General features: G+C 38.2%; 4 protein-coding genes and 1 pseudogene across 12 annotated transcripts; 2 read left to right on the top strand and 3 right to left on the bottom strand.

Moving 5' to 3' along the window:
- Positions 1-1704: 1704 nt before the first annotated feature.
- TXK (TXK tyrosine kinase) lies at positions 1705-53442 on the bottom strand. 2 transcript variants are annotated; one of them, XM_033105392.1, is made up of 15 exons: positions 53339-53442; positions 37934-37988; positions 36784-36886; positions 35885-36090; positions 33257-33322; positions 30495-30549; positions 23575-23654; positions 22507-22634; positions 21019-21093; positions 18370-18541; positions 14313-14529; positions 13129-13193; positions 10832-10950; positions 9174-9331; positions 1705-5428 (listed from the first exon to the last, which is right to left on the bottom strand). In XM_033105392.1, the coding sequence occupies exons 1-15, from the start codon at positions 53424-53426 to the stop codon at positions 5360-5362; spliced, it is 1656 nt and encodes a 551-aa protein (XP_032961283.1). In that variant the 5' UTR covers positions 53427-53442; the 3' UTR covers positions 1705-5359. The 2 variants fall into 2 exon arrangements, with proteins under 2 accessions (XP_032961283.1, XP_032961284.1); XM_033105393.1 differs by lacking the exon at positions 53339-53442 and having other exon boundaries at positions 37934-38128.
- LOC117022561 (60S ribosomal protein L10a-like) lies at positions 42662-47732 on the top strand (annotated as a pseudogene).
- Positions 53443-55560: 2118 nt separating the features above from the next.
- Positions 55561-260886, bottom strand: TEC (tec protein tyrosine kinase). 6 transcript variants are annotated; one of them, XR_004422982.1, is made up of 19 exons: positions 175611-175731; positions 140883-141068; positions 98793-98897; positions 91122-91203; positions 83437-83565; positions 81682-81722; positions 80571-80746; positions 77920-77985; positions 72966-73020; positions 70283-70362; positions 68722-68855; positions 66289-66363; positions 65358-65529; positions 65022-65238; positions 60446-60510; positions 57624-57742; positions 57383-57540; positions 55849-56167; positions 55563-55698 (listed from the first exon to the last, which is right to left on the bottom strand). XR_004422982.1 is itself a non-coding variant. In XM_033105501.1 (18 exons), the coding sequence occupies exons 1-18, from the start codon at positions 260257-260259 to the stop codon at positions 56084-56086; spliced, it is 2016 nt and encodes a 671-aa protein (XP_032961392.1). In that variant the 5' UTR covers positions 260260-260886; the 3' UTR covers positions 55561-56083. The 6 variants fall into 6 exon arrangements, 5 of the variants coding, with proteins under 5 accessions (XP_032961392.1, XP_032961391.1, XP_032961393.1 ...); XM_033105501.1 differs by lacking the exon at positions 175611-175731 and adding an exon at positions 260188-260886 and having other exon boundaries at positions 55561-56167; XM_033105500.1 differs by having other exon boundaries at positions 55561-56167.
- On the bottom strand, positions 208405-209855 carry LOC117022183 (G2/mitotic-specific cyclin-B1-like). The gene is given in 4 exon segments (XM_033105964.1): positions 208405-208459; positions 208461-208988; positions 209145-209301; positions 209828-209855. Coding segments are annotated over 4 exon segments (768 nt in total).
- On the top strand, positions 217626-283886 carry SLAIN2 (SLAIN motif family member 2). 3 transcript variants are annotated; one of them, XM_033105506.1, is made up of 9 exons: positions 217870-218427; positions 247195-247343; positions 253130-253294; positions 255160-255321; positions 258472-258831; positions 259283-259420; positions 267909-267986; positions 279624-279942; positions 281244-283886. In XM_033105506.1, exons 1-9 carry the CDS (start codon positions 218039-218041, stop codon positions 281308-281310), a joined length of 1827 nt encoding a protein of 608 aa, XP_032961397.1. In that variant the 5' UTR covers positions 217870-218038; the 3' UTR covers positions 281311-283886. The 3 variants fall into 3 exon arrangements, with proteins under 3 accessions (XP_032961398.1, XP_032961397.1, XP_032961399.1); XM_033105507.1 differs by lacking the exon at positions 267909-267986 and having other exon boundaries at positions 217626-218427; XM_033105508.1 differs by lacking the exon at positions 258472-258831.
- Positions 283887-284512: the final 626 nt, after the last annotated feature.

The raw sequence follows: 284512 nt of genomic DNA, 5'->3' as shown, positions 1-284512 counted from the left end.
CTTTCCCTCCACTAGCTAAGTGTGAAAAGAGAAGAGAGGCTAAAATGCTCATCTGGAGTCGAACTCCTGGCAGGTTGGAGGGACCAGTTGGTATCCAGCCTCTCTTCTGCTGCCAAACCTAGGGGCAGTGGAGACTCTAGTCATCACACTCTGAGCCCCACCACAGGGGCACAAGGCAGGTGAAAAAAAGGACATGCAACCAGAACCGAGGACCAGCCCTGACAATGTGTGGAGAGCAGGGAGGGAGATGGCTCTGAGCATGACAACGGCCTAGATGGATACACACATTAGAGAACAGCCCACACGACTGGCCCTAACCGATCCTTAGGGGGATTCTCTTACGATAATGATAAGCTGCTGATTGTCTGTGGCCCAGCAGAGATCTTTCCAGATTCAGAAACTTCAATGAAGGGGATATTAATCTTTTTATGCCATAGATCACTTGAAAGGCTGGTGAAGACTTTATACCCCATCTCGGAGTAATGTTTTTAAATACATTAAATAAAAATACACAGAACTAACAAAGTAACCAATTATATTGAAAGACAGTTATCAAAATATTTTAAAACCACAGGTGTGCCTTAGTAACACGTCCTTTTTTATTTAGTGAAATGACAAGATCTAGTGGCAGTTTTTAAAGTGGCATGACTTTGAAATAGCGATGAATGCAAGTTCTCAAGAAAGCTGACACAACTCTCACGGGATATGAAAATAACATTTTGTACATTATGATAAAGTCACAGAAACTGCTAACACAGGTACTGTGTTTTGTTTTTGTTTTTTGCCTACATTTAGAATTATAGGAAATGAATGCTAATTTTTAGTTAGAGATTAGTAAAAACAAAGGTGTGATTTTTTTTTTTTTTCCATTTAGGTTCACGGATCTCTTTAATCCCAGGTCAAGAACTTTTTGTGATAGATCAGTGGTTCTCAACCAAGGGCAATTTTGCTCCGCAGGGGGCATTTGGCAATATTCTTGAAACATTTTTGGCTGTCACCAGTGGAGAGTGGGGTATGACACTAGCGTCAAATGAGTAGAGGCCAAGGATGTTGTTAAATTTCTTACAAGGCACAGCATATCCTTCCACAACAAATAATTATTCAATCCAAAACGTCAATAGCACCGAGATTGAGCACCTCGTGAATGAGAGGAAGAACCCTTGGGGCTCGAAAAACTAGAGTCAGCATAAAGATTTTCTAAAGGGCGTAGCTCAGGGAAATGGCTCCTCCCTTGTCCTGATCTAGGGTTTTCTTGCTTCATTGTATCATTGGCTGACGCTCTTCTGTTATGCATCCTCTTCTGTATCTCATACCATTTATGTTTGGATTTTTCCACTAATGCAGCTATCACCCAAACATAAACGCCTTGATTCTCCCAGTTATCCAGTGCTGGGAAGTTAAGTAGCTGTAACCCAGATGTTAGCTGAGGTGCTTTCTAACCTCAAAATTAAGTTAAATTGGCTGGAACACCCTCCATCCCATCCTCAGTGTAGCAACTGCACAACTGATACATAACCAAAGCTTTCTCCAAGATTTAGACAAATTTTCAGGGGGCATATGTGCTTAGAGCTTCTTGTGTTTCTCAGGTTTCTTCACATTTCCTATGACCTCTGCCCTGTGCCATGTGGAATCAGCTGCGAAAGACACATGTACATTTCCCACACACAAAGTGAAATCCATTCAAACATAGATTCATGAACCCAATTGGCTTTATTGAATAGCTGGGGGTAATGGGATGGGATGGTGACCTCAACCTACGACAAGACATTCCTTCTTTCCCAAGTTCTCCCTCCAGATCTTTCATCAGCTCCTCTCCTCCTCTCCCTTCTCCAGTTTCTCTGTATGAGTAGGTCAAGCAATGTATCTGTCTCCAGTGCCAACCCCCAAATGTGTTCAGCCAAACCTATCAAATTTCTCATCAAATCATGGTCTTCCATTTAATAAGAACCCCACTCTTTGGAAAGAAATTAAAGATGCAAATAGTTGTGTGTGTGTGTGTGTGTTTGTGTGTTGTATCCATCCCCCATATGATGGGAAACCCACATCTTTCATAATATCTCCAGAACCAAGCTCTTGCTTCTGTCAAATTCCCCTTCTCTGCTCTGCATTATATCTCTAATGTTTTCCTTTTGTATCACCCAGAATCACTTCAGTCCTATCCAATGCTATTTACAGTAAATGGTATATGTGACACACTGCTATGCTTACAACAAAGAGTGGGGGACAGAGATTATATTGCCACTCAGCTCAACGAAAAACTTAAAGTTGAGTATGAGACATCGTCACCCATAAAAATCCCGTGTCCATTGTGATGGCCAAGACAATTCCAAACGTTGAGGGTCTGAAGCAGCTGGGACTCTCACACGCTGCTGCGGGTTGTATCCTTGGTTATATCCACTTAGGAATACTTTGTGGCACTACTTACAGAAGCTGAACAGACACACAATTTTGGGCCCTGCAATTCCCCTTCTAGGTATATACTTAACAGAAGTTTTCTATATAGAAAAATGTTCATAGCAGCACTAATCTTAATAACCTAAAATTGGAAACAATCCATATATCCATCAAGAATAGAATAGATAAATAATCTGTAGTATAATTACATAGTGGAAGACTATACAGAAATGAGAATGAATGAAATACAACTATATACAACATGGATGGATCAAAGAAACATATTGAGTGAAAGAAGCCAGGCACAAAAGAGTGCGTACGATAGGATTACATTTACAGAAAATTCAAAAATAGCTGATACTAATCCATGGTGTTGGAAGTCAGCATATTGACTGCTATTGGGTTAATGACTTAAATAAGGAATGAGAATGGATTCTGAAATTTTGGAATGCACCATTTCTTGACCTGAGTGTTAGTTACACAGATGTATTCACTTTATGAGAACTAAGCTATATACACACTCTCTAGGCAGGTGAGGAACCCAAGCATCTATGCACATGGAGAATTTGTAGGCTTCCACGGAGACTGAAGGACTGTGCATATTCTCTTTCCTGTCCTGAATCCTCCTAAAAAGCTAAGCAAACTTAATGCTGGATTAAATGCTATTGTGTCTGCTGGGTTTGAGTACCAGTCAAACATGTTGCCAATGCAATAGTGGGACCATGTATTATACTTCAATTATAAGTTTATTAAAGAAAATTTCCTTTGGCTATTCTTGTCAACTGGTTATTTACACTGATCAGATCTTCCGCTTGGCCTCCAAATTCTGGTTTTTTTCTGAGCTTCCCCTCCTTGCTTTGACTTCCTGTCTTCTCCTGTTTAGGGGTCTCACCTGTAACCACCCCCTAACCTCCTGTTCGTTTCTTATGCAAAGCTGTTTTACTATTGCACTACGGCACCCTAAACTAGTTAAACTACCCACAGAGAGCGCATATAAATAACTAACACTAAGATTGGTTGCAAAACCTAGTTCCCTTCCAGAAGAAGTTGTGCAACTACTCTTTAAAGAATTTTTTTTCTTTTGCTAGACAGAGAATGCTGAATCTCTGTCCATAGACATTCCACATTCACACATTATCTGCGTCTCAGTTACGTAGGTGATAGCTCCAGGTATTCCTGTTCCTAATTTGGTATCTCAAACTTGCCTGAAGTGTTAAAACAAAAGGAACGGTGCTTGCTTACCGTCACCAATGTATGCTGTCAGAAATGCCATCTGCTGCCATACGACCTCAGGAATGACTTATCTCTGAGTATCACTCTTTGCTGCCTACTCTGTCACCTGCATTGCACCGATAATGTGGGCAGATGCTTTATCGTCAGTCCTATCATTTCAGTGTTTGTTTGTTAATTTGGGGGAGAGTGTGGGGACTTTCAAGCTTAATAAAACCTGAGAAAGACATCTTACTATATATATTGGCACTACTTTATTTACTGTTATGAGATTAACTTTCCCTGTTTAATAGTCTCATGCCCTCTTGAACTAGACTTCCTCATCATTTTACTTGAACTATGGTCTCAGTCGTAGGAGCCCTCTGTCTTCCCTCCCCATAGCAAAAGCCATGAGGAAAAGGGCTGTGATAGCCTCAGAAACAGCACAGAATCTCAGATAAATATTTATGAGATCACCACTTAAATTATCAAGGCTCTTCTTGTGCCTGACGCTCATTATTTCAATGCACATTTATTGAGCACTATTGATATTCAAAGATATCATTCCTGGAGTGGGGAAATATGATTTAAAAGTCCCAACTACTGACAGTTGGCAACTTAGAATCTAATGAGAATCAGAAAACAAGTTCCCCCAGAACCATGATGCAGGGCAAGATGGTATAAAAATAATAGGCTCCTGTTGTTAAATCTCATCGGAATGACACGTGCTTTTTGCTGTACCCTTCTTCCTATGGTATTTCCTAAGAAGTCGGAATGATAAAGATCAATTTCCAATCATTCCTACAAACAGTTCATGAGAAATTTAATTGTGATTACAAGTAACTGCATCTTGAATTCAAAATCCTGGACTTCAGAAATAAAGGAGCTTGATGTAACATGTTGTTATCTTGTTTTTGCCTCCTCTTCTTCTTGTGGAAAGACCAAGTCATGTTCTGGTAAGGCACAGGAGGTAATTTCTATGACAACATAAGCCTTCTTAAATTGTCCCATTTCACATGCACAAAGCGTGAAACCTTAGAACTGAAATTCAGATTCTGAATCGCCTTTGACGATGGACGTTACTGCAAATGGAAATATCACCAGGATCTGTTCAAAGAACTTTGGTTATCTCCTAGAACAGTGTTTAAAACTGGAATACAAGAAACTGTCTCCAAAATAATCAGATATGTGCAAAAACAACATATTAAATAACATAGGGAAGAGTTCCAGAATGCTCACATTCATGTAGTTTGCAAAGGTGCCTTCTCTAGAAAGATCTGTACAGTTCAAAAGCAGGAGATTCTGCAGGCGAGGCTCCTTTATTGCATGAGTTGGAAGAATTTATTTTCTTCTTCTATGCATGGACCACTTACGTAAAGAATGTCACTCCTTCAGGAAAGTCCTCAGCCCTGTAGAGGATCAGGTTTTCATGTCCCTTTAGGGGCTCTCAGGGCTATTCTTGGAAACATCAGCCACTGTGAGGACAGCTACGGAGCATTTTTTTCCCATCTTTACATGAGGGACATGAAGAATGTTACAGAAAAATAAGAATTTAGAAGTCCGTCTCAAACACATGTAGACGAATTATTGTTAGAATATTTTTAAATTTTAAAAAGTTTGGAAAGCCTGTGATCTTCTCAATGTTTCCAAGAGTCAGCAACTCTAGAGGATGATATTCACCATCAGTGACCACGTACAGGGTTCCTTCTGGGGACAGTTTTACAACGTGATCCTCTGAGTTGACATTCCACTCAGGTCAACAGGTTTCTGCAATCTCTGTGAGAACCCGCAGCAGCTCAGCAAAGGTAGGGCGGCCTTTAGGTTTCTGGAAAAGGGAAGCGGAGGTGATCAGCTCAGCTGAAGACTCACTCAGACACCAGCTCTGGAACTTGACAGCAGGGACCTGCATCCAGGCTGGTTCTGCACAAATGGCAGAGAAAGACATCTTGGCTGACACACAGGGCATGACTGGCAGTTAAGTGAGGCACGAGGGTGAAAATGTAAGAGTAGAGAGCACTGCAAAAATAAAATGACTGGAGCTGCAAACACTAGCTCCATGCGGCTATTTTCATTTAAATTAATTAAAATTAAATATATTTTTAAATTCAGTTCTCAGTCACACCAGCCACTTTTCAAGTTTTCAGCAAATGACCAGGTATCGTTATCAGATTGGACAGAACAGACATAGCACATGTACTTCCATCATCACAGAAAGTTCTATTGGACAGCACTGCTCCAGAGGTCTATTTCAAAGAACTTTGGTTATCTCCTAGAACAGTGTTTAAAACTGGAATACAAGAAACTGTCTCCAAAATAATCAGATACGTGCAAAAACTACATGTTAAATAACATAGGGAAGACTACAAAAGTTCCAGAATGCTCACATTCGTGTAGTTTGCAAAGGTGCCTTCTCTATAAAGATCTGTACAGTTCAAAAGCAGGAGATTCTACAGGGGATACTTGATATGCATGAGGTAAAGGAAGAGCTGGGAGAGAGGGAGCATCTAGAGTACCAGGCCCCCGAGCTCAGCCCCAGTTGCTTACTACACCTGATGCCCTGTAGAAAGAAGGATTTCAGTCAGAAAGCAAAAGTGAGGTTTTCCTGAGAAATTTTGCAGGTCCTGGAACACAGGCTGTGCTCAGTCAACAAACTCTCTGCCCACTGAGCCAAGGATTGGAGCATTTTCCTATTTCATAGTAGGATATAGTTTGGCTTTGGCTCCATGAGGAAGAAGAGATGACCCTGTTGGCATGTTTGAAATCCATGGGAAATAGAACTACTCGTGATAACCATAATCTCACAGGCAGCAGTTTTAGTGGGGAGATACCACCCTTAGTGGCTTAAGAACAGTAAAAAACAAAATTTAAAAAAACACAGCAGAAAAATATGTAAGCACATGTGAGAATCCTCCTTGAGGCTCCAAAAATACATTGTGACGCTTTTGCAGGAGCTGAAGTTCTGCTGGTAATAGCGCCTATGAAACATGTGTATCAATGCTATTATAATCACGTTTGAAGCTAGAGGTGCCTAAGTACTTGGAGCTTTTAGGTTACTTTAAAAATTTGTAGGTGGAAAGCCACGTGTAAAAGAGTGAAACTAGGCTGCTGTCTGTCACCATGTACCAAAATTAACTCAAAATGGATCAAAGACCTAGACATAAAACCGGAAACAATCAACTGCATAGAAGAAAACATAGGCACTAAACTTATGGACCTTGGGTTCAAAGAGGATATTATGAACCTGACCTCAAAGGCAATGGAAGTAAAAGCTAAAAAAAAAAAAAAATGAATGGGACCATATCAAACTAAAAAGCTTCTGCACAGCAAAAGAAACCATCAGCAAAATAAACAGGCAACCAACAGAATGGGAGAAGATATTTGCAAACAATGCCTCCGATGAGGGGCTAATATCCAAAATATATAAGGAACTCATTCAACTCAAAAACAAAAAAACCCCAAACAATCCAATTAAAAAATGGTCAGAGGACCTGAATAGACGTTTCTCCAAAGAGGACGTACAGATGGCCAACAGGCATATGAAAAGATGCTCATCACTAATCATCAGAGAAATGCAAATAAAAACCACAGTGAGATATCACCTCACGCCAGTCAGAATGGCTATCATCAACAAGACAAATAGTAACAAGTGTTGGAGAGGCTGTGGAGAAAAAGGAACCCTCATACACTGTTGGTGGGAATGCAGACTGGTGCGGCCGTTATGGAAGGCAGTGTGGAGGTTCCTCAAGAAATTAAAAATAGAATTACCGTATGATCCAGCAATCCCTCTCCTGGTATCTACCCAAAAAGTCTGAAAACATTTAAGCATAAAGACACGTGTGCTCCAATGTTCATTGTAGCTTTATTTACGGTGGCCAAGACGTGAAAACAACCAAAATGTCCTTCGATAGATGAATGGATAAAGAAGTTATGGTATATATACACAATGGAATACTATTCTGTGGTAAGAAAAGATGAAATAGGACCATTTGTGACAACAAATGGATGGATCTTGAGATTATAACGCTAAGTGAAATAAGTCAGACAGAAAAAGCAGAAAACCATATTATTTCACTGATATGTGGTATATAAACCAAAACAACAAAAGAACAAGACAAACAAGTGAGAAACAAAAACTCATAGATACAGACAATAGTTTAGTGGTTACCATAGGGTAAGGGGGTGGGTGGTAGAAGAGGGTAAATAGGGTCAAATATATGGTGATGGAAGGAGAACTGACTCTGGGTGGTGAACACACAATGTGATATATAGATGATGTATTACAGAATTGTACAGTTGAAACCTAGGTAATTTTATTAATCATTGTAACCCCAATAAATTTTAATTTAAAAAAAGTTGTAGACAAAATCAACTTTTGCAAACAGGTGAATCAATCTAACCAAAATACTTTTTTAATCCATATTCCAATTGTAATTTTAGACTAACGTCATTTACTTGGCCCTCCCATCAGCATTCCATTACCCGTGTTCCTTCTCTGTGTCCTCTCCACAGATATATAAAATTTCAGTAAATATTTTATTTCATGAACAGGTACATGGATATTGCTTTATATACAATATATATTCCTGAGCTATTTACATTGTTAATGCAAAGATGCTCTTAAGACAGCTGTTTGCTACAAACAGCTTAATTTTTTTTTTATGTCTTTCAAGATACTTTGCAGAGCAGTTAATCACACATAAAATATTTTCCTACACCAGGTAGCTTTAAGAAATTAACACTTCTCTAGAATGTGAACAACCACATCACTCTTGAAATATTGAATTTTCCAGTTTTGGTGCATTGGGAATCTAGTTATTTGTTTTTCAGCCAGGAGGAAACTCCTCAGCCAGCTGTAGTTTTTCTGGGCTGAAACTGCCAGCTGGAAAAAGAGGAGCTGTCAAAATCACAGGGCAGTCTGATATAAGGGGAGGCATGTGTTGAGTGAGTGCCTAGAAAAGACAGAGGTGAGACATAAACCTTCTGGTTTTATTTTTAAGCTTGGCATTTCAAGAAAAAGAGAAACTGAGCTCCCAAGAGATAATTTCCTGAGTAGAAGTTCCTGGCACACTTTCTGCCTTTATTCCTGTTCCGGTTAATCTCTCCATCAGGAGTCTTGAATGCCACAGGAGAGAGATGAAACCCATTACTTTTAGCCTTGGAAAAGCAAGGCAGATTAGAGTAAAGTAAATAAAAACACCATCCTTCTCTTTCAATTTAACAGAGCTGATTCCACCCTTAGTTTCCACCCATCGTTTCTTACAAGGAGTAAAACATCTGGTCACTGAGGCTTTCCTAACAATAAGAGTTTCTGCAGGAACCAACCTCAGAAAGATAGACTTAGAAAATGCCCTGAATTCTTCAGATGAAAGCCCATTGTTAGAAACAAATGGATTAATGATTCTATAGTGGGGGTTTCAGATAGAAATAATACTTTTGGCTCCCAGGGATCATTACCAAGAAACAGACACCTTTTCCTGCCATGATGGAGTCCTGGGTTAAGGTTTGTGATAACAGGTCTGCTCTCAGAAGCTGGGACTGCCAACCTTTGCAGGGAAGTAATGGACACTCACCTCATGCCAGCACCTGTACATGACTTCATATATGGACATTGGTGCCAGGTGAGGGCGGTACAGCCTGAAGCCTTTAGAAATGGCTTCCACAACTTGAAGATTTGACTTATTTTCAAAAGGCATTTTCCCTTCTGTAAAAACCTCCCACATCAAAACTCCTGCAAATAAAATGCGTGAAAACTGGAGGTTAGAGAGAAATAGTTAATTGGAACGGAAAGAACGATTTCAAACTACAAGGCATTATTTTCCTCTTCCAGACTTTAAGTTATAATCATCCAGAATGAGAGCACTTCTACCTAGGAAGCAGACCACGTGCATTTTAGTTTTTGAATAGGCCTGTAATCTGAAAATATTCTAAGTGAAAACAATGCCTTTCCTTTTCCTTTGGTGTTGCCTGTCTCCCTATCGGCAGCATTTTCGTTTTGAAGTATGCTCATGTCCCCACACCCTGAAATCAATAAACCTTTTGCCATTCCACAGAAAATGACGGAATTGTGTGAGGCTCTGCTGCCCACTAAGACCAAGAGTCTACCGGCCAGTGGATGACATGTGTTCTCCTCTCCCCACTGAAAGTTAGACTGCTGGGTGGAGCCCCAGAATATATAGCAAGGGCTTTGTATAGAAGAAGTAGGTGTTCAGTAATCAATGATTCATTAATTGATGCGAGAAACTTCTTCAAGGCTCCCAATTTGACTTAATTTAATTATTCATTTATTCTACAAATATATATTAAGTATTGCTTAGACACCAGGCCTATGCTAGAGCCAGAGGATTCTTAAGAATGAGACCAGTCCATGTGCTCTAAAGCTCACTGCCCAGTGGGGAAGAGAGACAAGTGGCCAGATAAAACTTAAGAAGTTCTAATTGTTCTGCAACCATTTGATAAGCTCCTTGTGTTACTATCCATTGGTCTCATAACTGCTCTCCAGTAGAGCCTAAAATTTCATCTGCCCAGACTAACACATGTCAGTGGAGAGCTAATAATGTACAATGTACAAGCCTAACCTTATTGTGGACGATAAAATGCACACCCTTCTGAGTGTGCAGCTGTCTTTCCAAACCCAAGAAGCCATTCAGGAAGGTCTGGATGAGAATAGATAATCGCACATTTGTTGCCATTTTTTGAAAATCAATTAGAAGAACAAATTCCATTGGACATGGGTCAATAAGGTCTTCTTTCTCAATGAAGAACATTACCCAATATAAATATCAATTGACAGATCCCAAGGAGGCCTATGTCTAAATCCCACAAAATTTGAAGGTGATGAGTACATTAGGTGACATTGCTTTGTAGTTAGACAATGAAGTTTATTAATTACATTCAAAATTCAATAACACTGTAAGATCATTTTTCCTCGCAAGTCTCTGTGGTGTGGAAAAGTTGGCTGAGTTTGTTCTCTAGATCAGTAGACTCTTTGTTATGGTTTTATAGCAAGTGCTCAACGGGAAAAGAAAAGATCCAGAAGACAGACTTATGTAAGAAGGTATATGACAGCAGTTTACAAAGAAAGTCTGGATGCATTTAGAATACCTAAGATAGAAGTACAGTTATAAGAAGACTTTTTAAAAATATACATCATCTTAAAAAATCAAAGTAAAAAGATATTGGCCTATTTAATGAAACTAAGTTCCATCAAATGAATACCAAATTCACTCACCAAATGACCAGACATCAGATTTGCTGCTGTACTTGTTGAAATGGAAAACTTCTGGAGGGGACCACTTGACTGGGAACTTGGCTCCAGAAGAACTGATATACTCGTCATCCAAAACATACCTAAGGTCATCATAGTCAGAGTAGATTGCATTAATTACCTCCAAGTTCTGTTTATTTCAAATCCCTTTAGTTAATTCAGTTTTAAAAGGCAGTTAGTTATTCCAGAAAGGTTCTATATACCTTCTCTTTTTTGTTGTCAAAGTGAGAAAGTAGCCCTTATAGTGTTTCTTCTCTAAACCAAGTCTCAATTGTGTTTATTTTTTTTTTGGGGGGGTCTCAGAAAACCATAGCAATTCTTCAGTCTAAAACATACCCTACTGATTATGTTAGTTATGACAAATTCTCGATTCTTCAAAGAAGCATGCTGAATGGCCTAACAGCCAAAGTTATAAAAAGGAATGGTTATAAAAAGGTCTAATGGAAAGGAAGAAATTCAAAATTAGATGCCTTATTTTCTTTCTTTTTGCATATTTTGTGGGTAGAGAAGGGAGGAAATATTTGAAAATAATAAATTTGAGGGCCGCCCCGTGGCTCAGGCAGTTAGAGCTCCATGCTCCTAACTCTGAAAGCTGCCTGCCAGTTTGATTCCCACATGGTCCAGTGGGCTCTCAACCACAAGGTTGCCAGTTCAATTCCTCGAGTCCCACAAGGGATGGTGGGCAGCGCCTCCTGCAACTAAGATTGAATATGGCACCTTGAGCAGAGCTGCCGCAGAGCTGCCACTGAGCTCCCAGATGGCTCAGTTTGTTGGAGCGCGTCCTCTCAACCACAAGGTTGCCGGTTCGACTCCCGAAAGGGATGGTGGGCTGCACTCCCTGCAACTAGAAAACGGCAACTGGACCTGAAGCTGAGCTGCACGCTCCACAACTAAGATTGAAAGGACAACCACTTGACTTGGAAAAAGTCCTGAAAGTACACACTGTTCCCCAATAAAGTCCTGTTCCCCTTCCCCAATAAAATCTTTAAAAAAAAAAAAAGTTTAATAAATAAATAAATAAATTTGATGTGAAAAATGTCTAATGCATTAAAATGACTCTATATGGAAAGAAATCAGTAGTAACTACCATCTCCTTTAAAAAATAATAACAACAACAAAAAAAAAAATTAAAGCCTCTCTTTTTTTAGAATTGGATGCAGGAATATACATCCAAGTGTGGGCCGTCTGAAGAGAAGAGATAATAGCTAACTTGTGCTATGCAGCCCCTTGAGTATGCAGTATATAGTATTTTAAAATTATTTATTAATGCTTCCCCACACTTCTACTTTTGTTCTCATACCCTACCTCACCTCATCTTTCAGCTCTCTTTATTGAACCAGAGGTCATTCTACTAGCGGAAAGAACGAATGAGAGAAAACAAAAAGGAAAAAGCCATTTTTCATAGCTTTTGAGTTTCAAAAGTCTAGGCTTTCCAGAGAAGGAGAAGGACTGAGTTATTAACAAAGTATTTGGGAGAATGGCTCCTGAATAAGAGTGAGATCTCCTTGCCACCACCACCACCATTCATCCATCCATGCCTCTAGAAAAAAGGTTGCTTAAGCTGGGAAGTGAGGGTAAATAGAAGGGAAAGGGAAGGAGTGTTAGACGTTAGTGGGCAGCTGATGTAGGGTCTTGACCCTGCACCAGACAGGAGCTGCCCCAGTCACGCAGCAGGGAAAGAAGGCCCCACTTCCCCACAATAGGTTGATGAGATTCAAGAGCAAAGCAGAACCTGTGCCCTCTTTCCCAGGTGGAGGCCCAGGAAAGGCAGAAAGACTGCAGAAAACAAAAAGCTGTGGATGTGTCCATGTAAATGGGAACTTAGATCACCCCATGGAGTTTTTCTAATCATAGAGAATGCCAGATATGAAGGAATTTTTGTAGATAGAAATTTTGGTTGAGTCATTGGCCACCTGTGTGGCTGGCCAGCCAAGGATAAATTAGAAAAACTTTTTTCTTAATCTTACACAAATAAGTAGACTGAGAATTTTTTTTTAAATAAATAATAAAAATTTTAAGATGTGCCACAGTTTTATTAATACTGATCTGAAAGAATATCAGAATAGCCCACGGTATCCGTTTACCTCACAGCTAAAATTGCTGCATGTCCTAAAATTCAAAGTGGGTCAGCAGGCCATACAACCGCATTAACCCATTAACAGAGGAAAAAAGCAAAGCCAATAACATCTTTCAGTTTGTCAGCAGACAAATGTAAGACTCCGTCTTATGAGCAAACAACAACAAAAAAATATATCATGTACCTCGTCATTCCAAAGTCCGAAATTTTTACTATATTTGTGGAACTGACCAAACAATTCCTTGCTGCCTATGAAAGAAGGAAAGAACAGAAGTTTGAATACAATTTCTTTCAAGAGTATCTACTCTCCTTTTCCTTAGTTTATCTGGGTTCCCACACTACTTCTCTGTATGGGTAGCAATGTTATTTTTATGGTGACACCTGTCAATGATATATATGATTCAATATATCTGCCCTCACATGGAGAATTTTAAAGATTCTTCAAAGAAATAACAACAACAACAAAAAGAAATTGTAATGTTTTTCCTTTTTAAGATTGTAATCTTTCCCAAAAAGTACTCTTGATAAATATGAAGGTTAACTCAATCTTAATGAGGATTAAGAGATGATAAACTATGAATCTTGACATAAAAATAGGGTATATTAACTTATAGTAAAGAAAAAGGAGGTCCAATGTACACGACAAATAGGGTTAATCATTATATACCTTTAAGATCTATAATTGCTAATAAAGGGTAACACATTGTGGGGCCAGCCCGGTGGCTCAGCAGGTTGGTGCTCCATGTGTCTAATGCCCAAGGCTGCCAGTTTGATTACCACAGGGGCCAGTGGGCTCTCAACCACAAGGTTGCCAGTTCGACTCCCACAAGGGATGGTGGGCTGTGCCCCCTGCAACTAAGATTGAACACAGCACCTTGAGCCAAACTGCTGCTAAGCTCCCGGATGGCTCAGTTGGTTGGAGCGCATCCTCTCAACCACAAGGTTGCTAGTTCGACTCCCACAAGGAATGGTGGGCTGCAACTAATAACGACAACTGGACCTGGAGCTGAGCTGCGTGCTCCACAACTAAGATTGAAAGGACAACAACTTGACTTGGAAAAACTCCTGGAAATACACACTGTTCCCCAATAAAGTCCTGTTCCTCTTCCCCAGTAAAATCTTTAAAAAAAAAAGTTAAGGCATTGCATTGTATTTTAAAACTTACATCTCATTGAATATAATTATTTACAATATTTTCACATTTCTTAAAATTACCACAGTGAACTGTCGTACTATATAATAATGCTGAGACAATCTATTTGATGCTTTAACAATCCATTTTCAGTCAACCTAGTCGAGAAAATTATTGATTTCATTAGTTAGCCTCATGTAGGACAATGGTTTGATAGAATTTATCTCCATACTTACTAAATCCCTATGAATAAAGCAGTTTCTCTCCAAATACTCCATTCCTTCACATATATCCTGGCACATGCTCAGCAGCGTTTCCTTCCTAAGCTTTCCTTTTCTCTCTCTGAGATAGTGAAGCAGGCAGCCATTTTCCATAAACTCCGTCACAATGTAAAGGGGCTTCTTCCGTATACATACTCCATAAAGCTGAACTAGCCTCGAATGAGATAATTTCCTGTTGACGAAAAACACACCAGTCAGCAGAACCGCTTTTGCACTTTAAAGTGATTGGACTCAACTGGTTATTAATTATTATCTATACAATTTGCATCAAAATCTGATAAAAATTAACCCAACCACAGAGAAAATAGAGCAGTTTCCTTTCCTCCTTATTCGCTGAGAAAGTAGGATTAAGAGTTTAAGTAGAACGGCCTAAATTGTTGTAGACACAAAAGATTACATGCCCCATATTTTGGTTTTCCTACTTTCCACTTTGTAAGCCTTTTGCTTCCTCATTACTCTTACTCCTTGCCCAGGTCTTGTGATATTCCTGTTCCTTGAGTTTCAACCTTCCTAACCGTAGCTGCTCAGACAAAAATTCTGGACAGACAGAAGGGAAGAAAGAGTGATTGATGCATATAAAAAAGAAAACTAAATAATAAAAATTACTTAAATTATATTTAAATAATAAGGGTTAGGAGTCCAACTCACAATTTTTATTATCAATATTAACTACCCCTGGAGAATAACACTTAGGGAAGTAGAGGCAAGAAAATAGGGGTGTTCTCAGTTTTTAATTTATTCATTTCTGTGTAATATGAATTTAAAAGGTTAAATCTTTTCTTTCAAAATCGAACATATTTTAGAAGATATGATGACGTGTAAATAATGAATAGAATGAAATGAGACACAGTGAAAAAGTTCTTAGAGAAATTAAAATTATTTATACATATATTTCTTATAATTATAAATGTAATTTATTCATATATCTCAGTATAATGCACTGCTACTAATATGCTACATCCAGAGATACTCTTACAAACCCATAGTTCAACAACTGAAATGAAGAATCTCTTAAAGGCAATGCAATATTGTAATAATTTAAAGAAAATGTAATACTTCTAATCAAAAGAGCTGAACTCAAGTTGTTATTTTATCTCTTATTGGTTGCCTGACCAGGGGCAACTTATTTAAACTTTCTAAGCCTCAGCTTTTTTTCACATATGAAATGGGAATAATAAAATCTGTCCTTCTTCCTTCCATGGAACATTAAATGAGATCATATATGTGAATATATTATAAAAACTAAAAGCTATATAAAGATAAAATTTTTAAATTTAATAGGGTTTGATGAGCTGAAGTTGTCTAAGAGGGAAAACCTGGTTTTATTTCATTCTTCTCAATCATCTGTAGCAGATGCTCTGAAAACCCCACGAGTACAGGCCCCCCCAATTTAGACTACCTCTTGAAATATAGTGATTAAGAGCACAGCAGAGATTTGAAGTTGTTTCTACTGCACTGGAAAAGCTGCACAAGCTGACAACAATTTTGGTTAACAGTTATAGCAACTACTATAAGATCTGACATATAGTAGTTGCCCAGTAAATATTTGTTGATTATTACATTACATTATTACATTAGTTAAGATTGTGGCCTTGTGCCCAAACAGTTCATAGTTCTGATCTCAATTAGAAATTCTACCCATGTTTTGTTTTAGGACTGTAGGCAAATTAGGTAAGTTTGCAAAGTTTCCTTTTTTCGTCTATAAAATTGGGATCTTAATAAAACTTACATCATAGAATCATGGTGAGGCTTCATCAACTCATTCAATAATCCACACATAGTTTTTGAACACCAACTACATGCTAGTCATTATTTTAGGCACTCACCAGTTTGTAGAAGAGAGATAAATAGGTCCTATTATTATGGAGCTTACATTCTAGTGAAGGAGAAACAAAACAAATACTCATGAAGCTTTGGGGGAGTGACAAGTGCTGTGATGGAACTAACACAAGGTCATACAATAGAAAGCATTTGGAGGTGGGTATGTCAATTAAACAGGGAAGATGTCCTGGAGAAGGTGACATTTAAACTACACACAAAGTGGAGGTAATATGTATATTGCCCATATAATATGTATATACACAACATAATCTGTATATAACCAAGCTGTATATGATTGACAGGTACAGCTCAATGTGTGTCAGCTATTTAATTTTTTAAAGCCGAATGTATTTACATTCCACAGTTAGAAGTTAAAAGGGAATTTCTCCAGCCCTACTTTCAAAAAATTCACCTATGTTCAAACCCAAGAACACATCATGTCCATCAGAACTGACTTAAGAATAAGTAAGCCCTTAGCTTCATTCCTGCCTCCATAAACTGCCAAGAGCTGTTTCTATTCCTCACACTCCATGGATCTTCCATTGTCCTCAAAATATCATCCTCAAAATTCCTGACCCCAAATGCCCAATCAAGTTTGAACCTTTCAAAAATCCCCTCATCATGACATTAGCAACTCTAATTCTTTCTTGTTTGATACCGTTTTTCCCTGAAAATAAGACCTAGCCAAACAATCAGCTCTAATGCATCTTTTGGAGCAAAAATTAATATAAGACCCGTCTTATTTTACAATAATATAAGACCGGGTATAATATAATATGATATAATATATACCAGGTCTTATATTAATTTTTGCTCCAAAAGACGCATTAGAGCTGATTGTCTGGCTGGGTCTTATTTTCAGGAAAACAGGGTAGGAATTCCAATATGACTTCACCTTTCAATGAATCACATGTCTGCCATTCTTTCTTTTCTTATTATGCCTATTTAATCCAACACACAGAAATATAATTTTTGTCTCTCCTTTAGATATAGGAAACCATGGTCTAATGCAAATTGTATCAAGGAGGAAAGGCCAGACAGATTGCTAGGTGCCTTGGGTAAGCTAGGGGCACAAAAACATCTTTGGGAAGTTGATGTCACTGGAAAACTGTGTTTATGACAACTTCCCTTAAAATTCACTTTATTGTAAGTGGATGGAAAGAACATTTTTAAAAAACAACTTTCATTTATTTAAGTGTGTTTTTCCAGGACCCATCAGCTCCAAGTCAAGTAGTTGTTTCAATCCAGTTGTGGAGAGCACAGCACACAGTGGCCCACACGGGGATCAAACTGGCAACTCCACCACCATTACAAGCACTGTGCTCTAACCAACTGAGCCAACTGGCCACCCGCTGGAAAGAACATTTTGATAGGATGCTTGGATATGGGTTGAGAGGCCCAACAGACAGCATTGCTCTGCCTTCAAAAGAGAATGGGTCCACTTAATCACATCTGTTTTTTTTTTCATTTGTTTGTATTTTCAATTGAAGTCTGCAAGTTTGGAACAGAAGTAAATGGCTTTGGATAATAAAATAGAATCTAGGTAATGCCCCCTGGGTTTTCTTTCTTCATCACATCGCTACTCATCTAAGTAAATACTGAACAAATACTTAAAGAATGTTGATTTGATTTGGCCATATTATTGGCCTGCCTTTGTCTGGGCCAGATTACAGACAGAAACCAGAGCCCAGGTTCAACTGCGCCAAAATGTTAACCTGGGAAATCACAGAAGTGAAGAGCAGTGTCCAATGGTCGACAAAAAGCCATTTCTGTTAGAGCTCAGGATTCTTAAATCCTCTGAAAGCAAATACTTTATCCTTACGTTACTATTTAGACAAAGACAACATTTTTGCTTCTGGGAAAAGGAAAAAATAAGTGCACTCATTACACACCTACTATTGAACTGAAAAGAACCCATGTTTGTCACTTTCCTAGAATTATTTCATTTAATTCACATGTTGATGCAGTGAGGTAGGTATTGTTATCCCCATTTTACAGGTGAGGAAATAGAGGCTCAGAAAAGTGAAATAACTCAGCCAGGGCACTTAGAGATTAAATTCATTTGCCTGGGGTGCACAACTAGCTTGGGCAGAGTTGTGACAAATCCAGGTGGTACCGACTCCAAAATCTACATTCTTTCCATGACACCAGGATGTGGTAAGATGTGTATCTGGGTATTGTTTCCACTTACGTCATCACTTTAGCCTCTTCAGTGAAATCCTCTTCAGACATGGCGCCTTCATTGATGGCCTTGATAGCTACCTGGATGTGTGCTCTCCATTCACCTAAATGGACCACCCCGAACTGCCCGCTTCCAATCTCCTTTACAAAAGCCAACTCAGATGGATCTATCTCCCACTTTTCTGAAAAGCAAAAAAATCCATGTTACAAGTAGATAAAAGCATGTTAAAATTTTAGAGCTAGAAAAGATTTAGGAATTATCTAGACCTGTTCTCTTCTTTACAGAGAGTTTTTAAAATGTATATATGAGGGAAGAGGACCTGTAACCATTTTTAATACACTCACTGTGACTTAGATGTGAAATTCCAGAATTCAAGTTTAAAAATACAAACTTTACACTTGGAGAGAATTATGGATATCAAAACATGATTTTTTTTTTTTCCACAGAGACCCATGATGAAACACAGTTCTGTGCCTTTCTAAACTAAACCTACCAAAATTAGACACATGACATAAAATATTTACGTCCCGTCTGTTTTCATCCCGGTGAGTAAATTTGTGAGGCAGATAAAATTTGGGCTCTTCCTCCCTCCCCCGCCCCCCATTTCAGTTCCTGCTACTGCCCACTCCCACTCCTAAAGGCGCTTTTCTGCCTTGGAAAACTCTTCTTCTTAGGGAACAGTCTAATCAATTCATCTATGTAAATATGCCCAATGTTAGGTTCTAACTCACAAATATCTAAGTGTATGTTTGAAGTGAAATTTGCATTCGTGTATATTTCTCATCTTATAGACACAAGTCAGGGAGAAACAACTGTTTTTAAAAGCACCCACTTGAAAACTCTGAGAAGTATCAAATCTTAACTTTTCCTTATCTCCTTTCATATAGCAACACCACCATCTACTGGAACTTTATAATAATAATGCATTTAAGAGAATTGTAAGGGCTAATGGCCCTTTGTACCAGCTTTGCCAAGTATTATCCCTCCCAATAGTGGGTGGGTTTTAAAAGTAACATGGGAGAACACATTCATGACCTTGGGATTGGCATCGATTTATTCAGCAGAATATAACCATAAAGGAAAATATTGATAAATTGTGCTTCGTAAAAATTCTATTCAGCAAATATACCCGATTAAGAGAGTGAAAAGGTAAGTCACAGACTGTGAGAAGATATTTCTAAAATATTTAACCAACAAAGAATTCCTATTCAGAATATAAATAAATCAATTATAAAAAGACAGATAATCCTATTTTTTAAGGGTTAAAATTTTTGAATAGAATACTCTCTCACGAAAAAGAAAACCCAAATGGCCACTAAACCATAATTAGTCATCAGGGAATTGCAAATTTAAACCATAATGAGATACCACTACACACTGTTCAGATTGGTAAGGTGGAAACAAAACAAACCAAAACAAGAACAAACGAACGAACGAACCACGAGAATACCAGCTACTGGCAAGGGCAAAGGTGTGGAGATGCTGGAACTCCAAACACTGTTGATGGAAATTTAATTTGGTTAAGCTCTTTGGAAAACTGACAATACCTGAGTGCATGTCCTATTACCCAGAAATTTTACTCTTAAGTATATATCCAACATTGGAGCATAAAGGTTTACTGAACTTCATCAAAACACATACAAGAATGTATATAACAATATTATTTATAAGAGACAAAAACTGGTTACAACCTAAATGGCCGTCTAAAAAAGACTGTGGCATAATCATGCAATGCAACATCACACCACAATGAAAATGAACCAACCACACCCAACACCACGGGTGAATTGACAGATGGAATGATGAGAGAAAGAAGCCAGACATAAAAGAATGCTTGGTGTCCAATTCTATTCATATAGTCAAAACCAGGCAAAGCTAATCGAGCTATAGCTGTGCTGTGCACTGTTCTGGATGGCAAAAAAATTGAGAAGTTTACTTTTTAAAAATTAAATACGACCATGTTTAATTTAAATAAATTGCTAATGGTGGAACTTTTATTATATATAGTATTTATGGAACAGAGAAATAATGCAAGCACCCATAACACCTGAAATCACTTGCCGTCCCAATTTACGTAGAGACCATGAGTCCTGGTTACCAGTTATACATGTAATTGTGTTATCATTTTTTCCAATATATTCTGAGTCCCACTAATGAGAGAAATTTGAGGGAGTAAAGTGTCATCAAATTAGATAACAGGATTCTTTGGCTTTTATGTATTCTCACAGATTTGCAAATACATTTGCTAGAAAATAGTTCAAGTCAAATTTTGTACAAGTTATATTTGGAAAAAGGTAAAGAAGACACCTTTTGCATCTCATTTAACCAGATTCTCCTGGGGAGCAGTCATTTCCCAACCACCCATGTAACCAAAGAGCAATAGCCCAAGCATTCAAATAAAAAGAAATGTTGTTTATCAAAAGGACTCCTAATAATGTACAATGAAATCTGAAGTAAAAGTGAAACATTTTCGCTAAAAGTTTAAATTGCTCTTATGAGATGCGTATATTTAAATATCTGAGAAGGGGGATTTAAACTTTGGAAGAAATGAATCTAGATAGACATCTCCAAAGAGCTGAGAATTTAAAGAACATAGAGGGAACTTGGGGTAAATCTTTATGGATTGATATTTTGCTTAAGCAGATGTGCGTACTTTACCATAGCTAAAACCAGCTGTGGCTGGCAAACAACTGCCCATCAGACCAACTGGGTAGCGGAGACGGGTCATGAGACCTAAGGAGAAAGAGAAATCGGCATTTCAAGCCTAGTTGCTAATATAAAAGAAAAAAAAAAAAAGAAACTTCCCTCACCCTCAGTCTCATTCCCCAAAGGTGAACATCAACAGTTTGTAGTCTGTTATAATCTTATTAGTTTAAAAAGTATTACCTAATTGTCATCAGTTTTTCTATGCACACATATACGTATGAATGTGTATTTTTTTCAAAAGTGGGAGTATAAATATATTTCTTTGTACTTCCTTTTCTTTTACTAAACAAACTTATCACTAACATCTTTTCACATCAGCACATCCTGACATACCTCAGTATTTTTTTTAACCTTACCACCATAACCACGCTGTTTCTTAAATTTTGTCTTTGAAGGAAGAGGAAAGAAGAGTGTGAAGGGAAAACTCAGAACTGGTCTCCGGAGTCAAAAGGTTTCTATCTAGCCACAAACATATCCTCCCTGACCCCACTCAGACATGTTGTCACTTTGTCTCTAATCAAGCTCTCTTGGTTATCTGGAATATCCATGTGGACTCATCCCATAGTAGATAAAATTTTCCTTAGATTTATTCCTAACATTTGGAACCAATGTAATGGAAAAAATGGCCAAATTCCAAAAGGGATTTTTTTTTTTTGTCAGCACAAATTTTCATGAGAGAAATCTTATATATACTGAATGACAAAAGTCAAAACAATATGAAAAGTTACAGAGAGTACCAAATTCTATAATGCTGAAGTGAGAGGATTTCCCCATGGGCTCAGAGTGGTCCAGCACAGATTGGGTGAGGGCTGAATGCCAGAGATGTGATTGTAATTGTGGTAGAACCTTCTGGAATCCTATATCTTTCCACAGATGATAGGTTTGCACTAATAGCAATTATTACAAACAACAGCTGGGGAAAGGCATTCGATATGCCTCTGGTATATTTAGACCAAAATGTAACCATGAAAGGCTGTGTCCTGTGTAAATTTTTCTGTTCTCAAAACAAGAAAGAACAGATAGTGAAAGGTTTAAGGGTAATTTTCTATTGTAATTATCTAAAGTAGAGAGAAAATTTATGGGAGCAAAGAGAAGGAAGCATGATTATTTAGAACATTTGAAATCCTATTACATTTAGCCCTATTTAAATTTCAAAAAAAAAATGCATAATGACTAAATGACCCTTTGCTTCTCTGTCATCTATCATTTTTCTAACCTGGCAGAAATATGAAAAATCGACCTCCCTCTTGCCCTCAACTAGAAAAACAAAGAAGTATCAATGAGGAGGAGAATTGTTCAGAAGCAGGTTGTATTTTAAGCTCTTAAAAACATTTTTATGGGAATATTTTCTTCTGTTAAGTGTCTGAGACCAAACATGCATTTTCCATCTAGGGCCTCGCTCCCTGACTCTGTTCACCCAGCCTGAAGTTACTGACTTACCGGCTGCATTGTGCTGGTGATACCAGATCAGGTCAGGGATTGATTGAAAGAGGTGTTTTTCAGCCACGTACCACTGTCCTGAGTCTTTCCTTTTAATCTGATAATGTTTGATAGTAGCCTCCATAGTGCTACAATCAATAAAATATGAATTAGTCAACAAGCAAAAGATCACTTTGAAACTAAGTCAATTCATTAGGCAACAGGACTCCACCTCTAAAACTCTCATCCTAGCAGCACTACACACTGAAGAAAGGATTGGATGAAATTAAACGGGTGTCTCCCCATCCCGGGAAAATTCCTCAGCTGCGTTATTGGGGCCTTAGATTCAAAAATAACTTCAGCCAAAGTTGTCTAGCTGACAAGTCTAGTGTCCAGAAATATGGAGCCCAGAATGGACACATAAGTATATACTGACTATCAGGTACTGGATAAGTAAATGAACAAATTCACCATGAGGGGTGTAAGGAGATGTGAATCAAAGAAGGGAGGAAAACCAATATAGGTGGTATGGATGAGCAATTTTGCTATGGACAGCTAGATCTTTATCCCTTCAGAATGCTATAAGAGACTGTGGAACACATCCCAGAACTGTCCCACGAAAGTGCAAAGAAGCTGAGGTGCTTATCCAGTCCCCATTCCTCACTGATGGAGGATTGCTCCTAGGATGCTACTTCTCAGGCACTTCCAGCCTTGCCATGGAGATCACAAGTTTTCTCATCCAGAGAACAACCTCAGGCAGAAAGATACAGGAAGCTTTCTGAGTGCAGAAGAACTCTCTGGAGATAAATCCCAGGATGGACCAAGGGATACGAGGAAAGCACCACCAGCTGTGCTACAACTAATCTATCCTCCTCTCTTGATGGTTGAAAAAAGGAGAGGATGGGTTAAGTAATATCCAGTGCCTCACACAGAATTTGTTAGGGATACAACCTGAACTGGTCAGTTGTCCCAACTTTCAGTCTCTCTATACTAGGCTCTTGTTTTCATTCTCTATATGATGGTGTCTCCATAAAACACACTGTTCCAGGGATTGTTATTTCTAAAGTTACCAAAATAACAACTGCTTACCTCCTATCTCTTATAAACACAGAAATTGTGTAGGATCCCAAATGTCTTGAATCTCGGACAATAAATGCACCTTCTTTAGACTGCAAAACAATTCATTCATTGTACAAGTTTATTCCTTATTAGAAAGGCAAACTTATCTTAGGCATGAAAACCAAATCTATGCTGACTTATTACAAAAAGATGAGATTATTTTTACAAGTGTGGGTTTAGAAATAATACTTATAAAGTAAAATATCATTAGGACAAGAATTTAAAATACATGAGTATTTTAAAACTTTGGCCCCAATTTTTCTAAGAAAAATTCTGTGTTTGACAATCTTGTACCCCACTATTTAGTTATTTTTGTTTTATTGATCAAGATAATAAATCAAAATAGTTGATGAATAGAAACAATTCTGAGGCCAAACTGACAGGATGATACTTCGGAAGAAAAGAAATAAAGTGGTAGGTGGGGGTGAGGGAGGCAGGGAGAAATGCATCCAGAATTGGAGTGGGGGGGAGTGGGAAAAGAGACCAGAGTTCATGATAAAGATGGAGAGAATACATTTGGGGGAGTCTGCAGAGAAGAACAGGAGAGCCATTTTAGTTGTTCTAAGGGTATGGGAGAGACAAAAAGAGAAATGGTAGGAGGGAAGAATATGATAATGAATTTGATGTTAGGTTATGAATTGGAAGTCCATTGACATTCTTTGAGAAATCCCAATAAAGCTGTGAAATGCTTTCAAATAATCTTGAATGCTGGACTGTTTTGTTTGATTTTTTTTGTTTGATATTGTAAAATGCTTCAGTTTTACTGAGTGTATTTACACTTGTGAAGAGGAAAATATCTCAGAATCTTGTCAAACCCATGAAAGGTTACTCCTATGAAGTGCTGATAACGTGCTTGAGAACTTTACAACCCAAACAGCATGGTGTGACCCTGAAAGTAAACAAATGCATAAAGCAGAGTCTTCTCCTTCTCCTCCCAGGTGCTTGCCAAGAGACAAGTCTCATTTTCTGGTCAAGTTTTCTAACCAAAGAATCTCTTATAGCCATTTTAATGATAAAAATCTAGCTTTCATTGCATTCCTACCATGTGCAAAGATTTTGTTGCATACTGTAGGGACACAAGATGTAAAAGACAAAAATGTAAAAAGCAAGATTGTATGGTATATACACCAAGATATGTATGGTATCTATTTATGAATATGTATATAGTATGTATATGTAAGTGTGTGTGTATATATATATATATATATATAATGTGCATATAATAAAGTTGTATATGGAGTGATCTCCTCTTTTAAAACTTCAAAGTAGAAAGAGTATAAACAACATTCGTAACCACAAAGCAATAAAACTAAAAATTAATAACAATCTCCAAAGTAAAAAACCCCTACCACCTATAAATTTTTAAGTTCTCTTTTGCACATCTCATAGAAATTTAAATGAAAAGTAGAAAATAACAGGGAAACACTATGTATCATAACCTCTGCTATATAGTTCAAGCAGTACTCTGAAGTAAATTCAGTCTTCTTACTTATATCAATAAAAGGAATACAAATAAGTGTATCCAACTCAAGAAATGAGGATAAGAACTATAAAATAAACTTAGGTAAAGAAGAAGAAAGAAATTAATAAAGACAAAAGCATAAATAGTGAATTATTTTCAGAATAATTTAAACTATTTAAATAACAAAAATACAATATAATATAGCTAGCAATTAAACAAAATATAACAAATCTAGTAATTAAATTCAAAATCTGGTTGTCTAGGGGAAAACCACCAAACAGATAAACTAATAATTATCCTAATCAATAAATAATGGGGGAAGCTCTATCAAATATAAGTCACAAAGATCTAGCAAAAAAACAGAATTTTCTTGACTCTGTAAAATAAGTTTGAAAACTTTAATAAAATGGATAATTAACTAGCAAAACATAAATTTATTAAAATTCATTCCAGAAGAGCTAGAATCTTAATGGACCTACTAAACAGAAAAACGGATAAAGTTTTAAAAGCTACAACATTTAAAAGCACTAAAGTTATACATTGTGATGTTACCAAATCTTAAATTTTAGAAATTATAGATTAATTACATTATTCCAGACCATAAGAAAGGGAGACAAACTTCTAAATTTTTATATAAAGTGAGCCTAACATCAATATTAGCACAGCAGGTCATACACAAAAGGGAAAAATACTAACCAGTCTTTACTGTATCAATGCAAAAATCCTAACTAAATATTGTAATCACAAACTGAATCTAGTAGCACAATAAAACAAAAATATATCATTATAGAGAGGGATTGCATGCAGGAATGCAAGAGTAATTCAGTATTTGACATTTTATTAATATAATTCATATTAATAGATCTGATGAGAAAATGTCATTACATCTACACAGATGTTGAAAAGGCATTTGACAAATATCAACTTCTAGTATCGATTTTTTAAATTCTTGATAAAATAGGAAAATATGTGTACTTCCTCAACACAATAGCCCTTATTCACTTTCGTTCCAAGTGTGTAGCATCGTGTCTTATGTGGCTATTATTCCAACTAAGATCAGGAAAAAACAAACGCCTACTGTCAGCACAGTATTTACTACTGTTCTGCGATACTAGCCAAGCTATTAAAGGAGAGGCAAAAATTAGAACTACTGTATTAAAATTATAAAAGAGGAGCTAAATTCTTCACTGTCTGCTGCTAAGATTAAGTACTTGAAACCCAAGAAAATCAACTGAAAAACTACTACAAAAAAATTTTAATTCACTAAAGTCATCAGTTACAATAATTTGGTCATAGAAAGCAAGAGCTTTCATAAATAAAAACAATAATATATACTCATTTATAATAGCAAGAAAAAGATATAAAATACCTTTAAAATAACTGTGCAAGAGCTATATAAAGAAAACTTTAAAATGCTCCTTAAGAGTACAAAAGTGTTTCGTTTTCTCATTAGGCCTTTAATTCATCTAAGGTTTATTTCTGCTTGAGAGAGGGATCTAATTTTAATTTTTTCTATATGAATAATCAATATATGGGTCCCAGAACAAATTGGTCCCAAAACACCACCGATTTGTAATGCCTGAACAACTTTTCCTAAATTAATCTGTAAATGTAATGCAACCAACAGGAAGTTTTTAAAAACTAGCCAGAGTAATTCTGAAGTTCATATGGGAAAAACATATATCCAAAATATTTCTGAAAAAGCAGAGTGATGAGGGAGGCTAGCCACACCAGAGAAGTCATCCGCATTTTTTTTTCTTATGTTCAAATTTTATGAAGTGTTTCTAGTAGTCAGTCTAATACAAAGTCTTGTAGAACTCAGACTTTGGCAAGGAGGGCTTGGACTCTTTCACTTCCAACAAAGGACATAATGATGTTTGTTTGTTTTTCCTATTATTGTTACTATTTCTTTTATTTTTTCATTTTTCAATTACAGTTGAAAGTCAATATTATATTGGTTTCAGGTGTACAGCATAGTGGTTAGACATTTATATAATTTACCAAGTAATCCCCTTGGTAAGCCCAGTACCCACCTGGCACCATACATAGTTATTACAATATTATTGACTGTATTCCCTATGCTGTACTTTACATCCCATGACTATTTTGTAACAACCAATTTGTACTTTTTAGTCCCTTCACCTTTTCCACCCAGCCCCTCAACACCGCCTCTGGCAACCATCAGTTTTTTCTCTGTGTCAATGAGTCTGTTACCGTTTTGTTTGTTCATTTGTTTTGGTTTTTAGATTCCACATATAAGCAAAATCATACGGTATTTGTCTTTCTCTGTCTGACTTATTTAATTTAACGTAATACCCTCTAGGTCCATCCATGTTACCACAAATGGTTAAGATTTTGTTCTTTTTTATAGCAAAGCAATAGTCCAGTGTGTGTGTGTGTGTGTGTGTGTGTGTGTGTGTGTGTGTGTGTGTGTTAAATATCTCTGAAGGGACACAAAATAAACTAATAATAGTAGTTCATCTATTGTAAGGAGAATTGATGGCTTGGGGACAAAGATGAAAGAAAACTTTTCAAAACCTTTTGATTTTGAATCATATGAACATACTGACTATTAAAATATAAAATAAATTAAAATTATAAGATACTTCTATAAATAACTTATGCAATAAATTTGAAAATAAATATAAAATGGGCAATAGTCTAGGTAAATATAAATCAGCAAACATTTCAAAAAGAAAAGTAATTAAATCAGTAGTCAAAGATCTATATATTTGGGAAAGCAGTATGTCCAGACTATTTTACAAGAGATATATTTAACCTTCAAGGAGCAAATAACTTCTATCTAAGATCAACTATTTCAGAGATTTAAAAAAGAGGGAAGTCCCACACCCCAACTCCTTTTATGATGCTAGTATACCCTTTATACTAAAACCATACAAAGAAAACGGAAAATTAGAAGCCAGACTAACTCCAAACATCACAGAACAAATGCTAAGTAAAATATTAGGAAAGCCAAACCAGCAATAAATACTTTAAATGACTCATGACCAAGGAGGATTTAACCCAGTCATATTTTTAAAAATAAAAATTAGAAAATATGTAAATTATAAAAATTTTAAAGATATATAAGAAAAATCTGTATATATTTTTAAATCTTTCTCTCTTTCTCTCTCTCTCTCTCTCTCTCTCTCTCTCTCTCTCTCTCTCACACACACACACACACACACACACACACACACACTTCAGACAGATTAAAGACCTAAATGTGAAAAGCAACTCTTTAGAACATTTAAAGGAAAATTTAAAATCCCTTTATTACTTCAGGAATGAGGAGAATTTCTTGTAGTAAACAAACAAAAAAGCAGAGATCATAAAGGAAAATACAGAGAAATTTGATATTAAGATTTTTTTTAAATTCTGTATAAGAAAACAGCATAAAGTTTTTTTAAAGGAGGAAACCAGAAAAATATCGTTGTAACTCATAACTGACAATATTGGTATTCAGAATATATTTTAAAAATATATATTAATCAGTTTGAAAGGCAAACACTATAGAAAAATGAGCAGAGTAGTAGCAGGCATGCAACAGCAGAGGAAGCCCAACTGGCCAATAGACACGTGAAAAATTACTCAATCAAAATGTTTATCAAGGAAATGCACATTTTAAAATATATATAAAATTTCTCACTCAATGAATTGAAAAAATTTGAAACTTCCAACTGTTGACAAGAATGTAGAGAACTAGTTTTCTCATTCCCTGTAAGATTACAAACTTACAGGTCACTTTAAATCATGATTTGAACATATCTAGTAATGCTAAATGTGCACATACCCTCTGACCAGACCGTTCCATTTCTGGGTATAACCAAAAGAAACCCCTGCCCTCTGTATCAAATGATATGTACAAGAAGTTCTTTACAGCACTGTTTGTAATAGTAAGAAATTAGGAACAATTTGAATGCTTATCAATAGTGAAGTGGATATGTTTGGGTATATTCATACAATGAAATATTATACAGCAAAAGGAACGTGTTTGATCTAAATGTACCCATATGAATGGAATCAAAAAATATAATGTTTAATTTAAAAATCAATATACATGATCTTTTATGTCAAATGTTAAAATATCTCAAATAACACTGTAGGCTCTTTACACACATATATATGATGAAAATATAAACACAGGGACAAAAAGGGAACATGCCCTTCTCTTCCCCTGATTGCTCCTGGGGAGTGAGGAAGGACACGGAAGATGAGAGGATGGGCTTACCTGTCTGTAATGTTTTATTTCATTAAGGAATGTTATGGCCAACTGTTACCACATATTTGTCATATCCGGGTTGTGGATATGCGGGCCTGTGATATAACTCCCTGTTCTAGTGTCTAGTGTGGGGAGGGAGGTCAGACCCTCACCCAATTCAGACTTCCTCTCAGATGCAGAACCTCTCACCCAGAACCTGCACAGCCTGGTGGTTCTGCCTTGTTACCTGTAACCAACTTGCTTACTGTGGAGCTACTTCTGGCCGCCCCTTCTCCAGTTCTACCTGCCTGTCAGAACATTTTCTTTGTCCTACTGGACCTTCTGAGATCACTTTGCAGAAGGCCACCTGCTGTCATCATTTGTGGTACCACATTTGCTGCCACGCTCCATTTCCTCCTAGTCAAGGAAGCCAGGCCTGACCTCCATCGTCCATCCCCACAGCCACCTGAGTCCGGGTCTGTGTCACGGGGGTCTGCCTGTCCCCAGCTATTAACTGTACCTTCCCTATGTCCTGAGCCATTACTGGCATTGAGTTTTTAGTTACAGAACTGATTCTTTCTCACTTATATTTCTAGATTTCCTCAATATCCGAGAGCAGTGATGACACACATACCTCTCACCTAGTTTCTAGTTTTGACTCTACATTTACCCACAGTTGGTATTTACCGTCATGTGGAAATTTAAAAATATGCATTCTTGTTTTGTTTTGATCTAAACGAGCAGTTTCGAGCTGAGCTTGATATTTTGGCTACCTTACTCTTCCCTTTGTTCCCAAAGAACAAAGAAAGTGCAGTACCGTGTATTTTTCTGTATTTGTGTTTTTAATAAGCCTAAGCTAAGCTCATGAGGATAGAGCGTATGTTTGATTGGCATTGATGCAAAGGTATACGGGCAATTCAAATATAGCTTTATTGGCAGAAGGTACTTTGAAGTGAAAGAAGGAGTGCTAATATGTTGGAGTTGAAATCATTTCAGGAGAAACACATTTTTGAAATTATGATGAAAATCAATGAAAAACATGATCTGATACAAAGACATCTACTTTATAACTTTTCAGAAAATGTGTATAGAGATAAAATTATAATAATATTTCAGATCTAAAAAGAACAGGAAGTAAACATTTTAGTTAGGAAAAGTCTTTATAATATACCTCTCTGAGAAAATTTGAAAATATTCACAGATTTACTCAAAAATAAATTAAATTACCTCTTGTCTCAAAAGACGTTCTGCCTGATTTCTGGTAATGTTTTTATGGTACCACCTGTAAAAGCAATAAAAATATTTTTAAATTTCATATTTAATTTTTTCCCAGAAAACAACCTGCTCCATTTCCCTTGTTTTGAAAAACTTATTCCAAAACTGATTTTTTAAAATTGTGTGTATTTTAATTCAGATAAACAATAATGTACTATTATAATGTATCAGTTCATTTAGTTTAGTACAATTTTATGAGTTGCAATATCTAGATTATCCTATCACATCTCAACTCAACTTTTCAAAATTACAGTTGACATACAATACTATATTAGTATCAGGTGTAGAAAATAGCAATTAGACATTTATATAATTTACAAAGTGATCACCCTGATAAATCTAGTACCCATCTGACACCTTACATGTTATTACAATATTATTGACTATATTCCTTATGTTATACTTTACATCCCCATGAGTATTTTGTAAGTACTAGTTTGTACTTCTTAATCCCGTCCCCATTTTCACTCGCCCCCCCACCTCCCTCCCATCTAACAACCCTCAAAATGTTCTCTGTATCTATGAGTTTGTTTGTGTTTTGTTTGTTCATTTATCTTGTATTTAGATTCCACATATAAGTGAAATCATATGGCATTTGTGTTTCTCTGTCTGACTTACTCCACTCAGCACAATACCCTCTAGGTCTCTACATGTTGTTGCAGATGGCAAGATTTTATTCTTTTTTATGGCTGAGTAATATTCCATTGTATATATGTACCTCCTCTTCTTTATCCATTCATCCATTGACAGACCCCAAGGTTGCCTCCACATCTTAGCTATTGTGAATAATGCTGTAATGAACATATGGATGCACATGTCCCTTTGAAGCAGTGTTTTGGGCTTCTTAGGATAAATACCCAGAAGTGAGATTAATGGTCCTTCTTTGTTTCTTGTTTTAAAGTGTATTTTGTCTGGTATAAGTATTATTACCCCCGTTTTTTGTGTGTTTTTTTCATTTCCATTTTCAAGAAATATATTTTTCCATTCCTTTACTTTCAGTCTGTGTAAGTCTCTTGATCTGAAGTCTCTTGTAGGCAGCACATGAACGGGTGTTGTTTTCTCACCCATTCAGCCACCCTATGTCTTTTGCCTAGAGCATTTAATTCATTTACATTTAAAGTAATTGTTGATAGATATGTAGTTCTTGCCATTTTATTATTCATATTTTCAATCTTTTTTTCTCTTCTTCTTCTTAATGAAGTCCCTTTAACATTTCTTGTAATATTGATTTGGTGGTGATGAACTCCTTTAGCTTTTTCTTGTCTGGGAAGCACTTTATCTGTCCTAAGATTCTAAATGATAGCTTTTAGAGTAATCTTCGTTACAGGTCCTTGCTTTTCATTACTTCGAATATTTCATGCCAATACCTCTGGCCTGCAAAGTTTCTGTTGAGAAATCAGCTGATAGTTTTATGGGAGCTCCCTTGTAGGTAACTGCTTTTCTCTTCCTGCTTTTAAGATTCTTTCTTTGTCTTTATACTTTGGCATTTTAATTATGATGTGTCTTGGTGTGGGCCTCTTTGGGTTCATCTTGTTTGGGACTCTCTGTGCTTCCTGGGCTTGTATGTCTATTTCCTTTGCCAGGTTAAGGAAGTTTTCTGTCATCATTTTTTCAAATAGGTTTTTAATTCCTTCCTCTCTCTCTTCTCCTTCTGATACCCTTATGAAATAAATGTAGATACACTTCTTATCTCAGAGGCCCCTTAACTATCCTCATTTTTCACGTCTCAATACAACTTTGTGACCCATACTCATATGTCATGTGTCCTGTGACATGTCCTCCTTCTCCCTTTTAATAAAGTCTACGTTATTAACCAATGCTTTTAAAATTAGATTTGTTTAGGGGCGGGATGTGTTGAGTCTGGCCTCCAGGTGGGCTTAAATTAGTAGAAAGGCCGACCAGGGGGCTTTCTCATTCAATTTAGATTTGCTGCCTGGTTCTCAGAGAAGCACCTGTCTTAATGCCTCCACTCATATCACCTACTGCCCCCTGCTGGAAGCACATGCTAATTACAAAGCAAGTATCTCAGTGGGGTGGGAGGACACTCCAGGGCTCAAACTGTAAACCCAAATTTATAAAAGACTGGGACTACTCCCAGCTCTGCCACTCTCTATCTGTAAATTAATAGCTCAACTTTAGTTTATGATCAAAGAATGAGGGGCTGAAACGTGATTGCTAAACTCTCCTCTATTTTCCAAATCTATTATAACAAAAACAGATTTCTAAGCAGGACACTAGCAGACATGCCAAAAGTTCTTGCAAACTACAGCATTAGCCTAGTTCTCATCTTCAGCTATTTCTAAAACATTTCAAAACATGAGCCAAAATATAGTAATGCGTCTATATATTAAGTTCAATTTTCCACTCATTGGAAATTTAATGTCATTTTTTAAAATAGGTAATTTTCCATTTAGGACACATAGTAAAACAAGTGCAAGATGAGTTTCATGAAACCAAGTTTGAGTTCATGCTGTCACCATTAAAACAACAACAACAACAAAAGTGGCTATACAAAATGAAACAAAAATAAGTTTAAGAAAAAGAACTTTCTGAATCCACCATTACACGGATCAAAGACCTCTTAAACTACAGCTGTCAAATGTGTTACTTTCTTTTCCTTTTATAGACCAAAAACAGCATCGATACTTATAAGCTGCCAAAATGTACCTGATTTTCATAGATTAACTACAGGGCACATTTTAAAGATGACTTACTCATATATTTCTAAATTGGTTAGTTTGTTTTCAGTCACATAGTTGCTTGGGATTAAGCCTTCATTCCTACAACAAAAGACAAAGCAAAAATCAAAATGTTTGACATGTTTGTGGCATTCTCATGGCAACGACCCTTGTAAAACATCAAGGACATAGGGGATTCATTTTACAGAGTAAGTGATTAAAATAGGATTAAGTTATTAAAATAGGAAAATTAATTTTACGGATTAAGTTATTAAAACAGGAAAAAAGGTTTTTCATTTCTACATTCAACTCAAATCTCTGTATAATAAATACTAAGATTCTGACTTATAATGTGAGTACTTTAAGATGTGTTATAACACCAGAATCTTTTCAAGGAAGAAAACGGGCGCTTACACATACATGACCGTTGGGACTTCATAGTGACTAAGCTAAAAACATAGCAGTTGCAAAGATATTGGCTTAATTGTGTTTAATTGCTACACAGTATTCCACAGAGTAGATATTCTAGTTTAACCACATCCTTATTATAGCGATGTAGTAAAGAAATACTTGAACATGCCTTCGTGCGCACAAGTAGTATTTCTCTAAGAAAGATACGAAACAGGGAAATTGTTCGATAGCACAGGATGTGCATTTTTCAATAGATAGAAAAAATTGCCCTTACAGGCAATTACAGGAGGATATACTCATTTATATACCCACGAACAGGGTAGGGATTTCTCTTTTCCTACATCTGCATCTGTAAATTTGAAATTACAGAAAGATCCCCAAGACATATTTTTGAGAAATAAAGGCAAGCTGCAGAACAAAGCCTAAAGTATGATAAGATTTAGGGAAATTAAATCTGCAAAAAATACCATGTATTTCAATATATGCATAAAAGTACATTGAAAATTATCTGGAGGGGTACTCACTAAATGAATAATGGTCCTTACTTTTGAGAAAGAGACTGGGTTGAGAGGGAACGGCAACGCAGACTTTCGGTATTATTTATCATGTTTGTATATTGTTTAAAAAACTACATTCAGTTATTAACTTTGAAGTTAGAATTAATTAGTTGGGTTTTTTTGTGTGTTTTGTAGGTCTGAGTCCTTCAGGAGTGGTGAATTACACAGGCCTAAAACTACTGATGCTTCTTTTCCCACTGAAAAGTCTCTATCACATGTTGAGTCTAAACTAAGAACTGGTAAGAGAGCCAAATCATCAGGAAAATATAAAGAAAGAGGTATGTAATGTAGCTACTTCTACCACTTAGATACTTATAATCTCCAAATCTGACAAAGATCAGAAATTAATGCCAGCATCCTCTCCCAGGGAGCCTAGACACTGCTCAGAATTCTTCTCTAGCCAGGACTGCAGTCTGGCATGGACAGTCCATTGCAACTGACACAGTGAAGTCTGTTTGCATCCCAGGGTCTTTTTTCCTTTCCTATTTAATTCAGTACCTACTTCCAAAACCAGTCATTGTAGAAATATGAAAATGAGTAACATGCTATTTCTGTTCCTACCTTACAACTTAACAGAAAAAAAAGTACAATTTCCAAAGAAAGTACAAATCAGATCAAGAACCTACATGGTAGGAATTACTATTCCCATTTTACAAATAAGGAAACGAGAACTCATTAAAAATAGAACTACCATGTGATCCAGCAATTCCACTCCTGGATATTTATCTGAAGAAAATGAAAACATTAAGTTTAAGAGATATATGCACCCCCACGTTCATTGCAAAATTATTTGCAATAACCAAGAGATGGAAATGACCTAAAATTTCATCAATGAATGAATGACAAAGACAATGTGCCACATGTATGCAATGGACTATTACTCAGCCATAAAAAAGAATTAAACCTTGCCACTTACGACAACATGAATGGACCTTGAGGATATCATGCTAAGTGAAATAAGTCAGACAGAGAAAGACAAATACCATACGATCTCACTTATATGTGGAATCTTAAAAAATAATTTTTAATTAAAACAAAAAAACAAGCTCATAGATACAGAGAACAGATTGTTGGTGGCTGGAGGAGGGGGTGGGGGTGGGCAAAATGTGTGAAGAGAGTCAAAAGATAGAAATTTCCAGTTACAAAATAAATAAATCATCGGGATGCCATGTACAGCATGGTAACTATAGTTAATAATTCTGTATTGCATGTTTGAAAGTTGCTAAGAGACTAAATCTTAAAAATTCTCATTTTAAGAAAAAAATTTTTTGTCACTATGTGTGGTGACAGAGGTTAACTGGATTTATTGTGGTAATCATTTCATAAACGTTGTATCATTATGTTGTAACCTGAAACTAATACAATGTTATATGTCAGTTATACGTCAAGATAATGTCAAGTTATCTGTCAAGATATACGTCAAGATAAAAGAAACGGAAACTCAGAGAGGGTAAGTAACTTGACCCCAGGACTCACAATATAGGAGTAAGCATGGGGATATGAAGCCAGATATATCTACTTCTGAGAGTGTCCGAAACCAGGGTACTATAATGCTCTCTCGTAGGGAAGGGGAGAACAGGTTCAATTTCACACTAAAGGAAGAGTCGTGAACCTGGAGAAATTGAGCCACTAAACAGTCTTCTTTGTGCTTCAGAAGCCTTTAGAGAATAAAAGAGGACCAAGCCAGCAGTCTTACCCCAAACGGTCTCTTGCCTTCCACCAGTGAGTATTGTACTTCTCCAGTATCAGGTATTCCTCTGCTCTCTTTAAAGCTAAATCACAGGGCTCTCTAGGCAGAAAATCATACAGTGCCTTGACTCGGATTTTCTCTTCAGCAACCTCAGAGGATGGGAGGGGAGGCAGCGGCTTGCGTTTTGATGGTTGTACACGTCCCCTATTGGACTGTGAAAACCAAGGAGTGAATAATTGTACCATTGTTTTAGGAATCGGTGCTAATAAAGAAGAGGCATATGGTACATTTGCCTTCTGCCTCACTTCTCCCATCCAGCTGCACCAAAGCAGAAGCCAGGGTGGGATAAACACAGGAAATGACCAACTATAAAACAACTTTCAGATTCAGCAACACACTCATCATTTTGTACATTTTTCAAGATCACAAGTTCTCCTGGCAACATTTTGGACTTTTTTCAGGTCACCATTCTTAAAACTTGATTTCCTCCCCAACATTACTTTGTCTTAAAGGCTTTTCTCTCTTGGAAAACGCAAAGCAGCCCTTCTCTTTCACACGCTGTAAGCTTGTGTTTGTGTTCACCATACTGCCTACCAGTACTGTTTCCCCCAACACTGAACTGAAAATTAATCCTGGCCTCACAATGGCAGTAGCCAGAATGCATGTTCTTTCCTGTTCACTGTCCAGTTTCAAGTTCTTCCAGAATATAGCAGAGCCAGCAATGTTAGTCTTTTTTTCTTCCACTTTCTTCTAGAACACTCATTCACTAAATGGTTATCAAGCACTTATTATGTACGAAGCACGGTTCTAGGTTCTGGACATGGCAGCAAACAGTGCCTCATGGACTATAGACCCTAAAAACACAAGCCTCCTCTGCACCCCCACCTAATTAAAATGATACTCACTTGCTTCTTACTTGGCAATTCACTAAACCATGGCCTGCGATGCCGACTGTATTTTTCCGAAAGTTCTTCATCTTTGCTCAGGCGTATTTGTGTTCTCACTTGTCTGACATTGAAAAACAATCATGTTACAAATGACTATTTGCATTCAAGTTATCTTTAAATCCAATAGATGATCACAAAACTAGTAGGGAAATACGGGTCTTTTTCCAAAAGCTTTTTTATTTAGAAGACTAATTCCATTTCCTTGGGCAAGTTACTACCTCTCAGAACTTAATTTTTCTTATCTGGGAACTAGAGATGCTAAGAGCATATAGAGTTGTTATGAAATAAAATTGAGAAAACATATGTCACATGCCCAGTACAGAGTCTGGTGCATATCAAGGGCATACAATTATAATCATGACAATGGAAAACTTACTCTGTGTCAGGCTCCACATTTATCATTTTACATGCATTACCTCATTACATGGCACCTATTGTTGTTATAAGCAGACATGTTATAGTGATTAAGAACATGGGTTTGTTCTTAATGGATTAAGAATCCCAGCTCTACCATTTCATAGTGTGGCCTTGGGTAAGCCATGCAACCTCTCTAAGTCTCAATTTACTCATCTATAAAATGGGGGTTGTGAAAAAAAAACAAAACCATACGTGGTTTTGAGAATTACTTCTTAGCACAGTCTGACACATCGGACACTTCTATTAAATGTTAGCTATTACTGTTATCATGGTGCTTTGGATTTTATTCTTATACAATCATTTGCTGGGCACAAAAGTGTAAGACACACTGATAGTTTGGGGGAGATATTCAACTAAGACAGAATTCTTACCCTTAAAGGTAAAAATTACAGAGTGGAACACAAGACACATAAATAACATACATGAAATAAATATTAAATAGAGAATCAAGCCACATACTTTGGGAACAAAAATCAAAGGAGCAATTAAATCGAAGAGGATCAAGGAAGGATCACAGAAGACCTGACATCTGACCTACGGTTTTAATGAACTGGCATTCAACAGGGAGAAAATGGGAGAAGGGTTTTCCAGGCAAAAGAAACAGAAGATGCAAAGAGACATGGAGATTCACTATACAATAAAAAAACAGAATCAATTCATTTCCAAGAAGTTGCCTCAAAAGTCGACTTACCGATTCTGCACGGAACAGCAACAGCAGCAACAGAAAATCGACTGGATGGTATTATCTGAAAAGCAGAGCATTCTCAACTGTTAGAAAACCATAGGTCCATGATATTGGATAGACAAGGTGGTGGTGCTATTCCAAAGGAGGCAATCCCTGAGGGCAATGGTGATAGGAGTTATTATAAAGCATATGTAACATCTTGACCGCAACCTCTGTCACTAGTGGAAGATGAAAACTTGCCACCAAAGCAAAAGTCAGTTACTGGCACCCTGATCAGTGTGGTTTCCCTTCTCAGGCTCTTCTCCCCAGGTCTGGTTTATGCATTTCCTCAGTCTGCGAATGATAAATGACCACTACAATCTCACTTATCTTGGTCAGGGCTAATATCAGCTAACAAATGTACAAAAGAACATGATTCCAAAAACAGTGTTCTAGAAAATCTGCTAGCAGTGATTTTGAATTAGATCCATTATATTTCCTTAAAAAGTACATATTTTTAATATATATTTTTATATATTTATATCAAATATAAACACATATTTTATATTGACTATAATGTATTATATAATAGGTAACATTTTGTACAAAATACATTTGAATGCATGTAAGCTGAATATTTAAAGAAAGAACTAGCTACGGTAGTTTAGTAATCTGGGTCATGCTTACACTTTAATTGTTGAGTTTAATCTATTTGATTTAAGTTAGATCATTTGCCTTTTTTTAAAAAAGTTTGAATTTATGAAAAGGATGTTTTATGTCCATAGAATCTACATTTCATAGTCAGCTCTTTCTCATATTCACACCTGAACGAAGTATTATGAAGCAAGCAGAGTACATTAGACATGAGTGTGAGCTTTGAGGGGAGACAGATCTGGGTTCGAATCCTAGCTGTGGGGCTGACTCATCCGGGATAATTTCCTTTACTTCTCTAACTCTATTTTCCTATCTGTAAAAACAAGATAATCATACCTCCTACCTACTTTGAGAAGCTTTATAGGGCAGAGGTTAATCTCCAATTTTGCAACTTTGCACAAGTTACTTAACTGTTCTGTGCTTAAGCTTCCTTGTCTATAAAACGGGCATAACAGGACACTTAGCGTGAAAGGGTACTGCGAGGATTAATTGAATTAATTCATGCAAAGTACCTAGAACAATATCAGTTATGCAATGAGAGCGTAATCCAGAAGACGTATTATCATTATAGGGTTGTTGAGAAGATTAAATTAGACATCCTCTCTAAAGTCCTGGAAAATAGAAGAGGGGAGCAAACGGAAGATACCCAGTACCGTCTGCCACTCAGCACAAAACTACTCAATGCCTTCCTGGTAATCAGAAACCTCACTCCAGCTACACTGACCTCTTTCTTTCTTCCTTTTATTAAGTATAGTTGGTAGACAGCATTATATTAGGTATACTAGTCTCAGGTGTATAATATAATGATTCTACCTTTTTGTATCTTACAATGTGATCACCCCACTAGTTCTCATAATCATCCGTCACGGTACAAACTTATTGACTATATTCCCCTTCACCTTTTTCACCCAGCCCCCTACTCCCCTCCCCTCTGGCAATCATCATTTTCGTCTATGTTTCTGAGTCTGCTTTTGTTTTGTTTTCCAACCCCTTTCTGTGCCTATCATTCCAGTGATACAAGGAATCCCAAAATGGCCAGAGAGCAGTCTCAACCTCCAACATTCCCTAAGGAAAGGATTCTTCCCTTGGGACCTGGAATCTCTAAACCTACCAACCCCAAAGTCACAGGGGAAGGGAACAATATTCCAGTGTTATTAGCTGAGGTGGGGAGAGGGCCCACTCCACTCTTCACTCCTTAGTTCCCAGACTCACTCATCGTGGCTACATATTTACTGCTGTTTTAAGACATTTATTGCCTCTTGTAGGACACCACTACAATTTTGCAAGATGTTTCCTCCCAGATGTCATAGGAATTGAGCCTTTCTCAGGCCATTCCTCTGTCCTATCAAGCTACCTGCTTCTGAATTATGGGACACGTGGTCAGAGTATTCAAAGAACCACTGAGCAAGTACCAATGAAATCAATAGAAGGCCAAATGACCCCAGAGAATGGACCATCTTTTAGACCTCTAGGTACATCTTTGCATTCTGTTCCCATTGAAAGAGTGTCAACCACATTCTTCTCCCCCAGATCTCCTTCCTACCAATCTCCTGATCTTGTTCTTTCAGTGTTCCAAACTAGCAGGTCAACTTTTTTGCCATTGTCCATAGTCAATGTAGATCAATGCCTCAGACTATCTTGCCTTAATGAAGAGAACAGATGGATATACTTAAAGTTCGGGGAGGGTTTTATTTCAGCTCTCTCTTTCAGGCTACCTCTGAATAGGGCTGTAGCACAATGGCTGTTTATTTCCCATTTGTGTGGGCTCAGGATGCAGATCTATTTGTAAATCAGGCCTGATGGACGGAGAACTCCCATGGAGGCCTCTGGTGTGAGTTGAAGAAGCAGCAGAAAAGAACAGGTACTATGTAAGTATAAGTCACCTGCTCATGAAGGCTTCCTGAGCCTTCTGAATCTACCGAGGCCCACTTTCATATATACCACTTCCGTATTATGATGGATTACTGCTGTGGGTGCCCCATTTTATGGTTCAGTGAATCAGATGACACTCAGCTCACGATAGGCAGTTGGGATCATATATATATTTCACGATCCATGGTCATTCAGTCTTCACCAGTAGCAAGCCAGGAGCTAATTTTCAAATTGAAATAGTTATCAGCATAGGGCGAAGGCATTATTCCAAATTCCTGGGGGTTTGTGCTGTGATTCTCATATTGGGACTTTCAGAAGCTCCATATACTGCCTGCACTTTGCCCTTCATCCCAGGCTACCACCAATGATAATGCCAGTAATTGATACTTGAGTTATTTCTCCCAGCAATGAGACTCTCTCACGACTTCTAAATCTATGACCAAATAAATCCCAGGTCCAATTCTGACTCTGTTTTCTAGAGCCCCTTCTGATACCAATTAAAGTATCAGTCATGGTTCCAATATGAAACACGACATACTTAAATTAGAATAATTTTTAAAAGTTTCATTTACAAAGAGACTAATTTGAAAAGTATGGATGGAGGTAAGGAAACCACAAGGATGTACAGAAACCTGGGTCCAGCAGTCACGTAACTGCCATCATCCCTAAGTTCACAAGGACCAGGAAAGGGAGAGAGAGTTGAGCAGAGCAGAGACCACTTGGATAGCACAGGAGCACTGATCTGCTGAGGAGGGACACAACTTCCCTCCAAGGCTCTCCCCCCAACCCCACCCCCGCCATGGAGTGATCCAGCCAGAAGTCAAAGTCTTGGAAGCATGTTGGACCAATCCCTGCAGATCACTTTTTCAGGACAAAGTGAAATGTGGAGAAGAATGAATACCAAGAGGTTGGGGTCACTAAACCATCAAGGATGCTGGCTACCTACCACATTTAATCCTTGTAGGTCACCTCTCCAGTGTAGAACAAGGTGGAAGAGAACAAATACATCCAGCACAGTAATCAATATATATTAATTAGTTCCTTTTCCTTTCATAGAAATTGACTTTCTAAATTTCTCAACCTAGATTCACGTATTGGTTACTTCTCTTTTTCTGATTTGGACATTACCATTCCTCAGTCTTGGGGCTATACACACATGGGTGGTCCAGTAGGAAATGCCTCATTTCTACCCTGAAGATACAGTTCTAGTGCAAGCCAGGGAAAGGTTACTATTTCACCGCTTACCCCTGATTTAATAACTTCTTCTCTTCCTTTGCCTGTACCCAGAAACCACGTATTTTCCAAGGATCATCCCAAGGTTGATTTCTGGAGACTAAAATAAAACAAATTACTAAGTTCCAAAAATATGCACTACATTATGTATTATTAGATGTTTGGATTTCAACTTCTCTGTCAGTTTTCATCTGGCGGTGCCTACGTGAGCAAATTGCCAAAAACACTCCTTAGAAAGAGGGTACATTAGCGCTTGAGGGTTCTGTCTACTTTGGCAGGAATGGGTTTAATTTACATCCACACCAGTTTATTCCAGTGCTGTTTTAGAGTCCCATAGAGATCTGTATCTATCAGGACGAGGGGATGCAAAGTCAAATGTAGTTTACACAAATGAGTGAAGCAGCTCAGAATGTGGTGTAGACTGTGGCAAAATGCTGGGCCAAAGCCCCATGTAGAGTTTTTTAAATTCAAAATTTGTAAAATACTCCCTCCCTCTCCCACATCACCATTTTTCCCCTCTCTACGGGATTATTCCCATCAGCATACAAACATGCTGTTCCTTCACCCATTAAAAATAAAACAAACCACTCATGATCTTATTTCCTTCATCAGCTTTGCTCCCAATTTATAGTAAATTCTAGAAATGAGTAGTCTTTATTTACTGGCTCCAATTCTTCCCCTCCCATTTTCTCTTAATCCATTCCAGTCAAGTTTTTGTCCCTACTTGAATTAAATGAATGAATACATGAATGAATTGGTTTGAAGGAGCATCAGATTAAAACCTTTTCAGAGCACCCACCTGTCTTGATTCCGTCCTAATGAGAAAGTGAAAACTGTATTTGCGGACAGACTAAGCAGGTACAATAGGCTTGAAAGAAGGGAAGATAAGACCTTGGGTGTCTATGTAGTAGGGACTCTTATACTGAAGATGGAGAACCAGTTGGCCACAGTCCAAAGCAGAACAAACTCTATGCTCAGCCTAGAAACCTGTGTAAGATGGTACAGCAACGTAAGCGGTAATCGCCTACCATGCTTTGTTTTCGTATAAACTAAAACCATTTATAGACGGTCTCCAACTTACAATGGTTCAACTTGCAATATTTTCAACTTTACAATGGTGCAAAAGCTATACCCATTTAGTAGAAACCGTACTTCAGAATTTTGAAGTTTGATCTCTTCCAGGGCTACTGATAAGCGGTGTGATACTCTCTCGTGAAGCTGGGCAGCGCAGCGAGCCCCAGCTGCCAGTCAGCCACGTGATCACGCGGGTAAGTAACAGACACTCTACCGTGTCCTGCATTGCCAGCACTTTTTGGATATTGTGTTCTGAGCACATTAAGGCAGGCTAGGCTAAGGTAGGCTATTCGGTAGATTAGGTGGATTAAATGCATTTTTGACTTGTGGTATTTTCCGTTTACGATGGATTTGTCAGGGTGAATCCCATGGTAAGTTGAGGGGCATCTGTAATGTCGTCAGCGCCAAACAGTGTCTATAATGGTCACGTGACTCCTGGATTAATCATTGGCATGTGATATTATTCTCTATATTTTTCCATATGCTTGAAATATTTCAAAACTAAAATTTGTAGATTTGAAAGGAAAACCCCCAGAACATCAGGTAGGATTGTGGGTTAGTTAGGTATCTATTTTAGGTTTAATAACTTTTTTCACGTACATGATTTTTAGTGACAGATGCAGTAAGCTTTTTCTTTATTTTGGCCACTGTCTTACCTTTTTCCCAACCAGAATTATCAGCTTCCTCGCTAGTTCCAATAAGAAAACCTTTCTATGCATCTCCCATTCCAATTTTCCCAGGTCTCTGTATATATGAGTCCCCCACAGAGATCTTGGGTTCTTCCTGAGCCCCATGCTTTTATACTCGATCTGCATTAATCTGTTTAAATTGTTTGGCGTTTTACTTCTTAGCTCCTGGGCTACCAACCTAGTCCACGCCCTCATCAACCCACACCTATGTTTCTGCATTCATTCACTTAATCCTCACAGTGACCCTGTAAAATAGGTGCCACTTTTCCAGGTAATGTATTTGAACCACAAAGAGGATCTTCCTTGCTGAGAGTCAAAGGGCTGGTAAGTGGAGAGTGAGTCAGGATTGGAACCCTGGCAGCCTGACTCCAGGGTCTCTGCTCTTACCCTCTGGGCCACCAGTTTTGGCTCAGTGACTGGATGAACTGGCCATACTCCCTACCTCTAAGCCCCACCTCTCACCTCTCTCTCCTTCAATCCATTCTACATACTCATTTCCCTAAAAGTCTGTCTCAGCAACTTGCTCTACATTTTCAGCATCTAAAAAGACTCTCAACTACATATGGCATCAAGACTATTTAATGTTCCCTGATTTTTCAAGGCCTTCCACGCTATGACCAACCCCACCCATAGTGTCCACCAATTCCTATCGCACCAGCTTCTTCTGCTTGATCTAGTCTCACAGACACCTTACCTGCCTGTGGCCTGAAAAAAGCTTCCTTTGCAATCCACTCCCAACTCACCTTCCTTTGGGCTCACAGAGCACAGGTGATCTGTCCTGCCCTGTGGCTCTTAATTAGGTACCACCTTCGACAGTCATTATAATTTTTTGGTGTAGGCTTCAGCTTTCACAGCGTTTCTCAGTCACACCACTACTGACATTTTAGACTGGATAATTCTATCTTGGGGTGGTTGTCCTGTGTGTCGTAGGCTGTTTAGCAGCAGTACTGGTCTCTGTACTAGATGCCCGCAGTAACACCTCCCCACCCCACCTGACACCTACCTCCCCCTCCCAGTTGTGAAAACCAAAATGTTACCAGGAATTGTCAAATGTCCCCATAGGGGCAAAATCACCCCCAGTTGAGAACCACTGAGCTAGACTATAAGCTCTCCAGTTTCAGGGACTGCATCTTACACATTTTTGTCTTCTTCCTGGCCTCCAGCATCAGTGCCTGGTACATAGCAAGAACTCAATAAATAGCTATTAAATAAGGCTTCACCCATGTCTACGCTATCACATTACCCCTGGGCTCTACTTCTCAGTGATTCATTCTATCACATGATATCTCACAGATCGACGCTGACCGCAGAGAAAGCTACACTGACCACGATCTTTTGTGGTCAACTGTTCTATGTGGAACAGCAAAGTTGCTGAACACTGAGCTTCCGGAGCTTTAGCTAGCTAGCACTTGTAGTAGGTTTTAAGTCTAACCTTTTGTTCCAGATATATTAAAAAGGAAAAAAAGCTTATTGAAAATCAAGCATCATAGCATGAAATGCTAAATGAAATGGCTAAAACTTCTCTGGTGTTCAAAAGGTTTTGTTGTTGTTGTCGTTTGTGTGTTATTGCTTTTTTGATTTTGTTTTTGTTGTTGTTTGTTAGTTTCTGTATTAGAACAGCATATGGGGTTGAACAAGCTTTAGTGTCAGACCAACCAAACGTCAAACCAGGGCTCCATTTTCTTGTAGCAACAATGTGACTCTGGACAATTACTCAGGAGCCTTATCTGGAAAATGCAGGAAATAAAATTCTATCTTCTGGGAAAGGCAGCTCCCCACACCTACAAATATAACACCATATGCAGGCGCTATACTAAGATATTATATTATACTAACTTACTCCCTACACAGTGAAATCAGTCCTGCTATTATCCCCATTTTACAGATAAAGAAACTGAGTAACAAAGAGGTTCAGTAATTTGTCCTGAGAGGGAGCAGTTTGTCACCCCAAAATATGCCTGTTTGGGATATTATTTTAAGTTGGTTATTTTTGAAAGAAATGAAAGACTTGGGGAAAAAACCTTTGACTTTCCCCCTAACTTCCTAAAAGAATTTAGATAAGGAGCCGCCTCCAGGAAGGGAGCTATAGATAACTATAGGTTAATATGAGCTAGTATGTGCTACAAGGGGAGGAACAAAGCAAAGCGCGTTTCCTCAAAGTCCTCTCTGTGTCCCCTTGTTAAAGATGACCGAGCAAACATTTATTTACCAAATGAACTGCCTTCTTTCTCCAAGTGAACTGTCTTCCCCCACTTTGAAGTCTCAAACCACCACAAGCCCCTCCCCCACATGTCTCCTTAGCTCAAGATGACATACCGTGTTTCCCAGAAAATAAGACCAGGTCTTATATTAAATTTTGCTCCAAAAACCGCATTAGGGCTTATGTTTAGGAGATGTCATCCTGAAAAATCATGCTAGGGCTGATTTTCGGGTGAGGTCTTATTTTCAGGGAAACACGGTATAAGCCTTAACTGCCTGAATTGTCCTAGGGGCCTATATTCTTATAGAACCCCCGTAAATACAGATGTAATTACATTTGGTTATTTTCTCCTATTACTCTGTCTCATGACAATTTGGTTACTAGACCAGCCAGAAGAACTAACAAGGAAAAGAGGGGAAATTTCCAACTCCCTCCCCACCCAGCGCCTCTGCCACAGTCCAAAGCCACAGAACTAAAAAGCAACTGAGCCAGAATTCAAGCGCAGAGAGTCTGGCTCAGAGTCCATGAGCATAACAACGAAACCATCCTTGTGGGTGAGAAGATTAAATAAGACACCTGAGGCAAAGTGCCTAGAACATAGCAATTACTCATTTAATTTTCAGCCTTTTCCTTCACCCAGTTCCCTAGAATTCATTCAGCAAGTGTTTTGGGGGGTACTCACAGGATATATTTAAGGTAAATAGATAGAAGCAGATGGAGTTCTCCCTAGGAGCCAAAACAGGGAAGGCCAAGTAAGCCGAAGCTGACCCTGTACACCCAGCTTCTCTGTTCTGAGCTCATTTTCTACCCCTGACTCAAAGGCAAATGACTCGAATGGGCTCTGATGGGCTCTCTCTCCCCCGACTATCAAAGCTGCTCTCAGGAGAGGCTCTGAAACTTATTCTTGGTAAGGTACGAAGGATACAATAGTAAACATGTTGTACTATCGTGTTTCTTTTAAAGGCATTTCCGTGTTCGTAAACATGACACCTGCATTGGAGTACACAAAAAGAATTATTTTAAGGAATTGGATCACATAATTATGGGGGATGGGCTGTCCAAAATTTGATGGGGTGCGCTGGTCGGTTGGAGATGCAGGGAAGGGCGACAGTTCAAGTCCACAGGCAGTCTGCTGGCAGAATTCCTTCTTGCTCAGGCCAAGTCAGTCTTTATTCTATTAAGACCTTCAACTGGTTGGATGAGGCCCAACCACATTACAGAGGGTCATCTGTTTTACTCAAAGTCTACCTGTGTAAATATTAATCTCATCCCCAAAACACCCTCATAGAAACATCCAGAATAATGTTTGACCAAATATCTGGGCATCGAGGCCCAGCCAAGCTGAACCATAAAATTAACCATCCTAATACCTTAAATTAAAATACATAGAACTGCTCTTTTCCGGGTTTTGTGGCACGAGGCAACAGGAACAGCAAAGTCTCCCACGATACCCTCTACGGGGCGGTGCAGGACTTCCGGCACCGAAACCAGCGCTTGCGCCGGGAGGTTTTGAAGGCAGTGGAGCTGCAGATCAACTTGAAGAACTATGACCCTCAGAAGGACAAAGGCTTCTCCAGCACGTCAGGCTTAAACCCACTCCCCGTGCCAAGTTCTCCGTATGTGTTCTGGGGGATCAGCAGCACTGCCCCCAAGGATAAGTGGATAGTGACAAGGCCCAGGCTGTGGATGTCCCCCACACGGGCATTGAAGCGCTGAAGACACTCAATAATGGAAACTGGTCAAAAAGCTGGCCAAGAAGCATGATGCTTTTGTGGCTTCAGAGTCTCTGATCAAGCAGATCTCATGAATTCTAGGCCCAGGCGTGAATAAGGCCGGCAAGGTCCCTTCCTTGCTAACACACAATGAGAACACAGTGGCCAAAGCCGATGAAGTGAAATCCACCGTCAAGTTCCAGATGGAGAAGGTGCTGTGTCTGGCAGTGGCTATTGGCCACATGCAAACCACAGATGATGAGCTTGTGTATAACATCCACTTACCTGTCAATTTCCGGGTGTCATTGCTCAAAAAGCACTGGCAGAACGTCTGAGCTTTATATGTCAAGAGCCGCAGCGCCTGCACTAAGGCACAGCTTAATAAAGCATAGCGCTACCAAAATAAATAAATACAATACACAGAACTTTCTAAGAGAATCGCTAGTATCAGTCAGCAGGCATTGTTGATACTTGGGGACTAGGAAAGGGCCTTCTCCTATTCACTCTACTCACAATACATGACTACACACCAGCAGAGTGGATTATAAACCCAACGACATTCCCTCGGTTACCTTTGCTCTTTCCTGCATCCTGGAATTTAGGAGGAAGCCTTTTCAAAAATACTTATTTTTTCATGACTCCATAGCGAAGACAATTGCCCTCAAAGGTACAGACCCACACCAGCAATGCTTTAATTGTGACAAGGTTTGTGTTCCCTCTCCCCTGAAGACTAAAGCGGCTGTGAGCAGGAAGGCCACGCTCTGCCTTGTTTATGCTTCCCTCCCTTCTGCGCAGCACAGTTGCTAGCACACAGTTGCTGCTCAATAATTGCTTGAGTGAGTAAAAAACAAATGGTGAAAGCAGAACAGCTCCCTGGTGTTCCCTTGTTTGGCAGGACTTTCCAAGACACTAGGCATCTTTATTTATAGATTAAAGGATTGACTCATTCAAAAGCAGATATCATTAGATACATGATTATTTTCAAGTTACAGCATCACAGGGCTTCCAGGTGAGTGAATAAGTGGAGAGTCACTTCCATATGCATATGCATACTGTGATTACAGAAACTAGTCTTTGAATTGTTTTGCTGATTAACCTGTGCATTGAAAGCTCTTTTGTGCCTTTGGAAAATCCCCAATTTAGGCAGAAACTCATGCATATCAAGAAGCTCTGCCAGAGAGACTAAAATGCCCCAAAGAGATGTAATGACTATTTGCTCACTGGAAGGATATATTTAGGATTGAGGGTTACCATGGGAAGGAGCCAGAGCTTCCTCTCCCAGGTGTATATCTGCTCTGTTCTTTTCATCTGCTTTTTATTCCCCAGCAAATAGCTTTAATTATATACCATGTACCAGCAAATCAGGAAAAGGGCATCACATCTTGACATAATCTCTGTGACCTTTAGGAACCGGCACGGCTCTCATGGGTTAGGCAGTCGAGCCTCTCACTTTATTTGGTATTCGTGTTCTTTCCTGGGAAGGCTTGCTCCCAGTTCTCATCCCTGCACGGGTCCCATTAGCCTTCCTTTCACCGGCTGACCTGTGTGCGTGGCTACAACCAGGCTGTTTGGGAACAGGTTTCCACCAGGGGGCGCCGGAAGGGCGGGAATGTGAGAAGCATGGCTTCCCAGAACAGTTCCCCAGGCCACTTTTCAGCACAACCAATAGTCAATGAAAAGCTGTTGGGCCACTGCTGTCTGGGAAGCAAAGCTGCTGGCATTCCTTCCATTTCTAATGTTTTGAGGTTTACATTAGTGTAACCTCGTGTCATACCCTGGCATTTCCGATGTCAGACTTTCATTTTGAATCACTGGTTCAAGTGAAATTCATTCCTACTGAATTTAGTCATAATAACAGGCAGAGGGCTGGTGATTTTTATTTGAAAACATGAATAACTAGCTCAGTTTTGCTGCCCGGAACGAAAGACCAGGCTAGTCGCCCACCCATATTCTCCAGGTTGTGGTTTTAAGGCAAGGAATTCTGGTGCCAGCTGCATTTGCCACCGAAGGGCTCAGAGACTAGAACCTACAAAACTGTGGCTTTGGAAAAACAGCTCTGGATGATTAGAGCGGAGCCGCTAAGTTCATTACATGCTACGCTTTATTTTTTTCCAAAAATTAACAGAAAGGCCAAACTTCCTCATTACTGTCATGAATTCCCACCACTAGATCTATTTCTTGGGGAGGAGAGAGGAGGAGAGGGGAGGAGGAAAGAGAGAAAAATACACTGCGTTTTTCATTAAAATGTTTTTCCAATTTGACAAGCTATTCTTTATTTTGAGTTCATGCTCTACATATTTGAGGCGTTAAAGTATCCTTGTTTTGTGTGTGTGTCTTTCCTTTTGATATTAAAATGTCCATTCTTCTAAGAAATGAGTCTTCAGAGATATTAATCTTTTTTAATTCATTGACAAAATAAATAAATAACCCTATGTTAGCTCCCAAACTTGTTTTTTAACATCATCCTTGCCTGTGAAACCTTAAAGGAAGAAGAATAACTACATCGGGGGATTCATTGCTTACCAACAGAAAACAGGTACCTAGCTCATGGGACAGTAAACTGGATAAATTTGGGTGGAGGATAAGAATGGTGCTTGGCCTGGCAGGGCCTGTAGGGGTCCTGAGTATGCAGAAAGGGTGACGAGATTCTAGAAGCCTAGGAAGCTAGATGGGGCACTGGGCACCAGAGCAGATAGAGTTCCTGGGAGGAAAGGATGCTGAAAGGAAAAGCAGAGTCTCCCTGAAGACTGCTCATCCGTTCACAACTTCAGCCAGGGCACCCCCCCAACACCCGCTCCCCAGACACCAAACATTCCATCAGCCTGCAGCCCTCCTTTGCTGTACGCAAGAATTTTGGTTTCTTCACAGTATGAGCTGAGGTGAGCTGGACTACACTCATCATGCACACAAGTCCTCCCCGCCCCCAGGTCTCAGAGCAGTATTTCCTAGAAGACTGTGAACTTCAAGTTCATGACGTGCTCACAGATATCACACGCAAGACATCTGGCCAGCTTGTGATGTGAAGTGCTCGGCCACAAGACCTGCTGGTTGGCTGGCATGGTGCGGAAAGCTGTGCTCACCGACGCCTGCTGGGCAGGAAGAGGACAGACGACGCTGGCCAGGTGGAACAACAGCGTCTGCAGGTCGGCACACGAGAAGGCCAGCAGCCTCATAGATGTAGTTACAAACCGTGCCGACATTTATCCTAATTACTACAGACTGTAGGCATTTGCAAGGGGATAAAAGCGAAATGACTGACAAGCAAAAGATACATATACTCACGTCCATATTGACATTGAGAAATTCTCTATTTCTGAGAAAGGGGACCAACTCCAGCCTGAGTCAAAGTGGTGGTAAAAGTGGCCATGTTTGGTTTTGGTCCATGGCTCTCCCTCCTTTTGCCACTGAATTACTTCTCTATTGTTGGAAACAAATTATCTCCAAACTTACAGGCGTAAAATATTTATTATCTCACAGTTTCTGTGGGTCAGGAGTCCAGGCACAGCTTAGCTGGGTGTCTCTGGTTCAAGGTTGAAAAGTTTATGAAGCTCATGGAATCGTAATCAGGCCAAGCTGGACTGAGCTGGAGAATCCATTTCTAAGTTCATTCCCACGGCTGTTGCAGGCCTTCCTTGAAGTTGCCTTGGTTCCTCGTGATGGGGAACTCTCCAGAGGCTGCCTGAGAATGCTCAGAGCATGGCGGCCAGTTATCCAAGAGACAGGGAGCCCAAGAGCACTAAGGCAGAAGCCACTGTCTTTTTGCAACTTAAGTCTCAGAGGTAATACTACAATACTTCTACCATATTCTATTCATGAGAAGTGAGTTACTAGGTCCAATTCATCCTCAAGGAGAGGGATCGCACAGGGTGTGGATACCAGGAGGTGGACATCACTGGGGGCCAGCCTAGAGACTGTCTATGCAGCTACCCTCTTTGTCTTCATATTAATAGTAATAGCGGAAGATACTAACCTAGCAGGGTTGCTGTGGGAATCAAATACAATCAGGAATAAGCGGGGGCTTTGAAAACAGAGGCCCTAGAAAAACAGTGGGATTGAGGGGTCCTTACCTCACTCCCAGATCAAATTGTGGAGATGAATCCAGAAACCTGCCTTTTAACAGTATCCCAGGCACGCGTTAGGTATGCTAAGACTTAAGAACCACTCATATAAGTTATCTTTTTCCTTCTACTTTAAAACTTGGAAACAAAAGAAAGGCAGAGAACTTCGGTGAAAATCAGGTGCAGGGGAGGTAAGAGGTGAGCTTTTTGAACCCCCGTGTTTTTCCCTGCAGCCTGTCCTCTGAATAACTCTCCTGGGCTAGGCCAGTTCTCAGGGCAACTGTTAGTTGGTAGAAACGCTGGCAATACAAATTACAGTTCACAAATTGAACCTCATTGGAGCAGCACCTGGAGACCTCGCTCAGGCTCTCGCCACCGTTCCGTACGGTCAGTATCTCACCTTCCACCATGGTCTCCTCCTGAGCTTCTGCCCTATAGCAGCCCAAGGCCGAACTTCTACGACAGCCCTTAAAACAACAAATTATTCAGCAAATGACTCTGGCCTGGCAAACACATACAAACATTTTTTTTGATTCACAGTAATACATCTTGAGGCATATCTTGGCTTTCTCTTGTCAATAGTAAACACTCATTGTTTTACAAAAAAAATGGAGCCATGTCTAGGTATAGTTTACGCAGAAGAAAACAGGTACTTCTTACAATTGAAATCAAATTATCAGAAGTTGGAAGGAACAGTGAGAGCTCATCAAATCCATGCCCTTCTAGGCCAGACAGAATGATCCTCCAAGTATCCCGGCCAGTAGGTAGTCTCTCATTTCATCCCTTGGGCAACCTGTTGTGGTCTCAACCCTCACCATTATTTATTTTATATATAACTGAATCTTTCCTGTTACGATTTACAGCCTTTCTTCTAGTTCTGACCTCAGGAGAAGTGAAAAACAGATGCTCAGGTAGCTTTCAATAGAAAGGTTCTTATTAAGTCACTGCTCATCTCTGTCCTGCCATCGGGGGAGGTGGGGACACCGGTTTCTGCTTCTTAGCTCTTTCTGCTTTGCTCTGCTTGGTCTGGATTTCTGATAACTAGCAGCCGTAGTTTTATCTACGAGTGGATCAAGACCATAACTTACATTCAAGTCAATACAACTGGAATAACCTGGTTTATTTTTTACAAATTCTACCAAAAAGTATTGGGTCCTATGGGATGACTTGGCTTAAAACAGATGACATTTGAAAATTGCAATCATTTTTTCCTATTGCCATTTTAAAAATCAGAGATGTAAAAACTTTGTTAGCTGGCCTTTGATTGCTTTCACCTGATGTGACTGAGCTTTGTTACAGCTTGGTTCCTTAATCACCCAGAATTAAAATTCAAGACCATTTTTCTTCTTTATTTGTAATTATTTGTATTATAAGACCCTCTGAGTCATAGAGCCACATTAATAAGCATTTCCAAAAATTTCACATGGGACTGAATCGTCTTCCAAAGCAACTCCAAAATTAAGTTCATGAAGAAGCTGTCATTTTTATCTACTGTTTCTTTATGACATCTTGTCGATAGGGGGGCAAGCAGAGTGTCCCATTTTCTAGATGGGAACCTAAATGAAAAAAGTTGCCAAAGGTGACCCACCCAGGATGCAGCAAACTAGAGCTTGGTCTCCTTATCTTCAGCCCTGAGTTGTTTACACTAAATATCATTCTAAAAACAAACACTTTTCAAATTGCATTTCTACATACACATATAGATTTCAGGACACTATTTTTGTTTTGCTTTCTTTTGCATTCTCAGTGCTGAACCTTTGCTAAAATTACATCACCACAATCGTTATTTAAATAACAAACAAAACCCTGGTACAACATCTGGGGAAATTATCCTCAACATTCCACCAGCCCTATGCCTTAGAGACAACTTCTGGTGTTCAAGAGTAAGTAACGCGCCCAGAACAAGCCCTGGAGATAAATGACAAAGCCATCTTACTTACAGGTGGAAAGAATCATGGCTGCACATCTGCAGGGAGTACACAAAACAGCCTTCAGTTCTTCAGCAGAGCTCCAGTCACAAAAACACATCTTTTAACTGAAATCATAGCTCACCCAAGATGTTTCTCATGGGCCAAGTTAACCCCACCTATTTTCCTGTTCTAAAACCTCAGAAGTGTGTGAATGACAAGCTGATGGCCTATATAAGAAAGTGCAATAATCTGTATCCAGATCTCTCAGAGTAATGCTATTAGTTTCTCATTCCCAACTGTGTGGGTGACTCTAGCAAACAACATTTCTAAGAAATCACAAAATTTTGGGTAAAAGGGACCTTAAAACTCATCAAATCAAACTGCCTCCCTCTTGGCAGAGAAGGAAATGGAAGCATAGGATAAGGTACACCCTTAGTGGTAGAAATAGATTTAGAGTCTAGGTTTTAGAGTGCAAAGTCTAGAATGTTCTGTCCTAGACTCGTGGGAACCCAGCACAGACACTTCAGGGACACAGAAAATATGAGGAAACTTTTATTTAGCAGGGGGAAGGCAACCAATAAAATAATATACCTAAAAGGTGACTAGGGTATGGCTGAGAAATATAAAAACAACATCAACAATAAAACATGCACTTAGGAGTTCCATGTCATTCCACTGGAAAATATAAACAAAAATTAACTAAAACTAAAGAGAACTACTCTAATGAAGACACAGCATATTCACATTGCCCTTCCTATTTCCTGCCCCATAGATGAAGATCTCTAAACATTCTGGGTGGATTCTTCTATTTTTACCTTTTCCCTTAGATATGCTTTTATGTAAAAACTTTTTTTTTTTACATTTTAGTAAAATATGTAAAGATTTTTGAAAAAATGTTCCCCAATGTTACAAGGTATTATTCACCTTGTTTTCCACATCAATTGTACGTGTAATAGTTAGTGCAAGGACTCTGTTTCTCCTCACTTTCTTCAATGCCATCGAGCACTTTGGACTCAGCTCCTCAAGGTGAAAAGGGAAGTCTGGATGGGACGGGGGCAGGGGAGGAGGGCAGGAGGAGGCAAGGTGAGGGAGGAAGGAAGCAGAAAAGTGTGACAGTGACAGCAGGGTATATCTCGAGTGTGACCAATTCCTTGAATGAGCTACAACTCAGTCAACAGGTGTGTATGTTTTTGTGCTGATGGTATCGTTCAACAGGAAGATGAGGAGGAAGGTGGCAAACAGACTGTGACAAGACTTAGGATAGAGACGTTATTTTTTCTATCATTGGGGACAAGAATGATGGAACACAGCCTTGGGTGGACAGACCGACAAGAAGGGAACGAGATGGTCCTCCAGGGTCAGAGTGAGGCACTCAGAGCAGTCGGCGACAGCCGTGTGTTCACACAATGCTCCCCGCACCGGGGACACCACAGCGGCCCCCAGAGCACACAGAAAACTCCCACGGAAAGGCCCGGCATCTTCCTCCCAGCTTTCTACTCACACAATGGCAAGAATAACATGTGGGGCTACACATGGTCTCGGCTACAGGTGACGCAGACTGCTTTTCCCTGGGCTCAAGAGGAAAAAAGAAGGCTCTAACTCAGCAGGTGTCTTAGTCAAGAGATTGTAAAACAAACGTGATCATGAGATCTATTGGGAGGCTGTCATAGACAATCTCAGATCCAGGAACCCACGTCCAGCCAGGCCTCCGGAAAACCATCTGGGAGCCAGCTCAATACACCGTGCTCTCCATTTTTCCTGGTCTGTCTGCCAGAACTTGAGCTTGTTCCTGGGTCTTGCTGACAGCAGGGGCAGCCTCTGTTGTGAACATCACCTGATCGCTCGGCCCTGGAGTCCAGCACCACCACTGACAGCGTCCCTAAGATCCCTAAGATGCAGAAACTGACCCCCATCAGTTCAATTTTCCGCCTGACTCCAATTAGCTGCGGATACACAGGCACGGTCGTTGAGCCCAAACACGGGCCCTGTTGGGGCCCTAAGCTGTTTTAGCCACCCCCCAAACATGTCCCCTAAGTGAGGAGGGCACATTAACCATAGGAGGGTCCAGACTTTTACCTCTTCGGTATGGAATATTTGAGCTCTAGGGGAAAAGGACTTGACAGCTGTAAGGCCCGGACCCTAGTCCTATGAAAGTTAGCTCATATAGTACAGAATTCAAAGTTTCAATTAAAAGACAACTCATGTTTCTTATAAATATATAACTTTATATATTATATATATTTACAATATAAACAACATACAAATGTTTTGTAATACTAATGGCAGTCTTGAAAACAGATGTTTTCAAAACAAAAGATGGGTACTTATCCAAGGTGGGTTCCTGGTTCCTCCAGAACCCACATTCTAGACAATGCCGCAGGCCCAGATTTCTGTAGAAGTCAAAAGGAAGAGGAGGATTGCTGGAACATGGCTCTAATACCTTCTCCCTTCCCAAATATCCTGGTCTTCCACTGGCACCAGTTAACATGGCCCCATGTGCACCCCTCAAATGGGCAAACCATGGGGCCTGGGTATAGTACCTGTATGGGCACTAAGCCCTGTGGAGTGGATAAAAGTGAATGCTTTCAATCACCATCTCTAAGGCAGCATTTCCATAATCTGGAAGATTCAGTCATGGAGCCAAGGATGCTTTAGGTGTTTCCACTTTAGTAAAACAATCTTTACATCCAAGTGCTAAATAAATTAAAAGTTGGCCACAAGGTGCCATTTCTTCCTTGGGCTTTGGAATCTAGAAGCCACTGGTCACAATACTACTTATCTTCCAAAAGTTTCTTCACACTCGACTAGTTCATCTATTGTGTGCAGCAAGTCTTCAAAGGAAGGCCTTCCGTCCGGTTTCTACAATTAAAAATCAAAGAGAAGATATGGGTTCCAGGATCCATTCCAAAATAATTTCTCAAACTCAGACAACATCGTAGCACACTAGAGCAAGGTACTCACTGCTTCAGGACTGGAACATGCAGGCATCTCCAAGTAGGTCTGATCTATCCTGCAGGTACTACCACTAGACTAAGCTTTCTACCACACCGCTTTTGCATCCCAATTCAAGAAACTGATCATTCCTTATTGCCTGTCAAATCAAGTCCTTCTACTTGGCAGTGCCCTCTACAACCTGCCCACCCCCCAACCTCTGGCTATCCAATTTCATTTCCCAGAAAAACCCTCACATGGGCTCTCCGCTCAATCAGACCAGTGTCCACTGGTGGATACACACTATGCTCATTTCCGCCTCCAGGCCTTTGCTCACGCTGGCCTTCTCCCCCAGCACCACTTAGCACCACTTCCTGCCCAGCCCTCTGGCCATCCCAGTCGATGCTCTTGGGAGGCTTTCAGCAAGCGACGGAGAACATGGGCTTTGGAGTCAGACAGGACGCTGGTTCTTTGCAGCTAAGTGGTCCTGGGTAAACATCAGCTTCGTGAGTCTTGGTATTCTCACCCACAGGGTGGTCACAGTACAATCAACCACACTTCAAAGGGTTATTTTGAGAACTACATCTAAAGCATTTAGTACAGTGTCTAGCACACAAGACGTGTGAGCGAATGTCATTATTATCTTTAATAATTATTATTGTCTTTCAAAAGTCATTTTGGTGTCTAATCTCTTCTATGAGGTGACATTTCAATACATGGGGAAGGAAAACTTCCGAAGAATGGGAGTAAAAAGACCTGAGAAAGTTGAGGTTTGGAGAAAGAAACCTTCTCTGGTGAAAGAGTAACACCTCAACAATACAAGAGGGCCACTGAGACAAGAATCACTTCCTCAGACTTATTCTCTGAGTTCCTAACTCGGGCCACTATGGCAGGATTCCCACTTGGTATTAGAGCAGCGCCTGAATTTATTATCTCAATTATTAACGTTTTCCCCTTCTTCACATTCTTCTTCCCATTATTCAGAACTGAGTTGAGAGGGTTGGCTTCCTACCTAGAGTTTGAAATCATGTAAAACATGTACCAACTCACTAGGCTATAAAGACTACACACTATTAATCTATAAGCCCAGATCCATAATGTTTTAGAGACTTTTTTAAAGAGCACACAAAAAAAATTGTATACCTCCTGCCAACATCTCAGCATCACCTCGTATACATATTTGGATGCCAATTTCGGCCGGTAGAGTCGGTGACCGCGAGTAACCATGGTTACCACTTCATAGTTGGTGTTTTTCTCAAAGGGCATTCTGCCTTCAGTGAATACTTCCCACATCAAAACACCTTGGAAAGAATAAGGATTACCAAATGACATATCCACTTCCTCTTCAGAGCAGAATTGAGGAAAAATGGGCCATGTGTCTTACCGAATGACCAGACATCTGATTTGCTGCTAAAGCGGCTGTAATTAAACACTTCAGGTGGACACCACTTCACAGGAAATTTAGCACCGGAAGAACTTGTGTATTGATCATCCAGAACATACCTACAGTAAGACACACTGTGAGTTTACACCTCTGAGTTACGATCTGCATTTTGTACACGTTTTTTTTCCCCCTTAGAATCAAAAACACAGTTGACTGAAGTCCAACAAGCATCCGGTTGAAGCTAAATGTTTGCCTCGGTGGCCACGCCTGGCGACTTCCATCTCAGCTCGAATTCAGTGCTTCAAATGGATGCATTGTAATATTAGTATCTATGCATTCACTTCTCAGTTTGTTTTTTTCTTTTTTATAAGGCAATAGAGGTAGAATAAAATAGTTTGCAAACTTTTTCTTGTAAGCAATTTTTGTTCTTAAAACAAAGTCTCACCCAAAGGCCTCACATGTAAAACATCTAAAGCGAAGCTGCTGTAAAGGAAGTGGTGCAGAGCATCTGGAGACACACGTGCTTTTAGTCCCCACAATTCCACAGAGCACAATTTAGAACTACAAGTCAAAAAAGCGAATTGCAACATGACATACGTAAATGGTGGAGTATATTTTTATACACCATGACATCCCTCCTACACACGCACACGTGCGCACACACACACACACACACACACTCAAAACAATATTATATAATTTCCTATGGGAGCAACTTCTGTCCTTCTGGAAGGACACACACAAACTGGTAACACTGGCTATGTCTGGGGGAGAATCCTTGATTGGGCTGGTAAATATGGGACCTTCAGCCCTTCCTGTAATGTGCTCAGTATGTATTTCCAAGGGGAATGTGTTTGTGTACTGTATGAACATATAAAGTTGATTTCTAAAAAACTCCAGAAGAAAATATTCAAATAACTACACAAACCTCGTTTCCTGTATGGACAAAGGTGGTGACAATGCACCATGTGCTGGACCAACTCGTCTGTCAATCAGGGGACTCTGAATTTAGTGTCTAATGAGTGTGTTAGAGGGGTGGATACAAAAGCACAGATCTTCTGAAAGCCAAACGTATGAAAACTGAACATGTGACATTGGAGGACTGCCTGTCAGATACAGAACATCATCATAAAAAGCCAATAAAGAGCACTGGGTAATTAAGGACCCACCAGTCAGCCGTTTCGGCCCCACTTCTGACAAGACCAGCTTTCTAAGCTCCCTGGGCCCCAGTTTCCTTAGGAGCTAAACTTGACCGGTATGACCTGGTCCTTGCCTGCTTTTATTATTGCTCTTTGTGCTGCCCAGGGGCCAGCCACCCCATCCTCTTTCCATTCCTCGAGCTGGCCGAGCCTGTCCCAGATTTCAAACTTTTACACTTGGTGTTTCTTCCATCTGGAATATTTTCTCCTCATTCTTTCACCTACCTGGCTAATTTCTGCCTTTGGGGTCTCATTCAAATATTAAGGATCTCAAAGAGGACTTCCAGAGCACCAGATCTAAAGCAGCCACCTACCCAGGCCACCACTCAGTGCTCTCCCCAGCCCTAACCCCAAGTTATCTCCATCACAGGGGCCAGCGAACTATTTCTGTGAAGGGCCAGATGACGAATATTTCAGATTTTGCAGGCCAGTCTCTGCCACAACCACTCACCTGGGTCTTGGTGGGGTGAAAGCAGCCACAGACAACATAGAAGTGAGTGAGCGACGCTGTGTCTCAGTCACACTTTATTTATGGACACTGACACTTAAATGCCAGATAATGTTCATGTGTCATATTCTTTCAACTTTTTTTCAACCATTTGAAAGTGTGAAAACCGTTGTTGGGTAACAGGTTCTACAGAAAGAGGTGGTGGGTCACATGTGGCCCCGAGGACAGTTTGCTGGCCCTGCTCTGTCATTTTATTCTGCGTTTGTTTTCCTCTCTGCATGTCTCAGGTCCCATGTTTCATCTTCCTCTTGAAAATAAGCTGCATGTGAGCCAGGACTCGTATGTCATATTGTCTGCTATGGTTCGGTCTACCATTGTGCCTGGAACATGGTAGGCACTTAATTTCTTATGAGTGTACATATGGATGTATAGAGGGAAAGAACTAAATATTTTTTAAAGGTCTTTTCTAACACCCTATTAAAATTATAAAAATTAAGCAAATAAAAACACTACAGATTTGGGTATTCTAAGAACTTTACCCACGAAAAGATTTCTGTGAAAACAAAAGATTCTAGAAATCTAATCCACACCAGGGAGAAAAGGAAGTAATGTATTTAACAGGCCATCCTGCCACCTAGTGGAGAGAATTATTAACAATAATTAACACAGTGTATACTTATTGATTTTAATTATTTCTCTCAGAAGGGCTAGCTGACCAGATTGCCTTCCTGCTTCATCAGTGCAGATCATTCCCATGCTTGTTCATTCTACAAGCTAATGTGAATATCACATAAAGCCACATAATAAAACATCAGCAATCATAATTCCTCAACAATTTATTCACCTGAGAAAAAGCCAAAGCTAACAGTAAAATGGATACATTCAGCAAAGAAATTTTTCAAAATACAAATAACCTAATTTATTACCTTATATCAAAAACACTAATAAGCAGAAAAAACAATTAGTTCCTCTATTAAAATAATGATGGGTACTATTTTGCTAATGAAACAAAAGCTGTGGTTTCAAAACAGCTCTTAAATAGAAGAGGAAGAAGCTGACATAGTCAAACTGCAAAGAAAAATTCAGGCTTCCTGTTACTTTCAAGGGAAAGGGCATGGTCTCATATTAATTTCATCCAAAATTAAAAGAAAATGCATACTTAAACTCAGACTTACCTGGCCATTCCAAAATCAGATACTTTTACAACTCCCGCCTCATTTACTAGACAATTTCTGGCAGCCTGGAAAACAATATTATAATGACATATTAGTTACAAAGTTCCATAATAAATGTAGAAAAATATAAGCTCTATTTATTTTAAATTTAGTCTAGCCCAGTCAACATCAGCAGAGGGTGGAAACATCTCTTCAAAAATTGTTTGTACACCTATGCAAACGTCTCCAACATACAGCTGACCCTTAAACAACATGGCTTTGAACTACACAGGTCCACTTATATGTGAATTGTTTTTTCAAAAAATACATATAGTACTCTACATGTATGATTTTCTTAATAACATTTTCTTTTCTCTAGCTTATTTTATTGTAAGAATACAGTATATAATACATATAATATGTAAAATATGCGTTAATCAACTGTGTATGTTATTGGTAAGGCTTCCAGTCACCCGTACACTATCAATTAATTTTTTGGGGAATCAAAAGTTATACACGGATTTTCAACTGTGTGGGGGTTGGAGCCCCTAACCCCCATGTTGTTCGAGGGTCAACTGTATACACAAGAGTAAATATAGGCTCTTCTGCCTCATTCAAGAATGGGAAAAAATATTTGCAAAACAAATATTTGACATGAAATATATAAGAAAGTCATACAACTCAAAAGCAAAAAAAAAATCCAATTTAAACTTGAAATTTGCTAAGAGAATAAATCTACATGCTCTTATCACACATACAAAAAGGTAAGAAACTATAAAGTGAGTAGTAGATCTTCAAATACGTGGAAACTAAACAACACACTTCTCAAAAACCAGTGTGTCAAAGAAGAGATCAAAAGGGAAATAAATAATTATCTCAAAACAAATGAAAATACAACATAGTAAATTTTGTGGGATGAAGTAAAAGCAGTTTGAAAGTGTAGTGCAACAAGCACATAGATTAAGAAATTAGGGAGATCTAACTTTACACTTCAAGGAACTAGAAAAAGAGGAACAAATTATGCCCAAAATTCGCAAAAGGAAGGAAATAATAAAAATCAGAGCAGAAAGAAATGAAATAGAGATCAGAAAAACAATAGAAAGGACCAACAAAATTAAAAGCTGGTTCTTTCAAAAGATAAACAAAATTAACAAACCTGTTTCTGTATATGACAAAGAAAAAAAAGAAAGAAGACTCAAATACAATTAGAAATGAAGCAGAAGGCATTACAACTGACACTACCGAAATACAAAAGTTATATGTACACAAGTTATAAGAGACTACTATGAACAATTACATGGCAACAAATCATATAAGTAGGAAAAAATGGATACATTTCTAGAAACACACAATCTACCAAGAGTGAATCAGGAAGAAAGCTGAACAGGCCAGTAATGAGTCAAGAGATTGAGTCAGTAATCAAAAAAGTACCAACAAAGAAAACTCCAGGGCCAGATGGTTTCACCGGTGAATTCTACCAAATATTTAAAGAAGAATTAATACCAACCAATCCTCCTCAAACTCTTCCAAAATACTACAGAAGAGAAAACACTTCCAAATTTATTCTACAAAGCCAGCATTACCTTGATACAAAAACCAGATGATGGTATCACAAGAAAACTATAGACCAATATCCCTGATAAATACAGATGCAAAAATTCTCCACAAAATGTTAGCAAACTAATTCAAAAACACATTAATAGGATTATACACCATGACCAAGTCAGATTTACCCCTGGGATGCACAGCTGTTTCAGCATATGCAAATCAGTAAGTATAATGCATTATATCAATAAGAGATGAGAATCATATGTTCATCTCAATAGTCACAGAGAAAGCATTTGACAAAATACAATGTCCTTTCACGATAAAAACCCTTAACAGATTGATTAGAGAAGGAATGTACCTCAACATAATAAAGGCCACATATGATAAACCTACCACTAACATTATAATCATTGGAGAAAAATTGAAAAGATTTCTTCTGAGATCAGGTACAAGACAAGACTGCCCACTCTCACTGCTCCTATTCAATATTGTTCTGGAAATCCTAGCTAGAGCCATTGGGCAAGACAAAGAAATAAAAGGCATCCAAATTGGGAAGGAAGAATTAAAAACTATTTGCTGACAGTATTATCTTACATATAGAAAATCCCAGAGTCAATCAAAAAGTGGTTGGAATTAATCACTAAAGTGGCATGTTACAAAATCAACTTACAGAAACCAGTGTCATTCCTTTACACTAATGATGAAGCATCAGAAAAGGAAATACAGAAAACCATCCCATTCAAAATTAGCATCAAAACCAATAAAATACTTAGTAATAAACTTAACTAAAATCAAAAGATCAGTACAATGAAAATGACAAGATTATGCTGAAAAAAACTGAAGAAGATACAAACAAGTAGAAAAGACATCTGTATTCATGGATAGGAAGAATAAATATTGTTGAGATGGCCAGACTACCCAAAGCTATTTATAAATTCAACACAATCCCCATCAAAATACCAAAGGCATTCTTCACAGAAAGAGAAGAAACAATCCTAAAATGTGTGTGGAACTACAAAAGACCCTGAATAACCAAAGCAATCCTGAGAAAAAAGAACAAAGCTGGAGGTATCCTACTTCCTGATTTCAAATTATACAACAGAGCCATAGTAAAAACAGTATGGTACTGGCACAAAATAGTCAGAACAATAGAACAAATTCTAGAGAACCCAGAATTAAATCCTGGCATTTATAGTCAACTAATATTCCACAAGGAGCCAAGAACACCCAATGGGAGACAAACAGTCTCATCAACAAATGGTGCTGGGAAAACTGGAGAAACACATGCAGAACAATGAAATCAGACCCCTATCTCACACGACGCACGAAAATTAACTCAAAGTGGATCAAAGGCTTAAACATAAGGTCTGATACCATAAAACTCCTAGAAGAAAACGTAAGGAAGAAACTCATCGATATTGGTCTTGGGAATGATTTTTTGGACGTAACATCAAAAGCACAGACAACAAAAGCAAAAATCAATAAATAGGACTACATCAGACTCAAAAGCTTCAGCGTGGCAAAGGAAATAATCAATAAAATGAAATGGCAGCCTACAAAATGGGAGAAAATTTTGGGAAGCCATATATCGGATAAGGAGTTAACATCCAATATATATAAAGAACTAACAGAATTTAACAAAAAACAAACAAACCAATTTAATAATGGGAAGTACTAAATAGACATTTTTCCAAAGAGGACATCAAAATAGCCAATAAGCACATGAAAAGGTGCTCAACATCACTAATCATCAGGGAAATGTCAGTCAAAACCACAGTGAGATATCGCCTCACACCTGTTAGAATGGCGATCATCAACAAGACAAGAGACAACAGGTGTTGGCAAGGGTGTGGTGAATAGGGAACATTTATGCATGTACATTAGTGTGAATTTAAATTAGTCCAACCACTATGAAAAACAATACGAAGTGTCCTCAAAAAATTAAAAACAGATCTACCATACAATTTAGCAATCCACTTTTGGAAATATACCCAAAGGAAATGAAAACAGGATTTTGATGAGATACAGGCACACCCATGTATCGCAGCATTATTCACAATAGCCAAGATATGTAAACAACCCAAATGCTCATCAAGGGATGAATAGATAAAAAAAAGATGTGGAATATATATACAATGAACATTATTCAACCACGAGAAAGAAAGATGTCCTGCTATTTGTGACATTATGAAGGGAACTTCAACATACTACACTGAGATAAGTCAGAGAAAGACAAGTACCGTGTGATATCACTTACAAGTGGAATCCTAAAAAAAAAAAAAAAAAGAGTCAAAATTGTAAAAAAATCAGAGAATAAAGTGGTGGTTACAGGGGATAGGGGACTGATAATTCTATCAACATGCTGAAAATAGACACATTTGGGAAGACTAGGCAGAGGGAAAAAGAGAAGGAAAGGAATGAGGGAGAGAGGGAGAAAGAACGAGAGGAAAATTAAGATGTGTCTCCGTCACAATCATTTAAACCAGTAATAGATTACTTTTTCTGGTATTTTCTGGAATTAACATGGGCTTCCATCTTTTCCCAGTGATTTCAGAGATAAACAAAATGAACCAGTTGCTACAGTTTCTGCTTATAATGTGTGAGATGGACGTGAGTTTAGGAGTTTAAAGGATCAGTCAACCTTCAACCTCGTCATTTCTCACCATATACAAAGTCATTTCATGTCTCTGAAGCCAATTTCCTTATTTGTAAAATAATGATCAGAAACACAGTCATGACTAGCTGTCTCATGAGATGCTTATGGAGATTAAATAATCTATGCGTGATTAACTTATTGGGAAATATTGCCTATTTAATTATGTATTATTTATACAATTGCCTATGTAATTATGGATTATATGGATTAGGTTTTAAAAAGATCTTCCTGTTACCATTATGGTGCAAGTTAAACTTAACCAAGTTTAAAAATAATGGCGAAATACTGTTGAGAACAAAAACTGGGTACTGACCCATCAACGCTCATTTGCTAACTCAGTTGTTTCAAAGGAATTTGGCCAATGAATGGGAATACAGGTGGTTTATAATTTACCAGATCTCTGTGGATGAAGCTGTTTCTCTCCAGGTACTCCATCCCTTCACATACATCTTGACACATGCTCAGCAGCACGTCTCTACTGAAATGACCTTGTCTCTGTCGGAGGAAATTCAGAAGGCAGCCCCTTTCCATGAATTCGGTAACAATGTAAAGTGGTTTCTGCTGGGTGCATACGCCATAAAGCTGTACCAACTTTGGGTGTGTCAGTTTCCTAGGAGAGAAGTCATGCGTACACAGTGACGATAGCAGAAGAAACCATCAGGGGTTAATGCTGGTGAAGGACCACTTTTTAATGCAAAAAAGGGAACCAGAAAGAACATAGTAACTTACATCATCACTTTAGCTTCTTCTATAAAGTCTTCCTCACACATTGCACCTTCCCGAATAGCTTTGATGGCTACTTTGTACTGAGCTCTCCACTTGCCAAGCCTCACCACTCCAAACAGTCCACTCCCCAATTCCCTCATAAAAGTCAGCTCTGAAGGGTTAATCTCCCATTTTTCTGTGAGACAAAAGGGGGAAAGGGATAAAAGTCAATACAGAGACTAGAGCACGAATCAGTGAGAAACAAAGAACTATAACAACCAAGGTCAATGTCAAAGTTACAGGACAATACTGGGAAAACTCAGAGCAGACTTGCAACACGCATCTAAACTGCAAATGATGGCTTTCCACCCTCTGGGAAGAATGTACCTCTTCCAAGCTGTCACATACAAGCAAAGTGAACTGAAGAAGGCAAAAAGATGCTGCATAGGAAGTGAATAATAACAGAGCCTGAAAGTTAAAGGTACCATAAAAAAAATAAAAACTCCATCCTTTACCACTTTCCCCACCCCCTCCCCTTTTCTTTTCCAATTCCAGCAAGTTGGAAAGAATTTACCCTGCTGTTTAAAAGGCTATTGCCAGAAGCAACAATGACAATAATCAAGTTGGATGCCTTCTCTGTTACTTCCCTCCACCCTTACTTTCCTGTTAGTAACCAACAAAGCCAGTGAAAACCAGGAAAGGCTTTAGCTTATTTTAGATGTAACATGGTGATGCTTATTTTTCACTGACAGGGAGTTTTCTGTTGAATTATGATTCATGATGAAAACAGAAAACCTAGGGTTACTACAGGTGTAAGTATAATCATTTAAAAAACCCATTCTATAAAACTTACAAAAACAGTCCCACCATGTGGAATTCTACACAACTAAATTGGTCTTGTGAAAATGGATTCTTTGCAAGCAAAATTAGCCAATGCAACTACAGAATGAGTTACCGTAGCTGAATCCTGCAGTGGTTGGTGCATTCTTCCCCTTTGCACTAACTGGGTACCGCAGCCTTGTGACAAGTCCTAGAAATCACAGAAAGTATTACAGTAGAATTCATTCTTAATCATTCTGCATGGTAAAGTGCTAAACTAGAAACCCACTTATAAAATTCATTTATTTATTCACTTAGTGCTCTTCTCTGTGTGTACATACGGCATTGTGCTATATGCTGGCAAAAAATAAGAGAGGAAAGCAGGAAGGAAGAAGATCCCACTCTCTGTGTTGACAACTTCATATTTTTTATGGAGCATAAAAAATTTAAATATAGATATAAGCTTTTATTCATTCAACAAACATTTCCTTTTAAATACTACAGTGTTCCTTGGGCCCCATGCTAGCATATTCTCTTCTCAAACATTTTAAAGGATGTTAAAAGCTTTCTAACAGTTATTATCAATTATTACTTCACGTTCATGTCCAATATGAGATCTTACCATGGAAGGAAATTACAGTAGTCTACTAAAAATTAAAGTAATTCATCTCACATAACTGCACATTAGGAATCTTGACAAACAAATAAGGCTGTAAAATGCCAGTTAGAAATACCAACTACTGGAAATTAGTGAGGCACATTAAATCCTTTAATCTAAGTTGCTTACAGCACTAACTATGAATAAACGGCAAGTATCTCTCCTATAAACACCCATAACGCTTTGTATTTCCTCTACTATAGCATATCTCATGCTCACTTACATTGTTATGTACTTGTCTTTCCCGCCAGATGGTAAGATTTGGGAGAGACAGAATGGATCAATGACAACCTATTCTACCACAGTCTCCCTATAGAACCCAGCACAGTTCCTGGCATGTAGTAGGCACTCAATACATGTTTGTTAAATGAGTGAATTGAGATAACAGTGAAGAAAAAAATGTATACAAGAACCCAAAAGAAAGGAATAGTGGAATGTAAACACGGAAAAAGAAAATAACAGAATAAGAGCTAAGAAAAAGTCCTTTAGGGGATAAATTGATATAAACAAAATATCAATTAATCCATTATAAACAATGGATTATTATCCATCAATAAAAAGAAATGCAGTACTTATACAGGCTAGAACATGGACGACCCACAAACACATTATGCTAAGTCAAAGAAGCTAGTCACAACAACCACATATCGTCTGATTACATCTATACGAAATGTCCAGAAAAGGCAAATCTGTAAAGACAAAGTAAATTAGTTGTTGCCATGGGCTGGACTAGTGAAAGGAATGAGGAGTGACTGCTAATAGGTACAAACGTTCTTTTTTGGATGATGAAAATGTTCTTATATTATGATAAAGGCTGGCATAACTCTGTAAATACACCAACGACAACTGAATTGTTCACTTTCAATTGGTGACCTTTATGGGCTGTAAATTATCTCAATAACGGTTCCGATCATTATCTGAGAAAAGTGAACAGAGCCACAAACAGCAACAGACTTGGCAAAAGGTGATAAAATTTCAAGTTAATTTTAAGGTGATGAAAGATGATAAAATTTCAAGTTAATTTTAAAATTCGTAAGGCAGACTTCCCCCAGGACCACGGTGACAAGCACAGAGACCACTGCAATGGGATTTTAGAGTAAGGGTAAGAGATTGGGCTCAACTCGGAAGACAGCGTGGGCAAGTGGGAATTTACAGCCAAGAAGTAGGTGGGGGACAGCGGCTGGAGCGTCACTAAGAGAAACATCAGAGGGAAGGGAAGGGAAGGGGGCAGTTCTTTTTTTTTTTTTTTTTTTAATTTTATTTTTTAATTTATTGGGGTGACAATTGTTAGTAAAATTACATAGATTTCAGGTGTGCAATTCTGTATCACATCATCCATAAATCTGGGTGGTGTGTTCACCACCCAGAGTCAACCTGGAAGGGGGCAGTTCTGACTACACCGGTCTGCCAGGATTCCTGAGGAAGACAAGGCAGGCTGACCTCCATCACTTGGGGGATGGTGGAGGAGGAGAAACCGGAAGCCGGGGGTGAGCAGAGGTTAGACGTGGAGTGTATGGGGTTCTGGTTACACTGATTGAGCAGCGCTCCTGCTAAAACTCGATTTTATAAGAAAGTGCACAGACGGGCCCAGGAGACAGTTCAAGAGCCTGACTAAAGTCTGGGAAAATCTTTGTCAGTAGCAAGGATAAAATGATAGAAATGTGACATTTACCGTATACAGTGAGAATAACTCATGTCCTAAGGTCAAGACAGCTTTCTACGAGACTTGAGATACTTTCTGATTTTTCTTTGTATATAGTGTCTATCAGTTCCTTAACATGCAATAATTTTAAATCAATCACATTTGACAATTAACTACATAATAAAACTACTCAAAGAAGAATTCATCACAATCTCTAATCATTTTAACCACTACCTAGTATTTGAAACCCGTTTTCAAAACTCACTTACCTGCTGCATTGTGCTTATGATATTCAATGATCTCAGGAATTGAAGCAAATGCATGTTTTTCTGCCAGATAATACTTCTTTGGGGATGTTGTTGTCTCCTTTATATGATAGTGCCTGAAACCCGACGAGCCTTCTCTATAATAAAAATCAAACTGTGTTAGAACCAAGTTGGAATAAGGTCCCTTCACTCCAAAGATGTTTTCTAACAGGTCACGGCAAGACTCTTACATGTGGCCCCTTCTATTCGTGGCACAAATTTTCTTTTTCCCCATGTTCTTCTTAGTTTTTCCTTTCACATTAACAGGTGGAAGTTTTTAAAGTGGTCACTAATAACATTCTTGGTCCCTTGCCTGAGATTGTGAAAGAGAACATTTACCAACTCCATTTACCCACAGTTAAGTCTTAAAATACCGCTAAGTCTTAGGTACCGCTTTCTGTCTCTGCTGTTGGTATAAACTTGTAATTGTGTAGAAGAATTACACCTTTAAAAGTGAATAAACTACACTTATGAAAAATGGAAATATTCTATTTTAATTATCTTTCTCGAACATAGATCTTCTCGAGTTATCTCTTGCCAAAAATCCATTCAGAAGAACCCCTCTGCTCTTTTTTTTTTTTAATTAAAGTTTATTGGGGTGACAATGGTTAGTAAAGCTACATTGGTTTCAGGTGTACTAATCTGTAACACATCATCTATATTTTACACTGTGTGTTCACCACCCAGAGTCGGTTCTCCTTCCATCACCATATATTTGATCCCATTTACCCTCATCCACCACCCCCTTCCCCCTTGCCCTCTGGCCAGCTGCTCTTAAGATAAAGCTCAGACTCCTTGCCATTGACACGACCTAACCTAACCTAACATCCACTTTTATCTCTCAGGCTTCTCTCTCCTCCCTTCACCCCGCCCCTCCCATTCTACACTCCAGCTACAATACACTTTTGTCAGTTCCTGGAACTCACCATGTCCTCATTCACTTCTGGGTCCAGGCATTTTCCTCAGTAGAAATACTCTTTCTCCTCCCTCCAACTTTGTCTGTCTCACCTGTCAGGTCTCAGCTACATTAATGACTAACTCAGATGTGTCTGGGCTCCGTACCCCATTACACACACACACACACACACACACACACACACACACACACACACACTGCCTCCTAGCACAGCATTTACTCATGTTACCATAACTGCCTGTTTGCTTGTTTGAAGCCCCCACTAAGCTATTGGAGGGCAGGGTCTGTGTCTCCTTTGCTCGCTGTGGTATCTACAGCACCTAGTGCAGTGCATAGGAACTATCTGTGGAATGTTGGCAAAGTTTTCATCACCATTCTCAACAAACATGTATATGGAAAACTATGAGGAAAATTACTGATACATGAATATAAAAAATCATATAGACTTTAAAAATCGAGTTTGGGTTTTCTTTTTTAATGTTGAAATACAGCATATTTTTTGAAAATAATGAATCCATACAAGCTATATGGGAACTTCATAAAAAAAAACTCTGAGAGAGAAAGTGAGAGAGAGAGAGAGAGAGAAAGAGAGAGAGACAGACTACTTACCCTCCAAACTTCGTATAAAGGGAGACTGTGTACATGCCGTGTTGACTGGAATCCCTTACCATAAAACCACCTTCTTTATCCTAAAATACAAGTGAAGAAAATTGTTCCAATGCAATAACAAGTATCAGTCAATGCCCTGAAGAAGATTTAAGAACCCAATCTTACAATTTCATGATTATTATCCTTTGCCTAGAAAATCTGCTTCGGAGAAGCACAACTTACCGACCGACAGGGTGCAGCCACAGACCTTTCCCTTGATATCACTGGGCCATGAGATTAAAGAAAGCACACTCACAATTCCCCACAATCACAAATCTTCTCACACATAGTGTAAGACATTTCAACAAGACAATCTTTCAGGGCCCTTCCAAAACTAACAGACAAAACTACAATTCCTTTAAGTCCTGGACATAAAAACAGATACTGAAAAATGTATTTCTTAATGATTGGGTTTCACTTCGTATCTTTTTCATATTTGCTATCAGCTTCGATTCTGATTCAATATTATCTTCTATCCAGATAGCATTTTTTCTGTAAATATCTCAGTACTCTTTACAAGAATGTTTTTAATTTTCCTGGAAATCAATATTAAATTTCATTTTTTACAAAAGAAGAGATGGAGATACAAACAACTTAAGCAAGGAAAAACCAAAAGACAGAAACAATGATAAACAACTAAAGGATAAATCCTCATCAGGTTCCAGGCCACAGAGCAAGAAATAGAAGCTCAGAACCTCCAATACTTCTCTGCACCAATAACACCACAGTCAATCTCCAGCACTGAAGTTGATTTAAGATGGAAGTATTTTCAATAGTTGAGAAATAAAATAAATTTTGTTCTTATTCATAAGAAAGACAATGAAATTAAATAAAACCCCACAAACAAATCTGTAAAAACAATTAGGGACAATGATCATTACAGTTAATCAATCTGTAAAAAGTATAATAGCTACATTTATTGAGAACTTATTCTGTTTTTTTCTGTGTAATTTACCATTTTATTTATTTTTTTATTAAAATTTATTGGGGTGACAATGGTCAACAAACTACATAGGTTTAAAGTGTACAATTCTGTAACACATCATCTATATATATATTGCATTATGTGTTCACCATCCAGAGTCAGTTCTCCTTCCATCACCGTATATTTGATCCCCTTTACCCTCTTCTACCAAACCCTTCCCCCCTTACCCTCTGGAAACCACTAAACTATTGTCTGTGTCTACGAGTTTTTGTTTTTTTATTTGTTTGTCTTGTTCCTTTCTTGCTTTCAGTTTTTATATCCCACATATGAGTGAAGTCATATGGTTCTCGACTTTTTGTCTGACTTATTACACTTAGCCTAAGAACTTATTCTGTTCTAATATGTTCTAATCCGTAGCTATACTTAATCCCCAAAACAGTCCTATGAAGTGGGTACTACTGTTACCCCCATTTTATTTCACAGGTAAGGAAGTGGGGCACATAAAAGTTGGACAATTTGTGTGAGATCACACAGCTAGTAAACAGCAGAGCCAGGATGTGGACTCCAGGTCTACTAGCTACCTACTCCTCTACAGCTGCCTCTCATTGTGGTGTCACCAGGGAGACATGTAGGAATCCTGTGGGAGAGTTAACATGTCATTTGAATCAAGCAACGTCACCAGCTATTGCTCTCTCAATATAAACTACAGAAACAAGTGCCCAACAAAACCTTAACTCATGGTAATAAGCAGGAGATAAAATGAGAAAGCATGGGTTTAAAAGATTGGGAACTATGTATTACTAAATAGAATAACTAGATCATAAATGCAGAGAATTGTAGAGATCACCTTCTAATCCAACCTCCTCATTTTACAGATGCAAAAATAGACTGAAAAAGTCACAGCTAGACGTGGGACTCCTTACTTAGTCCTCTCTAGTTTCCTCTGTACTACATTTTATCCTGTTGTTTCATTTCTTGTGATAATGTAAGAATTTTATTACGTTTATTTCTAATGGCAACTCAATATTTAAACTTCATTTCCAAATGATATCATGCACTACTGATGTTAATTATTTGGAAACAAACAACTTCAAGCAAAAAGGAAAAATTCATTTAAGTACTACAATCAAGGTGCAAATGATAAATCAATAAGAGAGTAAAGATAATGTTACTCATGTGTAGCTATGACCTATTCTTATGGGTTTAATTGTTTCCCCTCAAAAAACGTTTGTTAGAGTCCTAACCCCCAGTACTACAGAATGTGACCTTATTTGGAGTCTTACACAGAGAATCAAGTTAAAAAGAGGTCATATGGGTGTGCCCTAAATGAGTATGACCGGAGTCCTTATAAAAATGAAATTTGGACACAGAGACAGACATGTACAGGGTGAGAAGGAGAGAAGCCTACAACCGATCCTTCCCTCCTCAGAAGGAGCCAACCCTGCTGACGTCCTGATTTCAGATTTCTTACCTCTAGAACCATGAAACCACAAATTTCTGTTGTTTAAGTCACTCAGTTTGTGGTACTTTGTTACGGCAGCCCCAGGAAACTAATATACCAGTTTTCACTTTTAAATGATTTTAAAAAACAAGACCCTGTATTCATGTCATAGTATTTTTTAGGCTTTGGGAGCAGAGGTATGTGGAATTACTTATCACGGATTCATTACAATTAACGTGTGATGAAACCAAACCCAGGAAACAAGTACAAACACTTACTTCACTTCTGAGGAGTTGCTCTGCTTTGCTTCTGTTCATATTTCTGCAATACCATCTGAACAGAAAATATATGTGTAAGGCCCCAGGTTTCTAAAATTATATTTTATCATTTTTAGGATTAACAAGGTAATATTTCTCATCAATAACAACTACAGTAAGTAAGAATAACACATCACTCATAGTCTCAGTAATACCATCACTAGTAACATTTACTGTAGATACTTCCAGACTTTTTCTACCCATATTTTTATGAAGATACATGTATACCAACATTCTTACTTTTTTTATTAAAGTGGGATCAAACTATACTTGCCAAATCATACCCTGGTTTTTTCATGTATCACTGTAAAGCAATATAGTTCTATGTGTCATGGTATGGATGTGCCATAATTTAAACTATTTTCATTATTTAACATAAAAAATCATTTCTAATTTTTCACTATTATAATGGCAAGAATGAATTTTATTTCCCAGACTGAAATATGCAGGAAATGTCACTTTGCATTATTGTCTTTAATTCCACTAAATCTTATCCCAAGCCCCCATCGTACCAATAGGCAGTAGATTTCATCTCAAGTCGTTATGAAGTTTCCCCCACTGAATTTCACGAAGGTCCCAAGTGTCGAATGAAACAGCAAAATAGAACAGCAGGCCTCCTGGGTCTTCCAGACTTCCTGGACCTAACACAGCCCCCAACCCTGGCGGTTACCCCAGGCTCTGCTGTGGGACTCTCACCATGGCCGAGCAGTGGCGCCTGACCTCCCTCCAGGCCCTGCCACTCTGTGCCACAACCCCAAGTCCCTGCAGATCTATGTATCCCAAAGAATGAAGGATACTGCCATCTCCCATTTCATCCTCACAGGCAGGTCTTCCCCTCTCCCTGCTTCCCCAGGCCAATCTCTCCATGAGATGACAGTTCACTCAAACAACATGGGTTTAGGAGTCCTGACACACACCCCCTGAACCATCAAAAGGCCATACAGAACTTCTAACTCCCCAAACAATTAATTACTAATAGCCGACTGTGGACCAGAAGCCTTACCAATAACAGAAAAGTCAATTAACATATATTGCATACGTTCTATATAGTATATATTGTATCCTTATAATCAAGTAAGCTAGAGAAAAGAAATATTATTAAGAAAATACATTTACAGTATTTATGGGAAAAAAATCATGTATCCGTGGACCCATAAAATTCAAACCCATGTTGTTCAAGGGTCAAAGAACATGAACTCAGACTGTTTACGTTGGCCTTCAGTTTTAACTTTATTTTTTCGGTGTTTGTTTGCATGTTTGTTTGTTTTAGATGCCCTTTAGTGGGCAGGAAACCCCCACCACAGTCATATTTCCTTCCCATGTTATGAAGCCAGCTTGGCCCCTCTGGACATTTGAATTTTCCACCACTGTTCAGACTTGAATAAGAGAACCAGTACATGCTTTTGGCCCAGCAAACACCCTGAGACAAACGAATACAAAAGCCTTCCCTGGTTGAGTAAAGGAAAAATACAAAGAATAAAATACAATACAATATCTTTTGTGGTCTGGACTCCTTTGTGCAGGCTTAGGGGCCAAACACAAATTACAATCACAATACAAGCTGATAACTATTTTATTTGGAGCCTGAGGTGATTAACCAGGCCTCAGAATTGTGAACATTAAAAGCTCACTGCTGTGGACCCCAATTTATTAACTGAGCCAGAGTTCAACAAAATTGCAGTTTTGATCAATCAATTTCTGAGTACAATTGAGAAATATAATAAATGAGAACAGATTGGATTCTGTCCCTAAAGCTTTTCCACTGACAAAAGAAACATTTGTCAGAATGCCAGAAAAGTCACAAAAATGATCTAAGGAAAGGGAACAGGAGCTCTCATTATACATTATAAATCAATAAAAAGATCGAAAAAATTCTCTTTATTAACGAGAGAAGCTCCAACCCTTCTTCACAAGAGTAAGCAATGGGGGGTTAGTCTCACGTTTCAGATGCAAGAAATCAGTAAAGCTGAATTGGGACTCCCGAGAGGAAATTAGATATAAGACACTCAGAGAAAGAAAGAGGTCCTTTCCTCACCTAGTAGATTCAAGCTCCTGGGGAGAAATAAAGGAAAAAAGGAAAGAAAAGGAATCCACTGCACAAAGGGCAGGCTCTATGAAATCCTATCTGAAGGGTCATTTTTTTATGGCATTTGCAGATTCCCCAGAAAGGCTGTTTTCCCTCCCTAAGATATTAACTCAGACCTCTAAGGGTATGGTGAAGGAAGGAAAGCAGGAAAGAGTGATGAACAAATAAATAGATGAACCAACTACTGGTGAGTATTTCCTAACAGTTCTTTGTGCCTTTACTCCCTTTTCTATGACAGCTATCACCAGGCAAGAAGGGCAAGACGACAGCAGCTCAGCTGAATTCATCTTGTCAGGAAGAACTACACACAGGGGTCAAATGTAAAGGAGCCCACGTGATGCATAATGAGCAGAGGGGTGCTACCGCACAGATGCCAGCCCGCACACAGCTCTCACAAGCCGGCACAGAAATGACTCTGTTAGGGGTTAGCTTCTCTTGACGAAGGAGCTAAACATCTAGAAAGAATACCCACAAGCAACTTGTCATTCTGGTCTTAGATATCAAAACCTTAATGTGAATCAGGTTTTCAGATTGGTTAGTCACTTCAGAACACTCCGGAGGAATAGGACTTCATACTGGTGTCTGATTTGGTGACACTCAGTCCTTTCTGGAAAGGTTGGATCCTGGCCAAACTTCTTGGGGAGGATGGGTTGGATAAATCATAAAAGGAAGACAGCAGGTATAAGTGAAGAAAAAATAGAAAACAACCAACCAACCAACCAACCAACCGTCAATCTTTGCCGGTTCTCTAATTTGGCTTTTGCCTCCTGTGCCACTGACTCAAAGCCTCATCCTAGACTTTTTTTTGTTCTAAGGGCCCTTTTATTTCTGTCATCTTCTTCCTTTAACATCTTTCCCTCAAGAACATCTTACTCACCATCACAATGAACCCAGTTTCTTTCCCGCAGCAGTTCCTCTTATCTGCTGCTCCCCTAACTGTCACCTGGGTGTGGAGGTCAGAACTAGCTTCCTGATGGCAATCCTGCCTGGCAATCCTGAGTCCAGCCCGATGTACAGTCTATTTCCTGGGATCTTCCCAGGCCCAGACAGACAGCAGGAGAACTCTTGATTCAACAGCTGGCAAAGGCTTTTTACTCCTGGGGACATGTAAGATGTGTTAGAGGACAGACTATAGCAAAAAACAACACACAGCACGGAATGGAAAGACGGCAGGAGACGTGAGGGGAACGCCGACTCCCACACTGGGAACAGGTTTCCTCTTTCTCATGCAGCTAGGCATGGCACCGTGCCACATGGCATACCTGAACTCTGGGCGCATGGCGGAGAGGACTCCCACACGAGAGACCTGATACAACTCATTCACTTAGTCACACAGAGGAGAGTCCCTCAGAAGAGAGAAAATTTCCAAACTATGAAATATCCAAAATACTCAGGGCAATGAATCATAAACTTCATACAATCCGTCATTTGCAATGCGTCATAAGGGAGTTCTCCCATTTAGATAAGGAGTATCTGGATTCCAAGCATATCCCTCCCCCAAATAATCAGTTAGCTCTCAGTCAGATCACATTAAAATCAGGTCTAAGCTTTCACCTTTTAGCTAAGGATTTGGCTATATTTTCATAAAATATTATTGAAGAACAGAAACACTATTTTATTTAGATATTTTTATACCCTCATCTACTTATAAAACAACCTTGAGGGAATCATACCACTAAGTGCTGTCACTTTTTAACCTGTTAATCCTTTTCTAGATTCTCAGGTACACCCGTTACAGGAAGTGACGAGCACAGAGGAGACTGCTTTCCATTGTTGTTGGAGGTGGTGGCAGTGGTATTGTTTTTAAAGAAAGTGAATGAAACATCAATACACTGCCTCAAAATGGCCACAAGAGTATTTGGTATATATGGGCCTCTCATTAGAATCTGGACACGCACAGCTAGTGGGCACAGGACCAGTATGCCCATTGCTTTCTCTGGAGAGCAGCATGACAGCATGCATTAGGAGTCTTACTAAGTTTATAACTAGCCCTTAGCCCAGGACATGGATTTCTAGAGGTCTAGTTTAAGATGACAAGCAGGAAAAGGTTATCCCAGTTATTTTTACATAGCAAAGATGCCTAAACAACATAATGCCACACAAATAAGGAAATGATTATGTAAATTATTGCACATCCATATGCCATATGCCTGCTTGTACCCTCTAAGGCCTAGCACAGTACCTGATACATACTAAGAGCTCAGTAAATATTTAATGAATTTATGACCGAATGAAATATAATGCAGTTATGAAAATATTTTCGAAGAATGTTTAATGGCACGAGGAAATACACTTATAATATGTTGCTTAAATAGAATAAACAAAATATAAAACAGTGTATACAGCACGATTCTAGTCTTTAAAAGATTGAAGGAAAATACACTAATGTTGACAGAAGTCAACTCTATTTAGCAATAGTAATTTTTCCTATTAACTTTTTACTATTTTCAAACAATTCTAAAACAATAATCATAAATTATTATAGTTAGAAAAAAGAAATAAACATTGTTTTTAAAAAGCCACTCTGGGAAACTATATTCTGATTTCATGAATGAATGAACAATGATCTGTATTTCAAAGTCAGCTACGCTGTCATTTGTTTAAAATCAACTGTATTTGCTTGTATATACAGTACCTTCAGATAAAGTGTATTATAGAAACTAATTTCCCAATGTCTTTTACCAGCCTACACCACTGAGTTAAGGATATGTCAGGACCACCTTCTAAAGATAATGAAAGATATCCATGAATCTCCAAACTGCCTTACATTATTGGGAAAATAAAAACATTTTCTGGTTCTCCACATTCACAAAATAACCATTTACTTACTCATATTGATCTAAGTTGTTTGATTTCTTTCCGGTTACATAATTACTTGGAATATATCCTTCAATCCTAGAAATAAGAAAAATACTTCAGGTAAACTTAAATCATTTTACTGAGAGGTTATTCAAAGAAAAATTACTGCTTTTCTAAAATAATTAAAGCATAATATTACCTAATGCTTGTACGAAAGACTTAGCGGACCCCCAATAATTCAATATATCTATAGCATTTGATGCTTACAAAGTACTTCCTCATTTGATCCTCACAAAAATTCTGAGGTAGGCAGGCATTATTGTACCCACTTTCTGGTGGGGAAACCAAGGCATAGAAAGATTCAGACACTTTCTCAAGGTCCCATAACAAAAGGCTATAAGTTAAACTCTGACCTTGTGACTTGGTTCAGAGCCCTTCCTAACTTTCCATGATGCTGCTCTTGAATCCACAGTTTCTTGGGATGTTTTGAAGAAACCACTACTTCAGAAAAGTTGAAGTGATGGATAAAAACACTCACCACTCCAGAACTCAACAGTCCGTGTGAGCACTCTTTCACAGAGAGTACTCCTTGCCCTCTATCGATATCAGTATTATCTGGGGCGCTTGTTAAAAAGACAAATTCTTGGGTCATACCCCAAGCAATCTGAATTGAGAAGGCCTATACGAGACCAAGAAATCTTTGATTTTTACCCCAGGTGACTCTTATGCACATTACATTTAAGAAGCACGCATAGTGGGTAGAATCTTGGCAGAAGCCAAGATTTTCAGCATAAAAGAGATACATGTATAAAATTTTGAAATTGAGTAAAAACCTTGCAATCTTACATTTCAACTGTTAGCAAGAACTCATAACACACACACACACGCACGCACACACACGTGCATATATATATAGCTCTGTTGCACGGAGAAGGCCCTAGAAGCCATGTTACTCCAGAAGCAGTGAGAATTCCAGTACCCCAGTTGTTGTCTCTAAATACTCTCTAAATACTGCTTCTTACAAAAAAGGGCCAGCACTCCTTGGAAAAATGGCAAATTTCAGGTTTGGCCACATTAATTACAAGGTGAACTTGAACCATTTTATTTTACCCAGAAAGCAAGGAAGCCAAGAAAGACTAAAGGGGTCCCCAACCCAAAACTGCTACCACTAACCTAAGATGGGACAGTTCAAGCAAAAAAGAATAATTATTGCAGTGGATGAAAACCAAATATATAAACATCCATAGTAACACTAAAAAAAGTATTGGTGACCATTGTGATCACTAGAGGAAGCTATCATCCACTCATTATTTTGGTAAATTGGTAAAAGGAAAGAATCAAAAATGTACCTTGCCTTCCCTGCATGAACTAAATGAACTGGCATGGAACGCTAAATCAAACCTTGCCTTCCTTGTCATTTTGACGGTATGTTTGTCACACTGGAGGATAAATTATATTTTATCACTTGTTAGCTTGACTTATAACAAGTGTGGGCTTTCATGTGTACGCTTCTTCTAGTCCTAAAAATGTTAGGGATAAGTGCACAGATGAAATATTTTTAAATTATTATTAAGTATGATAATGACACGGTGATTGTTTAAAACAAATTTTTAGCAATTAGACTTAATGGTGAACTAACTTGATGATTTCAATTTGCTTTTAAATGCTCTAGAAAAAATAATTGGGAGGGTTGGTAAGTCAAGACTGGCAAAATGTTGGTAAATTTTGAAGTCATGACAAGAGGCTCCATTATACTATTATGTATTTTTGTGGACATTTGAAATTTTTTATAATAAAAAATCAATCTTCTGCAATGTGTGGCGAAGAAAAACAATAATGGTCTTCTTGTAAACACAGAATAACAGGTTAAGAGTTCCCGAGAAGATAATCACAGCAAAGCAGCACTCAGCAGACGCACAGTTACTGAGAAGTGAGAAGAGAAGGACCCTGCCTGACGCAGAGGCTTCCACTGCTCCTCCAGAAGTGAACTGAGGAAGAGAGAATTAGAGCTGGGGAGAGAGAGGGCAGAGAGGTGAGAAAGCAGACTTGGAGAAAGAATGTGCTTCGGCCAGGACAAAAAGCCCTCCTCTTCTTATCCACGGGAACTCAAGAATAGAAACAGGATTCTATTTCAGAGGTCCACACAGGATATTGCATTTTATTAATGAAACCAAAAAGAAATTCATCCCCTATGTTTATCCATATTTACCCATTATTTACCAAAAATAAGGTTGAAAGAGGAGTTCCCTTTAAATCCTAAATAATCCTACATAAACAAATGCTTGCTTTTTAATTTCTTACATGTATGTGTATATATGTATTTTATATATACACATGCATGCACATACGTATAGTCTTTCTCTCTCTTTCTCTCAGAAAAACCTAAGATTATTTACTTACCTCAGGATGAGTAAAGATCAAAATAATCCAATTAAACACATAACGGATGAGAAAGAAATCAGTGTAATGTATTCTAATTTCTGGAAAGAAGTGGTGCATCTATTTACATTTATTGAGTCACTATTAATACATTGCGTTACTGCAAAGTAATAACGTCATAACTTTCATTTAAGGCCCACAGAACTAGTCTCATTCCATGATAGTTACAAATTATCCTCTACTCAGGCATCACTTAACTCCCATCTACCCACTGTGTGTCATACACGGAGGGGAACACTTACCCATATTTATCTCTTGCTTTCCACCAATGAACGTCGTTCTTTTCTAATATGATATACTCTTGGCCTCTCTCTAGTCTGAGATCATGTGCTTCTGTCGCTTGGAAATCATACATAGCTACAACTATTTCTTCACTATTATCTTCTTCTTCAGGAGGAATTGGTGGGGGAGGCCTTCGCTAAGGAAAGGAGATAATATGTGATGGTTGGGTCTTCTGTTTGAAACTCGGTGTGAAGTAAAACACGACGATTCCCACATCACCCCAGAATAAAGCAGACACCTCAAGTCCACCTAACATCAGCTGGTGAAGCCTCTCAGGAGTCTGATGATGTTGATGCTACTAGAGCTCTCTTGGGTTTCAGAATATGGGGCTGAGCAAAAACTGTCTTTAAACACCAGTGTTAACTTTCCAGGGAGAGGGAAGAGTAACACATGAGCAGAAACCAGGGGGACTAACAGTAGAACCACCACTCAAATGACCTGCCATGGGGAAAACACACTATGGAGTGGAGACTTTTACCAGGTCTCCTCCCGTTCAAAGGCACTTGCATTTCTTTGTGCTTACTGTGTGCAAGGCACACACTTAGTACCTAACACACTCTTTCTCATTTATTCTTAGTACTGGTCCCATGAAGTAGAGTAATTCCCAATTTACAACTGAGGAAACAAGTGGGTTTAAGTAACCCACTCAAAGTCATTCAAGTCAGATTCCCGTTGGGTCAGGTCCTGTCCGAGTTGAAAGTACGTGTGTTTTCCATCATATCCCACTCTTCAGAGGCACATCATTAAAACACTGAGGTCACTCCTTTGTCATAATATTGTGGTTTTAGGACTGAAATACTCCTCTAAATTCCTACACAACTCTTACGTAATTCTTGAAGCCAAAATACAGGCAAAATGCCAGATAATATAATGGGGCCCCAATGATAATATGTAATACAATTAATATTATTTGACACCACGAAAAAATCAAATAAGCCATAACGTATCTGTTTCTGATAGGATTGGGGGTGGGGTGGGGACGCACATTATCACATGAACAAATATAAACATACACAAGCTCGTCGTACGCAAATAATCTGCCAGTACTTCCAAAAGTTAAAGGCCACCTACCTTCTTTGTTTCTGGTGCTGGAGGTAGCGCTTTTCTTATACCTGAAAATGACAATAAAAAAATAGGTCAAAATGCCATTTACCAATGATCGATGGTTTTAAGGAAAATTGAAAATGAACACACAGGCCAGACATCTACTCTGAGTCTCACTCTGGCACATGTTGCTTCTATCACTATTTAGAACAAAATTTTAAAATGCTTTTGATATTGGTTTGTATTTCTGCCTCTCTGAACAGACTGTAAATGGCATCGAGATTGGGGCCATGTCTTATTCTTCATAAACAAGTGGGACTACATCAAATTAAAAAGCTTCTGCTCAGCAAAGGAAACCGTCAACAAAATGAAGCGACAACCTATAGAATGGTAGAAAATATTTGCAAACCACATATCTGATAAGAGGTTAATATCCAAAATATACAAGGAACTCATATTACTCAATAGCAAAAAAATACAATAACTTAATTAAAAATTGGCAAAAGATCTGATTAGACATCTGCAAAGAAACATACAAATGGCCATCAGGTGTTCAATACCACTAATCATTACGGAAAGAAAATCAAAACCACAGTGAGATAACACCTCACACCTATTAGGATGGATATTATCAAAAACACAAGAGATAACAAATGCTGGTGAGGATGTGGAGAAAAGGAAACCCTTGTGCACTATTGTTGGGATTGCAAATTGGTGCGGTCCCTGTGGAAAACAGTGTGGAGGTTCCTCAAGAAATGAAAAGTAGAACTACCACATGACCAAGCAATCCCATTTCTGGATATACACACAAAGGAAATGAAATCAGTACCTCGAAGAAACATCTGCACTCCCATGTGCACTACAGCATTATTGATAATAGCCAAGGTATAGAAACAACCTAAGTGTCCATCAACACATGAATGGATAAAGACAATGTGGAATATATACAAAATGGAATATTATTCAGCCTTAAAAAGAAAAAGAAAAATCCTGTCATTTGCAACAATGTGGATGAAACTGGGGGGCATTATGCAAAGTGAAGTAAGCCAAAGAAATACAAATACCACATGGTTCCACTTATATATGGAATCTTAAAAAAAAATTGTTTTTTGTAAGTAAAACTCATAGAAACAGAGTCGAAAAGTAGCTGCCAGAGGCTAGGGAGTAGCAGAAATAGAGATGTTGGTCAATGGTACAAACTTTCAGTTCTAAGATGAATAAGGTCGGAGAATCTAATATATTATTTGATGCCTATAATTAATAACAATATAGTGTACAAATGAAATTTACTGACAGTATAATTTAAATGTTTGCACACACAAAAAAGGGTAAACACGTAAGGTGGTGAATGTGTTAACTCAATGGGAGCGATCCTTTCACAACATATGAGTAGATCAAATCATCACATTATACACTTTAAATATCCTACAATTTTTTATTTGTCCATCATACCTCAATAAAGTCGAAAAAAAGAAAAAGAAAATCAGCTGTTGGTGCCACATTAGGCTCACATTTTTTGTAGTCATTTTTAGCAGGCTTCCTTGCACATTGTGCTAAAAAGTCCTGAAAATTAACTAGACCTTCTGATTCCATGAAACTGTCCCACTGCTAACTAAATATAATTAGTCTCACAAAATATACCTGCCCAATACTTTGCACTGTGCTAGGAAGTGTGAAGGCCATACTTAACCAACATCAAAACCAAAATCATGTCACTTTCCTGTTATACCAATAATATGTACATCCTGAGCACAATATAATTGTAGAATAAAAAATACTTACTACTCTCAAAAAGATTATATTTTTCACATCCGGGTGCTAGTTTTTCAGTTTGTCGGCAACACTGATAACTTCCATCTGCCCAAAATTTAGGATGATATTTAATCATAATATTATTGTTGTTCTTTATTTCTGTAATTCATAGACAGTACATGATTAGTGAAATAAAACAGAGATGACAGAACGTTTAGTAAGTAACTCTGTCGCTCATACTTTTTTTTTCTTTTACCATCAGCAGGTAATTTTTATTTATTTATATATTTATTTTTTTATTACTAGTTTCAGGTGAACAAAACAACATAATGATTAGACATCTACACACCTCACAAAGTGATAATCCCAACAAGTCTACCACCCACCTGACACCATACATAGCTATTGCAATACCATTGTCTATATTCCCTAAGCTGTACTCTCTAAACACTGCACTGTATATATATATATATATATATATATATATATATATTTAATTATAGTTGATATTCAAAATTACTCTATATAGTTTCAGGTGTATAGTGCAGTGGTTAGACATTTATATAATTTATGCAGTGATCCCCCCTGATAAGTATAGTACCCATCAGACACCATATACTTTTTTACATTATTGACTATATTCACCATACTGTATTTTACATCCCCATGACTATTTTGTAACGACCAGTTTGTACTTCCTAATCCCTTCACCTTTTTCACGCATCCCCCAACACCCCTCCCATTTAGCAACCATCAGTTTGTTCATCTGTATCTATGAGTCTATTTCTGCTTTGTTTGTTCGTGTTTTCCACATATGAGTGAGATCATATGGTATTTGTCTTTCTCAGTCTGACTTACTTCACTTAGCGTAATATCCTCTAGGTCCATCCATGTTGTTGCAAATGGTAAGATTTAATTCTTTTTTATGGCTGAGTAATACTCCGTTGTATAAATGTACCACAATTTCTTTATCCAATTGTCTATTGATGGGCATTTTGGTTGTTTCCATATCTTGGCTATTGTGAATAGCGCTGCAGTAAACATAGGGGTGCATATACTTTTTCGAATTAATGTTTTGAATTTCTTTGGATAAATGCCTAAAAGTGGAACTGCTGAATCATAAGGTGGTTCTATTCTTAATTTTTTGAGGAACGGCCATACTGTTTTCCATAGTGGCTACACCAATTTGCAATCCTACCAACAGTGCACAAGGGCTCCCTTTTCTCCACATCCTCGCCAACACTTGCTGCTTGTTGATTTATTGATGAAAGCCATTCTGACTGGGGTGAAGTGATATCTCATTGTGGTTTTTATTTGCACTTCTCTGAAGATTAGTGATGTTGACCATTTTTTCATATGCCTATTTGCCATCTGTATGTCCTCTTTGGAGAAATGTCTATTCAGGTCCTCTGTCCATTTATTAATTGGATTTGGGGGTGCTGTTGAGTTGTATGAGTTTTTTTAATAAATTTTGAATATTAACCCCTTATTAGATGTATCACTGACAAATATGAAGAACAATTAAGTTCGTGAACTTGTTGCAACAATGTTGCTAACCTTTTTTGATATCAGAGGCATTGTTTAGTATGAATTTGTACCAACTGGACAAACATTTAACCAAGTTGAAACGTGCTGAAAGTGCTGAAAAGGCTGCATGGAAAAGTTAGACGACCAGAACTTTTCACCAACAATTTATGTCTCTTGCATCACGACAATGCACCAGCTTATATGGCACTGTCTGTGAGGGAGTTTTTAGCCAGTAAACAAATCACTGTATTGGAACATTCTCCCTACTCACCTGATCTGGCCCCCAATGACTTCTTTATTTACCTGAAGATATAGGAAATATTGAAAGGAAGACATTTTGATGACATTCAGGACATCAAAAGTAATACAACAACAGTTCTGACTGCCATTCTAGAAAAAGAGTTCCAAAATTGCTTTAAAGGGTGGACTAGGCGCTGGCATCGGTGCATAGCTTTCCAAGGGGAGTACTTTGAAGGTGACTGTAGTGATATTCAGCAATGAGGTATGTAGCACTTTTTCTAGGATCTGTTCGTGAACTTAATTGTCACACCTTGTATCTTCTCCTATTCAGTAGAATGTCTTTTCATTTTGTTGATGGTTTCTTTTGCTGTGAAAAAAATTTTTAGTTTGATGTAGTCCTTTTGTTTATTTTTTCTTTTGTTTCCCTTGCCCAAGGAGATAAATCAGTAAAAATATTACTAAGGATGATGTCTGAGAGTTTACTTCCTATAGTTTCTTTTAGGAGTTTTATGGTTTCAGGTCTTACATTTAAGTCTTTAATCCATTTTGAGTTTATTCTTGTATATGGCATAAGAAGGTGGTACAGTTTCATTTTTTTTTTTGCATGCATGCATCTGTCCAGTTTTCCCAGCACCATTTATTGAATAAACTGTCTTTACCCCAATATAAATTCTTCCTTCATCATAGATTAAATTACCATATAGACATAGGTTTACTTCTGGGGTCTCTATTCTGTTCCATTGATCTGTGTGTCTGTTTTTATGTCAATACCATGCTATTTTGATTGCTATAGACTTGTAGTATAATTTGATATCAGGTAGCGTGATACTTCCAGCTTTGCTCTTCATTCTCAGGAATGCTGTGGCTATTCAGGGTCTTTGACTGTTCCATATAAATTTTAGGATTATTTGTTCTAGTTCTGTGAAAAATACCATTGGTATTTTGATAGGATTGCAATGAATCTACAGATTGCTTTAGGTAGTATGGATGTTTTAATTATATTAATTCTTCCTACCCATGAGCATAGTATATGTTTCCATTCATTTGTATCTTCTTATTTGTATGTTCATTAGGGATAGCCTATTTTTTTTCTTTTTTTTGTAATGCCTTTGTCTGGTTTTGGAATCAGGGTAATAGTGGCCTCGTAAAATGAACTTGGAAGCCTTCCGTCCTCTTGGATTTTTTGAAATAGTTTGAGAAAAATAGGTGTTAACTCTTTTATAAATGTTTGGTAAAATTTACCTGTGAAGCCATCTGGTCTAGGACTTTCAATTGTTGGGAGCTTGTTGATTACTGATTCAATTTTGTTGGTAGTAATCAGTCCGTTCAGATTTTCTTTTTCTTCTTGATTCAGCCTTAAGAGATTGTATGCTTCTAGGAATTTATCCATTTCTTCCAGATTGTCCAATTTCTTGGCATATAGTTGCTCATAGCATTTTCTCAATATTTTTTGTATTTCTGTGGTGTTGGCTGTCACTTCTCCTCTTTCATTTCTGATTTTATTTATTTGAATCCTTTCTCTTTTTTTCTTGATGAGTCTGGTAAAAGATGTGTTAATTTTGTGGTGAGAGAAAACACTTGATATAATTTCACTGTTCTTAAATTTATTGAGACATGGCTTAACATATGGTCTATCTTGGAAAATGCTTCATGTGCACTTGAAAAGAATGTATATTCTACTGCTTTGGAGAAAAATGCTCTAAAAATGTCAATTAAATCCATCTGTTCTAGTGTGTCATTAAGGCTGCTATTTGTGTTGATTTTCTGTCTGGAAGATCTGCCCATTGGTGTCAGCGGGCTGTTAAAATCCCCTACTATGATTGTGTTACTGTTGATCTCTGCCTTTATGTCGGTCAATATTTGCTTTATATATTTAGTTGTTCCAATGTTAGGCACATAAATGTTTGTTAGGGTGATGTCCTCTTGTTGGATGGATCCCTTTAGTGTTGTGTAATGTCCTTCTTTGTCTCTTATTATAGTCTTCATGTGAAAGTCTATTTTGTATGTCCTTCTTTGTCTCTTATTATAGTCTTCGTGTGAAAGTCTATTTTGTATATAAGTATTGCTATCTCAGTTTTTTTCTCATTTCCATTTGCGTGAAATATCTTTTTTCATCCTTTATCTTTCAGTCTGTCTGTGTCTTTCAATCTGGGATGAGTCTCTTGTACACATCATATGCATGGTCTTGTTTCTTATTCATTCAGCTACCCTATGTCTTTTGATTGCAGCATTTAATCCATTTACATTGAAAGTGATTATTGACATGTACATAGTTATTGCCATTTTATTATTCATATTTTTGGTCTTCATTTGTTTGTTTTCTCCTTTCTTCTGCTTAAAGAAGTCCTTTTAAAATTTCTTGTAATACTGGCTTGGTGGTATTGAATTCCTTTAACTTTTTCTTGTTTGGGAAGCTCTTTATCTCTCCTTCAGTTTTAAATGATAGCTTTGCTGGGTAGAGTAGTCTTGGTCATAGGCCCTTGTTTTTCATCTCTGAATATTTTGCACCACTCCCTCTCAGCCTGCAAAGTTTCTATCAAGAAATCCACTCACATTCTTATGGGAGCTCCCTTGTAAGTAACTAGTTGTTGTCTTTCTCTTGCTGCTTTAAGAATTCTTTGTCTTTAACCTTTGGTATTTTAATTATGATGTGTCTTGTTGCAGGCCTGTTTGGGTTCATCTTGTTTGGGACTCTGTGCTTCCTGGGCTTGTATATCTATTTCCTTCACCAGGTTAGGGAAGTTTTTCATCATTATTTTGTCAAATAGGTTCTTGATTCCTTGCTTCCTCTCTTCTCCTTTTGATACTCCTATGGTGCAAATGTTGTTATACTCCTATGATACAAATGTTGTTTGATACTCCTTTTGATACTCCTATGATGCAAATGTTGTTTGATACTCCTATGATGCAAATGCTTGATGTCATCCCACAGGTCCCTTAAACTATCTTTTTGTTGTTCTGATTGGGTGTTTTATGCTACCTTGTCTTCTAAATCATTGATTTGATCCTCTGCTTCATCTCATCTGCTATTGATTGCTTCCAGTCTATTATTGTTCATTTCAGTTATTGTATTCTTTATTTCTGACTGTTTCTTTTTTATGGTTTCTACATCCTTGCTTATGCTTACTATCTCTTTGTTGAAATTCTCACTAAGTTCCTTAAGCATTCCTTTTAAAAAAAAAAAAAATTGGGGAAAAGTGTGTTTTTCCAGGACCCATCAGCTCCAAGTCAAGTCATTGTCCTTCAATCTAGTTGTGGAGGGCGCAGCTCAGCTCCAAGTCCAGTCACCATTCTCAATCTAGTTGCTGGGGGCGCAGCCCACCACCCCATGCGGGAATTGAACTGGCAACCCTGTTGTTAAGAGCTCATGCTCTAACCAACTGAGCCATCCAGCCACCCCTTTAGCAGTCTTATAATCAGTGTTTTAAACACTGTCCTGGTAGGTTGATTTCTACCAACACTTCAAATTACATTTCAAACTACTGGTTGGTTTCAAACTATATTTCATTTAGTTCTATTTCTGGAGATTTCTCTTGTTCTTTTATTTGGGACATGTTTCTTTGTTTCCTCATTCTGGTTGCCTCTCTGTGTTTACTTCTATGTATTAGGTAGATCTCCTATGTCTCTCAGTCTTTGCCAGGTGGTCTTATATAGGTGTCCTGATATAGGTGTCCTGTGTGGTCCAATGGTGCAGTCTCCCTGATTTCTTGTGCTTGTGTTCCAGGAGTGTCCCGTGAGTGTGTTGTGTGTGTTCTCCTGTTGATCTTTGATTGCTTTTGCCACATCAGTAGGTGGGACTGACTCGCAGGATGACTGACTTTGAGGATTGGCTATTCCCACAGTGTATGAGCTACTGTGTGGGAGCTGACACCTCAGAGGGGGATTTGCCCTCACAGGATCCTGTGCCTTTTGAGACCACCCATTGGGTGTGCTGCTTGTGGGGCTAATCGGGTAGTGCTGGTGTTGTCTGAAGCTGGTCTTTGGGTGCGTTGTTTCCGGTGTTTCTTGGGAGAGGCTCCTGTGCAGGGCAATTTCAGCCTTGCCTGTGACCAGCCCACAGCTACCTGGTAGGAGCTCCAAAGCTATATGTGGTTGGCTGCTGCCTGTGCTGGACCTGGAGGCATGTGGGAGTGGCCTTGCTGTGAACCTAGACCAGCTGCCACCAGTATTGGGCTTGGGGCAGCTTACCTAAAGGCCCAGGGCTCCCTTGGCCTACTGCCACCTGCTGACTGCCTGTAAGGCTCAGCTGTTAAAAGAGCCTCTTTAGGTGTGCATGCTGGGTTGGTTAACCCAGGGTTGAGAGAGCCATCAGCGATGAAGCACTAGCTGGGCAGGGTGGGGTCCCAGAGAGTCACAAGGTGTGGCCAGTGGTTTTTACAAGGTTAATGCAGATTCAGGCCTGTGATCACTTCGCAAAATGCCCCGAGAACACCATAGCCAAAAATCGATCACCTTGGGCTCACAGATCCCCAAGACCTGCCCTAGAGAGGCTGAGACACAGGCTGTCACTCATCACCTCCAGCAAAAGTTCTCCACACCACCAAGGGTCACCTCCTGCTGTGAAAGCCTTCTGCAGCTTGTGGGGCAGGGCTGGCTGCTCAGTAGCCAAGAGTGCCCCGTGAGATGCAGCACTAGCTGTGTGGGGCAGAGACCCAGGGCATCACCAAGGTGGTGCACATGCAAGGATATAACCAGACCAATACAGTCTCAGGTTTGGCCCTTTGGGAGAGGGTTCAAAATACAAAAAACGTCACCCTCCTGTAGGCTACACATGAGTCAGGCTCCACACAGGGATAAAGGCTTCTGTCCCTCCAGCCCTTGCCCTGAAACCACACAATTCAGCCTTTCCCCATATGTTTCTGGCACCTATCGAAGTTGCCACCCCTGCATCACAGACAAAGTGAGTGTAATCTGTGTATGGGATCTTTAAGAGGGCGTCAGGGTTTCCAGTCACCTTCCATCTCAATAGGATGGGCAGACAGAGTCCTTGCTGATTTTCAGTGCCAGAACTCCTCTTCCCAGCACACAACCCCCAAGCTGGGGATCCTGGTGTGGGGAAGAGGAACCCCTTCCTCTTCTGAGGGAACTTCTGCCACTGAGGTATCCCTCCCATTGTTCAACCACTATCTGTGGGTTTGAGATGCCCTTTTTGCATCTCCATCCCTCCTACCAGTCTCAATGTGGCCTCTTCTTTATATCCATAGTTATAGGCATTCTGTTCAACTATTCTTCAGATGATTTGTGAGATTGATTGCTGTATAATTTATTTGTAATTTTGGTGTGATCCTGGGATGCAGTGGGCATAATGTTTTCGTAATCCACCATCTTGGACCAGTCTCCATTTTTATTTCTCAGGTATCATATTTATTCTGAGAACACCCTAATAACATTGTACAACCCAGCACTTAGAAAATCCACGTGGTTCTCTTTCACCTCCTTTTTTTGGTGAAGCACTCTTGTTAGCACAGGTAATCTCTGCTACACTGTGATGGATAAACACAAAAGTCAGCAAACTACCATTTTGTTCTGCAGAAGGAAAAATGAGGATTGTGCAGGACAAATCACCCAGTTACAGCACAGAATAAACACTTTACACACAAATCCATTCACCCACACCAAATGTTGACTACATAGGCAGCTTCTTAGAAATACCAAATCCTGTTCTCATAAAAGCCCAGTGCTTTATCATCTTCAAATGTATTACAGATTAAATGAAAGCATGCTTTTCCTAAAAACTATGTATATATCACTAAAAGGAAACAAATTATAAAAAGAGAAGTTATCTTCAATATGTATCACTTACAATAAAAGAATGTCCTTGGGGAAACACTTATTGTTGATTAAAAGATTATAAATGTAAGATACATTAGCTGTGTTTCTGCTTTAGTGGCAACAATGGTATATCCTAAAATTATGTATAAATTAATATTTCATTATTGGAGTTTTACCTTCTTTTAACTTCTTCACCCACCGGTCTCTGCTTTGTGCACTAGGTGCAAAAATGTAAAGTGTGTTAGCATCATGAACAACCTAAAATAAAACATAAGATGGAATCAGTAAGACATACTTAGATGCAGCACTTCCGTCTAGTACAGAGCCCTTGGTATCGCAGACACCAATAAATTATTCTGAAATGACTGAATAAAATTACTTTGGATACAAAGAACCTAGATGTCTGCCTTACAAAAGCACATTTATTTATTCACGTCGACATCGAATAGGACACACCTTTTTCAAAGGACTGTGTTTTATAGAAAAAAAAAATATACAGAGGCCAAGATGCTTTACCAATCTGGTTATTTCTTGGGATCTAATTAACCAAAGTTCCGTAGGTAAACTTGGTGTAACAGGGCCAATAGTTAGAATACTGAATATTCTAATTCAATATTTTTCAGAGTAACATTTTAGATAAATGTACTACTCTTTCAGGATCACTCCTATACCTTTCTTTTGCCACGATAAACAACGGCAGAAGCTAAGTATGAAGCACTGACTATCCTAACTCTATGCTGTGCCCTTTACAAACATTAACTCAATGGTTCACACCATCGCGGTATTAGTATTTCGTAGAGGAGACCAAGGGCTCGCCACAAACCCTCCACTCCTGTATAACCCCAGGGAGCGCCAATCACATAGCCCTGCAAATGGTGCTCTCCAATGTGCTACTAAACCTGCTCATCTTCATTTGGTTGGTAATCCAGAAAGCCATGATCCTGACTCCAGAGCCCAAGCTTTTAAACCACAGTGCATCTTTTAGAAGTAACTTCTGATGAGCAATTACAGAGTCTCATTATTCATATTTTTTACTGCTATTAATAAAATTAAACCTGGGAAACTAACCCCAAAACTTTATCATTGGTCTGTCACTTTACCCTTGATGGTAAGTCACAAGACAGAAATGCTTTGATCAGCTAAAAAGAAATATGTAGCTGGAAATAGTCCTTCACCATGTCCATAGCCACTGGATTGAACACAAATAGCTCTTTCCCTGATAAACGGCTGTTCCTGACCATAGTCAATAGATAATTCTGTCCCACTCATTTTAATCAAATAAATGCAATTTAACAGCAATGTGAACACTACAGAATAAATAATGTTGTATTTCATTCAGTGATTAATTCATCCAACTAGCATTTTGCTGGAACTACACAAGATACAAAAATATATCAAATATGGAGCCTATTTTCAAGACATATAGAAATATAACAAGACAGAAAGTGAAACATGACAGAGAGGTAAAGATAAAGCACAGTTTACTAACCACTGTCTCCCCAATAAACTTTAATTTAAAAAAAATATATTTGAACTTGCCAACCAAAACATAGAAAAAGATAAAGCTCCAAGAGAGATGTGGGGATATATGTAGCCTCACTTGGTCCATGATTTTCACAACCGCGATATTGTGACTTATAATAAGAAATATCTAGGGGCAGCCAGATGGCTCAGTTGGTTGGAACACGAGCTCTAAACAGCAGGGTTGCCAGTTCAATTCCCACATGGGAAGTGAGCTGCGCCCTCCACAACTAGATTGAAGACAACAAGCTGCCACTGAGATGCAGCTGGGGCGGCCAAATGGCTCAGTTGGTTAGAGTGTGAGCTCTCAACAACAAGATTGTTGGTTCAATTCCCACATGGGACGGTGGGCTGCACACCCTGCAACTAAAGACTGAAAACGGCAACTGGACTTGGAGCTGAGCTGCATCCTCCACAACTAGATTGAAGGACAACTAGGAGCTGATGTACTCTGGAGGAAACACACTGTTCCCCAATATTCCCCAATTAAAAAAAAAGAAATATCTATTTGGTCTTCATCCTGGTTCCTGGCATAGAATTCCTAAAACCCTTGGAATATCCTATGCTGAGAGTGACAAAGGTGTCTCTTGTTATGCTAATGAGGTGATTTTTGGAAAGCACCTAAGGATGGGGTCTGGTTGCCCTTGGAGTCAGCCATGTGATTAGAGGGTTGGAACTTCTAGTCACTCCCAACGCCCCACCTCCCAGGAGGGGAGAGGGCCAAGGATGTCATCAATTGTGCCTGTGTAATGAAGCCTCCATAAAAAGGGTCCGGAGAGCTTCTGGGTTAGTTAGCGAACACATGGAGATCTGGGGAGAGAGGCTCGACAGGAGAGGGCAGGGAACCCCCGTGCCCTTCTCCCCATACTGTGCCCTATGTATCTCTTCTGGCTGTTCCCGAGTTATAACTGAAACTGAGGGTCCTTAAGACTTAGATTAAATGTAGCTTTGAATTTTAGCTCTAGAAAACCTCTCTCCCTCTCTCTCTCTCCCTCGCTCTCCCTCTCTCTCTCTCTCCATACACACACACACACACACACACACACACACACACACACGGCCTGGATTATCACCAACCCCCAAGACAGCAGAAGACAGTAGCCCGGACCTGACTAATGATCACAAGGTCCAGGCTAAAGACAACATCTTGACCAAAGTTATGTTTCAGCTCCTGAACCCTAAGGTGGAACGACCCCCTGGCTAGAACCAGAGGGACACTACAGCAGACCTCAGAGCTGTCCTCAAGACCTAAAGAAATGTCTTATTACCCTTACTTACCTCAAATCTGACCAATCAGCTCCCAGCATAACCCCGAGCCCCCTAACCCATGGTGTTTTGTGATTTTGCCCTTTATAATCTGTAACCTACACACCATTGGGGAATTCGGGCTTTTGAGCATTAGCTTCCCATTCTCCTGGGTGGTGCCATTTATGATAAAATAGCCAGCATTTCTCCACTGCAATCCTTGGTGTTTAGTGTTTGGCTCTGTTGGCAAAGGGTAGACGAATTCTTTCTGTTCCATAACACATCCTTTTATAAGAAAATGGAGGTCTGTTAAATAAAATGTTTCTCTGAGTTCTGTGAGCAATTAGTCAAACCTGAGTAAGAGACTGCAGGTAGGTCAGAAGCACAGATGACAACCTGGACTTGCAATGGGCATCTGAAGTGGGGGCAGTCTTGTGGGACTGAGCCCTTCACCTGTGGAATCTGATGCTATCTCCAGTTCGTGTTAGAATTAAGATGAATTACAGGACATCTAGCTGGTGTCAGAGAATTGCTAGATGGCATGTTAAAACACACACACACACACACACACACACACACACACACACACACACACACACACACACTGGAATTGGGTGTTAGAATCTTAACACCTTAGTCTGGTTTGTCCATGCAATCAACTCTGTATGGAAGAATGAGGTAAAAACGCACCACGAAATAGTCATTCTGAATTGACAGAGAGGTACCTATCTGGATCATGCTGCCAGGGCTTTGAACCTTCCAGAAACCTGGGTGTATTGTAATAATTTATTACAATAACTCACTTTACTGAGTTTTTACATTAGGCTAAGCACTTTACACATTTCACATACACTGCCCCATTTAATCCACATAGCAGCCCGGCTCTGCTGGCATCCTCGTATTCCAGATGAGAAAACCAAAGTGGGTGAGGTTAAGTCACCTGAGTAGGATCCGTTTGACCCCCAAAGGCTCTTCTTATTCATGCTTCTTCCAAACACCTTCCTACTGCCCCCTGACTGTTTCCCTGCTAAGAATTGGCCTTTTCAGGCTCCAAACAGTCTAACTTCTCAAAACTCACCTCATGTCAGTACTGTGAGCTTGTAACTTTGTTAGAGACAAGGTAATCAAAAGAAAACTAATCCAAGCACAGAGTTCTGATAAACTAAGACTAGATATATTATCTCCCTAGCTTGGGACATTTGTATTTCTATAAAAAAAAAAATCGAGAAATAGCATCCTCAACCCAAATAATAAACATCTAATTCTGACATCTCAGGCAGGCTGATGGGTGAGCTATGGGGGTTCCAGTATCCTCCCCTCAGGTAACCCCAAGCACACTTGGAGGCCACCTTCTATGTCATCCATTCGGAGAGCTGACTGTGACAGTCACGTTTCTCATGTGCCTCTTCTGGTGAGTCGTCCCTATCACAGCAGAGGTTGCCAGCGGAGAGAAGAGCTTTGCAGACCTTGAGGCACAGAAGCCATTTCAACAAGGAGGAAATATATTCTCCCTTGGTAATACTACTAACTTACTAGTTACCCTCCCTCCTATTTATATATTCATTCACTGATTCATTTATTCAAGAGACACTGACAATGTGCTGGAGAAGAAACAGCACAGATGTTATACAGACAGACAGTTCTGGGTGTAAAACCCAGGAAAGAAACGCCACCTCCTGGGGAACCCCCAGCCCACATCAGAAGACAGCTAAGGAAACAAGTAGCTGGCTTCTCTTATTTTCTCTGTTCCTTCCTAGGGCTAGAATATGCTGAGAGAGGAAACAAACTCCTTTTGTCTCTTGGTATCTTTTGAAAACGTCTACTTGTACTTTTCTTTTTTTTTTTTTTTTTTTTTGCCTTGCATCTGCACAAGATGCAAACTTTCCCTGTGATGATGTGGAAGTAGGATCTATACTTTCTTAAGTTATACTTAAGTTATAATAAAGGAGGATATTTTTCATCTATCAAATCTTGCTGGCTTAAATTACATAAAGTTCAAGTTTCCCTCTTCTTAACTTTTCCTCCCTTTTTTCCACCTCTCCCCCAGCCCCCCAATTCCAGTTCAAGCCCTTGTTTCTCAGTCTAGTCTCAGTCTAGTCTCAGTCTAGTTGTGTAGGACACAGCTTCCTGGCCGATGCTGGTATTATGAGCCTTGCCCACCCCACCCCCCGTTGAGGCAGTCGGTGATCAATCGACGATCGGCCGCTCACAACAGCGCTGGTTGCCGGCCATTCATGCTGGCCACCCGCCACTCATGGTGTCACACTGTGGCACACAGCAGCACACAGCAGCTCAGCCAACCTCCGGCTACTCACTGCAGCCCAGCTCCAGGGAAAGCTGTTATTCACAATCTTAGCTGTAGAGGGCGCAGCTCACTGGCCCATGTGGGAATCGAACTGGCGGCCTCCGCCTTAGGAGCACAGCACTCCATCCACCTGAGCCAATGGGTTGGCCCCCTCTTCTTAATTTTTCAAATTGTTTCTGAAATTTTCTTATTCACCTCAATGATTAAAAATGTGAAACTCAAAATTATGTGAAATTAAAAACGGTTCAGGGATGGAATGTTTTCTGTTCTCGTATTTTTCTCATCATTCTGAAAACCAACTAAATGCTGCAGAGTAGATCTCTTTCTGTTACACAGCAAAAATCCTAACTCTGGGTCCAGAATCAATGAGAATCATCGCTCCCTACAACCACCTGCCACCCCACAAATGTCTAACAGCTATCAGAAGCGTAGTAGGAGTGGTTCTCCACTAAACTTAAAAGGAAATCACGCGCATGCACACACACACACACACACACATTATATATGCACTTAACATACGTAATCAAGAAGATTCAAATTGGGCTTACTTCTAGATCTAGGTAGTAAATGTAGTGTTAATAGCAGTAGTAAGAGAAGTAAAAATAACAGTAATAGCAACTAACACTTAGCTTGCTCTCACTGTGTATCTAAGCTGTTTATATATCATCTTAACTAATCCTCACACAATCCTAGGAAATGAGTACTATGATTAATTATTATTATTCTCATTTTTCAGAAGAGGAAACAGACGCAAAGCAGTTGAGTGACTTGTGCAAGGTCTCAGAGCCTGTCAGTGGCAAATCAGGTGCTTTGGCCTTCAAGTTGCCTCTATAAGCATTTTACTGTCCCTGCTTTTCATGCAAAGAAATGGCAGATGTAAAATGAGGAACTGGGAAAAGGGAAAATTAAATGTCCTCCTTCCTCCTATTGTGTTGTTGGCCACCACAGTGAAAATAATCCAGATGGAGATTTAAAGCCTCAATATCCTACTTTATTACATCTTAATCCTCCAAACTGGCAAATGTTTATTTGAAATGTAATCCATAATTTCATAATAGCACAAGAGCTACCGAAATCTCCACTGTGATACTATGTTGAAAAGATTTCTGCAGCTTTCCCCTTAGTACATAGTGAGACCATTGCCATGGGTAAAAGGCGACTTTCATTAGAGACATTCGTTATTGCAAAGGAAAGCCCAAAAATGTCCTCAGCCAGAGAAGGGGTGGTTACCTGCTGGAGAGGGTCCTGGGCTGCCTGCTGCGAAGTCGGGAACACCAGGATCCCTCCCTGCATTCCTGATTCTCCAGGCATGTGTGCACTACGGTCCTGCACAGATGGACAGCGGCTCAGGAGGCCACGTCCATCCTCCCTGGGAGTGCGGAGATGTGAGCACGTGTTCTAGGGAGGTTTGCAATGCACAAAATGGCCTCGGACAAGTCATTTAACATTCCTGAACTTCAATTTCCCCAATCAGAAATCAGAATAGTATGCAGAGGGTGCCAAAAAATTGTATACGCATTCTAAGAAAGGAAAAAACTGTATTAAAATTGTAATAATATATACCAATAACAAAAGACGCATACAAGTCCCGTTTGACTTCTGCAATTACAAGAGGTGCTCAAAGTGGTTGCCATCAGTGTCCAGACACTTCTGATTACGGCCAACTACTGCTTGAGCAACGCTGACCAAAGTGTCCCCTTGTATACATTGTTTTGGCACCCCTGATATTTACCTCCCTTATATTAGAGAATCATTCTGAAGGAAAACATGAAATCACATAACCTTTTCAAAAGGTACCACTTAATCCATACATAATGCTTGTATTTTGCACTGCAAGCAGCCTTTTATTTCGTCTCATTTCTGTTCCAGTAGCTCACTCCCACCCCTTCTCAGCTTCTCCGATTCACAGATAACAAACACCTTATCCCACTGTTTTTCAGTCTCAGCCCCCAGTTTTTCCTCTAACTTCTCTGTGATAAATCTAAATAAGTAGTAAGTTAGGTCTGGGGTGTAGAGACTCAGGACATTGGTAGAATTTAACAGACTCAAAACAAGAATAAGATAATGTTTCGACCCAGACTGAAACAGTTCATAAAGAAAAGCAATTACTATTAAAGTACAAATGAACCTAAAAATCAACTACCATACGATTCAACACCCCCACTTCTGGGTATTTATCCCCAAAAAAATTAAATCTGGATGTTGATGAGATATCTGCACTCCCATGTTTACTGAAGCATTATTTACAATAGCCAAGACATAAAAACAACCTAAATGTCCATTGACAGACGAATGGATAAAGAAAATGTGTTGTGTCGATATACAACAGAATATCATTCCGCTTTGCCAGGGGTTGGGGTGGGGGGCGGGGGGGATGTTGGTCAAAGGGATAAAATTTAAGTTATGTGCAGTGAATGAGTTCTAGAGATCTAACATACAGCATGGTGACTACAGTTAGCAATATTGCATTATACTTGAAATTTGCTAAGAAGGTAGATCTTAAGTGTTCTCACCTCAAAAAAAAATGGTAACTGTGAAGTGATGGATATGTTAATTAGTTTGATTACGTGATCATTTAACAAAGCATACATATATCCAAGTGTCAAGTTTTCACACCTTAAATAGAAATAATTCCTATGTGTCAGGTACACTTCAATAAAGCTGAAAAAAATGTTTTTGAAATCAACCACTACAGCAATGACAGGAAACCGTAATGTCAAATATAAGCACGACTAAAAGCCCAGAATTACACTGCTGCAAAAATATGTAGGCTCACCTGAAATGGATATTTATTTTGACAGGGGATGACACCATCATCATTCTTCACTATTTCCACACACTTGATTTTTGAAACATCAATAAATCCCTTTCTGTATTTTTTCTGTTAAAAGAAAAAAAAAAGATGGGGAGAGCCATTACAATCATAAAAGAAAAAATGTTATTAATGGTAATATTTGTTAATGAAATCGCTGATTCAAAATATCACAACTTCCTCAATAATTACCTAAACCACGCCTCCCTTTATTGTTAAACTTGTTTAAAACATTAACACTGTGGGGACTGCAATCCGAATAATGAAGTCCTTTAATTTCTAATGATGGAATGGTTCTGTCCTTGCCCACAAAAACCTCTAGAACAGAGAAAGGGAACTCCCTCTTACTGTGGCCTTTCCCTCTTAGACACACACCTTAACTTCTTCAACTTCTTGAGGGCAGTCCCCAAAAAGAGAGCATCAAAGACCAAACCAAGCAAAAGTCCATGTACTCAATTACAGATGCAGACTTCAACCAGTTACATTTTCCCCGCCAACACACAGAACTCAGAAGGATGTGAGGTGGCCTTTGGATGTTCACATAAAGCCTTCAGACTTCATTATTGAATGTTCTACCTTCTTCTCTGTGGCCTACCCTCCTTACTCACTGCCAGTCTCTCTGCAGCAAATAACAAATGACATACCAAGATATACCCCACCCCCGCCAAAATCATTCACACCCTTGAACACAATAATCTCACATTTGAGAATCTGAAAAAAATTCAAAAGAATACAAAGTAGTATGTGCAAAAGTACTTTGAGGTATTGTACCCACTCAACAATATTACAAATACAATAAAAAAAAGTTTGCTGAATAATATTAACGGATACATTCCACTCAAAAGGTTACCTGGGCAGAGGTAGCTATTCAAATGACAAAGAAGAGAAGAGAAAGCAGACGAATGAAGAACACTATAGTGTTTGGGGTGACCCTGCCATCCCCTAGCCCTGGTCAAACTTGCTTCACCAAATACTTTGAAATTCCCTTCGGGCCACAATCTTTGGGCCGCCCTACCTTGCTCCCAGGAATCTGCTCAGCATCCTCACTGTCACCATAAGATTTTCAGCCCTGCCAACTCTCCCAGGCCATCAGCTCCCGTCTGACTAGACTACTCTGAAGGTCATTTCACCAGGGTATGTCCCCTCTTTTACCCTCCCCCCGCCTTCTCCTCCTTCTCCTCCTCCTCTGCCACCACTTCCTCCTCTTCCGCCTCCTGCTTCTCTCTCTCTGTCTCTGTCTCTCTCTCTGTCTCTGTCTCTCTCTCTCTTCCCTCCCCTCCCCCTCCTCCAACACACACAGGAATCCCATTCATCCCTTGACATTTTTGTCATTCCCCACTTCTATCCACACCTTTTCCTATTCCTGCATATCTGGTGGTGGAAGGTCACAAAACAATCGTCAATGTCTTCTCTACTCTTAGCCAGGTCTTCACTGCTGCTCCTTAGTTCTTTCATGTATCTCTTGGGGAGAGAACCTAGTAGCCTCCACGGAGACCACTAGTCTCATCAAAACTACAAACCCTTTTTCCACTCCCCTCGTCCCAGCAGACACTCTTTATGGAGAAGACAGCAGCCATCCCACAGGCACACCCCCAACTATGGTATTTCCTTCTGCAGGTCAAAAGCACTCTCAGATTTACCCTTTTCTCTTTCATCCTGTCTCTAAGAGAAGGTTACGAGGACACATCAATTACGATACTGTAGTTGGCACTTAACAGATGTTATCATTTCATTTTATACTCACAAAATTCCCCTCATTTTATAGATGAAGAAACTGCAGCTCAGAGAAGTTAAATATATTGCCCAAGGATCCCAACTGACCCCAAGCCAACTAGACCCCAGAATGCCCCAGCTGCAAACAGGTGACAGAATTAATGCAGCCAAGTTCTGAAGGAGGCAACACAGATTCTGAGCATGGACTGAGCTTTAGCCAGAACACGGAGAGGGTCATTCTTCCCAGTCATGCTCTCCTAAGGTATTTACTTCTCCTGCCTCTGGATACATCCAGGCTCTCCCCTCCATACCAAGAACCCCTCCTCTGGCCCTGCGACTGCCCTAGCTCTTCTCTTCCCCTCCTGTAAGAGAACGTGAGGTGTGAGGGTGATCATACCCTCAGCCTTTCATTTCCTTCCCACCCACTCCTCCTTAACCACTTGCAATCTGCCTCCCACATCACCACAGCCTGCTAAAGCCGTTCTCAGAAACACCACCAATGACCAAACCCAACCGTCTTTGCTCGGCTGTCAACCCTCCAACCTTATCTCAAGCATTTGAGACGGTCGACACTCTCTTCTCCCTTAGGGGCCTTGACTTTGGGTCATCCTGGTTTTCCTTCTCTCCCTTTCCCTCAGTTTCCCATAGGACAACACTTGTCCTGCGTCAGCAATTGTGTCAAGCAATACACAAAGTCAATATAGGAGAAACTCATGTTCTAAGTCTATAGTCCAAATATTCTGCATTTAATCCTCACAGCTACTCTGTGAGGTAAGCATTACTAGATATATTTTAACAGAGGGAAGAAACTAAAATTAAGTAACTTTTCCAAGTTTACCTGTGGGAAAAACAAACAGGATTTATAATACAATGTAGTAAGTATTGCATGTAAAAAAGACGCTAAAAGAACACAGAGGAATTGAGGCTTAAATAACAAATTTAGAATGAACAGTACATGTGAAGAAAAACTTATTCCAGAATGACCTCAGTTGCCTCATCTGTAAAATAGGAATAATAACAATATCTAGTTTATAGATACTATTACATAGCTATGAGAATTAAATTAGTATTTGCAAAGTGCTTAGAAGAGTGTCTGGCCTGTAGTATGGTATCTGTAAGTGTTTGTGAAACACATATAAGTAGCAAGAAATGATTAGTGTGGCTGATGCACAGGGTGCATGAGGCAGAATAGAAGGGTGAGCAGGGGTCAGTCTGTAAAGAACCTGGGGTACAGTGCTACGGGGTCTGGCCAGGCAAGGCCACCCACCCTGTTCCTGGAGCCTGCACCGGTTAATGGGCAGAAGAAATTGCCAGAGCACCCTCCTCGTATTAGCAAGTCACACATGTTCGTTGTAGAAGCCTTAGAAAATACTAACAGCGAAAGAGAAGCAAATGACCCTTAAACACCCAATCCTGGAGAAAATCACCTTTGACACCGTGGACTTTTTCCAGACATTGTTCTGGGGTCATTTATCACCTGCCAGCTTTCTTAGCCCTCGAGCAACAGGCAATGTAGGGTCTGCTTCCAAGATACCCCATCTCCACCCACCACCTACCCTGGCCACTAAAAGCAGCTGTTAGATGCGGATCAATCTAGACAGGAAAATTTGGGATGACTTGTATACGGAGTTGATTTATGACCATAAATTCATGTTCTGTGATACATAATCTCTTCATGCACTGTACTAATATTTGGGCTTATTAACTCAAGTATCTTGCTGATAAGAAGTTCAGCTTTAGGTTGCTCATTCGTTATTTTATCTATCCCACCAGCAAACACTAATGAGACACCAAGCACACGTAGCTTCGAAGTTGTGGAAGGGGGTTGAGGATCTCCTCAAGGGGAGATCACAGTATTATGGTGGGTGGAAGGGGAAGTGGGCAATGATTCATAATCAAATAACGATGAAGGCAGCAAACGCACGGTGTGCTATGGAGTGGGGCAGCGACGGGGCCCGCAGAAGCGCCAGCAGTTTCAGGGAGGAAGTGACATTTTGATTCGGCTTTTAAAGGATAAGTAGGAGTTTCCTGTAGAGAAAGTGAAGAAGGGTTGCAAACAGCAAATAAATAAATAAATGTGAATAAATAAATAAATGGCATCCATTTAGGGAACAGAAAGAAATTCACTGTGGCTGAAGCTCCGAGTGGTTCAGGGGAAGTGCAGGAGATGACACCAAAAAAGTCATTTGAGACCAAATTTGGAAGATGCTTATAGGTCATACTTAGGTGTTTGGATTTATCCTGAGAGGTTTAAAGCGGGAGAGTAAGGAGTGCTGGATTGAGGTTTGTTTTCTAAAAGATAATTATTAATGGCAGTGTGATGAATGGGTGGAGACGGAGGGCTGGCTAGCTAGGAGACTGCTGCAAGAGTTCAAGTGAGGTTGTGAACTCAGTGAACGGCAGTCAGTAAGGTGAGAAAAGCAGGGATGCCAGAGTATTAGGAGGTAGAGTCCGCATAACTTTGTGACCAATCAGATGAGAGGAGGAGCTGGGGAGCCTCAGGGAATTTGACTTTCAGTGACCAGTAGACACTGATACCATACGAGTAAATCACGGTAAGGAATACTGAAGGAGAATCAGTGTGAGAAGGCACCGTTGGGAAATGTTGTTTTAGTTGCCTATTGAACAACCAGCTGGAACTGTTGGGAGGGAGTTGAAAATATAGGGTTCAAACTCAGAAATGCTTATTACTTTCTTTATAGATACAGAGAATTCTGCTTTTCACAACACATAATCAGTACATACAGTAGTACCTTATTCTAGCCACACCTCAGGGTAACCCTGAGAGGTTAGACAGGGCCGAGGAAAAAAAGGTTTGGAAGCATTAAGAGATGCTCCATAGGGATCCCTGAGAATTAATAAAAGAGCCATGTACCCTCCTAATACCTGGTCTCGCAATACCTGGTCTTCACACTCTGTTTAATCAAAGTTACCACTGAGAGGGGACATGCAACAGTTTTTCCCCCACTTAAGACTACTTAGAATTTCTTCAATGAGAAAATTGCTTTGTGATTACTGAAGTGTGCTATATATTATTGTTGATACTGTGGCCCAAGGAGAAATATCCTAGATCATTACTTTTTTCATGCGAAGTTTCCCTTCTATTTCTGTAGCCTTCGCCCTGCCCTTTAGACTGAGAATCATGGTTAGGCTGAGACCTTCTCTTACTCATCTTTGAATACTTTGAACTGAGAAGAATGCCTGGCACTTAGTAAATGTTTATTAAACCGTGTGCTAAGCCACTCTACAAAGAAGTATGAGTGACACTGTGTATCTGTGTGTGTGTGTACAGGACACACATACACACACACACACACACACACAGAGGGTGCCAACAAAATGTATACACATTTTAAAAAAGGAAAAAACTGTATTAAAATTACGTTGATGGGAACCACTTTGAGCACCTCTTGTAATTGCAGAAGTCAAATGTGACTTGTATGCATCTTTTTTTATCGGTATATATTGAGTATTATAATTAATACAAATTTTCCTTTCTTAAAATGTGTATACATTTTTTTGGCACCCTCTGTATATATTTCCTCTTTTGCACATCCTCTGTATACTCCACAAAGCTTGAAAATGAGGTTAAGTAGGTAACAGCCACTTTACCCATTTGTAAACCAGCAAAAATAGGGAAACTAGACAGAAAGATGAAATGTAACTTGCTTATAACCACAAATCAACTGAAAGGCACAACTGGGAAGTAGGCATAAGATACCCTGTCCCCCAACAAGTCTCACAAGGTACACTGTTTTCCTTTAATTTCCTAAATACTCAGTATTTTTAAAATATCAAGACCAATCCTAACAAAATTAAAATTTTCAAATATGTACACAAAGACCCAGGGCTGGCCCCAGGTGAATTTGAGACGTCCGCTGTTTATGTTCAGGACGCCTTCATATGCACCTTCCACACCCTTCTTCCTAGGTGTCCTGAGGCCCCTTAATGCACAGCGAAAGACATACCAGAATTTCTCTCCATATTGCAAATGATCCCTCTCTTTTCCCATATCACAACTTTTATTCCTAACATGGCTATTCCCAGCTGCCTGCCACAGGACAAATTTACTGGATGATTCACCTGTGTGCTGCAATAGGCCCTCAGGTGAGGCGCATGAGCTTTGGAGACAGACAGATCCTGCTTCCAGCCTTTGCTCTGCACTTAGAAGTCTGAGCGAGGGCAAGCTCTGGCTCCTTTCCGTTCCTTTGTCTGTAGGAACAGGATACCACTACTCGCTGTGCTAAGCTTGTCATAGAAATAAAGATAACGTCCATAGGTATTCAGTACAGTCTGCACCGGGAGCCACTCCCTAAATGGCAGTATTTATTTAGTTTTCACAACAACTCCAGGAAGTTGTTAGTAAACAACAGCAGAGTGATTATGAGATTAATTAAGAGGTTGAGCCAGAACTAAACCCAGATCTCTCAAAAATACTAAAGCTGTTTACCTGATTCCAGGTATCTCAAGCTGGAATATCTTTGGACTCTTATTATAAAACAGAAAACTATCTTATGTCAAAATCTAAAAATTATAGAGTGCTTGCTACGAGCCAGGCACTATGTGAACCTCTTCACGTGTATAACTCAATGAATCTTCACAGCATTATAAATGAGAACTCTTGCCACCCCATTTAACAGATGGAAAAAGCATGACTCAGAGAATATAATTAACTTGTCAAAAGTCACACAATACATCAAGATTTGAACTCTAATTCCAATCCTTAACTGCCATATACACGCGATATCACTTAACTACGTTAAGAACAAACATAAACTCAGTGGATTTCTTATGCTTATAGCTTTTAACAACTATAAGACCAAAGTAAGTTCACAACTTAAGTCCAAACAAACCTATACAATAAATAAGATTTAAATTAACATTACCTGAATGTGATGGGTGGGGTGTTTGCTGGAATTGAATCCCTCCCCCAAAGCCAGTTCTTTTGGCAACTACATGCTTGCATTGCTATGTGCCAGGTGATGCCCTTTTCCACACTTTCTCTCAGTTCCAACTATGAAGAGCCCCCGTTTGTACACACACGACCTTCCTATCATTAGGCCTCCATTCGGCACCACTAAATTGTTTAGTGTTCAGTCAGCCTCTGTTCTTTCTCAATAGGGCACAACAATTAAAACAGCCCGTAAATACAAACCCAATGATGGCAGCTGACATGGCATAGTTTAGTGACAAGGGACCATCCAGAGAATACAGACAAAAAACATATTAGATACAATAAGATTAAATAAAATGCTTAGAACTTGCAGTCCTTGGCAGATGGACAGCACCGAAGCTTACCGCTAACATTCATTGGGTGCCATCATGACCATTCCTTCATCCAGCCACGTTCATCAAAGATTGATTCTGGCTCCCTCTACCATCAGCAAAGCACAGATACCAAAGGAACATGATGGAGATTTTAAAAAGTACAAAATGTCTTGCCCTTGAGGAATCTACAACCAGACATTTGCTAAGGTTAAGGAGACAAATGATAGTGTTGACAATGAAAGTTCGGATGGGTCAATAGTAAAAGGCTTAAGAGTTCCAGTCAACTCCCGAAAAGCAAAGAAAGAAGACGACACATTCAACACTAAAAATCGCAAACCGGGGGCCGCCCGGTGGCTCAGGCGGTTGGAGCTCTGTGCTCCTAACTCCGAAGGCTGCCGGTTCGATTCCCACATGGGCCCGTGGGCTCTCAACCACAAGGTTGCCAGTTCGATTTCCCACAAGGGATGGAGGGCAGCGCCCCCTACAACTAGCAACGGCAACTGGACCTGGAGCTGAGCTGCGCCCTCCACAACTAAGACTGAAAGGACAACAACTTGAAACTGAACGGCACCCTCCACAACTAAGATTGAAAGGACAACTTAGAAAAAATCCTAGAAAAATACACAGTGTTCCCCAATAAAGTCCTGTTCCCCTTCCCCAATAAAATCTTTAAAAATAAAAAAATCGCAAATGAGCCAAAAAGCCTATTCTATCCCAACGGTAGCTCTTCCATTTCCACTCAGAATAGAGTCAAAAGAATGGGACTCAAGTGCAGCGGAAAATGTTAATCAGGAGAAATAAGGAGAACCTCAGGATGGACATAGCATTTTTCTTGTGGATATTGGGAATCATTTTGATGTAGACTTTTCTGGTATCAGGAGAAGCATTATAGAATAAATAAAATTTAAAGTCATTTCCAACTTGATGATTCTATAATAAAATGCCCCCTCTTTCCCAAGGACTAAATTCTATTGAAAAATGAAAGAAAGTAAAAACAAGAATTTGACATCCTAATAGTTTTCCTCCCTTTGACCAACTTATAATAGTAATTACTGACATAGGTGCTTTATATATTGCAAAGCTTTTAAACTAAAAAAAAAAAAAAGCAAAAGCACATTTATATTAAGAAGCCAGCAGTTACATACATAAGCAGGGTCTAATTATGAAGATTACGGTTTTTAACATAATATGCAGAATAAAAAGAAGATATTGAAAAATCTCTCTATGTAAGGAATCTGAAGGCAAAAATTTCCATTTCCGAAATCACACAATAGTCTTCATATAAGATTGTGCTCTTGTACACTATTATAGATTTCTGGAGATTTTTTTTTACTGTATTTAAAGTAAGTTTGTTTGTTTTTTCCTGAGTGGTCATTCTTATTATGATTTTTCTAAACTTCTGGCTACCCTCTTCCCAACTCCTCTTTGCAGCCCAAGGGCACTTCTCAACACTATTACCAGGTATGTTTTATGACAATTAAAAACAAAACTTACTAATGTGTTTTGAAATAAGTGTACAAGTGATTAGCCTGGTTTATTTTTAAAATTAGTAAAACTTGGAATGAATTTTGCTGAAATAAATCATATGGAAAGTGGCCTTCCTCAAAAATAATAAATAAATAAATAAATAAATAAATAAATAAATAAATAAATAAGGATCCTACATAAATTTCATGTAACAGATTTCCAAATTCAAGAAATTCCAGAGTTCATAAATTGAATCCAAATATTACAAATCTCTTGGAACAGAGACTATGCCAGTGACATCAGCTTGCCATGTTTTCCTCTTCTTCCTGAGTGCCTAGCTAGGCTGCATTTTTCCATCTCCATACATTTAAGTGAGCTCATGAGACTGAGTTCTAGCCAACAGAGTGAAGATGGAAGTGATGTAACCCCACCGCCTGTCCCCTAAAACCTTTCACACCATTGTCCATGTTCCATTTCCTCCCCTTGTCTTCCACTTGGATATAGAAGATCCAGTGAAAGATTCTGAGGACTACAAGGCAATGGGCTGCAAATGGTATAAGATTTCTATGTGGGTTAATGACTATGTTCTAAAATTGACTGTGGTGATAGATGCACGACTCTGTGAACTTACTAAAAACCACTGACTTGCACAACTTAAATGGGTGAATTGTATGATATGTTAATTGTATCTCAATAAAGCTGTTTTTAAAAACAACAACAAAAATTAGAGCTACTATGTGGAAGGAGCCTGGATCCCTGAATCACCATGTGGATTATATATAGGTATAATGTAAGTTATATAGGTATAATGTGAAGCAAGAAATAAACTTTCTATTGTGTTAAGGCATTGGGTTTGGGGGGATTGTATGTGATAGTAGTTAGCTGCATTGAATAACACATTCTATAATAAGAAGACCCCATATCTCAGCTACTCAACACTTCAGACTCCATATCTAGAAAGGGAACACATTGAACTTTGGGAACATATTCCCAAAGTATTGTATAGTGGTACCTGAGGTGGTTTCAGGTGGAAATTGGACAAACATTTGTTTTTATTGTTTTATTTAGTTTTATGGTTACCTTTTATTAATGGTTTTCCCTCTACTGAATGATACAGTTTCTTTTCAAAATGAGTGTATTCAAGGGAAAAATGTGAAATTATTTAAAGGAAAACATTAATAACAGTACTACACAGAAGGCACATATATATGTCAAAATCATTTAAGTCATATATATAATGGCTGAAGTTTAGGCAACACTGGGTTAAATTGTCTCTTCATATAAAATTTTGTACCTGTCACTGTATTGCTCCATCATATGACCTGCCTTGTATAGCTCCTACTACATGAATTAACAGTACACGAGGATTATTGATTTATGTGGGACAAGATTTGATCCACAGGTAAAATCCCCATGAATTTTACATGACTCTCAGCCACCTCTCCTCACTGACAAGCATTTTGAGACAAATCCCAAATGCCTACTTGTTCCCACCCCAGTCTAGTTCCAATACCCCTTACCAATAAGATACAAAAAATAGAGAATGAATTTTTATAGCAACATTTGGCTTCTGGAGCAGAATTCCCACTTGGACACATTTCCTGCCTAGAATCGTACATAGGGAAACATTTTACTGGGAAATAAAAACTTATATGAAAGTCGGTGTTGGAATTTAGGCTCTTAATCTGGCAGCATAGAGACAAAATGATGAGATTCTCTGCAGTAAACTTAAATATACTAAATCAGAGCATCTGATTTAACACAGATTCAAATAATAAACATAATAGGTAACATTTATACAGCACTGTGTGCCAAGTACTCCCCCATGGGTTCACATAAATTAACTCATCTAAGCCTTCTAATAACCACTATACCAGATCACTTTGCTAAAATTGTTCAGAGAAAAAACACCTGTGGGAAATCTGAAACTGGGTCACAGTGGTAGAATGGGCTCCCACATTGCAGATCTGCAAAAAAGAACATCCCCTAGCCAGTATCAAGTCTATGTAATGCCTACCATATGCTTAGTACACTAAGCTATACAAAATGGGAAGTCAGGAAGCTTACCACCACTATATACATTAATATTTACGTTTGCAAGCATAATACCACAGCAATATTTCATTTCTCTTAAGTACTTTCCTACAATTTGAATATGCTGATACCTGGAACCTTGTTTCATGGAGTCTGAAATGCCAGACGAATGTTTATTACATTATAACCATGAATTTTCCACTTTTTAAAACATAAATTAATTCTACTAACTGCCACACCTAAACACTAAGCTCTCGTGGAAGCAACATTTAAAGAAATAGAAGCCCAGAGAGTCACCTTCTACACTAGATTCGGATTAATTTGTTACCCCAGATTAACAAAGCTCTCTTACTCCCATGCATCTGCTAAAATGTTCTTCTCAGGTTCATATGGAATTGTAATGGAAGACAAATTTCTCTGTAACTCTAGAATTCCCAGCTTGTGTCACATCAGAAGGCTCTTTAGCAATAACTGCTAAAGAGACCTGATAATCTAGGTAGAAAATAAGACATGCTCACCATTTTGATGTCCTAACAGGACTAATGAGGGTTCCCAGACAATCGTTATTTTAAATTTCAGGCAAGAAATAAAAGAGTCGTCACAGACAAAGCATTACCTTGGGTCTGTTGGATCTTCAAGATACCAAAAACAGCCACAAGTTCAAGGGACAATGGGGCTGCTTCCAGTGCTAAAGAAAAAAGAACTGGATATGTCTGTCTACCTGAGAACTCCACCTAACACGAGGTGATTGGAAACAGACTGGCCAATAAGGTGATGGAAAGAGTATAAAAAGTGACTTTAAATATAAAGGCAGAAGTTATAAACATAAAGGAAAGAAGTTTGTCAAGTCGATTAACTTTATGAAAATGTATGTGAATATTATATACAATGATTGATTATATTGCTAGAAATCTTTTTGCCTACGTGGACTTTTTTTTAACTTACTCAACAGGCCACACTATTTTGGATATTGTTTTAATGCTTTAACATAACAGAGTCAATGTGTTATAGTGGTTGAGAGCACAGCTTCTGTGTCAGGCACACCTGCATTTAAATGCCACCTCTGTGGCTCCATGTAAATTTTAAGTCTCCATTTCCTCATGTGTAAAATGGGGATATTAAAATAACCTATCTCTTAGATTGGTGTGAGGATTAACTGTGATATGCTCATAAAACACTCGGCACAATATCTGGCCCAATGTAATCGCTAATATGTTAGTATAATTATTTTTGCATTTGAATATAAGATTTCTAAAATTTTTCAGTATTAAACTCTTTTCCCCCCCACAAATAGATCCTTAATGTTTTCAACCATGCAGTATATGATTTTGTTAGAGAATTCAATAAGAAGAAAGGATTTAACAGAGATTTTCTACATATTACTAGCTTTCACACGGTTTCTTTAGGTAACATACCAGTATTTCTTCACTTTCTCCTTAGAGGAATTCAGTAAATATTCCAAGAACTCAAAAAATATAGTAGATAATGAAGCTTGACCACAGTGCATAAAATGTCACAGGATTGGGGAAATGGGGTAATAGCACTCTTTCACTTGAAACAAAACAATATTTTAAAAAGCTATTTTTAAAAGTAACTTAATACTATCTATCAATTACCATAGAAACGCAGGAAAAGTCCAGCAACTATGTAGGACAGTATTTATTTGCTGAGTATCTGCATGCTAGATAATGTGTTAAACACAACAGATATGAAGATTAAAAAGTAGGGCCACTGTATTTACCCAAGAGAAATGAAGGCATCTGACTATACAAAGACTTGTACAAGAATATGCACAGCAGCTTTATTTGCAATAGCTGAAAACTGGAAAACAACCCAAATGTCCATCAACAGGTGAATAAACAAATTGCGATATGTCCATACAATGGAACTCTTCACAGTCATAAAAAGAAATGAAATACTGATACGACAAAATAGATGTGTTTCAAAATAATACGCTGAGTGAAAGAAGCTAGTTTAAAAAGAGTACATACTATATGAATTTGTTTATTCCAGAATTCTAGCACATAATCTATAGTGTCAAAAATCAGATCCATGATTACCTAGGGATGGTGGGAATAAAAGGAGAGATATAAGTTACAAAGAAGCATGAAGACACTTTCACGGGTGATGGATGTATTATTTTATTGTAGTGATGGTTTCACATGTGTATACATATATTAAAACTCTTCTTTCTCCTGGTGCCTGATCCTATCCTCCTCTTTCTTCCTTCCTCGTCACCCCCTTCTTTGAGGCAGGCATGATAAAGGTCGCTAACGGGAAGCTCAGTGAAGACATACCCACTGCCACCCCAGCACCTACAACAGTGCCTGGCATGATAACCCAGCACGTGGCAGGTGCCTAATGACTTTTGTTGAATAAGTCAGTGAATGAATGAGGACATAAATGAACAGGAGGGAAGTCAGCTAAGTGGAGAGGAGGTCTTCCTTGGGTCTAATTTCACAATATCCAGTCAGAGCCACCACTTTTTCTTGACTAAACCATTTCCGAGAAGCGTTTTATTGGCTAGGTTTTATTTTTGCCACTGCTCTTTCAGACATTTACCATACCAGGTGGGCACAAGCATACCAAGAATCACTGGGATCTCAAAGGCCCTGCTTCTGCAGCCCCGGTCCGTGGACGCACACTACTGGCCATGTGTATACCAAACAGACAGAGTGAGTGACTGTCACGTTACAACCCTCAGAGACACTCATTAACTACTGTCAGGGGACCCCTCCTCAACCACTGAGATGCCCCTGCAAAGCTCTGCTGTTTTTGTTAAGCAGCAAAAGAGAAGGAAGGCGCTTTAACCTAGATTTCAGTTCTTGGGGTTCTATGGTTAACACTGATTAGCGAGTAGCTCTTTGCTTCCGCACTAATTATTCTGTGTGCCAGTGTGTGAGTAGGAGTGTGTGTGCGTGTTCTGAGGCTCTCCAGCAGACACTTCACATGGTCAGGGTTGTTGTTTTTCATTTTTTATAACACTTCATATCCTTAAGAAAGTGGAAATAACTAGAATCACAGAAACACAATCTCTTATCAAGAGGAACTTGGGGAAGATGAGCTTTGTGAGTTTCTGGTGGGTGAGAGTTACAGACAGCAAACAGGGCAAGACAGAAGTGCAATTTCCGGGATAGGGGGTGGGTGGCAGTGGCAATTAACAGTGCAAACAGGCAGTGCACAGTCGGTGGCTTTTGCACGTTGTATGAGCTTACAACTGTAGCACAAGTTGGGGTACAATTCCCACCGCCACCCCCAATAATCCCCACCATGGCTAAATGGATTGAAGTGACAATGCAGAGAAATGACAGCCCTGAGAGTGGGACATCCCTGTGACAACTGTCCCACAGCCTTACCCCAGGCGACAGACCCATAACTTACAGGCAGGACTGGGCTCCTGAATGGGGGAGAAGTTGGGAGGCTCAAAACCTCCCAGGAACTTTAGCTCCACACTCCCCATACCAGACCAATCCCTCCACTTAAGAATAGCCTCCACTGTCACCCCAATAAATTTTAATTAAAAAAAAGAAAAGAGCCTCCCTCCCTGCTTATCTGATGTTGGTGGAGGGCAAAGATTCATGCAGACAAGTATGAACTAGAAATAGGATTTTTTTAAAAAATTGAACCGAACTTTGCTCGGGTACCGCAAAGACAGAACATTAACCTCGTCTTTAAATCATCTCCTACTGGAATATATACAATATTTCCCTAGTTCTCTCCAGGGTTAACGAGATCACAGTGCAGTTTGTTGTCTAAATACCTTTCAAATATTAAACTATTAATACATATACTGGCAGCTTCCCTATACTGCTTGCCGCCCCTGAGAGCAACATGGCTTTCTTTGTTTCCCAATAAAGATAATTGGCCATCCTGGGAAAAGTTCCTTTCTTTTGCTCCTAGTGGGGCCTAGAGGAGGGGAAGGGCAAGTGGGGGGGGAGGGGTGAGGAGGTGGACATGGGGAGAAGGAATCATCATGAGAACACGGGCAAGAAAGAGAAAATGTGTATCTTAGATCGAGGTCTCTAGTAAGGGAAGATGAATGGCTCATCAATTCTGCCCTCAGAATCAAAAACCAAAACAAAATAAAGCAAAAACAGATTCATAGAAACAGACACCCAAGGGATGGTTACCAGAGGGGAAGGGGTGGGGGAATGAGAGAAAAGGGGAAGGGGAAAATAGTCAATAATATTTGGTAAGCTCGCACGGTGACAGATAATTACTAGAATTAGTGGGGTGATCACATTGTAAGATACAAAAATGTCGAGCCATTATATTGTACACCTGAAACTAATATATCTAATAGATTGTATACCAACTATACTTAAATTTAAAAATAAATAATAATTCTCCCCCCAGTAAGATATTCAAACAGAAATATACATAACTGCCTAGTTCCCGGGGTTTCTGTGGGCCTAATGGGTGCCAATGGCTGCTTTTAACGTGGTGTCTATAAGAATATTCACTTTGTGTCACAATTAATCGATTTACAGAAAACTTCTATAGCACAATCCCTCAAGTGGGAACATTCTACAGATAAATTTTTTTAAAAACAACTCCTTCCATTGACTGGGTATGCTGGACGGCATCAAGGAAGTTCTACTGAAAAGTTTTGAGGTGTGGTAATAGCACTAAGGGTCCTCTAAAGATGAGGACTCCTTGTCTTTGGGTACTGAAGCATCTGTAGAAGAAATGATGCGACTCCTACGAGATGGTGGGAGTGGGAAGGATTTGCTACAAGATAATGGAGGTCGGGGGGAGTGAGTCAGGGTTATTTGTCAGGGTGCTGGGTACAAGGCAGTCCCTGTACTATTCTGCCTACTCTTGAGTATGTTTGCAAGTTTCCATAAGAAAAGTATAAAAAAATACTTCTTTCCAGAACATTTTTTAAAAATGCTGATCAAAGTTATAGTTGGGTCTACTTACAAAAGTTTTTATGAGTCTACAGAAAGGGTCCATTGTAAACTGGTAAAAAACAGGGATGGGCAATTTATTAATTACTAGTAATAAAGCTTTAGCCATCATGTGGTAATGTGTACCCTGGATTCAGAAGAAGAAACAATCCCTGACGTTTACACAACTGCTCTTAGAGGTCACGTTTCCACAGCCCCTTGCATCCATCAGTCTCAAAGTGCTGCGTAATTATAGAACTACTGACCCTGCTGAAGTCATGAGTTACTCAGCGCCTGCATTTTACAAGTGGGCAAATGGGGCACTGAGGTTACACAAACTGACCAAGGACAAATGAACAAGATACTCTAGGCTACAGTGCTCTACTATCCCAGCGGGGGGGCACAATCAAACTATTCATCCCCACTTAGTTTGCTATTGCTAATGCACTTAACTCTCAAATACTCTAGTAAAAATTCGCCCAAGTTGTAGAATATATGAACATTCCAGGAAATGCTCCCCAATGCCAAATACAGGATCCCCATAACCCAAGAGCCAGGCCACTCACGGAGAGCCCACCAGCACCCGTAGTGGGGCATTAGATGTTTGATTTTCTCACCTCACCCGCTCACCTCCCTTCCGGTGGTGCAGAGGTACCACATCATACCAGTTAGAGAGCAACCAGCCTTGGAAGGCTTTCGAGGAACTTGTAGGAGTTACGATAGTGACTCCAGTAAGTACATCTGAAACCTCCATATTACCAAGCACAGGCTTTTAAGTGGATTCAGAAAGAGAGGTGGCTTTTCTCATTAATTCACCAAGGTAAAATTAGGTCAAACCATAAGAAATTGACATTTTTGTAAGTCAAAAATGATCAACTATTGGTAACTTCAGAAGGTTCAAGGTAATACATTTTGTACCCTTAGCACACTGGGTCCTACGTACATACCTCACATTCTGAACTCGGAAACGGCTGTACTTTTTCTAACTTCTACATATCACAAGCGTAGTTATTATTTGTGAGACCCTTGTGATGCCCACAGCAGAACGAATGGCACAGGTACAGGCGTGGCACCCTCATGGTGTCGTCACCACCAGCACCGAGAACAGTCAGAACTCAATCCGTATTTGGTGGGGACAACCCAGCAAGATGTCGGAATTGAATTAGATTAACGTAGCCAAATGACAACACCAGACAGGTAACGTAGAATAATAACAATGATTTTAAATGTACAGTATTTTGACTGCCAAATCAATAGTTGTTTCACTGTTGCATGTTTCACGGATATCGTGACTGTGAACTTGGCAATTTGTAAACTTTTCGTTCCTATGAACGAAAGCAAGTCACACTGAATAGTTTATGTCCCCAAATCAAAAAGTCTTATCTTTGTTTAGAATACTAAACAAAGTCAGAAATTAACTCAAATCTCCTCACACCATCCAATTAGCTCCCCTCCACCTCCTCATCCCTTCAGCTCTTTCCGTCAACACTTATAAAGCAGCTGCTCTTGTTCTCAGGAATTTCCACCTGATTGGGAAGAGAAGATTACTCATAAGGCAGTGTGGAAAGTTCATTGTTAAACAAAAGGCAGTGGCGCACAAAGGAAGAAGCAGGTAATTCTTCCAAAAGAAAAGTCAGACAAGGCTGCGCGTTGGAGGTGCTTCTCTGAGCTGAGCCTTGAATCATGAATAAGGGATTTCCAGGCAAAGGAAGGAAAACAGATTATTACAAAGAGAACATTACAAGCAAAGGTACGTCGTTACAAAAGAGCACCGCAGCTTGGGGACTGCAAGCATGTCAGGTGCTGGTGTGTTCAGATGCACTGAGGGGGCCGGTGGCACGGGCCGGAGGGGAGTCTGAGGGGGGGGATGGGACCAGACTAGGAAGGGCTCTGTATGTTATGCTAAGGGGTGGCATTTAATCTTCAGGCAATGAGGAACCAAGGCCTGAAATGATTATATTTTGGCATGCAAGGACACAGGCTGTTAAAATAGAAAGGTGAGCCTGGCTCTGTTGGTGTGCTGTTCCTTTTCAGAGGAAGAAACACTGGGGAGCTTTTCAAAAACAAAAATGAAAGAACAAGCCACTTTACTTTGTTTTACATATTTCATATCTCATTACACCAAAAACCAACAGGACTCTAATAAGACCTTATGGTTTAAGAGCAAAGACTCTGAGGACAAATTGCCTGAGTTTGAATCTCAGCTCTGCCACTTACTCACTGTGTCTCCTTGGGCAAGTTACTTAACCTCTCTGTGCTTCCGTTTCTTTAGCTATACAACAGGGTGAATAATAGCACCACGACTTCAAACATTTGTTGTAGGAATTAAAAGAGTCAATTCACGTGAAGCTCTCAGAACAAGGCTGACAAATGCTAAGTGCTTGATAAATTTAGCTATTAATTTTATTTTTTCAAATAGTATTAGTCCTTAGGGAAAATAAAATCAAAAGTCACTAGTTCTGTTTAAGGAAAGACCCTCACACCTAACCTTTTAGACTCCAGGAAAAGATCTTCTGAGAAGTGGTGTCAAATTTGACTGTGTCTTACAAAATAAATGGCATGAATGAGATTCCTCCTTGGGCCATGACAAATATCAGTTCCCTAAAATTACAGGAGGACATAACAGAAATAACCAGTATCTACCATCATCCATTCTTTTCAACCAGAAAAAAAGACTAATTTTTACTTCACGGGTCCTATGATTCTGTTTTTAAAAAGGACGGTTAATGTTTCACGTGACTGTACTATTTTTATCCTCTGAGGCTGTTATTTTAGTTGTCTTACAGTATGAAACCAATTCTGAATCAGCCAGCAACTATATTAGCACTTCCTTTTAACGTTAGGAACAGGTGATCTCTGGTAACTCACAGCCTTGACACACAATAGCAGAGAGCACCTTTGGTTAAAAATTTCTCTTCCTTTCAAGTGTAACAGTCATATTACAAAGCCATACTTTTACCAGTTTGTTAGGCTCTCTAGAGGACTTCATGTTCTGGTGAATATAAGGATGAATATAAGTCTGATCCTATGTAGACATACAATTTAGCCAGCCAAAAAGTATCACAGAATTACCCAGAAGCAGTGCAGTGTAATGGTTCATGACTTTAGAATCAGACAGCTTAGGCTGGGTCCTGGGCTCTGCCACGTACTGGCTCTATAGCCTTGGCTGAGGCATTCAACCTCTCTGTCCTTCAGTTTCCTCATCTGTAAAATGGGAATGATAGCCACATTTACCTTATAAAGTTAAGTGGAATGAAGCTAATACTTGCAAAGCACGTAATACCATACATACAGATGGTAAGCACTATAGAAGTATTTGGTAAATTAAAAAACAAAAATCTACAAAAGATTTCCCAAGCCATTCTGTCCCTAACCCCAGAAGGCAATTTTGATTTTCACTATGCAAAAGGGTGTGCATTCAGGATGACCAGGAAATGATACAATGAGTATGTTTTCCATTGTCTCTGTTTTTCAAAGTAGGAATATCTTCCTTCTTAAAGTGCTTTTTGAACCAAACAGACAGAAGAGTTTGTAATATTCTGTCTGCATACACGTGGTCCAGCAGGGTAGTTTCTCCATTTACAGATAAAGAAACTGAGACTGAGAGTTTTAGCAACAACCCAATGTCACAGCTGGTAAATGACAAATCCAGGGTTCAGAACAGATCTGTCTGGCTTCAAAGCACGCTGTGCATCCCCTCAGGAAAACGGCTCCTTATAAGATAAACAGCATTAAATGGACTAGATCTGATGATTTCAAATTTACTTCTCTAATCCCTGCTTCTCACTTGCGCCGGATTTTGCATCTGACTACCTAGCAAGACATCTCTCCTTATGTCTTTCACTTACTTCTCTTTAACATGATTCAAAATAAATCCAACCTATCCAACCTTGAACATAAATCCCATTCAGTCATTCAACAACCATTTATTATTTATCAAAGGTCAAGTACTGGGCTAAGTGATGCCTTCACCTGCCTCATGAAGCTTATAGGAGACAGAGAGAGAGAGGGAGGAAGGGAAGGAGGCTGAAAAAATAATTGTACTCATAATTTGTTAGTACAATAATTTATTAAACAGAGATCAGAGGTACAAAGTGATATTACACAGGGAAAACTAATCTAACCTGGAAGATCAGAGAGGTACTGAGGAAGTGATGTTTAAGCTGAAACCTGAAGCTGAAGTTAGCCGGTCAAGGGAAGGGAGACATGGATTCTAGACAGAGGACACAGCTAAAGAACATGTTCTAAGGTGAAAGGAGCCAAGTACCTTTGCGGAACAGAAACACTGGTGAGCGGGAAGGTCGGACGTGAAGAAGAGAAGAACGCAGATTAATGTACCGTGTGTCCCCGAAAAGAAGACCTAGCTGGACAATCAGCTCTAATGCATCTGTTGGAGCAAAAATTAATATAAGACCTGGTCTTATTTTACTATAATATAAGACCAAGTCTATAATATAATATAATGTAATGTAATGTAATGTAATATAATATATATAATATAATACCGGGTCTTATACTGATTTTTGCTCCAAAAGACACTTTAGAGCTGATTGTCCGGCTAGGTCTTATTTTCAGGGAAACACGGTATACAGGTGGGCAGGCTGTTGGGACCACAGGCCATGAAAACATTGATATTTAAATTGGGGATAATGAAAAGCTCCTAAAGGGTTTAAGCAGGGGAGGGACAGGATCATATTTGTGTTTTTAAAAGATCACTGTGGGGCAGCCGGATGCCTCAGTTGGTTAGAGCGCGAACTCTCAACAACAAAGTTGTCGGTTCAATTCCCGCATGGGATGATGAGCTGCACCTCCTGCCACTAAAGATTGAAAATGGTGACTGGACTTGGAGCTGAGCTGCGCCCTCCACAACTAGATTGAAGGAGGACAACGACTGATGGGTCCTGGAAAAACACACTGTTCCCCAATATTCCCCAATTTAAAAAAAAAAATTTGAAAACATCACTGTGACCATTGTGTACAACAGACTTGAAAGAGCAAGAGTGGACAGAGGAGCCTATTAGGATGTGGCAGAAATCTCTAGTTGTCTACCCACCATATCAACCTTTCATCAGTAACAGAACCCTGACTTTTAAGTTAGGTACATTGATACTCAGAATAAATGACTATTTCTCAGCTCCCTTTGCAGCTAAGTATGGCCTTGTGGTTAAGGACTAGTCAATGAGATCTAGGCAGAAGTCTTTCATGGAACGTAAAGGAAGGCTCTTAAAGGCAGTTGATTCAGGTAAGAGAAGTCCCTTCTTTTCTGTCTTTCTTCCTCCATCCAGCCTGCAATTCAGACAAAGTGGCTGGAGCTCTAGCAGCCATCTTGGGCCAAAATTAAAACTATAAGCTAGGATGATGGAAGGGAAAGGCAGGATCCAAGATCCCTAATTTGGATCCACCACACCAGTTCAGAACAGCCTGCCTGCAGTCCTTTTTTCTTCCACATAGAAAGAAGGGAAAAAAAAAAAAAAAGCAATACTATGGTTAAGCTACTATTATTTAGTGATTTTATGTGATATATAGCCTAACTCAATCCTAGCTGATACAGAGGCTACTGTGTTCACTCAAGAAGCAGCAGTGGTGGCTTGGATCATGGTGGTAGTAGAGATGGGGAAGAGTGGGAGGACTGAGATATATTTAGAACGTAGAATCAAGAAAACCTGTTGAGAGTCCAGACATAAGACAGGGTGAGGGAGAAGGGTAAGTTTAGACTAACTCTCAGGTTTCTAGAACAAGCAGCTGGGTAGACCGTGGTACAATGACTGAGCTAAAGTTGCTGGGGACGCGGGGGGAATCTTGAGTTTCTTTTCAGACATTTTGAATCTGAGTTGCCTGTGAAAACTTGTAGACCTCAGAAGAGATATCAGGCTGGAAAGTACAGATTGGAGAAGTCATCAGCACATAGCTGCTAACCCAAAGCCACTGGACTAGAGCGTGTATCCGAAGGCGAGTGCAGAGTGAGGAAAGAGGCCCTAGAATAGAACCTAGAGACACACCAACTCTGGAAGGAGACAAGAAGGAGCAACCAGAAAGGAAACAGGAAAACGATGACGGTCACGTGAGGAGATAAGTGCCGATTATTCACTGAGTAAATAAGAAGGGCTAGAGGCCATGAAAGAGTCAGGGAGATCACTTCTAGCTGGCATTGTAAGAACAAGGAAGTGGGATCTAAGAGACACAGGCCAGGGGGAGGATAAGGAAAGAGGAGAAAGGCACAGGGGAAACAGAATGTTCTGAGAGGCTGGTGTGGTGGGAGGAGACTCTGAGACTGGAGAGAGACTTTGGAGGGGCCTGTATTCCAGGGGAGGGGAAGGGGGATCTCACCCCATCCCCACCCCCATTCTGAGAACCAAGAGCCCAGTCAGTGGTTCCTCAGCTCACAGAATCAGAAACAGTCACAGGCGGAACACCAGGCTGCCTGATTCCAGCATATAATGGCTTTAAGGTAGACAGGTTTTTATTCACCACACCGGAACTTGCCATGATTACTTAAATAAAGGTTTAAAGAAGTGAGGGGTATAGAATGTAAGGAATTTTATTAAATTTCCCCTTGTTACTTAAATAAAGTTTTAAAGAAGTGTAGGGGAGAAGATAAGGAATTTTATTTACTCAAATCAGCATGAGCAGTCAAAAAGAAAGAATAGATCTTTATATACCTATGGTTAACAATAATATAACAGCAATATTATTAACTTTTCTTCAAGCTTTGCTTGAAATTTATTTAGTGTATGTTTTAGATACATTATCTCAACTTATCCCTACAACAACCCTATAAGGTAGTGACTATTCTTACCCCATTTCACAGATGAGGAAACTGAGGCACAAAGTGGTTGAGTTCACTTGCCCAGAATCGTATAAGCTAGTGAGTGACAGAGGCCAGTATTTTAACACTGGCCATGTGACATCAGAACCAATGCTTCATGTTTTAGTCAGAAAATCTTTTCTTAACTCAAACATTTTCAGCCATTACATTAAAGAAATTAGTGGAAAAATAATTATGCAAAGCCATAGGCAAGAAAATAACTTCTACTTCACTTGAGTACTGAGGAAACTGGTCAAAGAGAAGGTAAGTTGGTTTTCTTTTCTTTAATTGGTCTGTCTCGTAACTCACAATGAATGGAACCCAAGTTTTAGTCAGCTCGTGGTACCCTGGTATGCTCTTTCCCAAAACTGTTCCTCTAAAACAGAGCCCTCTTGGATGTGCTTGTGACAACTGGATACAGCGCAGACATTCAGTCAGACTACCCTTGAGAACAAAGGAGGATGTGACCCCCAACATGTGACCCCGACATGGAGGTCAGGTGAAGGAAACTGTTCCATTTTTAGTTAAAGTTCACCAATGTAAAAGTGAGTCTGAGGCAGTGTGTCTGGGGCAGTGGAACAAAAGAACCAATATTTCCACTGAAGGCACAAATAGGCCTCAGTGTTTCAAATGAAAACCTTTTAAGAGTGAAAAGTCACTGAGAATTCAGAGTCGGAGTTATGAAGCTACCCTGAGATGTCTGGACGAAGCAGCCGTAATGAATCATGATTTGTTGGTTCTGGGTTAACCCAGAGACTTCACAAGCACAGACTTTTCAAGCACAGAGGCTCCACCGACGGCAGACACACACAGGGGCTGGGTATCAGTGAGGACCCGCATAGCTCAGGGCGCCATTATTAGAAACCCACCATGTATCAAATTCTATGCAGGCACTGGGAGGGGAAGAGGGAATAATGATAAGCAGAAATGGTCGCTGTCCTTTTTCCACTTTCTTTCCTATTTTTGCATTTGGTTAGTGTGCAGAAAAGAGTTAACACAGCAGGCCCGAAACTGCTATTCTTAGAAAGGCCTAATTGCCTTTCTCCAGTTGGCCCTTGGCTGGCATCTGGGAACTTGGCCTTTTGGAAGGTTCCCACTGTTCCCAGTACTGATTAAGAACAGCTAATTGTGCCTAAATTGTTTACACAAACAACGTGGTTTATGCTGAACATCTGCTTTTCCTTCTGGAGACTGGATTTTGGGGACATTCTAGGCAGAGGGTGCCTACATACCCAACCAGTGCCTTAGGCACTGAGTCGCTAATGAGCATCCTGGTAGGTAACATTTCACCTGTGTTGTCACAACTCACTGCTGGAGGTTTTAAGTATGGGCTGTGTGACTCCACTGAGAAAGGACTCTTACAAGCTTGTGTCTGGTTTCCTCCGGGCTTCACCCCATGTGCATTTCCCTCTGCTGATTTTGCTTTGTCTCCTTTTGCTGTAATAAATGATAGCCATGAGTATAACAATATGCTGAGTCCTGTGAGTCCCCCTAGCAATTAATTGAAGGGAGGTGTGTGCTGGCGATCCCCCCCGTCCCTCCAAAACAGTTGGTAAACTAGAATGAGCTTTCGAGTAAGAAAGAGCTGATTTACATGCCAACTTTGACACTTACTAGCTGTGAATCACTGAGTTAGTTCCGTAAGCCTTGGATTTCTCTGAAAATAAGATAGTAAACCTTGCTTCAAAATGTGATTGTGGTAAAGATTAAACATGCAGCAGACACTCAATAAATATTATATCCTTTTCTCTTTAGACTAACATGTGCATGGCACCCCTCTGCTACCAGGCAGCTCTAAGGAGGCTCACTTCACCATCCCTCCCTTCGACTGATGTGCTGGAGTCAGCTCGTGCCAGCTCACAAGAGTCTATTGGAAATCTGCCATGGTGGCAGTACTTCCCCCCGGGGAATTGGCAAACGCTAAAAATCAGGGCTTCTCCCTCAATTCCCAGTTGCAAAACATTTACTACCACACCACTGTCCCCCTCATTAAAAATCAAATAAAGATGAAGTTCCTGCCAGACAGGTTCTGTTGCCTAACCAAAGATAGCAAGTATGTATGCATTTTTAAAAAGAAAAAGGCTACATGAAAAGATGTTCAACATTATTACCCATAAGGGAAATTGATATCAAAAAGGGAAATTCAAATAAAAAACACAACGAGATACGAATTCACACCAACTAGAATGGCTAGAATAAACAACAGAAATGACAATAAGTGTCTTAAGGAGAATGTAGAGAAACTAAAACCCTCACACAGTCCTGGTGGGAATGTAAAATGTCACCACATCCCCTTTGGAAAGCAGTCTAGTAGTTCCTCAAAACATTAAACATAGTTACCTAATGACCCAGCAAGAGAAATGAAAACATATCCACACAAAAATTTGTACACAAATATTCACAGCAGTTCTAGTCACAATAACCAAAGGGGAAAACAACCCAACTATCCATCAACACATGAATTAATAAACAAAATGTGGCATATCCACATAATGCAATATTATTAGTTAAAAAAGGAATAAGGTACTGATAAATACTGTAACACGAATGAACCTTGAAAACATTATGCTAAGTAAAAGAAGCCAGTCATAAAAAGTATGATTCTATTTACATAAAATATCCAGAACACGAAAATCCACAGAGACAGGAAGCAGATTAGTGGTTGCCAAGGGCTCAGTGGGGACCGACTACTTAATGAGTACAGGTTTCTTTTTTTTTTTCTTTTTCTTTTTTTTATTTTTATTTTTTATGATCCATTGCTTTACTTTCTTGGCCCTCTTTGTATCAGTCATTAGGATTCTATAATGTCTATTCCTTTATACCAGCAGCCCATCCCTTTGGACATTTTAGTGATCCCTCCTGATAGTTTCCAGCTGCTTTTTTTCATTTGTTTTCATGAATGATCAAAATTATATGCAGTTTTTCAGGTGTAAATTATGTAGTTTTGTGCCATCTGAACTTATATGATTTAATATTTTCTGACTTCAGAAAATACATTTATAGATACTGGCAATCAAATCAGCATTAATAGTGATAGCTAATTATTTTAAAGATGCAAAATGCCTTTGCCACCATTGTTTAATTAGATTTTACAACTGTGTAAAATAGGTAAGGCAGATGCTACTCTTCTCTCACCTTTTAAACACAAGATTACTGAGGTTCAGAGTAATTATGTGACTACCTGGTACCCCAGACCAAAAATGCACTAGATCTACATTTGCTAATTCCCCATTCTTATATTTAATAGTCTTAGAGACTATCCAAAATTAGAGGTAGAAGTGCAGGATGTTATGTGTAAAGTTTAGTAATTTAAAAACATGGAATAAAAACTATTAGCAAAGAACCTAATTAAACTTGTTTCTAAATAAAAACAAAACAGAAAATATTTCTAGTGGTGTGTCAGTGTCTCTATGGAGGAAATGAAAACTACATGTTGACATGCTAAACAAGCGTCATTTAGGTTTCTTGGTGTAATCTTTGTGAAACTTAGTGCTGAGAAAATTTTATTGCAATTTAGGAACCAATGGTTTGCTTATCTCAGAATGTATGGGAAGCAGCTCACTTTGACTTTCAAAAGATGCTTTAAAAAATTTATAAATTTATTGTAAAATAAGGAAGACTATGAATTCTAAGTTTTATTGTGATTTGTTTTATTGCCCTAATCATTATCTTTTTATTTTTTTAAATATTTAATTCCCTACTCATCCATTTCTCCCACCCCCAAACCTGCCTCTGGCAATCACCAATCTGTTTTCTATATCTATCAGCATGCTTTTTTTTTTAATATTCCATATATAAGAGAGATAATATGCTATTTGTCATTCTCTGACTGATTTATTTCACTTAGCATAATGTCCTCAAGGTCCATCTATATTGTCACAAATGGCAAAGATTTCATTCTTTTTTATGCTTGAATAATATTCATATGTGTAAATAGATATTATTATAACTCATGTATGACTATAATTCATATATGCAAATATTACATGAATATTTATATGTAAGAATATATATCACTTCTTTATCCATTCATCCATTGGTGGGCACTTAGATTGTTTCCATATCTTGGCTATTGTACACATGACTGCAATGAACAGAAATATATGCAATGGACAAGAACATATCTTTTCGAGTTAGTGATTTCATTTCTTTGGATAAATACCCGAAATGGTAGTTCTATTTTTAATTTCTTGAGAAACCTCCATACAGTTTTCCATAGTGGCTGTACCAATGTACGTTCCCACCAATAGTACACAGAGGTTCGCTTTTCTCCATGTTCTCGCCAATACTTGTTATTTCTTATCTTTTCTATAACAGCCATACTAACAAGTATGAAAGTGACATCTCATTGTGGTTTTGATTTACATTTCCAATGATTCATGATGTTGAGCACTTCTTCAGGTACCTGTTCATCTGTCTATTTTTAAATTAATTGTCTTCTTTGTCTTTTGTTTTTGTTTGTTTTTTTTGTTTTTCTTTTTTGTATTGAGTTGTATGAGCTTTTTATATATTTTGGATATTAACCAAATTACATATCACATACATGATTTGCAAGTATTTTCTCCTTTTCAGTAGATTTTCTCTTCATTTTGTTGATGGTTTCCTATGCTGTAAAGAAGCTTTTTAGTTTGATGTAGTCCCACTTGTTGATTTTTGCTTTGTTTTCTTTGCTTTTGGTGTCAGATTTTAAAAATCATCACTAAGACCAATGGCAAGGAGCTTTTGCCTATGTTTTCTCCTAGGAGTTTTATGGTTTTAGGTCTTACATTCAAGTCTTTAATTTTGAGCTAAATTTTGTACGGTATAACATAGTGGGCCCATTTCATTCTTTTGCATGTGTCTGTCCAGTTTGTCTAACACCATTTATTGGAGACACTGTCCTTTCCCATGTATATTCTTGGCTCCTTTATTGTAAATTAATTGACCATATATGCACGGGTTTACTTTCAGGTTCTCTACTCTGGTCCATTGATCTTGTATCTGTTTTTATGCTAATACCATACTGTTTTAATTATTATTGCTTTGTAATATAGTTTGAAGTCAGGGAGCATGAAGCTACCATCTTTGTTGTTCTTTCTCAAGATGGCTTTGGTTATTCAGGGTCTTTTGTGGCGCCATACAAATTTTAGAATTGTTTGTTCTATTTCTGTGAAGAATGCCATTGGAATTTTAATAGGGATTGCAATGAATCTGTAAGTTGCTTTGGGTGGACATTTTATCAATACTAATTCTTCCAATCCATGAGCATGAAATAGTTGTGGTTTTCAATAAACAAGTCTTTCATTTCCTTGGTTAAATTTATTCCTATTTTTATTTTATTCTTTTAGATGTAGTTGCAAGTGGAGTGTTTTCTTAATTTCTCTTTCTGATAGTTTCTTATTAGTATTTATGAATGTAACTGATTTTCGTGTATTAATTTTGTATCCTGCAACTTTCTTGAATTCACTTATTAGTCCTAACAGCTTTTTGATGGAGTCTTTAGGATTTTCTATATACAATATCATGTAGTCTGCAAATAATGACAGTTTTACTTTTTCCTTTCTAAATTTAGATACCTCTTTTTTTTTTTTTTCTTGCCTAATTCTTCTGGCTAGGACTTCCAATACTATATTGAATAAAGGTGGTGATAGTGGACATCCTTGTCTTGTTCCTGATCCTAGGGAGAAAGCTTTCAGCCTCTTACCATTGAGTATGATGTTAGCTGTGATGATCATATGATTTTATCCTTTATTTTGTCAATGTGGTCCATCACAATGACTGATATGTGGATGTTGAACCATACTTGCATCCCTGGAATGAATCCTACTTGATCATAGTGAATGATCCTTTTAACATATTGTTGAATTCAGTTTGCTGATATTTTGTTGAGGATTTTTGCATCTATGTTCATCAGGGTTATTAGCCTGTGATTTTCTTTTCTTATAACATCCTTAACTAGTTTTGGTATCAGGTTAATGCTGGCCTTGTACAATTAGTTTTGAAGAGTTCCTTTCTCTTCTGTTTTTTGGAAGAGTTTAAGAAAGACTGGTATTAATTCATCTTTGAATGTTTGGTAAAATTCGCCAGTGAAGCTGTTTGGTCCTGGACTTTTGTTTGGGAGGTTTGTGATTACTAATACAAACTCCTTATTACTAATCAGTCTGTTCATATTTTCACATCTTTGTGACTCAGTCTTGGTAGACTAGTTTCTAGAAATGTATCCATTTCTTTTAGGTGGTCCAATTTGTTGGCATATAATTGTTCATGGTAGTCTCTTATGATCCTTTGTATTTCTGTGGTACTAGTTGTAACTTCTCTTTTACTTCTGACTTTACTTACTTGAGTTCTCTTTTTGTCTTGGTGAGTCTAGCTACAGGTCTGTCAATTTTGTTTATGTTTTCAAAGAACCAGCTCTTAATTCCATTGATCTTTTCTATTGTCTTTTTAGTTTCTATTTCACTTATTTGTGCTCTAATCTTTATTTCCTTCTACTAACTTTGTTGTCTTTCTATCTAGTTCCTTGACGTGTAAACTTAGGTTGTTTTAGATTTTTCTTGTTTCTTGAAGTAGACTTGTGCTGTTTCCCATAAATTTTCATATATTTCCATTTTAGTTTGTCTCAAGGTATTTTTTTATTTCTCTTTAGAATTATTGTTTGACCCATTAGTTGTTTAGTAGCATGTTATTTAATCTCCATATGTTTGTAAATTTTCCAGTTTTCTTTGTGTAATTGATTTTTCATGTCATATCATTATGGCCAGAAAAGATATTTGATATGATTTCAATCCTCTTAAATTTTATTAAGACTTGTTATGTAGCCTAACATGTTATCTGTCCCATAAAAGAGCTTCTCCCAGAGAATGGCTTATATAGTCATTTGGAACTCCAGTCTTTGCCATTGCTACCCAGAGGCCACCATCAAATCGCCTGGCTCTGGTGGCCAGCGGAGCTTATGCCTGCATCCCATAGGACTGAATATGTTTACATACTTTTTATAGCTGCTGCCTGAAAATGTGGCTTACAATCTGCTTGACTGTGGGTACGGAGATCCTCTCTGTGAGACACTGGCAGGTCTTGGCACATCTTCAACTCCTGGGAGCCATTAAAAATACAATAGGCTGCTTGGACAAGCACAAAGGCTTGAGAGACAACCAAAAGCTGGGGCAAGGTTGATGGCAAGGTTCATCTCCTACACAAGGCCACTTCTTCAAGTCTGGGAGACATGGTTGTTTCATCTAATGCATACTCACCAATATAGAGAGTCAAGCAAAATGAAGAAACAAAGAAATATGGTTCCAAATGAAAGAAAAAGATAATACCTCAGAGAAAAACCTTAATGAAACAGAAATAACTAATTTACCTAATAAAGAGCTCAAAGTAATGGTCATAAAGATGCTCACTGAACTGGAAAGAAGAATGGATAAACACAGTGAGAACTTCAACAAAAAGATGGAAAATATAAGAAGGTACCAAATAGAAGACCTAGCACATTTTTTTAACAGAAACTTTGCAGGCCAGAAGGGAGTAGCACCGTATATTCAAAATGCTGAAAGAACAAAAACTTCCAATCAAGAATACTCTACTCTGCAAAGTTATTCAGAATTAAAGGAGAGATAAAGAGTTTTCCAGACAAGCAAAAGCTAAAGGAATTCATCACCACTAACTTGGCCTTCCAAGAAATGTTAAAGAAGCTTCCTTAAGCTGAAAAGTAAGGGCTCTAATTAGCAACAATAAGAACATATGAAAGAATAAGTATCACTGGATGGGTAAATATATAATAAAGGTAGCAGATTAATCACTTATAAAGCTAGCATGAAAATTAAAGGACAAAAGTTAAAAATAAGTAGAAAATAACAATGGTTACAGTTATTAGTTAAGGGATATACAAGATAAAAAGGATGTAAAATGTGACATCAAAAACATAAAGCATGGGGGGAGTAAAAATGTTGAGCTTTAGAATGCAATCAAACTTAAGTTGTTATCAACTTAAAATATACTGTTATAGATATAGGTTGTTATTGTAAGCCACATGGTAACCACAAAGCAAAAGCTATAGTAAATAGGCTTATAAAAGGTAAAAAGAAAAGAATATAAGTGTAGTGCTAAAGATAGTCATCATCCACAAAGGAAGAGAGCAAGAGAAGAAGAAAGAAACAGAGAGGAACTACAAAAACAGCAAAAAAAACAAAAACAGAAACAAAAAACAATCAACAAAATGGCAGTAAGAACATACCAAACATTAATTACTTTAAACGCAAATGGGCTAAATTCTTCCATCAAAAGACAGAGTGGCTGAACGGATTTTTTAAAAAGACCCATCTATATGCTGCCTATAAGAGATCACTTTAAATATAAGGACACAAAGTGAAAGTGAAGGGATGGAAAAGGATATTCAAGGCAAATGGAAATCAAAAGAAAGCTAGTATAGCTATATTTGTATCAGACAAAACAGACTTTAAAACAAAGACTGTACTAAAAGACAAAGAAGGGTATTCCATAATGATACCAGGGTCAATCTAACAAGAGGATATACCATTTGTAAATATTTATGCACCCGACATAGAAGCACCCAAATATATAAAGCAAATATTAACAGAGCTAAAGGGAGAAGTAAAACATCAACACAAAAACAGTAGGGGATTTTAATACCCCACTTAATCAAGGTAGATCATCTAGAAAGAAAATCAACAAGGAAATATTGGCCTTTAATGACACAGGAAACAAGATGGACTTAACAGATATATACAGAACATCCCATCCAAAAGCAACAAAATGTACATTCTTCTCAAGGTCATATGGAACATTCTCAAGATTTCTATTTGGGATGATGAAAAAGTTTTGGAACAATTATATTGGTGCAAAAGTAACTGCGGTTTTTGCAATTATTTTTAACCTTTTAAATCACAATTACTTTTGCAGCAACCTAATAGATAGTAGTGACTATTGCACAACATTACAAATGTACTTAATGCCACTGAATCGTATACTTTAAAATGGTTACAATGGTAAATTTTCTTATGTATTTTACCACAATAAGAAAAAATATATATATCATTAAGAAAATTAAAAGACAAGCCACAAGTACAAACAAGTATTTGCAAAGGATATACAGACTATGGATTTGATTCAGAATATATATTTGGTACTTTTTAAAAAACAAATAAGAAAAGCAGAAAATCTAATAGAAAAAAAAGGAAAAATATCTAAATGGAGACTTTGACAGAGAGTAAATGCCAATGGACCATGAAAATATGTAGACCTGCTAATCCTCTTTAGTAATCAAAGAAATGCCGGTTGAAAAAACAGTGAAGCACCACTACACACACACACACACACAAGAACTAGGTTACCCAGAGGCAGGGGTGAGGCTCAGGGCTGAGAATGGAAAAGGTCCAAAGCCTGAGGAGAGAGTGGGGAAGGCAAGTCTCCTCTTCTATTCCACATAGCCAATAACCACTGCCCATATATATCTGAATGCTTAATAACTATTTTAAGATTTGAGAATTATATTTGGCCTTGAAAAAGATTCTAGTGATCTCACAATCCAATCTCCTCATTTACAGTGAAAACTGAGGTACTGATTGGATAACTGACCTCCCCATGGTCACACTAGCAAAGCCAGAACTATACCTTAAACCTTCTATCTGCTAGTTCATGCTCCACTGTGCCCCAGCATCTTGATGTGCATGAATACAAAGGCCAAACTTTGTCACTTCCTGTTCATAACCCTCCAGAATCTTCCTACTAAAAAAAAAAAAAAAAAAAAATCCCAAGTCTTTCCCATGGCCCACAAAGCCATCCATGCATGATCTCGCCCAGGTCTCCCACCTCTTCCCCCACACCCCACCCCATTCCACTTCAGCCCCTGGGCCTCTCTGCTGTTTCTTGAGCAAAGAAGCACCTGCTGCCTCCCTCTGGACCTTGCATTCCTGGCTTCCCTGCTGGACACCCTCCCCCAGGCTTCTAAGTCACCTGCCATTCTCTTACCAAGGTCTTTGTTTCCTGACCACCTACAAAAAACATTTTTATAACACCAGAGGAGTATCTACCTTGAATCACATTAAAGAAAACTAAGCATTAGACCCTTTCAATTCTACAGCCCTTTCTAAGGGACCTGGAAGGGCCCTAGCAATTTTGTTTTATAATTTTGCACTAAAAAAGAAAGAAGGACTTCTCCCCAAAGTGTATAAGCTTTAGGTCACTCAAAACCTGGATCTACCTGTGCAGAACGTGTAAGACTTTATTTGTTCAAATATCTGACAATATCTACAAATTCTGCAAGTGAAATACTTAAAAAAGTTATAAAAATGTAAAACTGAAGCAACACCACATTTATCACAGCCGGCACCCTGTCATGTTCCCACAGATAAATATCCAGATTATATGGCCCCCCAACAAGAGTTCCACCAACACAGGCTAAGAGATGCTGAGAAATAGAAATAACCCTACCCTGAGGTACGCGTTTCCACCAGTTACCAGAACACGGCGTAACAAGCAACAGTGATCAATTTAAGGAGTGAATCACCTGTGAGTAGGAGAATGAAACAATTATGCTTATTGCAATAATATCCATATCTAGGAAAAGCCAGATGTAAGAACAGAAACTCTGAAACATGTTAGAGAAAAAAGACACAAGTGGGTGACAATGCAACCTGTCTACCATAACAGCCACTGACACTTAAAATGGTATTTACTATATGCCAGGAAATGCCCTAATTACTTCCTACTCATTTACTCCTCACAAAAACATGTGAGCGAACTACTATTATTTGTCCCAGTTTTAAGATGAGGAAAATGAGGCACAGAGAGATTAAGTAACTTGTCAAAGATCACAGCTAATAAGCAACACATTTAGGATTTGAACCTAGGTCATCTGGCTCCAGAGTCCATAGCCTACTCTCTAACTCTTAGAAATTCTATTAACTCGGAGGTGGACCATGGACCATGACTGAACTTCCCTAGAATGAAGAAGGAACAGAAAACTGCTGTTCTAGAACCTCAAGAAAAACATTATCTCACCCAGTGGACGTTGGTCTTGTTGCCTACAGATATTTTAGTCATAACACCAATCCTTAGAAAGTGATTACGTGTGGTTTCTGAAAATAATGACCCTGTTTTTAAAGTAAAATCTGAATTACATATTTGATCTTTAGCATCCAGATACTCATCTTTTTCCAAGAAAATTTAAATCCATACCATTTGATATTATACTGTAATTAATCCTAGATAGGACCTAGTTAAACTAAAAATCAGCTTACTCTACTATTTTAAAAAATGTTAAAACTAACTTACTAATATGTTGCAGTAGATTTATAAGGGTCTTTTTCGATTGTGACACTGTTCTCTACAGCTGGGGTAAACTATGAATGTAATAAATTCATCTTTGATTGAGTTACTTGTGAGTTTTCTCTGTAAAGAATCATTTAAAGTATTTATGAAATGAAATGTTATTCATATTATTTAACCAAACCCACTTGGAAGTTCTTAAGGGTTTAAACCTACATATAGCCCTTTCCAAACTTCTTTCTTATTAAGGATTCACTGAAAATTTTTCTTTCTGTGGGTCTCTTTTCTACACAACTTTAATTTACTGAAATGCAAGGGCTCCCACCACCTCACAGGGGTGCAGTGAGGCAAAAATAAACACAAATCAACAACTGTTAAGGAACAGCCTTTTTAATGTCTGCTGCGTAAAGCCAATGACGGGAGGGAGGAAGGAAACATATCCAGAGGTGGTCAGTGAAGTTACCGTTTAAGGAAGTCCCCTGTGTGGGAAGTAGCACAGTGTGGTTTAACAGCACACTTGCCAGAAAGATAAGACATTTTGGTTCACCTACTCAAATGGGATGTCACATTAGAGCAGGAGTCTATTGCGTTGTTCCTTGGTTTCTTCCCTTGCTAAATACACGGTGCACACATTGGTTGGTTATCTACTGATATACCTTATGGAGATGCTAAGGACAACAGAGCATAGCAACTCTGTATGCAACACCCCTGTAACTTCTGTGAAATCTATGCTATGGAAATTTTAACAGAAGGAAACCTTGAAATCCTGTAGGTGCAACCACCCATATTACACGTGGAAACCCAAGGGCCAGTGAAGTTAAGAGTCCCAAGTAATCTAGAAATGCATGGGCAGGTGCAAACAGCAGCAGCACATAAGGTAAGAACTCCAGGTCTCAGGAGACCCCCTTCACAAGAGAATGGGCATAGCATAAGGAAGTCTGCGATTATGAACCCATAAAAGTAGAACTATCGCTTAATCAGACTGTAAACTTAAAGCCAGAATCATTCACCTTTTAATTCCTCCACCCGAGCATACTATATGTACTCATTAAATCTTTGTTGTACAAGTGATGAATAAACTAAAACAAATGATGAGTCCTATATAACAAATAAAAATGTATAGACTCTCTTCTACCAGGAAATATAAGTACAGCTGTAGCTACCTACATACCTATATACAAAATATACATATACATATACCATGTTTCCCCGAAAATAAGACCTAACCAGACAATCAGCTCTAATGTGTCTTTTGGAGCAAAAATTAATATAAGACTCGGTCTTAGATTATATTATATAAGACCCAGTATTATTATATTATACTATATTATATTATATATTACACCTGGTATTATATTATATTATATTATATTATATTATATTATATTATATTAGAACCGGTATTATATTATATTATATTATATTATATTAGAACCGGTGTTATATTATATTACATTATATTATATTATATATTATATTATACCCAGTCTTGTATTATAGTAAAATAAGACAGGGTCTTATATTAATTTTTGCTTCAAAAGACGCATTAGAGCTGATTGTCCAGCTAGGTCTTATTTTCAGGGAAACACGGCATGTATTCCTTTAAAGGGAATAAAATTTGCATGTTACAATCTAGCAGGGACTTCTACCTATCCACATTACTTTTTGCAGTGGCAAATAAAATTAAGGAACAGCTAGACCTATGTGATTACTTGGAATAAAGAAAGAATGGGAAAAAAGTTTTCTCATACAAACTAGGCTAAGAGGGGGGCGGATTCTTCTCCCACAATCTATTATTAAAAAATCACTAGAGACATCATGGAAGTCTCTTACTTATATACTTTCATTTAACAAACAACTATATTACAAATATATTTTGTGCGTTTTTTTCATTTCAGGTGTTTACCAATATGGAATCATGCAAATATTACAGACAATTCTCTAAGATTACAAATCAAAAAGGTAAATGAAGAGCTTTGGTAAAAAGACAGCACAAACATTGTTTTAATTCTCTGAGGTAGGAGTCATCAAACTTTAATATGTATTCAGAAGTACAGTAGTTCACAAAACCCAGAGGCTAATAATGGCAGTTCTCCTCCTCAAAGAGTCACAGAATTAACTGCTGAATAACACAGGTGCTTCTAAGCTCCCTTCTGCAGATAATTCTCTACATATATCTGAGCAGCATCAACCAGTGGCTAAGAGTTAGAGGGTCCTAAACAGTTTTAGAAACAACTCAAAATGGAGTTTCACTTTCTCAAATTGCCATGTGATTTATTCTGACACTTCATACTTGACTGTTTACAATAATATCCACATTTTAGTTCTGAGGAGAGATTAATACTAATAAATACCAAATAAACAGTCTTATTGCTAAACTTAAGTGATGCAGCTCCTCAAAAAAATAAAATGGAACAAAACTACATGGGAAATAACTATCCCAATGTCTCTAAATATCTTTTTGCTTCCTCCAATATTAACTTATAATTACCATTGTAATTATTACCAACATAAACTTTTGGAGAGCCGAATGGGTACAAGGTACTGTGTGAGAAGTTTAAATTATGAGACCATAAGCTCTGCCCTCAAGATTATTGTGTAGTTGATGGGAAAAGGCAATAATAATAACACGTACAACCAGAGAGATGGAAAAGGTTACAAGGATTTGAGATGAGACTTGGATGAATAGAAGAGAGAAGGAGAAATGTCAGGCACAGCAAGAGCAAAGCTTCAAAGGCAGAAAAGTGACAAGTATTTTTAAGCAAAGGGGTCTGAATGGTCACTAGATGGTGTCCACTCTGTGAACAACCATTTTATTTAAGTTGTATAAGTGCCCTCACCCACTTGGGCAATCCAAACACATCCTTTCCAGAACTAAGACAGTGTAATGAGTGGCTGATAAAGAAACATTCAGATCTGAGTTGTGGTCCAGACTTAACCAACCAGCTTACTGGGTGACATAGAGCAAATATCTCCTTATCCTCATTTTTCACAAGTGAAAAATTCGGGGCTCATTTTTTAAAGCTCCTGCAAGCTCTAAAATTATATGATTCTTTTTTGTTACTAAGAAATCAATTATCCACTTGTCTGAGTAATCATCAGTTATATACGTCTATATAGGTCTGGAACAGAAGAGTTCCACAAACCCACCAAGCCCCCTTTCACCCCAGGGCCTTTGCACATGCTGTTCCCTCTCTATGGAATAGGCTTTCTCTGTCCAACGGTGTTCATACTCCAGATCTTGTGTATTCTTACCACAGGGAGAAAAAAGGTAACTATGTGAGGTGATGGTTACGTTAATTAGCTTGATTGTGCTAATCATTTCACAATGTCTATGCATGCCAAAACATCATGTTGTGCACCTTCAATATACACATACTTAAATAAATAAAGTTGGAAAAAAAATTTTTAATTTAAAAACACTGCTCGGGGCGGCCAGTTGGCTCACTTGGTTGGAGTGCAGTGCTCATAACACCAACGTCGCTGGTTCGATTCCCACATGGGCCAGTGAGCTGCGCCCTCCACAACTAGAGTGAGGGCAGTGACTTGACTTGGGGCTGAGCTGTGCCCTCCACAACTAGATTGAAAACAGCAACCTGACTGGGAGATGATGGGCCATGGAATAAACACACTGTTCCCCAATATTCCCCAATAAAAAATAAAAAAAAAAAAAAAACACTGCTCATACTCCAACCTTGGCTAAGAAGAGGTCTTCCCCACCCCCTCCCTAACCTCCACCACCCCCAAATCTATATAGTCTACACTTCTGTCACCCAAGCGTCCTCCACTCACGTCATTTGGTCTCTTTTTTAACTGTTCCTCCAGGCTATCATATCTATCCTCATCAACAAACACTCCATAGAAACTACTAATTACAGAAGTAGCTTCCAAGAGTTCTAAGAATCCTCAGCCCAGCTCATGATGCAACAGAGAGAAATAAAACTCAGCTTACAAAAATCAGGACGTCAAATAGAGTTCTTTTTTAAAAAAATTGCAACAAGGCACACACACTTCCAATTAAGATAAATTTATTTCAAGACAGGCAGGTGAGAAAAGGGAGGTGGAGAAAATACGATGTTTATTTCAACTATCATACCGTTTCCTAAACATTCTGGGAACGGTTCTTTTGAATATAATCAGTGGAAAAAATAACTAAATAAGCCTTTGATAGAAATTTGACTTTTTGATATCACTGAAAATTGCTGAGAGCTAAGACTTATGAATAAAATAAGTTAGATAATACCACTTCTGAACAAAACACTGATTTTTCTTACCATCTTGGTCTCTCTTGTCATAATACAAATAATCAATGAATAAACCACAACTATCATAGCCAGATCCTAGAGTGTTTTTCAAGACCTAGAATCTCTGTATTATTTCTAGTTAAAGTCCAGCATGAGAACCAAACATTTGATTAAACTCCCTCTTCATTTACTAGTAATTACTGATACTGTACTGTTCTCCATAAAATGCTTTACGTGCCTGTTTAACACAGAAGAATAAAAAGTTAAAGCTGAGCAAGGTAGAAATAGGAAAACAGGAAAAAGTGATTTTTACTCATCTTAATGGACCAGGCTAAAATAATTTCTTTTGCAGGAGGAGGGATCTTCAGCAACTAATGAAGACCATGAGAATAAGAGCAGAACAGACTATAATGATTTTTAAATCTGATTTCATGTTTCTGGACTCTCATATATAATCAGTGAGTATTCATGGTATAGTTGGCACTTTATAGTATATAACAAAAGATGGCCTTTTCTTCCTTACATTTCTCTTCCTCTCAGCATTGACATTTATGTGATTAGGGATTAAATCCTGGACTTGGCAAGAGGGGGAGGTTAAAAAATAGCTATGAAGATAGCAGCAGAAAGATGAATGAAATCTGACTACATACTACAGATTCAATGACAGTATTGTGTCAGTGTTAAATGTCTTGACTTTGATCATTGTACTGTGGTTACAAAAGAGAATGGCCTTGTTCTTAGACAATACATAATGACCTATTCAGACCCTACGATTTCAGACCTGCATCTTGGCCTTTTTAAGTAATTAATAATGAGGAAGTTCAGATCCAAGACAGTAGAATAAGAAGATAGATATGAATCAAGAGTAAGAGAAGAAACATGAGAAAGGAAATTGAGACACAAAAGAGGAAGTTGATACTACCTCATTTCAGGAACTAGGAAACTCAACTGCCAGTAAGAAAATGCTTTTTCATGGGATAACAGTTGATAATTTTCAAAGCCAAAAAAAATTCCCTGTACACTAACCACTGTACTATCTATTGAGTATTTAGAGCTGTACAACTTTTTACAAGCTAGTGACCTATCTTGCAAGCCTATAAACTCTGATGTAAATGCTTCATTAATTTGTATCATTTTTACTACCGATTTGCAAAAAAAAAAAAAAGAAAGAAAGAAAAGAGTTAAAATAGCAGGCCTATGAGACTACTATCCTGGGAAAGGCCTGCGTACAAGGTTGGCCCTTGGCCTGAACTTGGACTTTGGGAGGGTCCTACTGTTCCCAGCACTGACGATAATAGCTCACTGAGCCCGAACTGTTTGTACAAACAATATGGTTTATACTGAATACCTGCTTTCCTTCTGGAGTCTAGAATTTTGGCACATGCTAGGCAGAGGGTACCTACATGGCCAGCCTCCAAGAAAAACCGTGGACACTGAGTCTTTTTTGAGCTTCCCTGGTAGACATTTCACAATTGCCATAATACGATGCTGGAGGAATTTTGTACACCCTTTGTGACTCCACTGAGAAAGGACTCTTGCAAGCTTGTGCCTGATTTCCTCCAGACTTACCCCATGCACCTTTTCCATTTGCTGATTTTGCTTTATCCCCCTTCACTGTAATAAATCATAGCTGTGAGTACAACTATATGCTGAATCCCATGAGCTCTCCTAGCAAATCATCGAACCTGGGGGTGGCCTTCAAGATCCCTGACACTAGTCTCCCTACTCCTCAACTTTATAAACTATTTGCCAGTGTCCATACTGGAGAAGCGCCAAACCAAACAAATGAGGAATACCAAAGTCCAATTATTGAAAGTTCCTGATTTGTTAGCTAACAATAGTTACAAATTTACAAACTACCTGAAATGTTTTTATTCAACATCTCAACATAGAGAAATGTCTCCACTAGGGAGATGGAAACCAGAGCATTCATCCATGGAAAACAGAGAATGGAGCACATTAACCCAAACACAACAGTGAGGTGCCACTGGGCTTACCCAAAAGCCAGGCAGAGAGTTGTCATGCAGGAATTCAGCCCATTCTTGTCAGAACTTTTTTTTTTTTTCAAGAATTCAAATTCCTACCTTAAAACTTCTAACTTTGTAATATGGGCAACTATTTCTTTTTAGCTGTGAGAGGCAAACAAATCTGTGGCCGAATTTCAAGATGAAGGTCATGTGGCCGTATTTCAAGATGAAGGTCATAAGGATGCTAATGAATGTCAGTCCCTGAGAGAAACATCCAGGAGGGATCAAAATGCCCAGCTCATGAGAGGAATGGAGGTTAAGCTAACAGCACTAGACTCCCTGGGCCCGTCCTCAGGAGCCAGGAAGGAGATGGATTCTGATGATAAGCATCAGAAGCTGGGTTTTTACATGTGGTCACAAGCTCCTCGTGGTCCTTTCTGGTTCTCAGTGGCTGAGGGCAGCTCCCAGGCAAGAGAGGGCCAGGTTCTGAAGAGAGGTTCCACTGTTCTCTTTATTCTGCTAAAGCTACTAGGGCATTTTTCAGTTTGTATACTTAGTATCCTCAAGGTGACTTGACAATTGCAACATATTTCAACAGTATCAGTCCGTATTTCTAAACTGATAATGCAGGTTTCTAAGGCTTTTTGGTGAGTAAAGTACCACATTTTACCACTTTTAGTAATACTATGTTTCTATTCTTTTCTCAGATTTACTATATTACATTTAAATTATAACAAATCATTACCATACAGCAAAAATGTATTAATGTTTCCCCCTAAAATCTGTTTGAGATTTTTAAATAATTCATATTTCTGGTCTTATCTGAAATCCTTTTGGAATCCTGAATTTTTCAGACTTAACAAATGAAATATAGCACATATGCCATATAATACATAACAATCCCAGCAGGGACTGCGACAGTCCCACATAATTAAACACATTAATATTTCTACACATACACACCACACAAAAAGTTCACAGAGTAGGATAAATAAAGACTAAAAATAGCCTCATCCCTGGTCAACTAAAAGAGTTTTTGAAGTTTTGGTCTTCAGCATTTTGGGGATTAGGAAGGTGGATAAAGAACTAAGTCCGAAATTACATAAACCTGCAGAATCCCACAGGTCACAACGACAAGCCACAGAGGAAATTAACAGAGTTGATGATCACTATTGAGAAGCAATGCCATTCAGTCTGAATTGGGGAACAAAACCACAGAGAAATCAGTGGGAGTAAAAACAAACAAACAAATAAAAACAAGTAAATCAACTTCCGAGGAAAATATTCTAGGGACAAAGCAGAACTAAAATACCAGACCCTAAAATCACCAATAACTGTAACAAACCAGACAATAGCACGTGGTCAAGTAAGGGCACCCCAGCCTCCAGCCATTCCCTGGAACCCAAGACTATTTCTGGTGGGGAGGACGGGGCTGGACCTGCAGTGCTATACAGTGTGTTCCCAGCAGACAGGAGGGAAAGGTGGGCCGGAGGCGGCTATCATTCATGCACCTCGGCCACGGGTAGAACAGGAGGCTAAAGCGACTGGAGAGCCAGCAGGCGGCTCACCACACACCCTCCCCGTGCCGCTCGCTCACCGATCAGGTGTTAGTGAGTGCTTCTCCCAGCTCAGAGGAGCCCCACGGTAGCTACTTATCACAAAGGAAAAGTTAAGTGGTTCTGCTCTAAGTCAACTTTGGTAGTGTTGGGTCCACCAAATCACTAACCAGTTTTATGTAACTTCTACTTAATTACATATGAAGAAATATTCATATAAAGCAATGAACACAGACACAGTTTATACTGTGTTTCCCTGAAAATAAGACCTAGATGGACCATCGGCTCTAACAGTCTTTCGGAGCAAAAATTAATATAAGACTCAGTCTTATTTTACTATAAGACCGGGTATAATATAATATAATACTGGGTATAAAATAATATAATATAATAATATAATACTGGGTAATATAAGACCAGCTCTTATATTAATTTTTGCTCCAAAAAACGCATTAGAGCTGATGGTCTGGCTAGGTCTGATTTTCGGGGAAACACGGTACGCACTAAAGAAGACTTTGATACATAATACAGTGATTTATGGGGAAAAACCAAGTACACAATATACTTAATGAATTCCATAAGGATCTGTTTTTGCTAGCAGATTAATTCAGTAGGCTGATACAAGACGTTTACTAAACCCATAATTAACAGACTTGTGAATAATGTCTATCCATATCCTAAACTTTATCTTTCAAATCCAAATGATAACAAATCATTACCTAATTTCATTAACCTAAAGCAGTTTATGCCACAAGATTTAGGGGGTGGGGGATGGAGGGTGGGAAACAGTATCATAAAATATTATCAACATAGAAAGCAGCAAAGTAAATTTTGATTGTCTCTTACCTCTGCTCGACCCTCATAGTAGGTTAACATGGACTTGGTTAGCACAAAAAGTCTCTCTTTGTAGTTTAAGGGCGACGTCTTCTTTTTCTGCTGTGACCTTTTAATAAGAATCTCTTCTAGAATAGTGTTAAAATTCATCTCAGTCTTCTGATCACTCCTTCTCCTGCCATTGAAGATCCCAATATTCTAAAAGTGAGAAAATGAACAATTGAAATAAAATGTGACACTTTAATTTTCCAAGGATGTTATCATTTTGAACTACCAGAAACGCTTTCTCCTCACCACAGCTGGGGCCAATGAGTGCTACTCTGCGTAGCTGGGCCGAGCGCGCCCAGGGCACAAAAGCTCAACCTCCTCTCCTTCCCCAGTCCTGGCCTGTTCCTCCGTATACCAGCACTCCTAAGAAAGTCAAATCAAGGTTTGTCATGAGGGTGATTCACTTCTTTGTACCTCCATAGCATCTCTGAACTTTTTGGCACACTCTTCTGCTATTTGCTTGCAGGGCAACAAATATCTCAGATGGAAAAGTACATTTCATCACCTGCATGGCTGGTTTAGGCTGGTATTTAAATTGCCTCAGGATCTTGGTGCCCAAAATGGAGGAGCACACAGACACAGTAGACGTGTAAACAAAATAAATTGCCACAGTAGTAGACATGATTCCATCTCCAGCTCTGAGAAGGATGTAATCTTAATCGCATATCCTAGTCACCAGAGCTACAAGGATGATCTCTGATGTGCACATTACCACACTCCACGGTTCTCTTCTCAACCACAAGAGGAAAGGAAACTCACCCAGTCCCAGCTAACCTACTCAGGGCACAGCCCATCTGAATAAGGTCCTCCGTCATATATTTGGTGCCCCCATCCAAACTCTCCACACCTAGACTAAACCTTCTAAAATTCAACAAAATTTAACTATGTGAAAACCCCAAGATACTCAGAAAAGGCCTAAAAATTCTTATTTGAGACAAGCTGAATTGACCACAGCCTTTTCTTCCCTTCCCTCACCACACCATTATAAGAAGTCATTGCATATCAAACCATACAGGCAATGGAAGTCATATGAAGAACACACGGGTCACCTGAGAGCATAGCCAGGGCCCTGCCACTGAGTTAGCCACTGAGGAATGCTACCATTTTATTCAAACTACATCTTCGCACCCAACCTGAATCCTCAGAAGCACCCTTGCAACTCTCTACTACTGATCTGTCGTCCAATCAGGCCCCTCCATTTTCCGTATACAAGTTTACAACAGCTTAACCTCTGTATACAAGTTCCTTTACAACAGCTTAACCTCTGTATACAAGTTCCTTCATTTATAAACCACGGAATTAAACACCACAAGTTCACTGTGAGGTTTAATGAGATGTGGGAAAGAGTTTGTTATGCAAACACTACACAAATGTTTATTGTCATTATCTTTTTTAATTCCACTGCTCTTTTCCTAGCTCAGAATATTATAACCTGGACCAGAATAGTAGCTTTCCAACTGGTCTTCCTTTCCCCAGGTTCTTGCCTCATTTTCTTCAGACAACACACACCTCATTCCCATTGGATCACTCTTCGAAGATACCACTTCCATCATGCCATTTCATTCATCACAAATCCTCACTGCCTCCTCAAAGCCTACCCACCGCCTGCACGATAAAGTCAAAACTCCTCAGCTGAACCCTGGAGATTGTCCACAATCTGGCTGCAACCTAACAGCCAGTCTTTACTTCCCCTGCGCTCCAAACACTGCACACCCAGTCAAAATACTTGGCGTTCAATCCCGGGCCTAGAAAGGCCACTCTCTCCACCTATGAAAACTCTACTAGCTCAAAATGCAACTCCGTGATAAGGCCTTTCCCTGATGACTCCAATTAATCAAAAACCTTCTGATTCACATACCCATGATGTCTGTATCTGTCATCGCAGAGCCCATCACAGTCTTCCATGTCCTATAGCAATTAATATACATATTTTAACTTTCACCTAGATTTTAAGCTCCTAAAGAAATAGTTCTCTACCTTAAGGACACATTAGAGTCACCTAAGGAGATTTTTTTTTTTTACATGCAGATGTCCCAGACCCACACAAAGATATTTTTATTCAATTGCTCAGGAGTGAGGGCATCTGATTTAATGTGCAGGTAGTTTTGAGAGCCACTATCTTAAAGAAAGAGATTGGGCTCGTACACTAACTCTTTATATAATTCTTGGTGTTTATGGCACTCTCTCAAGAAGCAGCTGGGATAACAGACCCACTTAACTCATTAGCTATTCTAAACTGAGAAGTCAGAGAAAAGCTCTTTCTTGCTCCTTTGGCATCTAAGTTGGTCCTCCTTATTCTAAATTAGAATTCTGGTACACTTATCATATGTTTTTTCTGAGAAACTGCTGATGTAAAAATACCACTTTGGAAATCACCTTTTCATCTTTGTGCAACATATCTTCAATGCAGGGTGAAAATGATAACTTACAAGAATGGATTATAAGAAAAAAACAAGCTACGCCCTGGAAAACAGGCCATATGCAAATGTGGAGTTCTCAGCCCAGTGAGTAATACCATAGTTACCAAATGGAAGGCAGACTTTTGGAAGGCCTGAGAGGATAAGGGCGGAGAGGGGCAGGGGGGGGAGGGGCATGGCTTATCTGCAGTTCTAAAAGCAAAAGGTCTCCACATCGGGGCAGACAATTCAGCAAGCTTAAAAGTATTGCATAAAATGGATCAAATTCAGAATGGCAACCATGACGGGCAACACTAGAACTAGAAGACAATGGAGAAAAATTCCAGAGGAAATTGATTTCTAACCTAAAATTCTATACTCAGCCAAACTATCAATGCAGTGACAGCACAATAAAGACGTTTTTCAAAGATGCAAGGCTTTCAAGTTTTATCTCTTATTCACCCTTCTCAAAAAGCTACTTGAGAATGTACTCTACCAAAATAAAGACATAAACCACAAACTACCTGGAATCCAGGAAACAAAGGTTCCAACAAAAAAGAGAGGTAAAGAGAATCTCCCAGATGATGGAGAAGGAATATCCTAAGACGACATTGATCAGTAACCCAAGAAAGCAACTAGGCCAAATTAGATCAATTTAAAAGTTTCCCAGAAAGAGTTCTTTCAGAAGATTAGCCTGAAGGTATTGGGAGAAGATTTACAATAAATAGTAAAACTTAGTCAACTTTAAAAAATTAAATAAATCAGTTAATTACAGGGAAAACAAAAAATTATACAGAAAAGGAAAAATTATCACAGTATTGTAGAGAGTTTGGTTATAAACAATACTTAGAACATCATAACAAGGTAAACAATAAGTAATAATCTTACTATTAATAAAATATAGTGGGGATAACTGAGTGCAGGAAATGTGCTTGGGCGTGAGTGGAGGAGTATGTTGTGAAAGAAAGCTATATCCCCCATAGTGCTAGTAGGAAGTCAATAGAGCATATCTAAAATTGAAAAAGAAAGAAGTGGAAACGAGTATGTTACTTAGAAATTGACAGTACTAAAATGTTTTTTAAAAAATAAAGATGGTTGTCTCTGAAAATCAGAAAATTATTGGAAGATGGCAGGTGTAAAGGTATATGTTCTCTACTCTCCTCCCTTAAAAGCCTATTCAAACTATGAAACATGAAAACAGAAAAATAATCCCATCTTCCAATGAACAAAAGATGGCCTTCAACCCCAAACTATAAAGTATGCAACACATACCTGCCAAGTATTGTGAAAAGTGGGCCAAAGCAAGGAGGAGGCTGAGAGCAGCTTGACCTAAAAGTAAACAACATTATCCTGAAAGGTCAATCCAATGACCTTTTGATAAGATCAGTGAAGTCCAGAGGGATAAACAACCATTGGAGAATCAGGGAGTATCCCTATAGAATTACTATACATACAGAAAACTAATAAAAATTGTAATTACCATTATCAAGCTTTTACTGTTTCGTTATATGTTGTTACTGTTCTAAGCATTTTGCACTTTAGATGTATCATTTAATTCTCTCAACAAACTTTCTCAAGTAGGTACTTTTACTACCTATATTTTACAAACCACATAGTAAGAATAAGAGCCAGATTTTATTAATACAGGCAGTCTAACCACAGAGCCTGCACTGTTAACAACTACACTACATGGTCTCTCTAGTGGAAGGGAAGGGAGAACTGAAGGACCGAGCATGGCAGGCTGCTTTCAGCCTCCTAGTTTAGGAAAATGGCTAAAAACAATTGGATGCAATGTCTAGATTTCAACCGAGAGAATTTTTGACTTCCTAGGCATCACTAAGAGGCACACCAACATCTCAGTATTAAAAACTGAAGGGAGATGTTCTCTCAGAATTAAGGAAATAATAGGTTTGATGTTGTAAATTAAAAAAGGAAGACAAAACAAAATTTCAGAGTACTCCAGCTTTATCTCGCCATACCACAAATAGCTGACCCATTCAGAAATAAGAATCACAGAGGCACAAACTATGGTTACAAACATCTTTAAATAAAACTCAAAGCTTCCACTTAAGCGCTTTTGTCTGTATCTTATTGGAGTTGAACACAACAACACTATGGTCTTTACCTTAGCTACTAATTGTTAAAAGTTGGGAAACCTGAACAACCCTAAAATTTGTATGGAACCACAAAGACCCCAAATTGCCAAAGCAATTTGAGAAAGAAGAATGAAGCTGGAGGCATCACACTTCCTGATTTCAAACTACATTACAAACACTATGGTGTGGGCATAAAAACAGCCATAAATCAATGGAACACAGTAGAGAACCCAGAAATAAAGCCATGGATACATGGTCAATTAATTTGCAACAAAGGATTCAAGTATATACATGGGGAAAGGACAGTCTTTTCAATAAATGGTGTCGGGGAAAACTGGACAGTCACATGCAAAAGAATGAAATTGGATCACTACCTTATACCATACACAAAAATTAACACAAAATGGATTAACACTTAAATGTAAGACCTGAAATCACAAAGCTCCTAGAAGAAAACATAGGTGGTAAGCTTCTTAACATTGGTCTTAGAGAGGTTTTTTTTTAGATATGACACCAAAAACAAAGACAATAAAAGCAAAACTAAACAAGAGGTACTACATCAAACTAAAAAGCTTCTGCACAGCATAGGAAACCATCAACAAAATGAAGAGAAAACTTACTGAGTGGGAGAAAATAATTGCAAAGCATATATATGGTATGTAATTTGGCATATATATATATATATATATGTGTGTGTGTATGTATACATACATATAAACTCATACAACTTAACAGCAAAAAAATTAATTAATTTAAAAATGGGCAGAAGATCTGAATAAATATTTTTCCAAATAAGACATACAGATGGACAACAGTACATGAAAAGATGCTCAACATCATTAATCATCAGGAAAATGCAAATCAAAACCACAATGAGATACCACCTCACTCCTGTCAGAATGGCTGTTTACAAAAAGACAAGAAATAATAAGTATTGGCGAGAATATGGAAAAAAGGAAACCCTTGTGCACTGTTGGTGGGAACATAAATTGGTGTAGTCACTATGGAAAAGTGTATGGAGTTTCCTCAAAAAAATTGAAAATAGAACTACACCACATGATCCAGCAATTCCATTTCTGGGTACTTATCCAAAGAAAACAAAAACACTAACTTGAAAAGATTTATGCACCCCTTTGTTCACTACAGCATTATTTACAATAGCCAAGATTTGGAAACAACCTAAGTGTCCATCGATGGATGAATGAATAAAGAAGATGTGGTAAATATACACAACAGAATATCATTCTGCCATAAAAAAGAATGAAATCTTGGCATTTGCAGCAACATGGACAGACTTCAAGGGCATTATGCCAAGTGAAATAAGTCAGAGAAAGACAAATACCACATGATATCACTTATACGTGGAGACAAAAATAAAAAAGAAAAACCACAAGCTCAGATACTGTACAGAGAACAGACTGGTGGTTGCCAAATGCAGGGGTTGGGGGTTGGGCAAAGTGGGTGAAAGGGACCAAAAGATACCAACTTCCAGTAATAAAATAAATAAGTTCTGGGTATGTAATGCACAGCATGGTGTCTATAGTTTATAACACTGTATTGCATATTTGAAAGTTGCTAAGAAAGTAAATCTTAATGTTAACTAGACTTATCATCTAGTCTATTATACAATCATTTTGCAATGTATACAAATTTCAAATAATATTGTATAACTGAAACTAATTTAGTGTTATATGACATTTATACCTCAATTTTCAAAAAATTAAAAATATATTTTTTTTAAAGTTTGGAAAGCTTAACACATTAGTCTTTGAACACCAGTATTCTGAAGTGGATAATGGAAACTGTCACTGTTCCACCCATGAGAAGCCCACACCACCAAGAAGTTCTATTCTCTGTCCAGTGTTGCAAATCTGTGTACCAGCCTAAAGGCACTCAATTTTACAGTCTGGCAATTTTAGCCAAAAGAGCTTAGTACCTTTTTCATTGTGAAAGGTTTTGCCAGGGGGAAAAATTGATTTTCTTTTTCTTTTTCTTTTTTACTAGTAAGTAGCTACTAGGGCTGTCCATGCTAGTCTATCTAACCTTTCATAGTATTTTTAACCAAGGAAACAGAGGTGCTAACCAGGAAAGATGGTCAGAGATAGATGAAAACAAAAGTGACTGAATTACCAAATGATAGCATGGTAAAGGGTACAGTAACTAAGAACAAACGGCCTAGTTACCAGCGTAGGGAAAAGATGAACTCCTTACAAGAAGGAGCACAGTGAGTCAAGGTTGTTGAAATTCTCATCTCATTAGGTTGAGCCACACAAAACTGCCAATATCCAGGACTATTTTACCTACACCATCAGCAATATTATATAATTCAATCTAATACCGTGTTTCCCCGAAAATAAGACCTACCTAGCCAGACCATCAGCTCTAATGCATCTTTTGGAGCAAAAATTAATGCAAGACCTGGTCTTATTTTACTGTAATATAAGACCAGGTAATATAATATAATAATAATATAATATAATACTGGGTCTTATATTAATTTTTGCTCCAAAAGATGCATTAGAGCTGATGGTCTGGCTAGGTCTCATTTTTGGGGAAACACGGTATTTGGAAATACTCTAAGATTAGCAGAGTTTAGTTAAAGCCCTTGGTTTCAGAACTTTTACATCAGAACACATTGTCTATTACACATCTTATCATAGGTTTATGACAAAGTCAGTGTGTTTGCAATTTTAAGAAATCCAACATGAATAAACATTAGACTGACATTTATCTCAGAAATCAAATGCTGTGTGCCTGCCAGCAGTATCTGTAGATCATATTTCAGCTCAAACATACCTAAAATGGGTCGTTATTATATAAGAACAAATCTAACCATGCTCTCTTCTGCAATGTACACTCTCAAGCCCCAATTTCCTTTTATAAAAGGGGAATTATGTAGCAGAAATACAAGCAAAAGAAAAAAAATGCTAGGCCTACTTCTATCAGAATAAAGCGTACATTCTAGGTTCCCCATTTAACGTCATGAATTGGAGCTATTCCAAAATTAGGCAACATTTTAGCTCTCAAAAGACAGTTAATACTGTAACCTTCCTTATCTATTTAAACAAAGGCACCCAATGATAACCTGTATTTTCTTGAAAGTCTTAACTATTTCTCCTTTCAGCCAGTAGATATGTTGTAGGTTACAAAGGTTTGGGTACTTGTCTGCTGATCTATTGAAGCTGGACTAGTGAGGAATCCAAGCATCAAAGATATCTAGTAAAACCCTTATCATCTAGTACCATCTAAAGAGAAGACTTCTTGGGACAAAAGGCAAAAGTTACAAAGGCCAGCGGACCTATCTCATCTCTCCTGCTAATGTATCCCCAACCCCAGTCCACTACCATATGCTGGGTAATTGGACTGGGGGAAAGTGAACCTGGAAATAGACTGAGCAGTGCTGCACTAAGAGAGTTGTTTCTAATTGTCCATATGATACAGGTATATGCATGAATAAAACAGGTACTCTTTCAGTCAGGTTTGGATCTTACACTGCAGGGCCTCCTGTGGTCTTTGGCTGAGACTGGGTTTGGGGGCCTCCCCATTTGTAAAATGGAAGAAAAAAAAGAGATAAAAGTCTAATGGATGAAGGAAGAAGTTTTAGAAAATAAACCATATGCAACACTTACAAGAATCAACAAATATATTTACTATATAGCAGATTCATAGTTAAGTGGTGCTAGAGAGAAACAAAAGTTGTCACAATACAAAAATATTCATTAATCAAGGGACCACATAGGCTGCAATCCAATATCCCATCCATATTACTCGGGTCTGCTCTGCTGGTCATTCTTTCTCACTGAATGAGAGATGCAACAGTCAACAATACAATTGTAAATGAAATATCAAGTCATCAAAAGAAAAGAGCTTTCAAGAAGTCAAGAGAGTGATGTTAGAGAATTGCTCCAATCACGCTCAGTGCCACTGGCAAATGAGAATCTTGCAGTTAGGGAGCTAGTAAGAAATAAAATAACATAATAGAAGTATCAAAACAGAATACAGGGTGGCTGGATGGCTCAGTTGGTTAGAGCGCGAGCTCTGAACAACAGGGTTGCTGGTTCGATTTCTTCATGGGCCAGTGAGCCGCACCCTCCACAACTAGATTGAAGACAACGAGCTGCCACAGAGCGTCCAGAGGGGCAGTCAGATGGCTCAGTGGGTTAGGGTGAGAGCTCTCAACAAGATTGCTGGTTCAATTCCCACATGGGATGGTGGGCTGTTCTCCCTGTAACTAAAGATTAAAAGTGGCAACTGGACTTGGAGCTGAGCTGCATCCTTCACAACTAGATTGAAAGACAATGACTTAGAGCTGATGGGCCAAAAAGACACTGTTCCCCAATAAAATTAAAAAGAAAAATAGAATACAGAATGATTTACAATTAAAATATTAAGATACTCTGGAACAGTGCTTTTTGCTCCCTTCCTCACCCTCACCCTCTTCACACACACCAATCCATTCTCTCCTTCCTGGATATATGGACTAGAGATGGTATTTCCCAGACTTCTTTTCAGTTAGATGTGGCAATCTAAGTTAAAACCTGTTCAAGAACAAAATTCAACCGACTACATTTAAAGATCTAATTGGCTTTATTGATTGATGAATTGAGCAGCATCCCATCTAGCAACTAAAAGGGTGCTAGAATGAGTAATACAAAACAGAAGGTTTTTGAGGCAAAAAAAAAAAGAAAGTATAGGACTAAGAAATTAAGAGTCGATTATTTCTGGCAGGGACTCCTTCCCTAAAGGAATGGCAGGAGTCTTATCAAGCAGATCAGGAGATTCCATTCCTGGGAGAGTCTGAAATGATAATTAGGCTAGTTATTAAGTTTTGGTATGGTGACATGGCTTTAAAAAAAGTAACTCCATTTTGGTCTGTTGTTTCTTTTCTTAACAAGCCAAGGGATATGTACAGAAGTGGTATGTGGATCATCTTAAAGTTAAAGACAAGCTACTTTCCCTGGAGTGAGTTAGAGCGTTTCCCACCTTCCCACCAGCTGGAAAGTGCACATGGCAGACTCAACTTCCTTTATGCATTCCAGGCATCACGCAATGGAAAGGAGGAGGAATAAAATGGAACCAGAACCTGGTTCTTGAATGACTTCATGGAGCAGAGCTGCCCCACCAGCCTAGAAGAGCTAACCAACAAGATAAGAAAGAAATACACTTCTATCTTATTTGCAAAATTACATACAATGGTTCTTTGTTATAGTGACTTAACCTTTATGCTACCTAATAGATACACTCTGGCAAAAATTTATAGTTTTCTAATGCTTTTGAAAAAACAGCCCTCTTTAGACTTGTGCTGACAAATTCAAATGTAAAGTGAAGGAAGTAAAACTTTATCATGCATTTTCATCAGCAAAATTATCTCAAGAAAACAATTAATACTTAATTAACTCACTCTTTGTTCTAAGAGCAAGTATACTCTAAGTGGTGCTATACATGAGATAAAATAAACATGTTTTCACTTTATTTTTCAGGATAAAGTCCAAATCATACTGGGCTTTTCTTTTTTTTTCCTTTTTTTTTTTTTTTTTTTTTGCTACTTACTATGAAATTTAGGTGGATTCACTGTGACAATATTCTGGCACTAGTTCTTCCCAGATGTGAGAATTTCTGATACAAAACAAATATTTCTCTTTCTGCTTCTTGCTACTTCAGAAGGAAACAATAATAACAAGTTTCTCACATGGTTAAAGTGATTTTCAGCACCTTATACTAAAAGAAAACATGAGAATAAAGAAATTTGGAAATGATATATGAAATAATCAAATACCAACATGTGCTCCTTGGCTGGAGGATTCAATAAATTTTAAAAGTCTTAAGAGACATCTTCACTAGTTGAAATGTATGAGACACTGTGGCAACTTGAATACTAACTGGATAATGATGATATTAAGGTTTTGGGGTAAGAGTTATTTAATGATATTAAGATTTGATTATATCAAGATAATGTTAGGTTGGAATTTGGGAGGTGTGATAAGGGTATTGTGATGTATTTTTAAGAGTTTCTATCTTTTAGAGCTACATACTGAAACGTTTAGAGAAAAAAATAACGTCTGTGATTTGCTTCATAATCCAGTAAGGAGTATTTGGGAGTATAGACAGAACTGTTCTTTAGTTGATAATTACTGAAGCTGCGTGACAGATAAAGGGGTATATTATACTATCCTATTTTTATTTAGGTTTGAAATTTTCCATAACAAAAAATGTTTAAATATGTTTAAGGGTTTTCCCTTAAATGGCTTTCCAAGTCCCTGTCATCTAGCACTTTGGAACTGGTAAGAAAGAGAATTGAAAAGGTGAAAGGAGGGAGAAAAGAGAGGAAGACGGTGAAAAAAAGAACCACAGCAGACAAATAAAAGCAGAAAAAAGGTGAGTGGGCTCTTCTTTATAATAATGTCTTCCTCAAGAATGTTATAATATTACCACCCTACCTAGCTCATCATGAGCGCTCTTCCAATGATTCCTTGAGTCAACTAAGCTATACAATAATGTAATGCGATACTATCTCTTTGGACAAACAGAAATATGTGACTCTAGCAACCAAAAATAAAACCACAGTCTATGCCACATTTGTCCTTGTTGTAACTCCTTCCTTCCCTTTATTATTTTTTTTTCTTTTCCCCTGTTCAAATTTCATGGAAGCAGAAGTTTTCTTTTCAATTTTACACCATGACAAAATGAAAATTCTGCACAAATTAACAAAGTACCAAAGCACAGTGGGCAGTCAAGTGAAGTGAATATAAATTGCAGTCTTTTTATAAAAGAATCATTAAAAAGATCACCAAAGGTGAGCATCACAATACTAAAACAAGAAGGCAAATTTGACCAGAGAAATCGTTACTCTTGCTTCTAAGACTTGTGCAGCTCAGTTCTTGAAGAATTTTCGTAACTGAAATGCCAACTATATATAATAGGTATATAACCTGATTTCTAAGATGAAAAAAAGTAAACTGATAAAAATACTAATTTCATAGAAAACAATCCCATACATCACTTGTAATAAATAAATATTATAAACAACATTAAAAAAATATCAGGGGTATAAACCACTATCTGTGGTTTGGAAACACAAACTGTTTGGAAAATGTCCAGTGACCTTTTCCTTGTGTCCTATCTCTAATGAAGTAAATTGATAATGTACTTTCCTGTTCTTTACTTCTACCATCATTGTCATTATATGACCCATTTATGATATGTAATGCTCCTGTTTTTTTAAAAATAGATGCAAATTCATTGACTACACCATTAAAAGTCAGGGTCTACGTCTCCTCCCTTTGAATCTGAGTGGGCTTTTGACTCCTTTGACTAATACAGTACAGCAGAAGGGATACAATGTAACATCTGAGGCTCAGTCAGAAAGGGTCAAGTAGCTCCTGCCTAATTATTCTGGACTCTCACTCTTTTGACAGTCCCTCTTAGAACCCTGCTACCATACTAAGAAATGCTCCCACCAAATGGAGAAGCCACATCTAGATGTTCTAGTGCAGAATTCCAGCTGAGCCCAGCCTTCAAATCATGACAGCCCAGGAATCAGACATATGAGTGAGAGAACTTACAGATGATTCCAGCTCCAAGTTGTCTGAGTCTCTCCTAGCTATCAAGATTTTCAAGATAAGAGCACAGACGTTGTGGAGTAGACACTCAGCGCCACGCAATTCTTAACTTACAGAATCCATGAGTGTGATGACATGGTAGTTGTTGTGTGCCTTTAAGTTTAGGGTGGTTTGTTACATAGCAATAGATAACTGGTACATATATTATATCATTCTTGAGCACTCCATTCTCATTTCATTCATCTCTAATCCCTGTCAACCTTCTTCCTTCCCTTAAATGTTTCCTCTTCTTCACTCGTCATTTTTTCAGTTAATGAGCCAATTAGTCCACAGAACAGTTTCATACATTCATGTAATCATTCATTTTGACATTTGTTATACAACAAACAGAAATGGACAACAACTCATACAGTAATACTGCATAGTCAAATTAATCTTGAAAAAAAAAAGAACAAAGTTGGAGGACTCACACTACCAATTTCAAAACTTACTACAATATTACAGTAATCCAAATAGTGAGGTATTACATAGGACAGATGCATAGCAACAATACAGAATTGAGAGTCCAGAAATAAACCCATACATCTGTGGTCAGTTGATTTTTGACAAGGATGCCAAGATCATTCAATGAGGAAATATTCTGTTCAACAAATGGTGCTGGGACAACTGGATCTGAATAAACTTGGACCTCTACTTTGCTCCATATACAAAAATGATCTCAAAATATATCAAAGACTTAGTGTAAATTATAAAACTCTTAGAGGAAACATATTTATAAATTTCTGTGACATTAAATTAGCTAATGGTTTCTTAAACATGAACTAAAAGCATAAGCAACAAAAGAAAACAGATAAATTGGACTTCATCAACTTAACAACTTTTGTATACCAAAGGACACTACGAAAAAAGTAAAAAGACAACCAACAGAATGGGAAAAAATATTTGTAACTGATATATCTGGTAAGGGCAGAGTATCCAGAATATATAAAGAACATTTACAACTGAACAATAAAAAAACACAGACACAATTTAAAAATGGGTAAAGGACTTAAATAGACATTTCTCCAAAGAAGGTGTACAATACACATGAAGTGGGCAATACACATGAAAAGATGCTCAAAATCATTAGTTATTAGGAAAATGTAAATCAAAACCACAATGATATGCTACTTCACATACACTAGGATGGCTATAATTTTAAAAAATGAAAAATAAGAAGTACTGGCAATAATGTGGAGAAATCAGAGCCCTCATCCACTGCTGGTGAGAATGTAACCTGGTACAACCACTGTGAAAAACAGTGTGGTAGTTGTTCAAAAGTTAAGCATAGAGTTAACATGTGACCCAGCATTTCCACTCCTACGTATATACCCAAGAGAATTGAAAACATATATTCACACAAAACTTGTACACGGTGCTCATAGTAGCATTACTCATAATAGCCAAAAAATGGAAACAACCCAATTGTCCATCAACTGCTGGAATGGAATGTTATTCCACCATAAGAAAGGAATGAAGTACCAATACATGGTACAATGTAGATGAACTTTGAACACATTATACTAAGTAAAAGAGGCCAGTCACAAAAGGCCACATGTTGTGTTGATTCCATTTATATGAAATGTCCAGAATAGGTAAATCCATAGGGACTGAAAGTAGATTAATGTTTGAATAGGATGAGGAGAGAATTGGGGGTCGTGGGGTTCTTTTTGGAGTGACAGAAATCTTCTGGAACTAGATAGTGGAGATGGCTGCACAACTTTGTAAATATACTAAACACTACTGGATTATACTCTTTAAAATCGTTCAGTTTTATGTTACCTGAATTTATTCTCAATAAAATAAAAATTAAAAATACATGCACATTTAAAAATATACAGATGAGAATTAAGAGTAAAAACAGGTATCAGAAAACAAATGGCAGAGAAACAAACAGTAGAACCAAACTTGACGTGAAGGTTGGTTCTCACACCATCACATAGGCAAAACTGGAATATGGTCAAAATTAGCCTTAAATATTCCACAGGAGACATGGGTGATGCTGGAGACTGACTCTGGATAAGTCCAACACAGCAACGGCAAAAACGTCCACTAGCACTGGAAGTTATATCAGTTAGCTTTTGATGAGCAACAACAACCAAACAAAACCCTACTCTATATAATTAGTAGCATAAAATCGGTAAAAATGTATTGGTTCTCATGATTGTGTAGACTGGGTGGGTAATTCTAACCTGGATATCTAGGGTGGCCTCACTCACATTTCTGGTACTTATAGGCTATCGGCCAGGGCACCTCAGTTTCCTTCTATGTGGGCTCTTCAACAGAATAATTTGGGTTTATTTATATAGTCTTCAGGGTTCCTGCGAAGAGCAGTAAAAGAGACCAACCCCCAATACACAACACATTCCATGTCTCTAAATGCTTTACCCTTGCTGTTGCCTCACTGGGCAAAGCAAGTCACATGGTCAAGCCCAGAGGCATTATGGGAGGCGACTACTCAAAGTGGAGTAGATACAGGTGAGGGAATTATGGTGGCATTTTGCAAATAATCCAGCACAAAAAAAAAAATCGATTATTGAATTTTTGGTTTGGCATTAGATAAAGTAGGTGGCTTAGACTTAAGGGACGGTTTCTGTGAAAAGTACTTATCTTTAATCACTAAAATCACATACAGTACCATGAGATGCTCAAGAAAAAAACCTCTGCAAACTAAGACAGCCAAGGAAACAGTAGATTCATACATCTCCCAAAGCACACACCCTCTGGGGCACATGTTCATGGAATGGAGTGGTGAACAGAATCACCCACACCCTTTAAATTGTTTCTTTCCCTTTTCTTTGTTGACCCATAGACCTGAGTTCCTCTAAATCAAATGCACATATGCTACAATTCTACTATGCACTGATAATTAGAACACTAAGACATTTATTGCAATTGTGCATTATATTTGGAGCATCTCAAAATCCAGGGAATAAAGGATAACATATGCCTCATAGAATAGTAATTTTTTATGATCAGGTACATACCAAAAAAAAATTTTCCCTGTCATTAAATTCTAAGGAGAAACCAGTTTGTGGGATCATAAAGGATAATGAAACATCTTCAATAGAAGTTTGAGAAGATATTATAAAAACATTCCTCACCTGATTATTTCTTGTATTAACACTTGATAATAGCTTAGCAAATAAAGCTTTGTAAAAAGCATTTCTATGTGGACTGAGCTAAATAGGTTACTTTCTTGTTAACTCAAAAAATAGGTATAAAGTGTAGAGATAGGTAAATAGATAATATGATCCTTGGTCTACATCTGTTAAATATTATCTTAAGCTCATTTTAGGAAAAAGCTGAATGAAATTCAGTTTAAGATTTATTCTCCAATACATGACAAAAATGTAAATATTATGTTAACAATATATAATGCTAATAATGTAATGTACTGCTAATAATTTAATATAAACATTTGCTATAAAAAATTTTTTAAGTGCTAATACGCATATGTACCTTCCTGACAGGTCAAATATTTTCAAATGTTGCCTCTTGCATGACTCAACGTAACAGAAAACACCAACAGTCCCAAAGGTCTACCGCTTGACACTAGAAGTATTTACATTTTGAGATTCCGACTTCATCTGATTTAAACCCTACTTCTTGACTTCATGATATTTCTGCTAACATAGGACTAACATTCCACAGATTGCTATATAAAAATTACTAAGGCCCTGGCAAGTGTCCTTTTTAGTATTATGTCGGCAAAATCAGAAAGCTCTAAAAAACAGAGTTGGTGACAGAAGTGGTTCTCAGTTCACAATATGTATTACACAAGTAGATACTGATATTTTAAAGCAGTGAAACAGCAAACCAGATTCAAAGCAACTAAACAAAAATCTTCCAAGGCTGTTAAGTAAAATCTTCCAATGCTAAAACAGGGCACTGCATGTTTCACACCAGCATCCTCACCGAACACACACAGAACACATAGTCCAGGAGGATTAATGAAAATAGTTGCTTAAATACCACACTTGAATTTACACAAATTACATTTTAAATTACCATTTATTTAATACATTTGCTTTACATTATTCTTTAAAATTGAAGTTACACTAGATTAAAGTACAAAACTTCTATCACTCAGCTGGAATTACAGAATGTGTGTCTTGTCTAGGATCTACTGAACTGCATGAGCCAATCACCCTAAGGTCTGCTTGCTAGTCTACGCAAAAATGGTAATACCACATTGCTGGATACTTTATATTGATCAAACTATCAAGTCATACTGGTATTAAGAACCTGGGCAAAGAAGAGACACATTGGCACATTCATTCATATTTCCTTCTTAGCTCTGCAAGACCTGCCCAACTTGCTACCCACATCAAAATCTAAGAAACTGAATGTACCAGTTTCACCATCATCACAAGACACAATGAGCACCACCTACAGAGCAGAATAATTCCAAAGGGGTCTCTTCTCAACAGTAGCTGAGTGAACCTAATACATTAGCACTCAACCTGCCACTGTGACAACAGAACTCACATACGTCCCTACCCTGGCTGATGGCTGAAACTGTTCAAATAGTGGGTATAACCTTTCATCCCAAAATTAGAAATAAAATAGAGAATGCCAACACCTCTGAAGTACATTACCTTCAGACTGAAGGTTATTCTAAATTCTCAATCCCATCCTCTCTTGCCATCTCAGCCCTGTCCGGCCTGCAGTTTCTCCGTCTCTTCGATGCTCCTGATCCCTCTCTGCTGGTCATCATCCCCTTGGGCACAGTAGCATCACTTACATTCCCAAACATAAGCCACTCCCTTGACCCACATTCACCTCCAACTGTCACGTCCCTTCTGAGTCCCTTCACGGCACAAGTTCTTGAAAGATGGAATCAGGGTTGCTGTCTCTACTTCTCATCATGTGCTTTCCTCTATCCACTCCAACTGGAGTACTAGCTCCATCATTCCACAAAGACTGCATTTGTCAAGGTCACCAAGGACCACCTTGTTGCCAAATCCAGTGGTCACTTTTCAGTTCTTATCCTACTTGACCTCCCAGCCGTGTTTAACACAGCTGACCATTCCTTCCTTGCAATGCTTAGTTTCTCCTGGTTCCCTGTGACACCAGTTTCCTAGATTTTTCTCTGATCTCAGAACCTGAATTGTCTTAGTCTTCTTTGCTGGCCTCTATTTTTCTGCCTTACTTCTACAAACTGGGGTGCACCAGGGCTCTATCCAGGGCTTGCTTTGCTTCTTCATCTATACATTCTTCTCTGGGTGGCCACATCTACTTCCATGGCTTGTAATACCACCTATATGTTGATAACTCCAAAATCTACACCTTCAGCCCTGTCTCCAAGAACCTGAGGTTTATATATCCAATTGCAAACCTAACATCTTTATTTAAGTATCTAACAGGTATCTCAAACATAACATGGCAAAACAGAACTCTAGATACGCCCCCAAAACTTGCTCTTTACCTAGTCTTTGCCATCTGGGTAAATGGCCTCACTATCTCCCCAGCTGCTCAGCCCAAAATCTACAAGTTCTTTGATTCATTTCTCTCTCTCCCATACCCAAATCTAATCCATCAGCTTGTTCTTTGGACTGTACCTCTAAGGTATTATAAACCTGAATATTCAAGTCTCTACTTCACTCTTCTCCCATTAGTGCAATAGATAGACTGAACTAACGGCCCTGAGTTTTCATACCTCCTGTATCTTTTCACACTTCTCTGGATCCCTGCCCTTTGGCAATGCCTTCCCACACTAACTGTGCCTGTACCCATGTAACTTGTGTTGATCAATTGGACAATAGCAAACTTCACACAAGCTAAGGCTTAAAAATCTGCTTGCTCATTTCTACTTTATCTCTTGCTTCTTTGTGATCACCATGAGAACATGACTGGACAAGCCTGCAAATAAGCCCAGGCTAGCCTACTAGAGGCTGTAACATAAACAAACACAGAGGAGAGCAGAGTAGTCCCAGCCATTGCAGCCGAGGCCATCCTAGACGGTTGACAGCCAGCTGGCCATCCCAAACACATCAGAGAGCCCAGGCAACATCACAGAGCTGCCTACCTCACCCATAGTTGATTACAGACACATGGACAAGCCAGTCAAGATCAGCTGAGCCTGGCCCAGATCAGAACTACCCAGCCATCCCGTCAACTCATGAGCAAAAATAAACCCTTATTCCTGTACACTACTGAGTTTATGGGGATGTTTGTTACATGGCATTATTGGGCAATTAACTGAGACAGCCATCATCACCCCTTGTCAGAACTACTGCTACATCCTCCTAATACATCTCACTACTTCCTTCTTTATCTTCTTATAATCATTTCTCCATTCATCAATCGACACAAACTTTTGAAAACATAAATCAGTTCATATCCTCAGCCCTGCTTATACCTTCCAATGGCTTCCCTGCACTCAGACTAAAAACCCAATCTCCTTAACCCAACATACCACCTACTTGTCCAAACCCATCTAGTACCACTCTCCCACTGATCCACTATGATTCAACCAGACCAGCCTTCTTCCTATTCTTCAAACACAGCAAATTCACGGTGAGGTCATTGCACATGATGTTCCCTCTACCTAGAAACTCATTCATTCCACCTTGTCTCTCTAGCTCTCTCTCTAGCCAACAACTTCTTATAATTGAAACTTCAGCTTAAATGCCACTTTCGCAAAAAGACCTTCTATTGACTACCCCATCTAAGGCAGACAACCAGCTACTCTCAGATCCATATTTTAATTCTTTGCATAATACTTACCACTGTGACATTTTTCTTGATTTTTTTTTTTTTATCATGTGCTCCCTCCACTGATTGTAAGTTTCACATGAGTAGGAACCTAGGCTGTGTATTCACCCCTGGATCCTCAGCTCCTAAAACAGTTTCTTCACAAAATAGATCCTTATTAAATATTTAAAGAATGGGGGCAGTGGGTTGGCTCAGTTGTTTAGAGCGCAGTGCTCATAACACCTAGGTCCCCGGTTCGATTCCCACATGGGCCACTGTGAGCTGCACCTTACACAACTAGATTGAAAACAGTGACTTGACTTGGAGCTAATAGGTCCTGGAAAATCACACTGTTCCCCAATATTCCCCAATAAACATTAAAAAAAATTGAAGAATGATTACCTGCTGTATGGAATAAACGAATGATCAGATCCTTTCTAAGATCAGGTTGTTTCAAAGGAGAAGGAGCTAGGTAAGTTGAAATGGCAAGGGAGAAAAGACAGACTGATTCTGAGAGGGAAGTCTAGAACCAGAGTAAATACTTCTGTAAAATGAAGTTAAGAGTTTAGACTCTGAAAACAGCCTAGAATGGAAGCTTGGCTCTGCTCATTCCTAGTTGTGTAAACACAGACATGCTACACACCTCTCGGAGCTTGCGTCCTCATCTATAAGAAAAAATAATAATTCCCTTCATAGAGTTGCTGTAAAAATTAAGTAAGAAAACATATTTATAAAGTGCTTAGCATGGATCATAGCAATTACTCAACATTAATAATGACAATGATGGTAGTGGTGGTGGTGGTGGTGGTCGTGGTGATACCTAAGTCGACCCTGATATTATTGATTAAATTGGCATAATCCATAATATGTCACTCAAGCTCTTGAATATACCTAATTCTTTTTTCAATTTTCAGGCATTTTAAACTGTCCCTTCTCACCAAGAGTGGAATGAGCATAGAATCCAGAGCCAGATGAGCTGGGGTTTTGGCTCTGGTTCTGCCATTAACTTGTTGGGTGACCTTAGGCAGGTCACCAACTTCCCATACCTGAAAGTTACCTTGTCATCAGCTCTGTCTATGTCCAAGGCAAGAGGTGCAAGAAACATTCTGCAAAGAGGTGGAGGTATTGGTGTAAAACAGAGACATGGAGGCAGAGTGACAAGTAGGGCAACAATCACTCCATTCCATTCCAAACAGAAATATCTAAACACCTTAACTCAAAGCTTCTCAAATTGTGTTTCTCAGAACCTGTCAGATTATACCGGACTATAATCTCATAAAGGCAGAGACACTGGCTGATTTTATTCTCTACTGTAGGACCAGTGGCCAGCACAGTACCAAAAACATACTCTCATAGTATGTGCTTACCACATGCTTGCTGAATGAATGAACAGATATGTTTGGGAAAAGCTGTGTTAAACAATGTCACACTGGTTTCTTGTGTGCATTTCTCAGGGCCTTTGATACATAAATAGACTCTGTGAGTCACACAGAATGCAGAATTTCCCAACCCTATTTGATCATAGAACTCTATTTCCTTTGAACCTTAACATCTCCCAGAGTTGTAGTATTCTATAAAACAGTTTAAGAAACATCTTAAGTCATTTTTATCACTGGGAAATAAAGTTATCTTACTCTTTATACATAAGGTAATTAAAAGGCCAAGTAGTTTGATTCATATCTAGTGCACAGCTGTTTTTTCCCAGCATCCTACACCTTCAAATCAACCATCATCAGACAGGGCCCCAATCTCTCCGATCTCCCAAGCAGCAGGTGTCTGGCCTGATTTCCCCACTCTGCTCCCTGCTCCCTCATAACCAGTCTGCTCTGCAAATCCTTCCACCTCTTCTTCCACTATCCCTTCTCTCAAAATCCCTAGTCTTTATGAACTGCTTTAATTACTCCCCTTCTCTTTTTACCATCAACCCAACAAAGTTATGATCTTCTCATTTACTTATCATCCCACCTCTGAAGTACTTTCCAAAGTACTTTTCCCTCCTTTTATAATAAAGGCTGTTCTTTCTTTTGCATTCTCCACATTTTGCATTCTCCACATTGGACCCTCCTTAGTGTCATTCCTTCATTTTAAGTAAACATGATCATGTCAAATCCCATATGGGTTCCTTCTTTCCTTCCTACCACTTACTTCCAAGTGCTCAAGCAGGTAAACACATGGGCATTTTCATATCTCCATGCCTTTGTGTAAGTTGTTCTGTCTGCCTGAAAGAGCACCTATTGAAACGCTATTCATTTTTTAAGGTCATGATCACAGGTAATGTCTTTTATGAAGTCTCCCTTATTTTCCACTCCTGCCACAATTAACTACTCCCTTTACTCCCAGGCAATTGCACAACTTATCACAGACATATAAAGTTAGCTGTATATATGAATACAGAGATGGCAGAGTTGGAAGAGAAAACTGGGAACCAGGTGAATCTATAAGGGACAATGGCGGCAAGACGATGGCGGCACAAGGAGAGAAAAGGAGGGTATTTGCAAGAATGGCTTGAACTCTAAAGAAGAAAGGGTTTTTGTTGCACAACCTGCAAACAGCAAAGAGAAGCCAGGAGAAGGCCACAGCAGAGAGAGCCGCAGAGAAGGGAATATTCTCATTCTGTGAGGAGGCTGGAGGTGTGGGAGAGTTGATTCACTGTGGAACAATGCCCTCAGAAGGCCCCGGGAAAGACTGGGAAGGAAGCCAGTAGAAGGATGGAAGTTCAGAATCATAGGAGAGTTGAGAGTACTACCTAAGAAGACAGCTGATCAGAAAGGCTGGGAGCCAAGGAAACTGGGGCTAGGAAGCAAAGCCTTGGCCAAAGCTGGCTGAGATCCCAGAGGGTGTCAGAGGCCAGAGGAGTTAGGCATTCAACAGTTTTCGATCAGCATTCAAAAGTAGATTAATGAGTAATGTTTCTAATGTCTCAAAGAACAGATTTCTCTAATGCGCATGGCCCAATCCTCCTTGTGTGTGAGCTGTGCCATGGAGGGTAAGGGTGGAGGGAGTGCTGAGGAGGGGTTGGGTGCCGTACCTCCTTTCACTAGGGCAGTGTTCACACACCTAAAAGAGAAGAAACAAGCTAAACATGAACAGAGTTTACATGGATCCAAGGCCTCTGGGCACAGTGCAGGGAGGCAGGCACCAAGGCCCAAGAAGGAGTGGGCTCATGCAAAGGTAGACAGGATGGCAACAGGGACGCCAAGAAAAGATAGTCATCTTTTAAAAAGTCTGTATATTAGGCAGGCTCTTTCAATTGCAATCACTAGATTACAGCAGGCAACAACAACAAAATATATTGGCTCACATAACCCGGAAGTCCTTGACTGCTTCAGGCACATCTGAGTCCTAGGGTTCAAATGATGCTGTCTGTGCTCTCACCACCACTCACTGCTACTGCTCACTACATGCTGGTCTCGTTCATTCTCTCCTACTTCAAACAGCTTCCTCAATGTAGCAGGGAAAGATGGCCACCAGGAGCTCCAGGTTACATCATTCTAGCAGCAAAAAAAATCCCAGAGGAAAAGAATGCCTCCTTTCCTCAAGTGGAGAAGAAAAGGAGCCTGACTGAGTGAGCCTGGGTCATGTGCTAACCTTGGAACCAATCACTTGGTCAGGTGGAAGCACTTCTCAGACTGGCCAAAGCTGAGTCATCTGACCATCCCTGGGGTTTGTGTATACCCCACCCAAACCACATGAACTGGGGACAGAGAAGTTCCCCCAAAGGAAGGAAGTCTGAGAAAACAAATAATAAGTCCACTACAGTGCGATAACTTGCCAGTCAGGTTCCAGCTACCAAAAGAGAAGCCCAGTCCTGCTGTTTCAAGTACAGAAGGGCTTTGAAGTCAGACAGAACTGGTTTTAAATTTCAACTTTGACAGTTACTAGCTGCGTGACCTTAGGTAAATTATTTAATTTCTCAGTGCCTCAGTTTCCTCCTCATAAAATGGGGATAATAGTATCTACCTCCTAGAGATGTTTGAAAGATTAAATGAAATAATGCACATAAATTGCTAAACACGATGCTTGCCACACAATGATCAATAAATGGTAGCTATTATTAGTAATAACAATAATGCCTATTTTTATGTAGAACAAGGGTACCACATGAAGGGTGAGCTGTGATTCAGTGAGAGAGACCCCTGTCAGCACTTGGATAAATCAGCCCTGGGTTAAATTTCATTAAGGGCAACTGAGGACACAATACAGGGGCCTGAGTGAACACTGAGATAACAATTCAAATCAGTAAATGTGTTAAGCAACTGTTGTGTGCCAGGAACTGAGGATACAATTATGAATAAGACAAATTGCTCCAAGGTAAACTACTATGAAGAGCGACTATGGCTTTGTGACATTACGAGTATTTCCAGGGGAGAAGAGGTTGACTGAAGTTGCTTCATTACTTCCAAGCATAGGCAGTGGGCATTGGAAAGTGCTGAGTGTACAAGAAACTAATGCCTGGGCACAGCAGCTGGAATGCTAGGATGGAACAGAAGGGCTACTACCATCGCCACCACCACCACCACCACCCCAAACAAATGCCTTTGTATGAGTTAGGAAAAAGTATTTCTTCCTTTAAAAACTTTACTTCCGTCTTCCAAAAAGCAATCACAGTAAGTAAGCAAATCTACTAGATCTACAATAGGAATGCCATCCCAGAGTTTTGCAGTGCATAACCTACACAACTGTACGTGGTAGCCCAGGGCATAGGCAGGGAAGATAAGATGGGGGCTGAGAGGAGTTCGGGGTGGGGATGGAGTACCTGGAAGTCCCTGGGCCTTTGGAAACAGAGAATAACTATTGCTATACAGCTGAACCATTCAATATGGTAGCCACTCACCACACACAGCTACTGAGCACCTGAAATGTGGCTAGTGCAACTGAGGAACTAAATTTTTGTCTTTTTTAATTTTTAATTAATTTTAATGTAAAATTTAAAACTGAAGCAGTAGGAAATATTTTTCCATTAACCACAACTTTTATTGCTTGGTACATTTCACTTTATCCACTGCACTGCATCAGATACCGTGTTTCCCCAAAAATAAGACCTAGCCGGACAATCAGCTCTAATGCATCTTTTGGAGCAAAAATTAATATGAGAGCCAGACTTATTTTACTATGAGACTGGGTCTTATATAAGACCAGGTATAATATAATATAATATAATATAATATAATATAATATAATATAATATAATATAATACCGGGTCTTATGTTAATTTTTGCTCCAAAAGACGCGTTAGAGCTGCTTGTGCGGCTGGGTCTTATTTTCGGGAACCACGGTAGTGTATTGCATTGCATTGTATAGTACTGCTAACATCCTGAGTTGTTTCTGATAACTCATTAATAATTTTTATATGATTACATGGTAAAATTATACTATTTTTTATATATTGGGTTACACAAAACATAAATATGCAATTAACAATTAATTTCACCTGTTCTGTTTTGCCTTTTTTAATGTGGCTACTAGAAACTTTTAAATTATCTATCTGGCTCACAGAATATTTCTATTCAATAGTGCTGCTTTGACAACATCTTACAGATCTAGAGGGTTAAGGAGCTTGGAGTGATACCCAGAAGAACAGATGGCTGCTGTTTTGTTAGAGGCAGACTTTTATGTTTTCTTCTAGGTTGTCCAACTCTGTTCACCAGGAGGGAATATAAGAGAGTGGAAGGAGAGGAGCGTAGTTCAGTGTGTATAGCTCAGTAGAGCTGTCAGGGTACACTCTGTGGAGTCCGACTGTATTGCTCTGAACTCTGGCTCCACCATTTAATCAAATCGCCCTGAACCTCCCCGTGCTTCAGGCTCTTCATCTATAAAATGTTGAAACTAATCTTGCCCACTTCATAGGGTTGTCGGGAGGATTAAATGATATAATACATGTAAAGAGCTTAGCATAGTGCCTGGCACGTGGTATATGTTCAATAAACATTAACTACTTGGGGTGAGTGGGGCACTATTTGGGAATAAAGATGGAGCAAATGAATGGTGGCCCTGCCATGGTAGAAGAGGGAGCACCTGATCCACATGTCTTCTCAGCATGTATCTTTCTAGACCGAAGAGTTGGCTAATAAATATATTTGTTTTTCTTTAAGTCCATCATGTCTTCTCAGTACACTAAACTATCTTAGATACTGAAGCATCACAAAAACGGGTAAAATGGAATTACCCGTTTCCATTTCTGAATTATTTGTAACAACCGCTAAGATTTAGCTAGCTTTTTTCGTTCCAAGTCATACACTTAGTGAACATCTTTAGTTAAGAATTTACAATAATATCTGCATCTTTTTCTTGAGTCAAAAACTGGAATGTCCATCTGTGGATACAGATGGATTCTTTTTATCTAAATGCCTTCTTTACCACTTCCCTGTCATTTTGCATAAACAAGACTAGCAGTGTGGCTTTGTAGTGTCCCAGTGGGTTCATGTTGACTATAAACTTGGGAGTTCACACTGTGTACTCCCTCTTACATTGTTTACTTTTAAAAAAATAATTAGACTCGTTTACTCACGTTTATATCATGAGAAATGTCCATCTATGCTTAACCTTTGTTCTGTCTTTGTCCCATCTCCCTATGCCTGATTTGTAAAAACATTTCTCCCAACCTTCCACTAACTCAATTTATTTAACAGCCTTTGTGTGGAGTCTTTTCAAAATCACTTTGAAAATCACTGTTTATCCCTAGCTTCCACAACTATTTAATGCTCTTTAAAAACTCAGGTGAGTTTGTCAAACATGATTCCCCCTTATAAAGAAGTAGCCTTCCCCTCAAAAGGTTATATGTGCTTAAAACCTGTTAAATACATTTTCCCGACACATACACACTCACATAGAATTTATTTTCAGTTCCACAAAATCCAGGAAAAATTCCACAGACACTACATTGAATTTACCCTCTGATTCTCAGCCAGCCATTATCCTCTACAAGGCCCGCTTTTCTCATTTATAAAATGGGCATAATGTAGATGCCCTTTGCCAAACAGAGCAAGCCATCGCATTAATCATGACTATGTACAAGACACTCTGAGCAAAGCTCCAAGTCCTTTATAAGCATTAGGCCATAGATCTTTCTGAAGTGGACTGTTAATTATATGTCATTATGCTTTAATAGATGGAATACCTGAGGCATGGGAACATAATACCAGTTAATAACTGACTTAGCAATCTAACCAGACTCCAAACATTAAACAGAAAGATGTCAGGGGGAAAATATGAATAGGAATTCACTCTGTTCCAGTTCTTTATCAAGAAACTTCATTAATGCAAAATTCCCTAATGTTGCTGGTTGCCCTGCCCCTCCCACTTCCTCATGCAGTCCAGGAATGGGGAAACGGGTAGGAGGGTTGAAGTTCCCTACGGAATTATAATATGACCTCGCCCAGACTTACGGGAAGGTTCATGAACTCTAGACCAGGTACTGCGATCAAATGCAGTTTCACAGATAATATAACCTCTCCACCTTTTGTTACTGATCCTTGGACACTTTTCCTACCAGACATCCAACTAAGTGAAATGAGGCTCTAGACATCACCAACAAGAACACAGTCTCTGCAAATGGGCCTGTCAGGCTACTCTGGCTTTATTATCGGACCTACAACTGTGTATATAACATGGCCTCCATAGCTCCAGCTAAACCTGGTATCTTCACACAAAGGAGATACTGTTGACCTAAAAGGTCAAAAGAGAAGACAGTGGAAACTTCATATAACTTTATATAGCTAGTGAGCATTTCCAAATTATTATTTTGTATCCTTCTAACAATAATCAACAGAAGTTAGAAAACCTTAATACCTGAGTGGTATTTTGAAACATATAGCCCAAGAAAATAATTCCAAAAAGAGGGAAAAAAAGTATAGCAGCAGCACTACTTACTAAAAAAAAGGTGGGGGAAACCCCAAATGTCCAAAAATTAAGGAGTGCCAAAATACCATTGTATAGTAACATAACAGACTATCACCTAGCTATTAAAAATGATAATTATTCCCAAAAGAAAATGTCTATATGAAATGTTACCCAAAGAACATTATGCCTGAACTAATTACAACCTCATAAAGTAATGACATATACATATAAATATTACAGAATGTGGATAGAATGTGGAGTTACATAAACAGTTACACAGAATGAGTCCTGCGTTAATTATTTCCTACAGAGTTGCTAAAGATTTTTGAAAAGTCAAATGATGATAGAGATGACTGACAAGGGGTTCACCAAGATTCTCTCTGGAATGGTACTGGGGTAATTTTTAACTTCTTCTTTGTAAGCTTCCATAGTGTTTACATTTCTTAACTATAGACACACACACACACACACACACACACACACAGGGTGCCAAAAAAAATACACACATTTTAAGAAAGAAAAAACTGTATTAATTGTAATACTCAATATATACCGATAACAAAACATGAATACAAGTCACGTTTGACTTCTGCAATTACAAGAGGTGCTCAAGGTGGTTACCATCAGCCTCCAGACACTTCTGATTATGGCAAACTACTGCTTGAGCATAGATAACATCTCTTAAAATGCGTATACATATTTTTGGCACCCCCAGTATATATACATAAAATGTATACACATTATTTGTATTCATCTTTTGTTATCTGTATATACTGAGTTTTTCCTCTCTTAAAATGTGTATACATTTTTTGGCACCCTCTGTATGTATGTATGTGTACATATGTGTGTGTGCGTGCATGTGTGTGTGTGTGTGTGTGTGTTAAATATTTCTTTTTTAAATGATGGCAGGGAGAGTCCAAAAATCACACTGAGAATTGTAGAATCTCAGTGGTATCTAGAAATCTATTCTTGGTCTGAGGAAAGCAGGAGGATGTATCACCAGCTCTGAGTCCCAAAAAAATCTCTTTTAGTTACAACTCTAGAACCTATGAACAAGAATTCTTTAATGCAATGCTTCTAGAATGTCACATTTAATGCAATGTCACATTAAATATCCTTTAAAAAATTTAAAAAGCATTCACACCTAAATTTACATATCTAACATCATTCATAACTCAGTTAACTTGTACTTCTGTTTCTCTGCACGGTTAAAGGATCAAGCATTTTTACCATTCAAAGCAGGAGAATAAAAAAGAAAGCTAAGTGCCTTCTACGAAACAAAGCCCCAATGGTAAAAACTTTACCGCATACTTAAAATATATTTGTAGAAAAATAAACCTTGAAAGCATTCCTTTGCAAGGGAACAAAAAGCTACAATTTCATTTTGGGGGCGGTCATGTGAAGATCCCACAATTTGTGGTTGAAACACAATATTGAGGGATACATGAGGACGAGTTTCTAAGTAAACAGGAAGACGTTGGAACTCTATTCAGGATAAAAAGAAGTTAAAATTTTTTCCTACTAAATCAGGCGAAACCTTCACAAAATTTAAAGATAAAGGGAGTAGGATATTAATCAGGGAGTTCCCCATTGTAAGGGGAGAAAGAGAGAGAGCTGAAATCCAAAGAGCCCCCTTTAGAAACAAAACTTACCAGACTAGACAATCTAATCAGCACATACTTCCCTCCTTCCTCTAAAAGCCACTCTTCTTAAGCCATAAAAACGAAGACAAGCACAACACTATGCTAAGAAGAAATATATGCGTGGAAAAATGTAATAATCATAACCATAAGAATAACTACTATTATGATTAGAGTTATATATTGTCCTTTCAAGATTGTTTTCAATAAAGAACATTTCTAAATAATATGACAAACATTATACTTGGGAAAACTTAAATTGAATGCTCTATGCCACAGTCTATAAAGTGAAGTGAAAAGTCTAAGCAAGAATTCAAAGTACTTAGGCTATTGGCACAATGTGGATCATTGTGACCAAATATCTTTTTTCCCTTTAACTGCCAAGTGTCCACAATTATCTGGAAAATTAATTTGGTACACTGATCAAGTATATTATCAAGTACTGTGCTCTTCCTTTGGAGAGTTTACAATCCAGCTGAGAAGACAAAAAGCACTTACGTGAAGCACTAAGCACACTGAAGAAAAACCAAACGGCATGGAAAGAGAGGATGCAATGGCTTCTAAGGTTTTATTTAGAAAAAGGAAGGATGCCTGTGGAAGCACAGAGGGAAGAAGGAGTTCTGCAGGTAGCCGCATGGGCCCAGCTTTCATTCATAATGATACCTAGTGGGTTCCAGCTAAGTGTTTTCTAACCATCTTACCCTTCACTATCCTCCTCCAGAGAGCAAGTCACAACTGCACCTGCTGCACTGGAACAAATGCCAACATTAGTGTTTTCTGTATTCCCAATGCATAGCCGCCATCATAGGAGTACACAGCTTTGCTTTTTCTGTGCAGAGAAGGTGGTTTGAGAACAATGTTCTTCGAGCGTCAGTGGAAGTTGACTCTTGTCATCATTCCTCTCTCTGTGTGTAAGCATCGTCAATGTTGTCAAGCTACTGGGACAGAATTCTGGAAGGTCACAGTGCATGAAGGGAGCCTGAGGAATGACTCAACTGGTTAAACAGGGTTGGAAAAGTTGGGATGACCTACGAAGAGCAGGGTAAGTCAATCATCTCTGCTCAGCCCAGCTGGAAACAGGAACTTGGTGCACATTCCACGGGCATGAGTTTTGAAATGGGAAGAGAGGAAGCTGCTGGTGGTAAGGAAATTGTGTGATAAGTTCACAGTGACAACTTCCGCATGGTTGCCAATGACACCAGGCCCATCTTTCAAGTAAAATATTAGATTTAAAGAAGCTGAGCTTCCCTAAAAGGTAAGAGGCCAAGATGACCATGAATCCTCCCAGACAAAGTGAATTTGAGAAATAGGAACAAGGGCTCTATGACCAGTAAGCGATATAATACCCAAGCAAGGAAGAGAGAGGTTTTCCCACGACAACTGTGATCAATTGGTAGTGGAGGATTAGAGTGGTATAAGAAGGAATCTGAGGTCCAAACTGGACTTGGTCAGACAGGTTAGAAAATGTTTATTATTATTGCTAAAGGCAGGGAACATGGCAGCAGTGCCATGGCTGAAACATGCTAGTCTCTCAGAAGAGGTTGTTTAAGAAATCTATATTCCAGACACCAATGGTAGGTTGAACAAAACCTTCTACTTTCTCTCTCCTGAAAGCCTAATAAAATAATAAAGGGTTTTTTTCTTATTTAATGTATAAACCTACAAAAATGGGAAGAATGAGAGAAGAGAGAAAAGTTAAAACATTTTAGTGGAGTGAGGGGAAGCCAAAAAACAACCTGACTTATACCACAGAATCTCCAAAACACTAAATAATTAAGGGTAATCGGACCCTCCACAGGGAGAAGAGTAGGGTAAAATAAAGATTGAAAGCCTCTTTAAAAAGCAGTTGGATCTCACAGACCCCTTCAGCGACTCTGAGCAGTTAGGTGATTGCCCCCTCCCTACCCCAGCAAAAAAACACCTGGCATTTCTTCCTCACTCCTTTCCCCAAAGAGGGCAAAAAAGAGAGGGTCTCTGGATTGGGGTACATGAGGTACAGCTCAGGTGTTTTACTGAAATACTATGGAGGGGGTTATATGAACACGCAGACAATGAGACGTCCAGCCTTCTTTTCCACCTAGTTCGCAGATCACTGGCAACCAGGCTCTCCCGCACTGTCCAAGAAAAAGATTGGAAGAGCCTTTTCTGAGGACTCTCAACAGCCCAAGACATATTGACATCAGAGGTTCCCCCAAATAACAGACCCAGCCAGATCACCCTATACATGATCAGTGTACCCTTTGAAGTACGCAGTCTACAAGCCCATGCACACCTTCAGCTTTTTCACCCTCACTCAAATATGAGCAGACAACCAAGGGTATTAAAAATACAAGGCAAGCCTCTGGAATGAAAGAGACACCTAAACAAATAAACAGACAAAAGCAACTTAGGGAAACTGAGTCTGCTTAGGAGGAAAAATACTTTTAAAAGAAAATAAACTCCTCAGAGAGATAAGACACTGAAACCATAAAACAAAAGCAAGAATGAAATAGATACAACACACACACACACACACACACACACACAAATATAAAAGCATATATATATTCAGAGAATAAAAAGAGCTTTTAATTTAAAATATTAAACATATGATTACACTCATGAATAACTCAGTGGAGTAGATAAAACTGAGGAAATCTCCCCAAAGTAGAGCCAAGAAATAAAGAAAAGGTAAGAAAATTAGAGGCTTAGTCCAAAGGGCCTTATCTCTGAATAATAAGAGTTTCTGAAAGAGACCTCACAGAAAATATAGAGAGGAGGAAATTATTAATGAGATAAATCAAGAAAATTTCCCAAACTGAAGGATGTCAGTTGCCAGATTCAAAGAGCCCAGCACACTGGATGAAGGCAGATCCATACCAAGGTACAGACAGCATCATGAAATTTCACAGTTATGGAGACCAAGAGAAAATTCTATAAACTTCCAGAAAGGACTCAGCAGGTTTGTAACCTGTACAGAGGTTACAAGCAAAAATTAAGGAATCAGAATAGTTCTGAATTTCTCAATGGCAACATTACAAGCTAGAAGGCGATGGAAACATGCCTTCAAATCTTCCATCCTAGAATTCTACACTCAGCCAAACTATCAATTACAAATGGAAAACAGATATTTTCGAGCATTCATCGTCTCAAAAAAAATAGGCATCCCCTATATCTTTGTCCTTGAGGATGTGCTCTACAAAACAAGGGATGCTCAGATACTTTCCACGGGGAACCCACAACCAGGCTGAGAATCAACACTCCTGTCAACTGCCAAAGAACTGCCAATGACCATGGACCAATTTCATTCCTTTCTCACAGACTTCAATGCCCAATTTATGACCCTCATCCTACCAAGACAGAAGAAGACATGTGCTATAGGTAACAAGAGATCCAACACAGTAAAGAAATTATGAGGATCCTCTGGGTGATGACAAAGGGAGTCCTCAGGGTGATGATTGTGCCCCAAGTGGGCAACCAGTCCAGCCTAGAGTAAGTCAGGAGGCTCAATGATGGCATCTTCCAGAAAATGAAATCGACAGAATACCTGAGGCATCTGAGGAGCAATATAAAAAGTTGGCCAAGGGTTTTGGGTTGAAGTAATGATGAGTACATGAAAAACTAGGCAAATGAACAAACAAAACAATTACTAACTCCACGGAAAACAAAAAGTTGTGCTTGGCTTAGCTATGAATACTGATTTAACCAAAATTACTGTTTAACGATTATAAGGATGGGAAAATAAGGAAGCTGTGGTTGTGTTGGGGATTAGAGGGAAAAAAAGACAGCCAAGTCACTGTCGTCCACGTCATCTGCCAGTCATCTTCATGACTTGTGTTGTGGGAAGTGAACAGATAGTGTTTCAAACTAAAAGCTCAAGAAGTATCAACTACAAGCAATAAGTAACAAAATAACCAATTCAAAGAATTATGAGTGGTTGTTTCTTAAGAGAGAAAGAAATGTAACCAGGATAACACTTTAAAACTAAAACACAGAACAAAACAACAACAACAACAAAAACTCATTGGCTTCTGTGCCCACACATTTTTACATTTATTTGCTTTTTCTTTGTTTCCCTAACAACAATTTGTTTGGAAAAATTCCATCCTGTTTCCTCTAAACACAAGAAAATGTAACTTTCCACATCTAGACCACAGTAGCTGTGGTCATCAGAGCTGTGAGTTCTGAGATATCAAATGAGTTGGGAAAGTTAATAGTTATAATCCAATCGATGGAAGGACTGGTTGAACTAGGGCAGAAACAAAAAGACAAGACCAGATGGAGGCAAGTTTGAAGATGAGGCAACAATTAAGCCCCTCTCTTCTGGGCTTCTTTCCAACAAAGCTATTCTTATGGCATAATCACATGGTACAGGGTAATTTTCCTATTGCCAGTGACCATGGACCAATTTTACTCCTTTCTCACAGGTCTGAATGCCCAATTTATGACCCTAAACCAACCAAGGCAGCTGGCCCCCAAAGCGGTTGATCTGGGTTCAACCTGGGTTACTCAATTTGCCTATGAAGACTGGATAAGAGGAGAGCATAGTAAGGGATCTGAAACAAGTGACACTGTCATCAACAGATATTTACTGAGCATCCTTAGCAAACCCAGCACCAGGCTGAGGATCAACTCGCCTATCAACTATGTGGACCAAGTCACCCTGCCCTGAACAAAAAGGTGATTCTCCCTAGGGGTGGGAATCTGGGATGGATGGAGTGGGGTGGAAGGGATAGGAAGGATGGAGAAGGAGCTGAAAGAGCTGGGCCAGAGAGAGGAGGCACCAACTAGGTCAACCTGGAGAAACCTGCAGGCTCAGAGGCCCAAGGCCCAGGCTCCTAGCACTCTGAATACTCAAAGGAAGGCAGGGAGACCAACAATTCTTCCCCAAGCATAAAAGTGGCCAGACACCACCCACAATCCCTCCAACCACCCTGTCAAGGGCCAACTTCAGGAAGCAAAAGTCACGATTCTCTGAGCTTTACCATAAGATGACAAAGCAGAGTCCCGGCCCTTCAGTAACTAGCTGCTGAAAAAAACATTCTTATTCTTGATACAGAATAAGGGAAACATCAAGTTAAAAGTGCTAGAGCATACATTAATATTCTATATTCTTTCCTATTTGAGATGTGAAAATTTTAGTTCAAGGACCTACTTGCGGCAAAGGTATTGCTGACTAGAACACAGTACTGATTTGCATGTGTGTAACACTTGCCTTACAGTTTCACTTGCCTTACACAGTTCCACAAACCAAAATGTACACATCCTTGTGAGAAGACTCCAGATCATTAACACAAACCCACTGCAATAAGCATCATGACTTGGCAAGTGTAGTAATATATTGATCAGATGAACTGGAGCATGGGGAAAGTATAGGTCTTTCCTAGACACGTGAAAATGTCACTAAACTAAAAACTAGTTTCAAATACTTAATGAGAAAATTACACACTTCTTTTCTCCATATAAATCATAACATTCCGTACTGCATGAGATTCTTCCTGACTAAGGAGCTACTAGTGTCACAAATTAACCTGACAAATCTTGAACTTATTTTGGAAACCCACTTGTTTGTAGGGGTTGATTTTTCCTCCCCAGCTCTTTAGGGGAGAATCATCTGGAAGAGAGTTAATTCTCAGAATTTCCTAAAAGGAAAAATAGGCACTCACTGGGGAAAATGCAGGGTATATGCTCAAAAAGTAACTATTTTGGATAACCTTCAAACCCACTTAGCCTCCAGCCATCCAATTAACACCGAGATCTACACTTCTCATCAAATATGCCAGTTTCCAACGAATGGCAGTGGATGAGACTGTTTCCAAACCTGAATTTAGGAGTTAAAGTGAATACTCCTGGGTCGATCAAGGCCCTAGTTTTAATGATATACTCCCTGAACCCCTGTTTTCAAGATTTAACTACAATTTCCCAGACTAAAAGAAAGAAAAAAGTGTGAAGTTGGTGGGGTGAGGCACTCGGACCCGGGCAACTGTGGAATACCTGCGTCGCTTCTGCCAACTTTCAATCAAGCCTGCGCTGCCGCCCCAGCAGAGAGGAGGAATCTACCCAGCCACGCTGCTGGGAAGCGAACCCAGCCCTGAACTTGCCGCGAAGCTGCCTCGGCCCCGGGACCCCGGGAGAAAGGGGCGGACGCTCCTCGGGAGAGACCAGCGCCGGAGCCCCGGAGGCGGAGGGGCGGCGGCCGCCGAAACGGCCCTACCTGCGCCTTCTTCCTGGACCGAAGAGGACAGGATCCCGCACTGGCGTGGCGCGTCACGCTCACCGCGGCGCGGAGGTGGGGAAATCCCTCCTCGTTCCACGATGGTCAGTCTTGGTTAGTCTCGAAGCACGTGGAAGCCACCTCTCACCGCACGCATCCCCGTCCCGACCCTTCCTCGCCCGAAGTCCTGCAGTCCCCGGGGTGCCCCCGAGGGCCCACGGCGCCCTTACCTGGCAGGAGAGCGCAGGCTGCGCGGAGCCGGAGAGAATGCGAGGTCTGGCGGGCGCGGCGGAGTCCGGAGCTCCGGGCCTCTCAGCCCCGCCCGCGACCATCCCGCCCCGCCCCGTCCCCCGGTCGCTCCGCCCCCGCTCCCTACCGCGGGCGGCGATCGGCTCCCACCGCCCTGCCACGGTTTTGAGACCCGAGGCCTGAGTTCCGGGGAAGTCGCAAAAGTGTCCCCTGTGTTCCCGAACGACACGCAGGGACTCCCTAGTCCCGGGCTTCCTGTCCCGGAGAACCGCCCCGCGAGAGCTCGTACATCCCTGGCCTGGGAGCACCCAGAGCGGTGCCACCTGTGGGTTACTGGTTACTCTGTCGGAATTAGGGACCACACCTCCTCTTCCGCTAAGCGGTGGGGGGCCAGGCGGATGACAGGGCAGTGGAGCGAAGCGACGAGCTTTACCAAAAGAGTAAGTCTTCACTGTCACACCTGAGGCCGCGGAGGATATCTGACACACTTAGAGGGCCACCTGCACTCATGTTCATGTATTAACACTTCTGTCAAACTCATTGAAGAGTAGAAATCAGTACTTATATAAAACTGACACTGTGCCAAGCACTGTTCTACATACTTCACATATATTACCATTCTATAAAGTACGTATTTGTTATCAGAATCCCTCATTTTTACATGTGGTAAAAGGGAGGCGTAGAGGAGAGTTAAATAATCTCCAGAGTCCGCACCCTTAACCACTGCTATCCTGACTCTAAAATCTGAGTGTCTACCATGTCCCATGAACTCTTCCAGGCTTAGGGAATACAAAACAGGGCTCTGCCCTCAAGGAGTTCTATTCTAGTGTAGGGAGAAAGACAGTAAGTAATCAATAAGCAAGTAAAAAGAAAACGATTGCATATGTGGGAAGTGTCTTGACTAAAATGAAGCTGAGTGATAGAATTGAGAGTGAAGGGGGAGGCCACTTTAGATCTGGTGGTCCTGGAGGCCTCTCTGAGGAAGTGACCGTGGAGCTGAGAGCTGAATGACAGAACCTGGGCAGTCAACATGAAGATGAAAGGAATGGCAAGTGCACTAATAGTTATCATACTTCATGCCTGTTTGGGACTTAAAAATATACCTTCCTATAGGCTCTCCTTTAATCATGCAATAAACCTGAGAAGAAATCTGACAAAATTCCATTTTATAGAAAAAAGAAATCTAAGGGTACAGAAGTTTAATGACTTACTTAATTAGAAAAAGCAGGGGTTTGCGGCCAGGTGGCTCAGGTGGTTAGAGTGCGAGCTCTGAACAACAGGGTTGCCGGTTCAATTCCCACATGGGCCAGTGAGCTGCACCCTCCACAACTAGATTGAAAACAATGAGCTGCCGCTGATCTGCTGGAGGGCCGGCGGGATGGCTCAGTTGGTTAGAGCGCAAGCTCTCAACAACAAGTTTGCCGGTTCAATTCCCACATGGGATGGTGGGCTGCGATCCCTGCAACTAAAGATTGAAAATGGCGACTGGACTTGGAGCTGAGCTGCGCCCTCCACAACTAGATTGAAGGACAACGACTTGGAGCTGATGGACCCTGGAGTAACACACTGTTCCCCAAGATTCCCCAATAAAATTTAAAAAAAAAAAAAAAAAAGCAGGGGTATGCGAAGAGGGCACGGATTTGAACCAAGGCCTTCTAACTCCAAATCTTCTTTCACTCCGGTGAGGACCCTGAACATAATGTGACCTGTCCTCAGAATGAATCTAGTAAAATTTCTCTTTTGTGATATACTGTCTCCTCCCAGGCCCAGTCTCTCCTGCCTTTTAGCCCAGTCAGATACTCAAGTTGACTGATTGACATAATTTCCTCAAGGGCAGGTGTTCTTTGAAAGAGCAGAGGTCGGGAATCTTCTGAGATTGTGTGTGTGTGTGTGTGTGTGTGTGTGTGTGTGAAGAGTGTGTTATAGTTATGTAATTATGGTAATAAAGTCAGTTTTCTCCCAAGAAAAATTCATATATATATATACATATATATACACACACATACACACATGCACACATATATGTATGTGTGTGTATATATATATATATATATATATATATATATACACACACAAGGGGTTCCAAAAAATGTACACATTTTAAGAGATGTTATCTATGTATTACTTTTCGAAGTTGAATTGAATTATGATAGCAATGTGTAGTATGATGTTTGCTCAAAAGATGGCATTAATCAAATGAATGCCAGCGTCATTCACTGTATTACAATTTTAATACATTTTTTTCCTTTCTTAAAATGTGTATACATTTTTTGGATATATATATATATATATATATAAACTTTTATATATATAAAACTTTTAGAAATATAAAAACTTTTAGAAAGAAATATAAAAACTTTTAGAAAGAAACTTTTATATATATAAAAGTTTATATAAAATTGAATGATCCCAAAAAGAACTGTCTTAAGGGTTTAACTGATGTCGTGATTAGAATTGATTTCTAACTCACTTTGCCTACGCTAGCTAGGTGACTCTGGTGGCTCATATTTCTGACTTAATGGTAATGAGGCTCTCCAAGTTTATGAAGTTTGACTGAAAGCAAAGCAAATCCTTCATAAAGTTTAAAATTAAAAGAGAGGAAAATGTCTATATTGTCCCTCTCAGTTCTCAAGAAAACCAGCGAGGACTGACCCGTAAACAAAAACACCCAGATAAATATAATTTGGTATCAGTGATAACCAGGGTAGTTTGCAAAACATTATACTGTTTCCTGAAGGAAGCATTCATTACATTATTAATCAAACAGCTTCAGTAGGTGGTTTTCACAGGTGTGTCATCCCCAAACAATGTAATGAAGAGTACTGACAATTGTTCTCAACGGGATGTTGTTGAAAAGAAGGAAAGAGAATTTCAAGTAATTCTATTAGAGAATTTCAACTACATCAATGAAAGGTGTAAAACTGAACTCAGGATGTGGTAGGCTAAAAAAAATAGTTCACCCTTTATTATTTCTTATGTGGAAAGTTCAGTAGCTTTAATAGGAAACAAGAGTATAAAGTTTAGGCCTATGTAACTCAAACTTTTCTATTGGGTACCCATCAAAAGAAAGAATCTGGGGGTGGACTTAGAAAGATTTCTCCCTCTTCTCCAAGGAGAAAATTCAAACAATATTATTATTGCTTTCTTTAATAAAATCAAGATACAGAAAAAAAGGCATTAGAGACAGGGGCTCCCTTCTTACAAGATATTCCCGTGGCTTCTATAAAATTTGTATGTTTAAGTGAACAATATCAGACTGACATAATTTCAGTTCCTTGAGAGAAGAAAATGCCTCTTTTTACCTTGCATTTAAATTCCACATTATGCATAAGACGATACACAGAATCAACCAGAAAGGTTTGTAGATAAAGTGGTGTTTGTATTTGGAGCTTCTCACACTCTTTGCTTTGTAAATCTCTGGCTTCTTTTTGTAACTTTCTTCCTATCCAAAAGGGGCCTGGCCCATTCTAGGTGATGTTTCTAATGTTTGTTGAATGAATGAATGATGACAACATACAGATAATACAGACCTTATCAGTTTTTTATAGAGAGTCTGTTCCTACATAAAGATGACTTCATTTCAGTAGTATGATAAGCCTGCCTTTCTTTTCATCATGTATTGAAAGTAGTTGCTTTTTTGGAACTACATTGAAGAAAAAGTTTTAAATCTTGGACACAAAATCAAAAATTATACTCCTGGGAAAAGTTGCCAAATAAATCATTCAAAAGAAAGAAAAAGCATCATATACAAAGATGTTTATAAGTTCATCACTAATAATAATAAAATATAATTAAATGTCCAATAACAGGGAAATGTTTAAGCAAAATATGTCAATAGTTTGGAATGTCAGGCTGTCAAAAATAGTTTTTATGTTAATAAAATAGAAATATGGAGAAAAACTTGCGAACACTATGTGAAAAAAAGTAGAACACAATGCTTTATATGTCCTGTGATTGCAATCAAGTAAAAATTATGTGGGAAGAAACTCGTTGTGTTGAAAATCAGAACTATGATTAACAGTTATTAGGGTGTTCCTATGTGCCAGGCTCTGTCTCAAATGCATTAGATTAATTCATCTAATACTCAATGTGTGAAGTAGGTACAGTTCTTATTTACTTTTACAGATGAGGAAACTGAGGCAGAGGAGATCTAAGTAATTTGCCCAAGTCACACAGCTACTGAGTGGCAAAGTCAGGATGTGAATATAGAGCAGTGTGACTCCAGAGTTTGCACTCTAAACCATGCAAACCTGCCAGAGAAAATAATGTTTGAATCATGAATTATGTTTTTTGTAGAAAAATGTATATTTCCTGGTATAATGTTTTTATGTTGATTTAATATTAAGTAAAAACTTTTTAAATTGCAGAGTCAGAAAAGAGTGCATAGAGTTAAAACCAGATTATGCTCAACAGAGACAGATACAAAGGTAAAGATGACAAATATTGAGTGAAACCATCTGGGTTTGGCCAATGTATATTTTGGGTTAGGATCTAAATAGTGTTTCAAATGGTTCCAATATATCAATGACTTGATAGTATATGAGGATTGAGATAAAATGAACTATATCACATAAAATGTTATATTCAGTATTATCAGTATGAATAAAAAGTATATTCTGGCCTGATGGCTTGAACTTACTGTTTTTTTCTGCCTAGAATGCTCTATGCCTAGGACTTTTTGAAGCTGCCTCTTTCTCAACTGTGGCAGTTGTGAAAATGTGACCATCACTGTATTAGCAGGAAGCTGAGAAAACAATTGCAACAAAACTCCCTGTTATGCTGGAACTTAAGTTTTGGTGGAAAGGACAGTCATTTAAAATTGGATTCAGTGGCAAGTAATGACATCCCATCATGGCAGGCTGAAAGGTGCCCACATCTTATATCCCTGAACTCATGAATATGTTCACTGTCATGGCAAAAGGCTCTTTGTAGATGTGATTAAGTGGTGGAGCTTGAGATGGGTAGGTTATCCTGGACTATCCAGTCAACCCCAATGTAATCACAGAGCTCTTACAAGGGAGGAACGAGGTCAGAATCAGAGAAGGAGATGTGATGAGAAAAACGGAGGACAGAGAGCAAGAGAGAGATTTGAAGATGAAGAAAGAAACCACAAGTCAAGGAATGAAGGCAGTTTCTAGACGTTGGCAGAGGCAAGGAAACAGATTCTTCCCTAGAGACTCCAGAAGGAACCAGCCCTGCTGACACCTGGATTTTAGCCCCATGAGACTGATTTTGGACTTCTGACCTCCAGAAATGTAAGAGAAGACATTTGTCTTGTTATAAGCTGGTGCGTTTGTGGTAATACGTTACAGCAGCAAAAGAAACTAATAGAGCCCTTAATAGGAGTTTACTTTTCTCTTATGCATTAGAAGTCAGTGTCCGACTGGCATGAAGTTCCATAGCGTCAGGGTCCCAGTCCTTTAGTTTTCATGTAAAAGAGAGAACCTGGAGGAAGATATAAATATCTCTAGGGACTCAAGATGTAGGTAACAGGTCATGAGCAAAGTATAAGCCCCTTTAAACGAGAAATCATCGTAATTCACTTAAATACATATAAACATAAAACTAGTTATGCATTATTTATGTATATAGCATTTTATACATGTTTAAAACCAAAATAAATTTACAAAGTAAATTCAGGCAAGACTACAAAATCAATTATCGAGGCCACACACATCCCCACGCCCAGGTGACACTGGAAGCCATGTGAGGAGCAACACCAGACATTCCTATTTCTCCCAGCCAGGGAGGTATCATTGGAAGCCTAGTCGGAAGCTGGAACTCCCAACCCCACCCAGCAGTAACGAGGAGCATATCCCCTTGATTTTCAATGGGGGCAGTGGGAAACCCAAATTTCTAACCGCAACTGGTAGTAGACGATAGAGATGGTGCCCCCCCTCCTTCCTCTGCCAAAGCAGTGTCAGGAAGCTTAAATAAAATCCAGAATTCCATAACATACTACCCCAAATGTCCTGGTTCCAACTGAAAATAACTCTCTTTACCAAGAAACAAGAAGATCTCAAACTGAATGAAAAAAGATAATAGATGCCAACTCCAAGATGTCCAGTGATGTTAGAATTATGCAAGAACAATCTGAAAGCAGCTATCACAAAACTGATTCAATGAGCAAATACAAACATGCTTAAAACAATTTTTTTAAAAAACAGAAAATCTTGGCAAGGAAATAGAATGTCTCAGTAAAGAAATAAAAGATAAGATGAACCAAATGGAAGTTTTAGAACTGAAAATACAGTAACTAAAATTTTTAAATTTCATGTTTAGGCCTCAGCAAAATGGATGGGATAGAGGAAAGGATCAGTGAACCTGATAGAGAAATAGTAGTTACTCAATCTCAACAACGGATACAAAACAAAAACAAAAACAAAAAACCATGAACGATTCTGCAGGACTATTAACAAAAGATCTACCATTTATATCATCAGAGGCTCAGGAGAGGAGAAAGGGCAGAGCTAAAAAAGTATTCCAAGAAATAATAACAAAACACTTTCCAAATTTGGCTAAATCTACTGATCAAGAAGGTAAACAAATTTCCTACAAGATAAAGGCAAAAATATCAACACCAAGGCACATCATATTCAAACTTCTTAAAACTAAAGACTAGGGAAAATTCTTAAAACAGCGAGAGAGCCATGATTCCTTCTTACCTATAGTGGGAAAACAATTCGAATGACAGCAGATTTCTTATCAGAAACCATGCAGAAGGAGATGGAAATATCATCTTGACTATCAATATCAATATCAGGGCCATGATATTATACAATAATTTTGCAACATGTTACCATTGGGGGAAACTGGGAAATATGATAGCTCTCTGTCCTTTTTTCTTACAACTGCATGAATCTATAATTATCTCAAAATTAAAAGTTTAGTTAAAATTTTAATTAGCAGCTAATAATGACAATAACTAACAATTATTGAATACTTAAGGCTCAGTATGGTTCTCTGCACTTGGTCTATTTAATCCTCCCAACAACCCCATGATATCGGTACAATTATTAGTTCCATTCAAGAGATGGGAAAACTGAGGGTTAGAGAATAGTTAAGTAACTTGCCCAGGGTTACATAGTTAATAATTGGTAGGGCTGTGATTCAAATTTAGGCCTTCAGAACCTATGCTGTTAACCACCATGCTAAAAAGGAGGCAACTTCCCACCCTCAGTCTTCTTGGCTTTCCTTGATATCCTCCTCAACATTCCCACTCTGCAACAGAGGCCTGAGGATCAGTAACGGCTGTCCCCTTTAAACAGGGCACTGTTGTACTTTTGTCACAGTGCCTACTACTCTGTATTCAATAGAATCTATTTTATTACTCCTAATTCACTTCATCCATTGATGTTAGCCATCAGGTCCTGTAGACATTTATTGTAAGTTTTGAGACCCTGGCATACGTTTCCCAGTGCCTGCAAAAGGTAAAGGCCATGGAGAGGAAAAAATAATATATATTAATATTGATATTAAAACTACATTGATTTAAACCTAACAACAACCATTAGAGATAATATAAAGTCTGAACTGTAGAACATTTTAAAGTAACTATAAAGCAAATGCAAATAGCTTCTGCTAATATTTATTGATTTCTTTTAAATAAAATAAGATCTTCCTATGGGCCAATTCTGCTCATACTCTTAATTCCTTAGTTCATTCCTTTTCCCAACTCACTGCTGTTACTCTCCTTTCCCTACCTCACCCCCATGTATTAGCTGTCTGTGCCCCTCATATAACTCCTTGGCATTCACCTTTCCCTTAGATGCATATGGTCATCCAGGGACAACTTCTGCCTGGGAGCTTTCTCTTGGCTCTCCGATAGGGACAGACCAGAAATGCCAGCAGAGTTAACCAGGGAGCTGCCACCAGCCAATGATGGATGAGGACCTCAGTTTCCCTGCCCTTAGGTGGGACAACTTCCATGCATGTTCCCAGTGGTTCCCAGTAGGATTGAGGGCCAGTCATGCTCAGTGACAATCTGGACACTAATATACCCCTTAATCACTTATTTCCTTTTCTTATCTTTTCCCTTGGGAGTGCTTTTTGGAATCCCCTCCTAAATACATAAATTGCATTAAAATCCTTGTTTTAGGTCTGATTAGCACCCAACCTAGCCTAAGACACCCATTCCAGGAAAGAAAGACCAACATGGTATCTTTAAAAATATAATCTCACCCAAGAGTAAGGATTGGCTGTGTTTCCAGCTCATTGCAAAGGATTAACCTGCGTGGTTTTAGATGGAGAGATAATAAAGTTCAGCTTTGAACTGAGAAAGGAGAAGGTAAAAGCAGAAGCATCTGAAATCCCAACTTGTCCCCTTTCCTCATCACCTCTGAATTCATCCATGTCTGAACATCCGGTCACTTTACACTAATGAGTTTGCTCTCTGCCTCCAGTTAACTCCTCCAAGGGCAACTGTTATGAACTGAATTGGGATTCCCCCATCCCCAAAATTCATAGATTGAAGCCCTAACTTCCAATATGACTGTATTTGGAGATAGGGTCTTAAAGTAGGTAATTAGGTTTTAATGAGGTCATAAGCGTGAGGCCCTAATCCAATAGGACTGGTTGTTTTATAAGAAGAGGAAGACGCACCAAGAGTACACAGGCACAAAGAAAAGGCCAGATAAGGACACAGCAAGAAGTGGCCATGTCCAAACCAAGGAGAGAGGCCTCAGGAGAAACCAAACCAGTCGACACCTTGATCTTAGACTTCCAGCCTCCAGAACTGTAAAAATATACATTTCTGTGGTTTAAGCCACTCACTCAGTTTGTGCTATTTTTATGGCAATCCGGTAACCCTCAAGAAATGGAGGACAGTATCTAATGTATAAATAAATTGTTCTTCCTTTGGTTGTCTGAGCACATAATGCTGGAAGGCTCTTAGTATGATACTCAGAAGGTTTCAACAAAATCAAGTCCTGTTGCCCAAAGCATTGGCCTCTGTAACACACCCTTATATTGGCTTTTTCCCTCCTTCCCTGTCTCACTGTCCTCACTATCTTACTCCTATGTCCCAGGATCACCTTCATTAAACTTCCTGCATAAAAGTCCTTATGACAAGCTTTGCTCTGGGGAGAACCCAAGTTAAGACAGGGTCTGCCAGAATAAGAGTAGGGTCTGATTCTAGAAATGGCAGCTATGTGGGCCCCATCTATGTACAATGCCCAGGACGGGTATTGGTAGGTCCTCCAGGTGAACTCAGGGATGCACCAAGCAAAGGCCTATTTCATTCATCACAGACTTGCCCACCAGAGTAGCTGCAATCAGCAGCCCCTTTAAGGTGAAGAACCAATGGGAATAAAGTCATCATCCATCCAAAGACTAATTATGGACCCTTTTCCCAAAGTTCCTGGGACAATGTAAGCTTGTGGTTCTTGTATGATTCTGAGGAAGGGAGGAAGAGCACTTGAATAATAACTGAGATTTTATTTTCTGCCTGGTACATAGACAAAGCTGAAGATATTTGGTTTAGAAAAATAAGGACTAGGATATGTTTTACAGCCTGGTGTTATGGACTCATTAACAGTTGCAACTGGTTATATAAGAAACTGAGATCAAGACATGTTCCACACCATCTCCCAAAGGCCCCCACCCGAAGGTGCTCAGCCAAATTCATTCCAAATGAAGGAGGTTTTGTTTTACGTATATATATAAAGTGGAAGAAATGTTTTTGCCTCTTCCGTTCCTGTTTCCCCCAAGAATAATTTAAATACAGAAGAAATAAAGAAGTTGTGAAGAACTCCCTTTTCCTGCGCTTGTTTTTCTAACATTGCCTGTTATTTCATAACATTGATAACACAATATGATGACCCAAAACAAGCTAGGCTTCTTTAGTTCAACTTAATTCCTGGCTTCTAAACAATAGTGGGAACAAAGCCCATAAGAGAACTTAGCATGCCAGACGCGTTGTTGTTAGGGAGACTGCTAGAATTGATGGCAGCCCTCTTGATCTTTTTCAAGAGGTAAAAATTAACATCTTTCCCTTTTTAAGAGGAATTTCTGCCCCTTTTTGCCAATTTTGAGTTCCTCCCATTTGAAATTTTTCAGATATGTATTAGAAATATTCCTCTGCGAGATTTCTTCTTAATTGCTTGCAAAGTTTCATGAAATCAGCACCTACCTTCACCTTGCCCCGATCTGGGAGAATCTCATCAAATCGCCACGAGGGTGAATAAATGAATGAATGAATGAATGAATGAATGAATAAATAAATAAATAAATAAATAAATAAATAAATAAATTTCTCTTTGTAGAGGAAAATGGTTCATAAACTCAATTCTATTTTCAAACTTGCCTTTGTTCTAAGGCTATTTTTCTCCTCCTTATATTTCCTGCATTTGTTAACTTTAACAGAAAAAAAATGTCTTCAGTAGAACTCTTGTACCCTATTTAAATAAAGTTCTTGAATATCCTTTCATAACAATGCAACTCGAGTCCTCAAGGGCTGATAGAAACATTCAAAAAGAGCTTAGCATATTGTCTCACAGGTCCAACTTGTCTCACAGGTCCTAAGTTTAGGCACTTAAAGTGTCAGTAGCAATGTAGTGTAAAACATGACTGTTGCAGGTATAGAGAAAGTTAGAGAAGAAACAGTGTGAGGCACAGACATTAGCTTCTTTCCTTCCTTGAAAGGACCAAGCCAGCTATCTCAGCTATCTCCTGATGTGATAGATAAAATGTACCCTGTGCTGTATTTAGTATGAAATAGAAAAGTGAAAGATTCACAATAAAAATCAGCAAGTAATATTATTTTATATATACATGTATACACATATACATATATATGTATGTCTATGTGTACATATGTATATATACTTAAGATTCTTTTAATAAAACCATTAAGATATATATACCGAGGGTGCCAAAAAAATGTATACAAATGGACACTTTTGTCAACGTTGCTTAAGCAGTAGTTTGCCATCATCAGAAGTATCTGGACGCTGATGGTAACCACTTTGAACACCTCTTGTAATTGCAGAAGTCAAAAGTGACTTGTATTTATCTTTTGTTATTGGTATATATTGAGTACTACAATTTTAATACAGTTTTCCTTTCTTGAAATATGTATACATTTTTTGACACCCTCTGTATATATATCTCCATGGTTTTATTAAAAGAATCTTAAGTACACAGTCACTTTGATAGATAAAACAAACAACTTCAATTGCCATGTGTACAGATCCACAGACATACATATACTAATACATTTTTTAATTTACTCACTTTTTTTCATTTAAATAAATTTACCTACCATGATTCCCCACAAATAAAACCAGGTCTTATATTAATTTTTGCTCCAAAAAACTCATTAGGGCTTATGTTCAGGGAATGTCATCCTGAAACTCATGCTAGGGCTTATTCTCCAGTTAGGTTTTATTTTCGGGTAAACACGGTAATAAGGAAACTTTAGGAAACCGAAAGTGAAAAGATCAGTTATTTCCTCCCTCTGCCTCATTCGCTTACAGCCCCAGACTCAGCCCCATCAACCAGCACAGAGCTCCCCACACCGCTGCTGGCCCTCAGATAAATCCTCCTCATTTGCCTGAACTAAAGCCTTCGCTGGTGGTCCCAGGTACAAATCCCAGCATGCTGTGGGAGTGGAGTATTGGGGTGGACAGGAGCTCCTGCAAGCAGGATGTGTCCAGAGCAGCACTGTCCAGAACTACAAAGTGCACCACAAATGCAGACAACACATGTAACTGAAAATGTTCTAATAGCCACATTGAAAAAAGTAAAAAGAAACAGGCAAAATAATAATTTTAATAATAATAATGTCTTATTTAACCCAATTTATCCAGAATAGGATCTTTTCAACATGTGATCAACACCAAAAAAATCATTAGTGAGACATTTTATATTTTTTTGTACTGCCCTTTCAAAATTTGGTGTATATGTTACACTTACAGCGTATCTCAATTTAGATTAGTCACTTTCAAGCATTCAATAGCTGTTCTTGCTGCCTAGTGGCCCCACCCTGCACAGTGTGGGTCCAGCATAGGACATTCAGAGTAGGGCAGGCAGAGAAAAGGGCATTGCCTAAACACCCCAGGCATCACACTTTGGGAAACACTGCCTTAGGAGTTTCCACAGCCTGAGTTCATGACATTAAGGGATCCCTAGTCATTTTAGGCTGAATAAGATCCCTCAGGTCACTCTAAAACTACCCACAATCTCCTCAGAGGTATTTCAGGGACCTCCAAACTAGGGATCAAATACCCCGTTTAAGAATACATCCTTCAAACTGGAACAGACCCATCAGGATTCACCTTAGTCTGAATTGCTCATCTTTTAGGCTATTGCTGAAACTAGGCAAAATTCTGGACTACAGGCTGAAGAGCACTTTGTTAGATAATGGGTTTTATTTTTCCCTCTTTCGCCAGGCAATTTCTGCGATTTTAAAGTGCCAGTATTCAATGCTGTTGATTGTCAATGAGCTGCCTATGGAGTATTTCTACTGTACTCTAATTCTATTTTATTCCAAGCCATGTGCACAATCAATATGGAGTGTGAAAAAGACTGTTTAAGGCATAGAGCCATTTAAAAAAAAAATTATCCTCACTACATGTAAAAATAGCCTACATTCTGTCCTCTTGAGCAAGGATTGTTTAGATTAGTCACACAACTCTGATGTCTCAATCCACTAGACTAGGTAGTAACTACTCAACTTTGTTTCCATTAACAGTACAGATCTGGCCTAGATATGCTAGTTCTATTTTTTTTCTTGTTTATTTAGTTTTTCTTTAAATAGTGGAAACAATATTTCAATATGAAACATAACTAATATTGAATTTTTTGGCATTTGTGGGCTGATAAGTCATAAAGTCATAGAATTACATACTTTTATAGAGGGTGAAAGGGTTAGACAACCTCCAGGTAAAACCTCTCATATTGTAAATGACAATTTTCTTTAATAATGTCTGAAAATCTTGATCTGGATTTTAATACAGAGACTTTTCAAAATGAAGATATTTCAAATCATTTATATTCTTAAGAAATGATCGTAATTTTTAAAATCTTAAAATTTGGTTAATATATGTAATAATCATTTATTTGGAGTGTCCTATGTGCTAAGAAGTCTGGTAGATACTGAGAACATAAGGATAAATTATTTCATTCTTGTTTATACTTATTCCAATATATTATGATACATTATGATAGAAGTTTACATAATTTGTAATGCTTTCAATAAACTACTAATAGTTTAGGTAGCATATTATTAATATAAAGATATTTTCCTTTTGTGGTTAACCACAATGATAACATTGGCTAAATAACAAATAAAACTTTAGCCAGAGAAATAAGAAACATTATAATAATTTATAAAATATTTTCTATATCTGTTATAGCTTCAGTCTTACAACTTTAGGGATAATTTCCAAATATTTATATTATGATGTAAAGATATGTTTTTGGCCAAAAACTGCCTTTTTTATATCTCTTATTCATCCTCCAATGATATAGTAGTTTGTAAAAAAAAAAAGCAACAGCAACAGAAAAGTATCTTCCTGAATATATTTTGAAGCAATTCATGGATAAGTTTTCACGTGTACTTTTCATCTTCATTTAATGCTAGAAATAGGTCTCAGATTAATGGTTACCTAGTGTATGGTGGACACTTCTACTGGATAGCACTGCACTAAATGGATGCTAATGGATTAACATTCCATTGGATGTTGAGAAAACAATTATCAAGCTTGATATGCATTATCTATAGAGTAGGGCCAACAAATCTAAAATCATATCTGTAAGAAAGTAAAAATTAAGAGTTAAAATGCTCTTAAGTGCATAAACTATATAAGCTTTATCAAGAGAAATTTGTAGTAAATATCAAAAGCCCTAAAAATGTGTGTACCATTTGATCCAGCAATTCCATTCTGGGACTGTATCCCAAAGAAATATTCATGGATATGTATAAATAAAAAGTTATTAAGAATGATTTTCATTAATGTTAAAATTCATAAGATAAGAAATTAGAAATGATTGGGCACATTTATATATATTATGACCCAACCATGTGATAGCACATAGAAATATAAAGAGGTTTTAGATATAATGATGTTTCAGAAGAATATTTAGTGATATAGTAAGATGTTATACCAAAAAAGATATAGTGAAAAATGAATTTAGAAAAGATGAACTTTATAATGTGTGGGTATATGCATAGAAAAAAGACTGAAATTATATTCTAAAATATTAATAGTTGTTACAACTGTGTGGTATGCTTATAGATTTTTATATTCTTTAATTTATTTGTATTTTTTTACATTTTCTACAATTAGTATGTATTCTTTTTATGATCAACTTTTCAAAGTTATTATTTAAAAAAAAAACTCTCCTTGTTAACAGTTTTACTGATTTTAAAGTAATGGTTTTATATAAGAAATAAAAATTCAATCACTTAAGAATAAAAACAGTCCTTGATACAGGCTAGAGAAATTATCATGAAAAATGAAGAAAGCCTCACATATTGACATGAAAGAAGGCATTAAAGGAAGTGATCACTTGAAATAAGTTTCTCTCTGCCCCACCTCATTGGAAATTAAGTCTCTATCTATGGAGAATAAGCGAAGCAGGGTTATAATTTTTAGTATTAGTAATGATTAATAAGTTTTTAAATTTTGCTTTAAAACTGTTTACATAATGAGGAAAATTCACCAAAGATTTTAAAGCTTGGGTTGATTCAGCCAGGTAGTCATAGGGAGAAAATAACTTTTCTAGTTCTCACAGTCATTACAAAAGGAGCTGTGCTATCTTTTTTTCCTGGTGGAAACAAGACAGGTAAAATATCAACTTTGTATACATTCTACTATTCAGCTAGGTAGAGTTGGGTGTGAGCTGTTTCATATGGATATGAAAAATAGCCACCCGTCTAATCCTTCCAGGAAAGAAATTTCTTAACAAATGGCAGAGCTGTTAGGCACCAGGTGTTGCAAAACCCCAGCTGTCATCCACAGAACTAGCAGCAAGATGTAATGAGAAATATCCTGGCAACTCCTACGCAGTAATTTGACTCAAGAGTTAATATTTCTTTAAGTTTTTTCTTGTTTTTAAAGAGTAGCATATTCCAGATTATTAATACTCCCCATTTGCATCAAAAACATTTTTTAGGATTAACGTGAATAATAATAATTGTTAAGAAACAAAAGCCCATCTACCTGGTATAACCCCCACCCTCCTCAAAACAAAATCTGAAGTGAAGATGGCAAAATGTAAACATCATTAAAATTCAGAAAGTGGGTAAATGGTTGTCTGTAATATTATTTCCTGTATGTTTGAAATATTTAATAATTAAAATAGTTTTCATTTTAAGTTTTTTGTTTGTTTGTTTGTTTTTTGAAGGAGGGCACAGCTTTCAGTGGCCCATGCGGGGATCGAACCGGCAAACTTGGTGTTATCAGCACCATGCTTTAACCAAGTGAGCTAACCAGCCACCCCTGTTTTAAGTTATTAATCAGGAAAACACTTAAATTTATTTGGAGAAATACAAAAGCCAGGCATATAGATCTTATAAGAGAGTTATTAATAGAGTTAATTTCATCCCTATGATAAGTTCTTGATGTGACAGTCAGCTCCAATTAAGTCCATAAGACCATGCTTTTTAAAGCTTACGTTGGGAGAGGGATCTTTTTTATTCCTGGAGACATGTGTGACAATTAAAATTTAAAGAGTTTCCCAAAATTTCTTTGACCTTACATTTACAGGTAAAAACTTGATGATTATAGTTAATACCACTGTATGGTATATTTGAAAGTTGCTAAGGAAGTAAAGCTCTCATCACAAGGAAAAAAAAATTTTTTTTCAATTTTTTTGGATCTATATGAGATGATGAATGTTAACTAAACTTATTATGGTAATCATTTCACAATATGTAAGTCAAGTCATTATGCTGCACACCTTAAACTCAGATAATGCTCTATGTCAATTATGTCTCAATAAAACTGAAAGAAAAAAAGATGGGTTTAAGCAGTGAGAACTTCTCATTCATATTTCTAATTAGTTTTTGTTATTTATGCCAATTGTTTATTTGCCCTTTTACAGCTTCTTTGGGCTGCTGATTTGAGCTACTTGATTTTCTCTGGCTTTGTATACATTTTATAAACACAAAAATAAATATTAGTATATTTTAAGGCAATCCAAACTAAAGGATATCTTTATGCCGTCATTTGGTAACCATCACAATAATTATTGGTTCAGTCAAGAATCATCAATGGATGCTAAAACTGGTGGGTGAAAGTATGATGAGATATAGTTTAAAAGTATCTCCCCACAGATTTCTTTTTAATTACAAGGGGAAAAATAATAAATTCACAGTGGAGAAACCAAGCAAACATCACTTTAACACAAGTAACCAAAGTTAACGTTGTGACTACTGGAGCACATCAATGTCAGGTGACTGAGGTATGTATGGCCGACGTATGGCACTGAGCTGCAGCAACATTTCAATGGTAGTCCTACTTCAAACGCATAATTTGGATCTAAGCGTGAGAGGACACCACACAAACACAAACTGAGGGACATTCTACAAAGTAACTGGCCTAGTGCTTCATAAACGTCAAAGTCATGAAAGATGAAGGAAGCCTGAGAAACTATTCCAGCTGAAAGTAGACTAAAGCAACATGGCAACTAAATGCAGTATGTGATACTGGATTGGATTGGATCCTGGACCAAAAAGTTATTTTTCTTTTGCTGTGAATGACATCATTAGATAACTGGTGGTTTTTAATAATTTTTTCCAACCCGTTGGTTTTGTTAAGAGGCCTCAATGCAAAAATCCTTAAGTTTGACAAAATATCTTATTGTTAAATTTGCAAAGAAACATGCACTTTCATACATTGCTGAGGGAAATGCAGAAATAGTGTAAGGGGAATTGGCGATATTTAGCACAATTACAGATGCATTTAACTTTGGATACCATAATCATCTTTATACAAATGTGTATCTATAAATGTGTATCTCAAAGATATACAGGCAGAAATGATGTATGCACAAAGTTATTCACTGTAGTATTATTTGTAATGGCAAAAGACTGGAAACTATCCAAATGTCCATCACTAAGTGACTGTTTTAGGAAACAATGGTACATCCTTATAATGAAGTCCTATGTTATTGTAAACAAATGCTCTATGAAATGCTATGGAATGTGCACAGTATGCTACTCTCTGTGTAAGAAAGGGGGACTATAAATACAAGTGTGTGTGTATTTTTTTTAAAAGCAACAATAAAAGGATAAACCAAAAGCCAATAAAAACATGGTTATCGTTAACGTTAACGTTAGTAGAAGGAAAAAAAAAACAGAAGCTGGGATGGCAAATAAGCATGTGAAAAGATGTTCAAAGTCATATGTCATTAGGGAATTGCAAATTCAAACAACAATGAGATGTCAATACATATATACTAGAATGGCTAAAATCCAAAACACTGACACCACCAAATGCTGGGGAGGATGTGGTACAACTGGAACTCATTAATTTCTGGTCGGAATGGAAAATGGTACAGCCACTTTGGAAGACAGTTTGGCGTTTTCTTACAAAACTAAGTATATTCTTACCATATGACCCATCAATCACACACCCCTTGGTATTTCAAAACTTACGTCCACACAAAAACCCGCACATAGATTCTACAGCAGTTTTGTTCACAAATTCTAAAACTTGGAAGCTAGCTATTGATTAAAGAACTAAAATGATCCACAACTAGAATTGGAAAGAATCTCAGAGACAACAGAGTCTGATTCTGTCATTTAACAAATTAAAGTTCTTGGGCTCAGAGAAGCCACGTAATTAACTTCAAGTCACATGGTTAAGGAAAAATAAGCTCATTTTTAACTAAAGCTAAAGACATTGTAGTCACTGTATAAAAATTATGGAGAACGCTCTCCAAAGAACTGGGAGGCATAACACTCATCTTTGTAACAAGTCCACTAAGTCTAAATGATACAGGAAGTAGAATGCATTGCATCAAAGACAAGGCACTGGAATGACTGCTGCTGTGTTTCTAAGTACAATTCTAGAAGCTGATATATGCATAAGCTGTTAAACCTAACGTTGTTTGGTTCTGACAGCCTTATTAATCAGCCTTTATGAGCTTTACAGTAGAATAGATCAGCTAATGAGTTTCCACCAATAGTTCCCAAGCAACCAAGATGTCTTTCAGTCAATGAATGGATAAACAAACTATGGTACAGCCATACAATGGAATATTATTCAGCAATAAAGAGAAATGATCAAGCCACAAAAAGACATAGAGGATCTTAAATGCATATTTCTAAGTGAAAGAAGCAAATATGAAAAGGCAACATAATGCATGATTCCAAATATATGACATTTTGGAAAAGGTAAAACTATGCAGACAATGAAAAGATCAGTGGTTGCCAGAAGTTCTGGGGAAGAAGGTCGGGAAGGATGAATAAGTGGGGCATAGGGGATTTTTAGGGCCATATGATCATCAATGGTTGCTAAAACCATTAGGTGAATGGCTGATGAGAGACTTTATTATTATATGTATTGATGGATCTGGTCTACCAAATTGGAACGTATTGATCGACAACCAACATTATGGGCTTCTTGATGTGATGTAATAGGAAATACAAGCATTATGTATGAAGTATCTTTGCCTAAATAAATAAACCTGAATCTAAACCAAGCCTCTAAAGCTAATCATCAATTTATAGGAAATACTATTCCATACTTATTGAAATGATAGAACTTAGTAAGTCTAACTTTAGCAAGCTTGGCAAAGATGCTGCAGATATGGAACTTTGGAAACTCTCACACCCTGCTGGTAAGTGTGCAAATTGGCCCAAACAATTTGAATTTGACAATCCTTAAAACGATGGGGGAAAATCACTTTCTTGCCACTAGATGGTGCTTATTGACTTTTGTGTCTTCGTTACACCTCGTGCATCATTGGAGGAGCGGACTGAGCACTAGCACTAGAGTCTCACCAAGTAGTTGTAATCCAGATCCAGGCAGCCACCATGCTCTCTGGCTGTCCCACCATGTTGGCACTGAGGACACATCTTTGAAGGTTGCTATCTCCCCAAGCCACGTATTTAATTCCTTAGCAATATCTCTCTCTCATACTATGTCAAAAGTATTTTTTCTGAAATACATGTTTTTCCATGTTCAATAGGTACATTCTCTATTTCAATTTTTGTTTAGTTTGAGATCAAAGTTATAGAAAATGGTACAAAAATTCTGTATACCCTTCTCCCAAGACCCAGGTTCCCTACTTATTAATATTTAACCTTTCTCTCTCTTTTCCTCCCTTTCTCATTATCTCACACATATAAATACATGACATATAAATTATGTATAATTTCTAAACCATTTGAGAATCAGGTGCAGACATGATGTCCCATTGGCTTTACAAACAGGGCACGTTTTTACAAAACTCCAGTCTACCTATCAAAATCAGGACACTTTCTCAGATTTTCCTTGTCTTTTATAATCATGGTATTTTTGAAGGCCAGGTACTCTGTATGACCTTCAATTTGGGTTTGTTTTGTGTTTCTCAAGATTAGATTCAAGTTGTGATTTTGGGGGGCAGGAAAATCATAAATGTGATGCTGTGTTCTCAGTGCATTGTATCAGCAGGCATGCAATGTCAATTTGTCTTCCTACTGGTAATATTAACCTCTCTCATTCTGTTTCTCCACTGCAGAGCTAATTAATAAATATATTGTAGTCATTAATTAACATATAATTTGTAAGTATTTTGTGGGGAGATACTTTGGGACTATGGAAATATCCTTTCTCTCATCAAACTTTCACCCACTATTTGTTTTGAATCAATTATTGCTATGATTGTTCCCAAATAGTGATTTTCGAATTTCATTATTCCTTTTTCATTATTTAGCTGGCATTCTGCCATAGAGCTTTCCATTTATTTATTAATTTCTTTATATCAGTATAGACTCATGGAACCCTATTTTATTCAGTGGTTTATGATCCATCACTAATATTATTTATTTTGATGCTCATATTGTCCCATATTTGGCCTGGGAGACCCTTCAGGTTTAATCTGTGTCCTTGAACATGTTCCCAGTATACTTTGAGAGCTTCCTTACTTTCTGGAGCAAGGAGATGTTTGAGACTCACCTTGTACTTTCCTCAGCCAATTGAGTCTGGTTCCTTTTAGTAAGATATTTAGAAACCAAGATCTGGGTGCTAAGTTTGCTCGTTGCTACAAGGGTGTCATTGCTTGCAGGCCTCTTACCAAAAACAGCCAGGAAATATATCTATATCTATACCTACATCCATTCCAACATCTATATATCTATCTATCTATTACAACGACCATGAGTTCACAGCAATACCTACAGTTCCAATCCAATACCACAGGGTTTATTCTAGTCTTCCCTCTTTCCACGTTTGTTCTCCCTTCTCTGATAAGAACATTGTCTCCCATCATCATTAATATATTTATTTTCCCTGTGAGTAACCAATATCCAGATAAAGTGAGCCATCTCCTCCATCTCCTGGCTAACACTACCGAACGAAATCCACAGGTTACCTCCTCTGCCCTCGCCCTGCCATACCTGCCAGGTATACCATTTTAGTTCCCTTCATCCCAAATGGTCCTCAGTCATTCATGATTCCTCCCTTCCCCTCACTGTGCACATATGATCAACCATCAAGCCCTGACTGTCCTGCCTATAAATATTTCTTGAATTTGTTTCCTTCTCTATATTCTTGTATGACTAGCAAAACTGTACCAACTGCCAAGCAAATCATTGATATAATTGAGGGACATAGTATATTATTTCTTACTCTCCCTCTCTAATATTTTTCATCAGATGACCAATAATTAAGGGCCTTATTAACTATGGTTAAAGAGCCACATGTTCTCCAGGCCATCTCGCCATCTTCCTAATAATTATTCAGAGTGGATATGAGGAGTTAAGCTTTGGTCCTGGCCCACACGGTGGACTGATGCTCAGATGGCAGAGCTGTCCTGATCGAAGGATGGAGGAAGTGGCAGAAGGCGAGAGGCCACCTCCGTCTGTTCAGCCTCAATGGTGGCTCGGTAACTTCTCGCTTCCAATCCTAACTTCTAAAGGTCAAAGCCAAAAGCTCAGCTCTTCTCCACTATTCTGGCAGGCATTACATTCAGCATTAATCAGCTACTAACTAATTGTCGAGCTTCTACGGGCAGGTGAGTGCAGCTCAGTTTGATGCTGCCCCCTCTTGTCTAGTAATTTGCTTTAGGAGTCCAGTTAACTGTACCTGTCTTTGAATTATTTTGCCTTGTTGATGACCTTATCTTTTCACCTTATAGTTGATGTAAGAGGTAGAAGTGGGGTAGGGCTGGGAAACAGGTCTTTCCCTCTGATTATTAAAAAAAAAAAAAAAAAGGAAAAGAAAAATCATTACATTCTAGAAATTTGGGAAAAATTAAAAGTGAAATGCAGAAAATAAAAGTCACCCATCATACCACAAGTCTCTGACATAATTTCTTCCAGTTTTTTCCTATGATCTTATAAAACAAACTTGGTATTATAATAAGTAATTACTTTTATATCCTGTTTTTTCTTAACATTATAAATAATCATTCTTGCACTTCATTTAAAATTCTTTGGAAACATCATTAATGAAAACAAAAATGTCTCCTAACAATGTCATAATTTTTACATTGAGGCTGTTTCCTGGTTTTTTGCAGTTATAAATATTGCTGGAATAAGCATTTGTGTACATAAATCTTTGTTCTCATTGATAATTATTTTCTCATGTTGGATTACCTAATGAAGAATATCTGGCCAAAGTCTATAAATACAGTTTAGTTCTTGCAGCTTATTGCCAAATTGTTTTCTAAAAGCTTGCTGTAACTTACACTCTCATCAGCCATGTATGAGAGTGAGTGTCTTTTTTTCTCCAACAACACTGTATCTTAAAGGACAGGATAAGAAGTAAGAATAGGATGATTAAAAAAAGGGGGGGGGGAGATAAATGGAAAAGAAAGATCAAACAGCTACTTGAGGAAGAACATTCATTTCTAACTTCTATCTTTTAAAACTTACATATGATGGTAACACTTAGCCATTCTTACTTTTGGGGAGCTTTTATTCTTGTCCTATGTATACATCTAGGGAAACAGAAGATCCTAAATTCTAAGATGCTTTCGTGACGTTGGACATTTAGCTTTATCATCTGATAGGAAGGTGAAGGAAATTGAGTTGCCCAGGCTGGACACTTTAGGGGATCCTCCCGCCCTCTTTTTCTCTTACCTTTCATATCTGATCAATCAACAAACCCAGCCATTCTGCTTCCTATCTGTCCACCTCTTCACCCCTATTAGCTTCTCTAGTTCAGGCTGTCATTCTTCACTTGAATAAATGCAATAGCCTTCTAACAGATGTCTCTCAAAACATCCTTCATAAAGAGTAATCTGTCAAAAGCACAAATCTAGCCATCTCATCTCCCTGTTGAAACACCTTCAAGGATACCTCATTGCCTACAGAATAAGGATAAGGTATTTATCCTGAAGACAAGGGTGTGCTGACCTATTCCCTACCTGTCACTACTGCTTCATGTCGTACTTTCCCCTGCCTTGAGCCTTGTACTCCTTTAACAGCAAACTATTTATGGTTACTGCCCCAAACGCCATTCTATTTCTTGCCTCTAATTTCCTCATTCCCATTACCTAGCATACCTTTCCCCTTTCCCCGATAACAGCTGGGCACACTTTATTCTTTTTCAACAATATTAACGGCCCCTCTTTGGGGGGGGTGGAATATCATATTTCCTGCCCCACAAATATGTGAACAGAAGTTATGTTTGTCATTTCCAAGCATAAGCTTTACGAATCAGCGCGTACTCTGCTATGATTTTTTGTTGTTGTTGTTGCTTGCTATGAGATCAGTAATTTTCCAGATAGCGATTGCGCCGTCAGCCTGGTTCCTAAGGTAAAGACCATGTAAATAATCTACAATGAACATGAATGACAAATAAGCCTTTTTAGATGTAAGCCACTGAGATTTTGTAGTATTTGTTACTGCAGGATAACAAGTCTCATCCTGCCTGATATACAAATCATCCTGTCACAAAATGTATGGCTGCCCAAGACTTCATGACACAAATAAACTTCCTGTTTGAGGAAGGTACCATTGCGTGTATTTTGGCAGAAGGCAGTTTCTGCCTCCCACTAAGGAAGCGAAAATGAACCAGCACTTGTTCTCCCAGATTCTTCACAGCTAAGGAATAGGCACGTGATGTAAGGTCAGCCATTTGAAAGCTCTCTACTCAGGACTTTGAGTCTTGATACGAAGAAGCAAGAACAGTATATTATAGTATTAATTCTGTTGCTGGTGGCCGCATCCAGTGTCCAGGGGAATGACAGCAGTGAAAGCAGAGTCAAGGGGTGTAACAGTGAGTGTCCAATAGTGAGGAGATAAGCAGACTGTTCCGGTGGTATTATCTGGCTGTGTGCAAGCTGCCTAGTCCCATCGGTTCCTGCTCATTTTCTAAGCCTGCTTCTCCCATTCTCCTAACAATTCTTTGATGTACCCAATAGCCTTCCAATTATTTTGTTTTCTTCTTAAATTATCCAGAGTTGTTTTCTGTTGTGTGCAACCAAACATCTTATTCCTACTAATTCACAGGGCTCGAAGTGACCTGGTCTTTACATATAGGCATATTTTAAAAGTCCGATCCTGCATCCAAACACACAAAAACAACTACAACAGCAAAAAACCCACAACCCAACTTTAAAAAGACTTCTGATCTTTAATTTCTCTAAAGACTATTAAAAGGAATCCCATTTCTGATCTGTATTCACCGACACTTCATGTTCTTTCCTCGTCTGTCTCCACCCTGAGCAGCTTTCTCACTCTTAGAGCTTCTCTAGAGCCTCACACTGAAATCTGCCCACCTCTCCATACCTACACTGCCCAACTCCAGACCCCTTTTCATCTTGCCCTCTTTCTCTCCCAGTTCTTTGTTAGCTAGATCATCTTAGCTTGTCTGGTTAGGTCCTCATGTATTTTAGTTCACCTTCCAGATGTTGTTTCTACTCAATTTTTCAATTCTGCAGCATCAATTCTGCAAAAGGTCTGGGAATCAAGCTGGCCTAGATAAAACTGTCCTTAAAGTAGAGGGGGCCAAATGACTGTCCACAAGTCACATCCAACCCCCAAGTTAGGTTTGTTTAAGTTGTAAAGTGTTGTTTGAGTTGTAGAGGGTTGCTACTGTCTGTCTTTATGGAGTTAGCTCCCGACATTTTCTACTGGAAGAATTTCACCTAAAAACCTGGATTTTCAGACCATCTGACAATTCAAAAGATGTGGCAACATTGGGATCCCATTTCCCCACGATAATGATCAACTACAGCTTGGTAGCAGCCACCCCTTTTATGGGGCATCGCTCCATTTCATGATCCCTGCCCAGTCTTCCTCCCTCAAATTATTTTTCTGGCTCCTATGAACATTTGAATTTGCAACTGATGCTCTATAAGCTACACTAGACAGGATAGGAGACATCTGTGTGATGAAAGAGCATATTTGCTTTAAGGATGGGGGCACAGAATGAAAGAAAAGATACAAAAACAGAACACTCACACATTGTAAACCTTGTCCTGCCAAACAGGACAAAAGAAGGAGAGACTGTTGAAAGAAGGAATGCACAGGAGAAAATAAGGCAGCCTCTGACAGCATGGAGGAAGGGACAGAAGAGGGGGTGCCAAGATAAATGGATTAAGGTGCCCAGCTGGCAAGAAGAATAAAAGTGCAGTGTTTACAACATTTCATGAGATTTTGTCTCCCCATTTCCAATAGCATTTTTAAAAAGACTTTTATTAAAAGACAGTTAACATACAATATTATATTAGTTTCAGGTGTACACCATAGTTATTCAACATTTATATACCTAAAGAAGTGATCACCATGATAAGTACAGCAACCATCTGACACTGTCCCACACTAGCAAATATTATTGACTATATTCCCTATGCTGTATATTACATACACATGACATTTCTTTTATGCCTGGAGATTTGAACCTCTTATTCCCCTTCACCTTTTCCCCCCTTTTATAATTTTTCAATTAGAGTTAACATTCAATATTATTTTATATTAATTTCAGGTGTACAGCATAGTGTTTAGACATTTACATTATTTAAAAAGTAATCCCTTTGACTAGTCTAGCACCCACCTGGCACTATACATAGATATTATCATATTATTGACTATATTCTCTATGCTTTACTTTACATCCCCAGGACTATTTTGTAACTACCAATTTGTACTTCTTAATCCCTTCCCCTTTTCCACTCACCCTTCCTGCCTCCCGCCCATCTGGCAACCATCAAAATGTTTTCTGTGTACATGAGTTTGTTTCTGTTCTGTTTGTTTATTTTGTTCTTAGGATTCCACATATAAGTGAAATCACATTGCATCTGTCTTTCACTGTCTGACATACTTCACTCAACAAAATATCCTCCAGGTCCATCCATGCTACCACAGATGGCAAGAACCCATTCCCTTCCACAGCCAAGCAATATTCCATTGTATACATGTACCACTTCCTCTTTATCCATTTATCCATCGATGGACACCCAGGTTGCCTCCACATATTGACCATTACAATGCTGTAGTGTTCATATGGATGCACACATCTCCTCAAAATAGCATTTTGGGTTTCTTTGAATAAATACTCAGACATGGGTTTACTGGGCCCTTCTTTGTCTCTTGTTATAGCTTTTGTTTTAAAGTCTATTTTGTCTGGTATAAGTATTGCTACCACAGCTTTTTGTTTTATTTTGTCTCCATTTTCATGAAATATCTTTTTCCATCCCTTTACTTTCAGCCTGTGTTTGTCATTTGATCTGAAGTGAGTCTCTTACAGGAAGCATATGCTAGAATTTTCTTCTCTTATCCATTCAGGCACCCTGTCTTTTGATTGGAGTATTTAATCCATTTACATTTAAAGTAATTGTTGATAGATACATAGCTATTGCCATTTTATTATTCGTATTTTTTATCTTTTGTTTTTCATCTTAAAGAAGTCCCTCTAATATTCCTTGAAATACTGGTTTGCTAGTGATGAACTTCTTTAGCTTCTTCTTGTCCAGGAAACTATCTATCCTTTGATTCTAAATGATAGCTTGGAAGGGTAGAGTAATTTTGGTTGTAGGTCCTTTGTTTTCATCACTTTGAAAATTTCATGTCAATCCCTTCTGGCCTGCAAATTTTCTGTTGAGAAATCAACTGACAGTTGTAGTTGAGCCTTTGTTGCTATTTGCATGTCAATGGGAGGGATAAATCCTCAGGCTGAGTGGTTGTGAGGACTGTCTGTGATTATAGTGGAGGAACTGTTGTGCAGAGGTTAACCCTAGGGTACATGATTTGCTTTAGCAGGGCTCTGGTGCTTGCTTGCCCAGTCTTCCCTTTGGGTGTATTGTCCTTGGAGGTGGCCTAGTGATTCTCCAGCTCGGTCGGAAGCTGGCCACCAGGTGTGCCAGCCCCGGCACCTCCTGGGAGGGGCCTCACTACAGGCCAACTTCAGCTGCAGCCTGTGCTCTGCCTGTGGCCACCTGGTATGAGCCACAAAGCAATCTGCAGGTGGCCACAACCATGCTGAGTTTGGAGGTGCGACAAGAGGCCAAACCATGAACTGAGGCCAGCTGTTGCCAGTACTGGGCTTGGATCTGCTTAGCAAGTGGTATGGGACATGCCAAAGCCAGATGTGTCTTGTTTGGGGTTTGTGAACCTTTGAGAGATTTTTAGAAAAGTCCCCAGCTTGAGCCAAGTCAGGCCATTTGAATGGAAAAGCCACTGGAAGCAGCTTGGGTGGGCCTACAAGTTGGGTGGGGCAGGGTCCCAGGTAATCACCAGGGCAGGGCAGATGGACAGTGTTAACCAGGTTGATGGAAACTCAGATATGGTGGCTGCCTGCATTTGCATGCTTGGAGAGGTGAGGGATCAACAAAGAAACAACGGATTCTGCTAGTGCTTATGTCTGTTAGAAAGCTGCCTTTCCAGTCCTCACCCTGAAGGCAGAAAATTCAGTTCCTCCCTGTATGTCCCTGGTGCCTTTTGAGCTGCTGCTCCAGTACTGGAGCTCAGAGTGAGTGAGTCCATCAGTGAGTAAGTCCACACACAGGCCCTTTAAGAGGTACTCCTGGGACTCCAGCTGCCCTCTGTTTCACTCAGGCTTAACATCTGCTGGTTTTCACAGCCAGAAGTTATGGGGACTTCTCTCCCCAGCCCTGGAAACCCAGGCTGGGGAGCGTGGTTTGGCCTGGGACCCCTTGCTCCTCCAGGGGCACCTCCGCAGCTGAGATATCCCTCCTGATTTTTAATAGTCACATATGGGTGTAGGACCAGCCTGTTCCATGTCTTTGTCCCTTCTGCCAGTCTCAAGGTGGCTTCTTATGTATGTCCTTAGTTGTAGGGCTTTGGTTCAGCTAGACTTCAAGTGATTCTCAGTGATGGTGGTTCTGTAGTTTAGTTGTAATTTTCATTTGGTCATGACAAGAGGCAAGCGCAGCATTTACCTATTCTGTCATCTTGAAATCCCATGAGCTTTTATTTTGAAGGGTCTCTCTCTCCTCCCATCCTCCATCCCTGCCACCCCCACCTCCTTCTCTATACCTGAAAGGCATCATATCTGATGTCCCTGAGCTGCAGAGGAAGAGGTGTAGTGCTCATGATTTAGAAGCAAACAGCATTTCATTCCACATTAAATGTATGAGGGAGAAAGGTTTTGAAAGGAATCATAAGGTAAACTATTTCAAAAAGAATATTTACCATCCCAAGTTTCCTTATATTTCTTTGAATCCTAATTTACATATGCACTGTTAATTTTTTTTAAATTAGAGGCATCTAAATTATCAAATAATCGGACTAAGATTTATTACACCAAATATATTTTCTTGTAATTGTATCATAGTTCTTCACTGAGAAAACTTACTTGATGTCTATATTTTCATATTGTATCTGTATCTGTATATGAAACAGTTTCATCTCTTTAATGCTCCATAGTGAGTGAAAATAAAATAGCAAATTTCAGAGTGGTAGAGAAGAAACCTACAGTAATATTTAAGGAAGAGAGAGGTCAATGAAACACTGGATTGTGAAGGAACTCCACTTTAACATAATTCCCCCCTTCAGAAATAATTCTGGGATTTTAACACCTTTATAGTAATACATCACATGCATGCTTTTCGGGGAAGATCTGAGAGTTGAATATAGCTTAGAAGAAAAGAAGAAGGAGAGGAAAGTTGAGAATGGAGAAATGCTGTGTTTCACCTCTGTTGCACGCACTTAGAGGAGAGAATTTGTAAATGGCAGATTTGGGTTACTTTACTCTTCTGCTTTAGCATCCATTTCTTGTCACTTTATTCTCCTTTCTTGTAGTCTTTGGTTATTTTATACATTGTAACTACGGACAGAATTTTTATAGACTGATTTCTTGAAAGTAAAATGATATAACCATTTTGGAGAATAACTGGGAATATGTAGTTAATTTGAAGATACATGTATCACATGACTCAGCAATTCCTCCTATAGGTATAAAACCTAGAGAAACTCTTGTATACGTGCACAGGAAGACCTGTACAAAAATATACTTGCAGTATTGTTGGTTATAGTCTCTATTAATAGTAGAATAGATAAATGAATTGTGATCTATTTATTGAACAGAATACCATACAGTAATGAAAAGGAATGAACTAGGGCTACATGTATCATTAGGGAGGAATCTTGCAAATGCAAGAAAAGCACACTGCAAAAGAACACAGTGTAACAGCATTTGAAACAATGTGGCATAGTCATACAGGTGCTCTGGAGTCAGACTGCTGAATTCAAACCCACCTGTACTATTTACTAACTGCATGACTGTGGCAAGTCGCTTAATCTCAATTGGCCCCAGTTTCCTTACCTATAAAGTAGGGATAATTGTTTCTACTTCATATAGTTATTGTGAAAATAAAATGAGTTAGTACTGAAGTACTAAGAAGAATATGTCACCATTATTTTTCATACAGTGTATATTCAGTCTAAAATCATGCAAAAATACTGTATATTGTGTCAGAATGTATATATGTTAGTAAAAGTACACATACATGAACGGCAATGAAATATAAATTCATGAAAGCTGTTATCTCCTGGACAGAGGGATATTTCTTGAGCTGTGGTGGATACAGCTCAATAAGTTTGTTTTTTATGTGGTTTATTATGCTTCTTATACCTTTGTGAAAGCCTTTGTGTGTGGCTGAACTATTTCATGATAAATTTTAAATCAAAAATTATTGAATGACATTTACTTTTAAAACTATACACACTATATAAACAAATTTCTGAAAAAATGGAAAATAGAGGAAAAAATCATCCTGAATTACACCATCCTAACCCACAATTTAAAAAAGTAATTCTTCTAGGGGCCGGCCCAGTGGCTTAGGCGGTTAGAGCTCCATGTTCCTAACTCCGAAAGCTGCCTGCCGGTTCGATTCCCACATGGGCCAGTGGGCTCTCAACCACAACGTTACCAGTTCAATTCCTCGAGTCCTGCAAGGGATGGTGGGCTCTGCCCTCTGCAACTAAAACTGAACATGGCACCTTGAGCTGAGCTGCCTCCCAAATGGCTCAGTTGGTTGGAGCACGGGCTCTCAACCACAAGGTTGCTGGTTCGACTCCCGCAAGGGACGGTGGACTGTGCCCCCTGCAACTAGCAACGGCAACTGGACCTGGAGCTGAGCTGCGCCCTCCACAACTAAGACTGAAAGGACAACAACTTGACTCGGAAAAAAGTCCTGGAAGTACACACTGTTCCCCAATAAAGTCCTGTTCCCCTTCCCCAATAAAATCTTTAAAAAAAAAAAAATTCTTCTAACATCTGAGTGAAATTGGTGAATAAGAATGTTATTTCTACGGGATTATTCATAATAGCCAAAAGCAACCCAAATAGCCATCAACAAGTACATGGATGAACAAAATTTAGTTTATCTGTACAATAGAAGGAAATTCAGCTATATAAAAAAAAGAATGAAATGCTGATATATGCTACAACTTGGATGAAATTCAAAAACATTATGTTCAGTAAAAGGAGCCAGACACAAAAGACCACATATTGTATGATTCCATTTATATGAAACGTCTAGAAAGGCAAAAAAAAAAAAAAAGTGCCAAAAATAGATTAGTGGGAGCCTGGGGCTATGGGGGAGGGATCAAGGAGTAACTGTATATGAGCACAAAAGATTTTTGAGAGGTGACAGAAATATTCTACAATTGGTGATGATGGTGGTACAACTTTGCACACTTACTAAAACTCATTGACTTGTACATCTAAAATGGGTGACTGTTATGGTATGTAATTCATATGTCAAAAAAATGTTTTAGAAAACAGTCTTTATTAAGCAAACAGTTATGATTGGAGGAGAAGGCAGGGAATGTTATTTTGGTTTACAGATATGACCATGGAAGGATATAAATATGAAAAAGGACCGGGAACCTTACTGATTAAACTATGTCAGTAGAAACCTCAAGATAGGTTGGAGGTGGTCTCTGAAAGCAAAGTCTCATTTCTGTCAAGGTCTCTGGGAAGAGGGCACCCTATAGGAAGACCCTCGACAACATGGAACAGCCATAGTGGAAAAAAAAATAGTAATGGTAGCACCATTAGGTAGCGAGTGCTCTGGAGGAGGTGTCAGGTTATTCATATTCTGTGGATGGTTCGCAGGAGATTCAGAAGTTCCTGCATGTTCTGATTTGGAGAGGGTCAACCCAAGGCCTGAGAAAAAGAGTAAACTGAAAGAAACCTAGAGAATAGGCTCCTGGGTCCAAATACCATGTATATGTTGATGACCCTCAAATTTATATCTCTAACTTAGATCTCACATCTAACTCTAGGCTCCCACCTCCAATGATGAACTTGGTATCTACCCTTAGGTGTTGCACAAAAATATCATAAGAAACATAGCTCCAAATGGCCATCTTGATGTCCACAGCCCCAAACATCTTCCATTTCACCATCTCCCAGGTTGCCACCCACACCCACATCCACTCTGCCAGTGTATTCAGTACATAGAACCCACTTTCTCTATCTTCACTGCTGCCATGTTCTTGGCCACCATCATTTCTCTAGTACAAAACAATAACCTCTTACCTGACCTCTCCGCTTTCACTTCTGCTTTCCTCCAACCAATCCCAAATGCAAGAACAAAACTGATTTCTTAAATGTAAATTGGATCGGTCACTCAAGTTCTTAAAATTTTCACTAGCTTCCCACTGTACATAAAATAACCCCCAACTCCTTAGTTTGGTCTGTCAGGCTCTGAATAATCTGGATTCCCCTTAAGTCCCCACTGTACCCCTTTTCATTCTTCCCCTTACTGCATGTATTTACATTTGTTCTTCTCTCAATTTGTACATTTCTTATGCTCTTCCCATCTCGATGCTTTAGCACTTACTGTTCCTCCAATTTGTACCACTCTTTTGTCTTCTCATCCTTCATATTTCAGCTTAAATAGGCCTCTCTCAAAGTCACCTTTTCCCATCACTCTATGGAAGGTTGCCTTGTTTTTTATTCTCTGCCTTCATCCTTTTTTTGTTTTCTTCATAGCACTTCTCACAATTTGCAACTATTATATATTGGTTTACTTATATTTTAGGCTGCTTCTCTTATGAGAATTTAAATTCAATGAACCATATGCTATTTACTATTGCAGCCCCAACATCCAGCATAATACCTGGTATGTTGGTGGTAGGGATTCAACAAAGATTTGTTGAATGAGAACACTTAGAAAACCACTTGAATGTTTCCCCCTATTGTTCAATTTTCAGAAAGAAACAGACTTTCTTGGCTGTACCAGGACTATTTTCATTACAAATAATATGAACACAGTTAAGCCTAAATAAAATGGAGATTTATTATGTAGGCATAAGGTTCTCTCCGGAAGCCAAAGGGCAAAGGTACAGGTGTGTCTTGGGAAAGAACTCAAAGCAGGAAATGGGGTAACAGAAGGAAACCAGATATTTTGCCCTACTTGCAAGCTAACAAGTTAGCATGCCACGGTTTCATGGTTTCTGGCAGAAGACACAAGATTTCTGGGTTAGAGAAAAAGAATAGTATATCATTCACACCAATAGTTAGTAGCCACAGTATCAGCACTTGCGTTGGTTCCAAGCTTCAATTCCCACATGGCGATGGGAAGAGAGCCAGGTTGTGCAACAGGTGAGAAACCCTGAGCTCAGGTAACCCAAATCTTTTGTAATGGGTTGTATGCATGAGTGACATTGACCTTGAGAGAAAGACATTATCTTTATCATGTTGGGTAGTAAACAAACCTGCTCTTTGCTTCAGGGGGCGGGGGGCGGGGGGGGGGGGGAGAGAGAGAGAGAGAGAGAGAGAGAGAGAGAGAGAGAGAAACATTATCTCTATATTCTAAGGCTGTTTGCTATGTAAACATCCTTGAGAAGATAATCCAGGACAAGGGCAGCCAGTGCCTCACTCACAAGATATACAGAAATGCAAGAGATCCAGAGAGAAATGTCTCCCAACAAGCAGGTGGGGTGGGGGTGTAAGGAAAGCTAAGCAGAAAAACAATAGACATCCACCAAATGTACACCTCTGTAATGTGGTACCTTTTAGAGTGACTAAGGTCATAAGTTTAGCACTTTTTACAAATGAATTCAGAGAATATTTACTACTGTATCTTACAAAACCCTTACGGTTACAGCTCTTTTTCTTCCTTTCTGGTTTTTTTTTATTCAGATAGCACATGGTGCCAAGTTTATTTGCAGATTATCGCAGCACTCCAACTCAAGTTCACAAGTTATACCTTTGCCACAGCCTTGGCTAGATCTTGAACTAGTGCAGAATTCAGTTGCCCTGGAGTGCTGAGAAGTGGCATACTCGTTCTGGATAGTCACGTGCTTTGCAAGCCCACGATTCACCATGACTATGCTCTTAGCCAGGTGTTGCCTAACAAGAAGAAGGGATTCTTCAGTGCCTGACAGGTAATGCTGTAGAGTTGGTGTCCATTCACCATTACCGAGAATTTTCAGTGCTAAACAAAAAGCTCCTGCTGCAATCAGAGAAGGAGGAAAGTGCACCATATCGTAGTCCAACATAGTTTGTTCCAACAGATATTGGGCCAAAGTATGTTGCTCTGTATCAGCCTCTCCAATCTCAGATGCTCTCCGAAGGAAACACAGGGCTGGAGGGTGACCCAGATTAAAATGTAAAGCTCCTAGAATCTTCATTTCCATCTGTCTGATTTGGAGCTTTGTGTAAGTGTTGTCAGTCACAAAGGCAAAGTCTCTGATTTCTGGAGGGTACATTTTTTCATATTTGCTCGCACTAAACATGCCAGTGACACCAACCAACTGCAACATCTTTTGTGCGCACACAGTTATCCTGCATGAACCGGTCGATGATGGAAACAGTCATGTACATGGGGTCTCCTGCAGTTACCTGAATTTCATTTGTACCTGCATTAACCAGTCAACTAAGAGGGCTCACATGTTTCCAGTGACTTCACGACCCAGTGGGTATTTGGGCCTGATTGCTTGCTCTTCCTCAAGTTGTCTCAGACAAGCATAGATGTCTTTCACATACTCACTGCCAAGGTTAGGATGGGCTCCATCGTCTGTGTCCGCATCATTCACTGCAAGAAGTACATCAGAGATGTTTCCATTGGGTTTGGAGAAGGAGTATCGACCGAAATAGGCTCAGGCGAAAGTCTGATATTATGTCACCCAAGAATCTGGATTGGGACACTGAGAGACTGAGTGATTAGGTCACAGTGGGCACACAGACTGAAATATTAACAGTTGTTACAACACCACACCAAGAGCCACATGTAAGCTGATATTCCAAAGGGAACACAGAAGTCATGACTAAGTAGAAGTTTTGAGAGAGAATAAGAAGAATGGGGCAACTGGCAAACATGCAAGAAGTGGAGAAGGGAAAGATCTTGTTAAAATGTAAATCAGGGCATGTTACTTTTTGGCTCAAAATCCTCCTTTTGCTTTTCAGTCAAAGTCAAGTCTTTACACGTGCCTGTGATGCTCTATAGAATCTTTCCTCCTTCTCTCTGGCTTCATATCTCACACTCTCCCCCTCACTCACTCCCGTTTAGCCACACAGACCTTGTTCTTCCCCAAAGCTAGGCACATCATGGCCTCAGGGCCTTTGCACTTGATACTCTGCTTAGCATGTTCTTCCCTAATCGCCTGCATGTCTTGCTATCTCACCTCCTTCAGACCTTTGCTCAAATGTCATCTCTGCAAGACCTTCCCTGATCATTCTATTTAACATTGCAATCCCACATCCACCCACACTCCTTAGCCTCTTCCCTGACTTATTTTTCCCATAGCATTCTCATTGTACGGCATCCTATACATTTTACTGAAATGTTTATTGTCTGTCACCCATCACTAAAATATAAGCTCTGTGAGGTCAGGTCTTTTTTCTCTGTTCAGCTCTTTGCTATATGCCCAATGCATAGAATGGTTCCTGGTACATAGTAAGTGCTCCATAAATATGTTTTAAAAGAAATGAATAAATCACTAAGGGAAATGGAGGACATCACCTTGGTTACTTACTTTAATGGCTCAATAAATAATAAATCGCCTTGTGCATAGGTCTATTCATATTTTTGCCAGTTTACTTTTGGAATAGATTCCTAGAAGTGAGATGAGTGGATAACACTCTCTTTTAATTGAGATGATTCAAATGATTTTCTGTTTATTACAACCAACAAGTCAAGATTAAGATAGTTAGTTACCTACCAACAACAACAACAAATAGACAGCTACCTATCCCTGAAGGCCCATCTAAAACCACGCTTCTGGGAAAACTCTTATTGTCCCAGGCAGAAGGAATTTACCTCTATTCCCCGAACACACACTCACTCTCTAAAAAAAAAAAGAAAAGAAAGAAAAGGAGGAAAAAGAAAACAAACGCTTGTATTCTCTCTTGTTCATATGGCTCACTTGGCACTTTTCACACTCTGCTTTGTGTATATATAGTTATGTGTAAACATCTCATCTCCTCAAATGGACAATAAGTTGCGTCAGAGCAACAAGCACATATCTTGTGAACTTTATCATCTCAGGCCCTTAACAGTGTACCTTGAACTAGAAATGATGACTAAATGAACAAACACAGTAGGTTAATCTAGCACATGACCGTGCCCATATGAAAGTATCCATTTAGAGTTATGCCTCAGATCACACACCAGAATAAATCCCATGTGAACTGAAGGGTTGAATGTAAAAATTATAAAAGAAACTGTAAGCAAAAGAAGTCGTATATTTATCATTTGTTTAGAGGTCAGCAAAAGGACAGGCTGAACTTTGTGCCTTTAAACTAGACTGACCCAATAAAAGTGAGCCTGGAGCCCTCCAGTTCATCATTTTGGCTCCTCTCTCATAGTTCCTTCCCCCATTCATGGCTCATGGTACTAAACCTGGCTGGTGCCACTGCTGGGCTGGCCCTTCAAGGGCCAACTGACCGTTCTTGCCCAAATCAAAGGCTCCAGAGTCAAGACCATGGCCACAGCCATGTGGAAGATCTGACAACTACCTTATCGTTGGCGTTAGGGAGCACGTCAGCTTGTGTGTGGAGGCGGTGGCTTTGCTAAGCTTTTCACTAAGTATAGGAGGAGTTATTTTTTCTGCTAGGATTCTAATAAGCTTTACCCACTCTTGGAGGGGATCTTGTGTAACATTATGATAAAACTCTGAATGCATACAGAAAAGCATCTCTTTTTATCCTGCCTATTGGAGAGGGTGGAGAAATTCCATTGCCTTCCACACAGCCCACAATCCCAGCTTGGAGAACAACACACACGCCCCCACCAGCCCAGGGTACCTATACCCTCTCACTGAGATCCGTCCTGCTGCCAATGAACAGCACAATTTTGGTGGTTTTTCTCAAACGCTGTCCACAAATGAAATCACATCATAATTTGGGTCCAATATTCAAGGCCTCAGACGATGCTTAAGCAGACCTGCTCACTGACCGCTGTTTGTGATTGACGGTTGCCTCAATATCTGGCCACACCTACTGATCCACTGACCTGGGCCACAGAAACAGGTAATAGTGAAAGCTCCTACAATTTGGGAGAATGGTGATGGTAGAAAAGAGGAAACAAGTCCTCCAGTAATGCTAGCGAACAACCATGCCAACAGACAGGGCAGCTCTGTTTGAACTGTGAGCCACCACTTCATATGCAGGTGCCCTATCTGTAAACCATACCCACTGATAAGAGGGGAAACACCTGTGCCATGCCCTACTCCTCGTCTCTTCTCTGCACCGCCCAACACCCTACCCCTGTTTCTCTAGACTAGAGTGCAGATGTGAGATGAGGGCTATCTGGTTTCCAGGAACTTTGGAGAGATGGAATCTGTTTACAGATATACACAATGGTGGACTCTTGTGCATCATGGAGCTTTGCACATTGGGCCCCAGTCCAGCATATCTGGTTACCAACTTGTCCCAAGGCTAGAAACTCACAACCCTGCTAGGCAACAGCGTCCCTGGCCCTTTAAATGCAACTGTTCCTCCTATACAACTGGCTACAAGGGGCAACGAAAGGCAACTGCCTGCTACCACTTAGTTTTAGCATCTGCCAAGAATCATCCTCTCCTCCACTACTGAACCCACTGCTCCTTGCTCTCATTGATTTCCCTGGCTCTGTGCTTTGTCTTTTGATATCTGCTTCTAGTCTTCCTTAATTGAGGACCCATTCAATTTTTTTCTCTCATGTATAGGCTTAGGACTCTTGCCACTAAATTCTGACTGTTATTTTTAAATTTTCATGCTTTGTTGATTTTGGTGGTATTACTGCATCCCTCCACTAACTTCTGTCCCATAAAACCCTTACAGGCTGGCGTAGTCTACTAGCTGTTCCAACGAGAGGCTCAGATACTGTAGTTTCATCTTAGCAAACTGTTGACTAGGGAGGTGGAGGTGGCGGTGGGGGAGGGTCTTTAGGTCTCCCCCACTCACTTCTCAAGTACCTAGAGTACTGTCCAAGTAAATGGCCTACTAGGAAGTCTTTTAAGCAAGGGATAGAGCAATTGCCTTCCTCTCTGAAGAACAGATTGTTTCATTGTTTCAATATGGTGTGTCCCAGAGGTACTGAGACTTCAAAACTGGCAAACTTGCTTTTAGAGGAAGAGGATTGTGTTACCCTTGCCACTAATTGTCCCTCAATCCCCATCCCAGATAGTAGCTTGCTGAGGTATCAATACTCTTTTAAGGAAAATAATGGAGAACTCATTTTAGTCACAGATTAGTGGGGCTTGTGAGTGCAGATTCTGAAATCAGACCACCTGCATTCAGATCCAGCTGTTAACTTCCTGGCTATGGGATTCTTGGAAATTATTTAACCTCTCGTTTCAGTTTCTTCATTCTAAAAATTGAGATAATGATACTAATAGTAGCTACCTCAAAGGACTATTTTTGAGTTTGAAATGAATTATACATATAAACGTGGTCACTGATTGTTAGCTACTATTATTATTGGGCCAATTCAGAGAGACCTGGATATTTATAGAATTAAAATTCCAGGGTACATATGACTGCTGTATAAGGATGATGATGATGAAAGTAACTTTCTAGACATGGTTGGGCAAATTGAGTAGCTGATGACATCTTTCAGTCTGTGTAATATTCCAGGAGTATCCCAAAGACTCAGGAATGGAATTCTCTACAATTTCCTACATGGAAGAGTAATTATGTAACTATCTCAATCACAGCTTAATTTACTTTAGCCTGCTACAATACTCTATTTATAGTCTACTATCTCTATAGCATCTCTAAGTCAATAATTTTAAATCCAAGATCAGTTGACTGGGACTTATCTTATCAATGAGGAGATTTGGATGATTCTTGATAAGTTTTCTCCCATTTGTTGAATGGTAGGTTCTCTAGAACATCATAAAAATTCAAAAGTGTTTCATATTCTACTTTTTCATTTTCACTGTCCTACTGAATACTACTTAAAGGAAGGAGAAAATAACAAATGTTATTTAACAATCTTATCTTCCCACTTGCTACCACAAAACGAGTGGGAGATAAGGTATTGTTTCATTTGGAGCTGAGACAGCAGTGTCATGCAGGGTCTTAGCTCCCGCTCCCCGCACAAGAATGCAGGATATGGTGAGGCCAAAAAGGAACACCCACGGAGCCTTGGATGGGGGTGGTTCATACCACTGTAGTCTCGCTGGTGGCTGGGTTAGAGACACAGGAAGCAGGAGCCACACGATGCGCAATTCGCGGTCTGCTTCTCTGTCAAACAACCAAGCCCCTAGCGTAGCCACGGCAGTTATATTAGTGGCTAATGGCTAACCGGTAACAGCTGATGGCCACCCAGCCACAGCGGATGGCCATCTGATTATAGCTGATGGCCATCTACTACCCGAGCCAACACCTTTCCACGTGAGGCCGAGAGCTTGGAAACTGCTCTCTGGGATTCTGTCCCCACAGCAGCTTCCAGAGTTCAAGAAACTGCTCACCTCACCCTGATCCTGGCCCTCCCTGACCCTATATCAATAGGATACATGCCCCGAACAATGTGAAAGGGGACGACCCTGTGGCCTGAGGACCTCCCTGAGGGGGCGATGCCTGCCATTAGGGGCACTTTTGAGGCATCCCATAACTATAAAACCTGGAAAAATTCTAGGTCCAAATCCTTGGTCTCCTTCTTTTTTTTTTTAAACAAATGTAAATATTTCTGTAAGTGCCTAGCAATTTCTAAACCATTTGGGAGCATGTGCTCACTCACAGACACGCTCACACATATATCTTAAGTTTTTAGGATTGCTAAATACCTTTAAGTCATTGAGTAATCGTTTTGCACTCTAAATACTTTTAGTTGTTTGTAATGTTTTTCCACTTGTTCAGGAGTTTCACCAAGAGCTAACATGCAAGCAGAAGCAAGTTATGGAAAGGGCCACACCTACCTAGAAAAGAAGCAACTCCTTCATTCAGCAGCACGGCAAGCTTATCATCACAGACAACACCTGAAAAGCGAGTTGGGTTGTGATGCGTACTGCAGACACCTACCAGCTTTACTCCCCGTGTCTCATAAGACAGTCACTTTTAGAGTGACTTTTTAAAAAACATGCTCTGAATCAGTAAAGAAGACGGCATTATAGTTAACCTGAAAGAAAAGGAGCTTCGAAAAGCTTAGGGTAGAATCGAAATATTCTTGTCCTTATACTTCCAATGAGAACCTGACAGTTTCTCTGAGCAATTCTTAAGGGCTGTTGTCATTCAGGGAGTGAAGAATGACCTAGTTTTGAGGATGACATATACAGTGTGACATGTTGCTCGTCTGGAAGAGGAAAATATAATTTAAAAAACCAACAACAACCATTCCACATTATTAGGAATTTCCACTTTAATGATCTGAGATACAACAAATACATTGACGTGGAAGTGTCTTTTAGAAGGCTTCACATGACCTAAATCGTCATTCGTTCTACATTTATTGAGCACCTATCATATAGCAGGTACTGTTCTAGGCACCAGCGATAGAGCAGTGAGCCCTGTTCTCTCACAGTTCACATTCCACTGGGGAGAGATAGGAAATAAACAAAGGAAGAAATATGAAATGTGTCTGAGGAAAAATGAAACAGGCTAAGAGGATGGGGATTGACAGGGATGGTTTTTCATGAGGATAGTAGTAACAAGGATAATGAACGGAAGTGATATTTGAGCTGAGACCAGAATGAAGAGTCAGTAATGCACCAATGTGGAAGAAGAATGGCTACTAGGCAGAAGGAACAGCAAGTGCAAAGTTTCCAAAGTAGAAACATGCTTGGCATGTTTGAAGAACATCGGGAAGGCCATTGTGGCTGGGGTAGAATGACGGAGGGGAAAAGTAGTAGTCAATGTGATACTTGCTGTAGTTGTCCAGTATCCAGTCACATAGGCAAGAAAAGGACTTTTGATTTTAAGTACGTTGGGAAGCAAGTGGAGGATTCCTAGCAGAAAAGTGACCTAATCTGACTTACACAAAGGATCGTCTGGTTGTTGCATGCATCACAGATTGCAAGCAGTACAGTGGAAAAGTCCACTAGGAGAGTACCACTGTAATCTAAATAAGAAAAGATGGCAACTTGAACTAGAGTTTTAGCAGTGGAGGTGCTAGGAAGTATTCAGACATACTTTGAATATAGAGTGAGCATGACCTGCGTAAGGACCAGAGATTAGGTCAAGTACCACCTTCATATGTGATACAGCTGGAATCTGCCACCAGGCCTTCTGAGTCTCAATTCATCATTCCCTATCACATTAACCATTCCTTACCCAACAGAATATTAGTGTTTAACTTCATAATGTCACGTGAACTATTTCTTTCAAGGAGTATATTTGAGGCGTTCTCATTGCAGAAACAGTCTAGTTAGCATCTATTTCACAAACCATTAGTTAGATACAAGTGAAAAGTGCTATCTGGAAGTAGTCATGATGTTTAACCCTCTGGCAACTAGTTTAGACGTATCAGAGACAGTAATGATAATTAGATATGCATTATACAGGCAATGCTTATTACTTCACAATTATTGTGTGTTAGCGAAGACATCGTTTGACTGGGTGTGCATAGATAGGAAAATACTTATTTATAGTTAGGAAACTTTCAAAATACCCAGTGCTTTTTTGCTATGAATAAACATCTATCTGGTCCTTGACATGTCAGAATTTACATTATACCTAACTTTCAATAAACCAGGTATTGAATGACCACTGTGTCAGCCACTCACTACACTAGATATGGAAAACAAAAACAAATGGTCCTTTTTCATCAAGTATACAAAGACAAACAAAACAAAGATTTCTTAGAAAAAGAAGTGAATTTTTAAAAAGTGCAAACACGTGCTGGAAACTAGGTAATCAGGTAATGCTAGAGTAAACGGAACAACTAGATCTTTGTGGAATTGTCAGGAAAAGGTTTCCTGGGTGGGTGAGCATGGGTTTTTAAGAAATCAGATTTGGCAGGTAGACTATTCCAGGAAAATATAGCACAGAAAGGCTAAAGGGTAGAAGCAAGTGAGCCATAGCCTCTGAGTCCACACCCAGGTCTAGCAGGACTGGATCAGTATTAGCTAAGGGTGGAGGAAGCAAGTAGAAGAAATCTGCAAACAAAAGCCAAGCACACAATTGACAATGAAGAGGAATGAACCAGGATCAAGACAAAGCATTAAGTGTCTTTTGTTTTGCTGCCTGTAGTACACATTATAAACGGGCGCCACTGAGGGCGGATATTTACGTTCAGACATCTCTCAACATTCATCCGTCTATGTCAACATGTTTACTAAGTACTTTTATCACACACTTTTAAAGAAGTCAAGACACACTATGAAAAAGTTTTTCCGAAGAAAACTTATCCGAAGAGCAGATCATGCGTCAATTCACGGACAAAGGCGCGGACAGAGGAGCGGTTTTCTATTCCCCGCTGTCGTGCCAGTATGCAGTCAACTTTCCGTCGGGAAAACTATTTTAATCGGTGAGATAATGCCTTTCAAGGGCTTAGCATCGTGTCTGGCCTGTAGTAAGCACTCAATTTATGGTTATTACTCTGACCTTAGATCTCTCTTAACCATTTGGGATTGTTTTCTCATTTCCAGACACGGATCACAGATGGTCTCTGACGCGCCTGCCAGCCCTGACCATCTCGTATTTCAAGTAGGCATCGGATAAAATATTTGCTGAACAGATTAAGTATAGTGTCTCCAACGGGCCCGGCTGAGCGCCCATCCGAGAACCAGCCGGGAGGGAATACAGGATCGGCCCGCTGATCCCACACGCTCGTGTTTGGGGGTGGAGAACACACTACACGCCCTTCATCCAACACCTACAGGCGGGGACAAGAGAATCCTGGTTCGCGATCTTAGCTCCAACCCGGGCCAAGTCCACATTCCTCTTCCGCCAATGCGAGTCGACCTTCCACGATGTCGCCCCGCCTAAGGCCCGAATGGCTCCTCCAAGCCAGCAGGGCACTGCCCCGCCTCCGCCGACGGCTCGGACATGCCCCTTCCGGCGGAATCCCCGCCCCTCCGATCCGGCCCCGCCCACGGCCCAACCCCGCCGCGAGCTCGGCGCCCGGTCTTCCCTGCGCCCGCCCGGGCCGGGTCCACCCTCGACGCTCTGAGGTCACCGACGGGGCTGGCCTGCGGGGGGCGGAGGGACGGAGGAAAGATGGCGGCCGAGGCCGGATATTGGCGCCGCCTCCCCCAATCCTGGAGCCGGCGCAGATGAGGCGGCTCGGCTGGGGCCAGCGGCGCGTCGGAACCCGAGCTGGGGGGACCCTGGCGGTGGGGCCTGGCCCTACTATATGCCGGCGCCTCAGCTAGAGTGAGCGCGGCAGCCGCGGAGACGCCTCTTTGCTTGGGCTCTTTCCCTGTCGCTGTGAGGCCGAGCGGGTGGCGGACGGCAGAGGCGGCGGGACCGGGATGGAGGACGTTAACTCCAATGTGAACGCGGACCAGGAGGTGCGGAAACTGCAGGAGCTGGTGAAGAAGCTGGAGAAGCAGAACGAACAGCTGAGGAGCCGCTCCGGGGCCGTGCAGGGCGCCGGCTCCCTCGGGCCCGGCAGCCCGGTTCGGGCCGGCGTGTCCACTCCCTCCTCCGGCTCGGCGTCCCCTCGGGGCTTCCCCTTGGGCCTCAACGCCAAGTCCGGCGGCGGGGCCGGGTCGGGCTCGAGGAGGACGAGTAGCGAGGAGCTGCGGGACGCCACCTCCTTGCTGGCACCGGGCGAGGGCGGCTTGCTGGACGAGGTGGAGCCGCTGCGGCCCGAGGAGCTGGAGCGCCTGTCAGGCTGGGAGGAGGAGGAGGAGAGCTGGTGAGCGTGGGGCTCCCGGCCGGGGCTGGGCGGGGACGGGCCCGGGGGCGGAGAGCGTCTTCCGAGGGTCCCCCGGTAGGACACCTCGCTTTGTGTAGTCGGATCCGCTCTCTGACGGGGACTCGTGCTTTTCTTGCTTTGGCTGGAGAAAGATCAGCTCGAGCTGGGGATTCGAGGCGTGCGAGAGGATAGGGGTTTGTAGCTAGTACTTCTCCTCTGGGGTGTGGACCCTCTGGGGTGTGGAGCCCGTTGGGGTCTGTGGGTCGGGCAGCCTGGGCAGGGCTGCTCGCCGTGGGAGGAGGCGGAGGTGGGAAAGTGCTTTGTAGCAAGGGATCCTGCTTTGTGTGAAATGAAATACTGGCTTTGGGATGGTGGCCTGGGCATTTTGGATGTCGAAGAGGGGTGTGTGTGATGAGGGGTCACCCGGAGCGGGGAGCAGACCAGAGAGGTCTCCGCCTGTGTAGTGGGGTCAGTGTTTTGGAGTAGTGGGAGATGGGTGTATCTCAGACAGCAATGGGGAGACCGTGTGAATCAGCACTCCCCTTTGGGTAGTGGGGTAAAGCTTGCTTTGTGTGAAGAGGGCAGAGGATGGTGTTGCTTTGTGTAAAGAGTCAAGGGTGGAACAAGAGCCCTGGCTCTTATTTGTGAAACAGGAATTAGATCTGGCATTTTTTGGAGCTGGACAGTTAACCCCATCCATCTTCCCTTTTCATTTTTAAATAGGGCTCTTTAAAAATCTAAGCCAAAGCTGTATTGTCATAAGCCACTTCTTGATAAAATTGTGAACCACACCGTAATATCACTTCCATAAATGGAAAGGACGTGGGAACCGTTTTCCCTCCTATTTTATTGCAACCGCATAATGATGTCTGTGGGAGATTCTTTCTCTTAATTTATCTCTTTACAGAGTTTTAACTTTTAGCTAAAATGTCCCTACTCTTTGTTGAAATTGAAACTTCTAAGTTAGTGAAATGGAAATCCACCTTGGACTCTGGTATTGCAGGGCTGCAACTTTACAGTGTCCTGAGGTAGTGGAGAGCTTTGCCTGGATTCGGGCTCTGGCTCTGCCACTTACTGGTTGTATGACCTTGGGCAAGTTACGCTCAGCCTCGGTTTCCTCTATTTGATGGAGAAAAATAATAGTTCTTATCTCTGTAGAGTTGTGAAGATTGAAATAATCGACGTATCCTTTTAGCTCTGAGTCTGGCGTATATGTAGACTAGCTGCTATTACTCTTGAGCTTAGTGATTTAAATCAAGAAATACTTATTGAGCTCTTAAAAGATCTTGTGGAAGATTCTAAAGATTCTTAAAAGTTGATCCCTGTTCATGAAGGCAGTTACAGACTTGCTGGGAGCCAAGTTTTATGCAGTTAAATCAGCTAGGACTTATACAGTGAATTGCCAACAGGAGTGGTAAGAATAAAAAGTACTGACAGTGCTAAGAAATTTGGAAGAAAATAATAGTCCAATGTAGTTGAGACAAACTTTTAAAGCTTTAGGGGAAGCAAGAGTGGGAAGGGAATTTTATGCTCTGACAACTGCTAGAGTAGAGTCAGAGATATTTGTAACTCCCAGTTAGGAGGTTTGAATTACAGAGATACCCTTGAATATATGATGTCAAACCTTTATTTTATTGTCAAGTGATACCAGGTATTATTAGAACTGACTACGATAATGACAGTTTTTCATATTAGTGTGAAATCACGTCCTTCCAAAGGAATTTTGGGCATGTATACACTTAAAAAGAACCCAGAATCATCCAAATATCATCACATGCCTCTTCCAAGTAATGATAATGATGCTCTAATAACGAGGATTAGCTGCACTCATCAGCCCATTTTAGATTATGTATTATTAGAACACATTGACTCCACTTGGAGAAGCTTCTATGGTTTCTGAGTATATGGTTTGGTAAAGTAAAACAAGTCTTAAATACCATGTCAGGAGTTTCTTTTGACCAGATGATTCCTGCTTACTACTTTGATCCTAGCTAATATCTTGATATTATAGATGTTGTGTACTTTTTCTGAAAAAATTGTGTGAAGTGAAAGTTTGATAAATATATTTAAAGTGCTTTGAGGTATGTGTTTGGAGTATAAATTGGAAGGGGTGGGTGTTAGTGGCAGGGGAAGATTAAAAAAGTCAAGTTTTTTCTTAGCAAGCTAAAAATTGTCTTTCTGTAATTTACATCCATTGTATCTTCTTTTTCATTTAGAGTAATGTTTTTCCCCAAGTGTATACCATATAATGCTAATGCTAGTCCTGAATGTGTCAGTAGATACTATGTGAAAAAATAATGGTGGGTCTGAGGTCAAATGTATATGGGAAAATCGAAGGTCAACAAAAATAAATGTGGGGTTTTTTTTAATGATGGACTTTTTGATGTGCTAATGTATATTGAATACAGTAAATCACTAAGTGCTATGGTTTGTTTCCTAAACTTATTTGTGCTCCTAAGGAACTAGTATCTATAGAACCTGCTTAGAAAATAGTGTTCTAGACCCCTGGCTTTCACAGCTTTTTTTTGGGGGGGTGGGGGCGGGGGGCAGCTTCATGATAAATACATTTTATATCATAGCCTAGTACACACGAATATGAATAATTGAAACAAAAGTTTCACAAAACTATAGTTACTTTTAGTACACGTGGTATGCTCCAATATTTTCTATTTTGTTCTGTTTCTTTAGAAAAATGTGCTGGTTATAACCCACTAAACTGATTTTGTGACCCATTAATGGATTGCATTTCTCAGTTTGGGAAACACTATTCTAGAACAACTAGGGAAAGTTCAGGGAAGGGAACTAACATTGTGTATCAGTGTCAGACTAGGCCAGGCAGCTTATAAACATTTTTGCACTTAATTGCATTTAATTTTCATCCATTTATGAGATAGGTAACATTATCTAGGTACTAAGAAACAATCTCTCTATAAGCATCAAATAGCACACAGTAAATGATGGAGTCAAGATTTGAATATAGGTCTTTGTGACATCAAAGCCTATGCTGTTCCCACTATACTTTGCTTTTTTCAAGTATAATCACATTTCCACATGAATGGCCCCTTAAAGTATTTGAAGACTGCTGTCATGATCCTCTAATCCAGGGGTTTCCATACTTTTTTCAACATTTTTTACCAAGGGCCATAGGCGGTAAAATACACAAACAGCCGGGCCACTCACTCGAGGTGAAGTACGTATTGCCTCACCTGGTTTATTTAAGTAAACTAAATATATTTTTGGAATTTGCTGCGGGCCAATTAAAAATGGATTGCGGCCAGCAGTTGGCCCCGCGGGGCCGCAGTTTGGACACCCCTGCTCTAATCCTCACCACACACTCTCAACATTCTTGCCTCTTTTTCGGAGTAATTTATTTAATCATTGTTTAGATAATATAATTCTCTGATCCTTCAACTGTGGTCATTTTTCTCTTAATGAATTCTGGTTGCTCAATGTCAGTAAACATGGTACCTAGAATTGTACAGAACATTTCAGCTGATACTGACCAGATAGTGTGGTAACTATAATTGCTTGAGCTAAATGCTATTGTTTTGAAACCAAATATTTCACTAACAGTTTTAACTTATGTTACTATGCTTAATATGAGCCAGTAGTGTCAGTTACACCCTGTATCTTTTATACATAGTTGTTAAAGTAAGTCTCCCTGATCCTGTTTTTGTGTATTGAATTTTTTTAGCTTAAAATCAGGCCTTTGTATTTCATTTTGTTAGTCTTGATCTAGGCATTTAATATTACTTGTTCTTTCTGATTTTTTTTGTCATTTTCATATTTGGTAGGAATGCCTACCTGGTCTTGTATTCAAGTTGTTAAAAATATTAAAATGACAGAATAAAGGACTCTGAAATGTGCCGCTCAACTAGACTCCTTCCAGATTATCATCAGTTCATTGACACACATTGTGGGTTGTTCAGTAACTGTTACTTCCACTTACTATTTTCAAATCCACATGCCTTTTTGTGATATTACGAAAGCTTTTCCCAAATGGTTTGCTTTAATTAAGCTATAGTGTACCTATAGCGTTCTTATCTGCAATAAAGTAAACCTATCAAAATAGAGATTGCAGTTAATTTGGTATGAATGCTCATTGTGAATCCTCTCTGGCTTGTTCCTTTTTTAGCTTGGCAAACATTTTGGTTAATTGAGTTTTGAATTTTATAAGGAATAAGTTTGATCTGGAATTTCCAGATACTAATTTTTTTCTTTAGAAATTACCATATTTCCTCTTATCCAGGCTTTTGACCCTGTCATGATACCTGGATTGACATATTTCGGATTGACAGTAAATCAGTGATAAAATTTCCATTCCTTTCATTATTTGAAGGGGTGACCAAAGCCTTTTTAAGGCTCCATTCTGGCGTACTGTCCCGATCACCTTGCCTCAGGTGAACTTCAGCTTCCTTTCAAGAATGATTATTCAGCATGTCCATTTGTACCAACTATTGGCAGAAAAACAGGAGCTAAAGAAGAATATTTCTGCCTTCTCATTGTCATCTAGTATCATTGTATATTTTGCTTCAGTATTTTGGGTTACCGCTTTTTTGTACTACTACTCTCAGTGTAATTTTTTTTCTCTTTAAGTTTTTATTTGTTGAGCTGTAATTGACATACACTTAAAACCCACCCATTGAAAATGTGTAATTCACTGATTTTTAGTATATTTACAAAGTTGTGCAACTGTTACCACTATTTAATTCCAGAACATTTTTATCATTCCCACAGAAAACTCCAACACATTATCAGTCGCTTCCCATTTCCCTTGGACCGCAGCTCCACTTTCTGTGTCAATGGAATTGCCTTTCTGCTCATTTCATTTAAATGAAAACATATAACGTGGCTTTTTGTGTCTGGCTTCTTTCATTTAGTATAATGTTTTCGAGGGTCATCCGTATCTTAGTGTGTATCAGAACATTACCATTTTTTGGTTCCCATTTATGTCTGAATAATATTACCCCATTTTGTTTATCTACTCATCAGTTGATGGGCATTTGGGTTGTTTCCACCTGTGGCTATTATGCTGAATTTTTATTTACAAGTTTTTATACAAGTCCTCCAATTTTGTTCTTTTTCGAGATTGTTTTGCCTATTCAGGGTCCCTTATATTTCCATATGGATTTTAGGATCGGCTTGTAAATGTCAGCAAAAAAGGCAGCTGGAATTTGGATAGTGATTGTATTGATACCCTAGATCAATTTGGGGATCTTAGCTATTGGGATCTTAATATTCATTTTTTTAAATTTTTTCTCATTTTTCTTGGGTATTTACCTAGAAGTGGAATTACTAGGTAAAACGGTAATTCCATGTTTAACTTTTTGAGAAACTGCCAGACTGTTTTGCACACAGGCTGTACCATTTTACATTCCCACCTGCAATATACAAGGGTTCCAATTTCTCCACACTAGTTATGGTCTTTTTTATTATATAGCCATCTGCTGGCATCTCACTGTGGTTCTGATTTGTATTTTCCTAATGATGGCGAGCATCTTTTCATGTATGTATTGGCCATTTCTATATCTTCTTTGGTGAAATGTTTCTTTAAATCATTTGCTCATTTGTTAATTGGGGTACCTGTCTTCATGTTGTTAAGTTGTAAGAGTTCTTTATATATTTTGGATACTATCCCTTGTGCGATAGATGTTTGCAAATATTCTCATATTTTGTGTTGGGTTTTTTTTTTCCAATTTCTTGATGGAGTCCTTTGAAGTACAAAGTTTTTATATTATGAACTTCACTCTATCTTTTTTTTTTATTGCTTGTGCTTTTGGTGTTATAGCTAAGAAACCTCTGTCCAATCCGAGATTGTAAGATTTACTGCTGTATTCTAAGAAGTTTATAATTTTAGCTCTTAACATTTAGGTCTTTGATCCATTTTATCCTGGTAAAACATACATAACATCAAATTTACTATGGTAACCATTTTTAAGTGTATAGTTCAGTGGCATTAAATACATTCATATTGTGCAGCCATCACCACCATCCATCTCTGGAACTTTTTTATCTTCCCAAACTGAAACTCCATACCATTAAACAGTACCCCACCCACAAGCCCCAGACGACCACCATTCTACTTTCTGTCTCGTAATTGACTAGGTAACTCATCTATGTGGAATCATACAATACCATGTTTCCCCGAAAATAAGACCTAGCCGGACAATCAGCTCTAATGCGTCTTTTGGAGCAAAAATTAATGTAAGACCCAGTCTTATTTTACTATAAGACCAGATCTTATCTAACATAAGATCGGCTCTTATCTAACATGATATAAGACCGGGTCTTATATTAATTTTTGCTCCAAAAGATGCATTAGGGCTGATTGTCTGGCTAGGTCTTATTTTCGGGGAGACACCGTATTTGTGCTTTTGTGATTTGCTTATTCCACTTACCACAATGTCTTCAATATTCTTTTATGTTGTAGCACATCTCAGAATTCCCTTTCTTCCTTTTTTTTTTTAATTCTCTAAAGGTTTATTTAATTTCATAATCCTCAATGGGCAAGAGAAAACAGCACTTAAATCTTACTATACCCAAACCTAAGCTTACGTGATGTTTATTTAAATATAGAATTTATATGTATATGCTTTTTTTGTGGCCAAAAAAACCCAGCCTCCCAAATGTACAGTTCAGGATTGTCAACCACATGTACGTCATTGTACAACAGATTTCCAGGACTCTCCCATCCTGCATGATTGAAATTCTACACCCACAGAACCGCAACTCTGCCTCCCCTTCTCCCCCAGCGTCTGGCAGTCACGGTTCTACTTTCTTTCTGAGTTTGACTACTGTAGGTACCTCATAAGTGGAATCCTGTGTGTGTCTTTTGTGGCTAGCGTATTTCACTTAGCATAATATCCTGAAGGTTCACCCATGTTGTAGCATATGACATGGTTTCCTTTTTAAAGACTGAATAATATTCGTGTGTGTGTGTTACATTTATTTTTGTCCAGTTATTTTATTGATGGACACTTGATTGGCCTCTGCCTCTTGTCTATTATGAATAATGCCACTGTGAACAGGGGATACAAATATCTGTTCAAGTCCTTGCTTTCACTTTTTTTGGGTATGTACCCAGAAGTGGAAGTGCTGGATCAAATGGTGATTCTATGTTTAATTTTTTGAGGACTCACTATACTGTGTTCCATAGCAGTTATACAATTTTACATTTGACCAGCATTAACACAAGCATTCCAGTTTTCTACATCCTTGCCAATATTTTCTTTGATCCACTTTGACTTTTTATATAGTATGAGGTTGGGATCCAGCTTTATTCTTTCTGCATGTGGATATCCAGTTGTCCCTATTCTGTTTGTTGAAAAGACTTTTCTGTCCCCATTAAATTGTCTTGGGATTCTTGTCAAAAATCAGTTGCCTTTAAATGTATTTCTGGACCCTTAATTCTATAAGTTTTGAAATTGGAAACTGTGAGTCCTACAATTTTGTTCTTTTTCGAGACTGTTTTGCCTATTCAGGGTCCCTTATATTTCCATATGGATTTTAGGATCGGCTTGTAAATGTCAGCAAAAAAGGCAGCTGGAATTTGGATAGTGATTGTATTGATACCCTAGATCAATTTGGGGATCTTAGCTATTGGGATCTTAATATTCATTTTTTTTAATCCATGGGCATTGGATATCTTTCCATCCACTTAGGTCTTTAATTTCTTTCAACTATGTTTTGTAATTTTTGGTGTAGAAGTTGCATTTTTTGGTTAATGTTATCCTAATTACTTTTTATTGATGCTATTGTAAATGGAATTGTTTTTTCTTCACTCTTATTTTCATTTTTTGATTGTTCATTGCTACTGTATAGAAATACAGTTGACTTTTGTATATTGATGTTACTGTATCCTGCAACCTTGCTGAAGTCATTTATTAGCTGTGGTAGGTTTTTTTGGTGGATTCCTTAGGATTTTTTATATATAAAAATATGTCATCTGCTAATAGAGATAATTTTACTTCTTTTCTAGTCTGGCTGGATGCCTTTTATTTTATCTTCTTCCTAACTGACCTAGCTAAAACATCCAGTGTAATGTTGGGTACAAGTGATGAGAGTGGACATCTTTCAATATGATTTTTATTACTTTTATTTTTAATAATAGCTAACAACTATTTATTGCATTAACATGACAGATACTATCTAAGCTCCTTATATACACTATTTTCCTAATAACTCAATATGGTCAGACTATTATTACCCCCCTTTTTAAAGATGAGTACATTAGAGCTTAGGCTAAATAATTTCCTTGTAGTCACTCAAGTATATGGCTGAGCTAGGATTGAAACCCAGTTAGTCTGAGTCTATATTTAAAAATTTTCAACCCTTACCTCATTCTAATTATCTGTTATTTTTTATGTTATTCTTAATAGATTTATACTGTCATTCACCTTTAGCTATTACATGCCCCCCACCCACCCATTCTTTTTGTCATTTGTCTTTAATAATCTGAGCTCTTTGTACAGTTTTATTGTTTATAGGAGGACCTCTTTTTGTACTCAGTATTCTTGTACTAACTTGGCCGTTGGAGCCTCTGGGAGTCAGATGACATTGTAGTTAAAGCCATGACTCTGGAACTGGATAGCCTGAGTTGGAAGCCCTGCTCCCACCCTTGTTAACTGTGTGACCTTGGGCAAACCACTTACTCCCTGTGCTTGAACCTCGTTATTATTTCTGAAATACTGTCATGTGCTGCCACTTAAGGATGGGGATACTTTGAGAGATTGCCTTGTGCACTCACGCGAACTGAGGCAGTGCAGCCTACTGCACAGCGAGACTATTGTATATAGCCTAGTGCTCTGTAGGGGAGAAACAATAACTTTTCCTCTACCCTTCTGGGTCCTTGGCTGAGACATCCCTGTAATAAAAGACAGCTTAATAAGAAAAAAACAAAAGTTTAAAACATGTATACTTCCTGTACACATGGGAGAGACCGAGGTAAACAGGAACTGACCAAAATGGCTTAAGCCACCACCTTAAATACCATCTTCAGTTCAAAACAAGTTGGGGTGAGGCAAGTCAGCTATGGGATGTTACCAGGAAAAGCACAGTAAACAAGGGTAAGGTAGTTAATGCAGATTTAAGTCTTTGCCATCTGCTTTGATAAGAGTTTCTAGAGGTAAAGCCATCCCCCTCTTCCTGGTTCACTGAGGGAGCTACCTTGACAAATGGAGATTTACCTTACAAATGTACATGTCTTTCACAAAGGACAATTTCACCTTGGCTCTCAGAGTGTCTCTCATCTATTGTTTCTTAACATTAAACAGCCTAAACTAATCCTTATGCCAAAGAGACATATTTTAGGGTGACAAATTCTGATCACCTACAGCTCTGAGGCTACACCTTGTACCGCATGTTACCTGCACTGAATACTGTAGGCACCTGTAACACAGGTATTTGTGTGACGTGCTGTGCTAGACATGACCACGTCAACAGCATCACTATACGACTGGAATTTTTCAGCTCCATTATAATCTCAGGGGACCACTTTCTACTATATGCGATCTGTTATTGACCAAAATGTCGTTATGCAGCACATGACGGCAGAACTCATTATTGTACCAACCATATAGAATTAAATGTAATGTATGTGAAGTATTTAGAACAGTTCCTGGCACAAATTAAACGTATAAATGTTAGCTTTCATCACTGTTATCATCATAATCATCACTGTTTTACTACTTTAGTTCCAGATTTGTCTATCTTTGCATTGAACTTAAAAGAAATAAAAAATTTTAATTTTGGAAAATTTCAAACATATACAAAAGCAGAGTGAATATTTAACTTTTCACTCATCTTTAACACTTAACCAACTGATGTCATTCTTTTTTTCATCTATACTATTCAAACCTCAACCCCCTGGGATATTTTAAAGCCAATTCCATCCCAAATGTCGTATCATTTAATTACTAAATATTGTAGCAGACGATAAGGACTTTTAAAACATTTTCACAATATCAGTGCCACACCCCCAATTAAAAATAATTCTTTAATATTATTAAATGGGCTGTGAATGTTTTTCGATCAGATTTTCTAAAAATTGATTTGCAAGTCTATGTTTAGAATTTTCTTCCTGTTCTGTTACAAATTTAAGATGAAATGGCCTCCTCCTTCCAGTATTTTGATCATTTTTATACCTCGAGTTAATTTGTTGGTGATGGTCAGAACAGGTGCAATTCTCATTTCTATTTCAGTCTTTTAAGATATTAAATGTTGAGGCAAATCAATTTTTTATGTGTTCTGCTGTGTGCAGGGTGAAGTTTTCAGTGGATGTCTAAATACTTGAAGTGATCCCATACCACTCTTATATCTTTTCTTTGTACTAGAATTGAAATCTGTATTAGGTAAGTGACATTATATCCTCCCTTGGCCTATTGGTCTGTAAGCAACTACTATAATATCATCCTCTTGGAAACCAAAATTAATTTTAGACTCTAATAAACGATAAAAAAGCATCTATTTGAGAGGGGAAAAAAACACTGCGTTACCTAATCAGTGTTTTGTTGAAATTAGTTGTTAGTACCCAGAAGTTTGGTTTCATTAATTTTTCTCATTTTCTTACCATTGAGAGATCCATCATTGCTGACAAACCTTCTCTATCTGTTAATGGAGACAACGGACTGCGAATAGAGATGTTAGGGAAAATTGATATGAATTGTCAGACTTTTTCAGGGCCTCCAGAAACTTTTGCAGAACACGAAATCATAAAAAATGAAATTAAAAATGGACTTTGAGATCCAGTGGTCATGCCTCTTGTTTTTAAGCTATTTAATATTCTTGCTTGCCAGGGTAGATGATTATTTCTTTAAAATTTTTGAGATTGGACATCTGATAAGGTCCTCTTATCCTGTTAAATTTTTCTTTACTTTAAATCAGTTTTCTCTTAAGTTTATGAAGACACTTAAACCCAGACTGACTTCTCATCAATAAATTTTATTGATAAATTTCCCCAACTTAAAGATAGATAGGTATGTATGTAGTTTTTATTGACTGCTTTTTAACTCATAGCTCTTCACTTCTGAGAGTGGACTTTATTACATAACCTCTTGGTTTAATGTATGCTTTTTGTAGGTGGCTAATGGTAAAATTTGCCTGTAATTTAATAGGATAAGCCTAGGTTAATAAAGCAGTTTATTTTATATAACTATGACCACTTATTTGAATAGTTAAGCAGTCATTCAGTGATTAATATCTTGAAGTTTTGTTTCCTAGACTGACTGTACCAAGGAGATGTTACTTGAAAGTAATATGGGTGTGTGTGTGTGTGTGTGTGTGTGTGTGTGTTAAATGAAGAAGTTACATCTAGATGAGAGTTTTATTCCATTCCTAGCAGTTTTCCAGTGATTCTAACATGGCTTTAATTTTTTAAAATTAATGGAACAAATGTTTTAGAGCCCCTATATGTGATGTGAGCAGCACAGTGTTGGGAACACTGAGAAATGTGATATAATGCAGGTTCCTAGATTGCTAAAAAAGTGAAATTTGGCCACATAGTTGGTAAAATATATTATAGTCACTATTGTTTGAGCACGTTCTTTATACCAAGTATTGTATAGGGCATTTTATGCATGTTAAATCATTTAATATGCACAATTGTGAGTTGTAGTTATTGTTATTCCCATTTTTTTTATTGTGGTAAAATATACAACACAAAAAATTGTAACCATTTTTAAGTGTGCAGTGGCATATTAAGTGCATTAACATTATGGCCCGGTCATCACCACCATCCAGCCTTTGAACTTTTTCATCTTTCCAAATTGAAACTGTATAAACAGTAACTCCTCCCCATGCCCCTACTCTCCCTGCCCCCAGCCCCTGGGAGCACCATTCTACTTTCTGTGTCTATCAATTTAACTATTCTAGGGACTTTATGTAAGTGGGATCAGTATTTGTCATTTGTGTCTGGCTTATTTCACTTAGTGTTGTTCATCTATGAACTTTCGCAAAGTTTATCTGTGTTGTAGCATGTGTCATGTTACCCCATTTTGTAGGTCAGAAAACTCAAAGTCACATAGCCAGTGTAGTGAATGGAGATTTGTACCAAGCCTGAAAAGCATGCTCAATGCCAAACATTTGGCCTTGATTTATTTAAACTGTAAATATTTAACTTTGAGAAGAGAATATTTTTCCTTCAAATATTTGAAAGATTATAATAAGGATTATTAGACTTACTCTGTATAACTCTGGAGATTATTATTAGAACAATAATAAGTTAGAGGTAGGCAAACTTTTATTTGATATAAGGAAGAATTTTCAAATAGAGCTGTTTCTAGGTGGTATGGACTGCCTTTAAAATGTATTGTACACAACTTTTAGCAGTGAACACTGCTGAATGGTCCTGTTGGCAACATGGGATGTTACAGAGGAAAAAATTGAATTAGATCACTTGTAAGTATTCTTTTACACTCCGTGTTTCTGTGATTAAAATATTGCAATCTATTTGAAAGACAAAGTGCTAAGCTTACATGAGGGAGAGCTCTTCAGCAATGGAAGCGTCAGGATGTTTTTCTTCTAAATCTATGGCACATTTCTGTGAATGTCCTTAGTAATGGCAGATTCTTTTGAGGGTCAGTTTCAGTTTTGAAAACTATTAAAAGTCATTGTTATGCCCACTGAATAAAAATGGGTTAGCAAGATATATAAAATCCTCAGGAGTCCAACTCAAGCTTTTTCCTAGATTTATATTCTGTTGCCAGAAAACCATGAATATTCATGCCTGTGAGCTTTTGGTGTTCATTATGCAAAGAGTACCTTTTTCTCTCTCCTTTGTGAAATTCTAAATTTCGCACTTGGCTTACTTCCTCTTCAATTCACTTTTTATATATCCTTTTTAGAATATATGTAACACTACATCCTTGTACCTTGGTTTGTCTAGATTGTGAGCAATTTAAGCAGAGGGACAGTATCATATTCATTTGTATGTTTCACAGTATCTTGCATGTCGTAAGAGTTCAGTACATTAAATTTAATCAATCTGATTGTCAGTGATTTTAGGTTGAAATGGGTGAAACTGTAAAATGAGACCACATTACTTGCATGACCCTTATGCCAGTTACAGATGAGGAATCTCACACACATTCTACATAATGGCCGTATTGAATCTATACTCTCCCATGATAAATTAAAGAAGAAAATACATTTAGATAAAGGGTCTGATGTTAAAAATCAGTTTTAACGTTGATTAAAATAGTCATGTCTCTCTGGTAGGATAACAGATACACCTTGTTGTAAACTTCTTTGTATTTTTTGTGATTTCTAAATTTCCTGTTACGAACACAAATTACTTCTATAATTTAAAAAATTATATTGATAAGATTTAAGGCAGTTTTGTTACCCTGTGGTTGCATAGATAGGGATCTTAATGTAAAGATGCATTCAAAAGCCCTTGATGTTTACCTTGTTCCTTAGTGGTAGTAAAGTTATATGTCACTGACGAAGGCGTTTTGGTTCCAGAAATTTAGGTATGCATTTTTGATAGAACTGGAGTCCAAGTCAGTTGATGTGTATGACCTTATGATCTGTTATTCATTTTTAACTTTGCATTTTAAAAATGAAATTCCACAAGTGTAAATATTAACAAATTTGTCAGATTTACCTATATAAAGTATGTCGTCTGTTTTTGCATGGGGAGCCCCGAAACTTCTTTATTTTCCAAGAATGTCAGATGAGGAGCCTCAAAGCTGTCTAGTGCACATCCTGTGAGCCTTGTGGGTCCCTGTGTGGCGGCGCCCCTCAGTCCCATCCCTGGATTCCCTACATGCACATTTCCATGCCCGGCTTCGCGGGAACCTAGTGCTCATGCCCTGCGGGCCCAAAGGAAGGGCTCCTTATTGCTCCCTCCACTTACCCAGACCGCCCTGCCTGCTCGCCCTTCTGCTAGGACTATGTCTGTATCTGTAAATTAGTTTAATTTTGACATTTTTTGTGTTTTTTTTTTTAAAAAGGAGACAATTTGATAGTAAATAGCAGAATTAAGTAGTGTTTAAGTAGATTGAGGTACAATAATGTCCTGTTTCTTACAGTAATGACTTACACTAGCCAAAGTGCACTGCCCGTTGGCTCCTATCGTGCTAGTTTAGTAGCAAAAATGAACTTTTCAGAAAATCATGTAGGTTTAAGGCTTTCAGTAATACAAGTTCTTATTTTGCCTGTTCCATTTATACAAAATCACATCCTCTAGGCTCTTTCATTTGGGGATCTAAATTGTGGAGGAAATGGACACCTTTAGGAACAAATTGGCTTGTTTAACAGGAAGTCTTTTAAACTCGGTCTTTAAACTGGGTGTGGCTCAAAAAATACAAACCATGCAGTTTGCTTTGATCTGGGAAAAGGCTCAAATTCTGGAATAAAATAGAAATTTCTTAAGGATGTTAAAAGGCTATAGTTAAAATAAGAAAAAAGTGATTGTATCTGCTTGAAATGTGAGAAATAATAGAAGCAAGATAATGCAGTATCATAATATCTGATAGGAAATTTGTGAAAATATTTGGAAAGATAAGATGAAGCGGGAGGTAGTGTCTAGTTCAAAATTAGAGGTTTAGAATTTATGAGGACGAATTAAACTATCTTTCACTTCTACAATTCACTAGAAGGAAACCCCTCCCACACAGTTCTCCACTACTCCATTCAAGAGCTTCTGCTCCTCTCTTGAGAGAGTGAAAAAGTACCCAACTATGTGTGGCTGGCTGTTAAGGGTTGTTTTGTTGGAAAGGTGTGAATAAGAAGTAGGGGTGGGTCATGCTAAGTGTGTAAGTGACCTGTGAGTCTGATAAGCTTGAGGAATGGAATTTAATAGATGCTATCAAGTTAGTGAGGAGCTTTTAAAGTATGCGTTTCATGCCTCATTAGTACTCTATCTTATTATAGTGAGCTTAGATTGTATGTCTTTATTAATAACTATTTGGTAGATACAGAAAGAGTACTTTAATTTAGTATTTTTAGGATGTGAATATCTTTTGAGTGGGCCTGCTAATTTCCCCTGAAAGAGGGAGATAATAGGTCTTGTGTTGACTTGTCATAGAGAAATTTTTATTTGCGTTGGTTATTTTTAGCTGGACTGATCTGAAGAGGATTAAGAAACAAAAGTTTATGAAGCTGATGAATCCTAGGAACCTGAATCTACGGGTTTGGCACTTGATCAGCGGGCAGTGTAGGTCTTGATGGTAATAGAGCCAATGAACGAGAGAGGCTAACAACCAGACCTATGTGAGGTGTAATATTCTAGTTTGTCGTAACTCATCTTTGAATTCCTGTCTAGCACCGGGCCTGGCCAATGGTAGCTGCTACATAAATACTGTTTAAATGACTAAGTGGAGCTTGATACTAAGCCTTCAAGGTGCTTAGAGTTTAGATTGGAAACAGAATGAACATGGAATTGGGTTCTCTCTGAAACCCATGAGAGTTCATAGAAGAAAAGTTTCTATGGACTTAAATGTGAGAGTTGGGAGTTTTAGATACAGATTTAGATACAGATGGAAGATTTACTTACAGATGGAAGGGTATTTCTTGCTGTTCTGTCAGAATCAAAAAGCATAGGAAAAGCTGCATTTGAGTAGGGTAAAGAAAGCCTGTGGAGATACTTAAGGGAATTTTGTTAGGGAGCAAGTGAGAAATAAAGTTAGATCATTGCATTGGAGACCATGGCCTGTGAAATCTAGGAGATTTTTTGAGTGTTCCAGCATTCTTGAGTGTTCCAGTATTAACAAAATTGTGTTTTGCAATGGTCAGTGTGGCACAGTACGTAGATGGGAACAGAAGACACAGCTACCTGTGGGGGCTAGAAAATGGAGCCTCTGAGCTTTATCAACCTCTTGTGCAGGAAGCATGTGGCAAAACTGGAATTCAGACCAAAGTATTGAGTCTGTAGTGATAATTCTTTCCATTTCATCCCAACTATTTATAATTGATTTCATAAAAACCATCATATCACGTTAATGATTAAAGATCAAATATGTTTAGTTCCTCTTATAAAACATCCACGTTGTTTAAAATATTTTGAATATTTTAACTCTTATATGAAAATAGTGACATTTTGGGCCATATAATTCATTGTTGTTGGTGGGGGGTGCTGTCCTATTCATTGCAGGATGTCTAGCAGCATCCCTGGCCAAACAAAAATGTCTATACATTGCTAGATGTTCCCTGGAGGCAAAATCACCCCCAAATATTGCCTTAAAGCGTACTTATAGTACGGTTTCAAGCATAACCAGAAACAGTGCTATATTTCAGGAATAAGTATCATATGCTAGTAACTTTGCTTCATTTATGTTTTTAAGTCATAAAATAGTAATGTTCTAAAAATTAGGAAAAACTTAGGTGGTTGTGTAATTTATTATAAACCTGGACACCATGTGAGAGTCAGAGGAGTGCTAGGATGCCAGAACAGCAGGCTTCAGTTAGGGCTCTCTGGGCAAACTAGCGTGAACAGTCACCCTCGGAGTAAACCTCAAACATTTATTGAGCACCTACTATGAGTAGAGCACTGTGTTAAGATGATAAGTAATAGTCAGAAGAACTGTGGAGGTTGGCAAGCCTCATGAAAACGTAAGTCTTGGATTGGTCTTGAAGTAAGGCTTGGGTTAGACAAGTAAAATGCAAAGTAAAACGCCCCCCACCCCCCACCCAGCCCCGGGAAAAGGAACTATGGACAAAGACGTCTGTGGTTAAACTCTCCATGATGCATGAAGTGAACATTTATTTGGACAAAAGGGTTTTGTACTGGAGTAGTTGGGAGAGAAGATTAAAGGATGTAGTTTTGGATCAGAATCTTGAAAATTAAGCTGGGACTATATCCAGTGGGAAAGTTTTTGAGTTGTGAAATAATGTTATACTGATCTGTGTTTTCAGAGAGCTGAGTGGAAGAGGGTAGAGGATAGATTGGAAGGATGAAAGTCTGGTAGGTATGGGGAAACCAGTTGAGATTATTGTAATAATAATAATCTATATTGGGTGAGATGGGAGTCTAGACTCGACTGAGGCGAGTGAAAATGAAAGGGATGGATTTGAGGGACGTCAATGAATTGACAGAATGTATTGAGTATGTGGAGAGAGGAAACAGTCCAAGTTAACGTAAACATTTTCATTTGTTGACTGGAAAAATAATGGTGCCATTTTAGGTTTGTTTGAGGCTATTTGATTTTGGAGGGATGTCTGTAGCAGGTAGTTAGAGCTCAGTGACTGACACCAGGAGAAAGATTAGAACTATTAGAAAATCATGTATGTCCAAGAAATGATAGTTGGTTATGATGAAACAAAAAGACTTCTTCAAATGAAAAAAGTTTCTATTAAGCATAGAATAAAATAGTAGGAACAAATACCTAGTTGTGTCTTGTGAGGCAGCAGTTGATAGAATAACAAAAATCATATGATACAGAAACTGAGGAAATAGAAGAGCTCAGTTTTTACACTTATAATGTGTGTTTTTCAGACCCTCGTGTCATCATTTCTAGCTTGGGTCATTCAACTTTAATAAGTGGTATGAAAAGAAAACTGATGGGAAAGAGAAGCTAAGGAATTGGAGAATAGGTTACATTTTGCCTCTTATGAGTATTTTGAAAGCAACAAATAAGGTAGAACAGATTTGAATTAAAACAGGAAAAATTTAATTCTGCTGATCTTACAACCGGGGTTACCAAGTGGTACGCTTAAGAATAACTGTAGAATTTCCACGGTTATAATTTTTCAGGAAGAAGGCAGTGGTCTCTTACAAATTCTTCATAATTACCTTCTTCATTCATTCTGCAATATCCAGTTCCTTTTCTACTAGGTACCGGGCAGTTTTCTTTGGGGGTGAGGATGGGGCATAACAGATGGTGTGAAATATTCTTATTCCTGACCTTGAGATGCTTAGAGTCCCGTATGAGAGACAATTATATAGTTTTATATATATTCACACACAACTACAAACTCTAACAATGGAGGACTAGATTGGGTTTTCTCTCCAGGACAACGCCATCCTTCCCCCAAATGGATTTTATGCTTTCTGACCATCTCACTATACAGTATACTTCAGGCATCCCACGTACCCACTCTTACCTTTCTTTCTCTCTAACTCAGAAGAAAAAGAGAAGAGAATGTCTGGACAGTTCTTAATATTATATTAACCTCAGTTCTATAAGCAGAATACAGGGTACCATTCTCTCTTACTACTCCGGCACGTAACATAAAAATATTGCCAAATTTTCTTCAGCACTTCAATTACCTGATACTTTAGGCTAACCTGTTGTTAAGGTTAAACATACATATTTAAATATATGTATATCTAAATATATATGTTTAAATTTCCTCCCATTTAGTTCACACTTTCACAAAATGGATAAAATAATTTCTAATAATTTATGAAACTAATTTTAGAACCTGTGGGAATACTTCAAATAGAAAATTCTCTGAGAGGACAGTTGTTTAATCTTTATTGTATCAATAAACCTTTGTTGCCAGTGTTTTATGGATTCTAACTTTATGCCCATTCCTTTTCTCAGATATTTTTGCAGAAACGTCAATAATTAAGAAAAATATATTAATTTTTAAAACCTAAGTTTTGTTGACAGTTAAAAGCCACTATATGTATTATTACCTGGGATTTGAAGGGTATATTATTTGCTAAAAGTTATGACTTTTTAGCCCTAAGTGCCATGGCTTCTATAGGGTAAGACCCTGCTTAAGGCATTTCAAAGATAAAGTTAGCTATTAAGCATGGTACTCTAAAAGAATCAGTGTGCATTACACACACACACACACACACACACACACATGTAACATATATCTGTGTGTGTGTGTTTATATACATACACCCATGTGTGTTTTCTGTGGACTAAAAAATTCTGCCCTCAGTGGTAACTGCTCTCTTTGTACGTGTCTGTGCCAGAAAAGATACGTATTAATATCCACACAGACAGTCTCTTGCTTTGCAGCTATTGCCACAATTTGCAAAGTCTGTTGTTGAGACTCCCAGGCTTCCTGATGTCTTTTCTGAAAAAGAAACAACTCAGTGTCTGATTGCTGCCTAGGTTGGTCTCACTGAAACGATTGTTTCCCAGCAGGGCATGGCTAGGCCTCAACACTTCTCTAGAAAGTTTGTCTTTCTAGAGAAGCAGTTTCCAACCTCAGTTCTATAATATCTCAGGCAATATCAAAATTGTTTTAATTTTCTTTAAAAAAAAAGCTATATTGGAATGAGAATCAAGAGAGTCATGAAATGAAAATAGAAGCACAGAGTGTCACTGTCTAAAAGTTTGGGATTCACTACTTTAGTCCACTCTGCTTGCTCAGCCCTGTTTTGATTCACCATGTTGTGTTCTGTCCTCATACCTGTTTGCATGTACCCTGCAGCTAATGTCACCGCAGTACTTGTACCCTGCTCGGTTCTAAGACTATATTAATGAATCTGTCTTACTATTATTATTGGTAACACTGATGATAGTCCTCTAAACACCAGAAGGGTGTTTTATATTTCTTCATATAAATGTAGTATTATATGCCTTGAAGTCAGCTAGTGGGCCAAATACTATAATAAATGGCATAATGATCAATCTGAAATTTCAGAAAGACTCTTATGACACATATATGGATTGAAGATATTTTTCTTCCATTGAGTTGTGATTTTGTGTTGCAATAGTGGGATTGATTACAACTTTGTATTTTATGTTGGTAGGGCTTAGGAGAAGAGAACAGGAAACAGCAGTGGCTGTGAGAATGATTATTGAACTCTTTAAATCAAGGGTCTTTTGCATTCTTTTTAAAAATGGTATTAAGCAGTAAAGTTTAATCATTAAGACCACAGATTCTGGAGCCATCCTGGTTTTGCCACTCAATGGCTACGCTACCTTGGACTAGTCATTTATCTCACTGTGTCTCTGCTGATCTCATCTGTAAAACGGGGATTATAATAGTACCTGTCTTGTAAGATCATTGTGAAGATTGAAAGGGAATATAGTGAAATCATGTCTGACATGTAATAAGCACTTGGTAAACTATAAATAATAACATTTATTATTATTGTCCCATTGACTAAGAGAGCTTGTTAAATCATTATAAAACAATGTATCTTAATATTTAGAATTATTAAATTATATTTCGTTGTGGGTAAAACCAGAGATACTCTTACTGATGAAAGTTTAAAAACAACAACATGAAAATAAAACAAAAATACAATCTCAGAATGACCACTTTGATCTTATTTACTTTTTTATCTTTTTTTACTTTCACTTTTACTTTCTTCATCTTTTTTTCATATGTATTTTTAAACATTGTGATCATGGTTTTAGTCAGTGTTCATTCAGGTGCAAATATTTGATCATCTCTAATTAATCACTGTGCCAGGGATTACGCATCAAACTTTTTTGAAGACAAAGGCTGTGTTTTTTTGCCTTGAATATGCCTACTCAATAAATAGAGAAGGATGATTTTGAGGTATTAAAATCTGGATGATTTTCCTTGGCCTGTAAAAAGTTGCACACTAATCTAAAGAAATTTATTTCAACACAATTTTTAATACAACTTTTCTTTTTACCTTAAGTAAAGTTAAATTTTTGTTGTCCTTAGCTTCACTAACCTACTTTCAGCTGAATATACAATATGAAAAGTCATTACTATGGTTACCATAAATTCACCAAAGTGACTCCAATCTCCCTCTCTTCCTAGCTCCGTCATTTAATTATATGTCTACTATGTGTGTGTGTGTAGAAATGTCAGGAGAGACGTACTCCAAACTGTAAATAACTTTAGGGGATAGAGCTGGTAAGAGGAGAGAGGTTGTTATCACTCTATACATTTATATATATTTCTGTATTACTGAAAGTTGTCACATTTTTAAAAGATAATAAAGTTATATTCTTAGTTGCTTTTGTCACCAGTCATACTATACAGGTATGTGTGACATATGGGACAAAATACGATTTTTTTATTATCAGTTTTATAATAATTCATATGCTTAATTATATTTCTACTAGTTCTCTAAGTATTTAACAATATACATAAAGTATATTTAATGGTGTTTAATTCCTTTGTAACGATTTTTCTAAGGGAAAAAAACTGTCTTGAAAGGCCAATTTATTTCTAAGATTTTTAAAACAGCTTTATTGAAATACAATTTACGTATCAAAAAATTCACCTGTTGAAAGAGTACTGTGGTTTTTAATATTCAGTGATTTTTAGTATGTTTACTGAATAGTGCAACCATCACCATAATCTTGTTTTAGAATATTTTCACCATTTGCAAAAGAAACTTTGTACCTGTTAGTAGTCACTTCCCATTTCTCTTTTCCCCACCCCCTCTCCCATCCTTAGGCAACCACCAGTGTACTTTCTGTCTCATAGATTTGCCTGTACTAGACATGGCATAGAAATGAAATCATATAATATGTGGTCTTTTGTGGCTGACTTCTTTTACTTAGCATAATATTTTTGAGGTTCATCCATATTGTAGTGTTTTTATCACCTCTAACACATTTTTTAAATGTCTCTTTTCAACTTACAAATACCAACTCAAAAAATTCAAACAGGACAAAAATGAATAAAGTAAAAAGTAAGTCTCTTGTAATTGGAATGGGGGGAGGTAGAAATTTCCTTTTTCATAAGGCATATCTAAGTGACTGCAAAGATTCTTTGTTAAAACACCTTGTTTTAACAAACAAGATAGTGGGGACACCTGATAATAGTCCTGTGAGAGGTGTTTCAGGACCGTTTTCCTTAAGAAGTGACATTTAAGCTGAGACTCAGTCGAAAGTAGGAATGGACTGGCTGAAGTTGGGTAGGGGAGCATGAAGGTGATGCAAGCAAGAGGGGAAACTGAGTTTGTTTTACTCAAAGAGAACAGCATGCACAAATGACCTTAGAAGCAAAAGTGTTGGTCTTTCCAGAAATAAAATTAGTACCATACGGCTGTTAATTTAGTTTTGGGTGGTGGAAGAGGGTGTGACCAAAAAAAAGTACAGAAACAGCTTTTTCATTGCTTGTGTTTCAAGGGCTGTGGGAGCCATTTTTTGGGAAAAAACTATCTTAATGGCAAAAGGAAATGCATAGAATTTTTAGCAGGGGACTATTAATAAAGTCAGATTTATATTTTAGAAAATACTTGGCTGCAGTGTATAGAATGGATCGGAAAAGAGCAAGACCAGAGATTTTTAAATTTAAAAAAGTAAAAAGATTTTTCTTTTTCAAAATTGTTTTGGCCATTCTTTGCTCTTTACATTTTCATATAACTTTAGGGTTAGCTTGCCAATTTCTGTGAAAATGCCTGCTGGGACTTTTTTTAGGCATTGTGTTGATTCTGTAGACCAACTTGGAAAAACTGACAAAAATCTTGACAATATTGAGTCTTCAGATCTATGAACATGGTACATCTCTCCATTTATTTGTCATCTTTAATTTCTCTCAGCAATGTTTTATCATTTTTAGTGTACAATTCTTACACATCGTTTGTTAAATTTATTCCTAAGTATTTTATTTTTTCTGATGCTGTTGTGAATGAAATTGTTATATTTCATATTCAAATTGTTCATTGAAAATATATAGAAATACATTGATTTTTTTGCCTATTGATCCTCTGTCCTATAACCTTGCTAAACACCTTTATTCTAGTGTGTTGGTTTGTTTTGGTAGATTCCTACAAAGGATTCTCTGTATATAGGATTATGTTGCCTGTGAATAAAGAAAATTTTATTTCTTTCCAATATGGATGCCTTTAATTTCTTTTTCTTACTGTACTGACTAGACACTCCAGTACAGCACTGAATTGAAATCATGAGAGTGTACATCCTAAACTTTGTTCCCAGTCTTAGGAAAAGCATTCAGTCTTTCACCATTAGATTTATTTATTTATTTATTTAGACAGAGTTTGTGTAGGATTGGCATTCTTTTTTTCTTTTTCTTTTTTTTTTTTTTTTAAGGAGAGCGTAGCTTACAGTGGCACATGCGGGGATTGAACTGGCAACGTTGGTGTTATTAGCACCATGCTCTAACCAACTGAGCTAACCAGCCACTCAAAGTATTGATAAAATTAGTAAGTGAAGACATCTGGGCCTGGGCTTTTCTTTGAAGCAAGGTTTCTAAGTGTTAATTTTTAAAATTATTTATTTTTTTCACTTACAGTTGACATTGAAGTATTATTTTATATTAATTTGAGGTGGACAGCATAGTGATTAGACATTTATATAATTTATGCAGTGATTCCCCTGATTAGCTTAGTACCCACCTGACACTATACATAGTTGTTACAACATTATTGAATATATTCTGTATGCTGTACTTTACATTCCCTACCAATTTGTATTTCTTAATCCCTTCACCTTTTTCACCCAGCTCCTTAATCCTCCTCCCCTCTGGCAACCATCAGTTTGTTCTCTATGTCTATGAGTTTGTTTCTGTTTTGTTTGTTTGTTTATTTTGCTCTTTAGATTCCACACATAAGTGAAATCATATGGTATTTGTATTTCTCAGTCTGACTTATTTCACTTAGCATAATACCCTCTAGGGCCATCCATGTTGTCACGTAATTCAATTTCTTTTTATAAATGTCTTCAGATTCTCTATTTCTTATTGAGTTACATTTGGTAATTTGTATCTTTCTAGTAATTTGTCTAATCTATGTAAGTTATTTTTTTGTTGGCATAAAGTTGTTCATAATATTCCCTTACAATATTATTCCCTTATAATCCTTTTAATATTGATAGAGTTTGTAGCAGTGTTCACTCTTTATTTCTGCTTTTGGTAATTCGTGTTTTCTGTCCTTTTTTTTTTTTTTTTTTTTTAGAAAAATCTAACTAAAGATTTATCAATTTTTAAAATCTTTTCAAAGAACCAACCTCTGATTTCTTGTTTTTCTCTATTTTTCTATTTCATTGATGTCTATTTACCATTTCCTTCTTACTGTCTTGGGTTTAATTTGCTCTTCTTATTTTTTTTTAATCTCTGAGATTGTTAACTTGAGACCTCTTTTCTTTGCTAATATGTGTTTAAAATTATAAGTTTGCCTGTAAGTACTTCATTAGCTTTATCACATAATTATTGGGATATTTTTGTTTTTATTCAGTTCAAGTTTTTTTTTTTTTTTTCAGTTCAAGATATTTTCTGATTTTCCTTGTATGTATTCTTTGACCTGTGGTTTATTTATAAGTATGTTGTTTAATTTCCAAATATTTGGGATTTACAAAATTTTCTTTCTGTTGTTGATTTCTAATTCCATTGTGGTCAGAGGACAAGACTGAAAATTTCCATTCTTTTAAATTCAGAATGACTTTTTTTATGATGGTCTAGATGATGGTCTGTCCTGGAGAATGTTCCATGTGCACTTAAAAAAATGTGTATTCTGTTATTGTTGGGTGGAATGTCCCATAAGTGTTAGGTAAGTAAAGTTGATTGATAGTGTTGTTCAAATCTCCTGTATCCTTACTGATTCTCCATGCAGTTCTTTTTAGTTACTGAGAGGGGCTTATTGAAAACTCCAAACCAAATTCCTGAATTGTCTTTTTCCTTTCAATTTTACTACTGTTATTAGGTATACTTACATTTAATTTGAATATCTTCCTGATTTATTCATATGTGTCTCTTTGTCTGATAATATTTCTGATGTTAAACTCCAACTCTCTGGTTATTATTTTGGCATGGTTGGATTTTGTCTGTCATTTTTATTTTATTTTTTAAATTTATTTGTTTGTTTTCAGTTTGACTCAGTTGTTCTGTTCTTTGTCCCTCCTTTGTGTTCTTGGTATGATGAGTGATTTCCAGTTGCATCCTGGCCATTGTGGGCATTACGTTATGAGACTCAAAATTATATTTCTCCTTTATTAGTAGACAGTTTCCTTACTTAGGTGCAGTGTATGGGCCAGGATGGGGGTGGATGTTCAACTCTCTGCTAGACCCTGCTGATACCACTTCAGCAAAAGTGGAGCGTGGCTCGCACTGCCTCTTTCCAGGTGGATGGACTGTAAGATCAGTGCCCTGCTGGGACCTACTGTCACATGGGGTTGGGGACAAAGGAGATGGCCTCCTTTTGCCTCATTAATGCTGGATAGAGGTGGAGGCTCAGCTCCCCACTGGGCCTGTGACTTAATTTTAGCAGAAATAGAATAATGAAGTAATGTGTTTCAAGTTATTTTGGCAAGTAAAAACTTGACAAATCTCAACCGTTAGCCATCAGTAAACTGGCTGTGTCCGTGAGAAATAAATCCCTCTTGATTAAACCATATATTATTATTGAAGAAATTTGAAAGCATCAGAGTGAAAAAAACGTTTTTAATAGGTAAAATGGTTATTTTGAACAAGTTTATGTATTTGTAAGAAATGAGCAAAGGAGAAGATATATATGTTACAGTTATTGCAGATACTTTTATTTGGGATTTTTTTTTTTTCAGCCCGCCGAGGGACTGAAACACCTTGGTCTTGCTAAAGGAGGATCCTGTTACATGCAAAACTGAGCTCGTGTCCTCTGACAGGTGTAGAAGTACTTTGAAAAGTCAACCAAAGATTCCCTGACTGAAGAATAATTTGTTGCCAATACCATATTGGACCAAACCCCTCAAACTTTACTTAGGGGTAGTGATGGAGCTCTGAAGTAAGAGAATAGAGTGAGAGGAGATAGTTGGCGTACCCCAAGTATTATTAAATCAGCCTCCCCCTTTTCATTACTCTAGGAATGGACAGGTCCTACATTAACTTTCAACTATTAATGGAGGAAGGACCATTCTCTATTGCCAGGTAGGGGAATAAATATAGGAATAGTGGGGGAAAGGCAGTTTATCCGTGTAGGATCAGCAGGACTTGTTCAGATTTTTGGTGAGGGTAGGAAATAAAAAAGATGGAGGAATCCAAAATTACTCTCAAGTTTTTAGCTTTTGTAACTGAAAGAATTATATGGAGTATAGAGGAGATGATGTTTTAGTTTAATTGATTTTGAATTATTGGTGCTTAATTAATTTAGTTTATAGTTGTTTCTGCATTTTTCAAGATGCTAAAAGCACTTTATAATGTTTTTATAAACCAGTTTATCAAGATTTAATTTACATACTATAAATTCTACCCATACCTGTGTAATTTATTTACCATAAAATGTATAATTCAGTGAATTTACTCTATTTGCAGTCATGACACTGTTACCACAATCATCACCACCTTGTAATTTTAGAACATTTGTAGCACCCTAAAAAGAAACCTCATCCCTATTCCTACCTACCTCCAGCCCTAGGCAACAACTAGGCAACAACCTTCTGCCCCATGGTTTTTTCTAGGTGTTTCTTATAAATGGAACCATGTACTATGTTCTTTTGTGTCTTTCACTGAGCGTGTTTTTAGGCTCAGTCATGTTTCTTGCACTTTTTAAAATGAGTTTTATAGGTAATAGTAGAGGAACATGCTAAATACACGTGAGTCAAGTGGGTAAATTGTGTGAAACCAGTCAGTGCAGGGAAGTTACGTATTGAAAGAGTGGTGATAATAGCATAAAGTGTCTTTATTAGTGTTTGTTATTCATCTATATAGATTTTGCTTGCTAAATATTTGCTAAATAGAATATCAGTATATGATAGTTAATGCAATTAAAGTTGGGATGCTGAAGTAGAGATTTGTTAATGAGACATTTAAATTGGAAAGAGAATGAACCCCACTGGTTTCATTTTTATTTTGAATTGTTAATAAGCTACTTCATAAATGGAGCCTGTCATTTTTATCCAAATCGATATATGGGTTTACCCTATTAGTCTTGGTGATCTTGATCAGAACGAAGTAATTGATGTGAGGGACAGACCTAAGTTATGGAGAGGGGAGAGGAGAAAAGGGATAGAAAATGTACATGTTGCCATTAGAAAGTAGCTTGTCGATTCTGGTACTATAGAGATATATTTATACCAGAATACACTTCATTTTATCGCTCTAACTTTATTTGTGTAAAATGTGAAAATTATTAACTCCTCACCTTATTGAGACATTTATATAGAAATATCAAAGTATAATTTTGTTTACTTCATAATTCCATTTAAAATGTCTTAATTTAGAAAGCACTCTGGTTAGAATTCAAGTAACTTCACCCATTGTATACAGAGTCACATTTGAAATAAAGTACTGTTAATTGACATAATTGGGACTAATCTCCCTCACACCATCAGAATGGCTATTATAAAAAATCACAAGTAACGTGTGTTAGTGAGCATGTGGAGAAAAGCGAACCCCTGTGTACTATTGGTGGGATTTCAAACTGGTGCAGCCTCTATGGAAAATATAGAGATTCTTCAAAAAACTAAAAATAGATATACCATATGACCTAGCAATTCCACTTCTGAGTATTCAAAGAAAACAAAAACACTAATTCGAAAAGACATAACATGTTCATTGCAGCATTATTTGCAATAGCCAAGATACGGAAGTAACCTAGGTGTCCATCAACAGATGAATGGTTAAAGAAGATGTGGTATATACAGAGGGTGCCCAAAAAATGAATACACATTTTAAGAAAGGAAAACTGTATTAAAATTGTAATACTCAATGTATACTGATAACAAAAGATGAATACAAGTCACGTTTGACTTCTGCAATTGCAAGAGGTGCTCAAAGAGGTTGCCATCAGTGTCCAGACAATTCTGATTACGGCGAACGACTGCTTGAGCAACATTGACCAAAGTACACTTGTATACATTTTTTTGGCACCACTGGTATATACGATGGAATACTATGAAGCAGTAAAAAAATGAAATCTTGTCATTTGCGAAAACATGGATGGATATAGAGGGTATTATACTAAGTGAAATAAGTCAGGCAGAGAAAGACAAATACCGTATGGTTTCATTTATATGTGGAATATAAAACAATAAAACAAATGAACAAAAAAAAACACCAAAAAGAGACTCAGCAACAGAGACCAAAGGGATTGTTACCAGAGGGGGATGGGTGAAAAATGTGAAGGGGAATATAGTCAATAATATTGTGATAAGTTTACAAGGTGACAGATAATTACTAGAATTAGTGAGGTGATCACATGGTTAGGTGTAAAAATGTTGAATCACTGTATTGTACACTTGAAACTAACCAATATAATACCAACTATAATTAAATTTTAAAAATTGATAAAAAAATAATTGGGACTAACATGAGGGAAAACTATGAAATAGGAAATTTAAAGACACCCTAGCTCTATCTTCTGCCCTTTTTTTGTGTGTGTGTGTAACTTACTCAGGAGCTTATAAAAGTCCCTTTCCCCTTTCCTGAGATTGATGTAATATTATGAATTGATTCATATTAAGTAATTAAGGACTTAAAGTATTGCTTTTCTTTGACATCATCGTTTGAAAAGAGGGCTACAGAGTGGGTACTGCTTAACTGAAAAGGAAGGAATTACTAATGGTGGATTTTTGCATGGTTTGTGGTAGGAAGGGACCTGGGAAGTAGAAAAAAGGTGTTTATCTCCTCATTCTGCCTCTAGACAAGACTTAATGATATGATTATATTGGGGAGATAGTCATGTACTATTGAAAACAGAATAAATTATTTTAAAGACAGATGTTTCCTTGTAGTTTCTGTAAAGAGATTAAGGAGAAAAGTAAGACATTTTAGGATTGGACAGTTGACCTCATTTAGGTTCATTTAATATTTGAGATTTACATTTATATTGATGGGTATAGTGTCATTTTCTTTCTGTGCACCAAGTAAATGTGGGTGATTTTAAACATTCTCCATTACTTTATACTCCCCTCTTCCATTTAAATCTATCCCAAAGGATCCCTATCTTTTAACTTTGTGCTTAGTAATGAATGTTAACCTTTTGTTTTTGTTTTCTTCTAGGCTATATTCATCACCAAAGAAAAAACTTACACCAATGCAGAAATCAGTTAGTCCATTAGTTTGGTGCAGGCAAGTTTTGGATTACCCAAGTCCTGATGTTGAATGTGCTAAAAAGTCTCTTATCCACAAACTTGATCAAACTATGTCAGGTATGTCTATAATTTTACTTCTAAATCCATCTCTTTGCTTTCTTTAGTTAAAAAAAAAAAAGACATATATGTTGAAGTCTGTTTTAAGGAAGGCAATTCTTTGCTTGGTAGTGTTTTTCAAGTCCCATTGTGTGTGCCGTATGAGTTTTTGCCATATGCACATACCCTTGTTCTGTTATTCACTTCAATTTTTTTCAATCTCATTTTTATTTAGCTTCATTTTAAAGAATAATATCAAGAAATAATGAGTGTTATGTGATAGGCTTTTTTCTAAAGCAAGTAAAACAAATAACTAAAAAATGTTCGTCTGGTATCATCTAACATTATCTCACCACCCTTGGGGAAATTCTGGTTGAGAACCAAACAGACCTTGTTCTCACTCTAGCACTTAGTTACTGTGTGATTCTGCTCATTATTTAACTTTTGTGAGCTCAGTTTTCTCATAAGAATGATGAACCTTGTAAGGTTATTTTAAGGTTTAAATGATAATGTTTATGAAAGAGCCTAGCATGTTTTTCTGGCTCATAGTAAGTACTTAGTAAATATATTCATTTCCCTTCCTTGTTGTATTTTTCTTTTTCTTTTAACGTGGCATTTTAGGTTTAAATAGCTTTTATGCTCTTTTGTTTAATAGCATTCACAAAACTGACAAAGTGTGTCTGTGACTATCTATGGCATTTAATGTAGCATGCCAGTGTGGGTAGAAATGTAGGAAATATATTATTGACTCTTTCATGGAATTTCTCTCAATCTCTTTAAGAATGTGACTGTTTTCTGGAATGCTCATGTAGTGAAGGATTGATGCATGATTGCTAATACTAAATAGGCTTTTTGTTTTGGTTTTTTACTTTGTGTTTACCTGGCAGCCATGTCATTGCTTATTTTGGCTTTATTATGAGGCTACGTGCTCTCTTGTTAGAGTGTAAGCTGAAAATGGTCAGGAGAGGCAAAGGGGAGACCAAACAGTTAAACTGGTGTACAGTAAAGTGAGTTTAGTTGGCTGCAAGGGGTGATGGGGATTATATGAAAATACCAGGTCGGATGTGATTACAGAGCTTCTGAGTCTGTCTGGACACTAAAGTACTTTTCCTCTGTATAGAGAATCCCTTTTTAAAAAGCAATAGCCTTTATGTGATTTTTAAAATGTGGTTGTCTGAATATCAAGTGTTTTTAGAAATATATCCTGGAGATTATATTATTAATATATTCAGAAGAGATTATTAGGAAGGTTATGTAGAGCCAGTAGATAAGCTAGTATTTCACAATTTGAAATAACTGGAAAATTTCTAACTCATTTCAGTTAGATGATATTATTTAGACATTTATTAAAAGTACTTTTAGGACCAATTTTCCAGTACTCTATCTCACCTTAGAAATAATGTGAGTATATTTTACAATTTAATTAATTACTCAGCTTTGCCCGCAAGTAGCCATCGATAACACATAAACAAACAGGCATGGCAGTGTTCCCATAAAACTTTTGGTGGGCTGGATTTGGCTCATAGGCAATAGCTTACTAACCCCTGGTTTAAAACATCATCAGGAATGGGAACTATTAGCAATTGGTAATTAGCAACTTAGACTTCCGGAGAAAACCAAAGCTGTTGCACCTCAAAAATAGCAATTTGAGTGAGTGGCTTTTTGCTTTATTGTAACTAGGGTATTAAAGGTAGTAGGAGTGTGTAAGAGAAGCTGTTACTCTTGAACCAGAAACTCTGTGTAATCAAGTCCTGGATCTATTCAACAGTGATTAGATTTTATAGCTATATGCACAGACCAATAGCTAGCTATAAATATAATGCATATTTGCAGGAAAAATAACTTGGCTATTACAACTTTGAACCTTATAGTCCTAAACTCCTTTTTCCCAAGTTGGAGATGATTTCTTAAATGTATTTTTTGATAAGGCAAAGAAAGCTTCTTGGGAATTGAGCTACTATATTTTAGCAGGATAGTTTCCGCTCCATCACTGTCAGCTTCTCTGCAGTGCACTGCCACTTGTTCCTAAGATGTTCTTTTTGGTGTTGTTGTTGGCTTAGGTGCATCTTATTTATATCATGATAGTGCATTATCTTTTTTACCTTCTCCTACCTTCCCTGCTGTTTTCTTTTCAGTCTTCTCTGAAGGTTCTTCCTTCTCTGTCCATCTTTATGTGGGGGGTAAACTTTACATAACATTTCCCACTTTAACCATTTTTAGATACCCAGTTCAGTGGCATTAAGTCCACCCACACTGCTGGGCAGCCATCACCACTGTCCATCTCCAGAACTTCTTCATCGTCCCAAACTAAAATTCTGTACCCACTAAACTTCACATTCCCCCTGCCTCCCATCTGCCCATCTTTTAAGTTTAGGGTACCCCAGGTCTCTCTTTTGCCCCACTTCTCTCTGTTTTGATTATTTCATCCATTCATATGGTATTCAGTATCTCTATTCAAATTAATCTCATTCATTCATGTATATATTCACTTAATAGTTATTGAGAGCCAGTTAGGTATCAGGCTTTAGGGAAAGGGTGGATGATGTAGGATGAGGAAAAACTAACACAATCTAACACTCATGGAGTTTATCATCTAGTAGGGGAAGCATTACTACAAATCATTTGTTGTTGTTTTTTAACCAGTGATATGTAATAAAGGGATGGTAGACTGCCTTGAGCTTTGAGAAATAGGAGTTTTACCTCAGGAAGTGATGTTTGACCTGAATCCTAAAGATTCAGGGAAATTTAAGTGGGCTGAGGGGAAAGGTGAAAGGGGGTGTAGAGTGTCCCAGGTAGAGCACAACATGTGCACAGGCTCCGGGGTGGCCTGAGGGAGCGAGTGGGAGGGAGCCGGCAAACGTGAGGAGCTGGAACAAGCGGGGTGGCTGGAGAAGAATCGGGCAGAGGGTGACGTGAGGCAAGCTCAGCAGGATGTGTAGGAGCCAGACTATCTGCAAGGCCTGAGGGACCATGTGAAAGGTTTGGGGCTTTATTCTAAACGCAATTGGAAGATATTAATATTAAAGGCTTTTATTCAAGGGCATGGCTGTGGGGGCAGGAAGAGGACACTCGCATTTGGATGAGGTCTTCCTTAGCTGTAGTGTGGAGAGCAGATGAGAGAGGGCCAAAAAGGAATGTACGGAGGATGCTTCTGAGAGGGTTGGTGATGATAGCTGGGTAGTGTGTGTTATGGGGGAAGGGTGGTAGTGGAGATGAAAGATTTGGAAGTAAAAGGGAATGAACCAAACAGGAGGAAATGAGCGAAAGGAAGGTATCAACAGTGGTTTCTAGGTTTCCAGCTGTGTTACCAGATGAATGTTATCATTTTGTGACAGGGACCCCAGGTAGAGAATTCAGTTTTAGCAGGAAAATTATGAGTTTGGATTTGGACACGTTGGCTCTGGGGCACTTTTGCCAGACCCACAGGGGAGACTGAATGGTTGCTGTATGTGGGACTGCAGCTCAGGAAAACTTAGCACTGGAGGTAGAAATAATGGGAGGATTTAAGGCATGTAGATAATAGCTAATGTCATGGGTATGAATGAAATTTCTCAGGAAAAGGATTACGGTATAAGAGTGAGAAGATAAAAGGGCTGAGGACTTGAAATGCTAGTGATTAAATAACCAAGTAAAAGAGAAGAAGCTTCAAAGGAGATCGAAGAGTAAAGAGATAGGAAGAAATTAGCAACTCCATTTCTGCTCAGATTGATATTTCTGAGATCATGTTACCTACTAATTATGTATAAAATGTGGTGTCTTGTCTCACAGTGAATATATTATATAAAACTATTCTGTCCAGCTTCCAACACTATCCAACGAAACAAGAACTAAACAAAACATGTTCCTCCTCCCAAAACCACTACTTTGCTAATATTTAAACCAGAAAATTCGGTCATCTTATTTTTTTTTCCTTTAATAATCCTTTCCAATTTTTTTTTTAACGGTTTTTTCTTTTTAATTGGGGAAGGGGAACAGGACTCTACCGGGGAATAGTGTGTACTTCCAGGACTTCCCCTCCAAGCCAAGTTGTTGCCCTCTCAATCTTAGCTGTGGAGGGTCATTCAGCTATCAAATTGTCCTTTCAGTCCCAGCCGCAGAGGGCACAGCCCAGCCCAGGTCCAGTTGCCATTGCTAGTTGCAGGGAGCGCAGCCCACCATCCCTTGTGGGAGTCGAACCGGCAACCTTGTGGTTGAGAGGACGCGCTCCACCCAACTGAGCCATCCGGGAACTCAGCGGCGGCTCAGCTCAAGGTGCCGTGTTCAATCTTAGTTCCCGGGGGCGCTGCCCACCATCCCTTGCAGATCTCGAGGAGTTGAACTGGCAGCCCCGCAGCCGAGAGCCCACTGGCACATGTGGGAATCAAACCGGCAGCCCCCGGAGCCAGGAGCACGGAGCTCCAACTGCCTGAGCCACCGGGCCGGCCCTCCAATTTTTAGTATCTCCTTTTTTCCCTTTTTTTATTTGTCACCTCTACCGCCTAGTTCAGTCTGATCAATTCAGCATCAACTTTTCCATCAAATGTTTCTCCTACACTGATTGGATCCTATTACTCTTGTTAAAAAACCACGATGACATTGTCACTGCGACCGACCGAGTTCAAGTTCAGGCTCCTGAGCCTGAAGAGCAGACCTCCCTGACCAGGGCCCAGCTGGTTTTTCCTGTTTTGTCCCTCACCACGTGCTGCCCTTTCTAGATTACTCACTCTTATCCCCTGAACAGACTGTATTTTCAACACTGCTTTTGTTCATGTTATAAACACAAATGAAAGCACATACTTTCCCCACTTTTAGTGGCTTATCAAATTATTACTCATCCTCTCAAGACTGCTCCAGTGCCTCTCCTTCAAAAAATCTTACCTAGTTTCTCTCATCTGTAATGAATTGTTCCTATCTCATCATTTCCACAAACATTTGCACCTTTATGATAGTACTCATTTCATCTGGCTTGGAAATTAGTTTTTGTCTGCCTACTCTACTTGGCTGCAAGCCTCTTGAGAAAAAGCACCATGTCACATTTGTCTTTATATTCTCACAGTGCTTTGCTGATGGTTATAAATACTGAATAAACTGGATTTTAGAATAGGGTGGAAGAAATACTATTTTAAGTATTAATTTTTCTTGTATATAATTGTACTTGATATCTTAGCCCTATTTGGTACTTCGCCCTGATATTCAGTACCAAATAGCACAAATATCTTTTCCCTGTTTTGGCCTAAGTATTCTCCTTGTGCCAGAAAACTGGGGAGGGGATGATGGCGGGGTAGGGGGCGGATGCTTTTCTCTTTTTAAAAAGAGAATTCTCACATATTTTCACCTTAACCTCGCCCCAATAGTCAATATTGCTTTTGTTCCTCCAAAAATTCAAACTTTGTAAAGGCTATTTTTAAAAATCATTTCACAGTTTTTTAAAACAATACAGTTTGTATAGGAAAATGAGAAAATACAAAAATGCTTTTAGATTTATTTTTAAAGGCCATTCGGGATTGATACAGTTGTAATAAACTTTCTAATAAAATAGAAGTAAATTCATTTAATGGCTAATAATTTCTTGAGATACTCTTCCTATGATAGTATTTTGTTGTTTGGTATGGCTACTATTTTACTTGCATAGCACAATTTAAAATAATGAGACTATTTTGTTGGGATTATTAATAGGATGTTTTTCTCCCACTACTATAAGAATGTTTCTGTATTGAAATTAAGATGGATAATGACTTAATGAATTTCTTAATAGGAAAAATTTTGTAATAAAATGTTCATTTTTTTCCAGTTATTAAATTTGATTTCCCCCCTTCTCATTTATGCAGCTCTAAAGAGGCAGAATTTGTATAATAATCCTTTCAACTCCATGAGTTACACAAGTCCTTACAGTCCAAATACAAGTAGCCCATACAGCAGTGGTTTCAATTCTCCGTCCTCAACCCCAGTACGACCTCCTATAGTCAAACAGCTAATACTTCCTGGAAATTCAGGTAAGGAAAAAATGAAATGGAGTGATTAAAGAATGGTTTTTAACTTACTGCCCTACCTCAGAAAATACCATATACATCAGTAGTTCAAGTTCTTTCATTTATGAAACTTTTAACTGGTTAGAGGAAATATCATTGAGGAGCTAGTTGGAACCAGGTACTGTATACGAGGCACCAGGGATACAGATAAGCCAGTTTACATCCATGAAGTTTTCTTTAACATATACTTTAAAGTTTTTTAATCTGGCTTCATTAAATAGTGTCCCAAGCTTGATTATTTTAACCAATAGATGCTTATTGAATAGCTTGCTTAGGTTGTAAAAGCTACAGAGTTAAAAACTATTTTTATAGAATTTTAATAAGCTTTGATAATTGCACTTAACACATAATATAAGGTTATATGTAAATGGGCTGAACAAGTGGTTAGAGCCCTAAATCACATGGGAGGGACAAATGGCTGTAAACTGGGGAAAGAATGTTCTGCTGTGGTTCTGTGACTGTGTTGTTACTCTGTAGCTTACTGTTCTTTATGAATCACTCATTCAGTTACTCTCACTACTGCTGTTGTCATTGCTAATTATTATATGTTCCTTACAAATTATTGTTAACCAGCTCACATTTTTTACCTGAGTGCTCCCTAGTCTAATGACTTTATTGGCCCTGCTCTTTGCTCTGTACATAGGTTGTTACTTGCTATTCATACTTATATCACCTGTGACTGACATACTGAAAAGTTTAATCTGCTATATTTGTTTACTATAAAGGATTTTATTCAGGCACTGGTTGAGCTTGACTTTGTAATACTTTTCCTATGTGTGCACTGCACTCTTCTTGACAATGTAAACATTAACTTTTTTGTATTCTTTTTGCTCTTACGTGCCTTTCATGTTGGAGCTGATTCTTACAGTAAAGAATTCTGGAAAACAAGTGTTTCAAATAAACCCATATTAGAAATAGTAGTAATAGTGTTGGGGTTTTATTATTCTCCACTAGAAGGTGATGATCTGATGAAAGCATTTTCTAGAAACAAGTTAGACTCTTTTGGATATACCGGGGGTGCCAAAAAAATGTATATACATGACTTGTATTCATCTTTTGTTATCAACATATATTGAGCGTTACAATTTTAATGCAGTTTTTTTCCTTTCTTAAAATGTTTATACATTTTTTTTGGCACTCTCTGTATATATCCTTTATTCCCCTGACCTGTTTTCTATCCTCCTTTTGGATTAGAGCTATGAAATACCTTTTGTATCTAGTCGTTTTCTTCATCCCATCTTTGTACTTCACTAGTAAATTTCAGACAACTCCTTAGATCATAGTTTTGCAAAGGAATTTTGTAAACATGGCATAATGTAGGAGAAATGAGCTAGTGTTCTTTTTTTGGTTTGTTTATAAATTTCTAAGGAATCTTGATTTTCCTCAAATTATAGTTTTCTGATTTAGGAAAAATAGATGCTTTTATTCAGGGGAAAAGATGATGGTGTTTGCTAATGACTGTGAATTTGGGAGAAGAAAACACTACATCATAAATGTATCTATTTATAGTGAGGTTTAATTGGCTATCTTGTGAAACTATGTATTATTGAACCCTAACTACTTGCCAGGAATTCTGTTGAAAGCTTAACTGTTTCATAAGTTATAGTTAAATGAAACTGTTTTGTGTTTATGCCATAATATATGAAGGAGTCTATAGCCCTTTTTATTCTTAATAAGGTCGATTTTTAATTTTCAGTATTTGGAAATTTTACAAATAGAAAAGGCAGAGTAATAATGAACTGAATCAAAAGATATAATATCAAGTTAATTGCAACAGGTGTTGACTCAATTTTTGTTTCACCATAGTTTGAATCTTTTTCTTTATTAAGGTAATTTGAAAAACTCATCAGACAGAAATCCTCCACTCAGTCCTCAGTCCTCTATAGACAGTGAGTTAAGTGCTTCAGAATTAGATGAAGATTCAATTGGATCCAATTATAAGCTAAATGATGTAACCGATGTGCAGATTCTAGCTCGGATGCAGGAAGAAAGTAAGTATTTTAACTGTTAAAGTTGAGGTCTTTCCTACTACACAGTTTTGTCATGGGTATTAAATATGTCTTAAAGTGGTGTGGAATAGTAATGTACTGAGAGTAGAAATGTTGCAATTTTAGAGGCTTATTGAATATATGGGCTTGTTTGTGAACTTGGTTTTGGAGTTCATTTTATGTAGAGTAGTTTGCTGTGTGAGAAAGACAGGCAGGCTCCGCTCTGCTTCTATGACTGGACCATACCCTGCGTGTGACTCTGCACTGGAACTTACTAGTATAATGATTACTCTAGTACACTGTGTTTTCTTAGTGTAGACCAGTGTTTCTTCACCTTTTTTTCATTATTGCCTCCCTAAGGAACCTTTTTAGATATTTTTTTCCTTTTTGCCCCCATGAAATTTTAATACCACATATATACCCTATGTCTCTGTATACTATGAGGTCCACAAACTATTATGATATCTTAAGTTTTTTTCACACCCGACAAACCAGTTTTTACCCCTTTGGGGGCAAATATCACCTCCCTTAGAATGTGTGGCATAGAATATAAAAAAGACATTTATGAGAAAATTGGAATTGACTTTAAATGAAGCATGTGGTATTGCTTTGCGAAGTGGTCCTTGCAACTTTTTAGGTCACAGACACGTTTGAAAATCCCATAAAAATGATGTTCCCTGTCATCCCCAGAATCTACATGTGCACACATTTTTTCATACTATTTCAAGCGTCCCTGGCTCTTACCTGAATGTATTATTCTTGCCTCACATTTTATTGTAGATGTCATGAGCTTAACTGGGAAGTAATTTCTCTAAAGTGGTCCCTCTAACCTTTACAATAAAAAGATCCTTGAAACACACATTTCAGAGTGACAGTTGGCTGAGGGTAATGTAGTATTGCTATAATTTAGTTCAAAAACTTTGTTTTAGACCTTTTTTCTTAATGTAAATGTATAGGAAGTTTTATCAAGCTATAACACTTATTAGGAAACTGCAAAATGCTTCTTACTCTGCTGATTCATTTCCCATTTTTACATAACTTCCCTTAGAAAGATAGGAAGAGTTGGTGCTTGCTTTATTTATCTTTAGCCCTAGAAATTAGTAACATGGTACTCTCGTCTTCTGTAATTTCATATAACACCACACTCAGACTGGTGTTGTCAACTAGTGAGGGGCTAGTTATTGTCATGGATGTGGAAGAACAAAGAATGCTGCCTAACTGTAATTTAGAATAAACTCACTAATTTCTTTTTTGAACCCTAACTTTTTAGACCCCGGTATTTTGTTACAAATACAACCATTTGTTGTAGCTTTCATACTGAGCTTTGGTAACAAAAAAAAAGAAAAGAAAGAAAGAAATTTTAGCCTTACTGTAATAATCCTTTTAAGCCATTTACATACACAAATATTTATTTTCCTGATGAATTAAAAAGATGCTAAAAATGTGTGATACCTCCTTGAAAAGGCCAGTTTTTTTGTTTGTTTTTTTAAGAGAATGATTTTCCTTTTTACAACACTGTTTCTCCAGTTTTTTGGTAATAGAAACATAGAATTACAGATTTGGACTGTTAACCTGATTAATAAGCCCCCTCATTTTTAGGATGAGAAACATACAATCCCGTAATGATTGTGACTTCCTTAGGTTCCCCTTGTTAGTGGAGAGCCTCCATCAGGATCTGGGCTTTTCCTTTCTAAAACAGTGTTCTTTTCACTGGTCTGTTGCCTTTCGTTAGGTAACTTCAGTGCCATATTTGCGATAACAAGACACTGAGTAATTTGTCAGTTACTATAGGGGTTCCCAAACCTGACTGCAGGGCAGATGGGCCCCAGGAATCTAGTTTTATAGATACCATGGTGTGATTCTCATTCACTACTTTGAAGAACCATATTGATAGCACTTTTTTGTACAGTAGTTTCCCTTTCTTTGGGGATACTTTCAAAGACCCCAGTGGATGCCTGAAAGCCTTTATATACTGTGTTTTTTCATGCATACATACCTAGGGTAAAGTTTAATTTATAAATTAGGCACAGAAGAGATTAACAATAACTGTGAATAAAATAGGACAATTATAGCAATGTACTCTAATGAAAGTTATATGAATGTTGTCTGTCTGTTTCTCAAAATATCATATTATACTGTATAACAGTGTATATGCTGGACAAAGGAGTGATTCGTGTCCCAGGAGGGACTGGAGTGGGACAGCGTGAGATTTCATCACGCTACTCAGAATGGTGTACAATTTAAAATTTATGAATTATTTATTTCTGGAATTTTCCATTTAACATTTTCAGATTGTGGTTGACTGGATAACTGAAACCGTGGATAAAAGGGGACTATACTATATGAATATATAACTTAAAAGTTTGAATACTACTCTATAATAGAATTTTTAGACTAGACTGCCAATTGTTAGCAGGACTTGCTCAAAATATTATCTAAATTCTATGCTTTTTTGAAATGTAATTTTTTTCTCAATATGTTTCAACAATTCTTTTTATTTTAAAAGTTTTTATACTATTGGAAGGGCTTCTAAAGTTGCTTGGGTGTTTCCGGAGGAACCAAGATACATAGGGGAATCCTTTGAAAATTCTTACTTGATGGCTTAGAATTTAAGATTGTTTTATTGAAGTCTCTTGGGTTATGAAGCAGTTGAAATTTCATTTATGCCCAAGTATTGAATTCCTGAGGGTGGTATAGGAGTTTCCTTCATCATCTTGAATAAGATTAACTCAAGGAGTTAGTATCCAGGGAGTTTATTTACTCACTTTGTATTCTTTTCACTGGTTGGACACTAATTATTTTTTCTCAATATTCCTTTAATGTTAATCTCAAATTTGGATTACTGTCTTTAGGAGTAGAAATATTTCTAAATATGGTTGTACTTGTAGTATAGATTTCAGATTCAAGAAGAAATGTTGAAATTGGGCAAAGGTTTATAAAATTTCATTCAGTTTAAAGGTAACTTTTTAGATGTGGTTTATATGTCCTTCTTTATATAGGAGGTCTGAGATGATTCAAGTGGAGAGTTATCCTTCACACTTTTACACCCTATTTGAATTTCTCAATGACAATTTTTTTGCTTTTAAACCTTAAAATATTTGAATGTTTAAAAATATAACTAAAGAAATAAAATAACACATTCATTATCGTCAGGTCTCCGGCAAGAATATGCAGCCACCACATCTCGGCGCAGTTCTGGTTCATCTTGCAATTCTACAAGACGGGGTACTTTTAGTGATCAGGAACTTGATGCACAAAGTTTAGATGATGAAGATGACAGTATGCATCATGCAGTATACCCTGCTGTTAACAGGTTTTCACCATCACCACGCAATTCACCTCGACCATCACCTAAGCAGTCACCCAGAAACTCACCTCGGTCACGGTCTCCTGCTCGGGGAATAGAATATAGTAGAGTGTCCCCGCAGCCTATGATTAGCCGCTTACAGCAACCTCGCCTTTCACTTCAAGGCCATCCCACAGATTTACAGACAAGCAATGTTAAAAATGAAGGTAATTGGAATGTTTCTGGAAAAAAATTGCCCTTCATATTTCACTATGAAAGTAACAGTTTTTACCAAGGTTTTGTATTTCAGATAAATACATCAAGAATTTAGTTTACTATTTTATTAATAGTGAATCCATACAAAAATAGAGAAAGTGAATTTAATTTTACTTGATTATGTCAGTTTTGCTTTGTTCTACTCATGAGGTAATCTGGATATAGATTTTAAATTGAATAAATAATTTATGGCTCTTTTTAAAGGTTCTCTTACTCTACTTATTTATTGAATCTGGGTTGAATTTTTTATTTTTATAAGATGTGTACTTCCTTTTAGCCCTTCTAAAGCATGTAGAATGCTTAGATAAAGAATTTGATTTTTGAATGCTAATTACTATTTTAATTCTTTCTCTGGAAAAAATTGTTTTATTTTTTTTTTTAATTAAAATTATTTTGTCATAGAAAAACTAAGACGCAGTCTTCCAAATTTGTCCCGAACATCTAATACACAAGTTGACTCAGTGAAAAGCAGCAGAAGTGACTCAAATTTTCAAGTGCCAAATGGAGGAATACCTCGCATGCAACCTCAGGCTTCAGCCAGTAAGTATCTTTCATGTATCAGTTGTTTAAAGGAAAATGAAAATTAAAGATATTAATTTGGTGCTGAATAGCTCTATTAAACTATATAGTAAGATGTAGCAATTATTAGTTTCTATAATCATAGCTATGTTAAAATTTAAAAGTTGTCCTTGTAAGATAACCAATTGTATCAGTGCTTTTGTTTGTATGAAATTCTAGTCTCCAGAATTTTAAAATATGCAAAGTCTAGCTATTTAGTATGTAAATATATATTCCTTAAAAACCTCACTTCTGCAATACTGTACTTTAAAAATGACAGGATTCCTGGGACAGACCACTTAAAACCCAACTAGCTTTTTTACTAGAGCATTAATAAAAACAATAATAATCCTATGAAAATACTAGTACAATTAAAGGCACGTTAAATTCTTCATAAATAAATACTCCAGCAAATATAGAACTTCATTTTTTTTAAAAGTTGAGGGTAACTTGATGGAAAAGAAGGGTTGAGACTGTTGAATTACGGAGACGTATGCAACATAAACAAAGATCAGAGAGAATCATGCAGAAAGAACTTCTAAGAAAGAGTGGTCAAACGGAGCCGAGAAGTGACGTGGCAGTAAGGTGGGCACTGTATGCTTTACTGGGCCGGCTGATCACAAACGAGTGAAACACTTTCCAAAAAGTATTGCTTATTAACTAGGATATATATATACATAAGCATGTAGTCAAACCCGTTTTAAGCAAACTATCACAGTTATTTCTATGCCCTTAGAAATGGCTCATACCTTGTGTCCCACACCTCTCATCAGTCCCGTCGCCAGTCTGGCGCACTCAGTTCCTTTGTAGCACGTTACCATCAGTGGTTAAAGTGGCAGCTGTGATGTGTTCCTTCATTTCCCAAAGCTGTGAGGAAGAAGGTACAAACATGAGGTTATTGATTGTTCATTTATAACTTGTTTATTGAGTAATACAACTTTGGAAGCATTCGATTCTTTTTTAACTCCCTTGCACTCTTCCTTGGTTCTGTTGTGTTTAGCTGACTTTGTGTACTTTGTGTTAAGCTGCTGTCACGTAGTTGGCAGCTCAAAAATCAACAGGCCAGGAAAAAGCACAATTGAACCAAAATGACTTTTGTGATATTATTGATAAATTTCCTTATTTACCAATTGCATATGATATTTATATTACAGAAACTCTTGTACTGTATTGTACATGCACAATCCTCTTTAATCCTCAGAATAATTCTATGAAGTAGGTACAGTTATCAACACATTTTATAAATTAGTAGATTGATGCTTTTAATGGTTAAATTAACTTATCTGTGCTCATAGAGTTTATAAGTGGCAAGTTAGGATTCAAACCCATGTTGATCCTACTCAACAGCCCAAGTCCACCCAGAGAGGTGTCACATCCTGGTTTAGATCTAAGACAGAAACATTATCCAGAAATATTATTTCTGTTTTTTTCTAAGATAAACTCTAAAATGTAAGGCACTGTGGAAAACTGTTACATAGAGATTTGTGTACCTTGTTTATTCAGCTGGATATATGCAAAAACATGTTTTGTACAAATTAAAATTTAAACTTAGTATTCTAGGTCTTGTGAACTGTGTAATTAAGAGTGTCATTGTGATACTCATATGACGCTTAAATGGTATAATCACCTGCTGATTCCCTACAATTGTTTTCTGTAGGTGAATTATTTTTCCTTTCTTCCCCCCAGAAGTTGATAATTAAGGAACACATATAACGACACATAATGAGATAGTAATCACTAATTTACTTTTAAGTGGAAAATAAGTATACAGTTTCATAATGGTTTATTTCAATATTTGAATAATGTAAAGGCAGAAGAGAAAGTAGGGTACCATACTTTATTTAAAATTGCGTATACTTGTTTATTTTTATATTTGTAGCTATGGTGAAGCTTATTTATAATTGAAATGTCACAAATATTTTAGTGTAGAATCCCACTATTCACAAAAATTATTTGTAAAGTAGTAAATCCAGAATATTAGCAAATTTAAAATTTACAGTTTATTTTATAAAAATAAAGCTTGTTGTTTAAAGTTAATACATTATGAAGCAAAATATAATGTTACCTATATATCTTAAAATTTCACATATATTTTTGATACATAAAAGTGTATATGTGTGTTCTTTTAATTAGTGCGTGTATTATATACTGTTTTCATAATAGCCTTTTAGTTTTGATATATAATTATGTACAAATAGCAAGTTTTACACACTTTATACATGAATTAGTAGCTTTCATTTTTTTGTATAAACCGGTTAGTATAATAGATGTTGCGTTTTGTTTTCTTTTAAGTATTTATTTTTCCAACTCTTAAGTGGTAAAGCTTTGGTTCTTACTTGCTGGTCTGCATGAACCTCACTTTGCAAGGTTGCTGTTATTTCCACCTAAGGGACCATTTCTTTTGCCTTATAACTATGCCAATCACTGTTTTTATATGCTTATTTGCTGTGGCTGCATTATTGTGGATGCTGGCATTCAAATATGAGTATTATGAAAGTTCTAATATATTTTCAGTTTTATAGTATTTCCAATTTTTTACTTTTATATTTGGGAAATGTGAGTAACTTAAAAAGTTTAAGAAAACCAGAGCATTGCAGAGGTCATAGAGACATATCATTTTCTCAGTTTCTCCAGTTAAAGGAAGGAATGTTTGTCAGGGACATAGTTTTGCGAAAGACTAGTGCCTTGCTTTCTAAGACAACTAGAGCATAGGTTTAGTAGAAAGTTTAGTTTTCAAAAAGGATACAGGAATTATTTATTCAGAAATAATGAAAAAGAAGGGAGAAAAACCCAAGATAATCCGCTGGTTTAAAAAACTTTGGTTAGTATTTTAAAATGTTTACTTTCACGTGTATTATCTTATTTGAACCTCACAACAACCCATTTCTTATTTTTATGGAGAGAGAGCAGAGATCCATATAAATTATATGCACAACATCATAAAACTAGAAAAGTGGCAAAACCAAGCCACATTACTCCCTCCTCCCTGAGTCTCTTGATTTCCTCCCAGTCATTATTTGGATTACATCATGCTGAGCAAACTGCAAATGTGTAGGCATCTTGGAAAATGTTCTTAGATGACTCCATGGGAGCATGATTTGAGAAAGCAAAGCAGGGAAATCTCTGGGACTGGATAGAAAGTAAAACGGAGAAACACACACTTCTTTTCCATTGGTGGGTACAGGATAGTTAACAATTAACATTTACAGAAGGTAGAGATGGTATTCTGGGAACAAGGTAACAATGAGCGGTTCTGTGGTCTGTGCTGTGCTGTGGTGGGTGCACCCTGAGGGCTGTGGGTGGGAAGTGATTACTCTGACATTCCAAGGGTATGTTATCTTAGATTGAAGAAGATGCAGACAGGCTCACTTAAGGTTAAGAATGACTTTTGTCAAAGAAGCTGCAGGCCTAGGATATGACTGACTACCTGCCATAACCTGCTGTTAGGCCCTCGTGCAGGCCTCCCCTGAGCTTATCAGGTTTAGTATGCGGCCGCTTTTTTGTCCACACGTATGATACAGAGTATACTCCCAGAAAAAAGGTGTATAGGATCAGTATTCTTCTCTGGACTTCTCACCGAAGAGGGAATGTCCACGGGCAGTTGTTGGCTTTACACAGAGCCAGACTGCACTGAGGCCCAAGGGGAGGAAATTCTCATCCAGATTTCACTTGGAACCAAAACACTAAAAGGTTATACTTGAATTGTATATAGTTATAAAACATAACTTGAAATAAGTCCTGATAAATCTGTGTCATGGGTTAATAAAAGAATGCACAAAATATTTGTAAAACTTCTGTTTAAACAACTAGTGCAGTGATGTTAGGTCAGTTACTTAATCATGAAGAGATTTTATAAATGTAGTTTTTCTGGACCTTGCTTCTGGAATTTTTGATTCACTACATCTGGGACGGGGACCAGAATCTCTATATTTTAGAAGTATCTCTCAGCTGATTCTGGGGCATTTTCAAGTTTAAGAGTCACTGGATTAGAATTCAACTGTGGAGGATCTTTAATGCTTCATTTAGATCTCTGAATTTTATCCAGTTGCCAGTCACTCGTGTTTCTTAATTATTCAACAGGTATTTATTTTGGGTGTATGTTTTGTTCCAAGCACTCAGCATATAAATGTGAATGAGATAGCAGAGCCCTTCAGTAGCAGTGACTAACGGGCAGGAACCTTTGTGGGAACAGAGAGGCATTTAAAGTCCACAATGTGAAGAACTTTTTCAGGAAAGATATTGAAAGATATTTCAGCCAGCTCGGGAGGAGCTTATGAGTTGCCACATGAAAAAAGGAGATACAGTTTTCCCAACAGTAAGATCAATAATGAATTCTTAAGAATGGCACCCTGGTTATAGTTTGTATGACTATACAAAGTGTAGGGTGAAGGTGGTTAATGGGTGCAGCGATGAAGGACGAGAGATGTAGGCAGGGGACAGATTGCGGGAGTTTCTAAATTTCATATTAAGAAGTTTGGATTTCATCCTATGAGCACGGGGAAGGAACCACAGTAGGCTTTTAGTCAAGGGTATGTAGAAAATTCAATGTGGTAGCGATGGAGAGAATGGATTAAAGTTGAGGAGAGACTAGAAACCACTTAGACGGCTGCATAGTCTGGCAAGAAATGACCTGAACAAAGGCAGTAGGGCGGGGGGCGGTGATGAGATACGGTAATGGCTAGGAAAAAAGGAAAACCATGAAAATATTCTTTAATTGAACTTTCTATTTTATAACTGTATCAATAAAAAATAAATAATAAAACCAACATACAGTACCCCAAAAAAAGATAATGGGATAATACTTTTAGATTGCATTAGTCAATTTTTAAGGGAAAAAAATATTTTTACATATCGGTCTATCACCATAATGACTATTATAGCTTTAGCTTCCAAAATTTGTCAACAATTTTTTCAGCATTGATCTTCTTTGCATATGCAGGCTCAGTACACACTATGGCCAGATTTATCAGCTTATCTTCACTCATATTGGTTGAAGAACAGTCTTCAATTTTTAATTCTGAAAGGTTTTGGTTTTGTTTTGTTTTCACGAAGCCATTACTATAGAAATAGGGAAAATCTTCAACATAAGTATAAGTTTGGCAGATTCTTAAAATCCCAATTTACAGTAAATTCCAGAAATTGCTATGTCTTCATTCCTTTGGGGATCAAGTCTAATGATTTTTAAATGTCTTCACAGTTGAAACATTTTAAATACGTACTCCAAGTTACATACAATGACAGCACTGAAGTAATTCACATTCTGTTTTCATTGATTTTATAATCACTGTACCATCAGTTTATTTCTAATCTGTTTAAATATAGGAATGTGCCTTGTACCACAGGGGTTGGAGGCACGTACTCTGCTGGAGTGGTTTCACATTGCTACGAACTTAACTCATGAAAGAAACGTGTGTCAGGAGACTCTAACTGGGATTGCTCCTAATTACCTTTCACATGAAATGCATTGTTTATTCAAGGATGCATATTAAAATGTGCTCATTTAAAGCTTACGTTTCTGTTATTAAAACTCAACAGTACCTGCAGCAATTGTTTATAATTTAGGCCTACAAACTGTTTTCTTTAGGGAGGTGCATTTTATCACTGACATTGATTATTATTGCTGGGACATGATGATTAAAAAAACAAAACAAAAACAGAACACTCTGGTTTTATCTTTGTTTCTGAATTTCCCTACAGACAATATACCCACTTATTGCCCGCATTTGGAGGTGGGGGGAAGGAGCTAGGGCAGCACTTGCACAACCTCTCTCTTGATGTACTTGAATGAAATGAGTGGATTAGATGTAGAAGACCCAAAAAGATACAGTTCTAGTCCAAAAATAGGGTGATGAAGGTCTGAGTTATGTATTTAGGAGACAATGGCCTATGAAGGAAGGGATGGATAGGTCTCTAGAACTACACGGGTGAGTAAATGGACTTTAGAGTAAGAAAACTTTGAGCTAGAATGTCTTGGAAAACGATAGTATATGTTGAACAGAAACACAGAGGTTTTTGGATTTGGTTCGTAGAGGAAGACATTAGCCTACATAATGGTAGCGTGAGAGAATATTTTCACTGTACCATCTTTGCTTCGCACAGTGGGGTTTGCTAATTTGGAATTACATGAATATTAAAAGAGAAACTAGGGAAACCATAAATATTTTAAAACAGCTAACATATTGAATTTTGGAAAGATGTGAAGACTTTCAGTTTAACTGCTATACTTTGTCACTTAAAAAATGATTTTGTGTTTAGAAAACTGATCAAATTAAGACTGATAATTCAGATAAAACTTGAGTTTTTTATTCTTATTTAGATAACGTGACTGTGGTTTCCTATGAAAATTATTCATTTCATTTTGTCTGTATCAGGCAAATTTAGAGTATACTGCCTGATGCTGTCTGCAGTTTGATTCTTTGCATTACTATAAACAGTTTTCAGTTGTGTATAGATGCCATTGTGACATCAGCCACGAAACTTGAGAGAGAATAAGATTTGTTGGAGTCATCATAGCTATTAATTTTAAATAGGACCTTTCCAAAACCGTTGATTAAAAATGATACTTAATATTAAGGCCTCATTTGAACAATGTAATGGTTAATAGATGTGGTCGATTGCCAGAGTACGTATAGTTGGTCTCCTTTGTCCTCATTTACTCCACTGCAATCACCGCGGCCCAATTCCCATTCTGCCAACATAGTAGGCACACTCCTGGCTCAGGTCCTTTACCATTGCTTTTCCTTCTGTCTCCAGTGCTTTCCCCAGATATCTATATGGCTCACTTTCTCTCTTCCTTTAGATCTTGCACAAATGTCACCTTAGGGAAATCTTTCCTGATCACCCTGTTTATAATTGCAACTTAAATCTCCTACTTCCTGTCCCCCTTTCCTACTTAATTTTCTCTGTAGCAGCTATCATCTGGCAGGCCATATATTTTACTTTGTTTATTGTCTGTTTCCCCTTTCCTAGAATGTTAGCTCTGTGAAAGTACCAACTCTGTCTCTATTTAGTTACTGAATCCATTGTACCTAAAATACTACCAGGAATAAAGTAAGTAACCAACTATTTGAAAGAATGAAAGAGAGCAGGATTGAATGGATGAGTGAATGAATGAAAATATGAATGGTTGAAAGCATGTATTAATAAGTAAATGAAGAATATTCAAGGATGATAGCGTCTTGTATTTCTGTGGGATAGACATGAAGTAATGCATTATAAAATTGAATTTTTTTTTTTTAAGGTTTCGAGAATTTCTTGTTAGTCGGCCGGGCAGTGGTTAAGTTGGCATAAAACATTATTTAGCTATAGTAATATGTGGAGTGCTGTAAAATTTAAAATCAAATACATTTGTTACTTTTTAAAAATGTTTACTATCAGAGTGGTGATGGGATTAAGCAATAGAGTGAAAATGAAATTCTTAATTCTCTTTGATGTTATATCAAGTATCCCTTTATCGACCTGATGATTGTTTACATTCTGGCCAGATTTATGGTTGTGGGATCTCTTTTTGGGGGTAGGGTGGGGGGAGCGGCGTATGTATCTTAGAGGTATATGAAGTTTGACTTTCAAATTATTAGAGTGAAATTTTAGAGCCACTTAAATAGGTGGCTGCACTGGTAGGTGAAGGAAGGACTCATGAGCTCACGGCAACCACAGTGAGCTTTAACTGTGGATGGCTCTGGCTGCTGCCTACTGGGCAGTTTTGAGAATTTCATTGCAGTGACTAGATTAGGAATTTTGGAGAAAGCTTAGAACTCCTGACTGATCCCTTTAAAAAGGAGATGCTCTGACACCTCCAAACCCTGCAACCCACACACGCATCCCTACCTACCACATTTGCATATGTACACAGCCCAGACGTGTTGCTACCCAAAATCTGAAGTACAGATGAGTTGTATTCTACAACAAGAATGACGTTGAACGTATGAAAGGCACTAGATTGTGACTCACTTGAGGACCTGCCTGGTTCTGAGTTTTCTTCTTCTTTTTGAGTATGGGGATTACTGTTTCATGTTAGGGAGATTCATCTAACAATTACTGCTTTGCCAAAGTCTGCTTTTTTGCGTTGAACAAGTACTACATTTATTTTATTCTATACTGTGTGCTTGTGTTCATCACTTTTACTTAATTAGCTTTATATTCTTTGCATCCTGTAGCATGTTTGCTGGTGGCTTGTTTTCTCTTTGTATTTTGATCAGTTTACATAATGTAGATTTCTCTCATCTATAAGAAACTATTTCTGAAAGTATGCACTTTGTACTAAGATTTTTCATTCCCTTTCCTTTCCAACTTAATGCACTAAGCATCACTTTAAAATTCCTTTGTTTCTAGGATTCTAACATATTTTCGGCTTATGGTTTCTGTTCCTTGATAAATTTTCAAGTTTGTGTTAAAATATTCAAGTTTACAGAAGCTATAGCCTTTATCTTGTCCTTCCAGGCAAATATTACAGTTCCTTATTTTTCAACAGCTTCGCAAAGGCTGAAAAATTTGCCTCGTACTTCCCTCAAAACCAAACAGTTGCTTCAAACTTCATCTACAAAGAGAGGTAACTACAGCCTCTTACTAAGTTTTAAGTTTCTAAGTTTCAGCAAATGGTCAGATAGTTAAATCTTATGCCTTTTGGCATACTGAGTCAGTGATGTCTGTAGGTCTTTCTTTAAAAAATAAAATAATGTTGATTCATTCTCTGTTACTTGGATAAATCCAGAAGAAACTCATTTTCTACAGAGGTATGTATTGGGATGCTATTCCGAAAGGAATAAATGATATATAGGGAATTTATCATTTTTCTTACCAACCTAAAACTGAAGGTCATTGTTTAACTTAATGTTAGATGAACTAATAAATGCTTCAAAATGAACCAAATGCCAGACATTCTGTATGTAATGTTTTTTTTTTTTCTGACTGATTTTCGGCTTTACTTCTGTAGGATGAAATGGGAATGCTTTCACATTAGAAGTCGATTGATGTTACATCGCAAGTCATTGTGGTTACCTAATAATGTTTGGAATATTTATGGAGTGGTAGCTTTTGTAAAAACAAAGTTGGAGAATTATATGAAGGTTGGACATGAAAGCTAATATGTTGGTTCCAAAGATTGGATGAATGAGTAGCTAAAAAGAAGTAGAATTGGGGGAAATACCGTGGGATTGGCTGGACCAGCAGTAATAAGAATGAATAGAACCCTCAGAGGAAATAGGACAGAACAAACATAGGCAATAAGGGAAAATACTTCTCCTATCCAGGACATGCAGCTTCCTGATAGCTTCAGAACTCAGTAAATAGCAAAGATATATAAGGAGGATAAAGCACTAAAGGACGTTTTTGGAAAGAGGAGGCTTGAGATTTGCTTTGTTGAAAAAAAGATTTTATTAATATGGTTACAAAAGTACTGAAATAGATATTTTAGCGAGTTCATTGATGCAAATGTTTGAGCAATTATTTGATGGGTTAAGTATAATTTAAAGAAATTATAAAAATTAAAGAGACCCAGTCTCATAATTCCTGATACTATAACTGTCTAGTCGACTTAGTAAAGAAAGAAAAGTTTGTATGTGTGTGTGTTTGGTGTTGCGGTTCTGTTTTGTTTCATTTTGTTCAATCTCATTTAATTTAATCCAGAGTCATATTTTCTGGTTTGTATTGTGGCTTGGGGATTATCATTTTACACTGTAAATTCTGAACCAGTTGAAAAAATGGACACAGGTGTACCGTAAGATTTAAAATCTTAGCTTAATTACTGGTAAAGCTGACTTGGAGAATACCTCTTGGATCCACAGCCAAAATGGATTTTCTCATTTCCCCTCATTGCTAGACTGGGAGAGAGAGGGAGGGGTCTGCCTTGGACTGGGGGATTCTCTGCTCTTGTAGGGATGTCAGGCAGACAGGATTCAGATGCCACATGTTCACAGGTACCTTTGGCACATTAACCATGTCCAGTAGGGAAATATGGACTAGATAGTAAATTGTCACATAAATCGTCCCGTTCTGAGAATGAGTCTAGAACATTTTCTAGAAAGCTGATGTACTTACTTGAAGGGCTCACAGGATTATAGGAGGAGGAAGAAGATGGTTCCCTTAACAACTGGAAATAACAGTCACTTTGATTTTAGTTGCATTTAGTAGTAACTGGAGTTAGGAGATGGGAAGGGAAGTAAGAACTGTTGCCTGGCACAGAGACACACCATGGACGTTTGTCAAATGAACACAATCATGTCACTAACTCATGAAAGGCTAGATACATTCCTTTTTGTATTTTCTTCTTGCAAGGAATTTTTGTATTTCTTCAGCCTATCCTTCTCTTTGAGGAAAAGAATCCATTGTGCTTTTAGGGCTTCATAGAAAGTGTCTGCTTAAACTGCTTTGACAAAGAGATACTGTTCATTCACAGTTGTTGGGAACTCGGTGAAGCGGAAGTGAATAGGGTAGAGACCTCACCAAGTCAGGAGGAGAAAATGAAGACTAGTTAGAAAAAGTGAATGCAGAGATTAGGACCAATTTAAATATAGATACATACTTTTATTTAGAAGGAAAACAGCAACAAAGGAGGAGTTAGTGATGATAAATATCTAATACTGCTTTAATTCACAACATTTTGATATATTCAAGGTGATATAAATAGTATTTATATGAAGCTTTAACATGAGTTTAAAACCTGTTTGATATTAGATTATCTGAAAACGGAGAACATAGGAATTTTGTCATTACCCTGGATCCAAAATTTAAATATCTTGTGTTCCCTTTTCTATCAACTAACAAGTATTATTGAATGTGTATTATAAATAAGATATACTCATATCCTTTCCTTTCATTTTTTTCTATTCTAGCCCCTCTTTACCTTTTCTTTTCTGTTAGTGTTGTAGTCCAAGCCAGCCTGTGCCATATACGTTTTTTAGATCCAGTTAAAATGATAGGAGTTGCTCCCCTTCCCATGACTTTGTTACGTAAAATTGGAAGAATGGGAGAAAGCATGGGGGCTATTCTTGGGGCTCCCTCCAAACACACAAATTCCTCTTAGACTATTTCGTGCTATTTGTAGAATGATAATTGAGATTTTATTTACATTTAGGCTTGATAAGGTTTTTATGATTTTCCAAGATCCTTTTTTCCTCTTAAATCTTGACTACCTTTATCAATTTTCTTTACAGAGAAAGTCCTAGATCAAAATTTCCTCTGAAATTTGTGCCTGGACTTTCCTGATTAAATACTAACTGCATTTTACAATATTAAAAGTTACAGCTATAAGGTCTTTAAAGATCACCTAAGTCCAATTAACGTCATTGTAATTTCATTCCTCCCTAGCCCCCAAGTTTATAGATACGGCAAAATGCTGCTGCCATTAGAGGAAACATTTTTTTTACAATAGTAAAATTGTAGCTCTTCATATCCTCTCTGATTTTTTTCTCAACTTATATATTAACCTTATTAAAGTATTCCTCTCCGTATCTTGAGATTATAGAACTTTTTTACTTATTCTTTCATAGACTCTGGTGCATTTATCTAATAAGAGCTTAAGGATGAATAAATTTAAAAGAATTTCTAACTCATAAGTCCTTTTTATTTTATTTTAACATATAATACGAAATCAGAAAACCATTTTACGGAGAGAGCTTAATGAATTCTTCCAAGGCAAGTGCCTTGTAACCACCATCATTATCAAGAGACCAGAACGTGTACCTCAGACACTGTCCACCCGTCTGCTTCCAAACAGTCCACTCCTAACCCCCTCCCAAAGGTAGTCGTCATTCTTCTGAATTCTTATAGCAGTCACTTCCTTCTCAGGATGAGTTTTATCATCCAAGCAATAAAACTATAATTTTGTTTCTTTAATATGTATCTTTTTAAGTTTCTCTTAATTTATAGTTAAGATTAAATAAATGTCTTAACTCTTTATTTCCCCTTATTGTTTGAAGAAACCGCCAGATCATTTGTCCTATAGATGTTCTCACAAGCTGGGTTTTGTTGATACTAGGTTGGTGCAAAAGTAATTGCGGTGTAAAAGGTTAAAAAATTGCAAAAACCACAATTACTTTTGCACCAACCTAATGTCTTTCCTATGATGTCATTTAGCAGGTTCCTCCGTATTTCCTATAAACTGGTGGTTGGATCTAGATGCTTAATTAGATTCAGTTTTGTTATTTTTGGCAAAACTACTTTATAGGTGCTGGTGCTTCTTCAGGCAAAGATGCATAAGGTAGGGTGGCCTCTGTATTGTGATGTTAGCAGTCATTGATGCTTAATACCTGTATCCTTACTTTATTTGGTCCAACAGTCTTCCCTTACCTGTGGGGGACAAGTTCCAAGACCCACAATGAATGCCTGAAACCGCAGATAGAACAAACCCTATATAAACACTATTTTTTCCTACACATACATACCTTGGATAAAATTTAACTTACAAGTTAGGCACAGTAAGAGATTAACAATAGTAACTCATAATAAAACAATTAAAACTATACTGTAATAAAAGCTATGTGAATGAGGTCTCCCTCGGATACGCGATCTGATTACTGAGATGACTACTAAGTCACTACTGGGCGGGCAGTGTGTACGGCAGGGACACTGGACAGAGGGGTGACTCATGTCTTGGGTGGGACAGAGCGGGACAATACAAGATTTCCTCACATCACCCAGAACGGCCTGCAAGTTAAAGCTTAGGAAATGGGGGTCTTTTTGGAATTTTCCATTTAATATTTTAGGACCACAGGTAACTGAAACCTCAAGAAACAAAACCACAGATAAGGGAGGGGACTACTGACTGCATTGCAAAATTGGGTCCTTCCAATTCTAGCATTCTATTTCTTGTCAAAATACCTGTGTGAAGAGAAACTTTTCCTTACTCTTCGGAAACCCAGTGGCACAGTTCCATTAGAAAATTCAGAAATAAATGCGTTTTTTCCTTTTATTTACCAGTTTACAAAATAAAAAAATTGGCAACCTATCGTCCTCCAAAGGTGGCCAATATTTTTCTTATGTCCTTATGAACTTAGATTTAAAACATTTTTTATATGTTTCAATCCATTCTGGGTATTTTCCGAACTTGGGGGGAAGCTTCCAGTTGGCTTTCAAGTCTTTTTGACACAACCCTCGTAGTCTTGGATAACTTCTTGCTAACTGGTATGACAAGATAAACTCATCTTATACATTTTTTGCCCTAGACTTGGATTTAGTCATTTCCTCAAAAAGTCCTGGTGTCTTTTGGTAGCAAATGGTATTTCAGAATTGAAATTTGATGTTTTAGCTATGCTCATTGCTAAAAATGGGCTGGTCATTGTTTCTAGGTCTTTTCAGTTACTAGAGCTAGAATATATGTGTAGATTTATTTGTGTCTCTGTATTTTTTAAGATTAAATGTCTTAGTGAGTTCATGCTGATACTTCCTATTCAAATTCAGGGCTTCAGGGTAATTACTTAACCTTTTTAAGCTTATATCTTTATCTTTTTATCCTGCTCTGGGAATCCTATCTCTCAGCAACACATAGACTATCATTTAATAATTTGTATTGTCCCATATGATACACAAAATCTTCTAGGGGTGGCATTAGCATAATAACATATAATATGATTACTGAAAACAGTTTATAAAATTTTTTGCATATACTTGCTCCCTTTTTTTACAGTTATACTGTCTTTACATTGTCAAATAACTATTACATACTTTCATTTATATGCCTCCTTTAGTCTTAGCTCTGCATTTAAATATATGTATTTGATGCTTACCATCAGTCTGTATGTTAATGTCTCACTAGTCATTTTTCTTGGTTAAAGCTCATTCTCTAGTAGATTCCCCAAGAAAAAGTAATGGGAGCAGTATCCATTTCCTCAGTTTTTGCATGTTGATGACAGCTTGCCTGTTGTTTTTATATTTGAAAGTCATTAGCTAGATATGAAATCATTGGCTCACATTTTCTTTCCCTGAGTATCTTAAATATTTTACTCCATTTTTGTCGGGAATAAAGAATTGTTTCTGTTACAGTCATTTGGTCTTTTTATCTGGATGTCCAAAAGATGTTTTCTTTTCCTTTTAAAGTTCAATAATTTATGAGAACGTATGTCTTGGTGTTGGTCATCCTGAGTTGATTTCCCCAGATATGTGACGTGTTCTTTCAATATGGAGTTGGAAGTGTGCTTCAATTGCAGACCAGTTCTTTTCAATTAATCGCTTAGTGTTGTTCTCTTGCTTTGTTTTCTTTTTTATGGGCATTCTTATTGTATATATTTTGGGTGTTCTTTTCCTGTCTTCTATATCTGTTGCCTTCTCTTTAATCCTTTTCATCTTTCGTATTTTATTCTTGTTCTACAAAAGTTTCTTTTCATTGTTTCTCTTAGAGCGTGATCTATTATGTGTGGTGACTCTTGTGTTCCTCCTACCTTAGACTTTATTTTGAAATGATTTCTTTTCTGATTTTTTTCTGTGTTCCTTCACCTCATTTTTTTGTGTTTCCCATCCTAATTTATAATGTTCTTTCCTATCTTGTGTTTTTCTTAAAGGTTTTTAGAATTTGAAATATTAGATTATAACTTTCACCTTTTTAATGTGTGTGCACAGTGGCTATGATTTATGGCGAGGTCCCACCATTAGTAGAAGTGTGTTGGTTTGCAACCTCCTCCTGAGCTTCCCATATGTAATCTGAAACTGGCCCCCTTATGTGGAAGACAGAAGACAGGGAGAGATCAAAGAAAGAGGCAAACCACACCTGACTGGTAGGTGGCAGGGACTTACGAGGCTGGTCTCTGGTGGAATGTAAGACAAGTAGATCTCTACACCTGCCTACCAGAATCTTACAAGTTTATATAGAGGCCATAACTGAGGGGTCATGTAGTCTCCATGTATTCAGGAGGCCATGTATTCAGGAGGCCTTAACTGGGTTCAGTCATGTAGTCTCAACACCACGTTTCTGTCTCAAGGCTGCATCCTAGGAGCAGCTGCTGAGAGCACGAAAGGCAAGCAGAATGCGCATTCTGAGGACAGAGGAGGGAGTGAGGGGCCTCCGATTGCCTGGGTCTAGCGTGTAGGTCAATTGATGGGAACATCTTCTTGATGACCTCTCCAACAGTGTTATTCTGATTCTCTCTCTTTTTCTCTTATAAAAACTTTGTGAGATTTGGCCTCAGTCCTTTTTTGTGCTCCTTTTTCTGTGAAATTGGTTTTTATAAACAGTTCAGAAAAAAAGCTTGATTTAAAATTTTCTAATTTTATGACCCTAGAGCTCCCTCTTCTGTTATTTTGGAAAACTGTTTAAAACTACTGCTGCTTATTTTCTGAGATTTCTTGCCTTTAGTCCCTCCCCTGCTTTTAAATTCAGTCTTTGAAAGTGTACAAGTCAGTGTTTTTTAGTATATTTACAGAGTTGAGCAGCTATTAACCACCGTCTGATTTTAGGGATTTTCATCACCTCCGTAAGAAACACTGTCCCCATTAGCAGTAACTCCCCATTCCCTACTCCGTCCAGCCCCGCACCACGCATCTTTCTGTCTCTATGGATTTGCCTCTGCTGGACATTTCATGTAAGTGGAGTCATACGATGTATGATCTTTGTGATTGGCTTCTTTCACTTAGCATAATGTTACCAAAGCTTATCATATTGTAGCATCTATTAGTACTTTGTTCCTTTTTATTGCCAAATAATATTCCATCATATAGATATACCAAATTTTATTTATCTATTCATCAGTTGGTGGACATTTGAGTTGTTTCTACTTTTTGCTTATTGTGAATAATGGTGCAAATATTTTCTGGCAGCTTATTCATATCTATCAGTCTTTTGTATGTATGTATGTAAGAAAAGCTAGTAAAGCCCATTTCCAGGGGTTTCTTCATGTCTCTTATGTTTAATAAATTTTCTTTGATAACTGTATGCTTACAAAAGTGATGGTGAGTTATGTACACTAATGGAAGAAGAAATCAAAGGCTTCTATGCCTTATTTTTTTATGATTGCTTGTCAGCCATTACAAATTTAACATGCCTTGATGTTCTATCTAATGAAACCTGACTGGGGGATAGTAGCCTTACAAATAAACTTTGAGTCTAGTTGAAAAATAAAATGGTAAAAATAACAATTTAATTTCTACCCCAAGATGTGTTTCTCTTTTGGTTCCCAGTAAAGAATACTAATCTGGGAATTGGGACACCTGGGTTCAAGTTCTGACTTTCCTGGTTATTTGCTCAATTGATCTCTGTGGTTGTGGTAATTTTCCTTCTCCGCAGAGAAAAAAGTTTGGAGTAAATAGTCGCTGGTAACTTTTAACAAGGATTTCTTAACTTTGTAATGAGAGAATCATATTTACTTCATCTCTGTGGTCTTTCATAATCAGAATTTATTTTTAAGTCCCTATTATGTCAGTCGCCTATTAGTATCAGGGACGGTACGTAGACCATTGAGTAAGTGGGATGATGTAACTTGATACAGTAAGGGAGAGTTGACAAGGAAGTATTTTTGTCCTTATTCTTTATTTGTTCAATAATTGAATGGCATGTGCATTTTAATAAATGTTATCCTCCCCATTAGTCACGGTGGCCCATGTTTGACATGTGCATTTTTATTGCAAACTGTATATGGGATATTTACATATTTTTAAAAATTATACAATTAATGTAATTTATAGTTGGGTGGAGACATCACTGTGAAGGAAACCACTTGGAGTTTCTAATTTTTATATTGCTAGGTACATGTAGGATATACTTATAAAACATTATAGATTCAGTGAATATCAGGCTAAAAAACAGTTTATAATTTATTCAGTTTCTCCATTTTAGCATTTTTTTAAGTATCTGCTGAACTATCTAACACTTAATGAGAAAACAAACTTAGGATCTTTATTAAATGCTTTTATTAAAAGACAAAAATGAATATTTTAAAAATATAAGTCCTCATATCACCCACCGTTGCGTTTTAGAGATGACTTAACTTAGACACCAAGGTTAGCATTCTTAGTCATATGTCAGTTTTATAAATAGAGTTCTAATTCTTGCTCTGAGCAGATAACACTCCTTCATTTTATGCCTTGATTAAAGTGTAATTCTCAATATCCAAAAATGAGTAAAGAGAAACTATAACCTGTCATAATTTGGTCAATAGAGCCTAATTTACTTAATCCCTACCTTTTAGTTAATTTATAAGGACAGCTTAGGAGACTGTTCTGAGAGGCACTGTTGAGTATCTTTCCAGAGAACTCAGCGGCAACAGGCAAAAAGGTGCCATATTCCTTAGATAAGGCATGGATATGATATGCCTTATAATTTATGTAATATTTTACATTTACCAACAATTTACACATACTACTCAGTTCATTTCACAATTAACCTATGGTATTTGCTGAGCTTTGTTTTAATTAATTTACATCTAAAATTTTTTTTCTCTTTTTGGGGGGGGAATGCAAATGATTAGTACTTTTTAATTTTGATTTTCATATATTTATTGCTGGTATATAGAAATACAGTCAATTTTTGTATGTTAATCTTCCATCCTTTGATTTTATTGAACTGAATATTTCCAGTTGATTTTTGTAGGTCCTTTGGGATTTTCTACATAAACAATCATGGAGACAGTTTCTTCCTAATCTATATGCCTTTTATTTCCTTTTCTTGTTTATTGCACTGTCTAGAACTTCAATACTATGTAGAATAACAGTGGTGAGAACGTATATCATTGCCTTGTTCCAATCTTAAAGGGGAATCATTCAGTCTTTTATCATTAAGTATGATATTCCCTGTAGATTTTTTTGTAGATGCTCTTAATCAAGTTGACGTTCCCCTTATTCCTATTTTCCTAAGAATTTCATCATGAATATGTATTGATTTTGTCTGATGCTTTCTTGCATCAATAGATATGATCATGTGATTTTTCTTCCTTAGCCTGTTTTGTGGTGGATTACATTAATTGATTTTCGAATATTGAACCAACTCTACATCCTGTTCATTTGATCATGTTCTACATATTTTTTTACATGTCACTTCTATTTGCTAATATTTTGTTAAGGAGTTCTGCATCTTTATTAATGAGGGATATTGGTCTATAGTTTTCTTTTTTGAAACTGTCTTTTTCTGGTTTTGATATCAGGATAATAGTAGCTTCATAAAATGAATTGACATGTGCTCCTGCCTATTGTATTTTCTGGTAGAGAGTATGTAGAATTGGTGTTAATTCTTCTTTAAACATTTGTTAGAATTTCTCAGTGAAACCATCTAGGCCTGTATATTTCTTTTATGGAGGTTTTTTAAATTACAGAAATCAATTTCCTTTATGTGGCCGCTGAACTTACCTATTGCATATCAGATGACTTGTGGTAGTTTGTGTGTTTTGAGAAATTGGTCGATTTTATCTAAATTGTCAAATTAATGTCTGTAGGAGTGTAATCCTTATGATCCTTTTGATGTCTTCAGAGTCTGTAGTGATATCCCATTTCATTACTGATATTGGTAATTTGTGTTTTCTCTCTTTTTTCCTTCATCAAGCTAGTTCATTTTATTGTCCTTTTGAAAGAACCAGCTTTGTTTCATTGATTATTTTCTCTATTTTTCTATATTCAATTTTATTAATTTCTGTTCTTTATTATTTCTTTCTGTTTGCTTTGATATTATTCTGCTCTACTTTTTTGGGTTTTTGAAGTAGGAACTTATTAGTAATGAGTTCTATTCTCGATTAGATTTTCTGGGGGTGGTGCCAGGGCTTACATACTTTAAAAAAAAAAAAGCTCCTTGGGATTCAGACACACAGTCAAGTTTGAGAATCTTGCTTGGCTCTTCAGTTTTTGGAGCCAGACAGAAATAATTTGACCACATCAAGTACTGAGGCCTAATATATCTTAAGTTCAGAGGCGCTGCCATTTGGGACTCTGATCAGACAGAGGCAGGGAAGATCCGCTGGGAAGGGAAGAGGCGATGTACAAAAGTGGAAGGTAACTTAATGGAAAGTAGGAGATGGATTTTCCCCTATTTTGGAGTTTTGAAGCTAAGGTTTAACCTCTCTTCTTACTCCCTGATACCAGATGAAAAATGACCAGACCCATCCATTCTTTTCTCTCCTACCCACAGACTTTACTGTTATTTATATCCTTTAGACGGATTAGTAAAAGTGAGAAGGATGAAGTGTAGAATGTTCCATTTTACTGTCTTAGGACCAAGCCCTGGCCCAAGCTTTTTCTTCACTCATACTCTCCCCAAAGTAATAGAGGCTGAGAGAGAATAGGGTGTCCTCTTTCTGATCCATTTCTTCCCCTTCCCTCATTCTCTCTGAACCCCACCCCCAGAGTTCTTTGTTAGGTAAAGCATGTTAAGATAATATTTTTTGTTTACATTGTGTGTAGCCATCCATGGGCATTTAAAGAAACTAAAACGGATGCCCTTCCAGAGGTCATTTATCCGAATAGAGTAAATAGGGAAGGAGACTCCTGTCTGTCCTCCAAGAGATCTGAACTAATAATGCTAAGGGACCACCACAATAAAATTTATTTGAACTTACTTTGGCTGAAAAATTAGTGCAAATTCTACATTTTATTCTTTCACGTATTAGTATTTTAATATGAAAGTGTTTCGACTTACTGCTTAGTAGAATTGACATTTCAGAGAAATGAACTATCTTTATCATGTGACTTCATGTACCTCTAGATGTGTCCCTAGATTAATAACTTCCCTACTTGCTGAAGCACAACAATAGAAGCAGTCAGGTCTTTTTGGATTTTTAAAAATAACTTTTAGTTTCTAAATTTTAAGTTACATTATAGGTGGTATAGGACTTGGAGGAATAGCCACCCACCAGATACCTGATCCATGTTTACAAGAATGTTTCTTTGAGGGGAAAGTGCTTCAAAGTCTAGCCAACCGTCTGGTGGCCTACCTCTTTTTCCACCTCTAGAATGTGGCCCAGGTTAGTGCTTTGTGGAGCAGACGACGCAGTGCCTTTTCCCTGCTGGTATTGTAGGTTCGTAGCTGGCCCAGTTACTGTGCTGTTGTCAAGGATGATTACTGGCCTCTGAGTAAGGACGGGGTTACGTAGGGTGCACCAGTTTTTTGGGTTTTTTTTTAATTAGTCCAGAAATAGTCCTCATTCCTTGCATTTCTATAGAGTGGGCTTTCGTGAACACAGGTATACTGTGTCTAGTTATCAAGTGTCATATAAAGCAGTGGTTTCAACTTATACTTGGTTTCTACTGAAAAGACTCATTTTCCTTTGCCATTCTGCAGTACCTTCTCCAGGCAAATTCCGCTCCCCTGCAGCACCGTCTCCTTTGGCTCTCCGGCAGCCAGTGAAAGCATTTAGTAACCATGGCTCTGGTTCTCCTGGTAGCCAGGAAACAACACAACTCACACAAACCACCTCGTCACCTGGGCCTCCCCTGGTTCAGAACACGGTCCCAGCAAATCCTCCCAGCAATATCAACAGCGCCACTCTAACCAGACCTGCAGGGACAGCCGTGATGAGAAGTGGCTTGCCCAGACCCAGCGCCCCTTCTGCTGGGGGGATACCAGTGCCTCGCAGCAAACTTGCACAGCCTGTCCGCAGGTAAGCGGCAGATGCCCCGTGTCCACATGCTGAGCGTAGGGAAGCCTGGAAGTGCCCCCATCTTTGCATTGGTAGTGAGCATAGTGTCATCACTAGACTCTGAGTATAGTTTGAATAAAACCTTTCTTTATTGTTTTAAAAGAAAACCTCACTTGTGACATTAGGATATTATACTACTTTGGATTTGATTATATTTGCCCAGATGCCTAACATGATTAAGCATCTCAGAGAACTCCTAGAAAAATCTATTAGAGCCACTCAATTTGGTTGTGATATTTGCTCATTTTGAATATAATAATATTTAATAATATTCAACATATTCAGTATTAAAGTCTAGAGCGAGATTGAAGATAAAATTTCTAGCTGCCAAGTCTGACTATAATCCAGGAGTGTGGTTTTGCAAACCTTGCTACAAGTCCGAATCTCCTGTGGAATTTATATAGAGGCCTAAGTTCTTCCCCCAAAGAAGCCCAAAGTCTGTGGGTATGCTGTTTTTTGTTTGTTTAATCTGAAGGTGATTCTGAGCCCAGCCAGGTTGGGAACCATGCACCTGTAATCTTTATCTACCTTTCAGGAATGTGATTACCACCATCAGTAAATTTAGGTGTCAAATAAAATTAAATTTTATTTGCATTAAAAAAATGCTTTCATCCGACAAGCATTTAGACTGAATTGCTTTTTATTCTAAGATAAACATGTTACATTTCTGCATTCAGTACTAGCGTACAACAGCTTTTTGCTATGCACTGTCCTAAGTAACTTATCTGTACCTTATTAATTTTTACAAGAACATTAAACATGTAAGTACTGTCAGTACTCCTACTTTTCATAGAAGAATATTGAAATTTGGTGAGGCTAAGTAATTCTAAGACGACACAACTAATAAAACTTTCAGTTCCAAATATGTCTGATTTCCAAGTCCTTTTAAGCACTACTGCCTTCTGCCTGTCTCGTGACGGTGATAGTAAGCCTCGACTACCACAGTCAGTACTCTTCCCCTCGAATGAAAGCAAGAGGTAATCCACGCAGTTTGAGGAGATGAGACAATCTTTTCTTTAGTAGCTATTTTAACAAAAAGAAGTTAGTGAAGTCTGATGCCCAGTAAAACTTGAGAATTGTGGAAATACCGAGTGTGGGATGGTTGTGCCAATAACTGTTTAGAGCTTTGATCTCAATATTCCCTGGAATCACCTTCATTGGATTGTGATGCTGCCTGCAAAGTAGTTAATGTATGTGGGAGATAGTATGGTAATGTTTCATTAAAGTCTTGCAAATCACTCTATAAAATTGCTTTATTTCAGATCCTTGCCAGCTCCTAAAACCTATGGTAGCATGAAAGATGACAGTTGGAAAGATGGCTGTTACTGACCAGCAAAGACAAGAAAGCAGAGGTCCACAGCGTCATGGATACCCCTTCACCAGGCTAAAAGACAACTTTTATATGCAGACTGTTCAGATAAGACTCTTGGGATTTATAAAATCCCAGCCCTCTCTGTCTTAATTAGCACAAACTGACAGAGATGATCAAGCAGCACTTTAATGACATTTAACATCAGATGTGTTTGGTAATCATACAATCACTCTCCATGGAATCACTTTTAGTTTTGTTTAATACAAACTAAGTTGATTTTTTAATATTTGACAGACGCCAATATCTGGGCAAACAAACTAATGGATGCCAAAGAGAAAATGCCCATTTGTAAATGAGAGAGTACCTTTGTGCACAAGAAAATGGTGAATTGAAGCTATCCAAAACTTCATATTCAACGTAATTTACTGTTTAAATGGTATCAATAAATACTTGTTTTCATGAGAATTAATATTCTAATTATCTAAAACGTTTCACTAGTGTTTCACAGGTACTCTAAGAAACTAGACTGAGATGGAGGTGGATGGGGTGGGAAGAAATCTGGGCTAGAGATTTAAAACTTGATACCTAAATTTGGAACAATTCTATAAATTATTTTTGCAGACTCATTAGAAAAATTGTCATTTTGTTTAATCGTAAGTTTTGGATGGAGCTCCCACGTCACCACCACCAGGTAGCGTTACCGCGTGCATCCGTCACATTGCATCGACACATCGGACTTCTGTGTTTGTTTTGATTGCCAAAAGGGCTCAATGTCAGTTGTACAATCTTTCTAACTTTATAGCTCCTGGCTCAGGAAAGATAGCCTTTGCTATTGAAGCCAACTTCTCCACTTGCTGTTATCTGTTACAGAACCAAGAGATCTTGTTTTTATTGGCAGGTCGCTATGATGGGAAAGAGCAAGTAATATGTGTCTTTATTCTTGATATAAATACCACCACCTCAGTGCTTATTACCTGGAACAAAACCATACAGTGAGGCAGGGGAAATCTATGCACTTAACTTTCAAAATCCCTGGCAATGACAGTTATATTTTTACTGTTAAATGACACAACGGTCTCTTATGTGGTAGGAAAACAGCCTGCTGAATCCTGCCTAAGTTGGTCCACTTTAAACTGAGTAACTGTATAAACATCCTTTGAAAATACTGTCCCTTTTGACTTAGATTCTGCCTTACATCGTTTTTTGCATTTTTGGTAATAAATGGAACCTACTAAATGTGACTAACATTTAAATACTTGCTCTCTAATGGCCCTTATGTATACCCTGGGAATCACTTGTTTCGGTTTTATTAGACTATTACCAGACTGCAGTGTCTTTCTGCATCAGGCTTCTCGTTTTTCATGGTGAGATGTCTGTTTTTAAATTTTTAATTTGAACAGCTCTAACATATTGGCAGTCAGGTCACGTAAAGGACTTTAGAGATTTGAACATAAGTTCATTTCCCGTTAGTCCAAGACATTCTGTAAGTTGGCAAAAGAAATTGAGAGAGAAATGGGAAGCCTGATATTTGGGTAGCATTGAGGTTGACATGTCGAGGGAATGATAAAACCAAGACCCCTGCCGTAACTGACACCGTGGTAGTCTATTAGCTTGACAGGTAGGGAGTCATTCAGCCAGCACAAGCAGCTGGAGATTTAAACTGTCAGTGCTACTGGATTTAGGTGTATAATGCAAGGAAGAAATTTTATCCTTGAATTTGAGGGTGATGGGGGTAGATCAGGAAAGGATGGCGCCAGAATTCCACATGATGAGCAAAAAAATGTTGCTTTTCAGAAGAAGATAAAGCATCTGCTTTGGGTGTGGGGGGATACCATGTAAAAATCTAAGCAAAAGAAATAACTAGCCACTTTCGCTTTTTAAAACCACATATACACAAAACAAAATAGGTCTCAGTTTTCAGTACAACACTGCAAAAACTATATGTGTATGTGTATGTATATATATATGTGTGTGTGTATATATACATATATATATATATATGCTGCAATCTAATAATTAAGAGGAAATTTAACTCTATTATGAAACACCCATTACATTTTTAAGTTAGATTATCAGTTTCAAAAGGAGTATTCAGGTTATTTAACTTTGTTTTTAAATGGCTGCATCAGAAAAAAATGTCTATTTTTTTTATTAAAATATTTCATCACTTGTTAAAAATGTATTTGGATCTGAGTTGGGTAAAGTATTATTTTACCTGTTTACTACCACAGACTATTGGCTTTTAGTTTCCTAAAGAGAAAAATTGCCTTTTTACTAGAAAGCCTTTGTGTGTTGCCAATTTTTCTGTTTGGGAAAATCTGAGGATTCACTGTGGTTAGGCTTACAGGAGAAATGTGGATTTGATAATCTAGTGCCTATGATTTTAACTTATGTTTGATATATAGTAGTAGGGGTTTTATGAATGTTGATTATTTTTTTGTGCCAACAGCCCAGAATTGTCACTTATATGTAAGCAGAAAGAGATGAGCTCTGCTTCCAAAGTTATTTAATTTTCTCAGTGTTTGAGTGTTATTTTTTTGTGTGTTAATAAAAGTGTAAAAAATTGGAAAAAATATAAATATTCTTAACTCAAGCATTTGCTGGATCATTTTTCTACAAAACTTGTTTGTAATATAAAACACTCTCTAAAGAGTTGACTTTTTTCAGTTTTCATACCCTGGAAATCACATTTTGTAAAACTGGGGACCATTCATAATTGTCAGATACTTTTTAAAATTATCTCAATACATCACTTTTATAAAAGTTTTTTTGAAGGGAAATTAGATACATATGTGTCCCCAGATGTTTGTATAACTAGAATGATCTAGACTATGTATGTTTAAATTAACTTTTTATTGAATGTACAGGCATCAATTTTTGACATTACGCATGGTCCTTTTAGATCACATGAAGTTTGATTTACAAACATTTCGACAGCCGAACTTGTACGTGTGGTTGCCTCCTTAATAAACAGCCTGACCATAATGTTTATTATTAAATTTATATGTTTTTTCAAGTGTTTTATTAATTTGGATATGGTGAGATTCTACCCCCCACCCCACCCCCGCCGCCAGTTGTCTACAATTGGTTTTAATAAATTTCTCAGTTGATTTTTTTAAACACACAAACCAAATCATATTGCCCTTTCAGATTTGATCTTCATGAGGTTGGAATGTATCGTGTTATATTCTCTCTGTCCTAGTTACTTGATCTTTTGAT

Source organism: Rhinolophus ferrumequinum, chromosome 5 (genome assembly GCF_004115265.2).
Source record: "Rhinolophus ferrumequinum isolate MPI-CBG mRhiFer1 chromosome 5, mRhiFer1_v1.p, whole genome shotgun sequence".
NCBI lineage: Eukaryota > Metazoa > Chordata > Mammalia > Chiroptera > Rhinolophidae > Rhinolophus > Rhinolophus ferrumequinum.
Note: the sequence above shows the minus strand (reverse complement) of the source record. Positions and strands in the feature narration are given on the sequence as shown.

Coding starts and splice junctions, on each gene's coding strand:
- SLAIN2 (XM_033105506.1), top strand. CDS start 218,039: ATGGAGGACGTTAACTCCAATGTGAACGCGGACCAGGAGGTGCGGAAA. Junction 218,428..247,194: donor GAGGAGGAGGAGGAGAGCTG/GTGAGCGTGGGG, acceptor GTTTTCTTCTAG/GCTATATTCATCACCAAAGA. Junction 247,344..253,129: donor ACTTGATCAAACTATGTCAG/GTATGTCTATAA, acceptor TCATTTATGCAG/CTCTAAAGAGGCAGAATTTG.
- TXK (XM_033105392.1), bottom strand. CDS start 53,426: ATGTGTTTTTGTGACTGGAGCTCTGCTGAAGAACTGAAGGCTGTTTTG. Junction 37,989..53,338: donor AGCCATGATTCTTTCCACCT/GTAAGTAAGATG, acceptor TCTGCTTTTCAG/ATAATACCATCCAGTCGATT. Junction 36,887..37,933: donor TGCTGTTCCGTGCAGAATCG/GTAAGTCGACTT, acceptor TTTCAATGTCAG/ACAAGTGAGAACACAAATAC.
- TEC (XM_033105500.1), bottom strand. CDS start 175,712: ATGGTCGCGGGCGGGGCTGAGAGGCCCGGAGCTCCGGACTCCGCCGCG. Junction 83,566..91,121: donor GGTGAAGAAGTTAAAAGAAG/GTAAAACTCCAA, acceptor TATGAATTACAG/AAATAAAGAACAACAATAAT. Junction 80,747..81,681: donor CAGCACCAGAAACAAAGAAG/GTAGGTGGCCTT, acceptor TCCTTTCCTTAG/CGAAGGCCTCCCCCACCAAT.